Below are 288,358 nucleotides of genomic sequence, written 5' to 3'. Positions count from 1 at the left end.
AGAACACTTATAATGAGTTCCAACACACTCCAGAAAAATGATGGATATCAAATGTTCTAGAGGTGTTTTGTTTTCCCAGTATGCCCCAGCTATTCACTGTCCTCTGCTATGACAGCTCAAATTCTAGAAGGCATCATGTGAATAATTATATCCAGAGCTTGAAAGGGCCTCTGCAGCCCTCTAGTGTAAATTCCTTCTCTGAATCAGCCTTGCTTCTTGAAGCCAGTGTGGAGGGCAGCCTGGACTGGGTGTTGGCTACATGGCTAACTCTGTAGGGAGTGGGCCCAAAGGAATATGAATTAAGGTGTGTATTTCTACTTAATCTACTTTGCAGAAAAGGCAACAATGTTAACCTACTTTTTTTCAACCATTAGATTAGCAAGCTTCTTTAATCACTGAACCCCCCTGCAGTCAGGAGAGCCTAGGTGTGCTGTAATAATAACCAGTCACAAATGTCTAGTAGCTGAACACGGGTTGACAAACTTTTGTGTAAATGGTGACCATGTTAGTCTCTGTGAGTCATCTGTTTTCTGTTGCAACTGCTCAGCTCAGCTCTGTAGCATAAAGGCATCCTTGGATGATCCCTAAATGAATAACTCCAAATGTGTTTATGTGGAAAACAGGTGGTGGACCAGGTTGGGCTGCAGAACATCATCAGCCAACTCTCAGCTTATAATAAGCTTTACTTCTTCTCCACTACACCTCAGGGTCTTAGAAGGTCAGCAGAGATCTCTCTCCATTACAGATGCTTGAAGATCCATTTCAATGGAGTCTCTACACTGATTTCTGCTTCTGAAATTATCACACCTTCAGAGACTCACAAAGCAGTTAAGTGACTCAGTCACTTACTTGCATTCACTTGTCATCAGCCAGTCCCATGGAAACTCTATATTCTCTCTCCTTTGAGGTGGATGTGAGTGTTGTAGAATATTATTTTAAGATGTATTACATTTGTTTATGCTGTGGAACATTTGTTTAATGATGCTATTCTTTTATGTTGCATTTGTTTAACTCTGTGAAGCTGTGTTACTTTGCCTGTCTAAAACACCTGATGGGCCGGGAGGTGGTGGCACACACCTTTAATCCCAGCACTCAGAAGGCAGAGGCAGGCAGATCGCTGTGAGTTCAAGGCCAGCCTGGGCTACAGAGTGAGTTCCAGGAAAGGCACTAAAGCTACACAGAGAACCTCTCTCTTGAAAACAACAATAAAAATAAAAATAAAACATCTGATGGTCTAATAAAGAGCTGAATGGCCAATAGTGAGGCAGGAGAAAGGATAGGTGGGGCTACCAGGCAGAGAGAATAAACAGAAAGAGAAATCTGGGAGGAAAAGAAGAAGCAAGAGAACAAGGACAGGAGGATGCAAAGGGCCAGCCACCCAGCTATGCAATCAGCAATGGAGTATGAAAAAAAAAGATATACAGAAATAGAAAAAGGTAAAAGCCCAGAGGCAAAAGATAGACAGGCTAATTTAGGTTAAGAAAAGCTGGCAAGAAACAAGCCAAGCTAAGGCTGGGCATTTATTTAGGAGCTTTACCCCGCAAAGAGTAAAAGAGTCAAAGAGCAAAAATAGCAAATAACAAATGAGAGGCACTAATACTACAACCACACCATCTACTAATGAGGATGAGGGCAGAGGCATTATCATAGATGGCTGTATTTTAATGTCCATGTATACACAGTAGAGTTGACAAGTGCAGAAAATAAAAGTATAGGATGTCCTATGAAATTCTTATTTCAAAGAAATATCAAATAAGTTTTTAGTGAAGTATTCCCTGATCACTCCTTCTAGCTGGCCTGTATTGCATGTTCTTGGGAGCCTGGACTGTGAGGCAATACCATCTTTCTAAGGATACCAAAACGTGACAGAAGAAAGAGTCCAAACCTACATAGCTGTTTATACCAAGTGCTGGCCTTGTACTCATTCAACATACGCACTGCCTTTGAGACAAATGGTTTCCATTTTACAGGAAGCAGCAACTGAAGGAAGTCAGGTAAATATATTCAGTGCTACATATGCAGCACATGGTCTCCTATGAGTACAATAAAGGACAATGGGATTGGATCAGAATGTTTCTAAGGGCCTCTAGTTATGAGGCTCTTCAGATCAGGGATGCTTTGAAATGAATCATATTAACAAGTGAACATTGCACAACAAGGGATGTGTTTGAGGGGATTATTGCAATTTAATTGTCCCTAGGATCTCACTCTAGACTCCTTCAGCTCCCCAATACTTGAAATAGCCATCAAAATACTTCATCTGAGACACACAGCACACAGTGTAGAAGACAGGTAGGGTTTATTTGAGAAGTACAGCACACCTAAAAGGGGTGGGAGGGGACAGTAGCCAAAGGCGCAGTGTCCTGATCTATATGTATTATTTTTAAAGTCTCTGGTACAGGTAATTGTTCTTGAAAGGTCTTGTTCTGTGCGGTTGACAGGCTTGTTTGTTTTGACTCTTACAGGTGGGAGCAGTGGGCTGTCAGAAAGCATCCTACCATTCAGTAATCCCTAACATAAGTTAGGGCTTCTGAAACCAGGTTGAGATAGCTGATTCAGGATCTTTCAGGCAGTTCATGATGTTAAGCCTCCTCCCAAGCCAAAGTATATGACTTAGGTTCCTCAGTCTTCTGACCAGTAGTTAGTAGTTCAGTTCCTGCTGGCTGCTTTTATGCAATTGGACACAAGTTAGGGTCGTTTGGGAAGAATATATGTCAACTGAGAAAATGAACCCCAACCAGGGCTTGTCTGTGGGACATTTTCTTGATTAATGATTGATATGGGAGGCTCCAGCCCACTGTGATCCTGGGTGCTATAAGAAAGCAGGCTGAGAAAGCCATGAGGAGCAAACTAGTAAGCAGCATTCCTCCATGGCTTCTGCTTCAGTTTCTGCCTTGACTTCCCTGGATGATAAACTACAAGCCATAAGATGAAATAAACCCTTTCCTCACCAGTTTGTTTTTGCTCATGGTATTTTATCATAGCAACAGAAACCCTAATTAAGACAGTGTTCTTGGCTTTATAGGCTATTTACTCTCAATGCCTTCCAAGCCTTCTAATCTCCAACTAGCTGCCTAGCAGCAAGAATGCAGGAAGATGCATCCTTGGGCTGATCAGAGGTTTATATGGTGTACTTTCTGTTGACAGCTTGCTATGAAGGTTCAGACCTCCATATTGTCTCCTTCTTACCTTCACAGGGCTGATGGACCTCTATTCTTGAGATGTTACTTTGTACTGGGTCTGATCTTGGGCTGGCAATACTTAGCATAACTAGCTTTACACCCCAATTGGCTCTGAACCCCAATCCTTAAGCTGGTGAGTTGACTACGACCTTGGAATCTTTTTTTTCCTTCTTCTATCTCTTTGTTCCAAAGGACCAGAGTACTCCTTATATGCCAGTTTGTCACTAAGGGGTTGTGTTGCACTTTGGTCCCCTCCCATGAAAATGCCTTGTCCCTGGTGGTCCATGTTTTCAATCCCTACAGTTAGGTCCCTGATATCACAGCGAGCACCTGCCATGGAAGAGACCCATCCACGACCATTTACATGTGGTAACTTATTTCACACAACCACCCAGATTAGTGCACAAACTTACAAGAAAACTAATTAATCAAGGTCAAAATAGCTACTAACGAGCTGACCCAAACATCAAACCCATGTCCATATGGCCCATTGACTATATTTTTCTTTCCATAGAAAACCAGCCCCTACCAACAGAATCCCACAAAGGCACACCATACTGTGCACTGACTATCTCCATCTGCCTATCACCTGCTTCTGCTCCCTGTGCTATCCTCCACCACCTGTGCAAACAGCCTGCCATAGCCTTTACTCTGACAACTATTTTTTTTTCCTGGATACTCTATTATCAGCGGCCTCCTCTGAACGGTGTTTTCCTTTGCTACCCAAAAGCTGTTCCACTGGCCAGCAAGCGCCAGACATCACCTGGGAGTGTGTAAGAAATGCAGTCTTCTGAGCCTTGCCCTACATCTGTGGAATCAAAATTCGTGTTTTATTAGGATCCCCCAGGTGCTCACACCCTGAAGATGAGAAGGGCTGCTATATTTAGCCAAGCTTCTTTCTCCACTGCCCGCAGCTGTGGGTGGTCCTCTGCCCTCCCTTCCCACTATGCAATACAGTCAGTTTTTCCTTGAGGTCCTGGTACGTCTGGTTGGCCCTCTGCACACAGCAGCAGAGCAGCTCCACCAGAGGGCTAGAAATGTGCCCCATTCCACTCACTCTGGGAAGAGGCAACACATGGCAAGACCTTTAGGAAGGATCTATTCCACAAACTGCAGCTCTACCTCCTTTTCTGGTTTCCTTGAGTGCAAGTTCACTTCTCGAAGGGATTTTCATTTCCTGTCCACTATAAAGAGGTTGGCACGTGGTGTCTTTTATCACACCCTGCTTGCCAGTTGTGGCTCTACCCATTCATCTGCACCCACAGCTGGAGCACCCCAGGCCTTGTCTCCGGGGGTCCAAGCTAGCATGATTATGTCAACTCTGGGAACTTAACCCATCCCCTGGAGCCTCTGTGGTATTGCTGGCCCTGAGTACCTAAATTGGACTCAGTACCCCAAATTCTAGGTGGCTTCTGCTTCCGTCTTCAGCTCTGTCTCATGTCCCCATGTCACAGCTTGCACTCTGACTTAAGGACACAATCCTGGATTTGTCACCAGCAAGTACCCAAGCCTCCTTCTCGAGTCCCACTCTGTCTCTGACAGGAAACTCTTACCACAGTGTGTGAGTCTTGTGGATGCTCCCCTGTCCACCTTGTCCTCCCCTCAAGACAGGTACTGATTTATCTTGCCAGGTGCTTGCCAGAATCTTCCCTGACCTTGGAAACTAGGCACTATTTCCAGTCTCATGCTGAGGGATGCTCCAGGAAAAGTCACTCCGCTGGGGGAAAGAGCCTTTACTAGACATAGCAGGTTCATTTCTTTTAGATGAGCAGAGCAGATTTTGTGTCACTGAGGTTTCCACATGAATTCCTTGCATGCTGCCAGCAGGCCTGCTTGATATTGCTTTCTTTGCAGGGCTGTCTGGGTGCCTCTGGGAAAGGAAGCAGTCTAGGCTTCTAGATAGGGACAGTAGTCCTAGGAAAGAGGTGGTGACAGGAAGGGAGCTTACCCAGCTCCAGAGCATGTTGTCATTTGGTGTTCAAAGAACACCAGCTCTGGTATCTCTGAAATGTAGCCAAAATGTATCAAATAGGAAAAGGAGCAGGCAGGAAGGAAAAAGTCAGACCAAGTCAGATCTAAAGTAAAAGAGCCACCAATCAGTTTCTAAGAAGACACAGTGACAGCAGGTAACATCCAGAGAGCTTCTAGGGGCCCCAGGACTGAGGGCTAGAAGAGGACCTTATGTGGAGCCCATTAGCCTACCACGGGTATGGGGGAAATGAAATGGCCAAACTGGTTCAGACAAAAGCAAGCATGACACAGAATGAAACCGGTTCTGGGGTGCAAAAATCCTGTGTTAACCAAATCACAGCACTGAAAAAAAAATGGATTCATGGCTAAAATGCTTTGGCCTGACCATATCAAGTGGTGGCAAGCATGTGAAGCAGTAAGAACTCTTATAGCTGCTGGCAGAATTTAAAATGGTGTAACTACTTTAGAAAATCTCTACAAGTCGTATTTGGGATAAATTAAAGCATATATTTGTAAGAAGATTTGGACCAAAATGTTGTCATCTTTGAGACAACAAAAAAACTAGAAATGAACCAAGTTTCCATTGTCAGGTAAATGAATAAACAAAATGACATGTTTACACAGCAGAATACTATTGTGGTATAAAGGAATGAGCTGTTAATGTACACACATCATAGGTGATTTTCTAAATTATCATATGAAATAAGACAGTAGAAAAAGAGTAAATGCTGACATTTATTTTAAAAAATAAATTCAAAGAATTCATTTAGATAAAATCTAGAATATGCAAAACTGCTTGTACTAAAATAAAAATAAACAAAAAAAATCAAAACAAAAGCAAAGGTAGTTAATGATTGCTTGAGCAATATGTTAGCCATGGAATTCAAAAGAGAAAAAATGGGAGGGGGGATTACCAGAAATGCTTGTTTAGTTGACCATGGTGACAGAGGGTACACTGTATGAAGATGGAAGATGGTGTTCATGATGCTTCAATTTTAACCCAATAAAGCTGAAGAAAATCAAAACAAAATAAAGAAGAATTCATCATGTAACCCATCACATTCCCTTCCTTCCTTCTGGCAAAACAGAGAAAGGGAGAGGGTGGAGCCCTTGATGGTCTCCATTCAGGAAGGAGACATATAAGTTTTCCCAGCTGAGCTGTGGTAAATATGCAACCCAGGCAAGAAATAAAGTCTTATTGTTTCAAACAGGAGAAACTTGGGTATTATTTACTACCACAGCACAATCCTAACCTAGCTAAGTGGCACAACTCACAAAGTCAGTTTACTGTCCTAAAGTATCATTGAAAAAATTAACAGCCCCAAAGATGGCAAAATATGAAATACTGTAGTGCACAAACTCTGCCCCCATATAATCCATGAGACATAAATCAGACTTCTATATATTCAAGTGAGACAGTAATTGTCACATTTGTTTCAAGACAGAAATTCCTGAAATGATTTATCATGTCAATCAACACATGTAGTTATCCTAAGTAGTAAGACATTAAAAGGAGATGATGGGAATTTTGAATACACTACAACCCATCCCATCTGATGCATGAACACAGAATATATCCTGAAGGAAGAAACAAGAAACATTATGAAGATGGGTATTTGTAGTGAGGAAAATAGCACACACACACACACACACACACACACACACACACACACACACACACACACACCACCCAGAGAAGAAACTGTAGATACATTGACACTCTGAAGATGGCATCATCCATCTTCAATGGCTTGATTAAGGCTTTCTTGTTTCGTAAAGTGAATGTGATAACCACTACACTATGGAAACAAAGTTTGGGCAAGGCTTTCTTGATCACCATGAGTGCTCCTTGGAATGAGACCAGATCCAGAAATTAACATTTTGTAAGAAAGAAGATTAAAGTCTCATGTTAATAAGATGTGCAAATTCCTTACAAGATACTAGGCTAGTGTTCAAAATATGAATTCTTGAGATGGTAAAGTCTTGTTAGATCTTAGTCATTCTGAGGAGGAGTCAAACACCACCATCATCATTAAAGAGACAAGCAAGAAGGAGGTGTAGGTCCAAGCCACGACTTGCCATAGTAAAGTCAAATAACCTGTTATCCCCACACTTTTACTTCCAGATCAATTGAAATAGAGTCACCCAGTTACACAGACAGGACTGAGGGAAACGTGTTTTCATCAAGAAGTGACTGACATATAACCTTCCCTGACCTCACAGTACACTGTGGATTAATTTTTCAGAATGGATTTGTTACCAGACATTTTGTGTATGAAGTATTCATTTATAAACATATTCTAAATTTTATAGTCATTGTTTAATTTTCCTTTATTTTCACAAAATAATGGCCTACAAATAATGAGAACCTCCAGCCTCGTTCTTATCATTTGCCGAGGAAATCCAGTTGAAGCAGCCAGACTTTCTCCACCTTGCCAACACACAGGACCGGGTTACTTTACACCCTGCTTTAGAGTGAACATACATTTAGACAAAAACTTTATACCAAGGTTATGTATGAAGTAGTGGACATGACAGTGAACTCAAGAAAGGATATGGCTGGGATCCCTGCTGTGAATTGGAGAAGGGTATGCTGTCAGGAAGGATGGAAAACTTATGGAGGGACTCCGCAGGAACAAGTAGAGGAAAAGGACAGTGTAATTCATTAAAAAAAACCCCACAAAACAAAGTAGTGTCCACAATGGACATTTGCTGGTGTTCCCAATTCTAAGGTCTAGTCCTATTTTTTATCTAATGGCTCAAGGAGATGAAGTGTCTATAACATCTCTAGTAAGTACTGCAGCAGCACACTTACTAGACCCATCTGAAAAGTGAGTCAACTAAACTCTCTCTAGAACTCAGTAGCTATCAAATGCATGGCATGGGAGATCTAGGTTAGTCTAACAGATACCCCTTCTAATGCCCTTACAAATAGTGTATTTGACCACATGGATAACCCATGGTAAAACTAGAATACTCTTCATAGCTAGGCATGGTGGCACACACCTTTAATCTCAGAACTAGGGAGGCAGAGACAGGCAGAATTCCTTGAGTTCAAAGACAGCCTGGTCTACATAGTGAAACTCTATCTAGATTAAAAAAAAATCATTCCTACCTTCATCTGCTTTCTATAACACTGGAGAAAGTGAGCCCATGTTTCTGTTAATCAGTTTTCTTTGCATAACAAACACTTGAGATAATCACCTTCTGAAGAGAAAGAGTTTAATTGTGTCTTATGTTTCTAGAGTTTCCATCTATGGTTGGTGGGTCCTACTGGCTTTGGGCTGTGGTGAGGCAGCGTGTTACAGTGGAGGAGCACATGATGGAACAAAGCTGCTTTATTCACCAAAGACAGGAAGCGAACTAAAGGGAGAAGAGACTGGCATCCCACAATTCCCTTTCAAGGGCATGCCCCGCCCCCCATGACTTAAATAAAGCCTTCCATTAGTTTTCTTTTAAAAGTTCAACCACATTCCACCAGCATCAAGCTGAAAGCCAAGACTTCAACACACAAGCCTTTAAGGGCTATTCCAGTTTCTCTGTAGCCATGCACCTCATAGCTGATGTGCTGAGAAGGATGCTAAACTGTACCTGTGCTTTTGTGGAAGAGCATGATGATTGAGTAATGATGCCTTCCATGGGAAGGAAGAGGTACATTGCATAATGGCACATTAGCTACTCACACATTATCTCATATTCATTTCCTTATGAAGGACCTGGACTCTGTCCTATTTTAAGATAAATGTCTAATTAAGCTTCGAATTTTCTCTATTTCCAGTCCATACATTTCTTTTGAGACATACATGGGGTATAATTCTTAAATAATAGCTTCAAAAATGTATGCAATTAAAATGTTAAGGTTCTTTTCAAAAATTCCCACAAAAGTAGAAGATGCTACCCTGGAGACATTCAGATAGAAAATTGTTCTTCACCTGGGAGCAGTATTTCTCTCTCTGAAAAGAAGAAAAGAAACAGGAAGAAAGGAAAAATTAACCCAAAACCAATTCCAATTCCATATCTAGGTGTGAAACAGAGTGAGGGAGTAGTTTTATTGACCAGTCAATTTTCATTTTCATGAATCTGTTATAGACACCACAATCACTGAAAATATAATTATGGCAATTATACAATAAACACATAATAGCCAAACGATGTCTGTCCTATAATTAAATTTTGGATGCACATGGCTGAGATCTTGAACAAAGCAAGGCTAAATATAAACAGCTTGATGTGTGGTGGTGGTCAGGGCATGGGTTAATTTCCTCTTCAGTTTGGTTCCCAGTAATGTCATTCATATAACAAATACTTTGTAAAAAGTCATTAAGGTACCTCAGTGACAATTGTAAAACCAATTATAAATTCCTGCATCTCTGAAATGAGACTGAACCAATGGTGCAGAGCCACAATGTGAGGAGCAAAGCCTCTGCAATGATTTTTTTTACATGAATAGAAGGCATCCTTTAAAGGGAAAAGACATTTTTTATCTGAGCATCATTTATCTGTGTTGTACTCGAAGAATATGGCCTCTGAACTAAATATGACTCAAATTGTCTCTGAGATTCATTCCATATGTTCAGTTTGTGGAGTTCTGTTGAAGATGCTGACCCACAGGGCTTATGCTTCATGTCTTGTCACAGTCACTACCCTGGAACAAGCCTTGTCTTTCTTCAGGTCCCTTCTGCATAAACTGCCTAGGTACCTGAAGAAGTCCCATCATTAGTGTAACAGCAAAGTTGAGTCAACCCAGAATTGATCCAACTGGAACCACTGAGCCTCTAGGAAGGATGGTAATTGTTCTTTCTTTGTATGTTGCCATATTCACATGTGAGGTCCAGAACATTGGAAAGTGAGTCAAGAAAGCAGAAAGTCACTGGGTGGTGGTGGCACACGCCTTTAATCCCTGTACTTGGGAGGCAGGGGCAGGTGGATCTCTGTGGGTTCGAGGCCAGCCTGGTCTACAGAGCGAGGTCCAAAGCAACATCGAGAAACCCTGCCTGGAAAAAACCAAAAAAAAAAAAAAAAAAAAAAAAGCAGAAAGTCTGTCCCTGGATTAAGTCAACCTAATAATGATTTATAGTCATGAGATCTTTACTTTTCATGCCAGTCTGAATTCCATCTACTGCTGCATCCTAAGGCTGGACCATATCTAGTATCCCCCTCCTGAGCAGGACACAGGAATCTAGCTGACACTAGAATTGGGGGTGGTATCCTCGCTAGAGTGAGTGATTACTATTTTTATTTTTTTAACTAATTATATTTTCTATTCCACTCAGCCTTTCCTCCTCCAAGATCTAGTGACATCCACTGTAAAGTTTCCTCTACTTCCTGACATTGTTGAGATTCCCTTATTTTACCACTGTATGTGTTCTCCAATGTAGGAAACTCAGCTTTGTTGGCTGCTAGTGGTCTTTGGCTCACATGCATTGGCACTCAAACTGTGTGCTGTCTTTAGTGTTGCTACATGTCATTCATTATCATTTCCACTGAACTAACTTTTCTGTTCACTCTGGCTTCCTTCTCCCATCACCATTTCTTTCCTGTTTCAGGTATACTTTAAATGGTTGCAAATACATGAAACTCCCCTTGCTACACCTTTTCTGTATATTTTTTTCTCTTTCCCTGGGCAAGCTTCAGGGGAAGAAATCAGCGTGCCACTGCATCATACAGTGAACATGAAATTGCATAGCAACAGCTTTTCTTTTCTTTTTCTTTTTTTTTTTTTTTTTGAGACAGGGTTTCTCTGTGTAGCTTTGCGCCTTTCCTGGAACTCGCTTTATAGACCAGGCTGGCCTCAAACTCACAGAGATTCACCTGCCTCTGCAACAGCATTTCTTATACTGGGGTCTCACTTAGGGATTGAGTAGAACTAATTTGAAATTAATAACTTCACTTATTTGATGTCAGTGAAAGAATGCCGGACCAGTAACAGGAAGTTTTGACTTTGTACAAAGAAATAAAAGCATGCATTTAAGTTGATACATTTTTATTAATAAGCTGCCTCATATTAAAAAAAAGTTAGATCAGGCAAGAAGACATGATCACCAGATACTTTCACTTCTTTAAGTTGCTTTTGGTCATAGTATTTGTCACAACAGAAAGAAATTACAACAGGAGTATTTGTTAAGGAAATGGAGGGAGCTTTGCAAAGCAAATTTTTAGAGTATGCTAGATTTTTATTCTGATGCTAGCCTATTTAGAAACAATCATTTGCCAGGAATTTTATGTAAAATTTTAGGTCACTTGGTCCTGGCCAAGTACAAATGTAGGGTATTTTGGGGTTCCTGGTAAAATAAATCTATAATGGATCAACAGCATGGTCAGAGAACAGGGCAGTGGTGGTATATATGCCACATAGCTGCCTTCTGACTCTAGTCTAAGTTATTACAAACTGCAAATACATAGACATGACAAAGCTGAACAGTTAATGAGGAGTTATAACTATGAATCTGAGCCACTTAGCACTCAAATCTAATTTTCGTTACAAATGCACTAACCTCAGTGGAGTTAAAATATTGACCCTGTTCTGATTCACAACTCAAAACTCCCAGGGCTTGGCAACAGCTCTTAGCTCCTGAGAAGCAGCACCAGTGAGGCCTCTCTGGGGAAATAGGCTCCCTGAAGAGGTACAGTCCTGTGACCATTCTCGCTGCTCAGAGGTGGCTAGTAGAAGGCGGCAATCTCTTCCTTCTTTCCCCCTGTCCCTCAGGGAGAATAAGCCACAACCCTGAGATGCAGTGACACGGTTGAGAACTGGGAGACTTTAGCCCACTGGGACACCAAAAGGGAAACCAGGAGTAGGGATCCAGAGAAAAGGGGGACTTTTCAGACTGTGTATGCTCCTCATGCTAACACTCTTACATATACCTTGCCAGGCCCTATCTGCACAACCCAAAGCTCCTGACTTGCAACAGGGCTAGGCATGGGCTGTTTCATACTTGCGGGAGGCCTGGTGCCTGGTTAGTTCTAGAAAGTCTGTGGGTATGTCTGAGCAAACTCCAAAGTGGCTTCTCCAAGGAGCTGTCCAAATCATGTTCTTTCAAATACTTGCTTCTGCTTCCACAGTTCTAGACCCTTCTGTGTACCCTAGAAGTCAGCTCCCTTTTCCTGGCTTCCATGGGCTCTGCCTAATGGACTTCTGATTATAGTGGTCCCGGAGTGAGCCCAGCTTATTCTCAGGGAGAGGAAGTCAGCAGGGAACATTCACCTTATGGTGCATATAAAATGAGTTTCTTGCTGGAAATGCAAATTTTGAAGAATAAAATTCTCACTTCTGAATACATAATAGTCCCTAATTAGCTCACAGGTAATTAGAGAAATTGCTAGAGGCCACCACACTCTTTAAGGCCAGGTACCTAGGATTTCTTTCTCTAGGGAGAAGATATGCAAACAGTTAAAATTCCTTTTCAGCAAAGATTTTATTTTTCCATATATTATCATTGGACCCACTGTGCTTGAATATGGTTACATGCTCCTATTTTCCACCTTTTCTGTAAGTTGGCAGCAAGACCTCAGCTTCATTGTCAGCTCAGGATTGATGGGTGCAGTCTGTCTCTGAGATGTCCAGACAATCTTAGATGGGTGGAGCTGAAATCCGATGTTTTGTCCTCAGAGTCACTGGGCTACTCATTCTTTTTGACTTAGCACCCCCACAGTGTGACTCTCTTGAAACAAAGGAAATCTCCTTAAGAAATGAAACCATGCACCACTATCTCAGCCTGAGCTGCCCATAAAGCTGAGCTGAAATTACAAACCCTGTGTGCTACTACTTTATTGGAGGGTTTAATAGGAATGAACCAAGAAATCATTGGATAAAGTCCTCTAAGCACATACTGAGCAGGCAAGGCTAGAGGCCAGAAGATTATTCAGGTTGTTGTTGCATGAAAGCTGCAAGAATCTGGATTATTACAGTGTTGGTAGGGCTGGAAAGGACAGTGCAAGTCAAGAGCAATTCAGTACACTGAACTGATAGAATTGTAGTTGTCACATTTTTAATTAGGCCATTTGGCTGACCAAGAGCCTTCTGGGGTGTGCCATGGCTTGTAGAATGCATCCTCAAGTTTGCACCTGGACATCGATGGCCCTTCACTTCCAGCTTCCAACTCAAGAGCTGCCCCAGTGTAACTGTATCAAATGCTATTGACTGGAAACAGAAGTCATGAATCCACCAATTTGCATAGCACAGTCACTTACAAATGTTTCCATCTACATTATTTACTTGTTTGGACTCTCTTATTTCTGATGTATTATTTCCCAATGACCATGCAATAATTTAGGCAGGATGGCACTGGGCACTTTTAGGCAGTGTGGACTCCACCATGAGGAAAGAAGATTCAGAAGGACCAGTTGTTTAATTGGCCCTCTGGTCAGACCCTTTCCATGTGCTGCCCCAGTAACTCACAAGCAAATTCTGCCCTACAACTTGGCTGGCCTTTCCTTGCTCTAGGTCCATGCTCAGCTAGCTCAGTTTACAGCTCCAGAATGGGGGGCTGGCCCAGAATCCATCTGATTCTATCTAAACCTCAGATGAACTCATGGTCCAGTCTCATACCCAGACAGCTTTAATCGCAAGAACATTGAAGTCATCACTCTTCCCCTAGAAATTGCTTTCCAGATCTTTGTCCCACATAGATACATCATCGTGAATGGCTCTGTTGGACACTATTAGATATGAAACTTCTGAAAGCTTTTTAATTGGCAAAGATGACTTTACATCTTTCAAAACGCAGATCATTAGAAATGTTCTTGCAAATATTTTGTCTGTAGCTGGGATGTATGTCAGTATCTGGTTGATTAATTTATCATCCACAACCCTATGTTAAATCTAGCTCTTCCAGAAAGCACTCTGAGGCAAAGCTTGCCTTCTGCCCACCACAGACCCACACTTCCCTTCTGTAGGTTGGAGCTGGTTTTAGAAAAAGGCTACTCAAGCAGGGACTGTACTTTTAACCCTCTAAACCTAGATGGAGCCATGTGACAGGTATTAGCCAATGAAGTGTAAATCTTATCCCCCCCAACATGAATAAAATATTGATGTTTTTGTATATGTATTTGTATAGCTGGAATGTTTCTCTCCGGGTCCCACCAAACCCCAGCTGTCCCGCAGCCCACTTATAAAATAATCACTCAGACACTTATATTACTTATAAACTGTATGGCCATGGCGGGCTTCTTGCTATCTGTTCTTATATCTTAAATTAACCCATTTCTAGTAATCTATAAGTTGCCATGTGTCTCGTGGCTTACCAGTATGTTAACATCTGCTTCTCATGGTGGCAGCTTGCAGCGTATCTCAGCCTCAGCCTTCCTCTTCCCAGCATTCTCCTCTCTGTTTGTCCCACCTATACTATACTTCCTGCCTGGCTACTGGCCAATCAGTGCTTTATTTATCAATCAATCATAGCAACACACTTTTACAGCATACAGAACATCCCACAGCATATTTGTGCCTAACTACTCTCTTCTCCCATCAGCTGGCCAGAGTTCAACACTCACAGAGAACCCAGAAAACATTAACATACTGAAGATATAGGACCACTGTAGTAGTTTGAATGAAAATGGCCCTGTAGGCTCATAGGAACTGACACTATTGGGAGGTGTGGCCTTGTTAGAGTAGGTGTGGCATTACTGGAGGAAGTGTGTCACTGGGGGTAGGTATTGAGGTCTCAGAAGCTCAAACCAGGCCTAGTGTGATTCATTCTCTTCCTACTGCCTGCAGATCCAGATGTAGAACTCACAGCCACCTCTCCAGCACCATGTCTACTTGCATGGCATCATGCTTCCCACCATGACTATAATGTATTAAACCTCTGAACTATAAGCCAGCCCCAATCAAATGTTTTCTTTTATAAGAGTTGACATGGTCATGGTGTCTCTTCACAGCATTGAAACCCTAACTAAAACAGCCAGGATTGGACTATGTCTCCACACATGGAGCAAAACTTCTCTGTCTCCTCATAACCTTGTTGGTCATGCCAATACTCACTAACCAAGAATATTTTCAATCAACTCTTTGACAATTAAGAACAACTTTTATAGCCGGGCAGTGGTGGCGCACGCCTTTAATCCCAGCCCTCGGGAGGCAGAGCCAGGCGGATCTCTGTGAGTTTGAGGCCAGCCTGGGCTACCAAGTGAGCTCCAGGAAAGGTGCAAAGCTACGCAGAGAAACCCTGTCTTGAAAAAAACAAAAAAAAAAAAAAGAAAGAAAAAAAAAAGAACAACTTTTATATGTCAAGCCATTACAATCTTGGTTTTTGGTATTGCTGCTTCTGCTATAGCTAACATTAGCATAACTAACATAATCGTCTCTGTTTTGTTTTTGTTTTTGAAGCCTTCTTAGATCTGCTATCCAATTGTACAAGACTCTGTGGCTTCTCTTTCTACACTGTAATAATTTAACAGCTGCTTATTCTTATGCCCATCTTCTAACTTGTAGCCCACTGGGCCAGATACTGGGTGTTTCCTAACTATGTGTCCTAGCTAATAGAACAAAAGAGTTACTTAATCAAATGTTTTCCAATGTATGTTTTCAATAAATATATGCAATTCTGTAATGCTTACCAGTTCACAAGAAGCTTCTTCCTATTTGATTTTAGTCTTACTCACCAATTCAGCACATACTTGTATAAAACTCTGCTGTCCTCTATGTGGGGAGGCTATGGTGATACATTTTTTATTATCCCATTGTTGTCAAAGGAAACTATAAGGATATGGTATTACAGGTACCATGTGTCACATAGGATGATGGATAGTAATGGCAGTCAACTGATTCTCTGTATGATATCTGTGAGCAGGGTGCTCCAGTTAGTATTTTGCCTTCTGATGTACTGTTTTCTGCTCTTACTTCCTTTGAAGAGTATTAATTCACTACATTGAAGATGGAGGAATACATGAGGGATGTTGATTTTTCATCCTCTGATCTGGGTAAATCCCATCCAAAGAAACCTATTTTGCCACAAAGCATATTTATACTATAAAGTTATAGACAGAATCACCATCAGCAGTGAGCTGGTGTCCAGCTCCATGTCTACTGGGTTCAGTGTAGTGCACTGTACCCTGAAATAAGAGATTAACTTCAGTATAGAATGTTGAAATATAATTCTAAATGCTCAAGGTATGCAACCTGACACTAGCCTTACAGATAGAATCACTAGTGAGCTGGTGTCTGGCATGCCTGCTAGGTTCAGTATATATATGATTCCTTCCTGTGGAATCATAGACTGGCTTTCATCTAGAATGTTAAAATGTAATTATAAATGCACAGGGTTTGCAACCTTACACCAGCACCAGTATCTGAATAGCAGGCCTTTGTGGCTGCCCACTCAGTGAACATTCACCTCTGTGTCCTTGCTGAGGAAACCCGATTGTGTCCACTTTCCCCATATAGCCATTGCTTCAGGAATGGGCAGATGTAGGCCACCGAGTCTGCGAGGAACAGTCAACGGGATGAGGTAGTTCTTTCTCAAGTGAATGTAGTGAAATGTGGGGAACCAGCGCACCACACTGAAGGTAAGGCAACATGAAAAGGAGGATAAAACCAAAAACACCCATAGAAAGATAGCAGACTGTTGAAGAACACATTCCAATTCTGTCCTCCCAATGGTCTCATTACACAAGGTAATAAATACTCTGGTCTCTTAAGCCATGGTGAGTTTACTTACATTATTAGGACATTCTAAACATTGATAAGTTACCAGTTGCACTTAGCAACTCAACCTGGAATAAAAGAACAGAAAACTTAATTAAGATTAGTTGAAAAGATATGGGAGATTATTTTTGTTCCAAAACAATAGGACTAGGGATAGCTAATTGCTGGCATTGAATTGTTGTTCAAACACATCAGGGTTAGGGTATAGCTGGTTGGCAAAGCACTTGCATAGCATGTAATACCTGAATCCCCAGCTGAGCGAGTGTGTGCATACACACACACACACACACACACACACACACATACACACACACACCACTAAACATCAAGATCTTTAAAGTTATCTTGGCTTTACCTAACATATGTATGGTGGTTGCTTCACTTCTATTCACAATAGCTGAGCTCCAAGAATGAGGAAGGCCCCATAATAGCAAAATGTCATGGCAGCTATACAGGGAAACACAAACATTCTTAAAAACCAGAGGAGGTTTATGTCTATAGTGATGGACTCAAAGGATACTACAGAATGATGGTGTTTTCATCTGAGTACTGTAACATCCTCAATAAAATCAGAATTTTTTTAGTAAGGAAGAAGAAATAGCTGGTAGGTAGAGAAACAAGTTTCTGATATATTTCATAATGCTTAGAGCTGAAAAACCCCACTAAAATAAGAGCCAATCAAAATTCTTTATTGGAATATTTAGAATACAGTTGCAGTATGAATGCTCTCTGCCACCACAAAAAGTGCAACAAAGGAGAAATTCTGCAGCCAAAGAGGAACATAAGCTGGTGGATCTGGACAGTAAAGGTGAGAGTTCGAGGTTTTCACAGGAAGAGTGTGTTGTGTGGATGGTGCACTGCCACTGACCAGGAGATGTCTAGACACAAACCAGGAGCAAGTACAATGGACCCGAGGGTTGCTGAGATGGCAAGAGGGGGACACCCATCTGTAGGTGGGAGGAGGCAGCAAAAGACAGCTCCAAGAATCCAATTTGAGTGATCAATTGCCTATGCAACAACTTTCCTGGTCTGTTTCTGGATGGAAATTACAACCTGAACATTCATCTTTTCACTCTCTCAATTTTATAGTATCTAGAAGTAGAAAAAAAAATCTGTATCAATGTAATGGAGAGTGTCATAAAGAGCTGGGAATTTTATAAAATTTGCATAGAGTAGAACTGGTTGGGGAAGTCTCTGTCTCCTGCTTGATAGGGTCTTTGAAAGGTCATATGGGAAGCCAGTGGGAAATAGTCCTAGTAGACTACAAAGAACATCTCCCTGGCAATTCTAGGAAGGCAAGTGGGAGGGGAAGTCAGCAAAGCTTGTTACCATGAGTTATGTAGGGACACGTTCCTGTTATTAAGCACTAAGGGTTGGCTATATTTCTCCAGCTTATGTGGAATCAATTGACTGTTCAGAAAAACAGCATTATAGGCCCAGCAGATATCCCTGTCAGCTCTGGGAAGGGGCAGTGTGCAGGTCAATAAGTACCCAACTAACACCGAAAAATAAAATCCCCTGTTTTCCAGGGATCCCCTGTAGCATTACTGACTCTGGTTTCTCATCTTCCTTCGCATCCACTAGCACCCTGAACTCTAACTTGACAAATGCATGTCACCAAGTTATAGCAGAAGGAACTGAAGCAAGGATTGCCCACAGGACCATTACAACGAAAAACCCTTGAAGGTCCTTAGCCATCTGGAGGAGTGAAAGTTCTCAGAACTTAGAATGAGAGGCCTTTATTCTTTCAGGCCAGAGGTTTCAAGTCAGGGGAAGAGGGAATTGCCTCAGCTGACATCTAACAGTGATAGTGCTGGCTAGACATGGAATTAGTTCCCCTACTTAACTCTGATATTATACCATAGGTAAAGAAAAATTATCATTTGGCACACCAGAGTATAATTCACCACAGATCAGCATGTGGATATGGCTCTCCCATTATCCCTTCCAGGTAAACAGACCTGGTTAATGTTGTTTGTCAACTTGACAGGCTCTAGAATCAGCAGATGCAAAACAATGAGCATTCCTGTGAGGAATTACCTTGATTAGGTTAGTCTCAGGCCATGACTGAGAGGAACTTTCTAGATTAGTTTGATATGGGAAGACATACCCTTAATGTAGCATCAGCATTCCTTGTGATGAAGTCTTGGACTATATAAAAATGAAAACACCTTTGAGCACCAACATTCATAGCCCTCTTCTTCCTGACTGTGGACATTATACAACCAGGTGCTGGGTGGTGCTGGTACATACCTTTAATCCCAGAACTCAGGAGAGGCAGAGGCAGGTGGATCTCTGTGAGTTCAAGGCCAGTCTGGTCCTCAGAGCTAGTTCAAGAACATCTAGGTCTATTACACAGAGAAACAAAGGAATACAAAAAGTCTCAAAAAGGAAAACAAAACAAAAAAAAACTAATACAACCATGTATGTTTCTCCTGCCATACCTTCCCTGCAGCCATGGATTTCCTTCCAAAATATAAGCCAGAATAAACCCTTCCTTCCTTAAGGTGTTTTAGTAGCAGCAATGAGGAAAGTAACTAATATACTCCCTTCTAATGAATAAAACAACACAGGGAATGTGATTTTTTTATCCCTCCTTTTCTGATGCCAAAATATGTAATCCACAAATTTAAACAGAAGACACAATGGAAATCTATATGGCCTTCTTCTGCCTAGTAAGAAACCAAACAAGTCCCCAAACATAAAAAGTTTAAGCTAAAAAATGAATAGTTTCAGAAATCAGAGAAATGATGCACACTTACCCCAATATATATGCAAATAGCAATGCTTTATACAGAGATGAATGTCTGGAGTCAGAAAATGCTTCATTTTAATGAAAAAAAAACCCACCTTTATTACCACTTACTATAATATAAGACTACTCATAAACAATGCTAATATAGACAGTGAATTATTTCCCACAACACTGTAGGATAGGTGCTATCAATTTATCTATTTTAAAGATGGTGACACTAACACTGAAAAGTTAAGTAATTAATATGTCCATGTGCTGTGGCATGTTGTTCTGTATGCCATGAATATGTGTTGCTCTGATTGGTGGATAATAAAGTGCTGATTGGCCGGTAGCCAGGCAGGAAGTATAGGCAGGATAAGCAGAAAAAGAGAATTCTGGGAAGAGGAAGGCTGAGTCAGAAGTCACCAGCCAGACACAGAGGAAGCAAGACAACAAGGCAGAACTGAGAAAAGGTACTAAGCCACATGGCTAAACATAAATAAGAATTATGGGTTAATTTAAATGTAAGAGCTAGTCAGTAATAAGCCTGAGCTAATGGCCAAGCAGTTATAATTACTATAAGCTCCTGTGTGTTTACTTGGGGGATGCGAGTGGGAGAGATTTGTCCTGACTCCTGGCCAGCCGGGACACAGGAAAATTTCCAACTATACTCATGGACACAGCTCCCTCACAGAAGCTACAACAAATAGAGCTCTATCAAAAGCTGAACCCAGTATTCAGAAATCACTCCTTAAGAAAAGTGCAACAAAGGCAAAAGAAAATATGAAAGAAGTAAAGGTCATGATTGGAAAGATCAGAGAGATGGTGATGATAGCTTCTTTTCAAGTGTTGAAGCTTTAACTTTTTTGTGGAATTCAACTAGTCTTCATTTTTTTTTGATGGATCATAATGTTTTTGTTATACCCATGTATCCGTTACTTTTCTGTTGCTGTGCTAAAAGACCATGGCCAGGGCAACTTATAAAAGTAAGAGTTTGTTTGGACTTATAGTTTCAGAGAAGAAGAGTTTGTTATAGAAGGGAAGTGTGACAGCAAGCAGCAGGCATGAGCCAGAGCCAGAGCAGGAAACTGAGAGATCACAGCTTTTATCTCTAACAAGAAGGGGAGAGAGAGAGAGAGAGAGAGAGAGAGAGAGAGAGAGAGAGAGAGAGAGAGAGAGAGAGAGAGAGGGAAGGAAGGAAGGAAGGAAGGAAGGAAGGAAGGAAGGAAGGAAGGAAGGAAGGAAGGAAGGAAGGAAGGAAGTGGGGTGAGACTAAATTTTCAAAGCCCACCCCCTAGTGATGTACTTCCTCCAGCAAGGCTGCACCCCCTCCTAACCTATCCAAACAGCACCACCAACTGGGGACCAAGTGTTCAAACATTTGAGCCTAAGTGGGATATTTTTTTTTAATTCAAAACAGCACAAACCAATAAAGGTTTGCCTAAGTAAAAGATTTCCTCCCACACTTTCTTCCAAAAGCTTATTGTTTCAATAAATGTATATAATCTATTTTGATACAGTTTTTATGTATGCTATGTGGTGATGGTCCAAGTTCATCCTTGCCATGTGGATATCCAATTGTTTCAGCAGCACTTTTTTTTTTCAGTAAACCATCCTTTCCATCAAAGAGAACTGCCTATGCATCTTTGTTAAAAAGTAAAGGTTTTTTTGTTTTTGTAGGTGTTACCCACATTTACACATATATACAAGTATCCATATACATTACATGTTAGGATTTGCAGGTGAAAGAGAAGATGAGGTTTCTGTCTTTTGGGCTTGGGTCACCTTGAATAATAGGGGATAAAGAAAGATGGGGGTGGGCAAAAAGACACCTAGGACACAAAAGAAGAAAAGAGATGGGAAGGGGAGGTTCCAAGGGTGGATCAACAGTAGCAGGGGGTATCAGAGATGAGGAGAAAGATGAATCTACTAAAACATGCTTTGTTTGAAGATGCCACAATGATATCAAATATGTGAGTGTTCACTTTAAAAATAAAACAAATAAATATACGTATTGTGTCCTGAGTTTTGTCTAGACTCCTAGTTTTGTCCCAGTAATTCATGCCTCTTGTGATCGCCTGACTGCCTTGATGCCTGTGTCTTTATAGTAAGTTTTAAACCCAGGAGGTGAATGTTCTACAGCTCCATTTTCCTTCACAGTCTGATGATAACTTTATTTTTGTTTTGACTGTGCTAAACATTTTTTGTACATCCAAACCTGTATCAGGATTTGCTCATATATTTTAAAAACAAGAAAAGGCTGCTGTCACATTGATTGCATTGGATCTGGATCTGTACTTCAGTTGAAAGAGAATTGCTGACTTAATAATGCAGACTCTTCCAATCCAATCCACAAACATGAACCATCGCTGTTTTCTTGGATCTTGAATCTCCCTCAGGAACACTTTGTAATTTTTAATGCACAAGATTTGATTTCTTTTTTCATTGTTAAGTTTATTGGAAAATTATACCATCTTTAATTATAAAGCATATGTAATGGATGTCATATAATTATAAATCATATATTTCCAAGTTAGGAGTTTATTTCTAAATGTATTCATTTTGGTGCTATTATACATGAAAATTTCTTCATAATTTTGTTGCATTTGGTATATTTTTTCTTAGCATAAATTCATACTGATCGATTTATAAAGACTTTTTTTATATGGAAGCACAAAAGACCCTGGAATGCCAAATTGTTTGCAGAATGAGCAATGCTGGGGTTATATCAACTAGATTTCAAATTACATTACAAAGCAATGATAAAAAAAAACAGGAATAGAATAGATGAGCAGGAAATAAACCCATACAATTACAGCCACCTAACTTTCAACGAGGTTTCCAAAACATACACTGGAAAAGAGGAAGTCTCATTTCTGCTGTGAAAAAACTCTGAGTTTCCAAATGCAGAAGAATAAAAAGAGATCCACACCCTTGCCCTTCATAAAAATAAGTTCAAGATGAATTAATGGTCTTAATAAAACACTGACACTTTGAGACTGCTAATGGAAATACTTTAAAAACGTAGGCATTGGCAAGAGTTTTCTAAATCATACTCTAATAATACAGGAACTATATCTCAAGAATTAACAGAAAAGAGTACATGAAATTAAGAGGGTCCTGCACAGCACACAAAACAACCATAGAGGTAAAAAGCCAGGCTACAGAATGAAGAAAAGCAAGGCCAGCTACAAGTCAAGTGGACACTAATATCCAAAAGAATTGTAAATGATAAACACCAATAAAATCAACTCATCCAGTGTGCTAAGAGAGAAAGATGAAGAATGAGATCAATATTACCATACAGAACCCAGTGGAAGAGAGAGGGAAAACTCCTCCCATGGAGGCTGTGGTCTATCAGGCAGAACATGTGCAATAGAAACTGCACTACCCAAGTGACCTACAAATTTACTGAGTTCACGAGGAACAGGTGCCATTGAGCCTTGGCCCTCTCCCCAGCTCTGGCCTACTCCACTCACAGAAGTACTTTTTCTCTTAATAAACCATCTGTGTTTCTGTACTGTCCATGTGTCTCTGTCCAATTCCTTGTTCCAGGATACAAGAGAACCTGCAGATCCTATCTAGTCACCGCCTCCCCCCCCCCCCCCCCCGCCCCGGTTCCTGATATCTGCCTATGACACAATCAACAAATGGACCCATTAACTGAACAGACAATTAACAATAAATAAAAATGGCCAAGAACTACTTGAAAAAGTGTTCCACATCCTTAGTCATGGGGGAAATGCAAATGTAAACTGCTTGGCTATTCCATCTCACCCAGTCAGAATGCCTATCATCAAGAAAATAAATTCTGGAGAGGAGGTGAAGAAAGAGGACTCCTTAGTCATGGCTCAGGGGAATGCGAACTTAAGCAGCCACTGTGGAACTCAGTGTGGAAGTTACCAAACTACTAAAAACTCCCATGCAAAACAAGTATGCATACCACTCCTGGAGTATGCATAAGCACATACCTGGAGGACGCGAAGTTAACCTACTGCGGAGATATTCAGTTGTCTATTTACTACTGTACTCTCCACAATAGCCAGGAAGTGGAACCGGCCTAGGTGTTCATCAGCAGATACGTGAGTAGAGCAAATGTGACGCATATACACAATGGAATTTTATACTTCTGCAGGAAAATAAATCGTGGCCTTTATAAGAAAATGGATGGAATTAGAAATCACTATATGATTAAGCAAAATAGGCCAGGCTCCAAAAGTCAAAATAATAATGTTTTCTCTCATATGCACAATTTAGATTTAAAGGCTGGGGACATGAAATTAAAAAAAGGGGGGGATGCATCTTGAGAGGTGAGGAAGAGATCTTAAAGAGGAGAAAATACACGTGACATGAAAAAAGAAAGGGCAGAGGCCAGAGAAATGAACGGACAGTGACAGTTAAAGCGCTTGCTGCTCTTGCAGAGGACTGAATTTAATTCCTGGTACCCACAAGGCTGCTAACGACCACCTGTAACTCCTGTTTTAGGGTGTTTGACTTTCTCTTCAGACATCCAAATGCACTAGGCATGCATGTAGTACACATACATATACTCAGGAAAAACATTACTACACATAAAATAAATATTTTTTAAAAGAAAATAAAGATGGATGAAAAGATGTGAACCAACGGTAGTATTAGAGACAATGGAGGCAGACACTGAGGAAGGGGCAAATTAGAAAGAAGAATAATGACAGATATACATGAAAATTTCACAGTGGGACCCATTATTTTTCATGCTAACTTAAAACTAGTTCTAAAAATTTGTGTTTATTTCATATGTTTGAGTACTTTGCCTGCATTTATGTAAGTACACCACATACATGCCTCACTAAGCAGACAATGCTTAACTCCTTAATAAAGACAATACATGTAATGGGAAATGGACAAGGAGCTAAGGTTTGCTGAAATTCTACCATATGCCAAACACTCTGCAGGAGTTACATTGCATGAATCTCATAAATCCTTTCAGACATGTTATCATTACAGTTTGTTAACTAAGGAAACTCAGACGCAGAGGGTTTAGGCAGTTCACACACAGCACACAAATACCACCTGTTACCTGGGGGTGTTTATAAACATTAATGGGCCAGTGCTCTTAACCCCTAAGCCTTGGAGGCCTGTTCTTTTCTGAGGGGAGGGGAAACACAGGAGTAGATGGGGGGCGCTGAGAGGAGTGGAGGGAGGGGAAACTGTGGTCAGAATGTGTTGTGTGAGAGAAGAAAAACAGAAAAAAGAAGGAAAAAAACAAACATTGATGGGTCTGAGGACTAGAGAAGAATAGTCCCTTAAATCCCATCTATCTTAGTTAATTTTTCTGTTGTTGATAAAATAACCTGATGACAGCACTTAAGGAAGGGAAGGATTTATTCAGGTTCAAGGGTACAATCATGGTGAGGAAGTCAACACAGCCACTGTGCACATTGCCTCTGCACTCAGGGAGAAGAGAGCTATGAATCCTTGTGCTCATATCACTTTATTCTTCAAAAACATTTAACCTGTCTATTAGGGGTTATATATGCCATGGCATGAATGTAAGTGGTCAGAGGACAACTTACAGAAGCCACTTATTTCCTTCCATGCCTTTGTCCACTGAGCCATCTTGCTGGCCTCATTTCTCCATTCTGTAGCGTCTAAGATCTCATTCCAGAGAATGGTGCTACCCACAGTGGGTGGACCTTCCCACCTCAATTAACCTAGTAAAGAAAATTCCACACAGGCACGCCCGGAGGCCCATGTCTCGGACGAGTCTAGCTTTCATCAGGTTGAGACTTGAGATTAACAGCCACACCATATATAAGATTCAGCCCCAGCATCATCTCCTCAATGTTTTTCTCAGATGTTTTACCCATCAGGCATTGTGCATACAATCTACTGTTGTCTTACATTGTTGTCTAATAATGGTTACTATGGACAAATAATTTTTTTCTTTTAGGATCTGGGCACTTTGAGGACACAGATAAACATTGTCTTCTCTACCTTCATTTCTTAGGATCACTCACGAATGATATGAAGCCTCCTAAAACGTATGCTAAATTAACAAATCTTACTCATAGGAATAAAAGACAGGATTTGGTTAGATTGGCTCTACTTATTTCCTGACTGCTATTTCTATCGGCTATATTAAGAGCATGACCTTGAATCTTGTGGCTGAAGCTTCACTTACCAGGTGACCACTTTCCAGATTTCAGTGGTGACACACCAAGATGAACTCCTGAGAGAGCTGGCTTTGCCCAGTCAGCCTTGATGTAACTGATTCTGCAGCAGCTGGTGCTTTGCTTTCCTGCTGTCCTGTTCCCTGGGCTCTGTCTCCAGGATGAAGCATCTCTTGATGTCCTCTCCCTTCACTATGAGAAACATCTGGTGGTGGGTTTATCTTGGTGTTCAAAATTGCCAGCAACATTCAGACTTTAACCATACTTTCTCTCCAGGGATGAGACTGGCAGTTACCACATTCCTTAGAGCAGTGGTTCTCAACCTTCCTAATGCTGTGACCCTTTCACATGGTTCCTCATGTTGTGGTGACCCCAACCATAAAATATTTTTTTTGCTACTTCATAACTGTAATTTTACTTCTGTTATGAATCATAATGTAAATATTTTTTGGAGATAGAGGTTTATTAAAGGGGTCACGGCCCACAGGTTATGAACTTCTGCTTTAAGCCTCATACACCCTATCTCTTAACCTTCAAATATCGTTTCCAAAGTAGACTTCAGTACCATGATTTTTAAAGATAAGGAAACCTAAAGTTAGAGGAAACATGAGATGTAATGGACATGTATACAGATCATCAAACTCTTGCAAACAGACTGCCCAGTCTCACTGGGGACCCTTCCCAGGAGCTGAAGCCAAGCTCTTTCTTTTCAATGCTGACATATTGGGCCATATCATTCTGTTCAGCAGCATGTGCACTGGCATCTGTAGCCTCTACCCAGCAGATGCCCATAGCATCTCCCCATTTTGTGGGCCAAAATTATTTCTAGAAATTACCAGTAAGCCTGGGGACAAAATCATTTCTGGGCTACTTTCCCATTCCAGGTTCAGATCTTACTTGAAAGTTACTGCAATGAATTCTGGTTAGTTTAAGAAGAAATGGGAGGAATGTATCATAACAGTGTTGGAGGATCTATAAATGTCTATAGAGATTCTGTAAAACAAATATTTTGGGGGACAAAAGCCAGGTTGCCTAAGTCACTCCATAGGAAGATATCATTCTATCTTAAAATAAACGTTTAGTTTAACAGATATTGAGTGCCTAGTATGTGCAAAGTAATTGGGATAAATCAGTATCCAAAATATTCATCTCCACAGAGTTCATATTGTTTTGCAAAAGAACATACAACACAGTCTGGAGAGACGGCTCAGCAATTAAGAACACTTGCTGCTTTTGCAAAGGACTTGGGTTGGGTTCTGAGCACCCACACTGGATAACTTACAACCACCTGTAACTCCATTTCCAGGAGATCCAGCACTCTCTTCTGGCTACTGCACATGCAGATTATACTCAGACACATAATATACACACAATAAATAAATAAATAAATAAATAAATAAATAAATAAATAAATAAATAAATAAGTAAATATTTTAAAACTGCAAACATGCATGCAATAAAAAAACAATAATATGTTAAAATACAGCAAATGCAATCTTTTTAAAAAGCAGAGGAAGGCTCATTCTGGAGGGAGAAAATACAACACAAGGCCTGCCTATGGTATATAATGAGAATTTGTCTCAAAAATAATTTAAGGAAAGGTAAAAGGACTTGAGTGATGGGAAAAAGTTCTGTAGGTCTTGTTAAACCTGGCAAAGACATCACTGCCATACAGGTCCTGTACATACACACCTGCTGTCCACTTCAGTCCACTAAGACCACAGCTCCCCAGAGGCAGAGGTCATTGTTACTAGAGGAATGGTTCTCCATGTTGTGCTTCTTTGCATCACCACCTCCAGCTGCCCAGCCTCAGGTAGGAGCAACTACTTCAACAAACCTGGATCTCATGACTGTATCCCAGCTTCCAGGACAGGAGACAGCAAGAGTCAGGATATATTGGCTTTTGTAAGACGAAGTGGGCTCCTTCTTTTCCCATATATGATGCTAGGTGGAAAAGATAAACAATGCCAATTGAAGGAACATAAATTTAGAAACTAGGGTAGCAGGCAGGGCCGATGAAAGGAATGAGTAAAGATAGCAGTGCACATTAGCAGAGGGTTTATGAAATGAAACAGTCATGAAGTATTTCATCTTCAGACCTGCTCATCTGAACCCATTATGTGTCTTCTTGTAAATGACCCTTATAAAAAAGAGAGCCAACAAACTGTAAATAATTTTGTACAAACTATATTTCCACTTCGATGAGCCCATGTTGAAATCTGATGAAGAAAAATCAAGTCATTTAAATTCTGTTTCGGTAACCAATGCTGAGTCTCACATTTACAGTTGTAGGACCAGCCATTAGGGCACAGGAGTCATCATATCAAATGTGCCATCTTTCTCCTGCATTATATTTAACAGTTCTTCTGGATGTTGGTCAGAATACGGGGCCTTGATTCATCCTCTCATTGTGATGATGCAGTTTGGTTATGAAGGTTTTAAAAAATAGGTTCAGCCAGCACAGAAATGAACATGTGTGCTCCTTCCATTTAGTTCATCTACTTAAGCCCCATCTTTCATTTATCATTTACAAGATTTCCATATGGGTTGGTGGAATTACTGCTAATACAGTACAGCTGTCATGGCCAAGTGCTAATGAGATTAGTTCACATATTAACTATTTTAATGCCCCTCTGGTGGAGTCTGTGCACAACTGGCCAGTCTTCTATGGAAATCAAGAAGGAAGGATTTGGAAGTGACCTTACCAGGCACTGAAACTACCTTCACTTTACAGGAGTAAAAAAATGGAAGTCAGAGAAAGCTAAGGGCTTACATAGTGAGTCACTGCCTTCCCTGATCTCTGTCTAGTTCACATGAACAGAAGGAGCCAGAGCCACTCTGTCCCACCGAGATAATGCCAGCTATAGATATAAATCCCACACATCATTCTGAGTTTTCCGTACACATTTAAAAAGTCCAGAAGAAACAGATGGAATAAGCATGTAGAAAAGCTTCCAGCAGCTTATGTCCTGGGCTGGCTTTTTGTTTTCTTGTTTGTTTTGTTTTGTGGAGTAGCTGAATCTCTCTGTGGCTCAGTACTTTAGGTTATAAGTGCAATATACCCAGTGTTATCACAGGACCACCCTTAACCATGGCCTTCCTCAGACCCTACAACACTTAGCCCAGGGAAGGTTTGGTTTGTGGGATACTGGGCCCAGGTTTTCCGAGACTGATACTGATACTGTCAGAAAACATTGGAGAAGAGATTTACTACCACTTTAAGTATATATATTTATATATTTTAAAGTTATATATATATATATATATATATTACTTTAGAGATCAGGAAAACTCTCCCTTACTCCAATATTGTAAGACACTGGCTCATCTATGTTGGTTATCTCAAATTCACTCGAGTGGAAGAAACTACTCAACAAGGACATGTTTTTGCTTCCTGGTCCTCCTGCAGCCCAGGCAGAAGAGGAAAGGTCTCTTGGCTATAGGTTCCCCTAGATGCCTCAAGACAGGCAGTCCTTTGCTGCATATTTTCCCTGGTACCTTGCTTGTTCCACTGTGGTGGCTTTGCCACTTCCTTCTTGGGCACTTGGCCTAGATGGCTGAGTGCTTTGTGTTCTATTTTTCCTGCCTTCAGAAATGACCAGCACCACCCTTTGCACAAGGGTATGAATGAGTATGGAGACCTTCAGCTGGATGGATACTTGAGGGGAATCAATTGCAACTATCCTTGTCACAAGTAATCTTGAATTTAGGATTCTGAGGAAGGAGATATGACTCAGTGGTTAAGAGCACTGGCTGCTCTTCCAGAGGATCTGGGTTTGATTCCCAGCACCCACATGATAGCTTATAATGATCTGTAATTCCAGTACCAGGTAGACCAGATGCCTCTTCTGGCCTCCATGGGTACTAAATGTACATGGTACACAGACATACATATCGGCAAAATACTCACATACATTAAAAATAATGATAAAATTAAATTTTAAAAATAAAAAAAGGTAGGGATCTGGCAGATTCCTGAGGGTAAAGTCAAATATGGACACTTGAAGCTGAAAGTAACATATTTCCCACTACAGCAAGTGCTCAAGTGCATCCAAGTGCTGGGAAGATGGCTCTGCAGCACTGACCAGCTGTTATTCGGCGTCTGAGCACTGTCAGCAATAGCATCACTGAGGATGCTCTGCAAGGACCTGTTAGTCAAAGTAAATAACCAGGTTTTCAATACACTCCACTTAGAGATTAGCAAAGCCCCCTGAGAATAATTAATGGCCAAACTGTCACGTGCGTAACTGCATGTATAGCCTCTCAGATAACCTTGTCAAGCCAAAGAACTTGTCTAAGCAAAGGATCAGTGAATTGCACAGAGTTTTATATTGGTTTTGTTTTTCTTTTTCTCTTTTTTTTTCTTGGTTTTGTTTCTCTATGCAGACTCTCTCTGAAGCCCCCATAGTGGTATTTTTACAGTTGTAGTGCTTTGCTTCAACTAAGGAGAGAAACCTTTCACATTGATCTGAGAAGTTCATATTCTTCCTTTAATACTCCATCTGTCCTATTACAAAATCAATATTTATTAGTACCAGCTGAACACTAACATTTGAACTCTATAAACCCAGATAGGCAAGATTTCTGGTCTTGATCACTCAAAGAATACAACATATAACACACCACACACACACACACACACACACACTCCAAAAGCTAATCATCTTTCTCAACAGCAGCATTATTTATATTTTGGGCTAGATAATTCTTATTCCTAGACTTATGGGATGTTTCTCCAAAACTAAGGCCTTTACCCACTATGTAGCACTACTAGCCCCCCTCCAATGTTGTAGCAAAACCAAAAATAAGTCCAGACATTGCCAAAGATCCTCTATGAGTCATGGGTTCCCTTGGTTGAGCCCCACTGGCTTAGGCAATAAAACTTTGTATGATACCCCTTCTTTTTAAAGAGAATCTTTGCAAATACTTTCCCAGAACACTAAAATGAATGCCCCAACCTGGGTAACAGCTAACAATTTACACAGTTGCCATTACGAAATCACTGAGCTGGTCTCAAAGTGCCTCTGCTTTATTCAATTGTGATTGAACTACTTAGAGAGCAGCCTGGCCCTATGAGGAGGTGCCTAATGGAAAGCCATATGTGAGACAGCTAAAGAGAATCAGTATGTCTTCAAAATAAAGGGCCCTTTTTGTTCTTAAGAGAAGAGGACTAAGATAATTATCAACTTAGGTTAGTCTCCTGGTTGATAGTGATGTAGCTGCATGTCTGAGTCTCAAATCCTTGGGGGTCACTAAAGTAATTCTTCTGAGGTGTTTCCTGGCTGGGAAGCAACAATGGAAAATTTTTGCCCAAAAAGAGAATGGTTATTTTATTTTATGTTCTTGGTGAAAGATGGCTATGGAGTGATGGTACCTTCCTTTAGGGGTGAGGGACACTTGAAGAATTTCTTGCTTTGATTCCACTCTGCTAAAATCTTCACCTGCATACATAATCTCACTGTGAAACAGACTCACTGTGTACCAGTTTGTCTGAGTTCTGTGAGACTGAACATACTCCTTATGCATCAAGTTGAATTAAGTGACCTTACTACACAGATAGACAGGCAAAGGACAATGGGAACCTAGAAGTCATGTGAGGCAGCCCTGCAACCCAGGCCCTGGCTGTCCCAGTCAGCTTTCTTTTATCACATGACACTGCATTCTCAGCAGTTTCTAGTTCCTAGCAGGGAACTATAAGTCAGAGTGGTCAATCAGGTTAATTCCAAGGTTGTTAAAAGTCCTATCCTATGAGGTTACCTCATACTTTGTAATCCATATAAAATAAGCTCCAAATACTTGACCAAAATACCCAAGAGAATGACTTAAGGGAGAAAGGATTTCTTTTGGGTCACAGTTCCCACAGTTCTCCACAGATGGAGCCTTCCATCCAGTTGTTTACTGTCACATGTGCTTGGGAGGAACAGAGGCATGGCAGAGGGAGCATGCACATATGTACATGTGTCACCATAACAAAATATCTTAGTGACTTAATGTATAGGAACAGGGTTTAATTTTGCCCTGAATTTTTGAGGCTTTAGTTCATGATTAAGTGATCTTACCATTTTGGGTAAGTAGTAAAGCACTGTATCATTGTGACACTGGGTAGCAGCACAAAACCAGTCATCTCATTAGCCAGGGTATATAAGTGAAAGAGAAAAGGCTGCAGTACAAACTCCTTTCAGAACTATGTCCCCAGTTGCTAACGGACCTCCTATCAGGCTCCACTTCCTGAGGGTCCACAACTGTGCTGCCATGAGGACCAAGCCTCTAACACAGGGACCTTGTGTAGGGTGACACCTATCCAAGCCAAGCACTAACACTAACTATGGTGTGTGTGTGTGTGTGTGTGTGTGTGTGTGTGTGTGTGTGTGTGTGTGTGTGTGTTGCATGCACATGGATGTGTGGGTGAGTGTACCAATGTGTGTGCATGTGAAGGTCAAAGCAGGATGTCAAGAGTCTCTTTCTATCACTGTTCTCCACTCCTTTACCTTGAGGCAGAGTCTCACTGAATGAGAAGCTTTCAGTTTCAGCTAGGCTAGCTGACTAGTGAGCTCTCAACATCTGCCATCTCCATCCCCCCAGTACTGGAGTTACAGGCACACATAGCCATGCCTAGATTTTTATATGAGTCCTGGAGCATAAAAGTATGAAAGTCATTTGATATCAAAACCTGGAAAACATTTCACGAAAAAAGGGCAAGCATGGAGATCTAAGGCGAGCCAGGGGAGAAACACCTCCGCCTGTTTTGCTACCAGTACCCACTGCCCCCTTCAAGCTGTCCGCCTCAACGGAGTACTCTGTCTTTCAGGATTCTGAATCCATCTGGTTGCCACTGGAACAAGCTGGTCCTGAGAAGCCAAAGTGCTCAGGTTAAAAGATTAGGCCTCTGTCAGTACCCAATCCTGAAACAGCCACTTAGACCAGTTTGAAGACACCATTGCAAATTTACCCCTGCCCTTGACCTTGCCAGTCTCCACAGCAGACAACTGCCTGCTTCCCCTAAGTTTAGCCTGCGTGTGTCCCTATGATGAAAATGGTCTCTCCAGATCAAAAATGCTCTCAGTCACAGTACAAGAACTATATAAACTTAGGTAAACTAGACTTGTTCCTGTTTGTATGGCTGTTTCTGACAGGAAGGATGTTGTGGTGGTTTGAAAGAAAACGGCCCCCAAAGGGAGTGGCATCCTTAGAAGGTGTGGCCTTGTTGGAGGGAGTCACTGTGGAGGCTGGCTTTGAGGTCTCATATATGCTCAAGCCATACGCAGTGAGACAGACCATTTCCTGTTGCCTGAAGATCAAGATGTAAAATTCTCAGCTCCTCCAGCACCATGTCTACCTGTGTTGGAGCCCACCGAGGTTTCCTAGTGGCTTTACCCAGCAGGACTGCATAAAAGGATGATTGGGCCACGGGCCTGGGTACCAGGTGTTTGGAAAGGTCTACACTTGGTTGTATCTAGCAGGGGGAGGTCTTTTTGCCTTCACCCCTTGGCATTGTTATAAAAAGCCCCTTTGAATAAAGTTCTGGGCTGGTGGGTTTTGACCCAGGCCTTCCCAAGGCTATCCTGTGTTTCTGTCTTTCCTCTTGTCATCTAGGTATCTCTATCTAAATATGTCCCATTTCTTCCTGCTCAAGAGTACCGTGGTTGTAAAAGCAGGGGGCTGGTCCCCCAAATACCTATGTTCTGCCATGTCCTTCCATGATGATAATGGACTGAACCTCTGAAAGTGTAAGCCACCCCATTACACATTATTCTTTATAAGAGTTGCCATGGTCATGGTGTCTCTTCACAGCAACAGAAACCCTAGGACAGGAGTCATGGGGATGAAAATGCAAAGATCCTTTACTTTCTACATTTTCTACCTTACTTGGCACATCCAGACCAGTGATAAATCCTGTCTCAAAAAGTGTGGATGATACCTGAATAATGACACCCAAGGTTGACCTCTGGCCTCCAAACAATAGATACACACATGCACATGTGCACCTGCATGTACATGTACAGACAGACAGACAGACACAGACACAGACACAGACACACACGCACACGCACACGCACACACACGCATACACACAAACTCAAAAATAAAAGAGAAGAAAAGATTGAACAGTGCTAAGGCAAGTGAGAACAGAATGGACACCAGGCAACTATGTATTTCATTTGAAAACAAAAAACAACTAGCCACACGCAAAGGAGATCTAAGAAGCGAAGAGGCAAAATGTCACATGGGCTATCCGTTAACACTTGCCCAGAGGGGCACAAAAAACAACATCCAGGTACTTCAGTCAGTGGGCAAGAGTTTTCTACGGAATGCTCAGAGAGGAAGAAGACAAGATGTGCTAAAGGAAAAGGATGATGATTTTTTAATCTTCGGTTGTCTCGTGCAGCTAACAGAAAATAAATACTGTTTTGTTGATGTTCCCCATACCTCTCTGCACCGGCAAAGATAAGTCACAGCTGTTTTGTTGACATTCTGAATTCGTCTAAGTACTGTTTTTTTTTTATTAGTATTGTCATCTATTTTGTAGGTCTGAGATTGTTCTTCTTGAGGGGAAGCTCTATTGTTTTTGCCCATTTTAGATCACATGAATTATTGTTGTGTTTATCTTTTTGTATTGCTAACTGATACATTTTTTGTCTACACTCCTTGTGCATCATGATGGGGTAATAAAAACTGTAATTACAAACATTTTTAACCCACAGCTGAAACTCCAAATTCTTGATCAGTTGACAAGTGATTTCACATTTACAAGTGAAGAGTAACCAGCTATAATCACCACATGGTAAAAGGAAAGACAGAAAGGAAACAACTTTGACCACACAACAAATTTAATTTAATTTAAGAAAACCTGTGAAAGGGAGGTCTCTATATGAGGAAAATAGAGATCTCCCTACTTATAGACTAGGAATAGTTGCAGGGAGAGAGTCGGGGGGAGGGAAGGATAGGAGATGGAGATTAAAATGCCCAAGATTGGCTGTTGCTATGAGTAACCAGAGAGCATTAAATAGTGAGTAAAGAACATAGGAAAATGAATAAACATCTCTCATGGCCAGATATCATGAGGGGTCAGCAAGGTTTTAGGAAAACAAGTTGCTTTAAATCTGGGAGTGCTAATTATTGTGGTTTGGGGAAATGGCCATCAATTAACCAAAATGAAAGAGCTTTATAAATGGCATCACCATGGCTAACACATGAGATTATTAGAATCAAACAATTTGAATGTCTGTATTTGGAAAGCTAACAGACAGTAAGTTCTGACTTTTAAATAAGGACCCTCTATTATATAATTCCTAAATGGGAGTTAGATTTTGCAATTTTCACATTAAAGATCTAATGATGTCACCCCCAATTGTGAACATAAAACAGTGAAATATTAATTTTTGTTCAAATTAACCTCAGGAAAAGCTAGTAAGGAGCTGTACATTCATTTTCCCTTTTCTTCAAATATAGTGTGAACTTGAAATTGTATTCAGTTTGTACCAGCTACCCAAATTTATGGTGCAGTTTCCTGGGTTGTTATCAAATCAACAAGGAAAACAAGCTTTGTTTGCAACTCAGTGACAATTACCTAATTTATTTGAATTAGATTCATAAAACCCAAACTCATTCATTAGAATCTTATTTGTCTGCTTATCAGTTTAAGGAGAAATTGGGCAATTTTTGGTTTGTATATTATCTCTCTCTTAAAGAGACAATATGTTAAAATAGCATATGATAGTACATACTGTGGGATGGAGTGCTATTTTATGGCATGGTTTTGATGTGGATTCTTTTATCTTCATCTGGCTATGTAATTTAAGGAGAAATGGAACATATTTGAATTATACAAATAAACTAATACTCACAGATGTTTAGACAATAAAAAGATTGGCTTCAGCTTGTACATAAAAAGATTATGAACAAAGACTGTATAATAGGTGAGATTTACATTTATAAATTAGACTAGCATCCTTTAACTTCCCTCTTCCAAGCAAAACATGGTAGTGGACCTGTAGTTTGATTAAGTTTAAACATTTACATAGGCCTAAGATGTACCTTAGTGAATTAATTGCCAATGTGTGCAAATGCATTGGGTAGAAAGCCAATCTCCCATCTAGTCTAATAATGAACTAATTTTGCTTGAAATACATTTGTCTTTCCTTACTGATGAAATTGCAGTGGACACTGATGTTATGAGTCATTTAAATGCAGGTTAAACTGTACACTGACTGCATTTGTTTTCCTTAGTAGATCAGATCTACGCTATGTTTTTTCTGCATACAGTAATCACCTGAAATTAGAAACATGCTGCAGACTTCTGTCTCTAGGGGTCACATGTGGTGCGGGAGAGCAAAGGACTAAGAGCAGAAAGAAAGTGAATAGAATAACGTGATGTACATGGCTGGTGCTGGGGAATCTGCTGCTGGAAACTGTGCAAGATCATCACTCAGAGAGAGATGATGGTGTTGGCTTGCTACCAGGTAGAGAGCAGGAGGCCGTGACTCTATCCTCTCTTCTGAGCTATGTCTTGGCTTGCTTTCAGATATGTAGGTCCATTATCAGGTGTGATACCAGCTTACCTTCTGCTTCATGGTCCTCAATGGGCAGAGCAAACTCCTGTCCCAGGAGAGGTTCTCCTCCTTTCCGAGTCAGCTCAATATGCTTTTGGCCTTGGGATTGGTCATCAGAGCTCAAGTCCCAGCTCTTGGACTCTTAATCTCTTTATTGCTGTCCACATATCACCTGCCACCACAACAGAAAAAAAAAAGTCTTCAAAAAGGAATAGAAAGAAGACTTTTTTGAAAATAAGAAGTGATATCTAATTTTAAAAATACACCTGTCATATCAGCTAAAGAGATGTCTAAAGATGACACTGTCACAGAAACAAGGAAGGTCCTTGCCACTAAAGCACGATTCAGAGGAGGAAGGTAATTCCACAGGGATTTTTGTTACATGGTATGTAGGAGGTGCTAAACTAGATAACCTGTGAGGTCCATAATTCTGAAAGCTACTCAGTTTAATTCAATGAAACATAAGTCTGGCCATTTCCAAAATCTTACAGTTTTCAGAATGATGCAGAGTTTTATAAAATGTCTAATTTAATTTTATGAAAACAACCAATGTACATCAAACTCTTACTTGGCTTCCAGGCTGGGTGACCACCTAGACTCTAGTTTTGTCCTAGCCAGAGGCATCAGCACTCCTGTGGATATGAAACTGTACATTGGCTGCCTTAACTAGATGCACAGGGCACTATGGTGCCTCCAAAGCCTGTAGCTAATTGTTCCGATTTTAGCTACAACAAGCATCCCCACTGAGATTGGGGCTAAGGTTACCAAGGCTTCTTAACACCAGCAGTGGGTTGTCACAAATGCTAGGAAAGGGGCAGTTCTAGGCAGCACAACTCTTAGGAGGCCATGAAAGCTGGGCCCCTGCCTCCCCTGGGAATGCAGAAGTCATTAACTTGCCAGGAGTATAACAGGGAAATGGTAACAGAAGAGCTCCACACCCCATAAAAGCCCATTACTGTAGAACACACCTCAGCTTGGGTTGCTTATTCTTTATCCCTGCTGGTGTAGGAAGAGCTGTCTGCACACTGCAGTGTCCCACCACTCTGCTGAGGTCCAGCTCTAGGTTTCATTACTTCACTACTTTGATCTCTGTAATGGGAGGTTTCTCTCCTGTCTGTCATTTCTCAAATAACCACTCAGAGGCTTAATATTACTTATAAATGCCTGGCTGGTATCTCGGGCTAATTAGTAACTACCTCTTACACTTAAATTAACCTATAATTCTTAGCTATGTTTAGTCATCTGGCTTGGTACCTTTTCTCAGTATGAGAGTCTCATCTTGCTTCCTCTGAGTCTGGCTGGTGACTCCTCTGACTCCATTCTTCTCCTTCCCAGCATTCTTAGTTTGTTTGCCCCACCTGTACTTCCTGCCTAGCTCCTGCAGCATTTTATTAACCAATGAGAGTGACAGATCTTTATAGTCCACAAGAGGATGATTCCACAATAGATCTCCATTATTACCCATGGTATCCAGACTACCAAATGCAGGATGCCCAGTCCTTTCTGAGAGGTGTCAGACCTGCTCTTGCCACACCCCCTGGCAGTGCTGGCAGTTCTCTTTTGTTTTAATCTTTCACATCATTCCTTCAACAAATGTTCATTGATACCTACATACCTACATGTTCTGGACACTGATGAAGGCATTACGAATGTGGTATAAAAACAAAAGAGAGGATGTTTCCAATCCTGATGGGTGGTCACTTGTTCACCAAATAACCATTAAATTCCACTTAGGACAACTGATTGTCTGGGATGGGATATGGTACATCTAAGGAGGTCAATAAGAAGGAATTTGACTTAGGCAAGGAGTAAAGAAAGTCAGTCCTGGGGAAGGGCACCTGCAGCGCAGGATGACATCTGAGGGATGAAAGGGCAGGAAACCAATGGTCAGTGTGAGGAAGAGCAATGTGATTTGGGGTTGAGGAAACAGACCTTGAACATATCCATTTTGTGAAATTAAACATAGTGTCTCAAAGAGTGTCTTGGACCTTTTTCCCTAAAGGAAAAGCTGGAGAAAGACAGAGGCAGCAGTGATTTACTAAAGGAATGTTTTCTGGATGTGGGGAAATGGAGGAGCTTAAGTCAGCACATGACCTCCAAGGGAGCAAGCTTCCTGGGGTGAACTCTCGAGTGGGAATTTTAACAGAATTGCTTACTTGAGATAGATACCATTTTCCTTACAAGTTAGACATTGCTAATGAGCCTCTTAAGGAAAATGCAGAACATGTACCCATCAGCTACAGACACCCAGAGCATTTCTCCATAGAGGGTCCAGCTGTGAGCATTAGCAGCCAGAACTGCCAGCACTGGAGTAGGGTTTTCTCAGACCCATGAGGAACCCTGAGCAGGAAACCAAGAGCCTCTGCTGAAAGCCAGTAATTCCAGAATCCTGGGGGAAAGGAAACTTTTCTGGAGCCCGAGTCCTACCTGTTTCCCCATCTTTCCTGACATTCTTTCCTGTAGAATCTTTGAAAGCCTCTGTGGCCTTCTCCTGTTCTGTGGGTTCACTTAGAACAGCCCTGTCTGCCTAGATAAAGGACCTGGAGGGATGGTTATCAGCATCATGGCCAGCCCTCCAATAAGAGTCCTAAAGAGGAACCTAATTCATGGCATACCTGAATGCCATGAGGATTCACCTCTCTGGTCCACAAGGCCGCTGAGACTGAGGGGGCAGAAGAAAGCTGGTCACTTGGATAATAAGTCAGGAGCCACCAAACAGGATAGCCAGGAGTGTCTGGGCTTAAGCAAGACTGGGAAGATAGCTTGGGTCAGTAAACTGCTTACCTTTCAAATGCAAAGAGATGAGTTCCATCCCTAGGACCCACATACAAAAATCTGGGAGCCAGTGAGATGGTGTAATTGTGCTTGTGAACAGGCCTGTTGACCTGAGTTCGATTCTCAGATCCTATAAGATGGTAGGAGAGAATAGACTCCAGAGAGCTGTTCTTTGACCACCACATGAACATTGAGGTACATGTGTGCCTACACACACACACACACACACACACACACACACACACACACACACACACACACACACATCACACTTCCTTAATTCTTTTAAAGAAAGAGAAGTTGGGTCTAATGATGGATACTTGCAATCCCAGTGTTTGGGAGGTAGAGACTCAAGGATCCCTGGGACTTAAAGGCTAGCTCAGCCCACTTTATGAGTTCCTGGCTAGTGAGAGGCCTTGTCTCAGTAAAGTGAAGAGGGTGACAGTGCCTGAGAAATGACACCCAAGGTTTCCCTCTGACCCCCACACATAGACACACATGTGCTTGCACATACAAACATGCACAGATAGCTAAAGTGAAGGGTCAACACAGGAAGAGGATGGCTGGCTGAGGACAAGCAACACAGAGAAGCCTAGACATGTAGCAGCAGATTTTCCCGGGAAGCCACGAAGCTGCCTCATGGTGGCCTATGGCTGTGCTGAGGTTTCTCATCTTCTCTTCCTTAGTATTGTCCACTGAGTTAATGCTTAGATCCTATGTAACAGGTAAACACTAAAAATAGAATGGAGCAGGATTGGAAAGGGTGAAGGGGAAAGGGATGTTCAGATTTTTAGCTTTGAAATTTGTATTCACATAAATATATATGCATATATATGTAACATATGGTACAATAAATATTACTCTTCTGCTCTCATTAATACATGAACTAAAATGCAGAGCTTTAACAACTCAACCCTACTCTAGTTCAGTGTGACTTTCACAAACTAATTTCAGATCCTTACATATTTAGAACAAGACAAATATAACAATCCTTTTTGAGCAACTGTGTTAAGCTCCACATATTTTATTTACATGGTACTAGGTTTTACATATATCATATTTTTAAATCCTTTCCACCATTTCTAGGAAGGTATAACTATTTCCACTCTATGGATTAAAAAAAACAAAACAAAAACTGAATCCCAGCAGTCTCTACTCTGGCACATGGAAGAAACTGAATATTAAACTCAGATCTTTCTTTTGAATACAAAAAGGCAATATTTACAATGAAAATATCAGAGTTTAGGTATGCAGATGGTGTTTGCTTCATCTGAATATGCTCTTTGAAGATTGCAAAAATATTCTTTCTTAGAAATGGCTTGGCAAAGGCTGTGGATGTAGCTTAGTTGGTAGAGTATTTGCCTAGCAAGAAGGAAGCCCCGGATTCCATTCTCAGCACCACATAAACCAGGAATGGTGGTACATGTTCATAATCCCAGCCCTGGACAGGGGGTAGGGATGTAGTGCAGGGGTGGAGCTTCATAAAAATCAAGCACGGGCTTCTGGATATTCTCATTGCAGTCCAGGCTGTATCCACAAACAATGAGCTAATTTCCAGCCATCATTGGTTGGTTGGGCATGAGTGATGGTGAGGGGGTGAGGTGACAGGGAGCACATTTGTCCTGTCAGTTCAGTTGTCTTTATGTGGAGGAACATCCTCTCTTGTCCTGACCACCTGTAGTTCTCAGAAGCATAGTGCTAAGTGAACAAAGTCAGACAAAAGATGCTGTAGAATCCACACCTGTGAAGCTGGCACAGAGTGAAGGAACAGTAGCACTCAAATTAGTGACACTCAGATCACCGGGAGAGGCAGGGACATGAGACTTGGAGGCAGTGACAGGAATGTTCTGTGCTGAGATCATGACAAAGACTATGTACCTATATATCTTTACCAAAGCTCACTGAATATGATTTCATGCATTTTACCATACATGGACTATTTCAAGAATTTTGGGGAAGCCCCTCTTATAGCAATGCATACATAGGCCTTCAAAACAGAGGTGCTAACCTCTTTCTAGTTCCTTAGAGAAGATGCCTCATGTCTCATTTATTTTCTTTCTTTTTGTGATGCTGGGGATTGAACCACAGGTCCATGTATGCAAGGCAAACACTCTATCAGATGAGCTATGTCTCTAGCCCATACCTCATTTCTCTATCAGGTCATTCTGCCTAGCCTATAATACTCCCCTTGACCAAAGTTTGCGTTGACTGTTCTTTCTTGTGACCAAAAGAGATCTGCAATAAAATTGAAAAGGAAATTCTGAAATAAATCTGGTAATCTAAACTACTTAGGAACGTTAACAAAATATGATGTTTTGTTCATGGCTTTCTCTGTTCATATGGCTTTCCTCTTTCTGGAATGCTAATTTCCAGCTTGCTGTCCTTCTATTCCTGCATGAATATTTTGGTGAACTGACTTCCACCAACTTCATCTGAAGACAGAGCTCAATAACCTGTGGCTGTCCCTTAATCAAGATGCTCCTGGCACAGTGGCCTCAGTGGTACTTGTTCTTACAGATCATACACTTGGATGCTCACTCCTCTTAGGTCACTCTCTTATAACAATAAGCCATTCCATGACCGCCTTGCCAGGACTGGAGAATTCTGACAGGTGTGTGTGGTCTCAAAATGGGGGATATAAGAGTCCTGCTGTGGGATGTCTTTCTGTATGCTGTGAATATGTGTTGCTCTGATTGGTTGATAAATAAAGCTGTTTGGCCAATGGTGAGGCAGAATAAGGTGAGGTGGTACATTCAAACTGGAGAAAGAAGAAAAGGAAAGTGGGGTAGACAGTGCGGGCCACTGCCAGGAGAAGCAAGATGTGAAAGTACCAGTAAGCCACAAAGCCACGTAGCAATGCATGAATTAATAGAAATGGGCTGAGTTAAACTGTAAGAGATAGCTAGTGAGAAGCCTGAGCCATTAGACCATACAGTTTGTAATTAAAGTAAGCCTCTGTGTGTTTACTTGAGACAAAGCAGCTGAGCGACGTGGGTGGGAGAGATTCTTCCCAACCTCGGAGCTGGGCAGGACTGTCCTGCTACAGAGTCCAAAGACTCATATAACTCCCTGCATTCCTGAACAGCTTCTTAAAGCCCCTGGGTCTTCAGGTCCATGTGACAGCTCCATGATGTGGAGAGATAAGAGCCTTATCCCTGACCATCAGCCCATAAGGCACATATGAGCACATCAGTGCGTCTGTGCAGCAAGCACCACACAGAGGCTGTTACTGGCCATAACACCATGCTCAGTGGAACATTGCAATTCCATTCTATGCTGGCAGGTGCCATATGAGAACACAGCAGCAAAGCATCTTAGTGTGTGCATCATGACAAATGGAATTAAAGAGGAAAGAACCTATTAATCCTACCATGTCATTTTAAACCTTAAAATGTCTCTCCAAATTCTCCTCACCTTTCCATTTGAGAAACCTGTCATTATCCCAGGATCTCAAGAGCCAATTCTATGGCTGATAAAATGGTCCTTCTTAGCTGACAAGGCCTCATTCTATGCTAGTCCATTGTCTGAACCAGTGTAGGTTCAGGACACCAGACAGATGATCTAAGAAGTCTTCCAGTTTAAAAATACTGGGCAGGACATACCTTCTATACTGTTTGTTTTAAAGCAGGAAACTTAAAGTGCTAATAATAGGTGTATATGTTTCTGCACATGTGGGTCTAAGTGTGTACATACTGGCATTGTTATCTGAGTGTGCATGCACTGGCACACATGGGTCTGACTGTGTAAATAGACATGCATGGGCCTGAGTGTGCATACCTGGGCATGTGTTGTGTGAGTGTGCACACAACAGCATTTGTAGTTCTGTGTGTCTATGGGGCCATGTGCATGACTGATACTCCCTCATCTGGATACTTTGTTCTAAGTGTACAGGAGTTGGTATCTGAGTATGTCCTTCATAGCCTCATTCATAGCTTACCCTTTCTAGAGTCATCTGTTTGATGTGGAGTTTGCCCAGTCCTGTAATGAATAGTACCCTGAGTTGATGACAGACCTCTACTGAATTAGCTGTTGTGCATTAGGTAAATTGCTTTACCTTCTCTTCTTCTTCTGTAAAACAAAGTCAGGTATATTTAATTCACAGGACTCATGGGAGAATTTGATGAGCAAACCTAAACAGAAGCATTTACATAGTAAATAATCTTGAAATGGTACAAACAGTCACATACCACTAAAGAACAAGGAAATGCTCAGCAAAATGTGCCATTGAAGTGGTTTTGTCATTGTGCAAATAGTAAACAGTGTACTTACTCAAGCCTAGATACACCTAGGCTTCCTAGGAGCACAGCATATTGCTTCTAGGGTTATGGCTGAGTAAAACATGAGCTCAAGTCAAGCACAGGAGAAATGATGTAATCAGGAAGCATGGCAAACACAAGTGTATGGACACTGCTTCTGTCATAACCTGGCACACTGGTACCTGGTAAGTTCATTTTAATAAGTAGTGCAAAAGGACAAAAGCATATTATAATAAATATATAAACCAGTAACATTGTCCTGTATTACCCTTCTGGAGTATTAGGTGCTATACATTATCATGCTGCTATACTTTCATGACACCAGTAGCTAGGTAGGTTTGTTATATGAGTATCACCACAGATGGGGAACAGTGAAGCATACTGCTGTGTTACGATGGCTGTTGGGAATCTCCATCTCCCTCATAACCTTACAGGAGCATTGTGTTCATGTGGTCCTCTGATAAGCACATGTCTGCACTATGTAGCAACGGCATGTGACATAGTTTCCAGCCCCCAGTAGTAGTCGCTTGGAGAAGATCAAGATAAAGGGATTTGTGTGTGTGAGAAAGAGAGTGGGCGAAGGAGACAGGGAAGAGAAGCCAGACAGTAAAGGTGCAATATGAAACTGGCTGCTGCTGTATATGAGACAAACTGACCCTCTGCAGGGATCTAGGAAGTGGTAAAAAAAAGGGCATACTCAGAGATGTTTCATCAGGGCCTGTGAGAGACACCAACTCTATCATCTATCAGTGACAGCCGGCTGGGCTATAAGCTTCTCAGCACTTGCAGCCTGTGAAGGACAGAAGGCAGAGCTGTAGGCCTATCTAGGTTTTGACATGTGGTCCACTCCTACTGGACTCAGGGACAGGAAGCCGGCAGCATCTGCTGCAGGAACAGATGGGCAAGACTGCAAAGCTGTGCTTTATAAGCATGGACCTAAATTCAGGCAGGGTGGCCTCAGATTCCAAAACAGGAAGCGTAAAAAGGACAATTTCAGGAAAAAAGTAAGCCCAGATGGAGATCTAAGTCTAGTTGCATCATACCCATAGCTCCTCAATTTACTCACAGAAACTATTCTGTTTGAGAGTTCTACGCAGACCTCCTATTAGATGCTGTGAGTATGGTGGTAAGCTGCCGGAGTGCTGGTGGAGATGCCTACGTGGACCATCATGTGGCTGGAGAAGGAATTATCACTAGTAATCAGAAATACAGCTGAAAGTAAACGAGGAGGATATACTGGGGTAGTCTTCTCTGAACGGCTAGTAAGTGCAGCTCTGAAGGCTGAGTAACAGTGATGAGATGAAGAGCAAATTCTTAGCAGTTGGCTTAATATGTATGTGCCAGAGCATGGAGGCAGGAGAAAGCTTGGTGCTCTCCATGCATAGGTGAATGTGTAGCTAGAGTTTTCCTGCCTTGCCCACAGTCAGGACAAATCTCTGTTACCCGCCAGTCCCACATCTGTTCAGACCCAACCAAGTAAACACAGAGACTTATATTGCTTACAAACTGTATGGCCGTGGCTTCTTGCTAACTGTTCTTATAGCTTAAATTAATCCATTTCTGTAAATCTATACCTTGCCACATGGTTCATGGCTTACCGGCATCTTCACATGATACTTGTCATGGTGGTGGCTGGCAGTGTCTCCTTCTGCCTTCCTGTTCTTACTTTTCTCCTCTCTGTTAGTCCCACCTATACTTCCTGCCTAGCCACTGGCCAATCAGTATTTTATTTATTGACCAATCAGAGTAATTTGACATACAGACCATCCCACAGCATGAATGTGTCTGGAGCCTGGAGAGAGGAAGCACACAGAGACATGAGGCTAGAGAAGGGAGCAATGTGTCAAACCAGGCAGTCGAGATCCCTGAAAAAATTATGTGATATGGTTGGAACTAAGACTCAGCAGAAGATCTGGGCATTTGATGGGTATTCTGAGTCATTTATCCTCGAGTTCAACTTACCTGGCTTCATGCAAATCCAATGCAAACCAAAACTCACTCATACTAGTTTTTTGTTAGAGAATCTTAGCCTCTCCTCCTTCTTACCCCTCCCACCTCTGTATATACATAACTGTGTTGATGTGAATATATACCTAGAGAGACTATGAATATGTCCCCACATCGACATGCATATAAATGACATCAGTTCCCATGCACCAAAGTGCTTGCCTTGTGTGTGTTCTGACTCATGTGAGTCCCCACAGTATCCTCGAGAATACTGCCATCTCTTTCACAGACACAGATCTCATACATTTGAAAAGTTTCCTTGGTGGACTGTGGACTAGACGCTTGCATGAGTTCAGAGTGCTCATTGTTTCTAGAATTCTAAATCATTTGTCAACTCCTGAAGGACAGAGAATTTTACCTTTCCTCAAGGTCACACAGAAGAGATGAGAGCCTATTTATGTCCTGGAAAGATCTTCCAGAAAATTCAATGAAAACTGACTCTGTAATAAAATCAGCCTTCTTCTGCCTTCTGTCTGCCCCAGCATGAAGAAAATGCACAGTTCACTCTGGAAAAATGGAATACTCTGAACAGCTGACATGGTGTGAAATGCCTGTTTCCCAATCCCTCTGCTCTCTAACATAGCAAGTCTGATCTCCAAGGAGGACATCTGTTCCAAATCCACTCCCTCTCCTGATAACTATAAAAATAAAATATGTAACAATTCATTTGCTCATAAAAATAATTGTTTGGGCCTTCCAGCATATTTTTAAAATGTATTTAAGAAGAAATGTTCTACTCACCTTGGCCTTTTCCATTTCTTAAATTATTTCAGCTTTTTGTTCACCATTTGATGGTCAGAACAGATGTGGGAGGTGTGTGTGTGTGTGTGTGTGTGTGTGTGTGTGTGTGTGTGTTGCAAGTAGAAGGGGTGATGCTCTGACCTTCCTTATGTGTGAACCCCAAATAAAACCTTGAAGTTCACCCTGCCCTTTATTCTTCCTCCCTAAGGAGGCTTCTTGGTCACCTGGAAGCAGAGCCTAGTACCTACTGAGCATTGCTAAGTGTCAGGGACAAATGGTGACACTAACTATTCTCTTCCCCCATTATGCCTAAATTGTGCATTCTCTCAGGCCAGAGTAGGAGGAACTTCCCCACCCCAACTCTGTATTTCACATTGGAAATCTGTTCTCACCATATCCCCTGGGTCTCTGTCACTCTCTTAGGCTGGCATTCCTGACACCCTCCCACAGTGGGATGTATTCATTTCCAACCTGGACACTCTTTTCCTCTTCTTCTCCCCGTTCCCTCCTGTTGTTCCCCAGGATACTATGCTCCCATAAACACACACCAGGAAGTGGGAGGCTGGAACTGGGGGTGTCTTTACTAATAGTTAAGTGAGGTCGGCATTTTAGGGGCAAAATCCTTTGTCTTCCTTTGGTTTTTAGTTTGCTGGCAGCTCCTGGCTGGGTCTAAGCTCCCTCCCAGAGACCTTCATAACACAGAGTCCTTAACTTCACACCTGCCAGAGGAGTGACTTGTCCCCACTCTGGCAAATCTCTTATTACATGGAAACTCCAGCAAGGCAGGAACCAAAGCCCCAGAGCTGAGCACCTGGAATGGAACATATCATAACATTTCAGGAAGGAAGATACTAGGAGAGTGATGGTCAAGGGAGAGAGCACGACCAGACACTCATACTGACTCTCTTTCCTCTACCCCTGTCCTCAGTCAGGACACACAAACCCAGCCCAGGAGCTTGGAATCCCATCTGGCTGGGCTGCAATCACTCTGCTGGAGCTCTAAGGTGCACTGGGAGTGTCTGTAGCCACAGACCACGTGTCCAACCTTGCAGCCTCTTCTCCCTGCCCTGTAGGCTGTCTCACCACATTCTGGGCCCACCTGCTTGCACACAGCATGCTGGCTTCCCTCTGGTTAGAGGGGTCCTGGTGAGAGCCAGCATCCCTGGACCAGAATGGAGCCAGCACCCTCTTCTGTGTGGACAGATCCAGGCACAATGTGCTGGGTCACGAGCACTGCCCCAAAGGCTAGATCCTATTAAGGGCTTGAAGGAAAGGAGGAGGCATTGTGTCTCCGTGGAAGGCACAATGGTTGAGCAGGTGGCCCTGGTTAAATCTGCCCTGTACTCAGTATGTTCCCAGAACAACGAGGGACAGCGTCCTATTGACAGTGGAAATTTCCCTGTTAGCAGCTAAGAGAGGCAGGGGCCCTTAGGTTACTATAAGGTAAACCCTAAATTAACTCATGCTCACAAGGTTCTTTCATTCAGTTTTGGTTAAACTATGTTTGGGAAAAAGCTGAACAGGTCCAGGTATATTCCTGTCTTCCATTTTTACAATGCAAACTGAGCACGCCCAGAAGTAAGTAAGTGTTCTTTTTTACCCTTATGACCTTGAGCTAAGCATACCCAGCAATGTATCTGCCATTTTTCCTTCTTGAAATCTACCCTTAAATTGATCATGCTCAATAACATACATTTTAAACTGGAATGCTTAGGAATGTTCCCACCCCCAAACTACTTTGCCATACAAAAATGTACAGGCTCCCTGAATAAACTCCCCCCACCCATTCTTCCTTTATTAGGGGAAAGCATTGCTTTAGAAATAACTAGCATACCCCCTTCTCTTTTGCAGGCCACACACCTTCTCCATTCGTTTATTTTCAGGTGTGCTTAAGGCTCTGCTCTCACCAAGAGATGAACCCACTGTGTCACCTTACATCCAGAAACCGGGATAGAATATAGCAAAGCTAGGTGAGGAGTCTGAGTAAACATCCAAGGCCAGCCTAGCCACAGAAAAATGTCTTATTGTGTGTCCTCGTATAATCTACCAGGGTGGGAACCACAGGTCTAAGTTAGCACAATGGGATACAGGGAACATCACCCGGTAATGTGACATTCAGCAACTCATTTTTATCACAATCTAGAAAGAAAAAGCACTGGAACGGTGGAGAGTTCAGAGGCAACTTTAGCTAGTGCAGGGAAGGAAGATAGCAGGATTTTCCTGGAGAGAAAAACAACAGGCATTTCTGAGGGATGAAGAGGGCACCCACTGGGAGTGAAGGCCTAGGGAGTAGAGGAAACATTCCAGGAGAGCAGGATATATGCAGCAGAGGGCCAGAGTGCAGAGTGCAGAGGTAGAAAGCAGAAGAGAGATGCAGGCTGGAGGGTACTGCTGGGCAGATAGGATGCTGTGAAGAGCATTACAGAGCCACGTTAGCCATATAGAGAGCCAAGCCTTACAGGCAAATGAGCAACAAGAGAGCCATTAGTCCCAAATTCCAAGAGACCCCCTGTTTCCCCCCTGGGAAGCCAGTGTCCTCAGATATACACTAGGATCAGTATTCTCAGAAGGAGGGGGCAGCAAGGAGGAGACACCTCACCCTTTACCCAGCACCTGTCCTCCCTGCTCAGCCAAGGATGGAGCATGATGTCCCAGGCCTATGAATCTCCTAATCAGATGAGCAACAGAGGTGCAGGGTATCCACACTGTGACTTCCTCCTCCCAGCTCCCTGCCCACCTGCAGCTTCCCGGAACAGGAAGTAAAACCCAGCAGTACTGGGGCCTCCTTGCTCTTTTAAACCCCTGCATCTTTTCTCTCTCCTTTATCTATTTTAGAGTATGTAATTAAGAAGCAGGGGGGAAGCCTGGAAACTCCTTGTCTGATCAATAATTCAAAACGCTGGTCTCCTGTGACATTTTTGCCATTATTATTCTTAGGTCAGGCTTTCATGAATTCTCCAGAAAAAGTTCCCTTCTGGGACACCAAGGGAGAATGAATGTAAGTAATCTTTGAATAATTTTGTATTTTTTAATAATCTTTTGTTTTCTTCTTAAAGCACTGAATAAATAAAGGCAAATGTTATAGTCTCATGAGTTGGGGATTTGTAAAGATGGCTATTCAAGACAAGTACAAATTAGAGAAGCAGAAAACATTATGGTTATTTGTTGAGTCAGGCAATACCCATTCAGCTGGATGTGGTAGTGTAGTCCTATTTAGAAAGAGGTGGAAATAGTTCACATGCCATTTAGAAACTCCCAATATGACATTTCAGTTTTATAATGAGCACCACTGGGGTATCCATGGCCTTGAGTTCTCTCTCCCATCTTCCCTCCCACTCACAGCTCCCCCATGCATGTCTGTGTGTGCACTATGCCCTGGCGAGCTTGTTTCATGCCCTTCCCCCTCCTCACCTCACCCTGCCCTATAGGAGGCACTCTAATAGTTTAGCTAATACCAGTGCTTTCATCTCTCAATGTCTTATGGTGAGCGTAGCATCCTGATTTTGTTCAGCATGCATATGTTCCATTAGAAATAGCTCCCTGATTCTGTTTTAGCTAGAGATGTGCAGGTGACCCATCTGGCTGGTCAGATGTGAGCACAGGCTCGACTGCTCTGGATTGTTCTGCGACTTAGGCAATGCCTAACCCAGAACAACTCCACTTTAGAAAGAAGCAACCTTGACCTCAGTTACTCCATCCTGAGTATAAGTGCCCAGAAGAATGACTCTACATACCATGTTTATAGCCACACGATGGTGGTCAACAACCACCATCTGCTAGCACACCCAGAGGTACAAACTGATAAATAATGGAATCCCTCAACTGGAGCTGTAGAAGGAGATCCCCAAGACTATATGTGTCAGACACATAGACAGTGATGGGCTCCTGCCTCTGTCTCCAGGCTCCAGATCAAGTGCAGTTTTCCCTGTCCATGACCTTCAGCCCACTTTGGGACCTGAAATGGCCCATTACCCAGACTTGGATTTGACATCTCTGAGTCTGAACAGCTCTGTGCCTTAGCTTCCCATGGACTCTTTCTGAGCCTGCATCAGCTCTCTGCCTAGACTTCAGGATGGCCTCTAAATACTGCAGACTTTGTAACACTTGCCTAGCCATTCTGTAAGCTGCATATGTGCATACTGTCCTGTAATGTCTTGTGAGGGATGTGAGAGCTAATGCTTGTAACTAAGATTAGAAATTAAAGAATCTGTATGCCTGGTAAGATGACTCAGCAGATAAAGATTGTGAGTTTGATCTCTGGGACTCACCCACCAACTCCTCCAAGTCCTTTGACTTCTACAGGTGTGGCATGGCATACATATACAGAGAGAAAAATAAATGAATAAATAATTTAAATTAAAAAATAATTTGTGTTTGCCAATGGCCAGCTATCAAGAGAAATAAGATTACTTTGTAAATTGCAGCCAACAGAACTGACACAGCTTGTGAATTTATTGGTCATTCAATAAATTCTGACACTGTAGAAAGACACAAATACATCCATCTGTGTTTCTGCCATAGCCCAGTCATGACAGATGCCAAGAGAAAATGATAGAAAAACAAAACTGACTCCACCTGTCCATGTCTGTACCTTCTACCTTTTCCTGCCTAGAATGTGGACTCTGGAGGGAACTAAAGGAAAAGCAAGAGTCTTATAGCCATGCTGATAAATCCCACATGAGAAGAATGGACAAGCAAGGAGTCAGAAGAAACCTGGACTAGTAGCTCCTCTCTTAGCATCTACTCCAACCTGAATAGGCTCTGTGGGACCATGCTACCTGTAAAGGAACTACATTTATGAGGACACTCACAGAATCAACCAAGTCATCCCAATCTGCATGAGCTCCCCCTTTTTTGGATCCAGAGGTTTTTCTGACTTTCTTGCCTGGAAGGAAGATTCAGCCTAGTCTGAGATGGCATGTCACAGTGAGACTGTTCTCCACCTCCTTATAATAGATCTTAAAATATATTAAGAAACAGGTGCTTCTATCGACCCCACCCACATGCATGCTGGAAATGATGAGCTGGGCACCATGTCTAGAAGCTACAATACAGTTTTGAGGAGCACAGTGAAGACCATCTGTTATTGGGAAAGCCCCATAACACACTTGATGGACCCCAGATCCTCAAATCCCTTCAGCCCTACACAATATCTGTGTAATACAGTTACCTGTGCTCATATGACCCCAGATCTCTTCTGGTACAAGAGGCCATTGCATCCTTCTCGCATAGCCTCCTGCCCTACCTGGGTGTCAGCACTACTGTCATCCAGTCTTGTGGACTGGCTCTTCAACTACAAATGCCTACTACATCTCCTCCTGTCCTATCTTTGGTCAACTTCCACAGGCACTGCTGTGCCCTCTCTCAGTTCTTGATGACCTGACACTGTAGAAAGACACAAATACATCCATCTGTGTTTCTGCCATAGCCCAAGTCATGACAGATGTCAAGAGAAAATGATAGAAAAACAAAACTGACTCCTAGCACAGACTGACTACACAGTTATTTTTGTGCTAGTGAATTAAAGAATTTCCCTCCCTTTCTTCAGACTTTAGCCTCTGGTGTCCAACTGTCAGCCCATCACCCCACTTGGAGGTTTCCCTAACAGTCTTCAACTGAACATGCTGAAACTTCAATTTTTATTTCATTAAAACCACAAAGAAGATACCATTTTACACTCATTAAAATGGGTATTAGCAGAAAACAAAACAACAAATGTCAGCAAAAGTGTAAAAGTAAATTAAAACATTGGATCATGTATATTCTTGGTGGAAATTTAAAATGCTGTGGTCATTGTGTGAAATATTATGTTAGTTTCTAAAATAAAAATAAGCAGAATCACCACATGATCCAGAAATTCTACTAAGTATATATCCCAAAGACTGAATGCAGGGACTACATATCTGTGCAGCCATGCTCTGAACAGCATGGCTCATAACAGTCTCATAATTACTATGTGGAAACAGTGCAAGTACATAGCAACAGATGACTAGAAAAGCAAAATATGGCTTATACACACAATGAACTATTATTCATCCTAGCAATGGAAGGAAACCATCTACAGTACTGAGGATGGAAACTACAGTCATGTGCACACTAGCCAAGTATTTTACCCTTGAGGTACACCATAGCCCCCAAAGAAAGGGAATTCTGACATATGCACAACATGGAATAAACTTGAAGACATTGCCCTAAGAGAAATAAAGCAATCATTGAAGGACAGAAACTGGAAGATTCCATGTACACAAAGTACCTAGAGTAGTCAAACTCATAGTCAGAAAGTAAAATGGTAGTGGCAAGTTGTGGGAGGTGGAGAGAATAGAGAGCTAGTGTTAGCCACTGGGAAAAATGCTTCTCTTCCCAGTCACCCCAGGATGTGTGCTCTAGAGCTGTTAGTTCCCAAGTGGAGAATGAGACAGAGGCTGCCTACTCTCCTCTTGCCAAGTGGATGACAAGTGGTGCAGCCTGCTGTACTGGCTAGAATGACTGATCCTGGCTATCAGAGGGGAAAGACTGCCACTGCATAAATGTGTATCTGGAATGCAAGTGATCCACTGGGGTTCATGACTCAGATCCTCTAATTAAAAATGATAGAGACCTGGCTAGATGGTTCAGTGGGCAAAGGTGTTTGCAGCAAACCTGATGATGATCAAACCAAGTTTGATCTCTAGGACCCACATGGGAGGAAGAGAATACTGATTTCTGAAAGCTCTATTCTCACCTCTACACAGGAGCTGGGGTAAGCATGTTCAGGCCTCCAAATACACAAAATAAATGTGTGCAATAATTAAAATTTTAAATACACAAAATTGATGAGAAATTACATTCAATTTATGCAGGACTGTGAATAGCCTAAGATCAGCAAATTATAGCCCACAGTATTTTATTGTGACATTGCAACACCCAATTGAGTAGTTGAGACAGAATCACAAAGTCATATAAACTTTGTTTAACTGTCTAGACCCTTACCAAAAAAGGTTTGGTGACTTCTGGTCTAGACCTACCTACCACTGGGTACTTTCAGAAAGCAAAAGTAATACTGAATAATTGATTGGAACTAGCTATGGTTATATGACCAGTTACATAAAGGAGAGCCATAATACTCAATTTCTTTATTATTTTGATATAAATGTTTATGTAATGGGATTAAAAATGTAGAGTCATTGGTAGAATGTTTGCCTAACATGCACAAAGCCTTGGATTCAGTCCCCAGCAAAGTATAAACTGGCATTGTAGTTTGCCCCTGCAATCCGAGCACTGAGAAGGTGGAGGTCAGAATATCAACTCAAGGTCATCTGGGAAAAATGCTTTTCTGGGAAAAGCATTTGTGTCTGGTTGTACATAGCCCATAAGACAGAGAACTTGAATGGTGTTTTTATGTGATTATGGCTTAAGGCATCACAAGTGGGTGCCAGGTTGACAGAACCTGTCCACAGGGATTTTCTGATGGTAATTTGGTTGAGCTGGACTACATTCCCCAGAATTCCCTGTTCTGTGGATTTCTACTCAGATCCAAGGTCATCATGACAGAGATGAAAGGCAGAATACAAGCACTGGTCATTTTCGCCTGTATTTTGTCACAGATTTGATTCACAGCTAAACCTGAAATGTCTTCTCTTCCCTGAGCCTTGCTTCAGCTTCTCTTACTCCGAGGCTGGATAAGAACAGACAACTCCTGGATGCAGGTCTCTGGCTCCAGCATAACACATGTACTGTCAAGATCACAAGTCCAAGCTATCCTCTGCTCTCCAGCTCAACTTGCAGTCCATCTTACATCCATCTTCCCTTCATAACCACTCTGTCTATGGACTTCATCCTCTAGCATCCAAGAGTCTAAAATTTGTCCAACAGGACCAGGCATAGATGGACGCTATCCCTTTGTGGTTCTGCTTCTCTCTGTGAACTCTGATTTCTATATCAAAGTACACTTGACATGGTGGTCGTTGCAGGATGGACATAAGGAATCTTCCAAGACCTCACACTACAGTGGAAGGAAAGTAGGCTCAAACTGCTGAAATAGAAGGCAAACAAGGATGAAAGGAAGAAAACAAACACTATGCTTGGGGGGAAGGGGAGGAGTCACAACGGCTTTGTGGACAGCCAATATAATCTTGGCTCTACTACTTACCAGGTGTGTGACCTTGGAAATGCCACCAGTGGTATCTTATTTCCTTTCACTTGGCCCGCAAGGTAAACCAAACACAAAATGAAAACCTGACATCTCTCCCTTCATTTTGTGTCTCTCTTATTTTGGCTGAAAGGACAGAGATGTCATTGTCCTTAATCTTTCCTCTTGCGTCACCATCGATTGCTGGCACAGCAAAATCTCACAGGACAGCTCCTTGCCCAGATGAGGGCAATTACCCATGATGGTTGAGGCCATAGGTGGTAATCATCTAAGAACCAGGTGATACCCTCAAGTGATGACAGTGCTGAAGACTTCTTTGGATCTCCTTGCAGAACCAGAACTGAAATAATAACAACCAGATAACCCCTTGACCAAGCCTGGATAATCATGCACACCTCTGTGCCCCCTGCTTCAGTTCTTCCTCTATGAACACCATAGCTGATGTCAGCGCCCCAAAGTTGACTTGGGGTCACTTCTGCTCTTTATTGGTCCTCTTCCCAATGCAGCCACACAGCAAAACTTGACAGATCGCTGAACCTAGCCTGTTGGGGCTGTTGGGACATAGAGTTTTTGCCCTAAACTGTGGTGGTATTGTGTTCCCCAAAATATTGTACACCCTAATAAACTTATCTGGGGTCAGAGACAGAACAGCCACTAGATATAAAGGCTAGAAAATGGTGGCACTCACACCTTTAATCCTAGCACTCCAGAGGTAGAAATCCCTCTGGATCTCTGTGAGTTCAAGGCCACATTGGAAATGGCCAGGCATGGTGACACATGCCTTTAATCCCAGGGACTGGTGGTAGAAAGCAGAAAGGTATATAAGGCATGAGGACCAGAAACTAGAAACATTTGGTTGGTTAAACATTTAGGTTTTGAGCAGCACAGTTCAGCTGAGAGCCATTCAGATATGAGGGCACAGAGGCTTCCAGTCTGAGGAAACAAGATCAGCTGAGAAGTTGGCCAGGTGAGGTTAGCTGTGGCTTGTTCTGGTTCTCTGATCTTCCAGTGTTCACTCCAACACCTGGCTCAGGTTTGATTTTATTAATAAGAACTTTTAAGATTCCTGCTACACTAAAGACTCTGGTAACAATATTAAAGGATGTGATATTTCTATTGGACCTTGCAGGAACACAGATCAGTGTAGCACTTTCTCACCTCACCTGGAAGGAGTTAATGTACTTTGGTAGGATAGAGTTGGAAAAGGTCATTCTGTTAGCTACTGAGCAAGGTTGATACCTTCAGGGGCAGATGTCTGTGTTATTGAACCTTCAAAGTATCCATTTTTTCCTTCCAGCTGGAAACTTATGCTGCCAGCTGAACATGCAAAGGGGCATTTGTGTCCATTGTTCTAATCTTTTACATATGTCCTCCATGGCTTTGAGCTAAGCACATGCAAAAGAAATGTTTACTTTGAAAATTATGACCTTAAACTGAGCATGCTCAGGGATGTACAACTTAACTGAGCAAGCTTAGGAATCAGCCAACACCAATATGAGTATGTATATCTAAACATAAAATCTCCAGGCTTCATTTGTTGTAGTAGGACAAAGCTTGAGAAATGACTACTATATTCTCTCTTTGCTTGCTACAATTAAGAAATCTTCTCTCACCTTTTTTTTTTGACTTTTTATTGATACTTTGTGGATTTCGCATCATGCATCTGGATCCCACTCATCTCCATGTCCTCTCACTTTCATCCTCTGCCCTTGTAACACCCCCCAAAAAAACCCACAAAATTATAAAGTAAAACAAAAGCAACAACAAAAGTGAACAAACAAAAAACAAATGAAAAAAATTGGAAGCTGTAGTGAGTCCCAGTGAATCACACAGTGTACCTTTTAGTCCATACATCTTTACTTGTCAATGTTCATTGCAGTGAGTCATTGGTCTGGTTCAAAGCCTCTGCCTTCTGCTGCCCTCATTGGGACTCCTCTTGGATATCCTATTGTGTTGCTTTGTGTCATGGTGATTCTGTAGCTCTGAATCTGCAGGTCCAGCCCCTTAACACACTTCAGCAGTTCATAGGGCCTGGTGGTAGCTGTGTTGATCATCACCTTTATCATGACCACCCAGGCGAGCTCTCCAGCACTGACCCAGCAAGGAGCGGGGACACTTCTGCTCTCCACCCTCAGGTCCACTTCACCCACACTCACACCCCCAGGGCCAGCTCTTCTGTTCTCATGACTCCAAGGCCGCTCTTGAAGGTGGTGGTGGGGGTCATATTTCCTTTACCCTTGCCATCCCATGGCATAGGAGGGAGGCTGCAGGGGCAGCTCTCCTGCTCTCAATGCCCACAATGCTAGCTCACCTGTTCCTCCACCAACAGCGTCAGCTCTAGTGTGCTGCCCAGGCGAGGTGCCCTGCCTGCTCTCCTGTGTGCTGAGGGGCAGGGCCAGCTCTCCTACTCTTCATGGTCCTGGAGCCAGCTCTCTTACCTGCCTGCTACAGATGCACCTGTGCTCCCGCCAACAGGGTCAGCTCTTTCTTACCCCCTGGACAAGGTGTAGGGCTTGCTCTCCCAAGTGCTACTGGCAGTGGGGGACAGTGCCAATCCTCCCTCTCTCATAAGGGCCAGCTTTCACACCCACCACAGGCAGTGAGGAGTGGGAGGTTGGGAGGTCATCTCCCCCTCTCCCACTCTACCATACAGCAGCTAAAGGGTGGAGCTGTATCTCCCAGGCACATTCGTGGCGCCAGATCACTTGCACCCCCGTCAACGGGGTCAGTTCTACTGTGCTGCCCGGCTAGGTGCAGGGCCCACTCTCCCGAGTGCTGCAGCTGGTGGAGGGCAGGATCAGCTCTCCCATTCTGGTGACCCTGGGACCAGTTTTTCCCACCTTCAGTAGGCAGCAAGGGGTTATCTCTCCCTTGCCCATACCACCTCATGACAGACCTTGGGACTAGCTCTCCCACATCCCTGCCATCAGGGACAGCTCTACTGTGCTGCCCTGGGCAAGTGTTTCAGTTGGTGAGGGGCAGGACCAGCTCTCCAAAGTGCTGCAGGCAGTGAGGGGTGGGCGGGGCCAGCTCTGTGCAGCCCTATTCTCACTGCTTTTAGTGATAACAGGAGCCACAGACATCAACACAGACCACAGACCGCAGCTGTGGCAGGGCCACAGACGCAGACATGGCACCTGGCAGCAGCCCAGGCCCAGATGACACCATGGTCCCTAGTGGCACCACAGGCTACTCAGATCATGGCCCCAGCAGAGCTCAACCCTTGGACATTGACCTGGTCCTAGGTGGCAACGAAGGCTGCTGACATCCACATGGCCCTTGGTTGGCTCAGACATTTCTTCCACCTTTTTATGTCTTGGCAGTATTTATTTCAGATCTTCACTCATCAAGACCTGAACCCACTGCACTGGGTTACAATCCTGCAAATATGCAAAAGCAATTTCATGAAACTGTGGGCTCTTGGCCATTTGCTGTAACAAACCAGCCTGGCGCTTTGGAGCCTTAAGGACGATACAGCTGGTGAAATTATTACGTCCACTTGGGATGTATCATGTTACTTTTTCAAGACTATAATGAAAACATATACAGTGCATTATATCCACAGACCAATTATGCTGGGGTAACAGGGCCATTTTTGCTTTTTGTGCATGATCAATGATAAACCACCCTCTGTTATCTCCTACTGGCTGTTTCCATTGTTCTTTAATGTCCTACTGATCTTTTGGAAATGAAGGAATTTCACATAAAATGAATAGCTTGATGAACTTTAATCTTACCCATAATTGGATAATAAAATTAGTTACATGCAGTAATTAAAAGGGCTGTGATAAAAGAGTCAATCTGCCATTCATTTGCTCTTCCCAAACAGCAGTTCAGCATGGAGGAGACTAGAAATGAAATCATGGCCCTTTAGGACAGAGAAATGGCTCAACCCTGAGAACCCGAGTTCAGATCCTGGGACCCGGGTAGAAGAAGGTGGAAGAAGAACATGTTCAAGATGTCTTCTGATCTGCATTGTGAGTTCTACAAACACACACACACACACACACACACACACACACACACACACACACACAAGAGAGAGAGAGAGAGAGAGAGAGAGAGAGAGAGAGAGAGAGAGAGAGAGAGAGAATAAAATAAATGATTAATTATTTTTAAAACAAACAAACAGGGAAGGAAGGCTGTGTTCTCAGAGGAAAATGTGCTTAAAGAGAAGATAGCCTACATCAGCAAGGGCTACTATCATTTTAGAAGCTTTGGGATAAGGTCTTCCATTTTAAAGAATAGGTTTTGACAAGTCAGTGGACAGGAAGTAAACTGTTTGATTTTAATCTAGTAAGTCTGTTTTTTTCCAGACTGTCTCCAGCCGGCTTATCTAGCACACACTCTCCATTGCTGCCTCTTCTGTATAAATGGAGATTTGCAATTCTTTTTTTTCCTGGAAATTCTGGTGTAGTATTCTGGGATAGGACCAGGAGACCAATATTTGCAAACAAGAGCCGGAGGTGGTTTTTATGATGTGGCAAGGAGTAGATTTTTTTTGTTCAGTTGGTCTCATTTTAGAATCACTTGTGGCAAGATTTAAAAACAATGATCAAGACAGTGATAGACCATCCAGGCCCGCTCTTCTTAGGAAGAGAAAGTGTAAGTCCTGAACAAGGTAATATTTTAGAAGAACTCATTATGTTTGGAAGCATCAGAGAGCTATCAAATGGAATGAACTCTCGAGGCACAGGGATCTCCAAGAGAAAGAACGCACAGAAGTGAATCTAGTGTTAACAAAGCACACACCTCAAAGCTTTGGCTGAATCTGAAGCTAAGCCTCCAGCCGAGAAGCTGTGCCCTTTATCCAAGAGAAGCTAAGAGGAAAAATGAAGTGGAGGCTGGAAGCCAAAAGGCTATGGCATGAGCAGAGTTGTAGCAGTCTCTTTGCCTTTGAGGAGTGAAAGTAGAATTCATGGCTCCCCCAAAAGGAGGGGACCTGGAATGCACACAGGTTTTTAAAAGGAACTCCTGAATCTTAGCAGTGGGACCAACCAGAAACAGATTGGCATGTGGGTTTAAGTCTGCTCAGTCCATGACTGTAATATCCCAATCCACCCATACTCTGATTTCCAAAAGCAAAAGTAGATCTCAGAGGGAGAGCCAATCACCCAGATCCTCAGATTCTCTTCACATCTGCACACACAGGATCTGCTCACCAATAAACAAGTTACAAAAACCATTTAAAGCCGGGCGGTGGTGGCGCACGCCTTTAATCCCAGCACTCGGAAGGCAGAGCCAGGCGGATCTCTGTGAGTTCAAGGCCAGCCTGGGCTACCAAGTGAGCTCCAGGAAAGGCGCAAAGCTACGCAGAGAAACCCTGTCTCGAAAAACCAAAAAAAAAAAAAAAAACATTTAAACAAATTAAAGATAGGAAAGTCCGGAATTCAAGAAGATAAACACAGAAATATTTCCAAAGAGGTGCTGATACTGGACTTTTAACATAGGAACTTCCAAAATAAATGTAATCAGTATGTTCAAGAAAATAAATTTTAGAGAAGAAGCAAATCCAAATGAAAAATCTTATGTGAAGATATAAGAAAGCAGAGAACTAAACAGTTGGAGTTAGTAATAAAGAAGGGATAGCTTGTGAATCCAAAGAGAAGTAACAGAGTATTTGGGCTGAATGAATGGAAAAAACATGCACAGGAAGTACTGGGGGTGAACCAGGGCAACACATGAGACCCAATGGGACACAAAGAAGAAGGCCAACCCACGTGATTGGGCTCCTGCACAGGAAAGGTCATTGGGGAGGTAGTCATTTTTATAGAATGACAGAATTTTCCCAAATTGACAAAGTATGACAAACCGCAGTTTCCAGAAACGTTACAAACCTCAAACAGAATAAATACAAAGAAAATCACCTTTTTTATCCACATATAGTAAAGCTATTCTTAATTTAAAAGAAGCACTCATGAATTTTTACTTTTATTTTATTGTAAAAATTTAAAACCAAAGCTAAAATATACATTCAAATTTTAGTTCATTGATTTATTATTAATTTTATTCCATTACTGATTAGTTGCATACAAATCTCTGAACCTGGGCCTTAGCATGGGCAGCTGGAGTGTGCTTATTAACAACACATTCTGGACCACTGTACTCATCTGTTTTCTGTTACTAACAACAAAATACCCCAGACTTGGCAAATTATAAGAGAGGTTTACTTTGGCCCACAGATCTCATTCAATGTCAAGGGCTACACCTGGCCTTCTTGGCTGGTGGAATCCTACAGTAGCTGAAAGTATCACATAGAAAGGGACATGGGGAACACATACATGTGAAAAGAATGAATGCACATATTTTCTGGTCTTTCTCCCTCTTCTTATGAAGAAGTTACCAATAGCACTCAACCGTAAGTGCTCTATGGCAGGAAGATCACAACTGAGAAAAACCAGGCAGGGAATGGGTTCCCGATGCAGTGTCTCCCAAATAGAAAAGGAGTGACCCCAAGCCCTTCTCCCCATTTTACTGTAGGTGGCCTACAAGATATTCAGCAAAGTGTTGGAAGCCTCAAAGAATGAGAAGTAAATAAAAGAATAGGAACATGATAAATAACAGACCCAATACCCAACAGCTGCCATAGGTAGCTCAAAGTCTACGCTGGGCACTGCCCCTCTGTCCTATATCTATGTTCAGAAGAGCTGAGGTTTAATAACATCCTCTCCCACTTCTGTGGGGGACCCTCATAGAGCTGATACAAGTGTGGCCAGCAAGGACACTTTAGTCAGGACTGTCAAAGGATGGATATCTGGCCAGTACCCATTTATAAACAAAAGACAATGAAAATGTGACTAAGCCCTTTTTTCCAAAAGAGAGAATTATCCTCTTGACAAAAGTCTGAGAAAAACTGTCAAAAAGGATCAACAGTTACCTTTGACTCTCTTTCTAGAATCAGAGGATGCCCTGTGGGAGAGGGACCTTCCCCAGCTTGGGAGCCGGAAGGCTGTTTGGTCTCCTATATTTCTGGATCTGTGAAACAGCAGGTAAGCAGCATTCCTCCATGGCCGCTGCAACAGTTCCGGCCTCCAGGTTCCTGCCTTGAATTCCTGCTCTGACTTTTCTGGATGATGTACTGCAAAGTGTAAGATGACATAAGCCCTTTCCTCCCCAAGCTCATTTTTGTCATGGTGTTCTACCACAGCAACAGAAACCCTAAGAAAAGTCTGCTCTTTGACAAGGTACCTTAACTCCATTATGGTTGTAGCCATGGACTCCAGCTTTCTGGGCACTACTGGAAACATTCCACAGTTCAGTTTCTTAACTCTGAGGATCCTATCAACCTGAGCCTATATCTGCCTTGCAGCTGCCTGGACAGGAACAGGTACATTGGTATCTATCCCTCCCCAAAGCACATTTAATCGGACTGCATACCCCTGCCATAATTGCCTCTCTGACCTAGTGCTAGTTTTATTGTGAGGCTCTTGGCTCACCCTCACTATAGTTACAGGAACTTACAAGCCATGTAAGTAACTGTAGTAGCCCAAGGATTTTCAATAATATAAAGACAGTGAAATGCACCTGGAGCAGTTGTACTTCAAAATCACTAAGCCCCATATCCACTGACTAGTGCTCAAGGTGGAAACAGTTGGTTTCATATCTACAAATCAAGACAAATGAAACAAAAACTCTAAAATACCAAAAGTACCAGTGATTTAGGTGAGCAAAGACTAACAAGAAGGCTTGATTGGTGGGACTTTAAAACGAATGTCTGGTTGTGACTATCCTGGTTGCTTCCATTTCTAGAAGTATACATGACCACCTGATTCTTTGTATTTGGTTCCTGATTTTTTTTTATTTAAAAGTTGTTTTTTTTTTTTTTCCATTTTACATACCAACCCAGTTCCCCCTCCCTCCCCTGCTCCTGCTCACTCCCACCTTCCCCCTACTCCATCTCCCATCCACTCCTCAGAAAGAGTAAGGCCTCCCATAGGGAGTCAACAAAGTCTGGCATATCAAGTTGAGGCAGGACCAAGCCCTTCCCCACTGCATCAAGGCTGAGCAAGGTATCCCTTCATAAGCAATGGGCTCCAGAAAGCCAGTTCATGCACTAGGGATAAATCTGGTCTCACTGCCAGTGGCCCCACAAACTGCCCAAGCCACACAACTGTCACCCACATTCAGAGGGCTTAGTTCAGTCCCCTGCAGGTTTCCCAGTTGTCAGTTCAGAGTCAGTGAGCTCTAAATAGGTTGGGTCAGCTGTCTCTGCGGGTTTTACCATCATGACCTTGATCCCTTGCTCATATGATCCCTCTTCCTTCTCTTCAACTGCACTCCGGGAGCTCCACCCAGTGCTAAGCTGTGGATCTCTACATTGGCTTCCATCAGTTACTGGATGATCCCTGAATTATTAACTTGTCAGCTTTGTTTCTTCTAAGGTTCAGGAGTTCCACTCTAGAGGATACCTCAACAAGGTTTTCAACCACTGCCACTGGAAGCACCTCTTTCTTTAGCTCACTAGACCAAACAACCTGGCTCTTCCACCAAAACTGCTGTATAGGACAGACACTGTGTGCGACACTGTTATGTGACAGACTTTTCCTGGGAACACAACGCACAGCTACTCACCTCTGAAATGGAACCTGTGACAGGCCAAAGTAACAACTGCACTAACACCCAACATGGTTAACCACTGAGGATTGTATTAGGGTTACTGACAGAAGTATGGATGAGGGGTTACTTACAAAGAGCCCAGATAACTCGAAAGCAGCTGCATCAGCCAAAAGTCTACCTCAACATAGGTGACCCCTGAAAACAGCAACCCTGGGGCTTCCCAAAACTGCAAACTCTCCATGAGGCTCTCCATGCAGCTTGCACACAGCTCCACACTCCGAATTGCTACTTGACTGGTCAGAGTCTCTCTTCCCTCAACAACTCTGTACTTCTTTCCATATGGTGGGATAGGGGCCCTCAAGAATCTTCCAAGTTTCTGTTTTAAGGAGCATGTGACCTTTTTTTTTTTTCCTTCTGAAGCCCATGAGCCTCCCCTTCCTCCCTGGAGGGAATATTGCATTTGGAGTAAACATTGCAATTCAGAGGAAAATGCCATATAACAGACACTTGGACTAATTTCATTTGATATAAAACTGGGCCTAAGTCTGTGTAGTTTATACAATTTACTATGAGTCAGCTATTGTATTTTGTGCTTTATCCATTTTCTTTTTCATCCTTTATCACAAATCTATGAAGTAGATATTATGATTATTCCTTATTTTATAGAGGCAAAGAGAAAGTGGTTTATTTATACAGTTATAGAGGTCATAAGTAGCAGACAGCATCTGAAACTGTCCCACTTTAGAATATATACATAGCTTCTAAGTTGTATTGTCCCTAAAACCCATGTCTGACCCCCTCAAAAGTTGTCACCCCATAATCAAACGATGGCTTCTGTAGCATCTATCTGGTAGGTGGTAGGGTGGCCTGCAGAGCAACAGGGCCTGTCACTTTCTGGCTGTGCCACTCTATGCTGTGATTTTACCTAGAATCTTCTGTGGCCATTATTTTATCGATTTGGAAAACAGGGACAATAATGCTCAGTTTCAGATTGGAATGAGATGGCTGCCATGGTGGAATGTTTCAGTCCTACTGGGCTTGGAAAGACCTAGACACTATGGCCACCAGGCCACTGTTTGCCTTGTAGACCCCATAGACAGCTTTTAAGACCCTTTGTGGCTCAGCCTGCAAGGTGACTCTATGCCATTGACTATGGTATGTCCAGTGTTCATTTCCATCAGCATAGACAACCAGCTCATTATTAAAAAGCTCGGCTAGCTTTACTTCTTATATAAGATATCAGGAAGAGCCATACACTTATCTATGGATTTTCAATAAACTAGGAAATCTGGTCATCTCATTCTCTGAAATATTCCTTCTGATGGCTGAGGTTGATGGTAGGATATTTTAAACTTTTCTCTAAGCTTTAGTGATTAATTGGGCAGAAATGCTTTTCTAGGTGACAATAATATAGGCAATATCAATTCTGAGCAAATATGTCAAAAGAAAAATGATATATGAAATCCTACCTTCTCGTTTGTTGCTATTTTTTTTCGGGGGGGGGGGGGGGGAGAGTCCCGAAGCTTACCATCATCTTTGTAGCATCCTCAGGAACTTCTATAACATTTAGGAAACCAATACACCCCAGTAGCCCTTAGCAGAATGCTTCCATTGTCCTGTCTTCTGCTGAATAATATTTGAGGATTTTTACATCATGTGACAAAGAGCCTCCTTTGCAGAAAGGCCTATCCCTCTCAGGTTCAAGGCGAAGGGGACAGCTGAGGAGGGATAGAAGGGAAAGGGAAGAAATACAGATAGAAAAGCAATGTAAGGGAGGTATAAAAAAGAGCAGAAAGTGCCGGGCGGTGGTGGCGCACGCCTTTAATCCCAGCACTCGGGAGGCAGAGGCAGGCGGATCTCTGTGAGTTCGAGGCCAGCCTGGTCTACCAAGTGAGTTCCAGGAAAGGCGCAAAGCTACATAGAGAAACCCTGTCTCGAAAAAAAAAAAAAAAAAAAAAAGAGCAGAAAGAATAGGCAGGATTGTTAAATGACATAAGAAGAGGGGAAAAGGGATGGGAAGTAGATGAACCATATTCAGAGGCTGAAAAGCAAGAAATAAAATCATTTGATAGATGCCTTGAAGGTTTGCAAGACATCAGGAGGAAGTAGTCAAACAGAATCAACTAGTGATCTGAGAACCCATGAATCCACAGCTCCCTAACCAGAAAGAATTAAACCTCAGGGAGAAACCCCTACTGGCCTAAGCCCTGATTGGAAGGAGCTGGTCTCTGAAGACTAAGCTAAAGGAGTCACTGTCACCGGCCCAGGACAGAGTAACATGTTGATCAGGCACAAGCCTGGAATAGGAAGCCATGGCTCTCTCCCAGCCTTCCTGTCTTGGGCTTAATGGCTTTGTCTTCAAGTCTGCCACAGACCCATGAAGCCTTCGTGGACTCAGGTCCCTGAGATAAGTCAAGTCATTAGAACCTAAGATACTTCATGTACAGGTCCAGGACAAGGGCCAGGAGTGCTCACTTTCCCAGCAATCTAAGTGAGAAATAAGGGACAAAAGGAATGAGCACAAAGACTTTGGTTTTAAAATCATATACTTGGTTTTATAACCTGAACTGCCACTGACTTGTAAAAACAGACTCCATCTCAGCTTTTTATAAAATGGGGCAAGCATTACCTCATATGGCTAAAAAATGTGATGAATGAACTCATCAGAGGCATGGAAAGCCAGTCTTACATGGTCATTTCCCTGGCTCTAGGAACATATATGTATAGACTTCAGCAGAGTAACATCTCTGCTCTCTCTCTCCAGCTCAAAGGGTAAGTTTTACAGACTCAGCCTCTTTTTCTTTCCTTCAATCCAACTCCCTGTAGGAAGAGTGTCTTGTACCATATACTGGCATATTCTCTCGATGGGGAAGCCAGCCAGTGTCTGGCCAGTAGTGATCTTTTTGATTTGTTTTTGTTTTTAACATTGTACCTCATGTTTCCCAGTGCTGCTGAACTCCCTAAGTAGCTGAGGATGACATGGAACTCCTGATCCTCCTGCCTCCACCGTCCAAAAGTTTAAATTACAGGTGCCACTATACCTAGCTATATATGGCTGGGTCTGATTCAGGAGACTAGCAGCATGTCAGCTGCCTGTCAATCCTTTATGAACCAAATTGATCCAACCTTTTGCTTCTGATCTCTGTGACTCTCCTGAATGACTCTAAGTTCAGAGGGTAATAATTGGTAGCTCCTATTACATAGGAACAAAACACCCATTTAACCTGTTATGTGCACTTTCTCCTGAGATGGGGCCCTCCACTAAGTCTGGTAGCAGTTCCTCCAGAAGGAACACGTAGCCCCTAAATTAATTAATCTCAAACAGCAAGAATTAGCCTGGGAGCCTTAGTCTCCCTTTTCAGTTATGTACCATTGGGGGAAAATGTCCCTATTTCATTTCCAATTTAACACTCAGGGTCATGACAGCATCCTGATTACTGTCAAAATATCTTCTTAAATGAACCACTGCATCCTCTGCTTACAGCACCTATCCTCACACAGTATATCCAAGTTCTTCCTGTAAGAAAACTTTAGAGACATAAGCCTTCCTCTTATGTGGGGGAGTATATTCTAAGATGCCTGGGGGCTACAAGAAACCACAATAGTACTGAGTCCTATACATATGGTTGGTTTCTCCTCCAAATAGCTATGCATAGCAGGGCTTATTTTATAAATTAGGTATAGTGAGGAGAGAGAGTAAGGTGATTGTTGTGGACTGATGTGGGGCTGGGCTAATGTGTAAGGATAACCTAAAGCAGTGCAATGCAAGTCACAGCTGGTCTGATACTCAATCTGCTCAAGGACGACTTGGCAGGGGATGGATACAGCTCAGGTATGTGGGACAAATGGATCTTTTCCATCTGCAGGGCTCGAACTGGGGTAACAGATTCCATCGCATTACTCAGAACAGCATGTGATGCACATAACTTAAAAGTAATGAAATGCTTGCTTCAGGAATTTCCCGTATATTCAGGCTATTGTTGACCATGTACGGTAGAACTACAATGGGAGTGGGGAGCACTGTCTCTCCTCTTTCCCATCACTCCTCTAGGGCATTCTGTTCACAGAGACTGGTTTCAATACAAGTGGAGATAGCCATGTGCTTCCACCCAGGAAGTCAGAGGTTGGAATATGAAATAACCTGGTAGCACCCAAAAATGTTTTCAAATTTTAGGCCTCCGGGGATGCCTGCTTTTTGTCCTGCCCAGGACTTCTGCTTTGTTCAATTTGGCAAGGTGGACCCCTGTATCCAGAGACTGATGAGAGAGAAATCTTAGGAATAACTCCTGTAGGGAGAGGAGGAAACAGGACTGGGCAGAGAGAGACTTGGAACTGAAGTGCTATTGCATATAGTACAAGGCCCCCAGGCTGTAACTGGGATGTCCTTTACAGAAATTCTTTCTTAAACCCATAGGGCAATACTATTCAGGCCTCAGGAGCAGGGTGCCATCAAGAGGGGCCTGAAACCTTGGGCCAGATGCCTCTCTATCCAACTATTGGGTAGGACCTCAGCTCTGAGTTGTTAGCAGCCAACATCCTGGTCACTGAGGAAACTATAACCCTATCTCGAGGAAGAATTGGGAATCATCTCATACTGGCTAGGGCTCTGTCCAATATTTCTTTTTTCTTATTGAAATTCAGTCCCTGCTTGAAGCACAAAACAAAAGCTGACACATACAGACACAAAGATATGTCAGGCCCTAGGCTCCAATTTACCCCCTGCTCAGGGAGAACATTCCTTCACAACATCTAAATCAAAGTTTATCTTGCTACCTCACGTCACTCTCATCCCCAAACCAGAACAGGAATATGAACCCTTATGACCAGGAACATGTACCTGCTGCTACCCAGTTGGGGCTTCTGCTTGACAGTGACTGTGACTGTTACCTGTCTGTTTACAATAATAAAGGATAGAAAGATGCTAGATGACACTTTCCTTCTTGTAGTCTTCAAAGTGAGAACAACAGAGAACAAATATCCACAGTGTCTAATGTGATGGACATGTTTAGCCTGAATCCTCAGAAAAACAGGCACCCAGGACAAGGAATTGTGCAACTCAGTACGAAGAAACAGCAGTTGGGGACTGGGAAGACGGAAACAATAGAGGAATGTGAATTAACAAGCTTATCACCACCATGGGTACAGGGTTCAATGCCTGGAATTGACGTTAGGTTGAGAGGAGAGCAGATATTATTAGTTGCCTCCTGCCCTACCTTGGTCAAGCACTGCTCCGTGAGGAATTCACACCTTCATACTTTCAAGTCTACACATGGACAAGAGTGATGAAATGGGCTTTTTCAGGGGACTTATTTAAATGTGACATCCCGAGTGCTAGGATTAAAGGCATGCGCCACTACTGCCCGGCTGGAGCTTAACTTTTAAATGTTCTTTTTTAAAGAAAATGGAACTTAAAAAAAATCTGAAAGGTAATAATCAAAGAGGTAGTATCTTGAGACACTATGACCATGACAACTCTTATAAAGGAAAATATTTAATTGGAGCTGGCTTAAAGGTTCAGAGAGTTAGTCCATTATCATCATGGTGGGAAGCATGGGGGCATGATGCTGGAGAGGAACTGAGAGTTCTACATCTGGATCAGCAGTCAGCAGGAAGAGAGTGACACTAGGCCTGGCTTGAATATCTGAAATCTCAAAGCCCAACTCCAGTGACACACCTCCTCCAACAAAGCCACACCTCCTAATAGTGCCACTCCCTATAAGCCTATGGGAGCATTTTCATTCAAACCACCATAGGTAGTTCACCCCAAAATATGTCCCTAGGAAAGAAAAGATGTTCCCAAAGGTTTGAAGAAGAATGGAGTTCTTAGTCGTTCCTTCCAGGAATGAGATTTATCCTTGAAACTGCATGCAAGCTCTGGTCCTCAAACTAGCACTTGGAGAACCAGAGGCATAAGGGAGCAGAGAAAACACCTGGAATCAGTTGCATACCAGCTGAATGCTGTTGCCTGATGGCTTAGATCTCCTTCATCCTACATAGCTCTGTTGTCACAGGCCAGCCCCACCAACAAAAACCTCTGCAGCTGTAAACAACTGGCTTTGATTTTCATGGCTGGCAGGGGAGTTTTTAAGCAGGATCACTCCCTGTCCATCTCTGACATTCATCTAGTTCCACATTAGTTTAACATCTAGAGATCGGATTTGGGATCCTTGTAGAAATGTTTCTCAAACTTTAATTTGTACAAGAATGCCCAAGGGATAGTTGTTAAAAATGATTATTTCCAGTACCTTACCCTACAGATTCAGACTTAATAAGCAGTCTACAGAAAGCCACTTGAAATTGTGTTCTAGAAAACATGTTGCCTGGCAGAACTTTCTACTTCGACGAAATGTCCTATCCCCAGGCTATTCAAGAATGGGCCATAGTCACAGCTATCATGTGGCTAATGGAACCAAGGATGGTGATTCTCAATTAAAGATTTCTTAAATTTAAATTTACTTAAACAGCCACTTGGGATTAGAGCAACCATACTGGTGAGTAAGCCTTAGAATCTCGCTACTCAGGGGCACATCGAACATGCAGCATCATCTGAGATCTTGTGAAAAATGCCGAATTTCAGGTCACACCTTAAGGCAACTAGACCAGCTTTCACATTTTAACCCAATTCTTTTTTTTTTTTTTTTTTTTTTTTTTTTTTTTTTTTTTTTTTTTTTTTGGTTTTTTGAGACAGGGTTTCTCTGCGTAGCTTTGCGCCTTTCCTGGAACTCACTTGGTAGCCCAGGCTGGCCTCGAACTCACAGAGATCCGCCTGCCTCTGCCTCCCGAGTGCTGGGATTAAAGGCGTGCGCCACCACCGCCCGGCCTAACCCAATTCTTATATGAACCAATAAAGTCACTGTCCACTTTCTGAAATATTTTGGTGCCTCTTTGAACAATTCTGTTCTGTTCTATTTGTATCCTACTGTAGAAAAATGAGTTCTTACAGTTCTTACCAAGCATATTAGATGTGAATGTAATTAACATTACTGGTCTGGAGTTGGGGGTGGTAAAATTGCAACTTGGTTGGAAAATGCCCTTTGTGTATGAGAGCCAGGGTTTGGATCTTTACTCTGTAGGCAACATAGAAACAATAAAGGCTGTTAAGCAGGCAGGGAACGTTTTATGGATGTAATGCTTGCAAGCATGGAAGAGAGCCTAGAGGACATGGTCATACTGATAAGTAATCTCCACATTCCACTGGCTCTTACACTACATATATCTACAGGAAATGGGGTTTATCTCATCTTATCCTAGATTTGAAGGATAGCAAATATTTAGGAACTACAGCAGTGCATCTATTCTACACAGTCAGCATCATGGGTATATCAACTCAGATCTTCAGAACAATGCAGTATTCTTTATCTCTAGGCTCAGGGGGAAAGAAACATATCCTTGAGTTGTAATTCTAAAGAAAGCATTTTCCTGTGATCAACCAAGTAGCCATCATTTTACAGTATAGTCCTTGGATTTTCATTCACTATTGCTTTGAAAGTGTGTTTTTTTAAACATATCATGTTAACACTAAAAAGCATATCCCTGACACATAAGCATATTTTTTCCTTTGTATTGGGTAGTCTGTTGTCATGATAAACCAAAATGTTAAAACAGAAAATAGTTGTGACTGGTGGTAGGACAAGGGAGAAGATGTCATGGGGGGAAAGAGGTGGGAAACTTAAAAGAAATTCCAGTTTTCCTTACTCTAGTCCTGAGACTCCTTTGATAGACTTCAGATAGGAAGTCTCAGCCAGCCTGGAAGGGGAAAAACCAGCTCCCACAAAAGGATCTTTTGTTTCCTTGGGGACAGCATTTTTAAAGCACTTTGTCTCTTGAGTAGAAGTCACAGAGATGAATTTGTTTTCCAAAATGTAGACTGACATCAGCCACTCACTCTGCCGTTTTGAAAGTTATGTCTGGTACTATTTAGGGTCTGTGCTTGAAGGATACAGATGTGGGAGGAGCATTTAGCCACTTTCTGTCCATTGAGACATAATAGTTTCTACTCAGATCCCTCAAAACAAGGACTCACCCACCATACCCTGTAGTCTCACTAGACCAACCTTCCCCAAATTGACAAGTGCCTTTAAAAGATTCCTACAAGATAACAGCAGAGCAAAGATAACTCATCAATCACATGGGCACAGATGAGCAACAATTGCTGATGCTTCTGTTTATGGTACAAGCTGTTCACGAGCTTCACAAGGAAAAACCTAATGTTTTGTCACGAAGTCAGCTGAAGAATTTGAAATGATCACAAAGATTTTTGTCCCAAGTGAGGATTCATGACCCTGTGCTTCATGAGGGCCTTCACATCTCACACCCACAGCAACAACTGTAACATCACCATGACTGGCAAAGACGATGAAGGTAAACTCACCTGTTCAGCAGTATATCTCATCCTGAGATGCCAACTTTAAGGGCTCTGAAACAATGCTCACTAAATACAATGGCAAATAATTATCTAAGGCCAGCCTGGTCTATAGAGCGAGATCCAGGAAAGGCGCAAAGCTACAAAGAGAAATCCTATCTCGAAAAACCAAAAAAAAAAAAAAAAAGTTTTCTCACTTAATAAAAAAAGACAAAAGGTAGCATGCTATTTAAAAAGGACAGATTCTTCAGGCCAAAGAAATAGGAGTGAAATAGTGACAAAGCAATGAGAGAAAGAGCCAGCTGCATCCTTTTGTCAGGAAGCATCACAGGATGACACAGAGAAAATACTTTTGACAAGCTGAAGACCTCAATACAAGCATAAACTGCACAGGGTGGGAGGTTGAGTAAAATGACATGCTTCCTCTACCAGTGTGGCTATCAGGAAGATTTTAGAGCTGAGATAGTCTATAAAGTGCCTGCTGCACAGAGGAGCTTTCTTGTAATCCCAGGGCAGGGGAAGTGGAGACAGGCAGAGAGCTGGGGCTTACTGGTTAACCAGCCTTGAGAGCTCCCAGGCAGGGAGAGACCCTGTCTCAATAAAAAAGGTGAATGGTTCCTGAGGAATAACGAACATCTGAAGTTGACCTCTGACCTCCACATACACGTACACACATATGTAAGTGTACCCATATGAACAAAACACACCTACACAAGAGATAAAATATATATTTCTCAAAATACCTACCTTGAAAGTTTCCAGTCCCTGACTGAACAGCTTCTCTGACTGGACTCTTTGACATGGATAATGGCTTCCACATGAAGGACTAACACATAATTTACAGGGGAGAGATGCCCCACACGAGGAGAGCGTCACTGATGTGGTTATAAAATCACAGTTTAAAATAAGTAAAACATTTGCAGCTCTTTGTGATATACTGAGAATTCTCTGACCTTTCTAGACTATAATGGCAACTGGTAAATTTCTACCTAAGTAAATATTTTCAAAATATGAATATGTATAATTAGAATCTTCCAGGTAAATGGCCATGTTCCATCAATAACAGAAATGGGAACTACTTTAAAAAAGGGATTTGTGATTGAGGATGTGGTTCTCGGGCAGAATGTTTACCTAGCATATGTGGCCCTGAGCTTGATCCCTGACAGGTGGAAGGAAAGGAGAGGACAGAAGGGAAGGGAGGAGTGAGGCAAAGAAGTAAGGGAAGGAGAGGGAGGGAAGGAGAGAAGGAAAGAGAGAGGGACAGCAGTTCGATATACTTACTGAAAATGCCTATTTGCCATGACTTTATATTGTGTAACTGAACTGCAAAATCCATGTGATATCCATACCCTTTCATATCTGCACAAGTAAGACAGGAAGCATATCTTTTTAACTTGGTTTAACACCTTTTAAAAATTTCAATGAGCTGTTAACTTACTTATAAACAATATAGACGGGTCACCTTTAATTGCAGCAGGCAAGAACAGGTGGATCTCTGTTAGTTCAATCTCAGCCTAGTCTACATAGTGAGTTCCAGGCCAACTAGGGCTCCACACTGAGACTCTGTCAAAAGAGAAGATGGGTAACATCTTCTGATTTGACAGGAGCCAGAAGCCTAAGCAACCCTTAACACATATGCTGCCATATTTGGGCTTCTCTCCTATTTTCTTTGATCTAGGCCTTGCTTAAGTTTCCATAGCACTAGAACCTCTTCTCAGATACCAGGTGAACGAGCTGCAGTTAAGCAATTAGGCAGTTAGGCAAGAGTAGATAGATAACCTTCAGAACAACATTCCCTGTTGGCCAAACAGCCTATAATTAAGTCCCTTCCTCCTTGCAACCCCCTTTGCCTACCTATATATGCCTTAAAAGAAAAATAAAATTTTGGAGCTTGATCAGACATCCTGTCTTACTCTCATTCTTTGTCTCTTGTCCCTCTCATTCACCGGCCCTCCCTTTAGGTTCCCGTTGAGGACTCCGCTGACCAGGGCACTGATTAATGTAAAAATGGCAGATCTACATAAAGAAATGGACACTGGCTAGTCAGACTTCAGAAAAAAAAACCAAAAAACAAAACAAAAAACAATCAAATAAGTGGCAACTAGAACTAGAAATGTTAGTGCTACTGCACTTCTTTCACCTGACCCTGCTTGTCCCAGAAGGGAACTATAACAACCCTTAAAGCTAATTAATGGGAAATACACTTGTTTGTTTTACATGTGGAATTACGTCTTTGCTGAATATTTGGTAGTGCAGATGAAGAGCATCTTCAATATGTGACAGAGTTGACCAGTATTTTGACTTTATGACTGTCAGTGTTGAGACTTCCATTTCACATAAATACATAGTGCATCATGGTCAAAATGTTTAGGACATTTCAGAAATTGCTGGAGATTCTGTCCTAATCCCAAACCAGAATTCAATTAATCATTTTTTATGAAATTTAAGTCAGCAACTCTCAGCAATTTTTAAAATCAAATATTCAACCTGAAGATATATTCATTTGATGCTTATATGCTGAGAAATTTTGGCAGGAAAATATTAAATGCTTTGTTTTCCATAATTGCTACTATGCTTCTATGAGAGCAGAAATCTTTGTATGTATAGTAATAGTAAAGATATTATAATTCAAAACATACATTGCTCTCCAAGCTGAGGGTTTGCAGACAGTATTCATTAGCACTAACTGGTGTGATGATGCACTGTAAAGTGCACATCGTGTATTGAGAACCAAGGTTGTGATGAAGTCTTGTGACACAACATGGGCCAGCACTGCCACAAAAAGCTTGGATCCAAAACATGCTTGACTTTGAATTAATTTTCAGTACTCACAATTCAAAAAACTTCAACCTTTGTGTGTGTGTGTGTGGTGTGTGTGTGTGTGTGTTTTGGAATCCTTAAACTCAGTTACATAACTCCCATAGTTTAATAAGATTGCTGTGGTACACATCTGTAATCCCAACACTTGGAAGGCAGAGAAAGGAATACTGCAAGATATCTGTGGCCATCAGCTCTATTATGGAAAGTTCCAACCTGGTAGTATGTAGTCTGTCTTACAAATTCAAAACCAGGGAGATGGTTCAGCTTAAGAGCCTTTCCTGTTCTTCCAGAGGATCCAACTTCAATGCTAGCAACTTAAGTCTAGCAACTCACAACCACCTGTAAAGCCAACTCAAGGGGATCTGATGTCCTCTTCTGGGCTCTGTAGGCATGATAAGCGCACGCGCACACACACACACACACACACACACACGCACACACACACACACACACACACACACACACACACACGCGTGCGCGCGCGCACACACACACACACACACACACACGCCAGACCAGACCTCATCAGAGAAGTTGCAGCAGATGATGCTTAATGAAGTAACTCACAATTGGTCCAAGTATAGAGAATGAGTGTCAATGGAGTGCTCAGCCATCTGTTTGTATATCACACCTGCTTCCCAAGGCCCAGGGACCACTGAAGGACAGAAGAAAGAAAGATTTAAGAGCCAGAAGTCAGAGAGGACCAGAGCTAAACAGTATCTTCTGGACAGGACAGGACAGCTGCACTCCTGAACTCATAGCAGTGGTTGACTGCAGAAGATCAAGCCAATCAGCATTCTAGCATGGAGAAGGAAGGGATTCTTGAGCCTCCACCCCTAAATGAGGAGCTATGGACAGTTGATGGCTTCTGGGGGAAAGAGAGTCTGTTTTCTTTTTTGTTTTGTTTTTATTTTTGATATTATAATTTAATTACAAACTTTCCCCTTTCCTCCCTCTAAGCCCTCCAATATAATCCTTTCTGCCTTCCTTCAAATTCTTTTTCATTAATTTGTATTACATACATATATGTATTTGTATGTACCTATATATTCCTAAATATAACATGCTGAGTCTATACAATGTTACTTGGGTGTATGTTTTCAGGGGTGTGGCTTCTGGTAGGTCAATGACAGTACAGTGGATAATCCCACACCTAGGAGTATATGGACAGCACAAATAGGAGTCATAGTTATTTAAAAATGAATGAATATACAAACAAACAAACAAACAAATAAATAAATAAGAGGGCATGAATTTGGGGGTGGGTAGCAAGATGAGGATGGATCAGGGAGTAGTTAGAAAGAGGAGTTGGGCAATTTTGATAAAAATACATTGTATGAAATTCTCCAAAAACTAAGACAACAAAATCTAGACAAAAAAAAAAAAAAAAACCTCTTAGAATAAGATATGTAAGACCTACTCTATGAGTTAGAACCTATACTGTTATTCATTCTCAGGGCCAAGAACATGTGGCTAGATAGACCATAGGCCCTAGACATATCTAGTACTATTATTCCACTAAATGGACATAGTATTAAAATAACTCCAAATGACTTATTGCTATACTCGTAGATCAGTCTACCTATCAGCCCTTACCAGATAGGCAACTTCCTGCAACAGATGGAAACTAGAACATAGACCAACAATTGGTCAGTGTACAAAGAGTAAGAAACTGATTGCTCAGGCTTAAGTGTTATATTTATAACACCCCTTTCCCTAAGGCTCGGGAATCTTCCAGGCAGAGGGGACAGAAAATCGCAGAAACTAGAGGTGGTGAATGACATCAAGAAAACAGTGTTTTCTGGCACAACTGGGAAGTAGCACATGTGAACTCAAAGTGATTGTGACAGCATGCACAAAACTTACACAAGCTCAAGTCAGACAAAGGTGCAGCATGGGGGCAAGGGGGTGATAGCCATTAGGTCTCACTCCTAGCTGAGGAGTGACTATTGACCCTTAATAGGTGCGGAGAGAGAGAGAGTCAGTTTGTTTTTGCTTTTGTTTTTTCCGTAGTGTTACCCTTGGTAGGCAGACCACACTACAGGGAAGTCACACACTTGAAAGTAGCTGAACAATACAACTTGGAATCAATAGGTTTTAAAGGAAAGACAGAGAATGTGAAATTGTGTGGGTAGGGATGTAAGGTGAATCTGAGAAGTATAGGGGAATGAATATCATCAAAATATGCTCATTGTATGAAATTCTCAAAGAATTACTAAAATATGATTTTAAAAAGATATAGTTAAAAATATATTTTAAAACACAATTTTATCATATTACTATCTCCTTTAAAAATATATGGTAAATTTTATACACTCTATTTCAGTATTACCATACCCTTTTGGTATGCATGTTTTATGGTATGTATTTTATTATTTAGAGGAACATTTACTTTTAAGCATAAAAAGAAGCATTTATGTGGGATAGAAGCCCATGGGAATGACAATCACTCTTACAGGGCAGAAGGTCTAAAACCTTCCAGGCATAAGAAAATGACCCAAAAAATATGCAAAGACGGAAATTGCCAACAAGGAAATGGAACACAGACAACGTAACTCACAGATACATACTGGCAAAAGCAGTGCACCTGAATTCCTGGAACACTTGTTCTGAAATAATCCAATCCTATGGCAATGCTGAGTGAGCAGAACTTCAACAATGAATAGTAACCACCATAAAATCCAGCTCATGTGCTACAGAGGCAGGGCAACATTGAATCAAGTTCATTCCCTCATCAGGAATTATTCATCATTTATTTTGTGTTGGGGTCTGTACTAGGTCTTGAAATGATTATGAATTTGTCAGAGGATGTACTTTGAGAACTATAGGCTAGTAGAAGAATTAAACATACACCCATGCAAATAGACTGTGAGCAACTAAATTTCAGACATCTCTACAAGGAACACACATACCCCCTATCCCATATCACCATATCTACACAAATATTTTAATATCTGGGGCCAGGATATATTCAATCAGTCCTTTATATAGGAGGACATTAGGATTAAGTGTGAATTATTCTTAACCATCGGTGGACTAGAACTTCATATTGTTTAGTTTTAGTTCAACTAAGCACAGTTCTATAGTTCTATAATATACATCATACACTTGTTATGGTTGTGGTGTTTTCAACCCTTCAAGATTAAGTGGAGTCTTTGGGGGTGGAGCCTAGCTAGCAGAAGTAGGCCACTGGGAGGAGATCTGTCCCTGGTTCCTCTCTGGCTAAAGGTTTCAGTTAGTATCTGGTTGCTGGTTCTCCTCTACCTAGATTAACCCTTCTCCTGAGACTCTCTTTATTCTTACAGTGTGTACTCATTTCTTTCATATTGCTGTGACAGACATCTGTCAAAAACAAATCAAGATGGGAATGATTTAGTTGGGCTCACAGTTTCAGAGGGTTTTAGTTCGTGAACGCAAGGAAGGCTTGCTAGGGAAGTGTCACTCACAGCAGTGAGGGCTTCATCACAGCAGATTAGGAAGCAGGAAGTCAGAGATGAACCAGGGGCAGATCTACTCCCAATGGCCTACTTCTGCTAGCTAGGATCTACCTCCGAAGGCCCCACTTCCTGCAAAATAGTGCCATCACTGGGGACAACTGTTCAAAACATGAACCTGTGAGGGCATTTCAGATTCAAATCATAACACATGATGCCCTGTACTGTGGTGCTCATCCCTGGGTCATAGATGTCCTAATCACACAGCTAAAGTGTCACCGTACTCTACATCATCAAGTGGTGGGGGGTTCTTCCTTCAAATACATTCAGCAGGAATACTATGGTGCATAGTTGGTCACACAGGAATGGCTGTCATTTTAGGAGTGTGTATTAGTTACTATGCTTGCTATTACCAAAATACTTGGTAAGAAGCAACTAGGGAAGTGTTTGCTTTGACATACATAATCCATCACGGCACCTGGAACATGAGGCACCCACAGTCAGGAAGCAGAGAGCCGTGAACATTAGTGCTTGGCTCCTTTTCTCCTTGTCACTCAATCCAGGATCCTACCCCGTGAGACGGAGTTACCACATTTGGGGTAAGTCTTCACTGTTTAATAAAACTTTGCTGCAAACACCCTCATAAACACACCCAGGAATGTGCTTCCAAAGTAATTCTAAATCCTGACAAGTTGACAGGATTAATCATTACAGGGAGAGATCCTGTGGTTTTTTTTACTTTTCTGAACCTTGGGTGACTCGGCAATTTCTGGCCAGTCATTTCTCTAACTACACCTGGCTCATTTGGTAAAAGAATAACTTAGGGTGAGTTAAGAAAGAAAGATTTCCAGACCTGCTGTAGCTCGGTAATTTTATGATTTAACTATATCACAGTCATGCCAGCTATATCAACATTTACCTTAACCTTGCGGCTGCAGTAACATGGAAGATCAACCAGTATAATCATGTCATCCTAGTTTGTAGGAATTCCATTTCTCTCATTTCTCATTGTATATCCAAAATTGTACAGATTCACTATTAGCCAAATTGGCATTTTTGAAGTATTTCTTTTTTACTTTTGTGCATAAAATATCAAACTATATATTATGTAAACTATATATTATATAAAAAAAGTAGATCTGTGTTTAAATGAAGTAAGTGTACATGCATTTTGTTTATTCTTTAAAAATGTTACCATCAGTTATGTACTGAACACAGGAAGCTCCTTTGAACTTCTAGACTCATGAAGGAAACTGACACAGACACTAACAACTGTTATGTAGGTCAATGTGATAAACGGAGCATTGGCCACAGTCAGGGAAGAAGGGGGGACTTGAACCAGCAGTGGGGGAGCCAAAGAAGACCTCCTGGAAGAACAACACAGGAGCCGAGCCCTAAAGAAGCACAGCAGTTCTCAGGACAAAAGAAGACAACACTGAGCAGACAGGGGAAAACAGGCTTGCACAGGGCAGAGGGCAGGAGCAGCCTGTGATGCTCACAGCATGCACAGAAAGATAATACAGGAAGAGAGGGAAAAGATGATAGAAGAAGGGTAGGGGGCCCCTTACAAGAGCTTTCTTCCACAGTGGAAGGCGACATCTCACTGTTAAAAAGTCTCCAGAATACTCCAATTGGGAGAGTCCACATTAGATTCATGTCTTGTCAGATCACTCCTGAAATAAATTGGAGGCAAAAGAAGCTGAGCATGAAGCTGCCTACTTCAGCTGAGAAATGCTGAGGGTTGAGGAAAATAGCAGCAAGATGAGAGGGAAGAGAGAACAGATGCAGACAGCATCCCAGAGGCAACGCCAGCAGGAGCTGGTGACAGGCTGCGGGTGGGACCCAAGCAAGCAGTCATGTCCAGGAAGACCCCCGAGTGTCTTGTGATAACCAAATCTCCCCTCCCCCCGCAACAAAATTACCTCTCCCTGGCTGTGAGGCCATCTGCCAATGTCCAACCCATGGCAGCTTCCATTTCCAAATGGAACCCATGAATCAACAGAAATGATTCCTAACGTATATCAGATCTTAAAGTCCTAAGGGCCAGAGACCAATCAACTGAATCAAAGTATGTAAAACACAAATGATTCCCATCTATTCACCACATGAAGCTACGAAGTGTCATACATAAAACTTCAAGGTGAGTGAATAAATCCATGATTAGGTGGTATAATATTCTTGGGGAATATTTTATCCATAGCAAGTACTGCCAAACCAATTAATAACAGCTGAGTCTCCATATGCCAGAGCAATCAGGCCTATGACTGGACATTAAGAAATAGAGCCTTCACCCCCAATTTCTATGTTTCTCTAATACTCATAAATATTTAATTTAAACTGCAAGGCAGAAAGGTCAACTTACCATCTTAACACCAGGAAGCTAAGCTGAAAACCATAGAGCTTTTGCTTCCATTTGAATTAATATTCTAGTATTCATTCTTCTATTGATTTGTAAAGATGGTTTTATGGTAGATACTTTATATTTACACTAAAGAAACACAATCCATATTCACTTTAATGTGCCATTTTGACTCATTTCTGACAAGGGGAAATACATATATTTTCCTCACACCGGTACAAAACAATGAGGATGGCTGTCATCATCTGATTTAAGATGCTGGAGAGTCTTCATAAAGGACTTCATCTACCTTCATGTCGTGCTCATCCACTGGGACCTGGGGACAGATCTGCTCTTTGAAAGCCAAAGCCAAGGTGTAGGGCTTCACTTCCTGATGCTGCACACAGCGCTTCAGGTAGGTGTCATAGTAGCCCTTGCCCCGCCCCAGCCGGTTGCCATCTCTGTCAAACCCGAGGCCTGGCAAGAAGATGAGGTCAAGTCCACCTGTGGAAACAGGAATGTATTTGGAGTATCAGTGATTACTGCAAGATCACTTCAGGATAGCCTCTGGGTTTTATTTCTAATAATATCAATGCTTTTTATAATTTTTAAAGAAATATGTGATCGTTGTGAAGTTATGAAAAAATCAAGTTGGACAAAGAAGGAAATAATTATTCAGCTACTTAGTTAGTCCTGTATCCATCCTCCAGCAGTTCTTGGTAGTCTCCTAGCCTCATCCACACCAGCTAGAGGGTTCTCCATGGGCAGAGTCTCACAACTTCCTTTAATTCTAACATGCAGCTGATTCTACATACCTGTCCGGTTTGGAGGCAGTTCCCTGGGATAGTGACAGATGGAGGGGTGTGAGAGGGTAATGGAGGGGTGTGAGAGGGTAAGGGAAAAGCAGAAAAGATGGAGCTGTTTTCCTAGCTATTAAGAGTACCAAGCAGCCCACTCTTCCTCCTCTCCCTCCCATTGACAGGCAAAGGTAGGCTCAGACTTTCAGCTTAGCTGGGGGCCAGCCACTCAGACAGCACTGTTGGTACGGCATACTACGGGCGGAAGGAAGCCAAGGACTCTCCAGCACTGGGTGCTAGAAGTAGTGGTGTTCAGACTGCCAGCTAGACTGGCCCCTGCTTTAAAGCAGCTGCTGATTTCCTGTGAGGTGAACTCTATTTGCTGTTGCTGGCATGTACCTGTCCACCCCACCTGGCAACATCCCACACCAAAGAGCTCAGGTGCAGTCAGATTCAATCCTCTAAGCCTACCTATCTATTTTGCTAAAAAATTGGTGTCACTGACCTTTCCTCTCTGCCCTGTCCCTGTCATTTATCACTATAGAAATGAACAGTATCCTGGACACTTGGATTGAACCCTACTCCCTAGGGTCCTCTTTATGTTTCCAGAGCAACTGACTTAAAGTTCTGTCTTCTAACCCAGCTACACACATACATTCTCTGTGATTTTCACCTTTCCACGATGAGAAAAAGGCATTTTGTAAAGTCCTCAGAGGGGACAAAGAGTCCCTGCCTTCAGGAGATGGCAGTTCAGTTAAAATAAAAACTCAGACCAAGACAACATCTCTATCAATTGTCCCAAACAACAAAGACAAGGGCTCTAGAGACTCCAACAGAAACTAAGTAAATCTAGCTGGGTGAAAAGATCAGGTCATGGGGTATTTTGATTTGACGTGGATTTTTAAGAACATGTCAAGAGTCAGGTTATATCCTAGAAACCGAAAGAAGGGTAGTGGGAGCAGTGTGTTGACAAGGGGCAGGCAACAGTTTTGTTTGCTGGAGAAGGAAGATAGGAGTAAAGAGTAAGAAGAGAGATAGGTGTGCAGTTCTCTCCAGCACTAGTCATAAAAGTACATAATGATAGGACATGGCATGCAGATTTCTCAGAAAATTAAAAGTAGAACTACCATAAAATCTAGCAATCTCACTCCTAGATGTTATCCAAAAGAATTAAAACAAGATCTTAGAGGGTCTTTGCCCTTCCATTTTCATTGTAGAATTTTACAGAACAGCGAAAAGGTAGAGTAGCCTAAATGTCCATCACAGTAACAACTGATCAGAACAAACAAACAAAAATGACGACGACAACAACAACAACAACAACAAAAAGCAAATCCCGTAAAAAAAAAACAATGACATCATGAAATTTGCAGGCAAATGGATAGAACTAGAAATATCATCCTGAGTGAGGTAACCCAGACTCAGAAAGACAAGTATGGTATGTGCTCACTCATAAGTGGATACTAGATGTAAACCCACAGCTCCAAAGAAACTAGGAAACAAGGAGGACCCTAAGAGGGATGCATGGATTACCCTGGGAAGGGGAAGCAGATGAGATCTCCATGAGTAAACTGGGGGCGAGAAGGGCAACAGAGGGGAGGGGATGGGGGATGAGAACATGAGCGAACAGGATGGTTGAGCTAGGGGAGGGACGGAGTGGGAGAGCAATGAAAGAGATATCTTGATAGAGGGAGACATTATAGGGTTAGGGAGAAACCTGGTGCTAGGGAAATTCCCAGGAATCAACAAGGATGACCCCAGCTAAGACTCCAAGCAGTAGTGGAGGAGGTGCCTGAACTGGTTTTCTCCTCTAATCAGATTGTTGAACACCCTAACTGTCATCATAGAGCCTTCATCCAATAACTGATGGAAGCAGATGCAGAGATCCACAGCCAAGCACCAGGCCAAGCTCCAAGAGTCCAGTCGAAGAGAGGGAGGAAGGATTATGTGAGCAAGGCGGGGTTAAGATCATGATGGGGAAACCTATAGAGACAAATGAATCAAGCTTGTGGGAACTCATGAACCCTAGACCGACAGCTGTGGAGCCTGCATGGGACCAGACTAGACCCTCTGCATGTGGGAGGCAGTTGTATAGTTGGGTCTGTTCAAGGGGACCCCTGGCAGTGGAATCAGGATCTATCCCTGGTGCATGAGCTGGCTTTCTAGAGCCCATTCCCTATGGTCAGACACCTTGCTCACCCCTGATGAAGTGAAGAAAGGCTTGGTCCTGCCTCAACTGAATGTATCAGGCTTTGTTTACTCCTATGAGAGGCCTTACTCTTTTGGAGGAGGGGATGGGGATAGGACAGGGGGGAGGGGGGAGGCTGGGGGGTGGAGCAGGTGGAGGGATGAGAGGGGGATCTGTGGTTGGTATGTAAAATGAACTTAAATTTCTTAAATAAAAATTTTAACAACAAAAAACAAACTCCATGGCACATACATGTGGTAATATATTAATCTACCACAAAATAGAAGAAAATTTTATAATAGTGGGCATGGATGAACTGTGAGGATACTACGCTAAATGAAAAAAAAATCACACAAACACATGTACTACCTGATTCCACCTGCAGGCATCTAGAATAGTAAAGCTTTTATAAACAGAAAGCAGAATGCCCTTTGCCAGAGGCCTGAGGAAGATGCTTTTGATAAACCCAGCATTCAACATTTCAGTCATACAAGATGGAAAAGTTCTAGAGGTCTGTGATATGACATTGTGTTTATAGCCAAAACAAATGCACTCTACACCTACAATTTAAGAGGTTACATCTCATGTGGCATACTAGATAACATAATAAAAAGTATAAAAGCAAAGCAACAGAAAAGGAAGGCAACAGAACAGCCAGGAGAACCACCAGTGCCAGCTCCTAAGAGAAGGCAGAGAAAACCACCAGTGCCAGCTCCTAAGAGGAGAAGGCAGAGATAACCATCAGTGCTAGCTGCTAAGAGGAGAAGGCAGAGATAACCACCAGTGCCAGCTCCTAAGGAGAGGAGGCAGAATTCTGGAGCCGCCACATTTATGCTGGTGGAAGAACAGAATGCAGAAAGGAAACAAATAAGGAAAGCCATTCTTTGCCCTCAGGCTAGAGGTAAGCTTGCTGTCATTGCCCTCTTCCTCCCTGCTCCGCCCTGTGCTTGGTCTGCTGCTCTCCCTGGAGTCTACCTCATAGAGCTGAGTGTATATGTCTCAGTGACCCCATTGGGTAGCAAATTTCCTTGAATGCCATAATTTTTTCCAAGTCATGCTGCATGTTTGAATTTTAATAGACTTCTAGAACACAAAGACCCTGAGAGACAAGTACATTATCTTCAGACAGATCAATCCTGGCATAACACCCCTTACATTTATACCTCTAAGGTACATATATTTGGATTAAAAAAGTAATATTATGGGACAAAATGAGTAAGTTTATCTTCAAATGGCTGTTAGTTTGACGTGAACTATAGAGCTGATAAGCAGAAGCGAAAATGGCCTTTGGATTGTTAGGTAACTCAGGGATCTGAAACTTCAGGGTCCTGGCAGTCTACTGGGGATGTTGGCTGTGTGTCCCTGCCCATAGGATTACCCCCACCCAATAACCTTCTACCATTTGTGGACTGTGGCCCCTGGTTCCAGTAGTTACTTAGGAAGTCTTTTCTGGTATGCTCCCACATCTGCTATTTGGTTTTTCTGAATACGTATTACATCCCTTACTTGACTTCATCCATCTGTAGTTGAAGTTCTTCCTGTGCCTTGTTACCATCCTTTCTTCCCTTCTCTCCTCTTTCACACACACACACACACACACACACACACACACACACACACACACACACACACACACCTCTGGGAATCTTCACACATCCATACTTCTGGACGCCTCCTTTCCCTAGTGATGAAATTAGTGGGACAAGAAAAGGGCTCAACAAGCTTTCCATGACACACACACACACACACACACACACACACACACACACACACACACACTAGAGTGTGACCTTAGACACACCCTAACATACCTCAATGTCAAAATTCAGTAGGAAAAAAAGAAAAGCCTTCCTTCACACATATTCTTCCTGAAGCTCTGGCCTGGCCCTGTTTACAATCACCAAAGGCTCATTAACAGAGGACAATGATAAATTAGCACCGATATTAACACAGTGTCAACCGACCACAATCCTGATTTTGTTTAACCTCTTGTGCTCTGGCTTCACAGGCCCTGCTGGAGTAGAATTAATTAACTAGGATAGGCAAAGAGCTCCACTCATCAGGATTGCAACAGGAACTTCTGGGGACCACCAAATCCTTCTGCACAATCACAATTTGTTTATTCTTCTTGGGGGAAGTGTAGTTTCATAGCTTTCTTGCCTTCAAAACTGTAAAGCTTACCTTGGCCCCAGCCTTATGCCCTGTGTTTGTTCACAATCTTTCTTTTTCCCCTTATTTGGTACTGCTCTGAAGGCAGCTGGTAAGGGGCAAGGACCATGCTCCTTCCTACCTGTGGGATCAAGGGCAAGTCACTCTCCAGTCTGTGTTTCAACATTACCACCTGCAAATTTGCTTGGTCACCTGCTGATCACGAACATTAAATTAGATAGCACTTATGAACTCTACGGTTAAGTACCATTTATGATAATCACATTTATTATGAGACTTCTCTTGGGAATTAAGAAATATAGGCACCATTTCGTGAACAGGCTGGCAGAGAAAGGGATGGAGTTCCTGTGGAACGCCCAGTGAAATCAAGCACACCTACTTACTCCAGTCTTCCTTCAGAACTGATTTCTACATTCTTTCTTCCCCAGGGCTCAGCCAAAGAGGGAGCAAGAAACCAGGAGAGTGCAGGTGAAGAACCGGAGTTAGGTTGGTTGATTTTTTTTTTTTTTTCTGTAAAGGGCCAAACAATAAATAATTCAGGCTGTGAGACACTGTGAGCCACAGATCAGTTTTGTACTATGAAAGCAGCCATAGACAATATATACATGGATAAGTGGCTATGCTTATTTACTAGCACAGGTGGGGGGGCAGACTGTGCCCACAGGCTGCAGGTGCTACCATCATGGTATATAGAAAGTTTCCGAAACAAACACAGAAATGGAGTCAAAGATGGAGAGGATAAGAACAGTATCTCTTAGGGGTGGCTGGGAGGCAACCATTGCAGTACAGGACATAGAGGAGATGGGAACAAGCAGAGCTGTGAACTCTTCATCAGCAACAGGAACCCTAGGAAACAGGCTTTCGGAGAAAATGGAAGGGGATTTTGTGCATTCTTCTACTGGCCCTAGTTCTGAGGATTTAGCTCACTCTTGGGAACATCATTTTCAGTAAGACAACAGTAGATGTCTCTGATGACATCCTGAACTCAGACTCCTGGGACAGATGGAACTGGTTCAGCTCCTGGACTGTCTCTGCCCTGATCCTGAGAGTAAGTGGTGGAGCACAAGAGATAGGAACAGCCTGTCTGCTCTAAATCCAACAGGCACAGTTCTTAGTGATCTCCTTCTTCCTTTAGACCACATCTTCCATGTTCTTCAGGAACTTCATGAATGTGACAATGCAGTTGCCCCTCTGCACTAAGGCCAGAGTTCTCATCTTGCTATTCTGAATGTACTATTCCTCCGGCAAGTCCAACTGCTTAACCCACTTCCTAAAAAGCAAGCTTTTTCCCGGGTCTTCCTTGCTCAAAAGCATTTAGCTTGGGGATGTAGCTCAGTTGAGGAATGTTTACCTACTATGCACAGAGCCCTGTTTGATCTTCATACTGCCTGAAAATGGGCATGGTGAACCTTGTGTTATCCCGACTGTAATTCTAGCGGAGGATCAGGAATTCAAAGTTATCCATGGTTACATAGAGTTCAAGGCCATCCTGGGTTACATGAGACCTTGTCTCAAAAACAATTACAAAAAAAAAAAATCCAAAATACATTTAGTAAATCACCTTTAATGATAACATCCAATTGTCCTTTCTTGGCTATGCAAAGCCTCCTCTAGTCTCCTAGTCATCTTTATATCATTTTCCCTGTATATTCCTGTGACACCAGTTACATCAACTGAATCATGTCTCATAACCCCACTTGTGATTTTGTGCCTGGATATCTGTGTTCCATCCCCATGGATACCTCATCTAATATAGCACTGGTCATACAACAAGCCTCAGCTAAGCGTCCATGCAGTTCTTTTGTCCAATCACTATGCTGTAACCTGCTCTTGCCCTGGGGACCAGTAAAGAGTGGAAATTCTTCTTCCTAGGATTCCGTACAGCTCAGCTCTCTCTGAAACAAAAGAAAGAATGAGGGTGAAGGACATAATGAGCAGCCTGTGGCCATATTATATTCTTTTTAGGCTCCTGACCCTATCCAGGCAGTCACTTGCTCAGATCATCACATGAGACACCTGACTCTGAACCACAGTGTAGGGTCAAGAAGAGCAGAGTTCAGGAACCAATATTTGGGAAGTATCCACCAATGCCCAGCACGCTACTGTCCTCTAGGAATAAAAGAGTGAGTAAAAGTGCTGCATCTACAGGCAGGCAGGAGGGGTCAGACTGCTCTTCACTTCATACACAAAAAGCAATTCAGAAAGCTCAAAGGGTTCTTCAGTCATTGAGTTCAAAGAGAAAGCTATCCCAGGAGGGTCAAGATTCAACATCTATACTGTTCCCACTGCCAACAGGTACAAGTGTGGCTGAGCAAAGGGATGGAAGAAAGAAGGCCATAGGTCAACTACTTTAGAGGCCATGGTCAGTACAAAAACATAGCTCTCACCTCAAAGGGAATAAGGGATAAATTATTCTAAAGCCAAATATTAGTGGTCATGGGCCAGGAACATGGATTCAGGTTATTCGAAAAACCAAGCCCCAGAGTGGTAACAGTTTTGTGAAGGTTTTATAGTTACAGAACAAAAGAAAGTCACATCAAGACACTCTTCAAATACATGGTGGGAGCATCAGATAAGGCCAGTGACAGCAAAGCAAGGGAATGGCAGTTATAGGCTTCAGGTGGTATCTGGTGGCATCTTAGCCTTTGGGTTGGTGGGAATTAGTGGTTTGTGAGTACATCACAAAAGGATTTCACCTGGAAACCACAAGGATGTTGGATATAATACAGAGCTATTGGTGGGCTAAAGATAGCCATTATAGCCGGGCGGTGGTGGTGCACGCCTTTAATCCCAGCACTCGGGAGGCAGAGCCAGGGGGATCTCTGTGAGTTCGAGGCCAGCCTGGGCTACCAAGTGAGTTCCAGGAAAGGCGCAAAGCTACACAGAGAAACCCTGTCTTGAAAAAAAAAAAAAAAGAAAAGAAAAGATAGCCATTATAATTGAGTTACAGATCCTCAGCATTCCAACTCTCCACAATCACATGAACTCTAAACAGCTTTGTGGAATTCTTAACACAAGTGAGGCTTTTTTGTGGAGGAAGGACCTCACACCATTTTACTGAGAGATGGACTGTGCAGGCTTCTGTGTCACAGGCTGCCAGGTTGGGATCCCAGCACTGCCGTGTATTTAACTACAAAACAACAATCAAAACAACCTTCGCCTAAAACCTTGAATGAATAAGCATATTATGATGTAAAGCTTCCCTGAACTATTAATATCAAATGTCAACTTAATCAACTACTGCATGCCTACTCCTTAGGTAACATGGCTGACTGTAGAGACTCAGGCATGGCCAACAAACATGTTTCCACAGCACAAGGACCTGAAATCCCCAAACAAAACACAAGGGCCAGTAATTCAGGACAGCTCTTATGACAGACTCAGAAATCAATACTTTGAACTCATCATGGTTGTGTTAAAGTAGACTGATGCACGATGCTTACTCCTCACAGAAAAATAATGCAGAACACACAAGGTAATAAACCAAACCAATTATGTGTTACAATAAGACATAGTCATATTGTATAATAAACTTCTGATTATATGTATAAATGTTTTGAAAAAAAAATTTTTTTCTGGGCCAGCAAGCTGGTTAAAAGTGCTTACCAACAAGTCACATAGCGAAATGAGAGAACTGACTCCCCCTAAATTGTCCTCTGACTCCATAAGACAGACAGACAGACAGACAGACAGACAGACACACACACACACACACACACACACACACACACACACACAAAATGTAATAAAATTTTAAGAAAATAAAAAGAAAAACCTCTAAAATCATAAAGAATTAACCAATTAAATTACCTAATGGAAACAGGTAATTAAAAAATATTTACATCATAAACTCATTTTCACTCTGTCCCAACATGTTTTGGCCACGTGCACCAATGTGCATCAAAATACAGAATCGATATCTATCACCAGAGCACTAGGCCAAGCACCAACTCCCCCCTCCCCCCAGGTAAGTTGTATTCCTGGGTATAACAGGGTACTCTGATGAACAGGCAGTGGTGTACCACAGCATAAGACAGCCTATATGCCTTATTTTCAAACCTAAGGATATTATAAGTGTGAGGCTTGATTCAACCCCATGAACACTATGTGTTTACATGAAAGAAATAGTCACAGACCCAGATTGGAATCCAGAGGACACCCGCTGAGGCTTTCAGGTCTTTTTGTCTCAGAACAAAGAATGAGACCATGGACATATGGATAATGGTAGAAATGGAGGCCACTTCTTAAGAAAGAAAACACTCCCAAGTGTAGCAGGCTAGAGAGCTGGGACAGCTCCCCAGTTCAAAATCCCTGGGCCATTAAAGTCATTACCCTTTATGGGACATTTCCAAAATACTTGCCTTCACCCAATTTTGTACATCTGTCTCTTACATGAAGTCTTGACGAGAAGAATTTCTGTGTTTCTGCCAAATCACTTCTCTCATGTAAACCCTGATCCTCTCTGTGCCCTACCTTCCTCTGCAGTCAAAGGAGACAGGGATTTAGACTCTTCTAGGCAAAGCAGAAACACAGAAGAAACCTAAAGTTCATATGGCACTAACTACTGAGCAGTTCCACACAGCAGAGTCAAACTAAGATGGCCTATAAGACAGTCGCCCTTCTCTCTACAATGTCTGTGCACTCCTGTGAGTCCATCTCAGGAAGGATACACAGAGAAGTGGCTGCCTCTGAGATGAAAAGTTGGAGAACACAAGGAAGATCCTGGATAAAAAGGGACCCTACACTTCCATACTACTCCTTGTGAATTTTTATAATATGACACACAGAACTAGAAATGTAAACTTCTCCTCTTAAATGTCAACCTTCTGTGTGAAGGCAAGAGCCTAGAAGACAGTCTAGCAATCAGTCAAATGTACTGGCTTCCAGATGGATCACTGGGTTTGGGTTTGGATCCCACAACAACTATGGGTAGCTAAGAAACTTCTAAGTAACTGAAGCTCTCCTTAAAACCCAACTTCTTAAGATGGGACTTTATAGAGAGACTAAGTACATAAAGGAAGTATGTCAAAACTCAATAAGGTGTTCAGTAAATGCAGGCTTCTCTTATAGTTACAGATATGAAAATGCCTACTCTGTTGACTCTGAAAGTTTTTTCTTAAAAGAGTTATTTATTTATTTTTTTTAATCAGCCCAAACCCTTTCAAGGGGAAGCCTAACTCTCTACTGCCATCTGCTGTCACACAGAAATGTGCAGGCAGGCACCATTCACAAAAGATGCTACAGCCAGGGGCAGAGCATGAGCCATGCAGGCTCTCAGAAATGGTGGCTTTACACAGATGTGATGGGAAAGCATTCTGGTTATAAACCACCCTTCCTTTGGCAGAGGATCCTCTGCGAAGTGTCTGTTTCTAAAAAAAGCAGGAACAATGACATTAATCCTTGATGCTTTCTTCCAGCTGTACTGTCCACTTCACAGACACATCCTCACATCACCTGCCCACAAACCCCACAAGACACATTATCATCTCCTTTTTTTCAAACGGGAAAATCATGATATCATCTGGCAAAAGTCATATGGCCAGTGATGCTGAGACTCCAGTGCTGGCGAAGATGGGAGCTTCTTGCTGGAGGGTAAAGCCCAGAAAGACTATTCTACTAAATCTACCACGGAAGCAGGCTCAGCCACACTGAATAGAGCCATCTATACTAGTCAGGCTTGGGGTGCAATGTGGACAGATGACACAGAAACTGGGAAAAGGGGAGAAGTTCGACAAAGGGGAAAGTGACAGGGCGGGCAGTGCTTAGGTAGTAACTGCTGGGGACACTGGCCATCCACAGACCGGCGGGAAGTAGGAGTAGGGGGAGGATGCCTCTGGTACCAGCAGCATGGCAGCTAGAAAAGCTGCTGGACAGGAATGTGGGTGCTGCACGGGGTACAGTGTTAACACTCCAGCTCATGCTTCACCATCCTCTGGTCTCTAATATGTCCACTAAGTTGCCCTTTGTGGGTTTCTATCAAGTGGAAAGTGAAAAAGACTGTGAGTGGAAGCTAACCTACAGACTTAAACATGGTTATTATCAGTGGTTACTTCTGGGTATGGAGAGTTGGATAATTTTTAGTTCCTACTTTATGTCTCATCTTTATGATCAAACACTGCTGGATCTGTTTGTTTGCTTTATCTGGACATAAAATGAGTATCCCAGTGCTATAATGGAGTAGAGAATAAAGAAAACTTTGGCCCATAGCCATGGTAACAAAGTAAAAACAAAAATACAATGAAACCTAGGTCTATGTAATGGTAGCAGAGCTATGGACAACCCCCAACAGAAAAAGGTGAAGGATGACCACAGGAGCCTCATCTTGGATTCCAGACATTACTCATTCCCACAAGTCAGCTGTGATGCTACGGTATATAAAAAGAGGAAGATTACCTGAAAGTAGGACTCCATGATACAGCTTTCATGACATCATCATCCATGATGGAGTGGGACTTTGCAGTAATGTAGCTATATGGGGACCACCCACTCTCCTGTAAGCAACCCCTTACCTATGTTCCTATAAACAAGCCTAATAAACAAACTCAATGGTTTACCACATTGGACTAGGGTGGAAACCTCACTTTGGTTGGTGTTAGCGCTACATCTGGGGTAAATAGATGCCTTTTCACATCTTCCCAGGACAAGGCAATGCAAAAACAGAACACAGCTATTTTCTTTTAGTAAGTGTGTGTGTGTGTGTGTGTGTGTGTGTGTGTGTGTGTGTAGGAATATTCTAAAATATTTCTAGTCTTCACCAGGAGACACAATTCAAATCATGTTAACTATTTTCTTAAGCACTTAAAAATTTAATTATATCTCGACCAACACCTTATCTAGAAAATATGCCTCAAATATTAAAATAATGGAACACGTAGCAATTATCTGATAGTATTTTATTAGACATTACGACCGTCACTGCTATCCCTATGAACAGCAATTATAACCATATATGAAAAACACCAAATAAGTTACCAAGAACCAAAGTGAGAAGAGGTGAACCAATTCTGTGTGGGTATGGTGCATGTATGTAGTGTGTACATGTAGGTGTGCACCCACACAGGCACATAGAGGCCAGACGAGGACAGCTAATGTTCTATCACTCTCAACTTTATTCCACTGAGGTAGAGATAAGTACCAGTGATCCTCTGGTCGCCACCTTCCCACAGTACTGGGAGAATAGGCCTGGCTTTTTGCTTGGGTTCTGGGGGTTTAAACTCAGTCCTCATGCTTGCGTGTGCAACGAGCAGTCTTACCCACTGAGCCATCTCCGCACCCCACAATTCATTAACTACATAGGTTTGCAACCCACAGCCTACCAGCCAAATACTGCTATAAAGCTTCACTGGAACACAGCCACACTTTACTTTGCCACTAAAATGGAAGGAAGAGTCAGTCCCTGAAACAGATGCAGTACCAGCCACCAATCCCCAAACATACCTGCTCCTTCACAGGAAAGGTTGCCAGCCTTTGATTTGGGCATCTCCCTTAGGGCTTACAGGCAGAGAAAATCAAACTTCAGTTCATCCTATCTTAGAAGATATGGACTAAAATAAACATTATGGAAGGAGATATTAAATTGTTTTCAATGCAAAAAAATGTACAGAAGCAGTATTATTTAATCAAATAGCATTCTTAAATGTTATTTTGACACTGAGTTTGGGAGATATTCATGGTCAGATGGCCCCAAACAGGATAATTAAAGTGGGAAGAAATGAATAAATGATTTTCCTATGCTTTTTCTCTAACCTGAGTAACCTCTGGTTATGCGATTTTCTTAAAAAAAAAAAGAGAGAGAGAGAGAAGATGATAGAAACTCTTTAAGCTAATGATTCTTAGAACTCTTTTTCTGGGTGACACAATCGAGAAACAAATAAGAGAACCACAGAAAGACAAAATACTTAAAACCCCACTTATGTGTATCTAAAGCAGTCAAGATCACAGAAATGGAAAGAAGAACCAGTTCCTTAAGACTAGGAGGGGGATCATCTGGTGTGAGTGTCATCTTTAAGTGGGCAGTTTCAGGTCCCCAAATGAAATTTTTTTTTGAGACAGGGTTTCTCTGTGGAGTTGTAGTTCCGGCTGTCCTGGAACTCCATCAGAAGACCAAGCTGCCCTCAAACTCACAGAGATCTACCTGCCTCTACCTCCAGAGTACTGGGATTAAAGGTTTGCACCACCATAGCCTGGCAGAGATCTGTTGCACAAGAGCTGAATGAACTTAACACTGCTGAATGGAAGGGCAAAAGTGTGGATTTTATTCTATGTGCTTCCTTACAATAACACACACACACACACACACACACACACACACACACACACACACACACACACACAAATATGACAGGAGAGGTAGCACAAAAGAGAAGAAAAGGGCTAAGATTCTGGATAGGAGAGTGTTTCCCTAGCATGTAGAAGCAACCAGCATCATCAATGAATTAAAATGTGGCTTACTCTCAAAGCAGTGTTTCTCAACCTGTGGGTCAGGACCCTTTGGGGGGACATATGACTCTTTCACAGGAGTCACTTAAGACCATTGGAAACACAAATATTTACAGTATAATTTATAAAAGTAATAAAATTATTTATGAAATAATTTTATGGTTGGGGGTTACCACATGAAAAACTGTATTAAAGGGTTGTAATCATTAAGAAGGTTGAGAACCACTGCTTTAGAGTAATGAAGAGCATCTCTTCCAGGTACAGGATAAGTGTACCTTTCGATTTCTTGCTATCTATCTTACTTTGTACACGATGAGCTCACAAATTCTTTATCCTAGTGAGTTAAAGTTCTGTCAATTTCCTCAGCCTCGAGACTTTAGCAAAATGGAAACTGCTTGCTGGCTTCCATCTCTTGTTTTACTCAAATGTTTAACAGACACTTGAAAGCTCAGCAGGATCTCTGGTTCAGCAAATGTAACTAGACTTACAGTGTATTCCTCCAGCTTGTTCTCATCCTCCACGTATAGGAAGCCTCATAGCTCACCTGATATGATCCTTGTGCACCAGAACAACTTTTACTGCTGCAAAACCTAAGTTAAAGTAAGACAATGCTATGAAATAGTATCACCTAGCTCTCTATAACATCGTTTTCCAGTGAATTGTGGTAATTTTTCTACTCCAGCTAGCCTTGTTATCTGCTTCAATACATCCTTTTCTGGTGGGTAAAAAACTTCATCTTGAAACCCTTAATGCACCCTAAAACCAGTTTGACCAGAAAGGGGAAGCAGAAAAAAAAATTCCCAAAGCTTGACATTCTATCAGAAATTCAATGCAATCAAGTCAATAAATAGCCATCATTAATAACTCAATGAATACAATGTCAGCCACACCCAAAGAACTACAAAGAGCATGGGAAAGGTATATACCAATAAGGACTAACAACTCTCTCAGCTAAAAACAGACCCAAGAAGTTGAGTGTAAGAAAACACCTAAACTGTAATAGGAATAGAGTAATGTAAGTGCCAAGGCAATATACAGAAAGGAGATAATTATATCCCACTGGCAAAGGGGTTAAGTCCAGGAAAATGACATTAAGGAAGTGGGTGCTGGAAAAATAGAACTTCCAGGAATCTGCAAGAGGGTCAGTGATGGCCTGTAATATCAAAATAAGCCAAAGCATAGATTTGGAGAGCTTGGCATGTGTTCAGGGACAGTGATGGTTGCCTCTGGAAAACAAGACAGCAGGTCCATAGCATACACATAGAAAATTGCCACCAGTGCCTAGGAAAGAAACCCACTAAATTCCATCAGGAGAACCAGGGAAGACCTTGGGCAGCTTGACAGGAAAATCAGGGGAACATGAGTGGCCATGGGAGGCCAACTGAATCTCCAAGGAAAATAAACACCACTGTGAGGTGTAGAAGGCCCAGGACCAGTGAGAAGCATCTTTAAGACTACACAGAAACAGACTAAAATCATTCCTAGCATTTAAAATGCTACATTAACATATTCCTACATAAGCAAACCCACTCCTTATGAATATGCAGTATTAAACTGCACAGCATTCCCACATTCCCTGCAGCACTCTGAAGGAAGGCTCTGGAGAAGGTCCTTGCTGGCTACTGGTTTGTAATCAGACCCCAGTAACTTGTATCCCCATGTATCCCACTAGACAACTGACTCTTCTAAAGACCCTCTCAAGAACTTAGAAGCAGAAGCTTAAAGGCGTTCCCCTGAAGGGAACTTGGGTCAACAGGGATACAGTGGTGCTCATCACATAATGAGGGAGAACTTTCTGGAGCCTAGCAATTACATGTCTTACATTCCTTTACATGTTATGAAAAACTGTTGTGTGCTGGTTAAAGATGAGGTGTTTCCTTAAAGTGGATATCATCCTCTCTATGACTTTGTCTAAGTGTTCCCTTATTTGCACTGGTTTGTCTCTAGCCATAACATAGAAGGAAAATAACATGGTTTGTCTCTTATCCCATGCATTTATTTAAAAAGATAATAAATTCTTCCATAGTGTTTTTCAACACAGGTAGAACTAAATGGTTTGTATTATTTTTCTCCAAGGCAATGGATAAGGCTACGGGCAGAGAGGATGTGGGAGTTATTCTACTGGTATTAGAAAAGTACCGACGCTGGTGTCATACGACTCAGATAAAGAACAGAATCGTTTTCAAAGGTCACTTTCACATCCAGTAATTCCATACCCAGCCAGCTGTTTCAGATGGTTCCACCTAATTATACAGTTTAAGAATCTAGCAACTTATTCATCACAACTGAACTGCTGTCTATATACCCAAACAAATGGAACAGCATTTGCCTCTTTTTCCTCCAAAGTGGGGCTTCTATTCTGGATTATACATTTTTGTTTTCCATGATTTTGGCACCTATTTTTAATCAACTTCTGAAGATGGAGAGTCTTAGAAACAAAAACACTTGGCTTGGCTTCACTGTTCACTTTGTGGCTTTGATGAATCATTTCCCACAGAGCCCCATTCCCTTACCAAAGGTAAAAGACTGACTTGGATGGTCTCCAGTTGACTCCGATTTCAATGATTCCGACTACACTGTCAACTGACTAAGGGACAGAGGAATGTGGAGACTGTGGACAAAGGCACTGCTTCAGACTAATACATCTGTGAAACACTGACATCTGGTGGACTTGGAGAAAAATATGCAATTCATCTAAGAAATAGCCTTGGAAACTATAGTTTGCACACCTCATTTTGAAAACAGTTCATCAAGGATACATGATTCTTAGAAAATCAAAGTTTCAATGTTTGTTTTCACCAAACTTGAGAAATAATTTAAGATTATAATAATCTTTAATATTCTTTTAGAAACTCCTGATCCTATTTAAAAAGTCTATGCTGCTATGCTTTTCTATACAACAGAAATCATCACTTTAAAGCATAATAGAGTATCCAGCTGTGATACACGTGTGTAATCACAGCATTGGGGGGGGGGGAGAGGGGAGTGGATAAAGAAAATAATGAGTTCCAGGCACTATCTAGTAAAAAACTAACACACACACACACACACACACACACACACACACACACACACACACACACAAGCACACTTTATCTCCTCTCTTTATATCACTGAAAATACATACTATATCCATTATATGAAAAGGAAAAAATGTACACACAATAGTAACAAGTATAACCTGGCTAAAATACACTTAACAGTACACTAAAGGAAATGTGCAGAAGCAAGGTCAGGAGTACGTGGAGACATGGAGGATACTATGCTAAAAATTCTGTTGACTCTTTGGACTACTTGTGCCTTTATCTTATCAGCCAGTAATTCTGTTCAATGTACCTCAGAAACTACTTCATTTACAAAACAGAAGTTTCTGGCAGGAGAACAAATATACCAAAACATCTTTAGCTACTCTCTAAACTCTTTGAATTGAGCATGAATCTTAAAGGTACTTATTAATAAAATCAAACCTGGAGCCAAGTATTGGGGTGAATGCTGGAAAATCAGAGAAGTAGAATAAGCCACAGCTTCCTCACCTTGCCAGTTCCTCAGCTGATCCTGTTTCCTCAGACTGGAAACCTCTGAGTCCTCATCCAGAATGGGTCTCAGTTGAACTGTAGCTCAAAAGCCTAAAAGCTTAACCTGCCAAATCCAAATGCTTCTAGTTTCTGGTCTTCATGCCTTATATACCTTTCTGCTATCTGCTATCACTCCCTGGGATTAAAGGTTCACTTCTTGGGATTAAAGGCGTGTGTCACCATGCCTGGCTGTTTCCAATGTGGCCTTGAACTCACAAAGATCCAGATGGATTTCTGCCTCTGGAATGCTAGGTTATTCTAGGCGTGCTGCCACTGCCTATCCTTTATGTCTAATATTGTGGCTGTCCTGTTCTCTGACCACAGATAAGTTTATTAGCGTGCACAATATTTTGGGGAAGACAATACCACCACATTGAATACTGAAAATTTAACTTGAAAGATTTATTTTTACAATTTTTAGTTTTGTGTGGGTATGTGCATGTGAGTACAGTTGCCTGTGTAGACAAGAAGAGAGATCTGGACCCTTTGGAGCTGGAGCTGCCTGGTGTGGGCACTAGATACTGAGCTCAGATCTTCTACAAGACATATACCTGCTCTTAACCAGAGCCATCTCTCTAGACTTGAAATAATGTAACTTGAAAAGTCACCAGAATGTTTACACAGCTATCCTAAGACATCAAGGGCAACTCTCCATTGGGACATCCATGCCTACACTTGGGTGTGTGTTGTTTTTTTCCTAAATGAGTCTCTGGTGGTATTGTGTTCCCCAAAATATTGTGCACACTAATAAACTTATCTGGGGTCAGAGACAGAACAGCCACTAGATACAAAGGCTAGAAAATGGTGGCATTCACACCTTTAATCCTAGCATTCCAAAGGCAGAAATCCATCTGTTCAAAGATACAGCCAAGCATGGTGACTCACCCCCTTTAATCCCAGAAAATGAGCCTTTAATCCCAGGGAGTGATGGCAGATAGCAGAAAGGTATATAAAGCGTGAAGACCAGGAACTAGAAGCATTTGGCTGGTTAAGCATTTGGCTGGTTAAGCTTCAGGCTTTTGAGTAGCAGTTTAGCTGAGAGCCATTCGGATATGAGGACTCAGATGCTTCCAGTCTGAGGAAACAAGATCAGCTGAGAAGTTGGCCAGGTGAGGTTAGCTGTGGCTTGTTCTGTCTCTCTGATCTTCCAGGATTCACCCCAATAACTGACTTCACATTTGATTTTATTAATAAGAACTGTTAAGATTCCTGCTACATGAGTCTGTTTGTCTCTGTCTCCCTCTCCTCTTCTCCCTCTCCACCCTACTCTCTCAATATTGTATATTAAATGTATATTAAAAACTTTTCTAATAAACTCCAACTCTGTTACAAACTGTTCATCCTATAAATCATTTCCTTGATGAAGTCAAGAATACTGGCTTCACTGGAGTGGGGATCTCTGAGAAGAAATCCTCAGGCTGAGCCATAGCAAGGCTGTGTCTTCTTGCTCCTGTTGCCGTTTCCAGTTTAGGTGATGTCAATTATAAGCCCAGGAATGAATTTACCTGAATATACAACCATAGAGCTTACTTTGTCCTCTAGACAAAAAACACATATTGTTGTGCAAGTCTACAAAACACGGCTGATAGGAACTGTTATCTACTGACCCAATACCATCCTATAATCTGTATAAAAATAAATAAAGGAAAATTCCTGGATTGCCTTATATTTAGGTTTTGCTATAGATAAAGCCAATGAGATATAAGGATTTCCAGAAAAGCTTCTTGTGGTAGGGACAGGTAACATTCACCCATGCCATTAGCTCCGTTTTCCTTCTTGCTCACTAGAGATGTGATGGCTGGATCCATAGAAGCTATTTCATAAGTAGGAAAGATTTGCCAAGAAAATAGTAGCCCAATCTTTCATCTCCTTAAACTGATAGGCCACTGTCAACAATCATGTGCCATTGAAATTCTATTCTCATTGTATAAAAACAAGTAATAAATAAGCTCTTTCCTTGTTTAAACTGAACTTCACAAGATTTCTGTTTCTTATAATCCAATGCCATTACTAGCCAGACTGCATAATCAAATATATTAACCTAAAAAGAACTTTTTGATAAATTCCAAAAGTTCTGAAGTATTTGTGCCAGTATTCTCTTACTCAAGGGGAATAGATAAGAAAATGGTTAGGACATCTAATAATATTAAATATTGCTTGGGTCAATGAAGCATCTAATTCTATTAAGATAAATCAGATAACAATGAGACCAAAAGCATTTTATATCAAAATATTAAGTATTATTACCTTTGTATTAATATACAGGGAGGAATGAAAATAAATGAGTAAGGAATCGAGAAATATAGGCTAATACCAAGGTAATAACAAGGACAAAAATATTGATTACTTGAATGACTTATAAAAAGAGTAGGTAAGGGATAGATAATAATGAGATAAAGGGAGAAAGCAAGGAGTTGAGGAAAACATAGGGAAGACAGAGATAGTAGGAGAGAGGAACAGGAAAGGAGAGGAAGATCCTTGGGGAGGGGAAGAAGAGCTGTACCCTGCACATCCCTGTCCACATAAGAACTTTTTCCAAGCTCCCTGGCCCTAGCTCTGAATGTCCAAAGCCTGTGTTTCACCCAGCTAATGCCTGACCAGCCCTTTCTTTCTTTCTTTTTTTTTTTTTCTTTTTTTTTTTTTTTGGTTTTTCGAGACAGGGTTTCTCTGTGTAGCTTTGCGCCTTTCCTGGAACTCACTTGGTAGCCCAGGCTGGCCTCGAACTCACAGAGATCCGCCTGGCTCTGCCTCCCGAGTGCTGGGATTAAAGGCGTGCGCCACCACCGCCCGGCTAAGCCTTCTCTTTCTTAACCAGTCATCCTTACCAACACTGACACTGCCCATCCCACCTGTCCACTGGACCCCTGGCTCTCTACATCCGTAACCCCTCAGCATGCTGACCACAGCAAGAAGTGTAGAAAATAAATCTATTGAACAAAGTGTAGATGTTTCAATGTTCTCTAGAGTTAGGCCAGCGGTTCTCAATCTGGGGGTCGAAGGATGCTTTCACAGGGGTCACATATCAGATATCTTGCATATCAGACATTTATAGTATGATTCATAACAGTAGAAAAATATTTATAAAGTAGCAACAAAAATAATTTTATGGTTAGGGGCTACCACCATATGAGAAACTGTATTAAAGGGTTGCAGTGTTAGGAAGGTTGAGAACCACTGAGTTAGGCATCACTAGACTAGTTTACTTGCCTATTACACTATGCTAGGAATAAAACCCAGTTGTGACTCTACCAGAAGAAGAGATCATTCAATAAACACCATATATGGTTAGTACTTCATGACATCAACTAAAATTCTTTTTTTAAAAAAATATCCAGCTGGTAACTCAATTAGAAGAGTGCTTGCCTAGTATGCATGAAGACAAGAATTGAGTTCAAGCCCCAGAATGGCATAAACAAGGAATAGTTGTACACACCTGAAATCAAAGTACTAAGTACTTGCTAGGCAGAAGCAAAGGATCAGAAGTCCATAAGGTCAAGGACATAACAATGGTTAGGATTTGAGCAGGAGCTAGGCAGAGTGGTTCACAGACAGTTTCAGCTCTAGAAGCTGATGTTCAGGGTTTTAAGTATAAGGCCAACCTGGACACTATCTAGTTCAAGACTAGAGTAGGTTATATAGACTCTATTTCCCACTCCCCCAAAAGAAAGATGAAAGACTCCAGCAGTTAGAGAAAGAAGGTGACATTCAGTCGAGGTAAGCAGATGAATGAAAGCAGAGACCTGCTCCCCCAAAAGGGGGAGGGGACTATTAAACACCTCTTTTTTTTCTTCCTTGCCATAGAATCTGGAATTTTTTCTAGGCAATAAAAACAACTTCTACGTGGTACAGTAATGCTATGTGGTTGAGATAAGGTCACATTTGCAGGAACATTTAAAGAACAGCAGCTAGTGAGTAGGCTTCAGTTCTCTGTAGAAAAGAATTCAGTGTCTGTTAAGGTCATCGGGGTGAAGGCAAACTTTCATTTACTGACAAGGTTTACTTAAAATTTCCTTTTACCGTGATATTTCAATTAAAAAAATTTTTTTCTAACTCAATGTCCTAGAAAAATGCTACAATATATTATAACAAATTTTATTAATTGGTTTACTTATAATTCAAACTTCTTTTTAAAAGTCTGGGGCTTCTAGTAATTGAATGTGTACAGAAACTTAAACCTAATAGTAATTTTAATGTCTCAATTACAGGCAATAAGAAAGGAACAGGAAAAGTACTCTAACTGCTTCAGGTTCTACAAAGAGAGAGAATTCTAAGTCACCTGGCTTAGTCCTTTAAAAAAAAATCAAGTGTTCAATAGCACATTCAGTGAATCATTGTGCCTGAATAGACATTCAGCAAGCTAACACACTTGGCAAGGCTTGGCCACAATCCCTAAGGGAAGGATCTTTTAATCTCAATGCACTGAGAGTTAACCAGAAGTAAATTACCACTTGGGAAAATCAGAATGTATTCTACAGTAGCTGCTACAAAAGATAAAATAGAATGTTCTGGAACAGATCCAGGGAAACCTAACATGAGTGCACTTACCATTCAAATTAAAAGCCAAAGCTGGCTTCTCTGTGCTTGGTTGAGTACAAAATGACTACAGAAAGAGATTAACTCATGAGCAGTATGGATTTGGATACATGGGACTCTGTACAAGTTGCTCCTCAGGGAAAACATGTCCCATTGAATGCAATCACCAAAGGTACCTGCCCCATGTACAATGGTTCTAATGAACAGCACCAGGGACAAGGAAAACGCAGGCAGTACAGCAATTTCAATGAATAATATTTTGGAAAAGTAGCTCAAAGGGCACTGAGTGGGGCAGAGGGTAGGTTGGGAATACAGCTCAGTTCATAAAGTGCTTACCTAGTTTGTTTTCCAGCACTGCACAAACTGGGCATGGTGGCAGATGACTTTAGTCCAAGCATCTGGATGGTAGAGGCAGGAGGAGCATAAATTCAAAGCCACCCTCAGCAACATAGTGAGCTCTATACATTCCTGAGCTACCTGAGACCTTACTGCAAAAGGGAGATGCACTAGAATGGAAAACTAGAGAATTGGATGGCCTCCCACTCTCGTTAACTGCCTGTGTGTACTCTAATAAGTCACTCGACCTCTCTAAGCTACCGCTAACTCACTGGAATACAAGGGAGACTAAAGGACAGTAAGAATTTGTTCTGCTTTCTAGAATGCCTAAGTCTGAAGGAAATTTTCTCTATGGTCCAGAGAAGGAAGCCACCCTAACTGCCATCATGACAGATAAATGTACAAAAGCACATATGAAAATGACCACTGTTTGATTTCTTTTTCGCTAAGACAATCTATTTCAAAAGTTTGAATAAAATCAATGAACAACATTTCTGTTGTGTAAAGGAGACATTGTAAGACTCAGTATGTAAGCCCCACCTGCCCAAAGACCAGGTAACTTCCTGGAATGCTGGGAGATGTACAAAGCCCTATGGGAAATACAGTGGCTGAATAGACTTGTCCTTTAAAAAGGCCTTACCACATGTGTCTCACCACCACTCTCTGAGATTCTAGGGAGTGGTCCTGATCTGAGTCCACACTGGTCAGTACTTGAGGAAAGTTTGCTTCCAACTTGGCTCAAAATTGTTGAACTGGTTTTTCTTTTTCGAATCTCAGGATTAAGAAGATGGTTAAAGGTTTGCAAACACACTTCCTGTAAGAGAAGAGCTGCTACAAACCACAACAAACCATGTGTGATCTTTAGTTACGTACTTCTTTGTTCACTAAAAACTACACCCAAACCAAAAGTTCTCCTGAGCAGATGACAGTCATCTGTGCTCAGTGTCCCCAACTTTCCACCAGCTGGCTGAGACTGTGGTACCTGTGACAGTCTGGCCTGGTCCTTGCGCCTAGGGACCACCCCAGGCTTTCAGTTTAACAATTAACACATTTGTTTGGCCTACAAAATAGGAGATATATGCAGGTGTGTTATCTTCATCTGAACTGGGGCCTAGCCACCATCTCAGTGCACCTCTAGGGTATAGAAACAAGCCTGGTGGAGTAGGCCACCTTGACACAAACAAACTGTAACCATCTGGCAGGAGCAAAGATGTTCTCAAGAGAGACAGTTGTGGTCATCCCGGTGGCTACCAGACAACTGAAACACTCACCCCCAAGGACTTTCTCTAGTAATACCACGCTGTAAGGATAGAAAGGCTAAAATCTGGTGCCAGTCGGAGGAGGAAGTCTTTTCTACTTTTCACTATGACTTGTCTCTCTAATGGAGGAATTAGGGACAGGTGGCCAAGCTCGGCATGTTGAGCCTTCTAGAACCCAGGCTTTTGACCGTAAAAACACTCCAGTAACAGTTTCTGTTTCTTACCAACCTTTAATACAACAAATGTGTTGTGTTCAACAAACATTTAACATAACAAATACATAAGGTATCCATGCTAATTCATAGCCTCCACTGCAGGTAAGCCAGTATCAGCAGCCACATTACTGAGTTAGTTATTCAGTTAGTTATGAAGGAGGGCAACACATGCTACAGAACATGTAGGAAGTCAGAAGTCAAGTTGTAGGAGTCAGTTCTCTCCTTCCACATGGGTTCCGGGGTCAAATTCAAGTCCTCAGCTTAGTGACAAGCAACCTTTACCTACTGAGTCATCTCACCAGCCCCAAAGTTTATGTTTGAACAGCTGGCAAGAGTTGTGTATAAAAGAGCAGTTCCACTCAAGGTGGGTCATTGCCCCGTCACTGTTCAAGCTCCAGTCTCTCCTGCAAGGTAGTCTGGAAAGTTGTCAGAACTGTGTGAAATCACTTCCTGGCAGACAAGTTCCTTCTCTGGCTGGCACCAGGCTTCAGCTTTTTGCATCTCTTCTAGGGAAATTCCATTTTCTTGGGGAACCACTGTTTCACTAATCTGATAGCTGGAGGAAAGGGCACCTGCATCTCTCCTTAGACCTGTCTTCATTCCTGCCAGGATAGCTATATACACTACAAACCACATGATAGAGTATCTTAGACCAAGATCTCAGCCCCTAAAGAGACTAAGTCTATTAGCACAAAAAGAAATATACTCCCAAGAGGAATTAATAAAGAATGGGGATTAATAGTAAGTGCCAAGGATTTAAGAATCACAGAAGAAAAAGACTAGGGTGTTGAGAGCAGGCAGGGAAAATACTCAGCACTTGATGATGGCTGCATTTTACTGATTCCTCATGACAACACACTGTGTAGCATATAATTGTATATCATCCTACTTTACCGCATTACAAAACAGCTTTGTTATTCCCAAATCGCAGGTGCTTTCAGATATTAAGTAATTTGCCCAACTGGTAAGGAACTGAACACAGATTGCAACTTGAGAGCTAGTGATCTCAGGCACCGGACAGTAGTGTTCTATCCCGAAGAAACAAATGGCACATTCTAGCCTGGAAAACAGCAAGCCTCACTTTCACAGAGGTCCAAGTGCATGACAACTGAACCCCAGCAAAACAGCAGCCACAGCAGCATGGGCACCTTCACTGAGCACCTACTATGTGATTATTACCTTTCAGACATTCTCTCAATGAAGCTCTGCAACAGCCCGTGGGTGGGCTTCATGAGCTCCGTGTCTGGGTGAGATGTCTGAAACTCAAAGGAGTTCAGGGACTGAAGTCACACAGTTAGAAAGGGGTAAAACTAGAGATCAGTCCTGAATCTCTTACTGTCAACTGTTAGGAAATGCTGTCCTTCAGCAGAGCTCTGGGAGAGAAGGAAAGGAAGCACACTGCTCTGGGGAGGAGCAGACAGCATGGGGAAAGACTAGCTCAAACAGTGGTCTGGACTTTGGAGTTATCCAATGTCCCTGCTTTTGGCCACAACAGATCAGCAGGAAGTACTGCCAGCCAGAGACAGAGATCATTATAGTGTATAGGACAAGACCTAACAGATGGGTGAGCTGTGTAAAAAGGTATCTGAGAGGAATCACTATGATCAGGGAACAAGTTTGGAACTCATTCTAGGGGAATAGATGTAAAGAGTCAAAACCTAGAGACAAAAGATGGCTGGGGTTACAAAGAGGGGCTGGGGAAATGTCTGAGTGGCTAAGAATACTTGCTGCATAAACATGAAGACTTGATTTCAAACACTAGCAGCAATGTTAAAAAGCCTGGTGTGGTTGTATCTGTAACCCAGCAATATGACGTGAAAGAAACAGGATGATTCATTGGGGCTTGCTTGATGCCAGCCTAGCTCCAGGTTCAGTGAGAGGCCCTGGCTCAAAGCAATAAGGGAAGAGTGACAGAGCAGGATGTGCAACACACTCCTTTGGCTTCTACTCCTACACAAGGTACACACACATATACACACACCATACACATGCACTGCACACGAATATATTACAAAGAGAAATCTGGTAATACTCGATAATTGGATGGTAAAAAGGGAGAGACAAGGATAATTTTATGGGCACAAGCTAGCTACAAACAGAAATAGAACAAAGAATAAATTAAGAAAGTGGAATTAAGGAAGGGTGGGACAGCATGATGTTTAACACAAAGCTGAGCAGGACAGCTAAAAGAAGAGGAGCTATGACAAGCAAGCAAAAGCCTGCCTCTGTGAGAACAACAGGCTAGTTAACTCCATTACTGTGAGAACTAGGTCTCCATCATGCTTCTTACAGGCATTCAGTGGTTCTTAGTCTGTGAGTAGCAACCTCTTTTGGGGGTCAAACAATGCTTTCACAGGGCTGGCATATCAGATATTTACATTACAATTCATAAAAGTATCAAAGTTACAGTTATGTGTGGTGATATTTTATTTATGCTGAAATGTGATTTTTATTTGTATGTTAATAAATAAAGTTTGCCTGGAGATCAGAGGTCACAGTGAGCCATAAGACAGAAATCAGGCAGTGGTAATACACTCCCTTAATCCGATTACATGGCAGGCAGAGTCTCTGTGTGGTCAAGGACACAGCCAAGCGTGGTGACACATGAACCTTTAATTCCAGTACCAACCATAGAGACTGGAGCTCTGTATAGACAGGCAGTGACAAGGAAGTGATGTAGCTGGGCTTAGAGCCAATGAGAAGGCAGAACAGGAAGGCAATAAAAGCGCAGGTTAGACAGGAAGAAGCTCTCTCTGGGGAAGCTACTGAGTGGTGGTAAGCTAAGTAATGGCTACTGCGTGGTGGTAAGGCTAGTCATGGCTATTCGCTATTTCTCTGATCTCTTGGGCTATTACCCTGTATTTGGCTCTGTGTTTCTTATTTAATAAGACTATTTAGAAATTTGTCTACAGTTATGAAAGAGCAATGAAAATAATTTTATAGTTGGGGTCACTACAACATGAAGAATTGTATTAAAGGGTCACAGCACTAGGAAGGCTGAGAACCACTGCACTAAATGCTTAATAAATATTTACCAGCCAGATGGCTATGTAGGTCTATAATCCTTAAAGGCTAAGGCAGGTAGATTGTGAATTCAAGACCAGCCTGGGCTACACAGTGAGATAACTTCTGTCTTAGTTAGGGTTTCTATTGTTGTGAAAAGACACCATGACCACAGCATTTGTTATAAAGGAAAAAACGTTTGATTAGGCTTGCTTACATTTTCAGAGGTTCAGTCCATTATCATCATGGCAAGACATGGTAGCATGCAGGCAGACATGGTGCTGGAGAGGTAGCTGAGAGTTCTACATCTCACACAGGCAGGAGAAAATGGTCTGAGTCATGGTTGTGGCTTGAGCTACAGAAGACCTTCAAGCCCGCTTCACAGTGACATAAAGCCCACCTCAAAGTGACACATTTCCTCCAACAAGGCCACACCCATCCCAACAAAGCCACATCTCCTAATAGTGCCACTTCCTTTGAGGGCCATTTTCTTTCAAACCACCACACCACCTCAAAAAAAAAAAAAAAAAAAAAAAAAGTAAGAGAACATTTTCAAATTTTTTGTGACAAAATTCAAATTTTTTAGGCCTATTGTCAAGGTGTTTTTTATTTGCAAGTTCTCTATAATAAAGTTCTCATTAAAAATATACATGTGTGTGTGTGTGTGTGTGTGTGTGTGTGTGTGTGTGTATACTTGGTCAAAGACTTTTATTAAACCCATGCCCAAAGTTTCACTATAATTTTGCGGGTACCACATAGTCCTAGTAAAGAAGAAAATGGGACAACTGAGTATGAATTACTCTCAATGAACTAATCCTAGCCTCCCCCAAAGTACTGACCTGCTCAACCTGGGGGGTATATTCAAAGACCTTGCCCTTGACAGTGCCCCTTTAATTATTGTAAAATGTTACAGTGGAGCACTATAAAATCATTGCAGCTACCTATTTAAATTGTGTCTTAGGTATTCTCACACAGACATGAATTCTTAAGATATCTCAAAGCAAAAAAATCAGACAGAACTCTTATATTTTTGGTTGTGAGCCTAGCCTTTAACGGCTGAGCCACCTGGAAAACAGGACCCCAAGAAAGACATGGGGATCACCCAATGATGGAGAAATGAAGGAGATCTACATGAACAGCCTGGACATTAGTAGGGGTAATGAAGGGCGAGGGTCGAGGGAAGGGGAGCTTAGGGGAGTGGGAGATCCCAGCTGGATTAAGAACAGAGAGGGAGAACAAGGAATAGGAGACCATGGTAAATGAAGACCACATGAGAATAGGAAGAAGCAAAGTGCTAGAGAGGCCCACAGAAATCCACAAAGATAACCCCACAATAGACTGCTGGCAATGGTCGAAAGACAGCCCAAACTGACCTACTCTGGTGATAGGATGGCCAAACACCCTAATTGTCCTGCTAGAAACCGCATCCAATGACTGAGGGATCTGGATGCAAAGATCCACGGCTAGGCCCCGGGTGGAGCTCCGGGAGTCTAATTAGTGAGAAAGAGGAGGGTTTATATGATCGAGAATTGTTGAGATCAAGGTTGGATAAAGCACAGGGACAAATAGCCAAATGAATGGAAACACATGAACTATGAACCAAAGGCTGAGGGGCCCCCAACTGGATCAGGCCCTCTGAATGGTGAGACAGTTGATTAGCTTGATCTGTTTGGGAGGCATCCAGGCAGTAGAACCGGGTCCTGTGCTCATTGCATGAGTTGGCTGTTTGAAACCTGGGACTTATGCAGGGTCGCTTGGCTCGACCTGGGAGGAAGGGACTGGACCTGCCTGGACTGAGTCTACCAGGTTGAAAGGAAAATAATACTCAAAAAAAAAAAATCAGACAGAAAAACCATCACTAAAAGTTATAGGCAAGAGTCTTTTCTATAGGACCTCATAAATTGTTAATAGTATAGGGGAGTTTGACTTCTGACAATGTCATATCCATTCTCTTTGTTCTAGAACACATGTCACTCTCACCTCAGCCCCACAATTCAGCTTAGTAGTTGAGGAGGGCTGGAGAGGTGGCTATAGGTCCTATTCCCTGATCACACACACAAAAAAAGTCAGAAATGGTCAATGACAACCCAGGCCTGAGCCAGCAAACCAATTCCGGGTCTAGTCATAGTGATTAATTTGGAGATGACCACTTGGGGCAATGAGAGTTAGGACCAGGATTTTATTGAAACTGTTAGAAAACCAGAAAAGACATGCTCTTTAGGCTGGGAATTCTAGCTGATAAGATGATGTCCAAGTCCAAGCTGCCATGGGCCACAGTGGATATGAAGCCATCACAGATACAGAGTCACAGCAAAGGCAGATTGACTCCTAAAGACACTAATCCAGAGACATTCAGGGCTGGCTGCTCTGTGTAGTCTTCTGTTTCTGTACCACTATTATCCCACTTACTTAAGCCAAGTTGATTAAGGTTGAATCAGACTATAAATTCTCAGTGGAAGAACCCCCCGGCTGATCGAATTGTCTAGGCAGCTCTCACTTTATATTCAGTAAAGATACAGCCTCTCTATTTCATTTGCCAGCTGGGTTATTATGTTGTAAACCTAAAACAGGAATGCTTTATGTGAAATTTCTGCTTGAGAACTTATCATTGCAACTCAGGGCACACAAGCTTACTCCCTTCTACAACTGAGATAACAGAGACAAACCACAAAGGCTGCAGCAAAGACAATCTGAGCTCCAATCAGCTCGTCTCAAACACTGCGAAGCTGGATTTATGCTCCAGCACTGAACTTGCCATAGTCTAAACTGCTGATGCAAGTAAAACTGCACACTGAGAATATGATGTTGGGAGGTAACAAACAGCAGGCCTGCCTGCTCAGACATTTCTACAAACAACAGCAGGGATCTCTGCCTCAGACCACAACTGAGAGACTCCAAAGTTTCATCTCCATGCCACTGCAACTTGGGTTGCAAGTGTCCTGGGAGCAAAAGCCACTGATGCCATAAACACAGCATGGATAAAGAGCAGAGGATGAAAATGAATAAGCCAGTGGTGGGAATGCACATTTTCAAGACCAAACCCTGAGCTTCAATGATTTCAATATTCAGTATCTTTTGATTGATACTTATATTTGATGCATAGTACAAGTTGGGATACTTTATTAGTATAAAATTTCTGTCTCCCCAGGTACAATGTGAGTCCTTTCAGGTACAGGGTCTTATCTTCCTATACATACAACAGATCTGACATAAAATAGATGAAAATATCTGGTAGAAGCCAGAGAGGAAATGTATGTGCCCATGAGCTCAGCACTGAAGAGGCAGGAGTTGAGAGTTTGAAGCCAGACCCTGTCTTACACACACACACACACACACACACACACACACACACACACACAAACACACACACACACACACACACACACACACACACAAACACACACACACACACACACACACACACACACACACACACACACACACACACAGGGGGGAGATTTTTAGAAGAAGAAAAATTCTGATGACATTACATCCAAGATCAGATGATATAGGATGCATCTAGGTAAGTGTTTTGATGTGAGAAATGATGCCTTACCCGTGGATAAGGCCTCCTCCCGAACGTCTCCCTCACCAGGCTGATGAATATTCCAGGATGTTTTGGGAAGTGAAGAGATCTCTTCAGGTGATGCTAATTTCACCATGTCCATGTGATTGCTCTGGAATCGGTACCGAGGGATGAAGCAGATTTTGCCTTGTTTGAAAATGTCCTTGATGATCTCTTCCGTGTCAATTTCATCTTGCATGCTCAAAAAGATGGAAATTCTTTTGGAATTTTGATACTGACTGTGGGCAATCACCTAAGTAGGAAATGATGGCAATTATAATTTTTAAGATTATATTTTTCATAAACTAGTAACTCCTCCTACCAATTTCCCCCTTTTGTCATAGCCTCTTCCAAGTAAAGTGATACAGTGAGTGAATGCTATGTCCTGATACCTGGCTTTTATTTCCATACTCAAGATTTGCATATTTGATGATCCCTTTTCCTCTCTGGTAGGCCTGTTGTCTGTATGGAAACTCACTGAGAAGACATGAAGTGGAAAAGCTGTCTATCTTTAGAATTCCAGATGTGATCCCAGTTTCCAGTACATGTCAGAGACTTAATAGAGGATTTTTGATTTATTTTCTCTTTGAGATTTGGATCTCACCAATTTTCCAGTCCTTGGACTGTTTGGCATTTCTCCCACCAATTTTTACCCCTTTAAGCCCAGCCAAGATCTAACCTTCCTGACCTCTGCAGAAGCTTTACTACATTTAGAGTGGTACACAACTCAGCACTTCAGTCTGTAGGAGGTTAAGTCGTGAGTCAATCACTGCTTATGTGTCCTAAATGAAGGATTCGGAACCAGTCCACAAGCTCCCACAGAGAACATGCCCTATAAGTCTCTACCAATGCTATTCCGTTCAAGTGGGTGTTCCGAAAGTTCATTAAAATGAGGCTAAGGGGCTCCTGGTGTAAGAATCCTTATTTAGTAGAATCACTCATCAGGCAAAGGGAGCTAAGTTTTGCTCAAAACCCTAGGAACTTACCCAGACTCAGAAGTTGGCCCTTAACTCCCTTTTTAAACTCCATTCCTTTTCTGTTCTCCCCTGTCCTCCAAGCTAAGAAGAGAAGGATAATACAAACACAGCTTACAAATATGACTGGCAGAAAGACACAGTAAAGAAAGCCAAATTACATGTAATACAAAGGGAAGAGAGAAGTGCAGCAAAGCACACCGAACCAGGGCTGAGGAAAAGAGTCAACCCCTGGTTTCTGAAAAGCTGTAAAGCTGTTAGAAGGTTTGGCATAAGTGCAGCAAATGGAAAGGGGAAACCCAGATTTGGAGGAGGCCCAAGGCTTTGACACCACTTACTATATGAGAAAGCATTTCTCTTAATCTCTTTAAAGCAGAGGATAGAAACCCAAGAGCTGAATAAGCAGTAAGGCACACAGCTACAATTCGGTGTGAGACTATGCATACGCATTTGCCTTCCTGCCTCAAGCCCACTTACATGCTACTTGTTAAGAAGAGAGGAAAAAATGAAACCTGTCATAACAATGAAGACAATAAAGCAGAAATTTGACTAATTCCTGGAAGACAGGGGGAGGACGAGACAGCATTTACAGACAACGCAGCACTAAAACATGGACACAGGAGGCAGGCAGAATCCATCCTTCCCTGACAATTCCCACCAGTGTCTACAAAAACAGGAGGCATCTTGTAGCTAACACACTTTCATTCCTAAGTATGTATAGACAAGAAGGGCCAGGAGTTTCATTCAGTGGTAGGAGGCTTCACTACCATGTACAAGGTTCTCAGTTGATGCCCAGTACCCCCAAAGGACATAAATATACATAGCCAATAAATGATTTTCAACCATTTTGAAAAGCCAAAATACAAATACAAAATAGAAAGATTTTTAAAATGAAAAGAAAATATGATTCAGTGCTAAACAGATAATTCAAAGAATGGAGATTATTTTTTAATTCTAATTAGTTTTCTTAGACAAGCTGAAAACAATAACTGAATCTATAAAACATCAATAGGCTGCTATAGAAAGGAATCAGTAAGAAATGATTATGGGAAATTAAAACCATGATTAGGCCGGACGGTGGTGGCACACGTCTTTAATCCCAGCACTCGGGAGGCAGAGCCAGGCGGATCTCTGTGAGTTTGAGGCCAGCCTGGGCTACCAAGTGAGTTCCAGGAAAAGGGGCAAAACTACACAGAGAAACCCTGTCTCAAAAAACAAAAAACAAAACAAAACAAAAAAAAAACACGCCCCCCCCCCCCGAAAAAAAAAAAAAAAAAAAAAAACATGGTTAACAAAATGAAAACAATCTAGGAGGAAATCCTGCATGGGGAGACAAATTAGCGAAGAAAGAAAAAAAAAATGTTAAGAGACACAGAAGATCATTCTAGACTTTTTACTATCTAATTAACAAGAATTCCTGAAAGATCCAGAGGAAAACTAGTAATCAAGACGTAATGGTTTGAATGAGAATGGATACCATAGGCTCATCCATTTGAATGTGTTGTTTTCAGTTGATGAACTATTTAGAAGGGCTAGGAGATGTGTACCTTCTTGTAGAAGGTGTGACATTCTAGGTGGGCTGTAGAGAGCACAAAGTCCTTGTGCTCACAGATAAGCACTGAGAAACCCTGAATGTTGAACACTAAGGCTTGTCTCTTCAAAGGAAGAGATGTATCATTTCTTTTCTGCCCAGAAGGCTGGGAATGGATTTGGTTAATAGCCTGATGACCTCTGAACTATCTCTATGGCCAGACCACACATGGTTCTCCCATATTCTTATGTTTGTCTCAGTCATCCTCCCTAGACGCTTACCTTGAGCATTGTTTCTCAGTCAGTAGAGCCCATCTTTATGGGAGCTGTCACATGTACTTTACAAATGGGAGCAGAAGTGGTTAATAGGGTGGTGACTTTTGCACTATCTGTATGACCAACACCACACCAGACCTTTAACATGTCACATGGAGTCAATCTATACAATCCATCTTAATGGGAGAGGACACATGTACCTTGGAAAGAGTTTCAATGTAACCATGTCTTAAGCTTTGTTGCATAGACAGGATTGAATTAATAAGCACCAAAAAACTTTTTCTCAAAATGTGCTGTGCTTAAGTATGCCTAAAATAAGCTGTCCTTTGTCAGACTCTAAAAGTTTGAACCAACACCCACCACTGAGTTGTGTTGAGGCGGGCTTCTTTCTTGCTTCACACTGATAACACTCTTCTGGCCTCTATGATCACAGAGATCTCCACAGTGGGCTTTGAGGTTTCAAAATCCCACAGTCCATGACAAACCCAGTCAGTCTCTCTCTCTCCCTCTCTCCCTCCCTCCATTTCATGGATAAGATGTAAGCTCTCAGCTACTTCTCCAGCACTATGCCTCCCTGCTTGCCTCCATGCTTCGCACCATGATTACAGTCTAGCCCTCTGAAACTATAAGCAAGCCCCAGATTAAATGCTTCTTTGTATAAGTTGCCTTGGTTATGGTATCTCTTCACAGCAATAGAACTGTAACTAAGCCACAAGATATAATACATAAATAAAAACTCTAGATTGGATGTCATAGATGTTGAACACAATGAGAACAAAATTAAAAATTTGAAATCAATTGAGCAGTCAAATGGGAGTTGTTGGGTCTAGAGAGATGGTTCGGCAGTTTAAGAGCACTTAATGCTCTTGCAGACAACCTGGATTCAAATTATAGCACCTACGCCGGGCAGTGGTGGCACATGTCTTTAATTCCAGCACTCTGGAGGCAGGGGCCAGCGGATCTCTGTGAGTTTGAAGCCAGCTGGGTCTATAACGGGAGTTCAGGACAGCCAGGACTATACAGAGAAACCCTGTCTTGAAAAACCTGAACCAAAAACAAAACAAAACACAAAACAAAACAAAAACCCAAACTAAACAAATTATAGCACCTACATGGGGGCTTACAACCATCCTTAACTATATTTTCAGGGGATCTGGCACCCACTTCTGACCCCCAAAGGCACCAGGCCCATTTGCGCGCGCGCGCGCGCGCGCGCGCGCGCGCGCGCGCGCACACGCACACGCACACACACACACACAAATGCACTTACACACATACAGGCAAAACATTCATACATATGAATTAAAAATAAAGGTTGCCAATCACTTTGTATTTTCTTTAAAAATCGATACATATGAACTAAAAATAAATAAAGGTTGCCAATCACATTGCTATTTTCTTAAAAAAAAAAAAAATTAAGGACATAATCTAAAAAAGTTGAGAAGAAAAAGTAAGAAAAAAGGCAACGAGTTCCAGACACAACCCTAACTCAGAAGCAGAAACCAGACTGTGTGGATGCAGTTAACTCACAACATGAAAATTAATCTACCCACAGATAAATTCAGATTCTAGTAAATAAAGGAAGACGCAATTTAAAACTAGAAAAACAGACCCCATTCAGTGTTCTAAGTATGGGATAAATAAAATGTAGCACATTTTTAAACAACTGTATCACTGAGCCTAATCCCCAGTCCTACAATTTTTCTTTGGACTGCTCCGTCTGCTAGATCTTCTGATCCTTTAAGAGGCAACAATCATCTTTTTCTTCTCTATAACCCAATACACAGCAAAATGGTTTACTACTAGGTGTTAAACACGTGTGAATGAATTAAATGTAAACCGGGAAGTGCGGGCCTGTTTGGACATTCTCTGCATCTACTTAAGCTCACAGCAAGGCCTTTCCTCACTATAACAAAATAACTGCAAACATGCCTGGGTCCAACCTCGCTCAGAGGCTCCCGGGCTCTCCACAGGCTCCGCCCCCTGCCCTACAAAGCCAGCCTGGAGCCACGAGCATGCGCCTAAGAGGGCGCGCGCGCGCGCAAGGGGGAGAGGAGCGCCTGCGCAGACTCGCGAGCCGAGCCCAAGCTGCCAGGCGTTTAACTCCTGCAGCCTTCTCGTACCTTCTGAGTGAGGAGGTGAGACTGGCGCAGCCGTTCCTCCGCGCTTAGGGCCCGCAAACGTTGCTTCAGCTCGGCCCGCAGGCTCCGCTTGGCGGTGCTTACAGCGGCCGCTGCCATCACGAGGCAAGCACCGCCCAGGCCACGCCCACCACCTCCGGCCGCGGGGAAGGGGAGTGAGGGGGCGTGGCCTCTGTAGACAGCGGAGGTGCAACGGCCGCTCAGGCGTCTGAGCCGGACCCCATCTTGTGGCCGCGAAGGGCAGCGTGCTGTGGCGTCCTTGGCCTTTCCTGCAGGAATAGCCGGGGACTGTGCACAAAGGCCCGTGCATTTACCCTTCCTCACAGCCTAAGGAGGTAGCCATGCTTCTGCAGAAGGTCCAGCCACGGCTGTCAGCTATACTTGCGGACTCATTACTCGTCTAAATTACCTTAACGTTGTAGAGTTGCAGGGCTGAAGAGTCATCAGAAGAAGGGCAGAGCGAACCAGATGCGTGAACATCATTGCCGGTGGACACTTGGTTCCCCCGGCCAAAGGACAGAACATCGTGCTTTACCACAAAGTACCTTTTTCAGTCAGTTGGCTCATTACTGATAGACTTTGGGGCCGCTGTTACAACAAATGGCAGACCCTTTCTGGAGATGGATATCCAGTCTCTGGGGAACTCAAGGACTCAGACACCCTCTTCATTATTATAGAAGAGTTTTGCTGCTGTCTTAACCTGCTGTTCAGAGACAGACAATGCCTTTCTCTAGCAGATGTTTGACTCAGTGGGGAGAGGAGATTAAAGTAAGTAGATATGAGGAGCACTGACTTGGATTTATACCACCACCCCATGTTACCATTCAGTAGCTGAGGACTGGTTTTTCAGAGTTAATTTTTCAGAGCTGGGAAGATGAGGAGTCGGGTTCAGATCTCCAGCACCCATGTAAAAAGGTATATAGTTCATTTCTGTAAAATCTAAGCGCACGAAGACAAAGCAAGGCAGAAGAGGGAGAACAAAGATGAATAGAATTCTTACCATGGACTGTAAAACAAGCAGTGAATTCACTTACATCTGTGGTCTCATCTTTACGCTTATAGTCCTAACAATTCAGTTCAGTGTGGCCACGTAATATCCACTTAGCAATACTTGAACATGAGTGTGGTCTATGGATCAGTGTCCCCCAAAGCATGTCAAGTATGGAGAATCCTGAGCCATTCCCAGACCTAGGCAGTCCAAATGGTCCTCAGGTGGTTTCTATCTATATTAATGTTTGAGAATCATTACCATAAATCAATGTATGCAGCAAGTATTAATCTGCAGAAGAAATTTAAAACTTAACGTGCAAGTGGTCCTAGGTTTTATCACCAACACCACACACACAAAAATGGTTACTATTGATAAATTGCTGCTGTTGAATTCTGGAGGCAGGCTTTTTCTGGATATCCCTGGCTATTCTATGTGGCTTCCTATTAGGCACATCCCTTCAGCAATACATAGTCTGTCCGAGGGGTAAAGTGCCTGCTTTGCAGATACAAGGCTTTTGGTTTGATTGCCAGTGCTGCAGAAGTAATGATAGCTTTGTTCAGTTTGGCATGGGAGAAAGCATTTTTACTTAATCCCAGTCTTTGACAAAAATACTTTAGTTCCATATGTACATTTTCATGAAGAATATATATATATATATTCACCTATAAATGCATGCAACCTTAGGTGTAAAGCTTGTTAGGGTTATGAATCTTCAGAGGGTTCTGTATGTCCTCTCACAGGTAAGACTTCATGACAGAATCGGTAATATCTCCATTTCCCCAATGTTTTCAACCATCTGGAGCTATTATTTTCAGCAAAAATAAAAATTATAGGAAGACTCAATAACATAAAGGTGTCAGATACTAAAGAAAGATATTATACTTGAAACTGTAGAGTACCTGAAACAAAAGAATAGATCAAGTGTTGTATAGAAAATAGGTTGTTAAAGGTCTTACAGGCTAATATCTGAACCTTGAAGGTTCTAGGCCATTCTGAGCTACATAGGTACATAGGAAGACTCAAAACAAAACCAAAAAAAAAAAAAAACACCTCACATAGGATAACTTGAATTGGTTTCACACACCTCTAATATCAGTATTCAGAAGACTGAGGCAGGAGGATTTCGGTATCAGCTACACAAGGGAGACTGTGTCTTAAACACGGTTTCATGGTTTGAATATGAAATTCCCCACCCACAGTCTCATGTGTCTGAACACTTAGTCCCCATCTGGTGGCACTGTTTTGGGGTGCTTTGGAACATTTCTAATAAGTAGATCAGTGTGGGCAGCAAAGGTCAAAGGTGGTATCTTGTTCTGATTCACCTCAATAGGATTTTAAGTAACTTCCTACCTCATCTTCTTGCTTATTCCTTTTCCCTTCTCCAGTTTAAAAGTGGTAAAAAATAAAAGTCCATGTTGTTTAGGATGAAGCACCATTGCTAGAGTGCTTGCCTTGCATGCACAGAGCCTGCTGGTGATAATGTAGCTGTAATCCTAGCCCTGAGGATATGGAAACAGAAGGATCAGATGTTAAGGTCCTTATTGACTTGGTCCCATATCTCCATTCTCTCAGGAATCACATCGCAGAGGTAGTGTTGATAACTGAGATCCCTTATAAAGATGTACCTGGCCTTGGAAAAAGGAGTTCTGTCTTTATTGAATCTATTAATGGTCTCAAGGGAAATGTAATGCAAATGATCTAGACCTAAATAGAGGATTTCTATATTGCCATCAAACTTGATCTAAAAATTGGAACATGGTCTAACAAAAGACAGTTTTCTCACACACACAAAAATCAAGTTTACAAATGACTTGATATTCATTCACTTAACTGTTTTTAGTCAAACCATTCCAGTTTCCTGATGTAGGAGCAAAAATAGAAGTGATCCCTTCCTGACAACTAGAAAGGCAGACTGATCATATATATAGTCTGACTATTGATTATGACTTGACTCAGGGAAAGTGAATTCTACTTTTTGTATCTTGTCTTGGAGGAAAATGTGTGTGTGGGGGGGGGTTGGTTGAGAGAAAAGAAGGCAAGAGGTCAGAGAGAAAAATGATTTGAGTCCTTCCTTTTAGGATATCTTTTCTGACCCCAATGCTGCATATCTGACTATCCTATCTATGAAGCCCAAATGAAAGGCCAGGAAAGTTGAGAAGAGAGCATCAACGAGAAACTGTAAGCCGCTAGGGATATAGAAAGTGTGGACTCTGAAAAGAGTTAGGAGGCAGATTTTAGCCCCCATACGGTTTAGCCTGGTGACACAGAATGATGTTGGCTAACAGACACAGCATTATGGGAGAGTCTCTACCTCATGGCAGAGGAAGAAAAGACAGTGCTCTCCAGGTCATAATCAGTCCTTACTTCAGTACCTGTCCCTGTGTGGAGTATCGTTGGAGTTCCAGGCAGACTCGAAAACTTAAAACATGAAACACATCCAGGAACAAATATCAGTAATTTATTCATTAAAGTGGGAACAAAACATCCGCAACTCTGGAAAGTCAAGTCCTGTCATCTGAGTTGTTTGCAAATGGACGTACTAAGTGCTGGTCACCATTGTCACAGGTTCCATTGTCTCTCTGGTCAGTAGTGTTGCTTGAGGAGAAAAAGAGCATTTCCCAGATCTGTCCTGTCATTTCCAGAAAGGTCAGCCAGCCAGATTTAGGTTCAAACTTCTTCATGAAGCCATCTTCCTATGAGAACAAAGTGAAGATTTAAGACTCAGTGAGACAATCTTCTCTATTCTCTCACTATGTGTAGTCATTTCATTCTCAGTATTGTTCTCTACTCCAAAGCTAAATTCCTTTAGAAATACCACCCAATAGAAATACAGTTTGAGCTACATATGTTTTCAAGAGTATTTTTGCAGCCATATTTTAAGAAGTATCTTTGTCAATCTTCTGTTTCTGTGAAGAGACACCATGACCAACGTAGCTCTTAATTTAATTGGGGGCTGGTTTATAGTTTCAGAGGCTTAGTCCATTATCATGACAGGAAGCATGGTGGCATGCAGGCAGGTAAAAACTAAGATGACATGCAGTAGCTGTTAAAGGCTATATCTTGATCTGAGCCATAAGCAGAGAGAGAGACTCTGGGGTTGGCATGGGCTTTTGAAACCCCAAAGCCTACCCTAACTGACATACTTCCTCCAAGGAGGCCATACCTCCTAATCCCTTTAATCCTTTCAGAGAGTGCTGCTCCCTGGTGACTAAGCCTATGGAGCCATTCCTATTCAAACCACCACAAGAAGTAAAAAAGTAAAAATATTTTGAAAATTTATCTAATTCAATGTATATTTAGTATATGAATATTCTTTCAGAGTATAGACAGTATAAAGTCATTATTTAGATGTAGTATTCTGTTTTGCCTACCAGGCATTCGAAATCCAAAGAACAGTACTTTTATCTTAGTTCAAACTAGCCCTGTTTCTGTTGCTCACTGCCTGTAAGCTCCAGGGAAAGGAATTCTCTGGTGTTTTGTTTTATTTTCCTCTCTTTTTCTTTTAGGTGCCTACCACTGAAAATTAAATTTATATTTATATTTATAAAATGTATTATACTGAGAATTATTATTATTTATTTGTTTGTTTTTTGAGACAGGGTTTCTCTGTGTAACAGCAATGGCTGCCCTAGAACTCACTTTGTAGACCAGGCTGGCCTTAAATTCATAGAGATCCACCAGCCTCTGCCTCCCAATTGCTGGGATTAAAGGACTGCTGCCTAGCTGTTCTGAGAATTATAAGGACTCATAGTAAATCCAAATTACAGCAGTGTACTTGAGCCTAAGAAAATGTTGATTATTTCCACTATAATTATTTTTGAGGCTGAAATTTTTTTTTTAATTAAGAACATCTATCCTGGTAGAAATGCCTGTCTAGGATATATGGATTCCTAGATTCAAGCCCCAGAATACACACACACACACACACACACACACACACACACACACACACACACACGCACACACACACACGCACGCACGAATGCGCATGCCCACACACACACACACACAGAGACAGAGAGAGAGAGAGAGAGAGAGAGAGAGAGAGAGAGAGAGAGAGAAAGACAGACAGACAAAAAAACCAATGAACTGTAGCACACCGTAATAATATATTAACAACTTGAAAATCTATAATTATAGTACATCTTTATTGGAAATTACTTCTATCCAAGTGCAAACTCTTATGTTGTCTAATGAGGACATTGAGACCAGGGGGAAAAGGTACCTAAGATAGTACAACTCATGGTGTGTATTGGTATATACCATGTTCTTGATACTTAGAAGATGGAGACAGGGGGATTACTGTAAGCAAGCCTTGACTACACAGCGAGTTCCAAGCCAGCCTGGGCTACACAGCAAGATGTTGTGCCAAAAATAAATAAATAAAAGACAATATAATTCTTTGCCTGGACCTGGATTGGGATGCTAACATTACACTCCTTTTCACTCCATATATTTCAAAACAAGCAAAAAAAAAACAAGACTATAAAATTGTTTAAAACATTTATTTCATTTATTGTTATTTATTTGTTTGTTTATTTATACTCATTTTATTTTCTAGAACTTACCAAGTAGCCAGAGATGCCCTTGGACATTTGAATTTTCTGTCTCTACCTCCTATCCCTGGGATTATAGCCATGCCCCATCATGCCTTCAGGCAGTGCTGGGGATAGACACTAGTATCTTGTGCATTCTAAGCAAGCACCCTACCAACTGAACTATGTCCCCAGACTATGCTTGCATGCTCTCTGTACCATCACCCCTGATATTTTTGATGTTCATCTAGTAAACATTTGCTCTGCATCTTGTAGGTTCCAGGATTACAATGTCTCCAAATGTGTATGCTATAGTGGGACTAATCCAGAAAAGTTGAACCAGGTTTACTTTTTAATTAAGAACATCTATCCTGGTAGAAATGCCTGTCTAGGATATATGTATTCCTAGATTCAAGCCCCAGAATACACACACACACACACACACACACAGAGAGAGAGAGAGAGAGAGAGAGAGAGAGAGAGAGAGAGAGAGAGAGAGAGAGAGAGAGAGAGAGACCAAAAAACCATTGAGAATCTTGAGAATCAGAGGACTCTGGAAATCTCTGCAGATCTTGAAATTAATAGTTGTGTAATTATCAGCAAACCAGGCAGCCACCAGTCAGGGGAAAGTATCTGCATGTGGTGTGCAGAGTCAGCTGTGAGGCACATGATGTCATGTCCCAACAGAAAAAAAGAGATTGCTCATTTCCCTTTTTCCTCTTCTCCTAACTTTACATTCTCAAGTATTTCCCACAGTCTCGGTATTTAGACATTTCTTGTTCCCCTTCCAAAAATAATCATAATCTTATAACAGATAGGTACAGTGATAGCCTCTAAAATGATCCTTTATTAACAGAACAACTCGTTATTTCTGGGCAGTTAACATGTTAACTTGTTACATATTTTCAACTTCTAAGGTAAAGAAAGTAAAAGAAAAAGCTAAATGAAGATATGAAATAGTCATAAATTCATAAGAAACAAAAATTAAAAGAACCACAAACCAGTAAAATATATTTATCAAGAAAGAGTTCATTCAAATGTAAGAGAAAATAATGAGGCTTTAGTAGTTAAAAAGAGGAATTCACTGAGACTAAATCACTAATAATATATAGGAAAACACTTCACATTACCATCAAATAAAGAGCTTTATATTACAATACATAGTTTTTGTACCTATACAAAATGCTTTTTCAAGTAGATTCTTTCAAAACTATTTCCTTTAGTGATGCAATTTGAATCCTAAGATCAATATATAAAAATAAATATACAAATAAGGATTCATTGTCACATCAGTAATGCAGTAATAAATAAGAAATGCTCAGGTCTGATTATTTCTGGGAGTAGTGAAAATTTGCTTAATTGGACTACTCTGATTTTAAGAAAGGCTAAAGAATAAATAATATACCAAGCTGGCATGTTTTGTTTATATCTTCCAAAACTCATGTTGATTCTTAATTGCTATTTTGATAATATTAAGAGTTGGTATCTTTAAGAAATTGTTTGATCATGAGAGCACCCCCTCCATGACTAGATGGAGACAATTATCCAAGGAGTGGATTTGTTATCAAAAGATGTGTTCAGCCCTCTAGTCATTTTTCTTCCCTCCCTCCATCCCTGCCTTTCTACCTCACTTCCTGCAGCAAGAAGGCTATTACTAGATGCATCTCTTCAATACTGGTGCCCTTCAGTGCTGGTGGCCTTGGATGCTGGCATTCTCAGACTCCCTATTCAACTTCCTTTCTATTATTATTGACTGTGTAATATTCCATTATAGCATTACAAAGCAGACTGACAAATACTGTACCAAAAACCCAAAGAAAATTAAAAGCTCTGAAATTTTTTACAGATATAAGTAGATACCACAGTCACTCCTCTAAAGACTATTTGTTCAGTCATTCATTCGAGTGCTGTTTTGGAGGTCTGGGGCAAAAGCTTGATGGTAGAGCGTATGCTTAGCATTTACAGAACTTGGCTATTTATACCTTTGGAAATTCCTTTACTGAGATGAATGGTTACCCAGTCATCTGTACATATCTGTGTATCCACTCTGCCCATTCACTTTGTCACCAAACTAACCGCACCATTAGAGCAAGCAGAAAGAAGATGGGAGGGGAGCAAGGTGAGGAGAAGAGGAGAGGACCTCTTAGCTTAACTCTTACTATTCTGGCTACTTGGAAGGGACCATTTCGGTGCATCCCCACTTAAAGGGATTTTTTTTTTGTATTTAGAGTAGTTTTAAAAACTATATATTTAAATTTCTTGAAATTTCCCTTGTAATCCCCATACTTGTATCATTCTATTTACATACTCACAAAGTACTCTTTTTTTTTTTTTTTTTTTTTTTTTGGTTTTTCGAGACAGGGTTTCTCTGTGTAGCTTTGCGCCTTTCCTGGAGCTCACTTGGTAGCCCAGGCTGGCCTCGAACTCACAGAGATCCGCCTGGCTCTGCCTCCCGAGTGCTGGGATTAAAGGCGTGCGCCACCAACGCCCGGCCACAAAGTACTCTTATGAGAAAGCTTTCTGGTTCCTTGCATATAGGTCTTATTGTCTTCATTTTTATTGTTTATGCAATATTACTATTACATTACATAATATAATTATTATTAAATTATGCTATATTGTGTTGTTATGCATATTACATAGGAAACATGAATCTTGGAGTACTTCCTAGGTAACTTAACCTAAGTCATGCCTCTAATAAGCAGGAAAATTTGGAGTTCCGGCCTCAGATACCAATATCAGTTCCTGAGATCTATAGCTGTGTCAGGTACTTTGTGTGCAATAGCCCTATGCTAAGCATGAAAGGTACAGTGATGTGTATAGTAGATATAGTCCCCCTTTGTGGGACTAATGACCAAGTATTCTTCTTTATTCCAAATCCTGGGCACAGAAAAGTCTTTCATTAAAGAGCATGGAAGTAGGAAAGTCACTTTAATCAAACCAAAGTGTGATTTCCAAGGGGTGAGACAGTGAGTTTCATCTTAAGTACATTTTTTGTTTTTCAGATAGGGTCTTACTAAATTGCCTACACTGGCCTTGAAATTCTCCTGTGCTCAAGCAATGTTCCTCTAGCCTTTGCCTCTGTGTAGCTGAGACTATACACACCAGCTACTAAAATGTACTCTAGTGGCTCTAGGAACTATCTTTTCCTCCCAAATGCTCATGATAGCTGAAAAAAAATCACATTAAATCTTCTACCAGGCATTATGAGTCTAACTCTGCACTTCAGACTGGTAGAGGGAACTGGAGAAAATAATAGTAAATGTAGAAGATGAAGAACAGAGATGACAAGTTGAAACTAAAGAGGATATGGAGGAGAAGGAAAGAATAGAGGAAGGATGAGAGAAAGGAAAGGGAAGGGTGAAAGAATGAAAAGGAGAGGGATGGGGAAGCATTCAAACTGATTTTTTTAAAAGAAGAAGAAATGAGATTATGCATCTCATTATTAATGCTCTGTCTCATGTTTTTCCCTTTATTGCACCTGAGGTCCATGGTGACTGATATCTAACTGAAGTGAGCCACATAACTTTTGAAGTCTAGATTTCCTTGGATTTGCTAAATAGAAGCTATATTAGTATTATTAGTATTAGTATTTATTAGTAATAGCAATCGTCTTGAAATTGTACTAAGTGCTCATTTATAGGAATCACTCTGGATGCTGTTTGTGTAAATAACTCATGTGATCCTTATGCCAGCTCCAGCAGATAAACTGCAGTATGTCCTATTTTTACAGACAAGGAAACAAAGTACAGAGAAGGTTTGTAAGTTATCCCGTTCAAATAGATGGTAAGCACTGAGCCCTGAAATAAAGTCAGCCCTGTTTGAATTGGAATTGGTGCTCCTAATATCTGTGCTGTACTTCTCTATCACATCTTGATTCAAAACTTCCCATAAAATTTCAGGCATATTTCAAGTGTAACAAGACCATAGCTTGCATGTTTATGATCATTTTAGAGGTTTCTCTTTCAGAAAAGTAAAAAGGGAAATATTGTAAAATACCCATTTCCCCTTCCTACTGGATCCCCTGACTACTAGCAAAGACATGAGCATTTTCTACAAAATGAATCATTCAAAGTAAACTCATTCATCAGAGCAGATTTGTCAATGGCATTGTGGAAAAAAAAAGTGTTTGCTATGCCTGTATGTACTGGCTCACTATAGCACTATTTGCCATCAACAGAATAAGTGATTTCTGTTAGCTGGAATACAGTATATAGATTGCTTTACAATGATCTTAAAGAGTGCTTCTAACATGTCTATAGCATAAGCTCCCAGGTGTAAAAGAAAAGATCTGAGAATCCACATAGGAGCTTTATGAAGGGTAAGGGTGTGGGGGGAGGATGTGTGTGTGTGTGTGTGTGTGTGTGTGTGTGTGTGTGTGTGTGTGTGTTTTGCATGAGATGTACTTTTATATCTCTATTAGGATAAGTTTTCCCTATTATATACATGCTAATATATCTATGATTCCCAGGTGAATGCATTTCTAGAAATTCCAAGAGACCATTCCATACCCTTCATTCATTTTTAATTCTAAGAATTCACACAATATATTAACATGTATTTAAGTAACATGTATTCAGTGTCTTCTACATACTGTGCTAGACAATGGCAACATTGAATAAACCTAAAGAGCTTGTAAGACTATTCTCTATAGGCCCACTGGTGGCCTCTGTGCTATAAGACACCTGCCTTCACCTTAGGTGTACATAGTGCAGCAGAGATTTTCCTGAATCCTTCCCACAGCCAACTAGGAGAAACATAACCAAACATCTGACATGTTTCACCTAGACCCAAATTAGAAAGAAGAGCTACAGGTAGTTGAAAGCAATTGAAAAGGAAGACTGCTTTGTATATACAATAGTAACAGTGAACATTGCTTGAGAGAGATAAGAGCAGGGGATGGGAGAGAGAAATGTTTTTCAACTCTGTATTAAGCATATTGAGACATAAAACAAAGCATCTAAATCTAGCTGAGCAAGGCTTCTGGATAACATGAGCTCCAAAAATTATTGGCATAGTCCTGGCTTTTTGAGATACTGATGTTTAAAAAGAAGCAAATTTTAATATTTGAAAATGCTTTAAAAAGGGTTCATTCCAGTGAGGCAGTACATTATTTATTTTTATCATTAAACTTTAATAGCCCATAATTTGTATGTTAGAAAAATGGGAAAAGTCAATGTATAAGTAAGGAATGCACAAAACTGTGCAGCTGACTGTTTCAACACCACAAAGTACAAATGAGAAGATCTAATTCCAGCTCTTTCTGTACTAATTCTCAATTGTCATGAGAATCCTAGCAAAAGGCAGACTTGAGGGTCTGCACTGCTGATTCTGAAGATGTAGTCAAAGGCTGCTGCTTTCAGTCCCAGACCTCATGACTAGTTCCCAAGCTAGAAGAAAAGCTAGACAAATGTTTGCCAACTGTAAAGTTGTAGGATTCATTGGAAATGACCCAGGAGATTTCTGCTTTGTTTACTTTTAATTAAAAGCATCTAAAATAAGATCTACAAACAGAATGAAATCTTTTCATTGGTATTTTCTTGCTTGTTTTAATTAGTAAGGAGACTCTCCATTCCAATTTTGCAGTAGAGAAATGTAAAAAGAATGTCATCACACTTACCCAGCCTCCATTCTGCCGTATCCATTCTCCTGTGTTATTCATTATGAATTCAGCCACAAAACTGGAAACTTGCTTGTAAGCATCTGCATCCATGTCAATCTGCTCTTGTGGGAGTTTTTTGAGGAGAACACCCCCAAAGGCAAATACAGTCACAATCCTTCCCCAGTTAATGATGCCATCTTCAAATTCTTTTTCCATCACTTGATTGAAGATAGTTCTGGCAGCATCAATGGATCCCACATCAAAATAATCCAAGTATAGTTTCAGATTCTTTTCCACTTTTTTTTGAGCTGAGAAAGCAACTCTTTGTAGCACTCTGGATGTTTTGCTTGGAGCCGATTCCAAAGTGGGTACCTGCAAGACATACTGAAGATAGTCCTCAGCCAAAGAGTGGATATACATGAACTCACAGTCAGTCATCTTCCCTGGTGGAGCTGACTGGACAGCTCTGGAGGCCAAAGAGGCAACTAACACAAAGACAGCATCTGGCAGTGGATGGGTAATCATATTTGGAGGCTGCTGGAATTTCTCTTTACGTAGGTCACTGTGTGGGCTATGTGTGAAAGCAAAAGCTCAAACTGTGAAGGAGGAAAATGTTTCAGAGCAACACCACTTCCTCTTACGGTTCAGTTGAAGCATCAAAAATGAGAGGAGGTAGAGAAATCAGATCCCCGTACGTTCCTGGGAACTAGAGGCCTTTCTGAGTCACTCTGGCATATTACCCTTGAGATGTAGATATACTAGGTTGAAAGGAGAAAAAGTTAGCTTCTCATATTTATAATTTCTGATAGGAAACGATATGGCTTTAAGCCCAACTTAGTACATATTCTCGTTTAAGTGTGTATCTATTTTTGCTTTATGCCTGGGCCTGAGTTTATGTATATGCAGCATATGCATGCAGTACCCATGGAAGCCAGAAGAGGGGTTGGACCCCTTAGAACTGGAGTTACTGGCAGCCTGATATGGGTGCTGGGATCTGAACCTGGGATCCCCTGAAATAGCAACAAGTGCTCTTAACTTCTGAGCCACATTTCTAGTCCTTAATACATATTCTTAAATAATATACATTATCTTGTATCTGGGTCAGAAATCATGGGCAAAATTAGAAGGAGCAATGATCTTAGAGTTACAATGCCTGATCTCAGTTGTAGACAAGTCCTTCTTCCTGTTTACTGTGGTTGTGGCCTGAACTTTGTAAAAGGAAGCCATCTAGACTGGCTTTAGAGGACTGAGGTGAAACCAAAGGAGATAACCTAGATAATGCACCTGTCATCATGTTTGGTGAGATTAGGTGCTTTGTGGTGCTGCTCTTCATTCTTTTAAGAATTAGTGATGATTCAGCTTCTCAGTCATCTCCTGACCCAGTGAGTAGAGAACTTCAGAAGTTCACAATTTGAAAGCCTGCATTTTGTTGAGCTTTGGTAGCAATTCTGAGAGAAGCTTAGTGGAGATGGTGAAATCAGTAGCTAAAGCAATGTTGCCAACTTTGGGTTGAAGCTTAAGTCTCCTCATTTAAGTATGTATCAGTGAAAGCAGCTGCTGAATTCATGAAGATGAGGGGCCTTGCTTGTCCGATAGCTTCAAACTGAAGAGCCAGTGGTGGAGAAATAGAGACAATTCCTATCTTTGGAACAGTCAAATGTTTTTTTTTTTTTTACCCTTCTTCTATACATGCCGTGATTTTGATTCTTTGCATCAAATTCTCATGAGCAACTGCAAACATGGAAGACAAAATCATTTACAACTTGTATTTACAATCTGTCACCATAGAGTTGAGGAGGAGAGGAGAGAGATTGCTTAGGGTGCTTGGAAATAGAGATATATGGTAGCCATGGAAATACCTGAGAGTTATTGATTCAAAGCCCCAGCTGATTTGTTTTAAACTTACCACCAACTTTGCACTAGAGACAGCAGGGGAGGACTGTGAAGCCACCCTCCTATACAACTGGTTATGCAACAGGTAGATTATATTAATCTACTTGAGAGGTCTCCAAGCCTGAGCCTACTTTCCATGCTTTTCTTCCTTCCTCACATGGACCAGTCCTGAATTACTCTCTTGCAGCCTGCCAGTTTCTTCTGGCTCCCTCCCCATCTCCTCTAACAGCATTTTCCTCAGCTATCTCCTCACATCTACTTAACATCTATGGCCTTACCAAGCTTTTCTTTGTGCTTATTTTATCCAGAAGATTCTATTGAAGAAGCTTGATAGCCCAGCCAGAACTGAATGAACTACTAGTGACAGCCATGAGAACAAGAAGAATATGTGTCATCTTAATAAGGAATTAAGAACTTCATCCTTTTGTACATTTTTTTTGCTGTCAATGTTTTGGTTATTAATTAGTGTGTACATCCTTGTGTATTTTCATTGAACTTGTAAAAGTACTCCTATGTCTAATTATCTGTGCTTATAATAAGCCACCCTCTCAATACCCAAGGTTTAAAATAGTAATCAGGTAGTTTTCTCTCTCTCTCTCTCTCTCTCTCTCTCTCTCTCTCTCTCTCTCTCTCTCTCTCTCTGTATGTGTGTGTGTGTGTGTGTGTGTATAAGTATGTATGTATGTTTCTCATGACCCTGACATTTGTCAGGACCTAATAGGGCTAACTGGTATTTATTCCTTAATGTCTAGGATTTGGCTGAAATGACTTAAAACAATTGGGACTCTTCTGTTCTGACCAATAGAAGGAATAGTTGTGATAGGAAACAAGAGTACAGAACTCCAAAACTATCCCAGCTAATGAGTATCCAGGATGATGCAAGCTGCAGGACAAGGTAAGTAAGTTTCAAAAGAAACTATTGAGGTCAACTTCTCTTTCCCCAAAGGAGGAACCTGAAAATTTGCTGGGCTTTTTGTTGCTTCCTCGGAAGTGACATGGGGGCGTTCTCACTCTGCTTGGCTCTTTCACTCTTCTGAATTTAGCATAACTACTTCCCTATTCTGAAGCCCTGACCAAGGCAAATTCTCTGTAGAGAAAGATGGTCTTTATGTATACAAAACAAGGAGATGATCTCTCCAAGGTATAATTGAGGAAAAGGTTTTGTTTTTTGTATATATGAGGGAGAGTACGGTCAGAGGTATCTGGAAGAGTCCAGAGCAGGGAGAGAAAGTAGTAGACTAAACATGACCAGTAGACTGAACTGGGCCATGGCAGGAGGGGGAGCAAGAGAGGAAGAGAAGAGAGATCAAAGATAAGAGAGGGCCAAGCGAGAGGACCAAGAACAAAGAGAAGAGAACCAAGACAGGGGCTGGAGAGATGCTCAGTGGTTAAGAGCACTGGCTACCCTTCCAGAAGTCCTGAGTTCAATTCCCAGCAACCACATGGTGACTCACAACCACCTTTAATGAGATCTGGTGCCCTCTTCTGGCCTGCAGGCATATATGCAAGTAGAACACTGTATACATAATAATAAATAAATAAATCTGGCCAGGCAGTGGTGGTGCATGCCTTTAATCCCAGCACTCAGGAGGCAGGGCCAGGTGGATCTCTGTGATTTCAAGGCTAGCCTGGTCTACAGAGCGAAATCCAGAACAGGCACTAAAACTACACAGAGAAGCCCTGTCTCACAAAGAAATCATTCATCCATCAATCAATCAATCTGGAAAAAAAAAAAAAAAGAAAGACAACAAAAAGAGGGCACATGTCCAAAATGGCAAGGTTCTATAGAGATGAGAAGCTGGAGAAAGGGAAGCCCATAGGCTGGAGAAGTTTAGGGTAGGGGTTGGGGTGAGAAGAGCTGAGAGGAGTCGTGGACTATAACAGGTACTTGCAATGCTGAGAGGACCTAGAGACCAGCATGTTCTTTGGTATGTTAATAGGTACCACCATTAGCCATTTTTCCCCAGTTTCTCTTGGACCTGACACACTAATAACACAGTTGAAGCACAAAAGAATGAGAGAAATAAGCATAAGAATTCACCTGTGTGTCTTTCATGACCTCCTTCAGTCCCGTGGGATCAGGCCTTCCTGGTCAGAAAAATCCACTGGAGATAAACCCATCTCCTCAGTTCCCTGGGTTATTTTGTTTGTTTGTTTGGTTGGTTGTTTGGTTAGGTCTTAAAAAAACAAAAACAAACAAAAAAAAAAAACACTAGAGAATCAGAGTGACAAGGTTCCTGGTAGGAGTGCATTTCTCACTATGGAGACTGAGCTCCAGGCTATTCTATGAGCACAAATGGAAGCAGGAGTTCCCGTAATTTTCTTCCTATGTTCTGGAGGAAGGTTCAAAAGGGTTCTGGAGAGACCCAACTAGTTGTGAAATCAGTCAGTGGATTGATACCTGAGAAAGCAGAGAAGCACTGGGCAACCTAGTGTGGAATGTTATCTAAGGATACAGAGGCACAAGGAAATGAAAGGGGAAAGGATGGGGGAAGTGAAGCAAGGAATGGGAAGCCAGGGGAGAGGTTATCTTTACAGATACAGTCAGGAAAACTCTGTTGTTTTACTGTTGGCTTAGCAGCTACATCCAAATCTAGGGCTATTTTAGCTGCTGTCTGCAGCTCTGCAGTCAGTGCTCCTGTAGCTCCTCTACTCAGGCTGTGGATGGTGGGATTTCCCATCCAGCTGACACCAGTTCTGCCACTGCCACCAAATGTAGGTTTTAGCTAAGTCTCTATCATTCTATTTACCAATAAAGACTTGGGAGTCAGATGATGGGGTGAAAACCTGCCAGCTCAGAGAAGCCTAAAAGCAACCAACTGACTGACCTTCCTCTTTGGTTGGATCTCTCCAACTGTCCCAAACCCAAAAGACTGCCAATACTCCAAGTCTTCCTACTACTTCCTGTCTATCTCTCTCTATATCTTCCTGGCTCCTTCATACTCTCTATGTCTAATTCCTGTCAACTAGTTGCTGGCTCTGCCTCCTGACCCAAGGTTGATTTTATTACATAGTCTCGGGTTCACAGTGCAATCAAATATCCTGCAACAAACCTCTTTATGTGTGCTGGAAGTAGGTATGCAGATAGTGAGTGCCATGCTGTGTCTTATGCTGCAGCTACTATATGCTTTAAGCTGAGCTACAGGCTCATAGCTGTCTAGTAGTACTATCTCACCTTTGATTTCTCTGGAAGGCCTGGCTTAGGGACTGGTGCATAGAAAACACATAATAAATGTTCACTGGGTTCAGTAGTATTGTTGAGTATTTCATGTATGTCCTGATATAAACCGAGGTTGATATTGTATCCAAACTATATTAGCTTTTCTGTTAAGTTTTGCCCAGCAAAGCAAAAGGAAAATGTTCTTTTCCTTCAAATATCATCTCAGGGGAAGTACGAGGGGAAGGCCTGTTTAAATAGGACCTTTAAGTCATTGTGGTAGAGGGCCTTGGGATTTTCACTGCCCAGAATGAAATGGCACACATTACCAAAGAAGCAGAAGTACTTGGTGACAGCAAGTGAAACTGGGTCTCTCCAGGGCAATTTTCTACAAGTGTCAAGGTCTACACATTCACTGAGAAACAAAGTACAGAGACTGACAGCTATGCACCAAGCCAGTTGCTCTCTGCTGAGTACAGGCCACATGCCAGGCCCTGAACTGGGCTCCAGGAATCTGAACAGGGAGTCTTGAGTTATTAACACAGTCCTCAGAATGTGAACCAACAACAACAACAAAAATTGAACTGCAGAGTGTCACAGTACAAAATAATACAAAAGACCAAGAGGGAGGAAAAGGGGTCTTTTCTGAGAAGACTGGCATTGAAGTTGGATTTTATAGAGAAACAAGATGTCACCAGTCAGAAACTGCAGCATTGTGAAGTGTATAAGTGTACTTTAATAAGTGTGCTTTATGATGAGCTAAAGTGTGGACTCTAGTGTATGGATGGATGCCTTAAGAGAAGAGAGGGGAATCCAGATCACAGTAGCCTTGAGTACCAGATTATGAGCTTTGAGTACTGGGTTATAAGTTGAAAATAAGAGAGACATTTGAAAGGTCTAAAATAGGACAGGATCATGGTAAAATCTATATTTTAGGACTGCTAGTTGGACTTTATCTCTGGTAAACAGAAGCTTTCCTCTGTCCTGCCCTGTCCCACAGCTGCTTTTAAATAATCACTTAGAGGCTTAATATTAATTACAGAATGTTTGGCCCATAGTTCAGGCCTATTACTAACTAGATCTTACATTTAGATTAACCCATTTCTATTAATCTATGCATTGCCATGTAGCCTGTGACTTACTGGTTCTCTGACATCTTGTTCCTCTGGTGACTGAATCGAGTCTGCTGACTCCTCCTTCCTTCTCCCTGTATCTCCATTTTGCTTTCCCACTCAGCCTTATTCTGCCTGGCTATAGGCCAAATCAGGTTTTATTATCAATCAATGAGAGCAGCACACATTCAGCATACAGAAGGATCCTCCCACAGCAGTTGGGTCCTAGGGAAATTTGTGTCATGAAAAACAAATTTTTGTAAGTCCTGCATATGCAAGAAAGTGTAGTATTAGGCTGAGTTAAACTTATTTCACTTAACAATGATTTCAGTTTTATTTACAGGATCATAAAATTCTACTGTGAATATGTATCATGTTCCCTTTATCCATTTTTTGTTGATGGACATCTAGGCTGGCTCTATTTCAGGCAATTATAAATAGTACAGCAATAAATGTGAATGTGTAGGTAAGGTATTTCTGTCTGTTAACTTGGTATCTTTCAAATATGTACATAAGAGTGACATAGGAGATTGAAATGGTCATTCAATTTTTATTTTTTTGATGTGCCTCCATATTTATTTCCATAGTGGCTGCATAGATTTCGTTTCCTACCAGCAACTAATAAGGGTTCTCCTCCCACATCCTCCTTTCCTGCATTTGATGTCATTTGTTTCCATGATCATGGTCATCTGACTGGGTTGAAATGGAATTTCAAAGTAGTATTGTGTCTCCTTGATGACTTGGAATACTTTTCCAAGTATTTATTGCCCATTTGTATTTCTTCACTTGAGAATAGTCTATTTAGTTCATTAGCCCATTTACTGGTTTAGGTGCTTTGTTTTTTATCTGTTCCATTTTTTGCAGTTTTTTATAAATATGCTAGAAATCAATGACTTGTCTTATGAGTAATAGGCAGATATTTTTTTCCACTCAGTAGGCTGACACTTCATTCTAATGTTGTTTCCTTTGCTGTGCCAAAGATGTTTTCATTTCATGTAATCTCTCATTTGTCAATTCTTAGAACTATTTCTGATATATTAGAGTCCTTTTCAAAAAATGCTTGCCTATGCCTGTATCTTTAGGTGTTTTTCATAGATTTTTTTGTAACAGTTGCAAAGTTTCTTTTATTATTATTATTATTATTAAGAAATTTTCTATTCATTTTACATACCAACATACCAACATCCCCCTCTCCCATTCCCCAACCTCCCCCCACAACCCTCCCCCCATTCGCACTTCCTCCAAGTCAAGGTCTTCCATGGGAAGTCAGCAGAGCTTGGTACATTCAGTTGAGGCAGGTCCATGCCCCTACCCCCTGCACCAAGGCTGCACAAGGTGTCATACATTAGGCAGTGGGCTCTAAAAAGCCCACTTATGCACCAGGGACAGATCCTGATCCCCTTGCCTGGGGACCCCCCAAACAGTTCAAGCTAAACAACTGTCTCACAGATCCAGAGGGCCTAATGCAGTCCCATGGGGGCTCCACAGCTACTGGTCCACGGTTCATGGGTTTCCACTAGTGTGGCTGGTCATCTCTTTATTTTTTCCCATCATGATCTTGATGACTCTTTTTTATAGAACCCTCTCTCTCACTGATTGGATTCCTGGAGCTCAGCCTGGTACCCAGCCATGGAGCTCTGCAACTGCTTTCATCAGTAACTGGATGAAGGCTCTATGATGACATTTGTGGTATTTGCTAATCTGGTTACCAGAGTAGACAGGTTCAGGCACCCTCTTGACTATTGCTAGTAGTCTAGGTGGGGTCATCCTTGTGGATTCCTGGGAACTACCCTAGCACCCTGTTTCTTCCTATTCCCATGATATCTTCATTTATCATGGTATCTCTTTCCTTGGTCACCCACTCTGTCCCTGTTCCAGCTTGAACCTCCCAATTCCTTATGTTCTCATCCCCCATTCTTGGCCGTCCATTACCACCCCCCCACACTCCCAGTTTGCTCACAGAGATCTCATCTATTTCTCTTTCACTGAGCTATCTATGTGTTCCTCTTAGGGTCTTCCTTGTTAGCTAGCTTCTCTGGAGCTGTGGGTTGTAGTCTAGTTTTTTTTTTTTTGTTTGTTTTAGATATACTATCCACTTATGAGTAAGTACATGTCATGTTTGTCCTTCTGAGTTGGGTTACTTCACTCAGGATGATACTTCCTTGTTCCACCCATTTGCCTGCAAATTTCATGATAGCATTGTTTTTTACTGCTGCATAGTACTCCATTGTTTGTATGTGCCACATTTTCTTAACCCATTCTTCAGTTGAGGAGCATTTAGGTTGTTTCCAGATTCTGGCTATTACAAATAATGCTGTTATGAACATAGTTGAGCATGTGTCCTTGTGGTATGATTGAGCATTCCTTGAGTATATGCCTAAGAGTGGTATAGCTGTGTCTTAAGGAGGATTGATTCCCAATTTTCTGAGAAACTGCCATACTGATTTCCAAAGTGGCTGTACAAGTTTGCATCCCCACCAACAGTGGACAAATGTCCCTCTTGCTCCTTATCCTCTCCAAGATAAGCTGTCTTCAATGTTTTTGATATTAGCCCTCTGACAGGTATAAGATGATATCTCAGAGTCATTTTGATTTGCATTTCCCTGATGACTAAGTATGTTGAGCAATTTCTTAAATGTCTTTCATCCATTTGAGAATCATTTGTTGAGAATTCTCTGTTCAGCTCTGTAGCCCATTTTTTAATTAGATTGTTCAATTGCAAAGTTTCACTTTAATATCTTTGATCCATTTTGAATTGATTCTGTGGAGGGTGAACAACAGAGATCTAGTTGTGTTCTTTACATGAAAAATTATTCCCTTAGAACCATTTGTAAAGGAGCCTATTTTGTCTCCAGTTTATATTTTGGACAGCTTATCTAAAACAATATGACTGTGACTAAAAAGCTTTATTACTAGATCATCTATTCTAGCCCATTAATCTGCATATATGGTTTAATGACAGCACTATGCTGTTTTTGTTCCAATAACTATGCAATACAATTTGAGATTGAATATTGTGACATATCCTGTGATATTCTTTCTGCTAAGAATTACATTAGTTATTAGGAGTATTGTGCTTCCATATGAGATTTAAGATTGTCTTTTCTTATTATGTGAAGAATGTCATTGTCATTTTGACAGAAATTGATTTGAATATGTACATTGCTTTGATACACACACACACAAACACAAACACACACACACACACACACACACACACACATATCTATATCATTTTGCCTACCCAAAAGAACAGGAGGTCATTCCTAGTTTTTCCCTCAATTTCTTTCTTTAGTTTCATAAATTTTCATTGTAGGTCTTTTACTTTCATGGTTAGGCCTATTCCCAACTTTTTTTAAAGCTATTATAAATGGGATTTCTCTCTAACTTCATTCCCAATGAGTTTAGTATTGATATATACAAAGGATACTGTTTTTGTGTTTTAATTTTTATATCCTGCCACTCTGCTGAAAGTGTTTATTAGAGCTTATAATTTGCCGGTAGAATCATGAGGATCTATTAAGTATAAGGTTGTGCTGTCTACAAATAGCAGTAAAACATCTTTTTTTTTTTCTGTTTGTATCCTCTTTCTTCAATTCTCTTATCTTAAATGCTCTAGCTAAGACTTTGTATTTTTTTTTTTTTGGTTTTTCGAGACAGGGTTTCTCTGTGTAGCTTTGCGCCTTTCCCGGAACTCACTTGGTAGCCCAGGCTGGCCTCGAACTCACAGAGATCCGCCTGGCTCTGCCTCCCGAGTGCTGGGATTAAAGGCGTGCGCCACCACCGCCCGGCAAGACTTTGTATTTAATAACAATGGAAGGTGTGTGCATCCTGTTTTCATTGTAGATTTCAAAGGAAATGCTCCCAGTTTCCCCCAATTAGTATAACACTAATACTTGTTGTACACTGCCTTTATTATCTTGAGATGGTCTTTTCTTCTGAGTTTCTTTGAGGTTTTATGATGAAGGAATGGTGGACTTTATCCAAGACCTTTTTTTCATTGATTAATATCATAATGTGGTTTCTATCTCTAAGCCTACTTATGTTCTGAATTACACTTACTTATTACAGATGTTGAAACTTCTATACCTCCCTGGTGTGAAACCAACTTGATTATCTTATTATGTTCTTCACTTCAGCTTGTAAGAATTTTATTGAGATTACTTGGTGTAGAGGAAATTCTAAACGGTCTTATTAAATAAGAAACACAGAGCCAAATATAGAGTTAAAAGCCCAAGAGATGCGAGCATTAGCAAAGAGCCAAGACTACCTTATCTTACCACTCGCTGCCATCCTTCCCCTGTGAGAGAGACGGTCTTCCTGTGTGTCTTGAGTTTTATTGCTTTTCTATTCTGCCTTCTCATTGGCTCTAAGCCCAGCCACATGACTTCCTCATCACTGCCTGTCTATACAGACCTCCTGGTCTCTATGGTTGGTACTGGGACTAAAGACTCAAGGGTCACCATGCTTGGCTGTGTCCTTGACCACACAGAGACTCTGCCTGCCATGTGATTGGAATTAAGGGCATAGCCTACCACCACCTGACTTCTTCTCCTGGCTTGCTAATGACCTCTGATCTCCAGGCAAACTTATTATTTTTTTGTTTTTAGTCAATTTACTCATTTATTTATTTATTTATTATTGTTTTATTTTATTTTACAATACTATTCAGTTTTACATAACAGCCACAGATTCCCCTGTTCTCTCCCTTCCTGCCCCCCTCCCCTTCCCCCCAACACATTCCCCATTCCCACCTCCTCCAGATCAAGGTCTCCCTTGAGGACTGAGATCGACCTGATAGACTCAGTCCAGGCAGGTCCAGCTCCCTCCTCCCAGATTGAGCCAAGCGTCCCTGCATAAGTCCCAGGTTTCAAACAGCTAACTCATGCAATGAGCCCAGGACCTGGTACCACTGCCTAGATGCCTCCCAAACAGATCAAGCCAATCAACTGTCTCACCTATTCAGAGGGCCTGATCCAGTTGGGGGCCACTCAGCTTTTGGTTCATAGTTCATGTGTTTCCATTCCTTTGGCCAGCAAACTTATTTATTAACATGTAAATAAAATCACATTTCAGCACAATTAAAATATCACCACAACTTGGATAAATATTCATCAGGGAAATCGATCCACAGTTATTATTATGGTTCTTTTTAAGTTCTTTATAACTTCGTGTTTGGATTTTGGTAGATAATTTGTGTGTAAATTTATCCATTTCTTCTATATTCCTCAGTTCAGGGAAGTATATAAGTTGTCAATGTACCCTTTAATGATTCTTTGTATTTACCTAATTTTTTCTCTAATTTTTCAGTTTGGGTCTTTTCTCTCTTTTTCCAAATAGGGCAGGGATTTGTCAATTTTATTTTTGGTTCTATATAGTATTCTTTTAATCTCTGTTTCCCTATATATTCATTGCCATTTACTGCTTTAGAGTTTGGACTGTTCTTGTTTTCTAGGACCTTGAGGTGCATCCTTAAGTTATTTACTCTAGATTGTTCTGGTTTTTAAAAGTACTCAAAACTATATTTTCTCCTCATAAAACTGCCTTAGTTATATTCCAAAAGTTTTGATATAATGTATTTTCATTTTCATTTTGTTCTAGTTTTTTTTTTAAATTTCTTCAACAGCCCTGCTGGTCATTCAAGAATGTACTGTTCAGTTTCTGTGTATTGGTCATTTTTCTGTAGTTGTCCTTGCTACTTAATTATAGGTTTTTCTTTTTTGCACTGTGGTCTGGTAAGATACAAGATATTATTTTGGTAATTTTATATTTGCCTAGATTGGATTTGTGGTGTGTGTTAGAGAAGGTTGACAGGCCCCTAAGAAAGGTGTTCATACTGTTTCTGTTGGTTGAAATGTTCCGTATACATCTGTTAAGTCCATTTACTTTATAATATAGTCTAACTTTTTTTTTAACTTTTAATTTGGATGACTTCTCTTGAAATGAGAGTGGAGTATTGAAATTACCAAATATTATTATATCAGGATCCTCCTGACTTTTTATGTCCCTTGGACTTTGTTTTGTGAAATTGGGGATACTGATATTTAATGCATTTATTTTTACATTGCCATATTTTCTTAATAATTGTTCCATTTTTTAGTATGATGTAGTTTCCTTTATCCTTTCTATTTTTTATTTGAATCTACTTCATTTGGTAGAATAGTACCTATTTCCATTTATTTGATTGTTTCCCATTATTGGTTATTAGTCTGTGGTTGTCTTTATTAGTAAGATATGCTTCTTAGAGATAACAAAAAGTTGAATCTAATTGTTTTTAACTCAGGTAGCCAGTCTTCTTTTCATTGGTGGATTGAATCCACTTGTATTTAAGGTTATTACTAAGCTATACTCACTGAGTCCAATAATTTTGTTAGATGTTTATTGTTTGATTTTTCTCTCCAATCATTGTATTAGGGGTTTTCTGGTTAATTGTTCTGGACATGATGAACTCTTTCTTAGCTCTTCTTTGTTTAGGCATTTCTCCCATAAAATGTGTTTCCTGTGCTCTTGAATTTGAGGCTATCTTCCTTTCTCTTCCTTTTATAGCATTCCTCTAAGCACCAACTACAGAGATAAGGTTGGTGGTTATGAACTGCCTTGGTGTCGCTTATTTTGAAATCCTTATTTTTTCTGTCTATTTAAAATATGTCTTTGTGATGTAAAACTATTTGTCAGTAATTTACTTTCACGGCTTGAAATAAACACCATTCTACAATTTCCTGGCTTTAAGGGTTGCTGATATTGTTTAAATGTTTCTGCCTTTGTAAATGAATTGGTGTTTTTCTCTTACCACTTTCAATATTATTTTACTCAGTACTTTTGACATATTGACAATACTATGTTGTGGATAAGTATTCTGGTCATATCTATTTGGTATTCTAAATGGCCCTTTGTTTGAATATCTATTTCTTTGTCTAAGATTTAGGAAATTTTCTTCTATCTTAAATAGGTTCTCTGTGCCTTCCTAATGTTTATCTCAGCTCCTTGCATCCTATAGATTGAGAGTTTGGTCCACTTACTGCAGCTCAGAGCTCCTGGACAATGCAGTCATACTCATTCGTTTTCTTTTTCTTCATTAATATTTGATGGTTAGTATTTCACCCACTTTTCTTCTTGATGTTGCTGAGTCTGTATTGGAAAAGTGTCTGATGTTTGCCTGAGCTGCCTTCACAGTGGGAGTTTTCTCTTGTTATCTTGGGGGCCTCAGAAGGCAGCACTTAACTACATTAATGGGTTGCACAGATTTTCTCACCCTTGCACTCCTTAGAGACCCCCAGATTGTACCTCTTGGGATAGTTTTGAGCTGAAAGTTGTCTTCAAGTGCACTGGGAGCATGGAAAGGAACAACAGCAGAGAGAAGACTGATGTTTGTACTTTAGAGCCTCGTGAGCATTAACCTAGTGGAGGATTGACACTATAAGGATTGTGTATACCTCTGCCACATCAGAATTTGCAGGCTCTACACCATGATAGCACGTAACAGCTCCAAAACTTGATCCACTTTCTGATCGAAGGATCAAAGCTACTAAACTCTAGGTTAATTCTCAGTTAAAGATGTTGAAGATGATGACCTGTTCTTAGCCACCAGAGGCAAGTCTGTCTTTCCTTATGCAGTTCCTAGCCTAAGCTAATCTGATGTGGGATGTCTTTCTGTATGCTGTGAATATATGTTGCTTCCTTTGGTTAATAAATAAAGCTGCTTTGGCCTATGGCAAGGCAGAATAGAGCCAGGCAGGAAAACCAAATGGAGATAAAGGAGAAGGACAGAGTTTGGGAGAATTTAGCCAGCCACCCAAGGAGCAAGATGCCAACAGACTGGTAACACCATGGCCACATGGCAATACATAGATTAATAAAAATGTGATATAGAAATATAAGATAAATATTTTACATTGCTATAGATTTTAGTTTATTGACATAAATTTAAAGTTAATTTTGTTATATTGTATGTATATTTCTACTCTTGTTTAAAGTATTTTGTTTGTGCAACTCATTTGAAATTGTAGTGTATAGTTGAGAAATACAAATTAATAATTAGTTTTCTACGATAATCAAACTTATAGTCATATTAGTTAAGTTCTCTAGGTATACATAGATATATTTCAATTAGGTAGGTAATCTTCAAACACTCTCAAAGACCTACAGATTATAGCATTTAAAATGTTTTAAAAACTTAGACTGTCTGAATAGTGAGACACGTCTGCTCCTGGCAGTACCAATTTACTTCAAAGAGGAAGATGGGCATCAAAAACACTCTATATGGAATTTATCTTCTTCTTGGCAAAAATAGCCATTTTGGCAAGAAACTGCTCTTGCCTTTACTGCTGATAATATGTTATATAAACTGGACATGCAGGACCCAGAGGAAGGTAACCACTGAACTTTGCAAGGCAAGATGGTCCTTTAGGTTCCTGCTACGCAGAAGAAACTGCTAGATAGTCTATAGGACACAAGGAAAAATAACTGAAAAATTCTAGGCCCATGGGCTGAAGATGGATCCCCCAACATTGCAGAGGAATGTTGGATGACTGTCCAGGCAGCCAACTGTCTCTGTCATTCTACATTTTTGGAAGTTGCTTACAATGCTCTTCCTGTTTACTTAGGTAATATTATATCCATTTAGGGTCTTTGATGTAGTTGAATTAGATAGTTATAATTATAGTTTTCCTTAGTCATGATAAAAGATAAATAGGTATAAAACTTTAGCCTCACAAATGTAGGATAGATGATAGAATATTTTCTTTAATTTTGACAAATACAAATAGACTAGATATTGTAATTGTAATTCTTGCTTGATAATTGTTGTATTATATGTAATTTTACAATGTTAAAGTTAAAACCTTCCTTTTTGATTAGACAGAAAAGGGGAAGGAAGTGCTGTGGAATGTCATTCTGTATGCTGTGAATGTGTGTTTCTCTGATTGGTTGATAAATAAAATGCTGATTGGCTAGTAGCCAGGCAGGAAGTATAGGTGGGATAAGCAGACAAGGAGAATTCTGAAAAGAGAAAGACAGAGTCAGGAGTCACCAGCCAGACACAGAGAATACAAGATAACAAGGCAGAACTGAAAAAAGGTGCCAAGCCATGTGACTAAACATAAATAAAAATTATGGCTTAATTTAAGTGTAAGAGCTAGTCAGTAATAAGCCTGAGCTAATGGCCAAGCAGTTATAATTAATATAAACCTCTGTGTACTTAATTGGGGGATGCAAGTGGGAGAGATTTGTCCCAACTGCCAGCCAGCCAGGATACAGGAAAACTTTCAGTTACAGAAATGGGTTAATTTAAGTAGTAAGAGCTAGTTAGTAATAAACCTGAGCTGTTCACTCAAGCAGTTTTTAATTAATCAATATTAAGCCTCTGAGTGATTATTTTAGAAGCAGTCACTTGACGGGGTGGGACAGAAAAAAGCCTCCGTTTACACAAACCTCCTACCACCTCTGTCCTGAAAACACCAGCTTTGCCATAACAACCCCACAATTCCCTGTTGTTATTTGACCAGACAGTGTATGTAGGATATGACCCAGTGAGAATCTCCCTTCAAGATTTTTATATGAGTTATTTCTCAGGATTTATGGGCTGAAAACTTCATCTCCAGCATGACACTGTTGAGAGCCTAATAGAAAGTAATTAGTGATGTTTTAATTTAGGTATAGTACATGAGCCCTAATCTACTGCTATTACAGCCAGCAATTGCAACTCTGCAGTTATGGGCCTGCTTCTCCAGCAGTGGCCTCGGTTGCTCAGGCCACAGGCTGGTGAGAATTCTGTTCCTGCAGGCACCAGCTCTGTCACTGTCACTGAATGTAGCTTTAACTAAATCTCTATTGTTCTAATTTATAAATAAGACTTGGAATTCAAAGGTTGTGATAAAAACCTGTGAGCTTAGAGAGGCTGAGTAGCCAGCCCAAAGCTAACCTTCTCTCCTTGTTTCTGCTTGCCAAACCAGAAAAACCTGTGCCACTCCAAATCCATCCCTACTAGTTCCTGTGTCTCTCTATCTCTCCTGGATGCCCTCTGATGCTCTATGATTACTTTCTGTCAACTAATTGCTAACTCAGCCTCCTGACCCAAGGTTAATTTTATTTAATCAACACAATGCAAACTCTGGGGTTCACAGTGTGATTAAATATCCCCAAGCAAATTAGAACATGGCAGACTCCACTCAAGAATGGATTAATACTATATACATAGATTGGGCTGGATCTGTCAGGAGTTAATTCCTGTTGGATCATGTAGTTAGAAATAGACATGCCTGCCCTTAACTCATACACCTTTTGCACATGTCTGTTACCCTTTCTGATTTTCTCTGATTGCAACACAGTCAGAGGACTCTTCCTAGGATATCAGAAAGCACCATACTAATTAGACTTTCTAGCTACTAGTTCTTGGATTCCACTAATGCAGATATAACAGGTGTAGAATGGTGAGGTTGGTCCAAAACGTGCTCAATTCTAGGGCTTCAAATCCTCACTGTTTCTCTAGTATTTCTTTCCCACAGACTCTAGACTCATATATCCAGTTGGCTACCTGGCTTTTCTACTTAAATATATAACAGGCATCTCAGACTTTAAAATCTCCAAATGAAATTTTACTTCCCTCCTGTCTGTTCCCACAGTGTTACTTATCTTATGAAAAGTATCACCCTCCGTTGCATCCAAGATATTTAGAACATTTGCCTTTCTTCCCTGTTAACCACATGCCCAAAGCTTGGCCTTGGAAAAATAGGAGAGAGAAGTATGTCTCACAGGAAAACATTTCCCACAGGCACTAGGGCCTCAGCCATTTCTTCCTGCCATGATACTCCATAGGAAATTCCAATTTATAGGGGACCATTGTTTTGATGTTCTGATAGCCAAAGGGAAGAAAACAAGTTGTTTTATTTAGAATATTTTTATTCTTGCAAGTAGGGTTACCTTTGCTATCTAATACACTTGGGGGACATCTATCTATCTAGTGAAATGTAAGCTCCAAAGGAAACTCCCTTCCTTTGTCATTCTTGACATCTCAGGAACCAACCCTAGTTGCAGATAGCTTTAAGAGCCATATGTCTCCACCATTAGAAAGTCTTGGGGGGGGCTTCCAGAATCTTTTCTTCCCACTTCCTTTTTCTCAAGTCACTCTAGCTCTCATATATTTTTTTAATCATGGAGGTTAGACATAAAGCAGAAGTCCTAAACACTTGGCCAAGCTTCCCACTGAGGGCAAAGTTCTATCCTTAGAGCTCAGTTCCCTTTGTAGATCATAGTTTAGATGCAGAAGAATTAATGATGAGTGATAAATTCTGCCATTTCATCCTGTGTATTCTACTCTGCCATACATGGAAACTATAAAGGAAGAAGGGAGTGTAAGGGCTCAAAGAAGTGTTTCCAAGTCATGAAGCATCTAGTTCTATAACCACCCTGGCAGGCATGAAATAATGTAAAAATATACTTTTGGTATTAGAACACTGATAACCATGGATGCTAGGAATCTCATTCTGGGAGAAGGTACAAGCTAGGACCCATGAGGAAGCCACAAAGACTTATTTTCTGGAAAGAAACTTAAAACATATCACATCACTTTTCAGGAGACTGAAGCTCAGACAATGGTAATGGAGGTCAGGAAGGAGGGAATACCTTGACCAACACTGCTGAGGTATATAGATACCTCTTGACTTTGTTTAAAACTAAATCTCTAGATAGGATCCTGAGGATGGTCTTGATGGAGGAGTCAATAAACCTCTTTGTTTCTCTTCTCAATGAACTACCATAGCCAACATCAACAGGCCTTCTTAGGATGCCATCTTGTGTTGTTCAGTGGGACTACAGCAGAGCAGTCAGAGCAACATTCATAGAAAGTGGTCTGGTGGGGCTGAAGCAAAGAAAAGAGTTAATTTATCAATCTTTCTTTTCTGCTTTTTACTATTAATTGTGTCTTTAATTGCTTAGGGAGTGTCTTAGTTACTTTTATATTTCTGTGATAAAACATCATGGCTAAGGCAACTTATAAAAGAAAATATTTAATTTGGGGCTTAAAGTTTCAGAAGGTTAGAATCCATGACCATCATGGCAAAAAGCATGGCAACAGGCAGGCAAGAATGACACTGCAGCAGTCACTGAGAACTCACATTTTGATCCACAAGTAGGAGGAAAACACACACACACACACACACACACACACACACACACACACACAATGGCAAAAAGTCTTTTGAAACCTCAACATTTGCTCCCAGTAACATCACCTCCTCCAATAAGGCCACACCTCTTAATACTTCCCAAAAAGTTCCAACAATTGTAGGCCAAGTGTTCAAATATATGAGCCTATGGAAGCCATTCTTATTTGAACGACCATAGTGGGATTCAGAGTCATGGCTTGGACCCTAACGTAGGAAACACACATCAAGTATAGGAACTGTACATGGGGAATTGTTTGCAGCTGAAGAAGCCTAAAAAGAACTGCTTTTAACCTATTCTACCCCTCTGTTACAACCTGGGTGGGTTAACAATTCTAAAGAGCTATGCTAATCACCCCAAGCTTATAAAAAGCCTCTTGAGGCAATCCAGGTTTGTTCCCCCAAGAACAAAAGGGCCTGAGCCCCAATAGACACATAGACAGTCTAATCAAGAGGCTAGTCCTTATAACCATATGACCACATTTTTAAATATCTGTACTCTTTCCAGGATGGTTTTACTTAAAACCAGACTCACTACATGGCACATGCAGGCAAACAAACCTGTGGGGTCAGGAAGGAGAAAAAGACCCACAACTGGACAATGTGCAGAGAGAGGAATTTTGGAACACTCAGTCCTAAATGATATGTCTTCATCTAGTCTGCCCCTCATGGCTCAGGGACCTATGCAGAAGAGGAGGTGGAAATGACTCCAGAGGTGATGAATGACTCTAAGGAAACACTGTAACAGGACTGATGCATGTATGAATTCATAGAGCCTGTGGCAGCACACATAGGACCTTCACAGGGACAAGCCAGACAGGTTCAGAAACTCTGAGAGAGGAAAGTGGACAGGGTTCCTACTCCTAATCAAGAAGCTATTTGTAACCAATACCTATGGGCAAAGGCAAAATAAGTTTTTTACAATGTTAAGTAGATGGCATTTGCAGAGTTCTTGGCCTAAGCCCTCATGTTGATTATAGACTTCACTGACCACACTGCTTACTGTTCTGTGCATTAAAATAGCTTCCAAACACAGATTGTTGCTCATTCTGGTATGACCTCTGGGTGTTGCTCAGTGGTCATCACCTAGCAGCAGTGCAGTAAATAAACTAGCTTTCAATTAAATGATGATGAATGAGTACAGCGTATATTGGCACCTTCTCCACACTCTAACATCCAAGGCCTTTGTGAAGTGGTAGAGAAAGCTGAGTTACTCGGGCCTAAGTGTTACATAGCTACTACAATATTAGTAGGCTTGAAGGACATCATAATTAATAATGTTTAAAACCAAGGACTACAACTACAATCAACCAGTGGTCAAGAAGAATGGGACCTAAGTCATATCTTTGACCCTGGAAGATAACATGACATCTTGAACTGCTAAGAAAACCTTTAATTGATAACTGTCAAAACCTGGTTCTGGAGAAACATGGTAACTGCCAATACCTGGTTATGGAGAAAATGACCTTAAATTAAAAAAAAAAAGATATGATCCCCATAGGGAATATTCAAAAGCATGGTCCTGAAATCTCAAACTGCTAACCACAGATTGCTGCAATTTGGCATCACAGAGCTGCAGCCTATTGCCCTGTGACCCATACTTTAACCAGAACCAAACTTTAATCAACCAGGACTGCTCTTATTTGTATGACTCTGACTTGCACAGGACCTAGTCACATGGCCAGGAATGTATAATTGAGGATTGTGTGCACTGCAGTTTATGCTGACCTCCCAGACTAGGTAATCTGAACTGCATTTTTTGCATGTTAGGAAACATGCTAGGAAACCACACACAAGGAAAGTCCCCCTTACTATAAAAGTAGTTTGCTTAAATGAAGACATCCCCCACACTTGCCTCACACCTGCTGCCCTGTCCTCTAGGTGATACTGTAGTTACTTCCCAGCCTGCTTACCTTTTTCAGTCTACTCGATAAACTATTATTCCTGTTCTGGGCTAAAGAGTGAATTTGTTAACTCTACATTCATGCCTTCCCCACTACTGTAGTGGCTGATACAGCCTGCTACAAAAAAAATCTTATAAAATTACTATTTAGCAAGAGGCCTTCTGATAATGAGCAAGGGATACCACATATACATCCTGTAAGAGTCAATCCAAATGTTCTTGTCAATCACCCACAGAGGAAAACACTCCTCAGGGGGCTTTGGAATAAAACCTGCTTAAAACATAAATTGACATAATGGTATCTGTGGTCACTGTTAACTTACCCCTATTGAGAGCACCATACTTTACTCTGTAGTAAGGACTGCCTACCTCCTGTACTATATTCTAAAATGTCTCATCAGAATTTTCTCAACAGAGATAACGAGGACCAGGGAGAAGAGGCAGAGCCAGGGTGAAGTTTTTCATGTATTTTTTTTTCTTAGAACACAAAAGGGGAGAAAAATCCAGTAAAACTTGGACTGATCTTTTTGTAGCAAGGATGTGGGGAAAAGGAGAAAATATTTTCTTTGGTGGTGGGAGGGCAAATTTGTACAGCCACAATGGCAATCAGTTTGATGGTTCCTCAGGAATCTGGGAATAGATCTACCTGAAGATCTAAATATACCACTCTTGGGCATGTACCCAAAGGACTCTATATCCTCTTACAGAGAAACTTTTTCATCCACATTCATTGCTGTTCTAGTCTAGATGTCCATTGACTGATGGAGAGGATATTGAAAATGCAGTATATTTACACAAAGGAATTCTGTGTTTTTTAAAAGCTGAATGAAATTCCATTGTGTAATGTAATTAGACTAGAACATCCTTACCAGCATGAGCTACCATTTGTTCATTTGTTTTATTGATGATCTTGGTTGTTCTGACTGGTATAAAATGTGTGTGTGTGTGTGTGTGTGTGTGTGTGTGTGTGTGTGTGTGTGTGTGTGTGTGTGCCTCTATCTCATTGATTTCAGCCATGAGTTGATTATTTCTCGATGTCTACTCCTTTTGAGTGTTATCTGTTCTTTTCTTCTCTTCTCTTCTCCTCCTCCTCCTCTTCTCCTTCTCCTTCTCCTTCTTCTTCTGTTTGTCTTTTTAATCAGGACTGTCAGCTCCCCAATAATGACAAGGAGACTTATTAATTATGAAAACTCAGCCTGTAGCCCTGTAGCTTAGGCTTGTTTCTAACTAGTTCTTGTAATTTAAATTAACCTATTTCTATTAATCTACATCCTGTCATGTGTCTCATATCTGTTACCTCTCCTCCTGCATGTCTTGCTTGTTCCCTCTCTCTCAGCACCTCTGCCCTTCTTTTTCCCAGTGTCCTCTGTGCTCCCCAAATTCTGCCTAGCTATTGGCCATTTAGCTTTTTATTAAACAATTCACAGTGACATATCTTCACACTGTGTAATCATATATCTTGCAACATTTCCCTCTTTTTGGGAAATAAAAAGGAAATGACTTTTTAACTCTAATATAGTAAAACTATATACAATAAGAACAATTATCAAGTAAGGATTACATTTACAATCTCCAGTCCATTTGTATTTGGCAGATTCAAAGAAAATACTCCATTATTTATCCTATCTTGGTGAGTCCAAAGTTTTGTACCTAACTTTTTTCTTTCATAACTAAGGAAAAGTATAACTATAACTGTCTAGTCTTCAACTTCATCAAAGACCTCAGAAGGATATAATATTACCTGAGTAAACAGGAAGTGCAGTGCAAGCCACTTCCAAACCTGTAGAAATGACAGACATCCGGATGCCTGGACAATCACTCAGCATGCCTCTATATGCCTTTATAACATTGGGTCATCCCCATCTTTAGCCTACAGTCTATCTGTCAGACTTTTCTATGAATTAGGAATTTTTGAAGGACTGTCCTTACACTGTCTTGGCAAAATTCAGTAGTTGCTTTTTTGTATGTCCTGCTTGTCCAGTTTAGACAGTGTACTGACAATGGTACAGGCAAAGGCAGTTTCTTGCCAAAATGGCTAGCTTTTGCCACATAGAAAGCAAACTACATAGGTAGTTTCTTCAATGACTCATCTTCTCTGAAGTAGATTGGTGCTGCCACTAGCAGATGTGTCCCACTGTCATGAAATGCCCTATGTTATTAAAACATTAAAATGCCATATTATGTAGGTCTCGAAAGTGTTGGAAGACCATTTATATATTTAAAATATGTCTCTGATTAACCTTGAAAATATACCTAACTATAAGTTTGATTGTTATAGAAGACTAACTACTAACCTGTATTTCTTTATTATCCTAAATAGTTTTCATGCGCTAGAACTTAAATTACATTTTTAAATGAGGTGCATAGACACAATATCTTAAATAAGAGTATAAACATACCTTCAGTATAACAAAAATAACTTTAAATTTGTATCAATATACCAAAACCCATACCAATGTAAAATATTTGAGGATAAAAGTTGTCTTTTTATCCTATATTCCTATATCCCCACTAAATAATGACAAACATGCATAACACATTAGATTACCATAAACTACCCACTCCACCTCTTGGGAATGTAGGTGTCATGTTCTCTAAACTTCTTCTTGTTGGCTGGGGGCACTGGCATCTTTGGGGACCTTAGGTAAATTAGGACAATAGTCAAGTGCTGGCTAAAATAATCTGCATGGTTGGACCATGTAGCTGGAGTTTTCTCTAGTCCCACCTGGGCCTGCATCCTCTCAGACCCAAATAAACACACAGAGGCTTATATTAATTAAAAGTGTATGGCCTAATGAGTCAGGCTTCTTGCTAGCTAGATCTTACTTCTTAAATTAATCCCTTTCTATAAATCTGTACCTTGTCACGTGGCTCATGGCTTACCAATATCTTTATATCTTGCTTCTCATGGCAGTAGCAGCTGGCAGCATCTCCTGACTCAGCCTTCTTCTTCCCAGAATTCTCCTCTCTACTTGTCCCACCCATACTTCCTGCCTGGCTACTGGCAAATCAGCATTTATTTATCAACCAAATCAGAGCAACACATTCACAGCATACAAAGCAATATCCACAGTAGGACTATCTCAGCCAGCAGCCTTGAAGCTATTCTGGATGCACAACTCTGAAGAAACTGCAACAAAGACACTCTGAGAGGCTGGATCACCTGGACCATCTGTTTTCATTGGTGTCTGGTCCCTTTGCTCTGAAAACACATAAACTTTCAAAGGTAACATATATACCTACATTAACACAAGTTTGGACTGAGTGGTGTGCACAAGTCAGTTAAAGATATCTTTTTGTTTCATGTTGTAGAATATTATTCTAAGATGGTTTGTGCCGTGGGACATTTGTTTAATAATACAGGGATATGTTACATTCTTTTATGTTGCATTTGTTTAGTCCTGTGAAGTTGTGTTGCTTTGCCTATCTAGAGTACCTGATGGTCTGATGAAGAGCTGAGCAGCCAGTAGTGGTGAAAGAGAAAGGAGAGGAAGGGCTGGCAGGCAGAGAGAATAAATATAAGGAGAAATCTGGAAGGAAAAGAAAGAAGGTACCAGAGAAGGATAGGAGGACTTCAGGGGCCAGCCACTCAGCCACACAGCCAGCCATGGAGTAAGAATGAAAGTAAGATATACAAAAGTAAGAGAAAGGTAAAAGGCCAGAGGCAAGAGGTAGACAGGATAATTTAAGTTAAGGAAAGCTGGCTAAAAACAAGCCAAGCTAAGGCCAGGAATTTATAATTTAGACTAGATCTCTGTGTGTATTTATTTGGGAGCTGGGTAGCAGGCCCCCCAAAAGAGCAAAAATAACCAACAACAACAGTATTATGATTGAGCAGATAAAAGATACATCATCTGTCTTGTAGTTTTTATAGGTTTATTTCTTTATGTCTATAGCCAGAATTTTCAAGGGTTTTCCCCAATCAAATCTGATCCTGCTAGGATCTCCCGCTCTCTTTCCCTCGACCCTCGCCCTTCATTGCTCCCACTCATGTCCAGGCTGTTCATGTAGATCTCATCCATTTCTCCGTGTCTTTCTTGGGGTCCTGTTTTCCAGGTAGCCTCACTGGTGATGTGAGTAGCAGTCCAGTCATCCTTGTTCCACATCTAGTATCATCCTATGCGTGAGTACATACCATATTTGTCTTTCTGAGTCTGGGCTACCTTACTCAGGATGATTTTTTCTAGATCCATCCATTTGCCTGCAAACCTCATGATGTCATTGTTTTTCTCTGCTGAGTAGTATTACATTGTGTATATGTGCCACAATTTATTTATCCATTCTTCAGTTGAAGGGCATCTAGGTTGTTTCCAGGTTTTGGCTATTACAAACAATGCTGATATGAACATAGCTGAGCAAGTGCTCTTGTGGCATGATTGAGCATTTCTTGGGTATGCCCAAGAGTGGTATAGCTGGATCTTGGGGGAGATTGATTCCCAATTTTCTAAGAAAGCACCATATTGATTTCCAAAGTGGTTGTACAAGTTTGCATTCCCACCAGCAGTGGAGGAGAGTTCCCCTAGTTCCACATCCTCTCCAGCATAAAGTGTCTTCAGTGTTTTTTATCTTAGCCATTCTGACAGGCATAAGGTGGTATCTCAGAGTTGTTTTGATTTGCATTTCCCTGATGATTAGGGATGTTGAGCAATTCCTTAAATGTCTTTCAGCCATTTGAGTTTCCTCTGTTGAGAATTCTCTGTTTAGTTCTAAAGCCCATTTCTCAATTGGACTGTTGGTCGTTTTGATGTCTAATTTCTTGAGTTCCTTATATATTCTGGATATCAGTCCTCTGTCACATGTGGGGTTGGTGAAGATCTTTTCCCATTCTGTAGGCTCTTGCTTTGCCTTGTTGACCGTATCCTTTGCTCTACAAAAGCTTCTCAGTTTCAAGAGGTCCCATTGATTGATTGTTTCTCTCAGTGTCTGTGCTACTGGTGTTATATTTAGGAAGTGATCTCCTATGCCAATGCGTTCAAGACTATTTCCTACTTTCTCTTCTAGCAGGTTCAGAGTAGCTGGATTTATGTTGAGTTCCTTGATCCACTTGGACTTAAGTTTTGTGCACGGTGACAGATATGGATCTATTGGAATAGGAGACCATGGTAAATGAAGACCACATGAGAAAAGGAAGAAACAAAGAGCTAAAGAGGCCCATAGAAATCCACAAAGATACCCCCACAAGAGACTGCTAGCAATGGTCGAGAGACATCTGGGACTGACCTATTCTGGTCATGGGATGGCCAAGCACCCTAATAGTTGGGCCAGAAACCCCATCCAAGGACTGAGGAATCTGGACGCAGACATCCACGGCTAGGCCCTGGGTGGAGCGCTGGGAGTCTAATTAGTGAGAAAGAGGAGGGTTTATATGAGCGAGAATTGTTGAAACCAAGGTTGGATAAAGCACAGGGACAAATAACCAAACGAATGGAAACACATGAACTATGAACCAAAGGCTGGGGGGCCCCCAACTGGATCAGGCCCTCTGAATAAGTGAGACAGTCGATTGGCTTGATCTTTTTGGGAGGCATCTAGGCAGTGGTACCAGGTCCTGGGCTCGTTGCATGAGTTAGCTGTTTGAAACCTGGGACTTATGCAGGGATGCTTGGCTAAATCTGGGAGGAGGGGACTGGACCTGCCTGGACTGAGTCTATCAGGTCAATCCCAGTCCTCAGGGGAGACCTTGATCTGGAGGAGGTGGGAATGGGGGGTGGGTTGGGGGGAAGGGGAGGGGGGCAGGAAGGGAGAGAAGAAGGGAATCTGTGGCTATTATGTAGAACTGAATAGTATTGTAAAATAAAAAAAAATAAAAATAAAAAAAATCTGATCCCAATTACCTTGAATGAATGCACAGCCTTTTATTTCCTTTGGAAACCAAAGCATGACCTCTTCCCCAAAGTAACATATTCCTTTACTTCCATTTTGAATTTAAGGCATTTTAAAAATATATAAACTGGTTAAATTTAGTAGTTTTTATAATCCAATGTCTCCCAGCAGCTATTCTTTGCTCATCAGCATTAAAAAAAAATTTAAAGTCAATATAGCACCATACAGGATCCAGGTTCCCTGTATATTTTCCATCTCCACATGGCTTATTCTTTTTTTAAATTTTTTAACATTACTTCTCTCTTTAAAGACTTTTTATTACTATTTTTATAACTGTCTATATCATTTTTCTTTTTTTTCTTAAGCCTTTGCATATTGTTAAACACACTGTAACCTGTTTAGAGGTTTCTTGTGTTTGGACCTGGCTTTATTAAGCATCTGCAACATTCTTGGATCACATGACATGCATCTTACCTTAGCACATGGCACTGGCACATGGTTCTAGTGGCTGGTGACTGGCTCTAGCCCACAGGCAGCAACCAGTAGCCATGTCTTTGTTCACTGGCAAGATCCAGCCTGCCTGGGAGACTACAGGACTAGGAAGCTACATCTGGCTCTTTTCCCAGAATTTTTTTTTCCTAAGGCCCTATGTTTAGATATTTATGCCCCTACATTAGATGCCATTTATAGGCAGATTTTTCATTGGGACCATCAGCTTTCCAGTAATGATACAAAGATTTCTTTTTAATTATGAAATCTTGGCCTATAGCTTAGGCTTGTTTCTAACTAGTTTTTATAACTTAAATGAACTTATTTCTATTAATCTATGTCCTGCTATGTGTGTCATGTCTGTTACTTCTCCTTCTGCATGTCTTGCTTATTCTCTATTTCTCAACATCTCTGCCCTTCTTCCTAGAATTCTCTGTGCCCTCAAATTCTTGCCTAGCTATTGGTCATTTAGCTTTTTATTAAACTAATCACAGTGACATATCTTCACACAGTGTAATCTGATATCTCACAGCACTTCTTCTCCTTCTTCTTTAGAGCTTTCAGATTTTACTATTGAGTTGCCAACATGAGATCTCTTTGTTTCTGTTTTGTTTGTTAGATTTATATGCGAGCACTTAGTGTTATGAACTTGTATCTTAGAATGCCTTCTTTGTATCTCATAGCTCTGGGCATGATGTGTTTTCATTTTCATTCAATTTCAAAAAGATTTAATTTCCCTTTTGATTTCTGTCTTGACTCAATTTTCATCAAAAGTTGTTCAGTTTCCATGTCTTTGTTCACTTTCTGTTGTTTCTGTTGTTAATATCTAGGTTTAATGTGTGGTGTTCAGATAAGATACAGAGTTTTATTTCAATTTTCTTATATCCGTTGAGACTTGCTTCATGTAGAGTTATATGATCAATTTTGGATTGATCAAAGTTCCATGAGCTACTGAGAAGAAATTATATTGTTTTGTGTTTGGATAAAATATTACCTAGATATCTGTTAGGTACATGTGATTTATGGCATTATTTAACACCAACATGTCTCTGTTTAGTTTCTATCTAGATGGCTTGTCTATTGAAGAGAGTATAGAAGTCACCTACTATTGCTGTGTGAGGGTCAGTATGTGATTCTAGGTGTAGTACTTTTATGAATGTAGGTGACCTTGGGTTTGATGCCTAAATGTTTAGAATTGCAGTATCCTCTTAGAGGATTTGATGGGTATCTCTATTTTGGTTTCAGATTTTTGTTGTTTTTTTTTTTTTGTGTGTGTGTGTGTATGTGTTTCTTCAAGAGAGAAAGAGAGAGAGAGAAAAAGCATGGACTTCGGTTGGTAGAAAGGTGGGACAGTGTTGACCTTCCCTAGCCATTGAGGCTGTGTAGGCAGAGTTTTCCTTCCCCACTGCCTGCTCCCAAAAAATCAATATGGAAAATTAAGATCACTTATAAGTGCTCAGCCAGTAGCTCAGGCTTATTACTAACTATCTCTTACATTAAATTAACCCATATTCCTTATTTATGCTCTGCCATGTGACAGTACCTTTATTAGCATGGCATGTTCATCTCCTGCTCCCTCTGTGTCTGGCTGGTGACTTCTCTGACTCCATCCTTCCTCTTCCCAGCATTCTCAATTTTGCTTTCCTGCCTAACTTTATCTTGTTCAGCTGTTGGACAGTCATCTACTTTATTAAACCAATCACAGAGACAAATCTTCACAGTGTACAAAAGGATTATTCCACATAATCTTCTTTTTGTCAAATTAAAAAGGAAAGTTTTAACTTTAACACAGTAAGAATATATACAACAAAAAAGATATTGAGAATTATAGTTACAATATGAGTCCATTTTGTATTTGACAAAATGACAGAAAATATTCTATTATTTATCTTACCTTTGTGACTCCAAAGTTTTGTACCTAATATACCTTCTATCATAACTAAGGAAAACTATAACTATCTAGTCTTCAACTACATCAAAGGCCCAAGGAGGATGAAATGTTACCTAATGACAGGGACATCAGGCTGCCTAGACAGTCACCCAGAGTTCCTTTGAAACATTGGGGTACCCAACTCTGGTCTATAGGCCTAGCATATCTGACAGACTTCCCTGTGAAGCAGGGAATTTTGAAGGACTGTCCTATGTAGCTAGAGTTTTCCTGCCTTGCCCACAGTTAGGACAAATCTTTGTCTCCCGCCAGTCCCACAGCCTCTCAGACCCAACCAAGTAAACACAGAGACTTATATTGCTTACAAACTGTATGGCCATGGCAGGTTTCTTGCTGTTTTTATATCTTAAATTAATCAATTTCTATAAATCTATACCTTGCCACGTGGCTCGTGGCTTACCGGCATTTTCACATGCTGCTTGTCCTGGCAGTGGCTGGCAGGCTCCTTCTGCCTTCCTGTTCTTTTATTTCTCCTCTCTGTTAGTCCCACCTATACTTCGTGCCTAGCCATGGCCAATCAGGTTTTATTTATTGACCAATTAGAGCAACTTGACATACAGACCATCCACCAGCACAGCCAAGTGCAGACCATCTCAGACACCTGCACTCAGGCCCGTGGTCCTAATCATCCTCTATGTCCTCTATGCGGACCTGCTGGGTAAAGCCACAAGGAACCCGAGAACAGGCTCCCACAGGACATACAGAACATCCCACAGCAGTTCTACCTTGTCTTGGCAAAGTTCCACAGTCACCTTTCTTGTATCCTGCTGGTCCAGTTTGGACATAACTGTCAACAATTGAGACAAGGTCATTTTCTTTGCCTACATGGCTAGTTTTTGCAATAAATAAAGCAAACTCTATATGGAGTTTCCTTGATGCCCATCATCTCTGAAGTAGACTGGTACTTCCAGGAGCAGATGGGTCTCACTGTCATGAAAAGCTTTAGGTTATTAAACATATTAAATGACATATTCTATAGGTCTTTGATGTGTTTACTATATATCTATCTAAATATATCTGTTTATGACTTGAAAACATATATAATGTGACTATAAGTTTGACTATTGTAGATGACTGTTGATCCATATTTTTTGTTTTGTTTTGTTTTCGAGACAGGGTTTCCCTGTGTTGCTTTGGAGCCTGTCCTGGAACTTGCTTTGTAGACCAGGCTGGCCTTTAACTCACAGAGATCCACCTGACTCTGCCTCCCAAGTGCTGGGATTAAAGGCCTACACCACCATCACCCAGCTTAATCTGTATTTTTAATTATACATTACATTTTTTATTTTATAATTTAATTTAATTTCACATATCAGCCACAGATTCCCCTGTCCTCCCTCCTCCTGCCCTCCCCCCAGCCTACCCCCATTCCCACCTCCTCCAGGGCAAGGACTACACTGGGGATTCAGCTCAGCCTGGTAGATTCAGTCAAGGCAGGTCTGGTCCCCTTGTGGGCAGCAGGTAAGAAGATGCAGAGTTAACAACATAGACTCCAGGAGGTTGTAAGCAAGCTTGTTTATTAAACAAAGGGCTGAGGTATTTATGTGTGGACTGTTTAGTGGGCTTTGCTTCTATGGCTATTGTTGCATTTCTTGATTTGGCCCTGGGTCTTACATCGGCAGTTGTCATCCTGGGTGTCCAGTTTGTCTCCTCTGGGTCAAGGTGCTACTATGCATGTCACAGCTTTTTTTACTTGAGGCTGAGCCCATTCATTTGGTGTGTGGGCCTTATCTGTCTCACCTATGTATACTTTTAAACATGCTGTTACCCATTTAGAAGTCTTTTTAGTCTGGATCTGTCTTTACTGTGTATCTGTAACCTTTTCTTGTCTGCATGCACAAAAGCCTTAAACCCACCATACAGCATGCTGCTGGGAGACATCTTTCTGTACCATGGCCTATATGAGAGACTGTGGGAACCCACCATATGGCTTAGCTCATGATGTGCTTGCAGTTGCCAGGAAATGTGTCTCTGTACTGTAGCAGGTAGAGAGATACACTAGGAAGTCATGTCTGGCTCTGTTTCTGTGCATTTAGGACACTTTTTAAAGTTTTCTCGGGCATTATGTGTAGCAGGTATGAGAGATACAACACTAGGAAGTCATGTCTGGCTCTGTTTCTGTGCATTTAGAACGCTTTATAAAGCTTTCTCAGGCTTTATATGGATGAATATGGCCCTGGAAGCTGGGTGCCATTTGTAGGCAGAGTTTTCCTCTCCTGACCACCTGCTCCTAAATAATCAACATGAAAACTTAAGATTACTTATAAATGCTTGGCCAGTAGCTCAGGCTTAATACTAACTATCTCTTACATTTTAAGTTAACTCATATATTTATGCTCTGCCATATGGTGGTACCTTTATTAGCATGGCACATAAATCCCCTGCTCCGTCTACATCTGGGTGGCAACTCCTCTGACTCTGCCCTTCCTCTTCCCAGCATTCTCAGTTTGGCTCTCCTGACTAATCTTATCCTGTTCAACTATTGGTCAGTCATCTCTATTAAAACAATCACAGTGACAAATCTTAGTAGGATACACAAGGATTACTCCACAGCAGGGCCGTCTCTGCAGATTGAAGGAAATGCCAAATACCTGATGTGTTGTGGAATATTAGCTTGGGATGTGTTACATTTGTTTATGCTGTGGAATATTTATTTAATGATGCAAAGGTGTGTTGCATTCTTTTATGTTGAATTTGTTTAACCCTGTGTAGCTAGCTGTCAGTTTGTGAAGAGGGCATATCCAGGCCTGGTTCGTGGAAGGGAAGTTTGTATTCGTCCCAACCATCATTTAACAATTTTGCTTTGAGTGACTTTAAATCTGAGCATCTCTAGAAAATATGCAAGCCTTGTTCACCTCTCAATGTGGTCCTCTAACCAGAGAACTGCTCACTGAGAGGCACCGGGCAGATTGAAAATATTGGAGGAGGACCACATATTTCTGCTAAACTAGTGCACTCCTATAGCTTCTCATGTAAACAGTGAAGGTAAACAGTGAAAATAAATACATTCTCTACTGTTGGTTACATGAGTAACCAACACAAACCTTATGCTACCTAGATTCACTCATATGTAGCTGATTCTTCTTCCAGTAACAGATACCACAGAGCAATTCTCTAGTATATGTCCATTTCCTTGAGGGCAAGCAGTGTGTGTGTGTGTGTGTGTGTGTGTGTGTGTGTGTGTGTGTAGGAAAAACATTTACTTTGCAGTTGATGATTTTGAGGTAAAGTACACTGGCATTTAAAATAACCCACACTGTAGTATTAGACTAATATGAGTAGACTTGCTTGGATAGCAGCTGTTGGATGTCACAGTATGAATTATGAGCTCACTATGAAAGTTCTATGACACGTTGCTGACATGTCTCATACCTCAGTGCTGAATGCCAGTATACACTGAGACTTTGCTTGGAGTAGACTTTTACAAAAATGCAGAGTGATAATTGTTTTGGAATTAGAGCATAATGGGGAACTGTTGTGGCAACCAAAGTATGACATTACTAGCCATTGAATACTTCTCCTTCAATTAGACTGGTTAATTTTTCTCCAAATATCTGCTTTAAATATTTGTAACTTCTGTATTGTTAGAATTATGTTTTTTATATATTGTATATAGTCTATTCTCTATGAAATATTTTGTAATGCAGTCCATAGGAGGCCAGATCCCCAGAACTGCTCCAGGGTTGTGAATAGAAGACCTCAGACTAGGAAACTCTTTTGTCTGAGGTATTTAGAAATAAGTTTCTATCTGACAGGTAAATAAGGAAGCACACATGCATTTTGATTCTAACTTTCTCTTTTATTTCATCTTTAAAAAAATCTCTTTCTCTGAAAATGTCTGTCTCCACATAGATACATACCACCTTGTTACATTCTTCACACCTTGAAGTTACATTTCACACATATTCTCCACATAACCACATACCTCTTTTGCACAGTTACATCTCTTTTCTATACAGCTTCATTTTCTTTGACATCTCTTTTTTTCCATAGCTCCACTTTTCTATACACATTTTTCTCTCTTCTGCTACATTCCTTCACATATATTACATCATTTATTAATTCTTTATTCACACACACTCAATTTACACTCACAACTCTTTTCACAGCAGCTCTCTCATGCTCACACACACACACACACACTCTCACACCTCCTCTTCTTCTCTCTGGCCGTTACATTTTTAGGATCTGACCCACCCATTCTCATAACACATAAGTCACACAATTTCTCACAGCCTAGTTAGGCCACATTGACCAGCCAGTGAGTAACGCTTGGCCACACATGTAGCTCTAAGTTGGTGAGGGCTCCCAGACAGAAAGTGAACAGTTGACTGAACCTTTAGCATGTAACATAAACGAGGCTGGGACTACATGCAAAATGTCAGTTACTGCAGGGGGTTATGTCTACCAACGTTGCTTCACGCCTGACCTTGAATCAACAATAAACAACACCTGGGAATTCATCCTCCAGCAGCAACCAGTTTGATTTGAATATATTCTGAAATCTAAAATTAGCTGCCCTTGTGACTGAAAATACTACTACTTTTCTGTGTCAGTTATGAAAAATATTCTAGTATTATTTTTATTCATCAGAATTATACAGATTAAATAGAAATCATCTTCCTGACTACCCACAACTATATATGTGTAACCAAAGATGGAATATTTTCTCAAGATAAACACACAAGCAGTGGGGGAAATACCCATAGCTGTTATTAGGAAAGAAATGAAGTGGCATATGAGAGAAATTACAAACAGAAACAACCAGTCATTTACAGTCAGTAACTCCACGGCTTTGCCACGTGGGGATCCCCATCTGATAGGTCGATCTGTTAACACTACTTGTCAACTGCTATATACTCCCACAGCCTCCTGAAATTTTGACTTTAGAATTTAATATGTGTATATATTATACATATATATATAATATAAATTCATATTCCCTCCCTCAAGCTTGTCCATAATAGATACACCTATATATAAATACTACAACACTCTTTCAAAAACATGCTGTGCAATAAGTAAGGTCCTCTGTATTGAAATTATTAATCCCAGAAAATTTGTGTGGCTCCACAGTAGTGGAGATGTTATGATTAATTTCACACTGTAATGTGATTGTTTCGTCCTGAATGAGTGATCACTATTTCAACACATGAAGTAGAAACTCAGATGAATTAGAGAGACTTGTGAACTAACTAGAAAGTTAGTATCCATTCACAGTCATCAGTGAGTATAAGTGTATATATATGGTGAAGAAAAAGAATTGCTTGCAAAAGTAATTGTGTTTTGTGCATGTAGAACCACAACTCTGAAAAGATGTGTTAACTCTTATTGCTGTTTTCATGTGTTTTGTGGTTTACTTATATCCTGACCTCTTTCAGAGCTATAGCTGTCTTCATGAATTATTCAAAACCTAAATGTAGAGATGCTCATATTTGTGAAGAGTTGATAATTAATTAAAATTGTAGGTTTTCAATGATCTTATAATACTAGAAATTTTAATATGTAAGGTTAATCCATCAAGAATTCTGGGATTTGTTTCATTAAACAGGTATACACTGACTATGGTAAAGCAGCTAGAATACTCTGGAGAACAATGCTATTTTTAGGCATGAACATTGATTATATAATTAGGACAACATAGGCATCATTTTAAAATCTATACCTCTTTGTAATAGAGATTGGTAAATTGAAATGTAGGTCTGTAGGACTAGCAGTCATATGTCATTGAAGAACAGTGGCCTGGGAATTTAAAATTAAGGACTTTGGATAGCAAGATATTTTACAATAACTAACCTTCCCGAGTGTTGATACTGCTTGGGTTATATTCATTGAATAGTTCAACAACAGCATAGACACATGCTCTTCTTTACTGACTATGTGAATTCCCAAGGTGGAACAACAGAGAGAGAGAGAGAGAGAGAGAGAGAGAGAGAGAGAGAGAGAGAGAGAGAGAGAGAGAGAGAGAGAGAGAGAATGCTTTTAGGTAGAGGAGCGAAGATGTGAACCCAGACATTGTCCACTATCCTGAGTTTCTAAAATATTACCTTATTCACCAAACATGATGTTCTATAATCTGTGTACATGTCAGGATGTCTGCTTGTTTGTAGAAATCCTAGGCATTATCTACTTTATTACATAGAGTCCATGATCACTTAGTCCAGGACAGGTATTGCTACATCAGTGCCACATTTCATCCTAGTCATTATAAGGAAGCACCAGTGCTTCTCATGTTCACAGATACTTAGGGTTGAGAAACTTGCCTTCATACCTGGCCTAATGACAATTACAAATGGGGATATCTTTGATTGATGTCTAATGGCAATACAGATGTGGCCCTTAGAAGTGCAGAAAACTTGTGAGCTATATACCTTGAAAGAGTGACACACAAGTACCCAGAATATCTACCCAGTTTTTAGAGTGTGCGTCACCCTTGAAGTAACTCTCATGTAGAACTATGTTAAAAGACTTGAATGGTCAAAAGGATCCAGACACTCATTCTTTCCCATCACTGCCTGTTTTAAATTGGATGCCACAAAACACATGAATACAAAAGTTCATAGAATAGTAAAGAAAGACTATAAGGAGAAATAAGACACAATATGCTTATTATTGTTTCCTACTCTTCAATAAATTATTGTTGTATGTCAAAAATGAATGGATCAATACAGTTATACCATATGCTTCATACTAAATTCACTTCCCCAGTAAAATGTATATTATCAAGGCTAAAATTCTATGTTCTTTATGATGAATGCAGAATCAGAATGTATCAATTTATGGAGGTTAAAATATATTTCTGAGATATGCTAATGGGATTGTCAGTTCTTCTGGGCTTCATAATGATCTCAGGAATTGATGGTGATATGTGGTTTAATTGTGAAATTTATTTTAATGGGGAGAATGAGATGGCTCAGTGGGTTGCTTGTCACCAGACCTGATATTCTGATTCTATTCCCAGAATCCACCTAATGGAAGGAGAGAACTGGACACCAAAGGTTGTCCTCTGATGTGCTCCCTCCCGCACTGAATAAATGTATAAAAGTTTTTAAAACATGCATTCAGTAGTTATATATTGAAACATAGACTCTCACATTGCTTTAGATCTCTATTCTCTATAAAGCAGAAAAAAATAACACTTTTTTATTTTTAATCTTTACCTACATTTGTCATCAGGAAAGACAGTCCAGTAGTCACCTAGCTAAGTCTAATCACATGTACTGGCTCCATACATTTTATCCATGTCAAATAAAGATGCTTGGGTGGGTAAATGGTACCATGAGCTGACAGTTATTTTCTGTCCCCCTACATCTACCAGAACATGCAACTGTCACATGTTCTCCAATTGCTTAACAGAACTGCTCAGCGCCCTTGATGAAGGTAAAAAGTTTCTTTTTTGTTGTTGTTGGAGCTGAGGACCAAACCCAGGGCCTTCCACTTGCTTAGAAGAGCTCTACCACTGAGCTAAATCCCCAACCCCGAAGTTTCTTTCTTTTATGAAAGAGAGAAAAGCTGTTTTAATGATGATTCCCTTGTGTTTTAGTGGCTATCACACTTGACAAAGTTGGTTAGGTTATCATGAGTATTAAATAGTATATTTATGAAGAGGGGAAACAGAATTAGACCATATTAGTGATTGGATAGAACATTCACACATGCTTGAGTCAGGGGGGCAGGGTGTCTTTGGGAGAATGGTATTCTGCTTTTGATTAAAGTATGTATATTTCACTCGGGAATTGATAGGCATATCATCCGTGTAGACTTGAATCTTTATGTAAGGGTTCCCTTCTTTTATGGCTTCTAGAGCCTCTGGCTTAGATTGATTTTAATTATGTTCCCCAAGATTTATGTGGTGGAAGCTTCATATGCCCCAGTATAGGATGTCTCAGTGCTGAGAACTCTAAGACATGAGGATGGAGGTACATTATTAGAGTGCTTCATAAAAGGGATTGATATCATAGTAATCTGATATAGAGTTGCTCTGTCATGTTGTGATATACTTAGCTTTATTCCACCGTGAGTGGAGGCTAAACACATAGGGATGCCTGATGTGGCCCCTAGTCAGCAAAAGTGGAAAACAGACTAGTTTTTGTCACAAAGTAGACATCCTGACATATTCTGTCAGTATTACATAACATACTAATCCAGAATCTTCCACACAAGGACTTGGCAATCCTTGGTGTAATAACACCCATCAAAAAGGTGAACCAAAGAGTTGTGCAAACAGAACTCTCCATAATCTGAGCCTCAAAGTGTTTTCTTTCCTGTATATTACAGATGGAGCCTGGAAAACATAGACACAGTATGTATTCGGGAGTCACTGAAGACATGTTTTAGATGTGAATTGTGTGAATACTGGTTGTCTTTTGTCTAGTGCACCACAGTAAGCAAAAACACATTTATCAATTGACAGTTGGAAGTGGACAGTTGGGAGTTTGAGGTTTTTTTTAAAAAAGTGATACCTCAAGTAAGAAATTCTAGTCATGTGTCTACAGTTGCTATGTCCAACTGTGACCTCTTTAGTTTGGGATTTTGTGCACCAGGTTATGTCTAAAATTATTTCATTCAACAGATATCCATGTCACCTAACCCAATGTCCAGGAAAACTATTGTGAAAAAAAAAATAAGGATCCGAGCCCCTGTGTCAGCTGGCCATAAGTCAACCATGGAGGACCTAGCCCAAGTTTCATTCTTGTTCTGGCAGACTTTTTTATTTTCACCTTTTTAAGAAAAAATTTTAACTGGAAATGAGCTTTTTGGGATGAATGTCAACTGGTTTATATTAAAATTATAAATTTCTTAAGAAAAATAGTATTCACAATTTATCTATAACAATGTGTTTAAAATTCACCACGACAATATGTAGTAGGTTGATTTGTGTTTTCCTAAAAAGATGACTAAACCAAGGCTCAGAATAAGTGATAAGGATCTTTACATATGCAGTACAACAACTTCATTTAACACCATCAAGGGTACAATAATCTCCATGGAAGAGTATCTGGATTTCCAACATCTGCCTGAAATAAGTCAATGCTACAGGAATCCCAAACACCACCATGACTACCACAGAGGTCAGAAGGCCTGGGTAGTGCAATTCACCTGCCTGCACATATTAGCAAGTATGAAAGAAAACAGCCCATGTTGTGGTGTAGATTACAGATTGTATGCTAACCACTACATTGAGATAGGATGGATGTGTGTGAACAGGGTGTGTGCTAGATTTGGTTGGCTCCTTCCAGGAAAACTTGTAAAGCTTTACGGTGTTTAGTAATATTAGTATAGACACAAAAAGCAACACAATTTAGGCACAGTATCAATTAAGAATTCCAGTCTCCACCTGGATTTTGATCTGTGATTTTTGACTTTTTGGACAATATAGTGTTTTGTTTCTGTTTTTTGCTATTTTTTTTTTTTTGAGACAGGGTCTCACTGTGTATCCGTGGCTCTCCTGGAACTATCTACATATATACATTTCTGACCTGAAACTCACAGAGTTCCACCTGTCTTTGCCTACAGAGTACTGTTATAAAAGGAGTTCACTACCACACCCAGTGGTACTATACCTTTAAAAATAGGATACACTCTGTGTTCTAGGAGTTTTTTTTTCCCCAGTGGTGATTGGTCCCCATGTTTTCAGTGTGACAATTCATATATATATATATATATATATATATATATATATATGTGTGTGTGTGTGTGTGTGTGTGTGTGTGTGTGTTCACAACAGTGAACCACATATGGCTCAGTAACATTATTTCAAAAGCGTTTTATGCATAGTACAACTATATACTTTCAGGATTTTGTTAAATTGTAGTTTGATTAAGGGAAGCTAGTATGCTAATATGGGCTGGAGTTTCTGAAGGCCCAGTTGCCTCAGTGCATGTTTAGCATGCCTGGGACCAAGAGTTTGATTCCTAGTTCTGCTTAAAATGTACCCAGGATGACTCAATGCTATTAATCCTTGTCCTTGAGAAGGGGAAGGAGGAGAGACACAAGTTCAAGGTCATTCCTTGCTGTAGTGTGAATCTCAGGCTAGAATGCAATACAGATCTTTTCTAGAAAAATGAAAGGCATGAACAGGTCTGGGGCACTGTCACTGCTCCTGTGGTCATTACCCCTGTCTTAGCAAGAATTAATAAAGGCTGTACAGACGGTCAATGAGGACGTCACCTAGAAAGTGATGTGTATAGGCATTGTTTATCATTTTACCAATGCACCTGGCTGCTGTTCTTGTCAGTTCCTGATGAGGACATATCCATGCTTGGCTAGTGAAAGGGAAGTTTCTATTCATCCTGTCATGTGACAACTTGGCTTTGTGTGACTTTGAATCTGAGCATCTCTAGAAAATATGCAAGCCTTGTTCACCTCTCAACGTGGTCCTCTAACCAGAGAACTGCTCACTGAGAGGCACCAGGCAGATTGAAAATATTGGAGGAAGACAGTATATTTCTGCTCAACTAGTGCCCTCCTATAGCTTCTTATGTAAATAGTGAAGGTAAACAGTGAAAATAAATACATTCTCTACTGTTGGTTATATGAGTAACCGACACAAACCTCATGCTACATAGATTCACTCATATGTAGCTGACTCTTCTGCCAGTAACAGATACCACAGAGCAATTCTGAAGTATATGTCCATTTCCTTGAGGGCAAGCTGTGTGTGTGTGTGTGTGTGTGTGTGTGTGTGTGTGTGTGTGTGTGTGTGTGTATGTGTGTATGTGGATGGATATATAGATGGATGGGTATATACTTGTACATCTATATGGTTTGGGCCGAAAGTCTCATAGTGTGTCAGTATATAGCACCCTGGTGAACACTATTCAGAAAGGAGGGAGTTTATAAATGTTACCATATTTATGTGACTCCAAGAGAGGCATTGACCCTGCTCATCAGGTAAAATCCAACTTAACACAGTCATGTTGCTCTTTTAACACTGTTGCACTGACATGAATTTATGACTTGCCTACATCACGAATGCAGTGCATGCTGTACCGTGCAGTAGTGCACTCAGTGACCTTCCTAAAACACCACCAAGGCTATGATGACAGTGCCTGGAGAAGGGTCATGACATGGAATGTACAAACACAGAACCATTTCTGACCTCCTCTGTTTTCCTGGAGTGAAACTGACATAACTGTTTCTGCTGTTAATGCACTCTCAGTGTCCAGTATCTTGGAAAAAACCTTCAGAAGCATGTTCTTGCTCCTGAGGATGCTGAAGGACCTCAAGTCCATGCTGGTACTTCCATAGAAAGATCACAAAGTAAAATGGAAGGGACACTTGAGGTTCAACCATACAATTTAAGAATGAAATTGAAATTCACCTTTTGCAATTGTTGAGTAACAAGAAACAGAGGAAAGGTGAACTCAATCTTGTCTCTGTCATTGTCCCTTTACCTGGTGCAGGCAAGAATAGGTGAACCAACCTCTCTATTACTTTATCCCAGAAACATGTGATGTAGGTGAACTTAATATAAATAATCTCAAGATTGATATGGTGACTGTCAAAATTGTCAAGAATTAGGACAAAATTTGAAACAGATAACAGCAGTTCTGGTCTGACCCAAGGGGAGTAGGTCCCTGGAGTAGTGTGTTACATCCTGTACTTATGAGAAAGAACAGTAGAGACAAGGACATTGCAGGAGGTTTCTGAGCTTTTCCTTTCCAAAGGCATTATGGTAGTCTTGTCTGGTTTAAGTATTCTTGGCTTCTGGCTCTGCCATTTGAAGGCAGTCTTTTAACACTTAATGCTTTTCAGCATTCATCACTATCAAATGTCCAAGCCTGTCATTGTGCTTAGTAGCTTTCCATGGAATGTGTGCATAAGGGACTTTCCCAGTTTGTGTGATGAAATGCTATGACCCAAACATGCCAGAGAAGGAGTGTTTGTTTTGCCATGATGTCATGAGTATGGTGTGCATATTTGTTGAGAAACCATAGACAAAGGAGCCTGAATCAGAGGTGTAGTGCACCAAGAATAGAGAAAAGGGGTGCTTATGCTCAGCTCACCTTCTCCTTCTACAGTCATGGATCTCAGCCCCAGGAACAAGACACTAACAGCTGAACCACTTGCTACCCCAGTTAGCCTTGTCAAGATAATGCCATCCAGACATTATGAGTTGACCTTATCAGTTGAGTACTGATAGTAACTATCACAGTGCTCACAAACTTTTGTGGTCATTTTAGGGTATTGATGTTAGATATTTATACTGTATGAAGATGTGTCACTGTGGTTGGTTTAATAAAGAACTGAATGGCCAATAACTAGATGGGAATAGGTTAGGTGGGACTTCTGGGGACAATGAGGATCCTGGAAAAAAAGAAAAGGTGGAGTCACCTAATAGACACAGAGAGGAAACAGGAGGTGCAAGATAGAAGATAAGTAATGGCATGTGATAGAACATAGATTAATATAAATGGGTTAATTTAAGTTATAAGAGCTAGCTAGGAACAGGCATAAGCTATATGCCAAGCTTTCCTAATTAATAAGAAGTCTCTATTTTGTTAGATGTGAGCTTGCAGCCCAAAGGAAGGAAGGAGGAGAATAATATAGAAAATATTAGGGAGTACATTTCAAGACCCAATATGATCACTCAGATACCACAGCACTAAGAAGGAAAATATATGACTCCAAGATGGACAATGAAATGAAGTCACGGAGGATGAGCTTAGTAAATTCATAATATTTCCCTAGTTAAAAGGGTAGACTAAAAGACATAGGCAAAAATAGGAAGGAAATCATGCCATGAGGATGCTCCTGGCTCTCTTATCAGCCTAGCCTCCCTTGTGGTCTAGTGGTTATGATTAGGTTCACTCAATGTCTCAGCCTGGCTAATTCTGTTGGTGGAGTATGAGACTTGTAATCTCAGGGTAATGGGTTTGTGCACCATGTTGGGTGCCATATGTAGTCAGATTTTTCTTTGGGCTGCTAGCTCACAAATAACAAAATCAAGACTTCCTTTTAATTATGAAAGCTCAGCCTATAGGTTAGGCTTGTGCCTAACTAGTTCTTATAAGTTAAATTAACCCACTTACATTAATCTATGTTCTTGAGTTAGCATTACCTCTATTCTTCTATCTTACACCTCCTGTTCCCAATCCATGTCTTCCTGGTGATTCCTCCTTTTCTTTTTTTTTCAGAGTCTTTTCTGTCCCTGAAAGTCTCACCTAACCTTTTCCTGCCTAGCTATTTCATTAAGCTCTTTATTAAACCAATCACAGTGACACATCTTCATACACTGTACAAATATCGCACAACATTTTAATCTATGGTAGAGCCAGTCTCTCTGGTGTGGAACAACCAACCCTCTTCTGTGCACTCAAATGTACCTATAGATAAAAAAGACCACTTGCGAAGTGGTCTTGGTGATATATAATAAGCAAATCTTGTTCCCATGGTCCCTTGGGACTTTGGTAACAGTGTTCTTCTTGGTTCTTTCTTGACCATTTAGTCGTGCTTTATAGTACATCCACAGGGTAAACTGTTAAGTAGTTAGCAGGCTTCTTCAGTATGGCCTCATTGCAACCTAGCAATATCCTGACAAGTAAAGGCCTAATGTATAGCTTTACCTTTTAGCCATCTATGCTTATAACTTTAACTGGCATGCTGGATGATTTGAGTCAAGGGAGGTTACAGGCTGACATCCATCTTGGATCCTTTGCCTTAATGGATAAAAAAGGGTCTGTATTTTCAATATCCCTTCTTATTACCTCTTGCTCCTTATTATTCTCCAGCCACTTCTCTTTCATAATTGCCATGTTGATTGGGGACTGTAGCTCTGGAAAGCCATAGAAGGCTATGTAGTTCATTCTTCCAGTTACCATATTGGTACTGTGTACTGGAACACATTGTCCCGGCAATGTGGCCTAACTCACAGACAAATGCCCAGTTTCAGTCCTGGGTGTTTTAGGTCTTTAATCCCTAAATGTCTATCTCTCACAAATCTCTTGAGATTGAAAAAAATAAGTATAGAGAACAGAAAAGAACCCTTCTCAGAGAAAGATGCCTGGAAAGGCAGTTGAGTCTCTAGTAAAGTTGAGGACCAGACCTTTACTATATGTACATAGGTAAAAGTCTGCTGGTGGCCAGCTGAGGTTGAAGACAGTAGCAATTACTTTGCACTCAAAATCATCACAGGGACTGATTGTACTCTGTGATTTTTATCATAAGATTTGTTTTATGGGGTCAGTGAGAGCTCAGCAGTCAAGGCACTTTCTTTGAAGATTGAGATCAAGATTTTGAACCTGGAACCTACATGGTTGACTGAGAGAACCAGGTACATAAGATTCACTTCTCCTGGATGCACTGCCAGCTGTTGAGTTCCTAAACAGAATAAGTATAAAAAAAATTTTGGAAGATTTCATCTTTACACCATATAACAGATTTTCTTTACATAGCTTTAGATTCCCATTCCCTACAAAGAAAAAATTCTATTTCTTACTTGTCTCCAGAGCATCTCTCTGCCTTAGTTTGTCTTCCTGGAAGACAGTCAGGCAACAGCCTAACCATATTGTTCATTAGGTTTAGTAAAATGTACCAAGACAGTCCAACAACAGCCCAACCATTTTGTTCATTATGTTTAGCAAAATGTACCAAGTCTGTATGCTCTTATTCACATCAAACAAAGATCTCATGCAAATAATATTCAGTTCTGTGAGCTGAGAATCACTTTCTGTTCTCTTAGTGTCTCCTGAATCTACAGACAACACAACTACAACAGTGTACAAACGAAAGCGTCCAATTAGAATGGTGAAGGTAAGAGGGCTTTTTCTTTCTCTAAGGTAGAAAGGTTGCCTCAGTGGTCCCCTTGTGTTTCAGTGGGTATCATGTTTGAATCATTAAACTGATCTGAGGCATGGATATTAGAGAGTTTATATAAGAAGAGGAGGGAATGGAACTGTACCAACTTGGTCTTGAGTCAAGATAGCATACATCACAATGTGGCCCAACTTTGTATCCTGCTTTATGAGTGATCCCATCAAGGTGGGTGCTTCTTTTGTTCTTTTTTTTTAAGCTTTTAAAAGAAGCATTTATTTTTAGTATGTGCATTACAGGAAACAAAACACAAGAAGCCAAGAACAGCCACCCAGTCACAAGCAGCTCAGCTTGATGTGTCCTTCTAGATGCTGCAAGTGTACATTCATTTAGGGAACTGAGATTATAGAGCATGTACTATGCTTTCCCCCACATTGCGAATATTCACCAACTAAAAACCCCATGCTACATGAGTATTTTGATAACCAAGAATTACCATGCTATCTCAATCTATCAGACAAAACTATAATCCTGTCTTCCTTGGCAACAAAAATTTATAGAAGACAAAAATGGCAGTAGGCCTCTAGATAGAAGTACTGGTGAAGTTACAATTAAAAATCTGCATTCTAGGGCTGGAGAGATGGCTCAGTGGTTAAGAGTACTGTCTGCTCTTCCAGAGGACCTAGGTTCATTTACCAGCACCCACATGACAGCTCACATGTCTGTAACTTCAGTTCCAGGGGATCTGATACCCTCACACAGACATACATGCAGGTAAAACACCAATGCACATAAAAAAATTCTGCATTTCTCAATGCTCAGCTTACAAGAAAACACAAAGTCAAAGACCACTAATCCTCGTGGTTTAAAGATCTTACAAACTGAATGCTGAACATCCAATCTGGACACAATGAGCTTCCAACACATTAAACTTTGGGCCATATACTCAAGATATTTGTATACCATTGTCCCTAGAAACAGAAAACACCTTAGTGAAAAATACAAGTTTTCATAGATGGTATGTGATATAGGTTTTGCAACCCTCTAGAGGCCAGACTGATTTGCCTCATCTGCCTTTGAATCAGAGAAAGTATGAAAGGTAATAGTTGATGTCATAAAGTAGAGAGACCCAGATCTTCTGTGGCATCATCAAATAATATACCCATCAATATAGTATTTTTACTGCTCTTCTCTGTCCTGATTTCAATTATACTGTGTCAGTGGAGAAGCCAAAGCCTTTGCAGACATTATTTAGCATGATTATCGCATTAAATATTTTCTTTCCTATTGATTACAGGGGATGTCTAGAAAACGCAGATATGGTATGTATTTTTTTTTATCACTTTCTAAAACACAGTTTAGATAGGAATTGTGAAAACACTGGTTGTATTTTTTTGTGATGCACCATTATAATCTAAGATACTAACTGGTAATGAGAATTGTGGTTTTAGCAGTGGGGTTTCTTTTTTTAAACAAACAAAAAATTAGAAGAAATAACACACCAAGTAAAAACTCATGGATATTTCTTTGTTTGTTTTGCTCATCAGTGAACTCTTTTTTTAAATCTTGTCTATTGTACTCCAAGTCGTCTCCAAATCTTTTTCCCCAAAAATTAACATGCCATTTTCCCGGCCTAGATTACAGTGACAGATATGTAAATTGAAAATTCAGAATAAAGGTTACCCATTCTTCAGTTGAAGGGCATCAAGGTTGTTTCCAGGTTTTGGTTATTACAAACAAAGCTGATATGAACATAGCTGAGCAATTGCTCTTGTGGTATGATTGAGCATTTCTTCATTATATGCCCAAGAGTGATATAGCTGGATCTTGGGGGAGATTGATTCCCAATTTTCTAAGAAAGTACCATATTGATTTCCAAAGTGGTTGTACAAGTTTGCATTCCCACCAGCAGTGGAGGAGAGTTCCCCTAGTTCCACATCCTCTCCAGCATAAAGTGTCTTCAGTGTTTTTGATCTTAGTCATTCTGACAGGCGTAAGGTGGTATCTCAGAGTTGTTTTGATTTGCATTTCCCTGATGATTAGGGATGTTGAGCAATTCCTTAAATGTCAACTGAAGAATGGATAAATAAATTGTGGCACATATACACAATGGAATACTACTCAGCAGAGAAAAACAATGACATCATGAGGTTTGCAGGCAAATGGATGGATTTAGAAAAAATCATCCTGAGTGAGGTAACCCAGACTCAGAAAGAGAAATATGGCATGTACTCACTCATAGGAGGATACTAGAGGTGGAACAAAGATGACTGGACTGCTACTGACATTACCAGTGAGGCTACCTGGAAAACAGGACCCCAAGAAAGACACAGGGATCGCCCAATGACAGAGAAATGGCTGAGATCTACATGAACAACCTGGACATGAGTGGGCGTAATGAAGGGCGAGGGTCGAGGGAAAGAGAGTCGGTGGGAGCAGGAGATCCCAGCTGGATCAAGAACAGAGAGGGAGAACAAGGAATAGGAGACCATGGTAAATGAAGATCACATGAGAAAAGGAAGAAACAATGTGCTAAAGAGGCCCACAGAAATTCACAAAGATACCCCCACAATAGACTGATGGCAATGGTCGAGAGACAGCCTGAGCTGACCTACTCTGGTGATGGGATGGCCAAGCACCCTAATAGTTGTGCCAGAAACCCCATCCAAGGACTGAGGAATATGGATGCAGACATCCACGGCTAGGCCCCGGGTGAAGCACCGGGAGTCTAATTAGCGAGAAAGAGGAGGGTTTATATGAGCAAGAATTGTTGAAACCAAGGTTGGATAAAGCACAGGGACAAATAGCCAAACAAATGGAAGCACATGAACTATGAACCAAAGGCTGAGGGGCCCCCAACTGGATCATGCCCTCTGAATAGGTGAGAGAGTCGATTGGCTTGATCTATTTGGGAGGCATCTAGGCAGTGGTACCAGGTCCTGTGCTCATTGCATGAGTTGGCTTTTTGAAACCTGGGACTTATGCAGGGACGCTTGGCTCAATCTGGGAGGAGGGGACTGGACCTGCCTGGACTGAGTCTACCAGGTCGATCTCAGTCCTCGGGGGAGGCTTTGCCCTGGAGGAGGTGGGAATGGAGGGGGGTGCTGGGGGGAAGGGGAGGGGGGCAGGAAGAGGGAGAACAAGGGAATCCGTGGCTGATATGTAGAACTGAATGGTATTGTAAAATAAAATAAAAGGAAAAAAAAAGAATACAGGTTACCTACAAAATGTGCTTAAACTTCATCCTAGCCATGCTTTTTCAGGCATATGATTTTGTGCTCATCCACATCTGAATAAAGCATAATTCAGAAGCATTGATAAAGATCTTTTGATGCTCATCTCAAGAGCCACTTTTACCCCACCATGGGCAAAATAATCCCTATGGAAGAGTTCTAGCTTCTAGCATCTGCCTGCAATAAGGCAAATCTACAAGAATCTTTTTTTTTTTTTTGGTTTTTCAAGACAGGGTTTCTCTGTGTAGCTTTTCACCTTTCCTGTGACTCACTTGGTACCCCAGGCTGGCCTTGAACTCACAGAGATCTGCCTGGCTCTGCCTCCTGAGTGCTGGGATTAAAGGCATGCACCACCACCGCCTGGCTACAGGAATCTTAAATGCTATAATGACTGCTGTTGTGGTTAGAAGTCCTAAATAGTCTCATTCAGCAGGCAGAAGATAGTTTGAAAGGTACACATACTTCTTTTCAGATGACAGAGCCTGAAAATGAAACACAATACATGGGAGCCTGGGGTGGATGTGGGACTGGCTTTTGAATAGACATGACTCATTTTAATAGGGTCTGGAGAAAAGCTTAAGTGGGTTCACAATATTAGTATAAACAAAGAGCAACACAATTTACACACAGTGTCAACTAAGAATTCCGGTCACCACCTAGATGTTTATCAGTGCTATCTAATTCTTTAAGGAATTTAGGATTTTGTTTTTGGTTTATTTTTGAGACAGGGTCTCACTATGTATCCATGGCTGTACTAGAACTGAATACACACACACACACACACACACACACACACACACACACACACACACACACACACACAATTTCTGACCTGGATCTCATACAGCTTCACTTTCCTAAGCCTACATGCTGTTTTTAAAGGAGTGAACTATGCCGCTGCTCCCATGGGAATACACCTTTAGAAGTTGGGCACACACTATGCTTCAGGAGTTTTCCCTCTCAGTGGTGGTCAGTCTTCATATTTTGAAGTTCACACACAGTAGATACATATTTTCAGCAGTTAACTATGTGACTCAATATCATTATTTCAAGTGTATCCTGCATAGGGCAACTACACTTTCAGGACTTGTGGAAGCTAGTATGCTAATATGGGCTGGAGCTTATGGCCTAATTGCCTCTGTACGTGCTTAGCATGTCCAGGACCCAGAGTGATTCCTGGTTCTGCTTAAAATGTACCCAGGATGTCTCAATCCTATTAATTTATGTCCTTGAGAAGGAGAAGAAGGAGAGACACAAGTTCAAGGTCATTCCTTGCTGTAGAGTGAATTTCAGACTAGACTGGAATACAGATATTTTCTGGAAAAAAGAAAACATAGCAATATAGAGAAAATAGGACTTTGGTGAGGAAGGCATGAACAGGTATGGGGCATTCTCAGTGCACCTGTGGTCATTATCCCTATCTTAGAATTAATAAAGGCTGTGTAGATGGTCAATGTGGATGTCACCTAGAAAGTGATATGTACAGGCAATGTTTATTATATTACCAATACACCTGGCTGCTGTTCTTGTCAGTTCCTGATGAGGACATATCCATGCTTGGCTTGTGGAAGGGAAGTTTCTATTCATCCCAACCATCATGTGACAAGTTGGCTTTGAGTAACTTTGAATCTCAGCATGTCTAGGAAATATGCAATGTTCACCTCTCAATGTGGTCCTCTAACCAGAGAATTGCTCACTGAGAGGCACCAGGCAGATTGAAAATATTGCAGGAAGACCATAAATTTCTGCTAAGCTAGGACCCTCCTAGCCTTTCATGTAAATAGTGAAGGTAAACAGTGAAAATATATACATCCTCTGCTCTTGGTTACATGAGTAACCAACACAAACCTCATGCTACCTAGATTCACTGATATGTAGCTGACTCTTCTGCCATTTAACAGATACCACAGAGCACATCTGCAGTATATCTGCTTTTCTTTGAGTTTTAATTTATGTAGTTATATATACATAAGTGCATACATACTTGTGTTTTGAACTGAAAAGTCTCATAGGGAGTCAAGTAGATAGCATCTTAGTGAAAACCACACAGAAGTGAGGGAGTTTATAAATTTTACTGTGTTTATCTGACTCTAAGAGAAATTTTGATGCTGCTTATTAGGTACAGCACCAATGTAACACAGTCACATTGCTCTTCTTCTTGCATTGTCACATTGACATGAATTATGACTTCCCTTCAACATCAATGTCATGCATGCTGGAATGTGCAGTGCATGCAGAGAATTTCCTGAAACACCACTCTGACTCTGATGAAAGTGCCTGGAGAGGGGTCATGAGATGAAATGTATAAACAGAACCATTACTGGTTCCCTCTATTTTTATGCCATGAAACTGACATAACTGACTCTGTTGTGAATGAATTCCCAGGGTCAAAGATCTTGGGAAAATTGAATTGGGAGGTCAATGTTGTTCCCAAAGATGCTGAAGGATCTGAAGCCCAAGCTGAAACTTGCAGAAAAACACCACAAAGTGAAATGGAAGGTATTGTTGAAATGCAATAATTTGATTGAATTGTTTCATAATTATAGATCATATTGTGTAGTACATGAACAAACTGAATAAATTATCAGTATTTTCCTATGTAGATACTGTAAATTTGTTGTCTCTGTCACTATCCCATCACCTGGTACAGGCAGGAATAGGTGAACCAACCTCTCTATTATTTTATCCCAGAAACATGTGATGTAGGTGAACTGAGTATAAATAATCTCAAGATCATTTATACTTTACAAGATTACATGGTTACTGTCAAAATTGTCAAGAATTAGGACAAAATTTGAAACAGATAACAGTAGTTCTGGTCTGACCCAAGGGGAGTGGGTCCCTGGAGTAGTGTGTTACATCCTGTGCTTATGAGAAAGAACAGTAGAGACAAGGACATTGCAGGAGGTTTCTGAGCTTTTTCCTTTCCAAAGGCATCATGGTAGTCTTGTCTGGTTTAAGTATTCTTGGCTTCTGGCTCTGCCATTTGAAGGCAGTCTTTTAACACTTAATGCTTTTCAGCATTCATCACTATCAAATGTCCAAGCCTGTCATTGTGCTTAGTAGCTTTCCATGGAATGTGTGCATAAGGGACTTTCCCAGTTTGTGTGATGAAATACTATGACCCAAACATGCCAGAGAAGGAGTGTTTGTTTTGCCATGATGTCATGAGTATGGTGTGCATATTTGTTGAGAAACCATAGACAAAGGAGCCTGAATCAGAGGTGTAGTGCACCAAGAATAGAGAAAAGGGGTGCTTATGCTCAGCTCACCTTCTCCTTCTACAGTCATGGATCTCAGCCTCAGGAACAATGCACTAACAGCTGAACCATTTCCTACCTCAGTTAACCTTGTCAAGATAATGTCATAAAGGTGTGCTCTGGGATCTGGACCTTATGAAGTTGACTACTGATTTTAAAATGACTGGTATGGTCATTTTAGTGTTTTAATATATGGTAGAGCCAGTCTCTCTGATAGGGGGCAACCCTCTCATTTACACTCAAATGTACATATAAATAAAGGCCTTATAAAGTGGTTCTGGTGATGCAGTTCCTGTCCCTGGGTCCCTTGGTACATTTGTAGTAGTGCCTTTTTGGTTCTCTCATTACCATTTTGTCCCTATATAAAGGACATTAACTGGGTAAACTGCTAAATAGCTAGTAGGGTTCTCTAGTCTGGCTTCATTGCAGCACTAGCAATATTCTGACAATTAAGGATATAATGTATGTCTTTAGGTTCTTTTCAATCTATATTCCTTACATTGGCCTGCATGTTAGATGTTTGAGTCAAGAAAGGTTAAAGCCTGATATTTATCTTGGATCCTTGTACTTAATAGATGAGAAAGGGTCTTCACTCTGGCCCATTCTTAGTGCCAAGGCATTCTTGATTCATCTTCCAAGGCAGAGGCTGGGTTTGAGAGTTCTCCTAAAAGACTGCCCAGGTTCCTCAGGATAAAGGACATGGATGCATGGGGATCAGCTCTCCTGGTACCCATCTTGATCATAGGCTATGTCTGTCCTCTGTGCTGTCAGTACTTGGGTCTCTCTCTCACTCTTGGCATGGCGTGACCTGTTTCATCTTTTCTGCAACATGAGATTATAATCTAGGGAATCTTCTTCCTCAAAGCGGCTTCTTTATATAGCTACTTGAGTAGGTTCACAGCCAAGGCTCATCAGAAGCATGTCTGCTTCTCCTGGATTCTCTCACTGTACAAGTGGTCTGGTATCAATCACAGGCTAGGCCTGTAGGTTTGATGCACAGTGTTTATTGATTGTAAAGTCAGGTTCCTGCTTTTGAGCCATGTGTGCTAGAGACACGGGATTCCACTTCTAGCCCTCACCTTTCAATCTCCATTATTACCTCTTGCCCCTATCCTTCTCCAGCCACTTCTCCTCTTTCATACTTGCCATGTTGACCAGGACTATAGGTCTGGCAAGTCATGGAGGCCTATGTGATTGCTTCCACCTGTTAACTTATTACTGATGCTACATACTGGAACACATTGCCCATGCAATGTGGCCTAACTCCCAGGCATGTCCCTCAGCTTCAGCCCTTGGTGTACTGGGCTCTTTTGTATCCACTAATTGTCTCTCCCTCACAAAACTAATGAGACTGACAAGGTCACTGGGAGAGAACTGAACAGAACCCTTCTTGGGGACAATATGCCTAGAAAGGCAGTTGAACCTCAGTAGGTCATCTGGATCTTCACACATGTACTAAGGTGTTGTGTGATATTTTGTTTGTGTTCTGACAAAGCTTGCCTGGAGATCAGAGAAACAGAGCAGCCAGCCACTAGAGACTCTTTACCTCTATGAAATCTCAGATCGAATGGGGGAAATCCTGTCTCTATGTGTCCTCAGACTGAATGGGGCACTGAGATCCTGTCTCCACCCACCTTATATTCCTGTCTCCACCTCTCTAGTGCTGGGATTAAAGTCATGCACCACCACTACCACCTGGCTCTGTTTCTCTTTTAGACTGGTTCAATCTCCTGTAGCCTAGGGTGGCCTTGAACTCCTGATCTTCCTGCTTCCTCCTCCCAAGTGCTGGGATTAAAGGTGTGAGCCACCACTGCATAGTATCTATGGTTAACTCATGGCTAGCTCTGTCCTCTGATCTCCAGGCAAGCTTTATTTGTCAGAACACAAACAAAATATTATACAACACAGAGGTACATCCTCATTTTTCCCCAAGTCTTCCCTCTGCTTTAGTTTGCTTTATGGGAAGACAATCCTGCTGCAGCAGCAGAACCATCTTGTTCATTAGGTTTAGTCACATGTACTAAGTCCATGCACTTTTACCCACATCAAGTAAATTCCAGTGGAAATAGTAAGCAGTCCTCGAGCTGACAGTCACTTTTTGTCCTCCTAGCGTCCCATCAACCATCTGACAGTACAGATTCACCAATGGACCAGCGAAAGCCACCAGTGAGGATGTTGGAGGTAAAAGGGCCTTTTCTTTCTCTGAGATAGAAAGGTTACCTCAGTGGTCCCCTTATGTTTCAGTGGGTATCACATTTTAATCATGAAACTGATCAGGTTTATCATGTGTTGTTGTTGTTTTAAATGTGTATTTTGCCTGAGTATGTATATTTGCACCATGTGTATACTTGGTGCCAAGCAGGGCAGAAACACCATGTGGGTGCTGGAAATCAAATCCCAGTATGAGCATGTATGTCTGTATGAGAGTATCACAAGCCCTGGAACTGGAGTTACATACAGGTGTGAGATGTCACGTGGGTACTGGGAATTGTACCCAGGTCCTCTGGAAGAGCATCCAGTGCTCTTAACATCTAAGTCATCTTCCTAGCCCAGTATTTAAAAATCCTCATGTTGCCGGGCGGTGGTGACACACACCTTTAATCCCAGCACTCATGAGGCAGAGCCAGGCAGATCTCTGTGAGTTCTGGGCCAGCCTGGTCTACAGAAAGAGATCCAGGACAGGCACCAAAACTATACAGAAAAACCCTGTCTTGAAAAAACAAACAAACAAACAAACAGATCTTCATGTTGCTGGACACACTAAGCTTCTGACATGTCAAACTTTGGGTCATATGCTCAAGTTATTTCTACCATAGTCCCTAGAAACAAAAAATATCTTAGTGAAAAATATAAGTTTTCATGAGTTGGCTTTTTAGAGCCCATTCCATGTGGTGGAATGCTTTGCTCAGCCTTGATGTGGGTTGGGGATGGGGGGTTGTTAGTCCTGCCTCAACTGAATGTACCAGGTTTTGTTGACTCCCCATGGGAGGCCTTACCCTTTTGGAAAAATGGATGAGGGGTGGGTCAGAAGGGGGAAAGGGAGAAAGGGGAATGGGAGGAGGGATGGGACAGGGAACTGTGGTTGGTATGTAAAATGAAAAAAATTTAAACAAAAAAGGAACAACTATATTGAAAGATGAAAAAATAAAAAAAATAAAAATACAAGTTTTCATATATGTTAAGTGATATAGGTTAGGTAACCTTCAGTAGAGGCCAGACAAGTTATCCTGATCTGCTCTTAAATCAGAAAAAAATTGTAAAAGGTACTAGTCTTTAACACAAAGTATAGAGTCCCAGATCTTCTGTTACATCATCAAATAAGGGATATAATATAGTCTCCATTTCAACTATGGAAGGATCAAAGATCTTTACAAATACTACTCAACATGATCTAAATGTTAAATATTTTCTTTCATTTCAATTACAGGTGGTATATAATAAACGAAAATGTGGTATGTACTGTAGAATCACCCTCTTAAGACACAATTTAGATGAGAATTGTATAAATACTGGTTGTCTTTTGTGTGATGGACCACTGTGATATAAGCTGCTTACTGATAATGAGAAATATATATATAGTTTTTTAAGGAAATGACATCCCAAGTAACAAATCATGACCAGGTGTCTATGGTTGTCATGTTCAACTGTGATTCCTTTAGTTATTTGAGTGATTTGTTCACCAAGTTGTGTCTAAATTTTTTCCAAAGGAAAATATCCCAACTACCTAACCTAATTTCTAGTGACAAATCAGAATACAGTTTATCTACAAAAATGTGTTCAAACTTGACCACAGCCATGCATGTTTGGGTTACATGATTGTGTTCCTTCATAGATGAATAACCAGAGCATAGAGGTAGTGATGAGGCTCCTTAGCTATGCATCTCAAGAGCCACTTCTTACCACCCCATCAAGGGCATGGTAATTCCTGTAGAAGAGTTCTGCTTTCTTGCATCTCCCTGCAATAAGGCAAATAAATAGGGACCCCAAACACTACAGTGACTGCTGTAGTGGTTAAAAGTTCTATGTAGTGGCATTCAGCATGCAGCAGACAGTCACTGCTTTGAAAAGTAGAGAAGCACACATGCTTATTTTTGGATGACAGAGCCCTCAAATTAAATAATGTACATGAGATAGTAGGATGGATAGTTCCAAAATGGGTTTCTCTTAGATCTGACATATTCCTGTAAGTTCTGGAGAAAAGCATTAACAGATTAGACAACATCAGAATGGGCACAAAGAACCATAGAATTTAAGGACAATGTCCACTAAGACTTCCAGTCATCATTCATTTAATAATCTGTGGTGCATCATTATTCTAGCAATACCTTTAAATTTTTATTTCTTTTAAAATTGTTAATATAATTATTTAATTTTGATGTTTATTCATCCCTCATGATTCTTACTGTTCATAGATCCTTTCTCATTTTACCTTTTCCAAATTTTATCCTTAAAAATAACTTGCTAGTACATTTTGTGTTAAACATATACTCAAACATGTAGGGACATCCACTGACTCTGGGTTGACCTTCCAGGGATAACACCTCTAATTAAACTGTCCTTCCTTCACACAAAAGTCATAAATTACCAATAGCTTCTCAGTTAGGGGTGAGACGGGCTTCTGAACCTCTCTTCCTTGCAAGCCACAGTGTTGACCTCTTTTGATCTTGTATGGGTCCTGTGCAAGCAACCAACAATAAACTATTAAAGGAGAGCTAGACTCTGAGCAACAAGGCTACTGCCTGTCATGGGTAGTTAGACTCCATGTTGCCTATTCCATTTTTGCTCTGGGGCATTCACATAGGAATCAGGAAAGAGTGTCACTGGGCATCATTCTATCCACATTGGTGTTGTCTGCATGCTCAGGCTCTCACCAGTGAGCTGATGTGTTAAGTGGAGCTATTATGGGGACTGGCTTTGTACATGCCTATCATGTCTAAAAACCCGAGTTTCATCCCAAGTACTCCATATAATGTACCCAGGACTGCCCAGTCTGTAATCTTTGATTTAGGTGGTAGATGCAAGAAAGTTATAAGTTCAAGACCAACCTTTTCTAAATAGTGAATTTTAGGCCAGCCTAGGCTAAAGGCCTTTTCACCGATAAAACAAAACAAATAATCAATGAAAAAACAAAAATAAACTGAAATAGAAGAGGCCCCTATGAGATCTGTTGATGGAAGGAGAGTATATAGAAACTGACTTTGCCCATAGCAGGTTGATCAAAGTTCAGAGGGTAGCCACGTGCCCATAAGTATGTTATTAGCATAAACTGAACTTAGTAGGTTATTTAGGGAGAATAAAAAGGACACAGAGCTGGTAAGGAGTGGAGAGATATGAATATAATCAAGAGAGTGAGAGTGATGAGTAGAGATGAATATGATCAAAATACATTTTATGGAATTTTCAAAGAATCAAGTATTTTATTACAATTTTTGGTGAGGAAGCAGTGAGCAGATATGATGCACAGTCATGACTTGTGCAGCCACTTCTCTTATCTATTGGCACCCAGAGGGTAGTTACATCATGAAGCACCAGACCCCCTTTAATGTTAGCTTATGTTCAGGAGTTGTACAGAGTTGGACAATTTAAAGGAACTTGTTTTTTGTCCAACCTTCATGTGACAATTTCATTTAGAACAACTTGGACTCTGAGTCATCACAGAAGACACACAAGCATAAGTCACTTCTCAGTGTGGGTACTTGATGATCAGAATCACTTGCTGAGAGGTCCCTGGCAGGATGAAGATGTTGGAGAAAGGCTGTGTTTACAATTCAGAGACCTTCTACAACTTATTTTGGAGGAAATACATAATTGGAGTCAGGAATCAAAGACAGAGCATCTATCTCTTTGGTTATATCTGTCAGGGAATTTGATCAGAGCATCATGGATATAACTAATATGGTACCCAAGGTTAAAAAGTTAGAGGAATACACAGCTCCTTACCTTCAAAACTCACTTAAAGTGATACTGTATGTCCTGCATGAGCTGTAAAATATCCTGGATAAGCAAAGAATGAAAATTAAACAACTGTTGGTCACTGTCCTGTAGCAAACTAAACACTTGCTCAGGATTCAGTCATGCTTGTCTAATTGAATTGTTTTCACATTTCACAAACATCATAGAATACTTGTACAATCCTTGTGCTTTTCCTTATGATTTAACATATATTTTACACCAATAAGACTCCTGGGGATCCTCATGAAATTTTTAGTTCCCCAGTGCAAAGATGTGATCACAGTGGGATTGCATGGATTTCACTGTGTCCTGATGCTCTAACTGGGATTTGAATGCTTCCTATCAGTCACCACACCAACATAACACAGTCACGTTGCTCTTCTTTCTCTATTGTCACATCTGTGCTAATTTAGACTTTACCTACAACATCATGTGACCATAATAGACTTTATCTACATCATCATGTGATACATAATTAATTGGATGCTGACTTGGTGATCTTCCTGAAGCACCATTCTAATTACAGTGACTTACCTGAAAATAAATAAGGAGATCAAATAAACACTCAACTTTTCTTAGTTTCCTCTGTTTGTCTGCCATGAAGCTAACATAACTCACCTTGTTGTGACTGCATTCCCAGTTTCTGCATTACTTAAGAAAAGGTGTATCAAAACAACTGTGATCCCGCTTGATATGGATGGACCTCAAGTCATCTCCAGTACCTCCAGAGAAACATCACACATTAAAACAGAAGGTACTGAGAGAATTCAGTAATTATGTTCAATTATGTATAGTAGATGCCCTTTATGTTATGTACTATATGTAAATCTATAGAGATATTTTGCTGTAGTTTTGAATGTGTGGATACTGTTAATTTATCTAGCTCATCTGTAGAAATACAACTACAGAATTTAAACAGGATAAATACATTTAAAGGTTAAAGGTAACCTTTGCCTTTCATTAAGTAATCATAGGAAAGCTGAGACTTGCCTTGTATGAGTGAATGTGGCTTCTCCCGGGGTAGGCATGAGTGACTGAGCCACCCTCTCAGTCACTTTGTCCCAGACATGGATGATGCAGATATGGAAAGTCTCAAGAATTATCTGATGAATGTCCAGAATCTCAAGAGTGAGGATGAAATTTGAGTTAGATAAAGGCATTCCTAGTCAGGTCCACTGGGAGAGGACCCTAGGAGTAGTCATCTTAGACTTTGTGCTTGGGAGCCTAAAAGAGTGGGAAAGGTCAGTAAGGACACATAATGGCTAACACTGGCAGGGGTGAGGGTGCTTTGCTTTGCTTCTGGCTCTGTTATTTCGAGACTACATTTCCCAGAATTCATAGACCATTCTTCCCCTGCCAGTCCCAATGCCCAAACGTTTGACTGTTGTTATAGCTCACCTGGAAAGTTTTGTTAGGATTACTTTTCCAGAGGCAGTGAGTAAGGAAATGTTTACTTTGCCATAGAGTTTGAGTTTGGAGTCTATAACTGGGAAGCAGTAGATAGAGACAGAAACTTGAGGGAGACTGACCTTGCAACCAGAGCCCAGAAGCAAAGAAAAATGGATGAATGTACTTTTATTCCTTTTATACTGTCCAGGATCCCATTCAAGGGAATTATTGTACCCACAGGGAACAGGTCTTCCCATCTAACTTAATCTAATCAAGATAAACCCCAAGGGTATACCCAGATAACACAGATCTTATCAGTTTGACAGCTGAGCTTCAGCATCATAGAGCCAATGAAGTGTTGTTTTCACTTTTGAGTATTAACCTGTATTGGAGCCAATTTATCTATGGGGAACAGCTTTCTCTCCTCACCAGAACCTATAGGTAAATGTCTTATAGTGTGATCCCAATGATGCAAGAGAAACAGGTTCTCTCCCTTCTTCTCCCAGGTCTTGTAGCAGCACTTCAAGTTCCTCTCTTCCCTGTGAACCACTGCTTTTCATGGACCCAACAGGGTGGAGTGGCTAAAGAACCAGAATGGCTTTTTGTTCTGTCAAAACCCCAAGGCTGTACTGTCCTGGAGTAAGGGCTCAGTGTATGACTTTAGCTCCTTTGTAGGCAGTGTTCCTCACCTCAGACTGACATACAGGATGGCTCAGACAAGGGAAATTATAGGTCTGACATCCATCTCGGAGCCTCTGACCTATTAGGTGGGGGTGTGATCTGAACTCTAGCGCACACTTGGCCCCATTTCATAAATTCTTGGATCAGCCTTCAAGATTCAGAACATGGGGCAAGACTCTGTATATTAGAAGAAAAACAAACCCACAAAAGGTTGTTCCAAACCTTAGGGATTGTAAGGAAGAAGGTGAAGGAGTGACTGACATGTGGCCATCATATTGGCCCTTATGAAACCCCCAGTGCTATGACACAAATTAGGGCAGTACCTTGTCCCAAACTTGACCCAACACTCCACTCTCTCTCCATTAGTAACTGAGCTGGAGGCAGCCTATCCTGTACAGAATGCCTCTTTTGAATGGGAAGACAGAAAACCCACTGAGAAGTATCTCTGTAGCCTTTCCTAAATGAAGTAAAATGAAGGTGCATGACCTTGACATTGCCCTTGTGAAAAAAGTCTCCACTTCTATGTGTTGTATTAGGAATTTCCTTAAAGACTTGTATCAGCTGTACAAAAATTACATGTATACTACATGGTCTAGAAATATTATGAAGTTAAGATAAAGTATACATGCATAAATTACAGGCCATTATCTATTTTACAGTTTATTTCCATAAAATATGTACAAAGTAAATGATAAAATATTAAACTTGATCATTATTTACACACTTACAGGCCATATATAGTGATTTCCATTTGAGAGATTTGCAAACAAAATCAACACACCATTTCAAATAGCTTTATAAGATGAACTTTGAGGTAATTAATGGCTCAGTGGGAAGAATAGTTACTAGAAAAGCTGGAGACCTGACCTTAAATCTGCTCACACATACAAAAGCTGGACAGAGCTGTTTATATTTGTAATCCTACACTGTTGGGTAAATAGACAGGAGTATTTCTAGTGCTTGCTAGCTGTCATCCTATCTCTAGAGTCTATGAGAGACCCTATCTGAAAGAAAGGAGAAAGTGTGATAGATCATGATATGCTGTACCTTCTTTTAGCTCTCATGTTTTAATCTTCCAAAGGTGCAGATCTTGCCTTTAACGGCCTGATTATTCTTTTGCATGCTGCATTCGCATTCTCAAAGGCCAAAGATTCAATTATTATCTTACTAGCTTCTGAATCCAAGACCATTCTCTTTACTGCTGAAGCCAGCCTTTGTAAGAAATCTGTGAAAGATTCTTTTGGGCCCTGTATAACCTTTGTAAATGACTCAGTTTCCTTTCCTGGTTCCTCAACTCTGTCCCATGTATTCAAGGCTGCCACTCAACATAGAATTAAGGTTTGGATAGCATATAAACATTGTGTTTGTATTGCAGCATATTGGCCTTCTCCAACAAGCTGATTCTGGAAGACTTGTATTCCTTTATCCCTCCATTGTTTTTCTCTGTTTTTAGCCTCCTCTTTGAACCACATTTGCCTCTGGAGCTGTTGTCCAGGTTCCAGAACAGCATGTGGCAGCCCACACCTGTCCTGTGGTACAATCCTATTATAAGTTGACCAGGTGTTTAACATTTGCTTTACATATGGGGAATGCATGCCATAAGATACTATTGCCTCCTTAAACCGTAGTAAATCTAACATTTCAATTGGAGTCCAAATATTTTGTATATTCATTTGATCAGGTAACTGCTGTACAGTTACCAGATAAATTAAGGGTGATTGTGGGAAAACAGGCTTTCTTTCTGTAACCTTATGATCCAATCGTGAAAAAACTTCACTGTTAGTTTCTTCTGTCTGAATTTGAATTTCTCCATAATCCATTTTAACAGGTTTTTCCAAAACTTTTATCCTGGCACTTAAATTGACTATCTTTTTAAATAGTAATATAAGGATAAGAAAAAAGTAATAAAGTGCATAATTCAATCAACACTAATCTTCTCATATAGTTGTTCCATTGTCAGACTGCCTAAAATTTCAAACAAAGCCCAATTTTCTTCCAATGTACACATAAAACCCATTTTTTTTTAGTGTGGAAAAAATTTCTCTTTTAAATAATTTCCTTTAAAATATGATATCTTTTTTTTTATTTTTATTTTTTTTCTACTTAACCTGGATTTTTTTTCTATATTTTATTTTTTTATTTTACAATACTATTCAGTTCTACATAACAGCCACAGATTCCCTTGTTCTCTCCCTTGCTGCCCCCCTCCCCTTCCCCCCAGCCCACCCCCCATTCCCACCTCCTCCAGATCAAGGTCTCCCCAGAGGACTGGGATCGACCTGATAGACTCAGTCCCTAGATGCCTCCCAAATAGATCAAGCCAATCAACTGTCTCACCTATTCAGAAGGCCTGATCCAGTTGGGGGCCCCTCAGCCTTTGGTTCATAGTTCATGTGCTTCCATTCATTTGGTTATTTGTCCCTGTGCTTTATCCAACCTTGGTTTCAACAATTCTCACTCATATAAACCCTCCTCTTTCTCATTAATTAGACTCCCGGTGCTCCATCCGGGGCCTAACCGTGGATGTCTGCATCCAGATTCCTCATTCCATGGATGGGTTTATGGCACAACTATTAGGATGTTTGGCCATCACATCACCAGAGTAGGTCAGTCCCGGCTGTCTCTCACAGAAATCCACCAAGATACCCCCATAAAATATCTGATATCTTAATTGACTTGCCAAGTCTGTGTAGAACAGTAGCATTCTGAGGGAATTTCAAAACAGCTACCTAGTGTCCAAGGTGTAAATCCAAAGGGGGAAGGGGAGAGAGGGGGAGAGGGAGAGGGAGGAGAGGGAGAGGGAGGAGAGGGAGAGGGGGGAGAGGGAGGGGGAGGAAAAGAGGGAGGGATAGGGGTAGGGGGAGGGGGAGAGGGAGAGGAGAGGGAGAGGAGAGAGAGAGGGAGGAGAGGGAGAGGGAGGAGAGGGAGAGGGAGAGGGAGGAGAGGGAGAGGGAGGAGAGGGAGGGAGAGGGAGAGAGCGCAAGAAAGCATAGCCACAAGTTCTAGCTAAAAGCTTAAATCCAGCCACTTGTTCCCACTTGAGCTGAGCCTGTTCTCTGGCTTCCTTAAGCTCTGACCACTGCAATTAGTGGTATTTCTGGCAGGGCAGGCCTGAGTTGTTTGTAGCACAGGCTTTAAGCAAGTAGCTCCAGCTGTGGTAATTAATGGCTTCTAGCTACAATCAGTGGGGCCTGAGACCTAAGCCAAGCTGGGCCCAAGCTAGGGAGCCAGGCCCCAGCTAGGGAGCCAGGCAACCTAGGCAGGAAACTGGACCCACTGCCTAGCCAAGCAGTTTTTAATGAATTCTTGCCCCAACATTCATGGTACAAATTCATGAAAACGCTGCTTGCCTGTGGCCTTGTAGGCCCAGCTCATGCCCGAGCTACACTAAGCCGGTTGTGGTGGTGCATGCCCATAGGATTTACTGAAGAAGGCAGAGGCAGGAGGATCCTGAGTTTGAGGGCGGCCTAGGAGGCTTGCTAAGGAGAAGCTTTGGCCAGGGTCCAGGCACAAATGGTGGCAGCAGGACCATGGAAGCAGTGACTGCTGCTCTGAGTTGCAGGCTGCTTCTCATTGTGTTGGTGACTGCAATGATGCTGCTATGCTACCTGGGACAAAGGGTTTACGGCTGTTTGTCCAGAGAAGAATTGCCAGGACCATCATGTTACAAGAAAGCATCGGCAAAGGTCAGTTTGGAAAAGTTTGGCAAGACAAATGGTGGGGAGAATTTGCTGTGAAGATATTCTCTTCTAGGGAAGAACATTCATGTTTCCAAGAGACAAACATTTATCAGACTGTGATTGCTCCAAACCACAGAGGAGGCAAAAAAAAAAAAAAATCTGCAGGGAACCATGACCACGCCTAACAGCAACTTTGAAATCTTCAAAAAGATGATAGAATTCCACAACGATGATTCCACATGGACTGTGATAAAACCATTAAGCTGATTAATACCAAGGAAAGATCGACTTTGGACTACAAACTGGTCAGGACAATTTTGAGATGACTAGCTGAGATGATCCAGCCTGACAGACTACTTGAACAAGGATTTGTGACAAGCCCTAAAATTTCCTATTATACAGAGACTGGATAAATGATATAGGACTTGACAATTAACCCCAAAATTTTCTTTTCAGGATTCCCTAAAGATGTCTTCACCCCTAGAAAGCAGAAAGTAATTTTAAGAAAATGATGCCCACATTCCCAAGAGGTAGGATGGGAGGTTTTTGGTCATTTGAGTTATGGATATTGTCATTGTTTATGATAGTTGGTTACAAGCTGTTGATTGTTCATGTTCAGGAAAAAAAGCTGAACAAGGAGATTAGATTCAGAGTTTTTGTTTAAAAATAAAGATAAAGAAATAATAGGAAAAATGGATAGATCACTGAATCTACTCTAAAAAGAAAAAGGGGAAGATATAAAAATGACAAAAGGTAGATAGATCACTGAATCTACACTAAAAAGAAAAATACTTTTAAAAAGGAGCTACTTGTTTTAAATAAGATAAATAATGAAAATTTTTTGTCTGAGTTTATCAAATTTTACTTGACTGGACCTTGTTATATATATAATGGAATTTTTTGTCTGAATCTGTCAAATGTTAATGGACTAGACATCGTTAATGTAATCTTGACTGTGTATATTGTATATACTTATTGGATATAATTTTTCTTGTATTAGTTATAATCTTTTTTTAATTTTAGAAAAAAAGGGAAATGTGGTGGTATTGTGTTCCCTGAAATATTGTGCACCCTAATAAACTTATCTGGGGTCAGAGACAGAACAGCTACAATATTAAACATAGAGGATAGGCAGTGGTGGCACATGCCTTTAATCCCAGCACTTGGGAGGCAGAGCTAGGCAGAAATCCATGTATTCAAGGATACAGCCAAGCATAGTGACTCATGCCTTTAATCCCAGGGAGTGATGGTAGAAGGCAGAAAGATATATAAGGCATGAGGACCAGGAACTAGAAGCATTTGGCCTGGTTAAACATTTGGCCTGGTTAAGCATTCAGGCTTTTGAGCAGCAGTTCAGCTGACACCCATTCTGGATGAGGACACAGAGGCTTCCAGGCTGAGGAAACAAGATCAGCTGAGAAGTTGGCCAGGTGAGGTTAGCTGTGGCTTGTTCTGTCTCTCTGATCTTCCAGTATTCACCCCAATACCTGGCTCAAGTTTGATTTTATTAATAAGAACTTTTAAGATTCATACTACAGGTCATGGCTTGCAGAGGTGTGTTATTATGTGTAGTTGTCTCAGTATTTCCTTAGAATTTTTCCCATTCTCCTTAGCACTAATATCTGAAACTAATCAAGCCCTTCTATTACATTGTGTCTTATAGGGCTATAACACATACATGTTCTTCATGCTCCTTAAAACCCAGTAGAATACTGACAATACTCAGCACAGTATAACAAAACATTATATATAATATGCTATACTTAAGGAAATAATGTGTACACAACATAGGCAAGAATTTTCTTAGATATGCTCATCTAGTAAAATTTTCCAAGTAAAATGGATAAATTAGCATGGATCATAATCAATGACAAATTCTTAATTAACATATGAGGATTGGTGGAGGTTGAAATAGACTTGAGACATGTGCCTCAGGAAGTATCAATTGTTCCCTGCTTTAAAACAGGAAGTGACAGTATTTTGTCACTTAATCATAAAGCTTCTTTTAATAGGAAAGATAGGTTGGCATCACACCACAGGCACCAGATTCCAAAAAGCCTGCCTATGTACCAGGGATGAATCCCAAATAATCCAGTGCCTGTGGCGTGATGCCTTGCATAGCCTTGGTGCAGTGGGAAGGGGCTTGGACCTGCGTAGGCTCAGTGTGTCAGGTTATGCTGACTCCCCATGGGTGACCTTGATTTGGGGGATGTGGGGATATAGGTTGGCTTGGGAGGGCGGGCTGGGGAGTGGAAGGAGGGAGGCGGTGGGGTCTGTGGGTGGCATGTAGATTAAGTAGAAAATTTCTTTTTTAATACTTTTATTTTATAATTAACTTAATTTCACATATCAGCCACAGATTCCCCTGTCCTCTCTCCTCCCACTCCCAGCCCTTCCCCCCAATCCACCCCCATTCTCGACTTCTCCAAGGCAAGGTCTCCCCTGGGGACTCAGCCGAGGCAGGTCCAGTCCCCTCCTCTCTATACCAAGGCTGAGCAACTGAAGAATGGATAAATAAAATGTGGTACATATACACAATGGAGTATTACTCAGCAGAGAAAAACAATGACATCATGAGGTTTTCAGACAAATGGATGAACTAGAAAAAAATCATCCTAAGTGAGGTAACCCAGACTCAGAAAGACAAATCTGGTATGTACTCACTCATAAGTGGATACTAGATGTAAAGCAAAGGATAACCAGACTGCAACTCACAACTCCAGGGAAGCTACCTAGTAAACAGGACCCTAAGAAAGATACAGGGATTGCCCAATGACAGAGAAATGGATGAGATCTACATGAGCAAACTGGGGGTGGGGGTGGGGTAATGGAGGGCAAGGGTCTGGGGAATGAGAGCTTAAGGCAGTGGGATGTCCCAGCTGGATCAGGAGCAGAGTGGGAGAACCGAGAGGGAGATAACATGATGAATGAAGACCCCAGGGGAATAAGAAGCAGCAGAGTGCTAGAGAGGTCCCCAGAAATCCACAAAGATACCTCCACTGTAGACTACTGGCAATGGTCCAGAGAGTGCCTGAGCTGACCTGCTCTGATGATCGGATGGCCAAACACCCTAACTGTCATGATAGAACTCTCTCATCCAATGTCTGATAGAAGTGGATGCAGAGATCTATGTCTGAGCGCCAAGTGGAGTTCTGGGATTTCCAATTGGCAAGAGAGAGGAGGGATTGTATGAGCTAGAGATATTGAGACCATGATTGGAAAAAGCACAGGGACAAATAGCCAAACTAGGAAACACATGAACTGTGAACCAATGGCTGAGGAGCCCCAGGCCCTCTGGATAAGTGAGACAGTTGATTAGCTTGAACTCTTTGGGAGGCCTCCAGGCAGTAGAGCCGGGACCTGTCCTTGGTGCATGAGCTGGCTTTTTGGAGCCTCAGGCCTATGCTGAAACACTTTGCTCAGCCTTGGTGTAGAGAAAATTTCTTAATAAAGAAAAATGAAAAAAAAAAAGTAAAAAAAAAAAGGAAAAGAAAAGATAGGTTGGGTCAGTGCATTGTAGTGGGTAGCCATTCCAGCTTGGTTCTGGAAGTTCCAACCCCCATTGAGACTCTGGCAACTGTCACGCCTACGAGGCGGGGCGAGGGGAGGTGCCTGGGGACCCGAGAGCTGGATGGGCCAGCGCTCGCTCTGGGCGCTCTCTCGGTGCCGGAACGCTGACCGGTGCAGATTGACTGTGCAGAGCTCCGGAGAACACCGCTGGACTGCATTACACCTTCCCCAGACCCTGCGACCTACCCATTACTTAATTTGTGAGTTACGTCATTTAATAAATATTCTTTTAACTACGTGGAGTGGCCAAAATAATTTCTCCAATATCTGGCGCTCACGTGGGGCAAACTCCAAAGGCCTGGGCGGCTCCCGCCATCTCCTCCCTAGCTGGCGGGTACCTAAACCCGCCTGCAAAGTTCCATATAACCAGGGAACACCTACACGGTTCCATTCCCGAAAAAGGGAGCAGCTAGTCCGATCTCAATTCCCTAGCTTAGCCCCAGACCAGCAAAAGAGGCAGGAGAGTGCTAGCTCTGATTTCCGCCATCTCTGCCATTTCCATCATCTCCCTCCGACTCCAGCCAAGATCGCCAGCAGGCCCTGTTTCGGAGCTGTACCAACGCCACCTGCTGGCTGAAAAGTGCTACTACACGAAAGGTAAGCATATTGTTTCAAGTAAAGGTACTTGATAATTTTACACCTTAAAATTGACTAACAAATTTTGAGTAATTCGTGTAATATGGCCGACAACATTACCTCACAAGAGTTTAAAAACCTTTTTGCCTGTATGATGAATGACATCTTCCTGGAAATATACGACATTCCTAAGGCATATCTGGGCTATACCATTTTGGCATTCATCATAATAATTCACACAGTGTTCAAACACTGGTTTAAGAACAAAGATGAGTCATTATTGGGACTGATACAGGCTTTCAAAGATAGCAATGAAGGCTTACAGAAAAAGATTCTCTCTCTGGAATCTGCTTTCAAAGAGCAATGAAGGCTTAGAGAAAAAGATTCTCTCTCTGGAATCTGCTTTCAAAGATAGCAATGAAGGCTTAGAGAAAAAGATTCTTTCTCTAGAATCTGCTAATCAGGATTTACAAAACAGGCTTGTACCCAAAATTGATTTTATTGATAATAAATATGAATATTTAATGGATAGAACACTAACTCTCCAGAGTGAAGTTGTGGCTACTCAGACAGTATATAAGGAAGAAAGATTATCATTAATTGATAGGATAAGGTCCATGGAATCATGTGTTTCTGAGGAACATAAAAACTTCTATGATTCCATGAGAAATATGGAGTCCCTTGCAAGAGAGGAGGTTCACTCCCTAGAACAGACCCTAGGTGCTCGTTTGCAAGCCCTAGAAGAAACTCTCAGTAAACATGACAAGGGAACTAATAAGCAGAAGGTCAAGACCATAGAGGTTGTAACATCTCCAAATGGCTCTCATACAATGGCTTATCCTGTTATTGTCCATGAGAAGCCAGCAGATGACACACACCCCGAGCCATATATGACATATACATTACAACCAATTTCAACAAGGGACTTTAAAAATATAAAGGAAGCAGTAGTTACGTATGGGATACAATCCACATATGTAAAACAGATGTTAAATTCGTGGTCTACCTCACAAAGAATCATTCCAGATGACTGGCATCAGTTAATTTCAGCTGTTCTAGAATATAGTCAGCAGTTACAGTGGAAAAGCTGGTTGAGAGAAGAGGCAAAAAATTTAGAACAACAAGGTAAAATCAGAGGTTTTGTGATCTCCCAAGATCAAATACTTGGTGAGGGATGTTTCGCTGACAGGAATGTACAAGCCACTTATGATGAGCATACAATATCCCTATGCCGTACAGCAGCTCTAAATGCTTGGGAAAAAATTCCAGAACCTGGAAAACCAACTGAGGTATACACAAAGATATTTCAGGGACCGCATGAACCCTTCACTGATTTTTTACAAAGACTGAACAGAGCTATAACAAGAGCTGTGTCAGACAAAGAATTAAGAAAAGTATTAACTGAGTCCTTGGCGTTTGACAATGCTAATGCAGAATGCAGAAGAATACTTACACCATTAAAGATCAGATCAGCTCCTTTGGAAGAATGGATTCAATATACTAATGGTGTTCAGTCTCTTAACTACAGTAATGAGGCTTGGATAGGAGAGACAAATCCCAGAGGTGAAAGAAGGCCCCGTGTTACCAAATGTTTTAAGTGTGGTACACCAGGTCATATAAGTAAAAACTGTACATGGGGTACTCCTAGAAGCAATACTCCTTCTAGGAATAGCCTAAACAGGAGACCCCAACCACCTCCTGGATTATGTAGAAGATGTGGCAAAGGCCGACAATGGACCAGTGAGTGAAGATCAAAAATAGATATACAAGGCAACCCTTTACTGGCGGGAAACGCCTCAGGGGGCCTCTTGCAGGCCCCCAAACCAAACGTAGTACGAACATTCCCTGCCACTGTGGAAGAAATTCCTCTCCAGGACAACTGAATAAACCAATGCCTAATGTAAAAATCGATACTGCAATGGATGATAAAACAGCTTTGATAGCTGGATCACAGTTTACAGAGAACACTATAAAACAAATATTTTGGCAGACTTCCATAAATGAACAAAGACCAAAGCTTAGAATTCGAATTAATGGCCTGGTTCTGGAGGGCCTGGTAGACACAGGTGCAGATGTGACTATAATTAAACCAAAATCATGGCATCCGAATTGGCCTCTTCAAGAGGTAGATGTCCAACTGTTAGGGATTGGCACCCTATCTCAGATAAAACAGAGTTCGAGATGGGTTGAATGCATAGGGCCAGAAGGACAGAGAGGAAGGCTGAAGCCTTATGTAGCAAATGTAGCAGTAAATCTTTGGGGCCGAGATCTGTTACAACAGTGGAATACCCAGATTAAAATTCCTACACTTTCAGAAAAGGAATACAGACCAATGCATGTTTCTAGGAATAATATCATAACATGCTATAAAAATCAGTCACCAACCATTCAGGCTGTTCACAAACAGAGCACAACTGTTGTTGAACTCTCAGAAGTACCAACTGCCTTACCTTTAAAATGGCTAACTAATAAACCTGTCTGGGTTGGACAATGGCCTTTGACAAAAGAGAAGCTACAAGCTTTAGAACAGCTGGTTCAAGAGCAGTTAAATGCTCAACACATTGAAGAATCTACCAGTCCTTGGAATTCTCCTGTATTTGTTATTAAAAAAAAAATCTGGTAATTGGAGAATGCTGACAGATCTGAGAGCTATTAATAAAGTAATTCAGCCAATGGGCTCCCTACAGACTGGGATGCCCTTGCCCTCTATGCTACCAAAAGAATGGCCTATAATAGTTAATGACTTAAAAGACTGTTTCTTTACCATACCCTTACAGGAAAATGATAGAGAAAAATTTGCCTTCACAGTACCTAATTATAATAATTCTCAGCCAGTCAAGAGATATCAATGGAAGGTCCTCCCACAGAGAATGTTAAACAGCCCTACTTTGTGTCAATACTTTGTGCAGAAACCATTAGAGATAATTCGTGTAAAGTTTCCACAATCCATAATTTATCACTATATGGATGATATCCTATTAGCTGATCCAAAGTTAGATACATTGGAAAGCATGTTTGAAGAAGTAAAAAAAGTTTTGCCTCGCTGGGGACTGCAAATTGCTCCTAAAAAATACAAAGAGGAGATTCTATTAATTACTTAGGATATAAGATAGAGCTATAAAAAATTAGACCCCAAAAGGTACAACTAAGAAGAGATAGATTGAAGACTCTTAATGATTTTCAAAAGTTATTAGGAAGCATTTCCAACTTACTGGGTATCATGGGAATACCCAAAGATGGACTACAAAATTTGGCTAATACTCTAGAAGGGGACAAAGAATTAAATAGTCCAAGAGAATTATCAGCCGAAGCTGAGAAGGAATTGGCTCTAGTAGAAAAGACAATTCGAGAAGCACATGTGGATCGTGTGGATCCAGAACTTAAATGCATTCTTGTCATATTCCCCTCCAGACATTCCCCAACAGGTATTTTGATGCAGAGGGAAGATATTATATTGGAATGGATATTCCTACCACGTAAACCAAATAAGAAATTAAAGACTTATATAGAAAAGATCTCTGATTTGATTCAAAAGGGTAAATTAAGACTTCGCCAGTTGACAGGAATGGACCCAGCAGAAATTGTAGTACCATTAACTAATGAGGAAATTTCATCAATATGGAAAGATAATGAATACTGGCAGAGAGCCTGCAGTAACTTTTTGGGAGAGATTAACAACCACTATCCCAAAAGCAAGAGAATAGAATTAATAAAGAAGACTGAATGGGTCCTTCCTCACATTGTACGACAAAAGCCAATATCTGGAGTCCTCACATTCTATACTGATGCAAATAAATCAGGGAAAGCAGGATATAAATCAGGAGACTTAAGTAAAGTAGTGCAAAGTCCATATAGCTCTGTACAAAAGGCAGAACTGTATGCCATTCTTATGGTACTGATGGACTTCACAGAACCCCTCAATATAGTCACTGACTCTCAATATGCAGAGAGAGTTGTTTTCCATATTGAAACTGCTGAATTTATTCCTGATAATACAGAATTAACTTCATTATTCATACAATTGCAGGAAATCATCAGAAAAAGGGAACATCCTATATATATAACACATATCAGATCCCATACAGGTCTGCCAGGACCTTTAGCACAAGGTAATGATGAGATTGATCAGTTACTAATAGGTAATGTGCTAGAAGCTTCAGAATATCATAAGAAACACCATATAAATAGCAAAGGTTTGAAGAAGGATTTCTCCATCACTTGGCAACAGGCTAGTGATATTGTGAAAAAATGTCCTACTTGTTCCATCTATAACCAAACTCCATTACCTGCAGGGAGTAATCCAAAAGGTATACAAAGAAATGAAATTTAGCAGATGGATGTGTTTCATTTTGCAGAATTTGGAAGGTTAAAGTATGTACATCATACCATTGACACCTATTCAGGATTTCAATGGGCAACTCCTATGAGTTCTGAAAAGGCTGATTCTGTGATTACACACCTATTAGAAGTTATGGCCATCATGGGAATACCTGTACAAATTAAGACAGACAATGCCCCAGCATATGTCTCCAATAAAATGAGACAGTTCTTTGCTTATTACAATATAAAGCATGTTACAGGTATACCACACAATCCCACAGGCCAAGCAGTCATAGAGAGATCCAATCGAACTTTAAAGTATATGCTAAATAAACAGCAACAGGTAACAATGACTCCTAGAAATAGACTGCATAGTGCTTTATTAACCTTGAATTTTCTCAATGCTAATGAGAAAGGAACAACAGCTGTGGAGAGACATTGGACAACAGACAAAACTCCTGAGCTAAACCAACCAGTTTATTTCAAGAATGTGCTGACCTCAGAATGGAAACCTGGATATGTTCTACGTTGGGGAAGGGGTTTTGCCTTTGTTTCTGCAGGAGAAGAAAAGCTATGGATACCAACAAAATTAATAAAAATTCGATTCGAACAGGAAAAACCCCTTGATGAAGAGAAGTAAAAGATCATCCACCAATGTGACATCTCTACAAGTTGTAAGAAAAATTTAACAATCAAAGGGTGGGGTAGGGTTCTGTTTTTGTCTTTCCAGGATAATGGAAATACCCATCTTCCAAAATTCATAAGGCCTTGGATATCCAGATGTTTACAGCAGAAAGGAAGAATCTATTGGTACCAATCTACACATGGTAAAATCTCACTGTCTAACATCTTTCTATCAATCTAGAAAAGTTGTGGTTCCAATTCAATTATAGCCAAGCTGGCTTTGGAGATGGAATTGGCTCACTCCTTCTCTAAACCCAAGCATATTGCTAAAAGAAAAGTTTAAGAGATTCTTCAGTCCCATATCAGAAGAGCCCTCTGGTGTGAGACAGAAGGAAACCAATAAAAAGGGACCATTGTCTTCTAAATTCTAATTCTCTCCATGCTTACTCTTGATTTCTCAGAATCCTTTCTTACATGCTATGTCCTCTTTAAATCCAAACCTCCCATTTTTGATAACAAATAAGTTTTTCCAATAGCAATCTCAGAAGTCACCAGAAGGAAGATGGGGCCCCAACAACAACAACTCTACCCAATCCAGAATGATGCCATGGTAATCATCATCATACTACACTTCTTGCCAGAATTTCAGACAATCTTACCTATTACTCTAAAACTTGCTGCAGAACCTACAGTTAGTCTAACTGAGATTTAACTATCTGAGCTTTCTCACAGTACCCAACAGAGATAACATCACCCCCTAAACGGCAGGAAGCAATTCTAAGAAAACGATGCCCCTTCTCCCTTAGGTTTCATAATTCTCAGGGTTATAGATGACGGTTATAGGGTTGGGGGTGGAAGAAAATATTAACTCAGGATTGTAAAAAAAAGGGGGGGGGTAGGGGGAGAAGAAGTGGAACAGATAGGTATAAGATATGATGGTAAATCATTGTATATACTAGTAAACAAACTTAGTAAAATAGCAACCTTAGATAATTTGCACTGTAATTTGTACTGTTATAGATTCTTATATGTTGATACAAATGTAAACTATTTTTATACTCCTGTTTAAGATAATTTGTATATTGATACAAATACAGAACTATATTTGTTATAATGTACATATATTTCTACTCTTATTTGAAACATTTTTATATTGATACAAATGTAAATTTATATCTGTCATACTTTATATATGCTCTACTTCTGTTTAGGATATTCAGTATATTGATATATATTTAATATTATTGTCATATTGCATATCGCACTATATATTCCTACCTCTGTTATAAATATCTTATGTATTGTCACAATTTTGAAGTCATCGTTCTTCACCATACATTTGCTTATAGACTGTTTACCTTATTTATGTGAAGCCTTAGTCCTTAGGTTATTTCGATAGATAAGATTTATAGATTTATAGTCACCTATGCCTGTCATCTCTATAGTTACGTTAGTTAGGTTATACAGATTTACAGATACATAGATCAGATGGACAGGTAATCTTCAAACACTTCATAGACCTGGAGAATATGGCATTTAAATAACTTAGAATTCTGTTGACGTGAGACACAATTGCTCCTGGCTGCACCAATTGATCCTGAGAGAATGTTGGGCTTCTAAGACATTTCCATTTGGAAGTTTGTCTTTTGGCACAAAATGGCCTACTGGGCAAATAACTGCCCTTGCCTTGATGGCTGACAGTACAAATGCAATGCTCTCCTTTCTGGACAAGCGGGACACAAGGAAAGCGACCACTGTACTCTGCCAAGACAGGGTAAGATGGTCTTTCAGAAATCCTGCTTCTGAAAATGGTCTGTCAGATACTCTAGGCCTGTAGCCAATTTGAATGCACCAACAATGCTGAGAAACATTAGGTGACTGTCCAGGCTGCCAGCTGTCTTGGTCTACTCTTGCAAGATTCCCGAAAGTTGCTTGCATCCATCTACCATTTCTCAGGGACCATTATGTTCCTTCTCAGGTCTTTGATGGGATTGAAGACTAGCAGTTATAGTTACAACTTAGTATATATAATATCTTAGATAGAACATATTAAGTATTAGGTTCAGGTTCTTTAGGATAGGACACCTTTGAATGATCTTTATAACATGCTGTTTACCTATGCTCTATACTTCTCTGGATTTTAGTATGTGTTTCTTGCTTGATATTGTTTGCATTGGTTGTAGTTCCATCTTATCTAGGTCATTATCTCTCATTATTTCCGGACAATATTTGATAACCATTCCTTTGTATATAGTCTTGTATTAGTTTAGAACCTTCTTATTTAGACAAAAAGGGGGAGATGTAGTGGGTAGCCATTCCAGCTTGGTTCTGGAAGTTCCAACCCCCATTGAGACTCTGGCAACTGTCACGCCTACGAGGCGGGGCGAGGGGAGGCGCTTGGGGACCCGAGAGCTGGATGGGCCAGCGCTCGCTTTGGGCGCTCTCTCGGTGCCGGAACGCTGACCGGTGCAGATTGACTGTGCAGAGCTCCGGAGAACACTGCTGGACTGCATTACACCTTCCCCAGACCCTGCGACCTACCCATTACTTAATTTGTGAGTTACGTCATTTAATAAATATCCTTTTAACTACGTGGAGTGGCCAAAATAATTTCTCCAATAGTGCATAATGACTTTTTCAGCCAAGCCTTCTGACCTAACTGCAGTTGAATCCCAGAACTCACATGGTGAAAGGAGAAAAGCAGACCTCTGAAAAGCCCCTCTAAATTCCACCTACACACAGAGACACATCCATGGTTTCCTCTAACCAGAATAAGTGCAGTGCATATTTGAAAGATTTATTTAGTTTGATGCCATGAAAGATTCTTTCACATTGATTTAGATTTCCATTGTCTAGAAAACCAAAAGCTCTGTTCCTCATTTCTCTTCAGTTCTTCTCTTTGCCATAATTTGTTTGCCAGCAATAGAATCCACAGTTCTGGGAATGAGCAAAAAGCAAACCATGCTTAACACTTTGGCTGGCTCTTAAGATTCCATTCCTCATACTGGATTGCCTTGACCAGCCTTGATACAAGGAGAAGTGCTTAGTCCCGTGGCAATTTGGTGTGCCATGCTTTGTTGATATCCATAGGAGGCCTGTCCATTTCTGAACAGAGACAGACGAGGAGTGGATTGGAAAAAAATTAGGTCAAGTCACATATGCTAGCTACATGGACTTCTATACACATCAAGCAAGGATCCCTGGAATAAATAAAAGCAATATCATATGTTGACAAGTTACTTTCTGTCCTTTTAGTGGTACATAAAAATGCTGACATTGCATCTTCCTCAAGACAACAGAGAGCACCACCAGTGATGATGGTGGAGGTAAGACTTCCTTTCCTTTCTCTAATATAAAAAGTTGCTTTGTCTCCTTACCTTGTGGATATGAAATTTGATTAACAAAAGCTAGGTGCATCGTGGGTTAGCTCAGGGAGAAAAGGAAATGGAATTGTACCAGCTTGCTCCTGATTGAACTAAACAAATGTTTGCAGTGTCATTTATCACAGTTTGTGTGAGAGGATGGTTTCTCCTGAAGAAAAGGTTTCCTCTTTAGATGTGTGTATAGTTTTCACTCAGAAGTTGACAGCAACTTCTGGTTCCTAAAATCTTGATGCAGTTTGATTATGTTCCACGGAAACAATTGTAGAAAAAGTGTCTCATTTTCAGTGTGGGGATGTTGAATGGTAAGACAGCATGAGGATTAGTGTAAATAATTGAGGCCCAGCTGTAGGAGGAATTTTCTCACAGTCAGGTTATAAAGATGTGGTGTGGCTTGGGGAACATTCAGTAGAGACCAAACAAATAGTGTTTCTTAATCTGGCCTTTGAACCAGCAAAAGTGGGAACTGTCACAAACTATAGAGTCCCAGTTCTTTTGTGACATTGTCACATAATACACTAGTACATAGGACTCTTGCTTATTTTGATTGGCATCATACCATGTTGACATGTGTTCCAAAGACCCATGTAAACAGAATTCAGCATGACCTGTGCCTCAAACTGTTTTCTTTCCTTTAAATTTCAGGTGGAGTCTAGAAAACGCAGTATGTATTATGAAATCCCTTTGTTAGGACATATTTTAGAAATATATTATATAATTACTGGATATCCCTATGTCTAATGCACCACTGTGATCTAAGCCACCTATAGGGAAGAGCTTGGATTTTGTTTTTTTTTTTAAAAGTAGTACTCAAAGTTAAAAAAACAAAACAAAACAAAACTGGAATTAGCTACCATCACTGGATTCAGATATCATCTCTTTAGATTGTTTGGGATGTTCTGTACCAGGCTATGTCTAAATCTGTTTTTCCCAAAGATAGATATCCTAATTTCCCAGTCAAATCTCTCGTGACAAACTAATGAATTAACAAATTAGGATACACACTTTACCTACAGTATATGTGTTCAAAGCCCATTACATGTAGTACATTTATTTGTTTGTGTGCTACTCTACTGAAGAATAAACCAGGGCACAGAGGTAAGTGATGAGGCTCTCCATACAAATCAAGGGACAATTTGTAGCCCAAGGACTTGATAATGCCTAAGTTCCAGCTTCCTAGCATTTGCCTTCAGGAGGTCAAAACTGCAGAGATCAAGACCCTGTAGTGTAGTGACTACCACAGAGGGCAAAACCCTGGGGCATTGCTTTTCATCTACCTACAGACATTCACAATCATGAAAGGTTAGAAAGCCCATGTGCTTCTAGTCAGATCAGTGATTCTGAGAATGGGAGACAGACACTGCATGGGGAGATGCGGCAGGCATTTTTCACTTAGGCTATTGTTATATATAGCTCTTTCCATTATTCTCTATTGTTACATTGTCATAAATTTAGACTTTACCTACACAGTCCATGTATTGCTTAATGGATTGTAAACTGTATTCAGTGAACCTCCTGAAGCTCCATTCTCACTCTGATGACTGTACCTGGAAACAAGCAACCAGATCAAATGGACAAACACACAACAGTTGTTAGTTTCCTCTGTTTTTCTGTCATGAGGCTGACTTGACTCCCTGTTATAATGCATTCCCAGTTCCTGCATTCTTAAGGGAAATTTGTCGGAAGCAATCTTTCGCCCCTCGGGATGTGGAAGGACCTCCCGTCCCTGAAGGACCTTCTGCGGAAACAACACCAATGCAAGTAGAAGGTACTGTGGGAATTCCATAATTCTGTCCAATTGTATATACTGGTTGCTAATTATTTTGCTTCATATCTAAGTCTATAGAGAAGCTTAAGACTATTTTTCCTATGTAGGATAATACTAATATATCTAGGTCTTCAATGTAAACACAACTACAGAATTTAAAATACATCTAAGACTCAGTGTGCTGGGCTCTTCTGACTCCCCATGGGAGACCTTGATTTGTGGGATGTGGGCATGTGGGGTGGCTTGGGAGAGAGGGCTAGGGGGGTGGGAGGAGGGAGGAGGGAGGAGGGGGATCTGCGGGTGGTATGTGAAGTAAGTAGAAAATTTCTTAATAAAGAAAAATGAAAAAAAAAAACGAAAAAATACACCTAATGTCAGCTTGGGCTCTCATTCAATAGTATGAACCAGTGGAAAGCTGAGGCTCATCTTGTATTGGGTCAGGGTGGCTTTACCTGGTATAGACAGGAATGGGTGAACCATCCTCTTTAATACTTTCTCTGTGGGTGATGCAGACGGAGTAGAGCTAATGTTCTTCAAAGGGACTTTAGGTCTAATGTTTCATGACTGAGGGTAAAATTCAAATTAGATAAGAATGTTCCTGGATTGATCCAATGAGCAAGTGTCCTAGGAGTAGTCATGTTACACACTGTGCTTGGAGGGTCAGGAAGTGGAAAAGATATCAGTAGGGACAAGGAAAATTGGAGGGGAATGTCCTTTTCCTCTTTCAGTGGAGTGTCTAGGGAAAGTGTGTTTTGCCATTTGGACAGTATTTCCCTGGACATTACTCTTTTTTTCAAGGCTTGCTTTTTAAAATTTAATATGTCTTGGATATTTTCCTTTTTTTCTTGAAAACTTACACAATATATTCTGATCTTGGTTTCCTCTTCTCATCTCTTCCCAGATTCTCCCCACCTCACAACCCATTCAATGTCTTTATCTCTCACTTTAGAAAAGAAACAAGTTAAAAATAGAAAACCAACATATAATCAGTGAAAAAGCACAACAAACAAACACACACACACACACATACACACACTCAAAAAGCAACATAAAACACAAAATCAGAAACCATAATATATTTGCAAAAGACAAGTAAGATTTTAAAAATGTCCAAACAAAGCAATATGAGACCCAAAATGTCTACAAAAACACCATCGCATTTGTTTGGTGTTGGCTTGCATTGGACCTACCTTTAAGTGTGGTTAATATACCTAATGTGACTCTATTGGAGAAAACTGATTTTTCCCTTGCAAGAGTTTGCAAATGAAGATAGCTTCTTGGTTAGGAATGGGAGCTCCTGTTCACTTTGTCCTCTCAACACTGGGGCCCTGTCTGGCTAGAACATGTGCGTGCTGCCACAGTCTTTGTGAGTTCATATGTCCATCAGTCCTGTTGTGTCTGGAAGACAGTATCTCCTTGATGTCATCCAACACTGGCTCCTTTCTACCTCCTCTTCCACATACCTCCCTAAAACCTGGGGTGAGGGGGTGTTAATGAAGACATTTAGAAATGAGTATCAGAATATCTTTTCAGCCTGTGACACTACCAGATTCCTAAGCTTTTGCTTGTGGTTACTAGCTCTTCATTTTAATTGTGTCTGTCTGAATTTTTTCTCAGGTGTGAGTAAAACAAACTAAAGAATAATTAGTTTCTTTAGTCCATGGAGTCTAAGGTTACAGCCGATAATTGCAGGGCAGCCACATACAGAGGCAGGAGCTTATGGTAAAGAAACAACACTTGTTGAAAACCTAGATGAATGAATGCTTGGGCTCAGCTCACTTCCTTCTTTTTTTGTAGAACTTTCTGGATTAGTCAAGGTTCTCTAAGTAGCATAATGAATAGATGAATCTCTATATATAGAGAGGTACAATCTAGCAGCATATGTCCTGTCCTTCTGGTTCTTATAGTCTTTCCACTCCTCTACCAAAATGTTCCTTAAGTCTTAGGTGAAGGGGTATCTTATGCATCTACAATTTGGGATCCCACAATATGTCTTCTGACCTCCACATGCAAACTGAGCCATACCAGTGGTCCCTCCAAAGAGAATACATGTGAAGATACGTATTTAATCTTCAATCAGATAGATTTTTTTTTATGTTGCTTTAGGCTTCCACTGTCTGGAAATACAACAATTCTGTTACTCATATATCTCCAGGTCTCTCTCTGTTTTAATTTTCCTTCAAGGGAAGACAGTTCAGCAGCTACCCAACCATCCTGTTCGTTAGGTCTACTTGTACTGAGTCCGTGCACTTTTAGCCACATCAAGTAAGAATGCTGCCTAAGTAGTAAGCAGTACCATGAGCTAACAGTTACTTTCTGTCTCCTTAGCATTACCTGAAAAGACACCAGTGAAGGTAGAGAAGGTAAGGGAGCCTTTCTTTTCTCTAAGATAGAAAGGTTACTTTAGTGATCTTATGTTTGAGTGGATATCCCATTGAACAACAAAACTAAGTAGGGCATCATGGGTATAAGAGAGTTAGTTTAGGAAGAGGACAAAGGAATTGTACCATCCTGATCCAGACTGAATCAAATATTCCAGCATCAAGTATCACAGTCTGTGTGAGGGGGCCTTTTCTTCTGGAGAAAAAGGGCTCCCCTTTAGAAAAATGAGTGTAATATTGATTTAGAAGTTAATAGGCATGCCATCTATTAAGATGTGTATTTTTCCTTAAGACTCCTCTCCCATTTGTTTCTCCAACCTGTCATCTAGATGGAGTTTGGGTTGTTCCCCAAAAATCTATATGGTGGGAAGCTTCATGCAGGGTATGATACATTTAAAACATGTGCACTCAGGCAAATAATTGGAGGACCCCCCCAATAGAAGAAAATAATCTCCCAAAGCAGGTAGTTAAGTTGGTCTGCCATGTTGTGATGTAGCATAGGGAGCCCTCAGTGAAGGCCACACAGAAGAGGTGCTCGGCCCTCACTTTGAATCAGCATAGATGTGTGATGTATTAGTTTTTGTCACAAATATGTAGCCCTGGTTTTCTGTGACATCATCATATAATGTATCAATACAGTCTTTTTTATGTCTTTTTTCTATCCTACTTTACACTACGCTGTGTCATAGTGTGAACTAAAGAGCTATGCAAATAGACTCTATATGACCTGAACCTCAAAGTGTTTTTTTTTCCTTTCAATTACAGGTGAAGAATAGAAAATTCAATTGCAGTATGTATTATGGCATCACTCAAGACACATTTTAGAATTATTTAAATGCTGGCTGTCTTTTCTCTGGTACACCAATGTGATATGAGACTCCAACTGGGAGTGTAAGGGGGCAGGAAAAGGCAATGCCCTGAGTAACCAGCCCTACCCATGTGTCTACAGTCAATGCATTCAGTTATTTTGGAATTTTGTGGACCAGGCAGGGTCTAAATAGATTTTTTCCCAATACAGTTATCCCTATGACACTGTCCACTTTCCAGTGACAAAATTGTCAATTCAAATAGCAAGATACACATTTTACCTACAAAAAGTTCAAACCTTGCCATACAGATGTGTGGTAGACTTGTTTCTTTGTGCAGCTCTCTGGAAAATCATAGCCCAAGGTGAGGAGATAGGTCATTCGTCTTTTCAGTGATAGAACTCAGGAAGCACTTTTTACTTGTCAAGGGCTCAGGAATCCCTATGTAATAGGTTCAGCTTCTCAGCATCTGTCTGTAATAACCCAGCCCTAGGGAGATTCCAGACAATTATGAGCAGCACAGTGGGCAGAAGGCCAGGGCAGTGCTCTTTACCTGCCTGCAGACACTCATAAGTATGATAGATGGAAAGTCCATATGTTTGGTCAGATCAGAGAGTGTGACTGTAGGAGACACTACACTTAAAAATAGGTTGGATGTGTGTGATAACTGGATTTATAGTAGAGATGACTCATTCCAGTAAGAACTGGTGCAAATGCTTAACAGATTAGACATTAACAACATTAACATGAGCCTAAAGAGTCACACAATTTATGGGCAATGTCCACTAAGACCTCCAGTCATCATTCTTGAGCTGCACTGGATCCTTCTTTTGGCTATATATACATCTTTAAAGGTGAGCTTGAGTTGTGTTCCAATATTACTTCTATCACTGGTGGTCATTCTCCATGCTGCCTGCTATGTCTGAGCACTCAGTGGAATGATATAAGCAGCAATGAGTTACACAGGCAGAGTATGGCTGGGTATCATCATGTTGAAGATGCTGGCTGTGTAACCTCACAGTCAGTACAGTAACCTCACAGTCAGGATTTGACAGAGAGGGTCAATGGGAAAGAATGTAAAGACCAGTTGGTTTAGTGTGTTCCTAGCGTTTGCAAAGCCCTGGATTTGATCCCAATGACTGTATAATATGTGCCCATGGTGGAACACATCTGTAAACCCAATTCTTTGGAGCTGGAGTGAGAAGAATCATAAATTCAAACTTATTCTTTTATACATAGGGATTTTCAGTCTAATCTTCCATTATAGGTATTTCTGGTAGTTTAAAAATGTTTAGGGAGTCAGTGTGACTCAATTGTCCCTATAGAGCCTGTGAATGGAAGAGTATGTAGAAACTGGACTTTGATGAGTCAGAGTAGAGCAGTTATGGTGCACATCTGGTGCTAATATAGATTCTACCCTTCTAGCTACACTTTATCTGGGTTATCCATATAGTGACTGAAGATATTTGTCATCTAGAAAGCCATGTGGATACATATTACCCAAATGCCAGACTGCTTTTCTTGCTTGGTCATGTTGAAGATGTCAAGATTGGGCCAATTGAAGGGAAGTTTCATTTTTGTCAAACTGCCATGCAATAACATGGTTTAGAATGAACTGGACTCCGAGTCTAAGGTATATACTTGAATCTATAATCTCTCAGTGTGGTTCCCTGGGAATCAAAATTAGTCACTGAGAGGGACATGACAGGTTGAAAATGCAGAAGGGTCACATATTTGTACTAAGCCAGTGCCCTGTACTCTAATTTTGAGTCAAAGATTAGAAGGTAAAGGGTATCTCTCTTAGGCTGCTTGTGTCAGGTGTTTAGTCACAGTGACAGGAATATAACTACTGTGGTACCTAAAGGTGAAAAGTAGGGAATGCACACAGTTCTTTACTTCTCAACTCATCTAAGGCAATAGCATATGTTCTCTGTGAGCTATAAGTACCTTGTGTAAATAAAGAATGAACAACAACAGCCACGCTCCCTATGCTTGACCAATGGATCACTCTGAATTCAGTCACTAGCATCTAGCTGAATTCCTCTGGTATTTAACAAACATCATTGTAGTATTTCTTCTGTGCCTTTCCTTATGATTTACCATTTGTAGTTCTCTTTTAGACTAGAAAGTATCATGAGAAATCCTTCTGAAACTTCTAGTGTTTGGAGAAAAGCATGAAAGAAAGAGGAATTGTGTGAACAACAGTAGTATTCATGTGATTCTCAGAAGGAAGGGCTCCCATCTGACATCAAACCCATATAACACATTCAGTCTTGCTGCTTTTTATGTATTGCACCAGCCATGTAAATGCAGACATTATCTATTGTGTCTGTATTGCTTAATAACAAAATGTGGTGATCTTCCTAAAGCAACACTCTGACTCTGATGACTACCTGGAGACAGGGAATTAGATCAAATTTACAAACACAGCCATGATTAGTTTTCTGTTTTTCTGCCATAAACTAATATAACTCTCCCTGTTGTGATTACATTCCCAGTCTTTTCAATATTTAGAAGATTTTATAAGAAGAAAACTGTCACCTCTCAAGATGTAGATGAACCTCCAGCTGCTCCAGCTGCTTCAGCTGCTTCAGCTGTCACTAGTACTTCTAAAGAAATGCCACAAACACAAATGGAAGGTAGTGTACATATTGATATATTGAGGCTTTGTTTCTGTTCTATGTATTAGTCAATTATCCTTTGTACTATCTGTAAAACTGAAAAGACTTATCAGAACTTTTAATATGTGAAAAATGTTAATGTATATATCTCATCAGTAGAAATACAACCATAGTGGTTTTTTTTTTTTGGTTTTTGTTTTTGTTTTTTGGTTTTTTGAGACAGGGTTTCTCTGTAGCTTTGTGCGTTTCCTGGAACCCACTCGGTAGCCCAGGTTGGGCTTGAACTCACAGAGATCTGCCTGGTTCTGCCTCCTGAGTGCTGGGATTAAAGGCCTGGGCCACCACCACCAGGACAACTATAGAAATTAAAGGTATATTTAAAAGTCACTTTGGCTCTTGCTGAATAACATTAACTAGAGGAAAGCTGGGGCACATGTGTAAGTTGATGTTGTTTCACCTGATGTGGGCAGGAACGGGTGAGCCTCCCTATCTGCTACTTATTCCCACATGTGGGTAACAGAAATGGATTCGATTTGAAGGGTCCAAAAATACAGGTGAAATATGATTTATATAGCAGCCTTCTTGATCAGGTTCAATGGGGAAGGATCCCAGCAGTGGCAGTGTCACATCCTGTGCTTGGGAATGCGAGAGAGCAGGAAAGAGATCTGTAAGTACAAGAAAAATGGAAGGTTCCTTTGCTTTTCCTCTTTCAGAAGCATAAGGATACACATCAGCTCTCCATGGAAATGCTGCCTAAATTAATTTTTCTATTCTCTTTAACAAAATACTTTGAGAAAAATAAACTAGAGCTGAAAGGTTTATTTTGCAATTAGCTTGAGAATTCATTTCATGATTGCAGAACATCTATATAGAGAGAAGCCTGAAGTAACCAGAACCAGAAAGCAGTGAGAAATCAATGGTATTACACAACTCACTTTCTTCTATTTTTACTGTCTAAGATCCCAGTCAAGGAAATAATGTCTCCCCACAGTTGGTGAATCATCCCACCTCTGCTTTCCCAGTTACTATAATGTTCCACAGGTGTGCTCTGAGGTTCTGGATCTCATCAAATTGATAATTGAGATGAATCATCACAGTAGCCATGAAGTACTTTGTTAATGGTTGTGTGTTAACCTATGGTAGAGCCCATCTCTCTGCTTAGGACAATTCTCTCATGTGTGCTCATACATATGAACTTGGATATGAAAGTCTCATAGTGTTGGCTCAATGCTGCAGGAGAACCAGATTTTCTTCCTCTAGTCCCTTAGAGCTTGAATTACCATCTTCATGGTCTGCTCTTTAATGTTTAGACCTGTTTTAAAGGACATCCAGAGAATGGCATGGCTAAACTGACAGAAAGGCTTTTTAGTCTGGCTTCCATCCTTGGAAGTAAGTGTCAAACATATGAGTTTCGCTCACTTGAATTCTCTTCTCCCCCTGGACTGTTTGATGTGCAAGATGACTGAGGTAATGGAGATCTGAGAGATGGCATCTGTCCTGCAACAACTGACTTAGTGGATGAGGAAGAAGCTTGACTTTGGCCTAGCTTTGACGCCTTTTAATGCATTCTGGGTTCAATCTACAAGGTCAGAGGGCTTGGGAGTTCCCATAAACTTCTACCTGTATACTAGGGCTTAGAAATAGGATCTCAGCCCTTCTGTGACCTATCTGGACCTTGTCTGTATCTGTCCTATGTGCTTTAGTATACTTGTATATTTTATCGTGGGGTTAGAAGTCCATTTCCTCCAAGTGTCTTCAGTAGGTGCAAGGCCTTAGCTCATCACAAGAATGTCTGCCCCTGCATTCTCACTGTCCTGCTAGCTTTGGACCACTTTTTACAGGCCATGTATTATAAGTTGAATGTACTTACTGTACCAAAAAATGTAGGAAGTGTGTAAATAATCTCCACGATACTCATTTTATTGTGATTTCATTTTCTGGAATGTTTGCCCCAGAATATGCTTATCACCACAGGAAACCAGCAGAAAAACATGGTCGGCCAATGCTTTTAGCAGATGACTTAGAAAAGGGCTTTTCTACTCCAAAGATAAAAATTACATAGCTCTATTAGTCCACTTTAAAAATCATATCTACTCCAGAGAAAAGTTGTGCTGCTCCAACACAATAGCATTAAAGGTTTTCCTTTCCCCAGTATGTGACTGTCCCTTTGTAGTTCATGTACTGAACTAGGGAATGGAGCATGGTGCCACTAGAAGTTAAAATGTTGCATGATTCATTGAATTACCTCCTAGATTTCTATGAGCTGTGCTTCATTTCTGGCATTCTGAGGTGCCCAGATGTGCTGCTGAGGTCTTTATCATGGTCTTTATTTTCTCATGTTCACTGATGTCACTCCATAAACCATATTCTTTTGGGTATCCTGGAGAGTGTGTACTAGATGGCATTTAGCATAAATTAAAACTCACATTATTTCTTGATTTATTAGACTGTCGGGTTTTCAAGTGATTGATAGGAGAAATGGGAAGCTTGTACCATTGGAAAACTATCTTATTGTCTTCTGTTGCCGTCAGCACACTGCAAGTGTTCCATTTATTCCCTGCTTCTCATTGACTGGGTGCTTTCAATGAGGATGCTCTAGCAGCCATTTGGTCTAGCCTTCAGAGCATAGCCATACATATAATTCTGTTGTGTAAGCTAAGCTGTGTTCTCTCAGGAAGACATGGGCCACAGCACCAGTGATTAACAGTCACTCTGTCTTCCTAGGTTCTACAAATGTCCCTGATATTAAACAGATTTTTTGTCGAGAGGAAGAGTTCGACCATCATGATGAGGTAAAGTGACCTTTCTGTGATTAACATAGAAATGTTGCTGTCTGAATTTCCTGTTTCATTGAGTTTTGCTATTAAAATATGATCGTGTGATTTATATATACTGGGCTGTGTTTTCTTTAGTAGTAGAACTGTCCCTTGCCAATGGACATCTTAAGAGAAAGAGCATTTGTGAATGGCACAGACAAGGTACACAACAGATGCCCTACCTGTTCCTCTGGAAAAAATTCTTCTTCCTTGGATTAATTATTTTGTGATTGGGAACTGAAGGAGGGTTAGAGATACATCATTCAAGAAAAAAAATTATAGGTTTGTCACAGATATATCTTATCTTTGTTTTACCAGCTATTAATGTTGGCAGTGACTGCCATGCATTTTCAATACTGACAAAGAAAAATAAAGGCATGTGCCTACATGTCTCATGATGCCACCCTCAAAATGTCTTTGTTTCTGTAATTTCAGGGAGCCTGGGAAGAATACCAAAGTTGTAAGTATTGTTTAACTCCTTGATGAGGAAAAATGTAAATGCTAAGATAGGTAGGGTGTCCCTTACTGTATTCTCTTTGAAAGGCCACCCAACTTGCTCTTTCTGGAAGGAGCAAAACAGTCAACATGATTTTTTAAAGATGTTCTAGATACCCTTTTACAGTCAAGTTTCTGCATAGATTTTCATGAGGCTGCGTGCACAAAGAGTGTTAGGGTTTCATGTGCTTCAATGTCTTGTGATTCTGAGTGTATGTGATTGTGCACAGGGTGATGGTTTATAGAGGACATAGTTCACACTCCCACACACACTTTGAATGAACTTTATACTTTATTAGCTTTGCTGGTTTCATGACATTTGTACCTGGGAATTGTTATAACCCCTGCTTCAGAACAAAAATGAAGATTCCCTGACTCAAAGTCAAAAGCAGAAAGTTAAAACATAAATCTATCTAGGTAATCCATTGCTCTTGCTTCTTCCATGGTTGAGCCTTAAATTCATTTAAGAAAATTTGAGAGCATTGTCAGCAGGGATGGGAGTTTACCATGTGGTCCAGAGATGCTGCCCTTTCATGGCAAACTGCCTCCATGTCCTGTTAACTGCACATTAAACTAGGCCACATCCACAGATGCTTGAAGTCACTCGTGAAAGTCCAAACACTCCCTGCTGTATCTGGTCATTTCCCAGAGTCCTTTAGAGTTAAAAACAGTCATGAAGGACAAGGTGCCTTACTTCTGTAGATTCTGGACTCATATCTTAGAAGCTGACCCAAAACATAAAAAAATGATGAAAATATTATAGTACACTTTCTAATAGCACTGTGAGCAATAAGATTTTCCAACCTAGTTTGTCAGTAACCATAGAAAGATTCAGTTGAGCAGTCTGTGCAGTGCTGTGGGATGGTCTGTATGTCAAATTGCTCTGTTTGGTCAATAAATAAAACACTGATTGGCCAGTGGCCAGGCAGGAAGTAGGTGGGACAAGGAGAGAGGAGAATTCTGGGAAGCAGAAGGCTGAGGAGAGAGACACTGCCAGCTGCCGCCATGACCAGCAGCATGTGAAGATGCCGGTAAGCCACCAGCCACATGGCAAGGTATAGATTTATGGAAATGGATTAATTTAAGCTATAAGAACAGTTAGCAAGGAGCCTGCCACGGCCATACAGTTTGTAAGCAATATAAGTCTCTATGTTTACTTGGTTGGGTCTGAGCGGCTGTGGGACTGGCGGGTGATAGTGATTTGTCCTGACTGTGGGCAAAGCAGGAAAACTCTAGCTATAGTGCAGTTCTGAGAAACATCTGTTGGTGACACATAACAAGTGTTAACAATTACACATATTGTGCTTTGAAACTTTTTTATTTTTTGAAATTATGTCATTTTCCCCTTTTCTCCCTCTAACCATCCCCATGCCCGGTCCCCTTTCTTCCTCAAATTCACGCCCTCTCGCCTCCTTTCCTCCAACTGTAGAATTTAGTTGTGTGTGTATGTGTGTGTGTGTGTGTGTGTGTGTGTGTGTGTGTGTGTGTATGTGTGTGCATGTATGTATTCATAAATATATATCTATATATCTATACCTATAGATATAGATATACAATCTGCTCTTTACATATAATTTTTTTTTCATTTTTTTTTTCGAGACAGGGTTTCTCTGTATAGCTTTGGCACCTTTCCTGGAACCCAGTCTGTAGCCCAGGCTGGCCTTGAACTCACAGAGATCTGCCCACCTCTGCCTCCCGAGTGCTGGGATTAAAGGCATGCTCCACCATTGACCAGCTTCTTTGCATATAATGTTATCTGTACTATGAGATTTCAGAGCTGACCATCTCTTCTTGAAAATCCAATTGGGCTGTTCCCTGGGGAAGAGGATTTTCTCCCACTCTCCACAGTTTTTGGTTGCAGGAATAGTGTTCTAGATGGATGGTTCAGGCAGGGCACCCCACAGTTACTTGTTCTCTGCATTTTTATTGGTTGTGGTTTTCTGTTATGATCTCATTCTCTTACAAAGAGAAATTGTTTTGTTGGATGGTAAAAGCAACACTGACCTGTGAGTGTTAGGATAAATATTTAGAAAACAGTTAGGAATTATGCTGCTTTAATATATATATATATATATATATATATATATATATATATATATATATATATGTATATATATATATATATAATTATATATAATTATTTTGAGACAGAGAAACATTTATCCCAGGCTAGCCTCTATCTCACTATAAAGTTGAAGCTGACCTTGAACCCTGATCCCCCTTCCCCTGCCACTTGAATGCTGTGATTACAAGTTTATACCACAAAGTGTGAATCAGCTGGATTTATTTTATATTGTTTAAAGTGGCTTTAATTGAGGAACCAGGATCCTAGGTCTTATTTTGTTCTGCTTTTTTTTTCTTTTCTGGAACATCCTTCTACACTTGAGGATGGCCCAACATCAGCCCAATCTATCTCTATGCACATGTGTGCACATTGAGAATATTTCCTGAGTGTTTTATAATCATTAGTTGCCAACATCCTCACAGTTACTCTGTTTTCTCCTAGATTTCCCAGGTGGTATACATGTTCCAGAATCCAAGCATACAGTAAGAGCACCTTTGTGTGTCTACTACAAAAATATTTGGGTTCCTTGTGTGTTACTCTTTGAAAGACAGTTTCCTTTGTGGAGTTCAGGTGGTTTTCCTGCCACTGGGTCTCCAGCTCTCTGGTGTCATTGACATCACCACATCTATTAAAATTGAATCATAGAAGCAGTTCCCTCAGAAATTACTTTCCCTGTTCTATTAAAGATTTTCTTGCAGTGTTAATGGACTTGGGAAGTACAGTGCAGGAAAGGCTCTTTCCGTCTCTACTGGTGTCATATGCACCAGTAGAGCTATATTCCCATTTTCCCTAAGTCATGAAGAGAAAACCAGACCATTGTGAAATATATAGTATAGCCCAGTCTTAACAATGCTTTCTGTTTTATAAATGTAGGTGGCTTCCAACATGCTAGGAAGTTGTAAGTATCTGAAATCCCTCTCTTGTTCAGAAAATCTCTTAGTGTTTCCTTCCTAAGAAGCCTGAATCAGGATTCTTGTAGGGAAGGAAGGTTGAAAGTAAAATAAGAGGAAATGATTCTGCCGTAGACGCTCCATGGAAAATTTCAAGAAGAATTGGGGTTAATTTTGTGAGCGCTCTTGTGGATTCACCTGGTACACTTTGTCCTGATGTTCTTGTAGATGTAGCCCAGGTGGGAGACACAGATGTTGAAGAACAGCAGAACATCGATAGTAAAGAGAGCTTTCCTGGTAAGTAACAGCCTGCCCTACTGGAATCAATAGGAGAGGATCCAGGAAACAGTCAGGTTGTACCTTCTGGTTGGCAGGCTTAAGCAGTGGGGAATGTATCAGTGAGGTGCAGATTTGCATGGAGATTTGCATACTACTTCTTCCAGGCATAATTGTAAAGAGGGATGGAAACAATGACACCAAACCCCACAGTCAGTTAAAGATGATTTGGGGGAGTTGGAGAGATGACTCTTTGATTAAGAGCACTGGATGCTCTACCAAAGGACCGGATTTGAGTCCGAGCACCCATATAGCTACTTACAACTATCTGTATCTCAGTTCCAGGGTGTCTGATGCCCTCTTCTGGTCTTGGCTGGCCTGCATGCAAGTGATATACAGGCATTCAAATGAAGGCAATACAGATGAAATAAACTTAAAAATAAAAATACTATCTTTATCAGAACATCCATCCTTCCTGCCTCTGTTACTTCCAAAGCTCCTAGCCTTCGGTTGTAATTAATAGCTTTCCTTGGAAATTGTGTGTATTCTGATGCCGTCTGGGGAAAAAGTGTACACCATGTGGTGCTCACCTTTGATTGGTGAGTTGTGACAGGAGGAACTGTCAATGGATCACAACTCTCTATAGTCAATGACATGAACCTGAGTACAAAGGTTTTGTAGTGTGGGCCCAATAATGCAGAAGAAGCTAAACCTCTTTTGGTTGGTCCTGCAGGACTTGTAACAGTACCTCAATGTTTCTGTTCAGTTTTTTCTAAAATCTTGAATACCAGCTTCTATTCATTTTTTTTTGTTTGTTTATTTATTATGTATACAGTGTTCTACCTGCATGTGCACCTGTGTGCCAGAAGAGTCCTCCAGATCTCATCATAGATGGTTGTGAGCCACCATGTGGTTGCTGGGAATTGAACTCAGAATCTCTGGAAGCCAGTGCTCTTGACCTCTGAGCTATCGCTCCAGCCCCCATTCAGTCTTTATATGAAGGGCACTCTATGGGTGGGTGGCAGAGTGAGTTGTCTGGCCTCATTGAAGCACCTTTCATAATCTAAGATGTCAAGGAACCAGTGGAAAGCTGAGGCTGATCTGGTGTGAACTGATATGGTTGTATCTTCTGTAGGCAGAATGAGCCACTCTGTTTGCTTTCTTCCAGATGCTTTTGAAGTACAGCTCTGGGAGTTGAGAAAGGTATCAAGTACTGTAGCTCCAGGTAGGTAACAACATTGCATTCTGTGTCTACTCTGTCATGTGGACAAGGTCTCTGTGGGGACAGGGAAAAAAGGAAGGCTGTATATGAGCTCATTTCCACCTCTGCTCCTCACACTAGACTGACATTTAGGGTGAATGAGTCAAAGAACACATTGACACCTATCTTGGAGCTTCTGACCTAGTACTTGAGCATGGATCTGGGACTCTCTGGTCAAGATAAGGCCTCATTTTCAGATATTCCTAGTTCATAATTGGTGCACAAGATCCCAGGATTTAAAGTGTATGGCCACTTGTATTTTATCTTTTGAGTCCTCTCTGGCTTATCCTCTTTATGTCTGAATGTCAATTTCCTGCCCTGTCTCATCAGATCACCTTGCCATGTCTGCATGTGTATTCTGTCCTCTGAGCTGTCTGGAACTTTTATGTGCTTCATACTTAGTATAGTTCTCACCTATCTTCACTGGTCTAGAGTTTGAATCAAAGGAGAGTATATTCCCCGAATGTCTTTTATGAACCCCCTGCAATAGGGTGAGGGTTTCTCTTCACTGCAAAGTATGCCTGCCTTCTCTGTATTTTACTTCTGATGCATTGATTCTGCCTTGTGTAAACTCAGGGACTCCTCTTTCTAATCAATATGTCCACATCCTTGAAGGAGCCTGTAGATGTAACCAACCGTCTTATTAAATAAGAAACACAGAACCAATGCAAAGAAGAAAGCCAAGAAGTCAGAGCTAAGAGCTAAAACCTTATCCTTCCTCCTGTGGTGGTCCTACCTCTCCGAACCAGAACCACTTCCTGTGTGTCTGTCTTTTTATAGTGTTTCTGTTCTGCCTTCTCATTAATTGTAAACCCAACCACATGACCACCTCATCATGGCTTGTCTGTATAGACCTCCAGGTTTTCTATGATTGGTATTGAGATTAAAGGCATGTGTATCCAATACTGGCTATATCCCTGAACACACAGAGACTTACCTAGCTCTGCCTACCAAGTGCTGGGATTACAAATGTACACCACCACTGCCCTGCTTTTCTATGACTTGCTAATAGCTCTGATCCCCAGGCAACTTTATTTATTAACATACAAATAACATTTGACTATAAATAAAATATCACTTCACTGCCCACAGTATTTGACCACTCTTCTGTCCCTTACCCAGAGCCTTCTCCACCCTCTTCCCTATTTCCTGAGTGGAATGGGAACTCTGCACTTTGTTCCTAGTTATCCATGAAAGTGTGTCCCTGCTGCCTTGTTCTTGATTGTGCATACTGGGTTGCATTGCCCATCTGATGGGACCTAACCATCCAACATGGGTCCCAGGATTCATTCCTGTTTTGTGCCTAAGTGTACCCAGTTTTCTTCCCCTTCCCTTGAAATGTGGCCTCACCTGAGTCCTTTATAAAGTTTATGGGACAGCCAAAAATCCCAATGGGAAGTGTATACAATGGGACATTTCTTAGGGACATGCCCAGCGAGACACAATTGGGTCTTAACAGGTTATCTAGTCACACCTCTCCTTATGGAAAAGAGGTGAAGGGTTGTTCTTGCCTAGCTGAGGAAAGCAGGGAGCTGAAGAGAATGGGAACAGGGATGCTAAGCACAACACAGTTAGCAAGCAAAGCTTTGTTTCTGATGTGAAAGGAGACCCAAGGGGAACATCCAAAAATTACAAACAACAAAACAACAGCCAATAGAAAATTCTCCCAAACAATGTTGATAGCATGGAAGGTGGCATGTGTGGGAGCAGTCACTCATCCAGGATGGTCAACTTGGTCCCTGCAAGAAATACCCAACAATGTCCCAGAGCTTTGTGCTATGACTCCTTCTCTGTTTTGAACCTATTCCTACTTTATTCCTAGTGCTGAATGTGCTGTATCTAGCCCCAACTAAATCTTCAGATGAAGATATTCTACCCATAAAGAAGAAGAAGAAAAGGAGGAAGCGCTACTACTGATAAAAAGTCTCCAATATTGCCCAGTAAGTACTGCATACCCAGAGGTGTCATGCAGTTAAAATCACTGGGGGCAGGAGAAACAGAGAAATGGATATACAGACAGACAGTTGAGCCTCCAGTTCACTTGGTAGCAGAGCTTCACTAAGATGAAAAATTGCTATATCAAAGCTTTGTATAGTTGTCAGGGGATGTTGGGTGTAGGGAGCTTGCTATAGGAGAGCCCATGTCAGGCTACTCCATTTCCTTCATGAGTCCAGAATCTTTGTGGATGCTGGACTCCTACCCTCCACTTAGTCTGTCTGTGACCTTCAGTGCAGGAATCTGGGGGCAGCACTGATGCAGAGGGCATGGAGGAGTTCTGCTTACTGCCTTGCTTCTCATGGCTTGTGCAGCTTAAGTTCCTAAAGAACACAGGATCACCAGCCTAGGGATGGCACCACCCACAATGGGCTAGGCTCTCTTCCATCAATCACAACTATGAGCTGGCTGTTTGGAACCTGGGGCTTATTCAGGGACACTTAGCTCAGCCTGGGAGGAGGGGACTGGACCTGCCTGAACTGAATCTACCAGGTTGAACTCAATCCCCAGGGGAGTCTTTGCTCTGGAGGAGATAGGAATGGGGGGTGGGCTAGGGGAAAGGCAGTGGTGGGGTGGGATGTGGGAGGGGGAGGACAAGGGAATCTATGGCTGATATGTAAAATTAAGTTAAATTATAAAATAAAATTAAAAAAAAGAAAAAGAAAATGTCCTACAAGCTTGCCAACAGCCTGTAGCCTTGTGTAGGCAAATTCTCAACTGAGACTCACTCCTTCCAGATGACTTTAGCTTGGGTCAGCTTGACATCAAACTAGGTAGGACTAGGGGAGTGAGGATGGAAGGTAAGTGCACAGGTCAGGTCATGCAGTACACTAAGAACCACATGTTGGGGTATGAGGTTACTTGTGTCAAAGAATATATGAATAGCATCAAGAGGAAATGGTGGAGAGTGGGGCTGAGAGATGAGAGTGGAGAAACCTGACCAAGCCTGAATCAGTAACACTTTTTACAGAGTTGAGGAAACTTGATGAAGAGAGAAAAGTAATTTTCCAAGGGCTCTTTCCACTTTGAGATAGCAAGGTCCCAAAGGTTTGTGGTACCATCAAGGTCAGAAACCACAACTCTGCCTTGACAGAGACTTCTTCAGGTATAAGTTACTGGAAGCATTGAGAGTGGAACTGAGATACACAGAAAATGAGGCCACAATTTGGAAAAGTGCATCCCAGGCCAAGGGACCTTGCACATAGCACAGTCCCTGGGAAGGAGATGTTCTCGGACTATGATAGGTTGGCAGCCTAGGAAGGGCTGTTCAGACACTTCAGAGTCTCATCTCTATTGAAATAACCCTTTATTTGTCCTCTGTTTATATGTGGTAATATATAGTGTACCCCAATAAAGCTTACCTGGGGGTCAGAGGACAGAGCCAGCCACTAAATTAGACAGTGTTCAGGCAGTGGTGGCACACACCTTTAATCCTATCACTCGGGAAGCAGGGATCTGTCTTGATCTCTATGAATTCAAGGCCACACTGGGCTGCATGAGAGAAACAGAACCAGGCAATGGTGATACATGCCTTTAATCCGAGAAAGTAATATGGCAGGACACAGAAAGGTATATAAGGCTTGAGGAAACATAAACTCGCTCTCTCGAGGCTGAGGACTTTATAGAGGTAAGCTAGTGGCTGGCTGTTCTGCTTCTTTGATCTTTCAACTTTTACCCCAATATCTGGGTCTGTTTTTTTTAAATTATAAAACCTTTTAAGGTTTGTGTTACATTTATAGGCCCAAGGTACTTGGTATGAATGCTGGCTTTCAGTAGCTGGAGGCAGATAAGTGTTAGCCAATGGCCAGAATGTCCCCCACCCCCAGAACCTAGTTGGAGAGCTTCTTCCAGGACATGGATCTAAGGACAGTGACTTTGTCACCTGTTAAGACCTGGTAAGATCCAGGTCTCTGTTTAATTCCTGAATCTCTTTTACAATCCTAGTCCCACCAAGGCAGTGCTTGCCAGGGCATTCTCTCTGTCATCTCAAACTTACTGGCAGAAAAGTCTATATGCTAGAGCTATGTGAGAGATAGAAACCTCAATTGAGAGAATGCTTCCATAAGGTCAAGCTCTAGGGCATTTTCTTAATTAGTGGTTGGTTGAGGAGAGCCCAGCCCATTGTGGGTGGTGCCATCCCTTGGCAGTTGGTCCTGGGTTCTGTAAGAAAGAAGGATGAGCAAGCCATGAGAAGCAGGCCAATAAGAAGCACCCCTCCATGGCCTCTGCATTAACTCCTGGCTCCAGGTTCCTGTCCTGTGTGAGTTCCTGCCCTCACTGCTTTTGATGATGAACTGTAGGAACTGGTGCAAAATAAACCCTTTCCTCTCCAAGTTGTTTTTGGTCATGTTGCTTCATTACTGCAATGGAAACCCTAACTATAAGACTAGTAATTTGCTTATAGCAACATGTACACAACTAAAAAGGCTTTATGTGTTCCCTCTTCCAAAATATTTGTGTTTTAACTAGAGAATATCACATCAGAGAAATACCTTACAAATAGTATTTGTTTTGTTTTGGTGTGTGTGTGTGTGTGTGTGTGTGTGTGTGTGTGTGTATGTATGTATGTGTGTATTGGGTTGTTTTTGTTGTTCGTTTTATATATGATCTCACTATGTAGCTCAGGCTTACCTGCAACTCAGCATAAGCTGGCCAAAAACTCTCAATCCTTCTAAGTCAGCTTCTCCAGTGTGGAGATTACAAGCATGTCCTTCCTGAGTTTAGGCTCCCAAAGCTAAGAATTCCAGCTTTGGAGAATGGTCACAACCCTTAAGATCAAACCAGGTTGAATGTAATTTAAACTCTGTCACAGTTGTGGGTTCCAATAAGCAGATTTAAGCTATGTGGTCTAGACCAACATGGACTACCTTTTATTTGCTTACTTGTCATTTGGCCTGCTGTTTCCTTCTAGTAATGCCTCTTGCTGGTTTATGTCCTTTCCTCATCAATACTCTTCCTGTAGGCAGGCTAGACTGGACACAGCAAAGTATAAAAAGTTGATAAAATATAATTTCCTCATAGGCATGTGGCCCATGCCTATAATCCCTGCAATCTGGGGGGTGAGGCAGAAGAAGTTCAAGGCCAATTTAGACTACTTGACAAATTCTTCCTCAATAAGCTTACAAAAAAGTGTGCAACTTTCAAAATATCCAAGAGAGCTTTTGTGTATATATAAAATTAATACATCGAAGATCTTGTCTGATGTATTTTTTTTACTCTTGACAACTTAACCAGTGATATTCCATGGACACACTGAATAACACCAGTGCTGGGATAGTCATAAACAATTTGACAGTTAAATATTAGGACAAGTTTTCTAAATTGAAAATGGCAAATACCCAACAAGATGTAAATTGTTGATGTTATGTGTTCTATGAGATATAAATTAGTTTAGGCATTCCTGGACAAAACTCTGATGGCTAAAGATTAATTCAGTGAGTCTGGGACTGTTAATTCAAACTAATCACTCTGGTTTGGACTATGATTATAAAACAGAAAGGCTGTGCCTTCTAGTTTTTGGCCACATTCCCATTTCAGGTGAGTTTTCTGTGATTGTGAATCATTACCGAAGGGCATGTCTTGGTGTAAGAAAGAGTTCAGTGGGTTGGGCCTGGTTATTTCCATAGGTTCAGCAAGGATGTCAATTAAACATACTTGCCTCCTTGAGTTTGATCTGCAAAATGAAAACTTAGCCAATAGTTCCCATCTTGTTTTCACAAGCAATTGTAAGCCACCTCAGGAGAGCAACTGACAAGAAATTTAAAACTACAACTGACTGTATTAGTAACTTTTCTTCTTGTTCCAACAAAAGCAACTAAGGTGGCTTTTTTCTCAGGTTCAGAGGACATATAATCAATCCATCATGGTCATGGGAGGATGCATCATCAGGTTATATTGCATGTGTAATTGGGAAGCACTGACTGATGAATACTTGTGCTCATTTGATTTCAGTTTTACCCCTTTTTGCTCAGTCTTCTACACCAGCCCATGGCATGGTGCTGCCTTCACTGACAGAAGGTCTTCAGTTCAATTGCACAGACATATCTCATAGTATGTCTCCTCATAGATTCTAAAACTCTCAACTAGAGAAGGAATGTTACTCATCTCACCAGCACTCACAGTTTTCCTTGTTTTGAAAGGGGTACATGGAATGAGGGAATGGACATGGAAATTTCCAATATCGAAACTGGGGAAGAACTTTAACTGTGAAATTATGTCACAGTACTTCCATCCTGAGACTACACAATGAATACCAAATACTTTCTCCCGTACATATGACCTGTAGATATGAATGGGTTTTTCTCTTCCTTGAGTTCTCAAATTTCATTCCAAGATGTTAACACCTTTGTTCATATGGATTAAAGCCAGACTGTATATCCTTGGATTCAAGGTTGTCTCCAAAAGCTTGTCACAGTCAATTAAATGAGAATCATTATCTAAGATTTTCTAATAGGTACTAAATCAGTTGTATCCAGATAAAATAGGAAGATAGACTCTCATGAATGTAAACCTGGTGGGAGTGATCATTTCAACATTTTTAGCTTTTTCATTAGGGAGGTGTCCTAACATTTTTTTAAATAAAAATTTAAGGTATAATTTGGATGGTAAGTAGAGGAAGTGATTGTGGTGAGGCTGAATCCTTCTTCTTACCTAGGCAGTTAACACGGAGTAGTTACTTCCTCTAAGTCCTAGATATGGACCTACTAATGTGTGCTTTTAATATTAATTAAGACAAGTTTTAGTTCTGCATGTGTAGAGATAGTGGAGTCCACAATGCCATTTGGAAGGCATTTTCTAGCCTTGCTCATGGCAATTACACAAACCAGAAAGCAGAAGACATTGTTATTTAAGGAGAAGAGGTATATTTCAGGTTATTTCCAGTATCTGCTCTTCAGGAGGTGTCCCCAGCAGGAAGTGTGTCTCTTTGTGCTGAACCTTCTCTCAGTTGAATGAATGAAGAGGGACTTCTGTCAAGGAGGTGGATTATATGGCTAAGAACTCAACAGTACAGTCCACCTTCTTGATTCTCAAAGAACACTGCCAATCTGGAGCTCTGACATCCACATGTCAGTTGAGGAAACTGAGTTATGGAAAATGAAATGCCTTATGCCCAAGTTCAAAGGCTGGTGATGAAGACACATGACTATAATAATCACAAGTGCACAAGCACACAGACACACAGAAACACATGGTGTGAGAAAATAAGCATTGGGGTCCACATGACAGATAAAAACGATGACCCATTACACTTTCTTGTGGGGAGATCTGCTGTACAGTTGGAAAATGGATAACATCTGCTTTCCCTACCCTGATCTTTACTTCCTCTCTTCCTTCCTAGGGTTGCCAGAATCAAGGAGAAGGAACAAGACCTCCAGGCTCTGTCACACCCCAGGACACATCCTGCTACCTGGCTGTTTATGGACACCAGTCAGTGGGACCAGCCTCTGAGCAGCTTCAGAAGCTGCCTGTATAGATCAATACAGCTCTCCTTAATCAGTCTCAGGTTCCTAAATGCCTTGCCTGTTGGAGCAGAATGCCAACTCCTTTTTTTTAACTAAGAAAAATTTTCCATTCATTTTATACACCAATCAAAGATCCACCTCTCCCCTCCTTCTTCCCCCCCAGCCTTCCCCTCATAACCAACCCCCTATTTCTCTCCACAAGAAGGCAAGGCCTCCCATGAGGAAACATCCAGTAGAAGCAAGTCCAAGCCCCTCCCCCCTGCCTAAGTCTGCTAGAGGTGTCCCATAGTAGGTAGTGAGCTCCCAAAAGCATGCTCATGTACCAGGGATGGATTCTGATCTTCCTGACAGGGGGCCCCCCAAACAGATCAGGCTGCATAACTGTCTTGCCATGAAGAGGACCTAGCCCAGTTCCATGCAGGCTCCACAGACATTGATCAAACTTTCATGAGTTCCCACTAGTTTGGTTTGGTCATCTCTGCAGGTTCCCCCATCATGATCTTGACACACTTGCTCATAAAATCCTTCTTCTCTCTCTTTGACTGGACTCCTGGAGCTCTGCCTGGTGTTTGGCTGTGCATTTCTGCAGCTGCTTCCATCAGTCACTGGAGAAAAGCTCTGTGGTGACAGTTGGGGTATTCACCGATCTGGTCACTGGGGTAAGCCAGTTCAGTTCAGGCACCCTCTCCACTATTTCTAATAGTCCAAGCTGGGGTCACACTTGGGGATTCCTGGGAACTTCCCTAGCACCCGATTTCTCTCTATCCCCATGATGTCTCCCTCTATCATGGTTTCTCTTTCATTGCTTTCCCATTCCATCCCTGTTCCAGCTCAACCATCCCATTTTCTTATGTTCTCATCCCCTATCCCCTACCCTCCATTGCCCATCCCTCATCCCCATTTTACTCATGGAGTTCTCATCTATTTCCTTTTCCTAGGGCAATCCATGTGTCCCTCTATGGTCTTTCTTGTTAGCTAGCTTCTCTGGAGTTGTGGGTTAGAGTGTGGTTATCCTTTGTTTTACATCTAGAATCCACTTATGAGTGAGTATATACTATGTTTGTCCTTCTGAGTCTAGGTTACCTCACTCAGGATGATATTTTCTAGTTCCATCCATTTGCCTGCAAATTTCATGATGTCATAGTTTTTCTCTGCTGAGTAGTACTCCATTGTGTATATGTACCACTTTTTCTTAATCCATTTTTCAGTTCAGGGGTATCTAGGCCGTTTCCTTGTTCTGGCTATTACAAATAATGCTGCTATAAACACAGTTGAGCACAGGTCCTTGTGGTATGATTGAGTATTCCTTGAGTATATGCCAAAGAGTAGTGTAGCTGGGTTTTGATGAAGATTGATTCCCAAATTTCGGAGAAACCGCCATACTGATTTCCAGAGTGGCTGTATAAATTTGCGCTCCCACCAACAGTAGAGGAGTGTTCCCGTTGCTCCGAATCCTCTCCAACATAAGCTGTCTTTAGTGTTTTTGTTTGTTTGTTTTATAGAAGGAAGAGTTTATTTTGACTTGTAGTTCCAGAGGGTTAGGGGCCCATCTTGGCATGGAGGCATGACAGCAAGAACAAGAAGCTGAGAGCTCACAGCCTCAACTGAAAACATGAATCAAAGAGAGTTAACTGGAAGTGTTGAGCTTTTAATCTCTAATCGCTTCCCTAATGACATACTTCTGCCAACAAGGCCCACCATCTAAGCCTCCCACAACAGCACCATCAACTGGGTGCCAAGTGTTCAAATATCTGAGCATATAGGGGACATTGTTAACTCCATCCAGGCACCTCTAAAGTAAAAGCTAAGGAGCAATTTGTCTCCTGATAGCTTATTTAGTATTATACTTGTAATGTTGTCTTGGGAACTCACATCTCTCTGGTTAATTCACCTGTATTCACACCTGTTCCAAACTTCTCCAAACTTATCTCCTCACATCTCGAAGGAAGAGGAAGTCATCTTTGATTTTTCAGAGAATAAAAAGAGTTCTGTCTTCATTGTTTTTGATCATAGCCATTCTGACAGGTGTAAGATGGTATCTCAGAGTTGTTTTTATTTGCATTTCCCTGATGTCTAAGGATATTTAGCAATTTCTTAAATGTTTTTCAGCCATTTGAGATTCTTCCTTTGAGAATTCTCTGTTTAGCTCTGTAGCCCATTTTTTTTTTAAAGATTGTCCATTATTTTGATGTCTAGTTTCTTGAGCTCTTTATATATTTTGGAGATTAGTCCTCTGTCACATGTAGGGTTGGTGAAGATCTTTTCCCATTTTGTAAGCTGTCATTTTTTTCTTATTTCCTATGTCCTTTGCCTTACAGAAGTTTCTCAGTTTCAGGATGTCCCATTTATTAGTTGTTGCTCTCCATGTCTGTGCTACTGGTGTTATGTTTAAGAAGTGGTCTCCTTGTGCCAATGCATTCAAGGCTACTTCCTACTTTCTCTTCTATCAGGTTTAGTGTAACTGGATCTATGTTGATGTTTTTGATCCATTTGGACTTGAGTTTTGTGCATGGGGATAGATATTGATCTATTTACATTCTTTTACATGTCCACATCCAGGTTTGCCAGCACCATTTGTTGAAGATGCTTTCTTTTTTCCATTGTACAGTTTTGGCTTCTTTGTCAAAAATCAGGTGTTCATAGGTGTTTGGACTAATGTCAGGGTCTTCAGTTAGATTCCATTTTTCCACATATCAGTTTTTATGGCAATACCAAACTGTTTTAATTACTATAGCTCTATAGTAGAGCTTTAGGTCAGGGATCGTGATGGCTTCAAAGGTGGCTTTATTGTACAGGATTATTTTAGCCATCCTGGGTTTTCTGTTTTTCCAAATGAACTTGAGTATTGTTCTTCCCAGGTCTGTGAAGAATTGTGTTGGGATTTTGATGAGGATTTCACTGAATCTGTAGATTGCTTTTGGTAAGATTGCCATTTTTACTATGTTGATCCTACCTATCCACGAGCATGGGAGATCTTTCCATTTTCTGATACACTCTTCAATTTCTTTCTTCAGAGACTTAAAGTTTTTGTCATACAGTTTTTCCACTTGCTTAGAGTTAGCCCAAGGTATTTGTGGCTATTGTAAAGGATGATGTTTCTGTGATTTCTTTCTCAGTCTATTTGTCATTTGTATATAGGAGGGATACTGATTTTTTGTGTTAATCTTATATCCTGCCATATTACAGAAGTTTATTATCTGTAGGAGTACCCTGGTAGAATTTTGGGGGTCACTTATATATACTATCATATCATCTGCAAATAGTGAAAGTTTGACTTCTTCCTTTCCAATTTGTATCTCCTTTATCTCAACTTGTTGTCTTTTTGCTCTAGCTAGAACTTCAAGTACTATATTGAATAAATATGGGGAGAATGGAGAGTCTTGTCTTGTTCCTGAATTTAGTGGAATCGCTTTGAGTTCCTCTCCATTTAATTTGATGTTGGCTGTTGGCTTGCTGTAAATTGTCTTTATTATGTTTAGGTATGTTCCTTATATTACTGATCTCTCCAAGGCCTTTATCATGAAGGGGTATTGGATCTTGTCAAAGGCCTTTTCAGCATCTAATGAAATGATCATGTGGGTTTTTTTCTTTCAGTTTGTTTATATGGTGTATTACATTGACAGATTTTCATATGTTAAAACATCCTTGCATCTCTGGGATGAAGCCTACTTGATCATGGATAATTTTTGATGTGTTTGTAGATCCAGTTTGCCAATATTTTATTTAATATTTTTTGCATCAATGTTCATGAGAGAGACTGGTCTGTAATTCTCTTTCTTTGTTGCATCTTTGTGTGGTTAGGGAATCAGAGTAAATCATAAAAGGAGGTTGGTAATGTTCCTTCTGTTTCTATTGTGTGGAACAATTTGAAGAGTATTGGTATTAGCTCTTCTGTGGATAGCTGGTAGAATTCTGCTTTGAAGCCATCTGGTCCTGGGCTTTTTTTTGGTTGGGAGACTTTTAATGACTGTTTCTATTTCCTTAGGTATTATTGGTCTATTTAAATTGTTTATCTGGTCTTGATTCAACTTTGGTATGTGGTACCAGAAAATTATCCATTTCTTTTAGATTTTCTAATTTTGTGAAGTCAGGCTTTTGAAGTATGACCTGATGATTCTCAGAATTTCCTCATTGTCTGTTGTTATGTCTCCCTTTTCATTTCTGATTTTGTTTATTTGGACATTTTCTCTGTACCTTTTGGTTAGTTTGGATAAGGGATTGTCTATCTTGTTGATTTTCTCAAAGAACCAACTCTGTTTCATTGATTCTTTGTATTATTCTCTTTGTTTCTATTTTTGTGGATTTCAACCCTCAAATGTCTATTCCTCCTGAATGAGTTTACTTCTTCTTGTTCTAGAGCTTTCAGGTGTGCTGTGATGTCACTAGTGTAATATTTCTCCAACTTTTTTGTGGGCATTTACTGCTATGAATTTTTCTCTTAGCACTGCTTTCATAGTATCCCATAAATTTGGGTATGTTGTACATTCATATTCATTGAATTCTAGGAAGTCTTTACTTTCTTATTTCTTCCTTGACCAATTGGTGATTCAGTTGGCATTATTCAGTTTCCATGAGATTGTAGCCTTTCTGTAATTTTTGTTGTTAAAATCTAGTCTTAAACCATGGTGGTCCCATAGAATATAGGAAGTTATTCCAATTTTTTTGTATCTGTTGAGATTTGCTTTGTTTCAGAGTATGTGGTTGATATTAGAGATGGTTTTTTGGGGTGCTGAGAAGAAGCTATATTCTTTTGTATTAGGGTGGAATGTTCTCTAGATGTCAATTAAGTCTATTTGAGTCATTGTATCTATTAGTTCCCTTATTTCTCTGTTAAATTTCTGTCTGGCAGATCTGTCCAGTGGTGAAAGTGGGGTGTTGAAATCTGCAACTATTAATGTGTGGGTTTTGATGTGTGATTTAAGCTTTAGTGTTGTTTCTTTTACAAATGTGGGTGCCCTTGTATTTGGGGCATAAATGTTCAGAATTGAAACTTCATGTTGGTGGATCTTTCCTGTGATGAGTATGTAATGTTTTTCCTGACCTCTTTGGATTGATTTTAGTTTGAAGTGTATTTTGTTAGATATTAGGATAGCTACACCAGCTTGCTTCTTAAATCCATTTGATTGGAAAGTCTTTTACCAGACTTTTACTCTAAGGTAGTGTCTGTCTTTGAAGATGAAATATGTTACTTGTATTCAGCAGAAAGATGGATACTGATCTGGTATCCATTCTGGCCTGTGTCTTTTTATAAGTAAATTGAATCCATTGATATTAAGGGATATTAATGACCAGTGATTGTTAATTTCTGTTATCTTTTGGTAGTGATGTGTGTGTTCTTCCCTTCTTTGGGATTTACTGCTGTGGGGTTATCTATTGTCTGTGTTTTCATTGGTGTATCTGACTTCCTTAAGTTGGAATTTTCCTTCTAGTGCTTTCTTTAGGGCTGGATTTGTGAATAGGTATTGTTTAAATTAGTTTTGTCTTGGAATGTCACGTTCACTCTGTCTATGGTGATTGAAATTTTTGCTGGTTATATTAGTATAGGCTGGCATCCATGGTCTCTTAGTGTCTGCATTACATCTGTCCAGGTCCTTCTGGCTTTCAAAGTCTACCATTGAGAAGTCAAGTGTTATACTTATGGATCTGCCTTTATAAGCCATTTGGCCTTTTTCTTTTGGTGCTTTTAATAGTCTTTCTTTATTCTGTATGTTTAGTGGCTTAATATGTGGTGAGAGGACTTTTTGGGGGGTCTAGTATATTTGGTGTTCTATAAGCTTCTTGTATCTTCATAAGTATTTCCTTCTTTAAGTCGGGAAAAGTTTTCTTCCATGATTTTGTTAGATATATCTTCTGTGCCTTTGAGTTGGTATTCTTCTCCTTCTTCTATCCCTATTTTTCTTAGCTTTGGCCTTTTCATGGTGTCCCAGATTTCCTGGACATTTTGTGTTAAGACGTTTTTTGATTTAGTGTTTTCTTTGACTGAAAATCTATTTCCTCTATTGCATCCTCTACACCAGAGATTCTGTCCTCCATCTCTTGTATTCTGTTGGTTATGCTTGTATTGGTAGTTCCTGTTTGTTTATTCAGATTTTTTTATTTTCAGCATTCTCTCTGTTTGTGTCTTCTTATTGTTTCTATTTCCCTTTTCGGGTCTTGAACTGTTGCTTTCTCATGTTTAATTGCTTTTTAATGGTTTTCTAGGCTTTCTTTAAGGGATTTATTGATTTCTTCCATTTTTTTTTGTTTTTCTTGTCCTTAATTTTTTAAAAGAATTTTTCATTTCCTCTTTAAAGACCCCTAGCATATTCATGATGTTATTTTTAAGGTTGCTTTCTTCTGCTTCTACATTGTGATGTTCAGGTCCTGCTGTTATAAAAGGCCTGGTTCTGGTGATGCCATATTGCTCTTTATGTTGTGGTATGTGTTTTTGCACTGGCATCTACCCATCTCTTCCTCCAGTAAGTGCAAGAGATGCCTGTTTCTGAGCAAGCTGTTATTAGTCCAATCTGTGCTTGCTGTGTCTTATGTCTCACAGGGCCCCTCTGGGTCCAATCTTAGCTCTTGGTCTAATTGGAGCTGGCAGATTCTGTATCTCAGGGAGCTGCTCTTGGTCGAATCCAAGCTAGCTGATTGTGTGGCTCAGAATCAAGGAGCCACTTTTAGTCTTATCACGGCTCTTTGTCCAATGAGAGCTGGTAGATTCTGTGCCTCAGGAAGGCACTAGTGTTGCAGGAGTATGGGTATTGGGGTAGGGTGTGGGTCATGTAAATTGCTGGGTCCAATGGGGGGTTGGTAGGGAAGCCTGCCTACAGGAGTCTTCCCTGCTGGCCAACAACTGGGGCAGAGATGGGTGGGGGTTCCTGGAGACTGGTTGTGTCCCAAGGCCTAGGTCCTCAAAGCAGGACTCTCTGGGTTAGAGAGGAATCACTCACCTCTTTGTCCAATGACAGCTGGCATATTCTATGTCTCAGAAAGACACTGGTGTCACAGGGGGAGGGGTATTGAGTTAGAGCATGGGTCTTGTAGATTGCTGGGTCTGATAGGGGTTCTGGTGGGGGAGCCTGCCCAGAGGAATTTTCCCTGCTGGCCAGCAACTGGGACAGAGATGGATGGGGGTTTCCAGGGACTGATTGTATCCCAAGGCCTGGGTCCTAGAGGCAGGACTCTGATTGCCAATTTTTTTAAGACAGCTTTTTGCTTTTTGTTGTTTTGTTTTTTTAGTTTTAAGTGCTTTTAATAGCTTTCAACTTTTAATTATCTTCATGTATGTTTTAACATCATAATAATATAATGCCAATAATCCTGTATAAATGTCTTTTTTGTTATCATTTCTATATCCATGAGTATGCTCACAGAGTACAAAATAGCGTGTCAAATTCCCTGAAGCTATTGTGATAGACAATTGTTACCATTCCCATGGAGCTATTTTGAACTGAGATCCAGTTCTCTGAAAGAACAGCAAGCACACCTAGCTACTGAGCCATCTTTCTAGTACCCAGATCTCCATCTTGAAGGTACATTTGATATTTTGATAGTATCCAGCCACAGATACAGATAGGCTTAAAAATACTCCCCCAGAATATCTCCAGCACCTAGGACAGGAGGTGTGGAAGTCTCTAAGAGGAGTATATCATCCCTGAACAACCCCTTGTAGTATGCCAGAGTCCTGGAGACCAATATTAGGTAATGTTCCTCTGGAGACACCTTAGAACCTCACTGGGTAGCTGGGGAGCCTAAGATAGCCAATTTCAGTGGTGCTCCTTCAGAGGCTGGGCTTGGTCCCTGGGGTGTCCTCCAGATCTCCAGTCCTTAGATAAAAGTGACAGAGGCCCTCACCCTGCTACAGTACTGAAGGGACCTGCCACAGTGTCTTTATTCCACACAGGCTTTTAATCATGTCCACCAGAGCAAAGTCATTCCTGGAAGGGTTCTATGTATCCCTAACATGTCCTAGACACTGTGGGATTGGTTACCCACTGAAAGGTCTTTCTCACTGGGTGAGCAAAACAAGTGTCTTGAGAGAGCCAATTTTAGATGCCTTTGATATAGATGGGCTATCTATATAATGCCTCTGAAACCTGGGGGAGTAGCCCAGAGCTTAGCAAGGAAACCCAGTGTTGTAGTACAAATCTAAATGGTCTGGATAATAAAAACCCAGAGTCAGATATCGAAAAGAAAGCTGAAAGATAAGAAAGCAGAGCAACCAGCCACTAGACTTCCTACATCTTCAAAATCCTCAGCCTGAAAGGAGACTGGGTTACTATCTCATCCTGCCTTATAGTCCTCTTTCCACCCAGCCATATCAGTTCCTATCTCCATCTCCCTAGTGCTGGAATTAAAGGCCTGAGATCCCAAGGGCTGGGATCAAAGATGTATACCACCATTGCCTGTCCTCTATGACTAACTAGTGGCTGGCTTTGCCCTCTGATCTTGAGGCAAACATTATTTGTTAGAGCATACACAAAATATCACCACACAGTGTGCTAAAGGAAGAAGATTCTGGTTACACAGCTGGCTGCTTAGGTTCATGGCCTGGAACCTGGACATCCAGAATCACCCAGAAAGAGGTTTCCCCATGTTTTACAGTACCTGATAAATTACAGGTTCCAGCATAGTCAGATGCTGCTGTTAGGGCATGTTGATCTCTTCACAGAAGTCTTTTTTGTTTTATAGAAGCTCATCTTAAGATTGCAGCCTGGCCCCAAGAGGTCACAATAACCCTCAACACACTTATTGATCTAGAAGCTCACACCTGATTCACAGGTAAGAAGGTGAATCAGAATGTAATCTGTCCACCAAGCCAGAAGAAAGGGGCATGCCCAAAACCCCATGAATAGACTTTAAGGAGGCTTGGATGATCTCTGCAGAGATCTCATGACTGGCAAGGCTCAGAATGACTTTGAATTCAATGTCTATGTCGCTGAGTGAGAGACTGAGACACAGGCAAGACTTTCCTCATGTACCTTCTGCACCATGGTTCCTTTACCACTGATCATCCACCTTTGGGTAGTCAGCCTTGGAGTTAAAGCTTCTTACCAGGTCAGCAACCTGGATTTCACAGAAGAGAGCCAAGAGTGTTTGGCATGAGCAGAGCCTGAAAAAGAGCAGATTCAATCCCGATTCCTCTATCCATTGTCTAAAAGATCTGTGGATGGGAGCATATTGATCAGGTGATTTTGAAAAATAAGAATGGGCAGCTATTCACCTCTTCTGCTCCACCAGATTCAGTCTACCCAGTCTCATCCCCAGCTCTGTTGCAGAACACCTGCTGCAGTTTCCCTTTCTTCTCTGACCCCATCCCCAGTGGAACACAAAGATCTTCTCCTACAACCTTCCTTTCCCCAACTCATCCCATTATTTCAAGCTCCAATGTCAGCAGGCATTCATCTGGAAAACACCAGGTGAACAGTCTAGGGAAACAAAGCCCTGAAACCAAACCACTGTAGGCAGACTTTACTTTCCTGCCCACAAGGAAAGTTACCAAAAAACTGACACATAGAATTAATACAAATTATACATGCTTGGTCAATAGCTCATTCTTATTACTAACCAATTCTTACAACTTAAATTAACCCATTTCTGTTAATACATAGGTATTGCCACGTGGCTCATGGATTTACCTGTTCTCCAGTAAGTCTTGTTTCCTCTGAATGTCCTGGAGACCTGTTAGACTCTGCCCTCATTTCCAGCATTCTCTCTGCCCTGAAAATCCTGCCTCACTATCTATCAATGAGCTTTATATTAACAATGAGAGCAACAGATATTTACAAAGATTGTTCCACAGCATACCAAAGCAGACCCTGAATATTTCAATTTAGCTGAAAGCACTAGAAAAAGACCTTAAAACAGTCAGTATGAAGATGATAGAGGTCCTTAACTAGGAAATTAATAAGTCTCTTAAAGAAATTGATGAAAATACAAACAAACAGTAGAAGGAAATGAATAAGCTTCTTAAATAAATACAGTAAAACACAAAGAAACAGAGGAAGGAAATGAATAAAGCAGTTCAAGACCTGAAAATGGAAATAGAATCAACAACAACAACAAAAACCCAGCTGAGGGCATTCTGTAAATGAAAAACTTAGAAATTTAACAGGAACCACAGAGGCAGGCTTCACCAACAGAATACAAGGGATAGATGAAAGAATATCAGGTGTTGATGATATGATATAAGAAACTGATACATTAGTAAAGAAAATGTTAACTCTAAAAAACTTCTGGCACAAAATATCCAGGAAATATGGGACACTATGAAAAGACTAAATCTAAGAATAATAGGAATAAAGGAAAGAGAAGAAACATAGCTCAAATGCCCAGAAAATATTTTCAATAAGACTATAGAATAAAATTTTCTTAACCTAAAAAAGGAGGTGTGAATAAAAGTACAAGAAGCATACAAAGCTCTAAATAGGTGGGACCAGAAAAGAAAGTTCCCCTCAGCACATAATCAGAATACTAAATATATAGAACAAAGAAAAATATTAAAAGTTACAAGGGAAAAAGACCAAGTGACATATAAAGGCAGACCAATTAGAATTACATCTGACTTATCCATGGACACTCTAAAAGCCAGAGTAGCCTGGACAGATATTCTATAGACTCTAAGATACCACAGCACAGATGCCAGCCCAGAGTACTATACCCACCAAAACTTTCAATCACCATAAATAAAGCTGTGGTGGTTTGAAAGAGAATGGTCCCAAAGGGAGTGGCACTATAAGGAGATGTGGTCTTGGTGGAATAGGTGTGGTCTTGTTGGAGGAAGTATATCATGTGGAGAGAGTGGAGGTTTCATATATGCTCAAGATATTGTCCAGTGTTTCAGATCACTTTCTGTTGCTTGCTTCAAGATGTAGATTCTCAGCCACTTTTCCAGCAATATGTCTGCCTGCATTCTGGCATGTCACACTGTGATGATAATGGACTAAACCTCTGAAAATGTAAGCAAGCCATCCCAATTAAATGTTTTCTTTTATAAGAGTTGCCAGGTTATGATGTCTTTTCACAGCAATAGAAACCCTAACTAAGATAAAAGCCAAATTTAATCAGTATTTATCTACAAATTTAGTCTTACAGAAGGTGCTAGAAGGAAAATTGCAACCTAAGGAGGCTAACTACACCCATGAAAACACAGGGAATAATCTTACACCAGCAAGATTAAAAGAAGGTAAAATACACACACACACACACACACACACACACACACACACACACACACACACACCATCATCATCACCACCACCACCAACAACAACAACAGCAACAACACAACAGAAATCAACAATCATTGATCATTGATATCTCAATAGCTATGATCTCAATTGCCCAACAGAAAGATATAGACATAGACAGAATGGATATGAAAACAGGATCTATCCTCTTGCATCCAAGAAGCATGCCTCAAAATCAAGGAGAGGCATTACCTCAGGGTAAAGGTTTGAAAAAAGATATTCCAAGCAAATGAACCTAAGAAGCAAGGTGGTGTAGCCATTTTAATATCTAACAAAACAGACTTCAAAACAAAACTAATCAAAAGAGATGAGAAAGGACACTACATATTCATCAAAGAAAAAAATCCACCAAGATAACATTTCAGTTCTTAACAACTATGCCCCAAACACAGAGGCACCAAAGTTTGTAAAAAGCAACACCACTACAGCTTATACCATACATTACCCCTCACACAGTGACAGTGGGTAACTTCAATACCCGACTCTTACCAATATGCAGGTATCCAGATAAAAGCTAAACAGGGAAATACTTGAGCTAACAAATGTTATAAACTAAATAGGCCAAAAATGTTTATAGAACATTTTACTCAAACTAAAAAGAATATACCTTCTATGCACCTCATTGAGCTTTCTCCAAAACTGACCACATACTTGGACACAAAGCAAGTCTCACCAGATACAAGAAAATTGAAATAGCTCACTGCATCCTATTAAGCCAGCACAGAATAGAGGTTGATATCAACAGAAAGCTTACAAACTCATGGAAACTGAAGAACTCTCTACCAAATGAAAAAATGGGTTGAGACAGAAATAAAGAAATTAAAGACTATATTAGAGTTTCTATTGCTGTAAAGAGACACCATGACCATGGCAACTCTTGTTAAATAAAAACATTTAATTGGGGCTGGCTTACAGTTCAGAGGTTTAGTTAATTATCATCATGGCAATAAGCATGGCAGCACACAGGCAGACAAGGTATTGGAGAGGTAGCTGAGAATTCTACATGTGGTTTGGCAGGCAGCAGGAAGAAAGAGATAGACACTGGGCTTGGCTTGCACTTCTGAAACCTCAAAGCCCATTGACATGCTTCTTCCAAAAGGGCCATTCCTACTCATACCAGGCCAGATCAATTTATAGTGTAACTCATTATGAGGCTATGTGGGGCATTTTCATTAAAACAACCACAAAAATTTTTCAGAATTAAATAAAAATAAATACACAACATGCCCAAAATTATGGGATACAATGAAAGAGTTTTTTTTCTTTTTAGTTTATTCTCTCATACAATAGATCCTGTCTTCATGTTCTACTCCATCCCCTCCTCATAACCCGCTCATCTCTTTCCCCCAGATACACTACTCCTCTGTTTCCCTTCAGAAAAGAGCAAACCTAGAGATTTTAAGAGGCAAATCCATAGCACCAAGTACCTACGTAAAAAAAATTAATTAAAAAAACCTGAAGTGATCTTATGATAGCAATATAACAGAACAACTGAAATGCTAGAACAAAAAGGAGAAATTACACACAAAGGACTGAATGGCAAGAAATAATCAAACCCAAGGCTGAAATCAAAGTAGAAACAAAAAGAATAATTGATTCTTTGAGAAAATAAATATGATAGATAAACCCCCATCCAAATTAAAAGTCAGAGAGAAAATGTCCAAAGCAATAAAATCAGAAATGAAAAGGAAGGCATAACAACAGACACAGAGGAAATCCATAGAATCATGAGGACATAGTTTAAAAACCTGTACTCCACTAAATTGGAAAAATCTAAAAGAAATGGATACTTTTCTGAATAGGTACCACTTACAAAAGTAAAATGAAGATCAGGCAAGCAATTTAAATGACCTATAACACCTAGTGAATTAGAAACAGTCATTAAAAGTAAAAATAGCCTAGGACCAGATGTTTTCAGTGCAGAATTCACCAGACATTCAAAAAGTTAATGCCAATACTCTGCAAATTATTCCACAAAATAGATACAAAAGGAACATTGCCTATTAGTAAACTGCAAAAACTCTGGGTTTGATGTCCTGGTTTCAGCACCAAATGTTAGTAAACTACAAAAGCTCTGGGTTTGGTGTCCTGGGTTTCCGCACCAAATGTTAGTAAATTGATGGCTGAAACTGCGAGGAGCAGTTCCGCCCTAGAGGGCGAGATATCCTGGACACCTAAGAGCTACTATAGATAAGAGCTCTGCCCTGAAGGTGTCCGGGAAATCTGAAGCAGTTTAGCACAGCAGTAATGGCAGAACTGGAGACAGTTCTGCCCTAGAGGGTAAGGTATCCCGGGCACCTCAGAGCTGCTTAGGACAAGAGCTCTGCCCTGAAGGTGTCACAGACAGGATATACCTGGTATGATGGTATGATGGGGGATGGTTTCTCCGCAGGACACAGCAATCTTGCTTCTCTCCTGGAGAGCCACAATCTTTGGCTCAGTGTTACCAGCTCTTTCTCGCTCAGTGCACTATGGGACATCCCAGCAAGGTTCTTCTGTTCAGCTGTCAATGAAGTTCTTCACCCAATACTCTTTTGAGAAAGAGGTTTATTTGGGAACGAGGAGTCCAGGAGAGTAGCTGCCTCTACCAGGGTGAAGAGAACAGCTCACAACTGACTGGGCAGGGAAGTTTTAATAAGATGTCTAGGGGGCAGAGTCAACTGTAATTGGTTAGTTTATTTTCTGTCCAGGGATTGGCCAGTTTTATGAGCAAGGGGCAGAGATGGCCCTGATTTCAGGGCCAAACTGCATTTCTTTCACTGGCCTTTCTTGGCTTTTTGACACTACCTCTAAGGCCAGGGCACATTTCTTTCACTGACTGATTCTAGGGGCCAAGAGTGATATTTTGGTACTAGTCTCAGAGTCAGGGCATATTTCCTGGGTTCTGGGTTTGGGAATAAAGTGTTCACTTCTCTTGCTCAGGTCCCAAACACCTCTTCATGATTAAAGTCCTGGAGAGTTTAGGGACACAGGGGACACACTCAACATAATAAAGGCATTTTACAGCAAGCCTGTAGCCAACATCATCGTAAATGGAGAGAAACTCAAAACAATTCTACTAAAATCACAAGGCAAGGTTGTCCATTCTCTCCAGACCTATTCAATATTCTACTTGAACTCTTAACTAGAGCAATAAGACAACTAAAGAAAACCAAAGGGATGCAAACTGAAAAGGGAGAAGTCAAAGAATCTTTATTTGCAGATTGTATGATAGTATACATAAGTGAACCTAAAAATTCCACCAGGGAACTCATACACCTGATAAACGTTTCAGCAAAGTAACTGGATACAAAAGTAAACTCACAAAAATTAGTAGCCCTCCCATATACAAATGACAAACAGACTGAGAAAAAATTCAAAGAAACACACCTATTTCAATAGCCACTAATAATATAAAATATCTTGGAGTAACTCTACTCAAGAAAGTAAAAGATTTATATGATGGAAACTTCAAGTTTTTTTTTTTAAAAAGAAATTGAAGAATATATTAGTAGATGCAAAGATCTCCCATGCTCATGGATCAGTAGGAGTAACATAGTAAAAATGACCATCTGACCAAAAGCAATACAGATTCAATGTAACCCCCATCAAAATTTCAACACAATTCTTCACAGAACTTGAAAGAACAATTTTTAGCTTCATATCAAAAAAACAAAAAATCTAGAATAGATAAAACAATCCTGAACAATAAAAGAGCTGCTGGAGATCTCACTATTACTGATTTCAAGTTGTACTGGAAAGCTATATTAACAAAAAAACATATAGTATTAGCATAAAAAAGACACATTGATGCATGGAATAGGATTGAAGAACCAGGCATAAATCCACATTATTTTAGCACCTGTTTTTATAAAGAAGCAAGAAATACACTTTGGAAACAAACAAAAAAAAAGCATCTTCGACAAATGGTTCTGGTAAAATAGGATGTCTGCATGGGGAAGAATGAAAAATAGATTCATACCTACAACCCTTCACAAAACAACTCCAAATAGATGAAAGACCTCAACATAAGGACAGATACACTGAACCTTATAGAAGAGAAAGTAGGGAATAGTCTTGACTCATAGACACAGGAGATGACTTCTTGAACAGAACACTGTTAGCATGGACACAAAATTCGACTCATAGACACAGGAGATGACTTCTTGAACAGAACACTGTTAGCATGGACACAAAATTCGACAATTGATAAATGGAAACTCATGAAACTGAAAAGTTTCTGTAAGACAAAGGACACCATCATTCCTACAAAGTAACAGCCTACAGAATGGAAAAAGGTTATACCAACTCCACATCTAGTAGAAGATTAATATCCAATGTAGCATAAATCTTAAAGAGTCTTATTAATAAAAAAAAAAAAACTTGGGAGCCAGATTTTGGGATGAACGCTGAAAGATCAGAGAAGCAGAACAAGCTACAGCTAACTTCACCTTGCCAACTTCTCAGCCCATCCTGTTTCCTCAAACTGGAAGCCTCTGAGTCCTCACCCAAATGGATCTCAGCTGAACTGCTGCTGAAAGCCTAAAAGCTGAAAGGGTTATAGTCACTTGTTTTCACACCCTATATACATTTATGCTTCCTGCCATCACTTCCTAGGATTAAAGGCGTGTGTCACCATGCCTGGCTGTTTCCAGTGTGGTTTTGAAATCACAGAGATCTGGATGGATGCCTCCAGAATGCTAGGATTAAAGGTGTGTATGCCACCATTGTAGATGTAACCAACTGTCTTATTAAATAAGAAACACAGAACCAATGTAAAAAAGAAAGCCAAGAGATCAGAGCTCAGAGCTAAAATCTCACCCTTCCTCCTGTGGTGGTCCTAGCTTCCCGAAAGGGAGCTATTTCCTCTATTTCCTGTCTGTCCGTCTTTTCATAATCTTTTGTTCTGCCTTCTCATTGGTTGTAAACACAAACACATGACTGCCTCATCACTGTCTGTATGTACAGGCCCCCAGGTCTTAAAGGCATATGTCTCCAATGCTGGCTGTATCCCTGAACACACAGAGATCTATGGGATTAAAGGCGTGCGCCACCACTGCCACACTCTGTCTATGGCTCTAATAGCTCTGACGCCCAGGCACATTTATTTATTAACATACAATCAAAATCACATTTCAATACAATTAGAATACCACCACACACCATCTTCTGGTCTCTATGTCTATCTAGTGCCTGTTCTGTTCTCTGACTCTAGATAAGTTTATTACGGTACACAATATATTGGGGGACACAATATCACCACAATCCAAAATATGGAAAAAACTCAAGACTAGATATCAAGTAACCAAATAACCCGATTAAAAATGGGGAACAAATCTAAACAGAATTTTTAATAGAGAATTACTGCTCTTGGGCAAATATTCAAATGACACTTCATCCTACCACAAGGAAACATGTTTAACCATATTCACTGCTGCTCTTCATGACCGTCAGAAATTGGAAACAACCTAGATGCTCCTCAACAGAAGAATAGATAAAGTAAATGTGCTACAAAATGGACTATTACTCAGCTGTTTAAAAAAATAACATCTTGAAAACAACATCAGCTGGATAGCCCTGCTTCCTAGGCCCTAGCCTCCAGGGGTACATCTCATGCCTCTCCCCCACCCACTGACACCTACACCCCAGAGACACTGTAACACCCTCCCTCCACCCCCAGAAATTTCCCTCTCAACAGGTGGACCAGGACCACCTGCTCCTGGAGGAGAAGCTACCACAGGAACCACCTGCACCTAGAGGAGGATGTGAGTGTGTGGACTTTCAGCTGGACAGCCCTGCTCTCTAGTCCTTAGCACCCAGGGGTACATCTCATGTCCCCCCCCAGACATCAAAGCCCCAGAGACCCAGCAGCACCCTCCCCAGACCCTCAAACATCCCCTGAGGCATCACTGACCACCAGAGCCACAAGCCCTGCCTGCACCAAGTGGAGGAAGAGATGGTAGACTACAGTGTAAGAATACATTCAACAACATAAAGAACAATATGGCACCACCAGAAACTAGTAGTTCTATGACTACAAGATATGAACACCCCAATGAAGAAGCAGAAGAACACAACCTAAAAAATACCTTTATAAAGATGATAGAGGCCCTTAAAAAGGAAATGAAAAACTCCCTTAAAGAAATGGAAGAAAAGATAAATAAAAAAAATGGAAGAGATCAATAAATTCCTTAAAGAGAGCCAAGAAACTGGAGAGGGAAAATCGGAGTAAATCATAAGGTACTACAGATGCAGGCATAACAAACAGAATACAAGAGATGGAAGAGGGAATTTCAAGTGTTGAAGATATGATCACAGGAATAGATTTATTAGTCAAAGAAAATACTGAACCCAACAAATTCTTAACACAAAACATCTTGGAAATCTGAGAAACCATGAAAAGACCAAACCTAAGAATAATAGGGAAAGAAGAAAGAGAAGAATTTAAGCTTAAAGCAATAGAAAATACATTTAACAAAATCATAAAAGAAAATTTTCTCAACCTAAAGAAGGACATGCATAGGAAATTACAAGAAGCTTACAGAACACCAAATAGACTGGACCAAAAAAAGTCCCCTTGCCATATAATCATCAAACCACTAAACATACAGTATAAAGAAAGAATATTAAGAGTTACAAAGAAAAAAGTCAAGTGATATATAAAGGCAGACCCATCAGAATTTACACTCACCTTCTCAGTGGAGACTCTGAAAGCCAGAAGGCCCTAGACAGCAGGCCAGACTACTATACCAACAAAGCTTTCAATCATCATAGAAGGAGAAAACAAGATATTCCATGACAAAGCCAGATTTAAACAATACCTATCCACAAAACCAGCCCAACAGAAAATACTAGAAGGAAAACTCCAACCCAAGGAAGTTAACTGTACTCACAAAAACACAGGCAATACATAACCTCACACCAACAAACCCCAAAGAAGGGAAACACACAAGCACTACCGCTACCACCCCCCAAACCGAAAATAGCACGAATTAACAACTACTGGTCATGAATATCCCTTAACATCAATGAACTCAATTCACCTATAAAAAACACTCAGGCTAACAGAATGAATATAAAAACAGGTCCCATTTTTCTGCTGCATACCAGAAAGACACCTCAACCTCAAAGACAGGCATCACCTCAGAGTAAAGGGTCGGGAAAAGATTTTCCAATCAAATGGACCTAAGAAATAAGCTGGTATAGCTATCCAAATATCTAACAAAATAGACTTCAAACAAAAATCAATCAAAAGAGATGAAGGACATTTCATATTCATCAGAGGAAAAACCCATCAAGATGAAGTCTCAATTCTAAAGAATGAAAATAGATTCATATCTATCCCCATGCATAAAACTCAAGCCCAAATGAATCAAAATCCTCAACATATCCAGTTACACTGATCCTGATAAAAGAAAGTAGGAAGTAGCATCAAATGCATTGGTACAGGAAACTACTTCTTAAATATAACACCTGTAGCACAGATACAGAGAGCAACAATTATTAAATAAAACCTGCTAAAACTGGGAAGCTTCTTTAAGGCAAAGGACACAGTAAATGAGACAAAATGGCAGCCTACTGAATGGGAAAGATCTTCACCAACCCCACATCTGACAGTAGGCTGATCTCCAAAATACATAAAGAACTCAAGAAACTAGACATCAAAATACCCAATAATCCAATTAAAAATGGGGTACAGAGCTAAACAGAAGTCTCAACAGAACAATATCAAATGGCTGAAATACCTTTAAAGCATTGCTAAGCATCCTTAGCCATCAGGGAAATGCAAATCAAAATGACATTGAGATATCCTCTTATACCTGTCAGAATGACTAAAATTAAAATCATTGATGACAACCTACAGAATGGGAAAAGATTTTTACACACACAATAGATGGATAATATTTAAAATACATAAAGAACTCAAAAAACTGAACATCAGGAAAACAATTAACTCAGCTAAAAATGGAGTATAGATCTAAACAGAGAATTCTCAAATGTTAAAATACAACCTTCACTTCAGGATGCCTTTATCTTGTACCCACCCTTCCTAATCTTCAGTCCCCCAAAGAGCAGGATCAGGGAGCTCTGCACAAAACTTAGTTCACACCACAAAAGTTTGTTTAATGAACCAAATCATCTGCCTTTTTGGCTCTTGTATTCTCAAAGACATATGCAAAATGGCTTCTGTGATCTACTCAAATAGGGTTCAGACTTTCCAGGATCTGACTATGACTTCAGAGTCAAAGAAAATTGCCTAAGAGAATGTGAGAGTCTCCATCTTCTGGTGTCCCATCAGGTAACCCTTGTTACTATAGTGATTTAAAGTCAAACACCAGGAAGATGCTTCATAAAAGCCACAACGTGAATGATAGCACAGGTGGTGGCCTCATCCATGGGATTCCTGCTAACTCAGTTAGTAATAATCCTTATCTGAACTATATTTCTAGACACAAGACTCAAATAAACTTTACATATGGGAAATCTTCATAAGTCTGATGACTCCAATTCCCTAATCATGATTTAGTAAGTTACCTATAATTTTTATGTCTTTCTACACATTATTTTACATACTCCTTAAAATCCATCGTAACATACCCCTTATGTTCTTTGTGCTCTCTAAATACTAAACACATGTCAATGTTGACAACTGGCTTGCCACATAAATAATATGAAACACACTTTAACCTGTCAGTCCTCTCAATAATTATACCTAGCCTTCTCTTGATCTCATAATCTGTGAAACATTAATTTTTCATTGATTTGGCTTACTATAAAATTAAGCAAAACATTAGATTTTTAGATCAAGTAAGAAAAGCCTACTAATGCTTGTTTAGAAGAACATATGAAAGAAGCAATGGGCCATATAGGCAGATATGCATAGAATACCACAATGGAAAGTGAAAAAAGGCAAGAGATGATGAGGATCCAAACTCCAACAGATACCTTTAGAGAGTATATAAGGACAGTCTAGGGGCCAGCCAGGTTCATTCTTCTCTAGACCAGACAGAGTGTGTTTCTGTAACTTCTGGCTCCTAGAGTACTAGATCTGTCACCACCATACATTGAGTATCATACCCCAGAACTGAGCTAATATTGTGTCTCCACTAAAAAGTGCTGAGGCCACAGATAATTCCTTGGGTGAGTGCACAATTTATAGGTAAAATGTCATTGATATTTCCTATTGTTAATTTATTACCAAGCTAAGGTTTCTGCTTAAAAATGATTAATATTTTGCTATTTATGAAAAGAGATTCTACTCCCATTTGGTCATCTTTCTTCATAAATATATATTTAGAGTGTTTCTGATGTACTTCATACATGCAACATGGACATCTCTAAATTATTGTACACACATAATGTCTAAAAATAAATACTCTGAATGGGTTGAAAATTACTAGTGTTTAGAGATTTGTTATATAAATACTATGTATAAAAGTGAAAACTCATGATTTATCAAAGGAAAATATTTTAGTATTTTTCTGTTGTAAACTTTAGGAAGATATTATTACAGTGTGAAGTAATATGTAGTCATAGTTTACCATGTTGGTTATTCCTGCTATTGACTGATTTACTAGGTTAGAAGTATACATGTGGCTTGGACACAAAACAAATCTCAACAGATACAAAAAAATTGGAATAACCTCCTGTATCTTATCAGACCACCATGCCTTCAAGTTAGACCTCAACAACAACAAAAATTATAGAAAACCCACAAACTCATGGAAACTGAATAATGCCCACCTGAAACATCAATGGGTCAAGGAAGAAATAAAGAAAGAAATTAAAGATTTCCTAGAATTCATTGAAAATGAAAGTACAACATACCCAAACTTATGGGACACTATGAAAGCAGTGCTAAGAGGAAAATTCATAGCTCTAAATGCACACATAAAGAAGAGAGAGCAATCCCATACCAATGAATTAACAGCACAACTGAAAGCTCTAGAACAAAAAGAAACAAACTCACCCAGGAGAAATAGACGCCAGGAAATAATCAAATTGAGGGCTGAAATCAATGAAATAGAAAACAAGAGAACAATACAAGAAATCAATGAAACAAAGAGTTGGTTCTTTGAAAAAATCAACAAGATATACAAACCCCTAGCCAAATTAACCAAAAGGCAAAGAGAGAGCACCCAAATTCACAATATCAGAAATGAAAAGGGAGACATAACAACAGACAATGAGGAAATCCAGAGAATCATCAGATCATACTTCGAAAATCTGTACTCCACAAAAATGGAAAACCAGGAAGAAATGGACAATTTTCTGGATAAATACCACATACCAAAATTAAATCAAGACCAGATAAACCATTTAAATAGACCAATAACCCCTAAAGAAATAGAAACAGTCATCAAAAGTCTCCCAACCAAAAAAAGCCCAGGACCAGATGGTTTCAGTGCAGAATTCTACCAGACTTTCAAAGAAGAACTAATACCAATACTCTTCAAAGTGTTCCACACAATAAAAACAGAAGGAACACTACCAAACTCTTTTTATGAGGCTACACTTACCCTGATACCCAAACCACACAAAGATGCAACAAAGAAAGAGAACTACAGACCAATCTCCCTCATGAACATTGATGCAAAAATACTCAACAAAATATTGGCAAACTGAATCCAAGAATACATCAAAATAATCATCCATCACGACCAAGTAGGATTCATCCCAGGGATGCAAGGATGGTTCAACATACAAAAATCAGTCAATGTAATACACCATATAAACAAACTGAAAGAAAAAAACCACATGATCATCTCCTTAGATGCTGAAAAAGCCTTTGACAAAATCCAACACCCCTTCATGATAAAGGTCTAAGAAAGATCAGGAATACAAGGAACATTTATAAACATAATAAAAGCAATTTATAGCAAGCCAACAGCAAATACCAAATTAAATGGAGAGAAACTCAAAGCGATACCACTAAATTCAGGAACAAGACAAGGCTGTCCACTCTCCCCATATTTATTCAATATAGTACTAGAAGTTCTAGCTAGAGCAATAAGACAACAAAAGGAGATCAAAGGGGTACAAATTGGCAAGGAAGAAGTCAAACTTTCACTATTTGCAGATGATATGATAGTATACATAAGTGACCCCAAAATCTCTACCAGGGAACTCCTACAGCTGATAAACTCCTTCAGTAAAGTGGCAGGATACAAGATCAACTCAAAAAAATCAGTAGCCCTCCTATACACAAATGATAAAAGGGCTGAGAAAGAAGTCAGAGAAACATCACCCTTTACAATAGCCACAAATAATATAAAATACCTTGGGATAACACTAACTAAACAAGTGAAGGACCTTTTTGATAAGAACTTTAAATCTCTAAAGAAAGAAATTAAAGAAGATATCAGAAAATGGAAGGATCTCCCATGCTCATGGATAGGTAGGATTAACATAGTAAAAATGGCAATCTTACCAAAAGCAATCTACAGATTCAATGCAATCCCCATCAAAATCCCAACACAATTCTTCACAGACTTGGAAAGAAAAATACCCAACTTTATATGGGAAAACAAAAGACCCAGGATAGCTAAAAGAATCCTATATGATAAAGCAACCCTTGGAGGCATCACCATCCCGGACCTCAAACTCTACTATAGAGCTATAGTAATAAAAACAGCTTGGTACTGGTATAAAAACTGACATACAGACCAATGGAATTGAATTGAAGACCCTGACATTAATCCATGCACATATGAACACCTGGTTTTCGACAAAGGAGCCAAAACTATATAATGGAACAAAGAAAGTATCTTCAACAAATGGTACTGCCATAACTGGATGTCAATATGTAAAAGATTACAAATAGATCCATATCTGTCACCATGCACAAAACTCAAGTCCAAGTGGATCAAAGACCTAAACATAAATCCAGTTACACTAAACTTAATAGAAAAGAAAATAGGAAGCACTCTTGAACGCATTGGCACCGGAGACCATTTCCTAAATAAAACACCAACAGCACAGACCCTGAGCACAACAATTAATAAATGGGACCTTGCAAAATTGAGAAGCTTTTGCAGGGCAAAAGACACAGTCAATAAAACAAAAAGACAGCCAACAGAATGGGAAAAGATCTTCACCAACCCCACATCTGACAGAGGATTGATCTCCACAATATATAAAGAACTCAAGAAACTAGACATCAAAGTACTGAATTAAAAATGGGCTAAAGAGCTAAACAGAGAATTCACAAAACAAGAACTACAAATGGCTGAAAGACATTTAAAATAATGCTCAACATCCTTAATCATCAAAGAAATGCAAATCAAAACGACTCTGAGATACCACCTTACACCCGTTAGAATGGCTACGATCAAAAACACCAATGACAACCAATGTTGGAGAGGATGTGGAGCAAAGGGAACACTCCTCCACTGTTGGTGGGAATGTAAACTTGTACAACCACTGTGGAGATCAGTATGGTGGTTTCTCAGAAAATTAGGAGAGCGAACTACCTCAAGACCCAGCCATCCTACTCTTGGGCATATACCCAAGGAACGCTGATTCATACCATAAAGATACATGCTCAGCTATGTTCATAGCAGCACTATTTGTAATAGCCACAACCTGGAAACAACCTAGATGCCCATCAATGGAAGAATGGATGAAAAAAATGTGGTACATATACACAATTGAGTACTACTCAGCAGAGAAAAACAATGAAAGCATGAAATTTGCAGGCAAATGGATGGAACTAGAAAAAATCATCCTGAGTGAGGTAACCCAAACCCAGAAAGACAGTCATGGTATGTACTCACTCATAGGTAGATTCTAGATATAAAATAAAGAACAATCAGACCACAACCCATAGAACCATAGAGGCTATAAATTATATATATATATATATCATGGAGGTCCCTAGGATGACTGTGGCTTATAATAAATTTCAGTTTTACTCAATTATTGAAAAAAATAGCCAAATGAATGGAAACACATGAACTATGAACCAAAGGTTGAGGGGCCCCCAGCTGGATCAGGCCCTCTGAATAGGTGAGACAGTTGATTGGCTTGATCAGTTTGGGAGGCAACTAGGCAGTGGGACCAAGTCCTGTGCTCATTGCATGAGTTGGCTGTTTGAAACATGGAGCTTATGCAGGTACACTTGGCTCAGTCTGGGAGGAAGGGACTGGACCTGCCTGGACTGAGTCTACCAGGTTGATCACAGTCCTCGGGGAAGACTTGTCCTGGAGGAGGTGGGAATGGGGAGTAGGCTGGTGGTAAGGGGAGGGGGTGGGAGTGGGAAGAATAGGGGAACCCATGGCTGATATGTAGAACTGAATGCTATTGTAAAATAAAATATAAAAAAAAGAACTATACATGTGTTTAAATTAGAGAAAACTAGTTGCAATATTCTACTCATGAATGTAGATTCTAGTTAAAATCAGGTGAAATTTTTCAGTTCTGTCTTCACTTTTCATTATCTCCGTGTATGTATTTATTACGTTGGAATTACGTATATAATGTACAGAAAAAATAGGGAAGGAGGGCCATCAGGTAAGTTAAAGAAGACAGCATTGGATTCTCCATCTTTTTTCTAAACTAATCTTCACAATGAGTATTAGTACTGTATTTGAAGTATACAAGACCACCAGCTAAAGCCATTGATTCCATTTGCTTCAGACACCAGAAGCTGAAGTTACTTGGAGGATATTTACCTCAATCAAACCAAGATTCTTCATTTGAGTTATGGTTGAAAGAGAAGGGCAATGGGCACCTGTTGATTAGATAGCCAAATCTCCAGTAGTCATGAGAGCCTCGTTTATGCCTCAAGGATTCATCCCTTAAACTCAACCCAGGAATTATTATCTTTAGTAAACAAGTTTCCCCAGAGAGTACCCTAGTATTCAACTCTATGGGATTTAAGAAACACAAGGAAACCTCTGAAGATGTCTGTGAAGGATTATTAGAGGTAGATTTACTATACTTGGAAAGAACCACATTAAATGCTAATTATATCACTTGATCATTCCAAGGTTTGAGGTCATAAAACTGAAGGAAAAAAGGGAACAGGAGCTGAGCAGCAAGTATTTCTTGTTTTCTGCTTCCTGATTTTGGATGCCTTGAGACCACCTACCTCAAGCTCCTACCACCATTTCTACCCCACAATGATGGACAATATTCTTGAATTATGAGCCAACATAATTGTTATTCTTGTTAGATATTTTACCTGAAAGAAGATGAGTAACTAATATTGCCTTCAAGTGTCAAAGAGTCAGACAGTAGTATGTGAACCACTAAGACACTAAGATCAGAAATCAAGCAAAGCATTTACTTGGGACCAAGTGAAGCAGGGAGTGTTTTCTTGGAAAGGAAACAAAGAATCAGGTTTAACCTACCTATGTCAGTAGCGAAAGGCCAACATGTGGACTTGAAGGAGTTTGATCTCTTCATAGTGTATAATTTTTTTATACTCACTGAGAGATCATGTCTCAGATCATGAACTAAGGCACTAATTTGGATGGAGCCTCCAGAAAAGATGCAGGTGGTAGGGCACAGAAGGTCATTAGATCAATCTATACTTCTGTCAAGAAGAGTGAAACAGGAAAGTTTAGCATCTACAATTCTATACTAATCCTGACTTTTGGTCACCAAAAAAATGAAGCTTGTTTTGCCATACACAGGATTAAATCACAACTTGAAGGCAATTTTTGGCAGTCTCTTGCTTTTCTGGGGTCCAATAATAGCAATTATGTTTTCTTCCTTTAGAAAAATGGAGTCAGACATCTCACAAGCCTTCCAGAAAGAACTCACCTGCTTCATCTGCCTGAGCTGCCTGACAGACCCAGTCACCATAAGCTGTGACCACAGCTTCTGTCAAACCTGCCTCCACTCTTCCTGGGAAGACACCCAACTTCCTGTCCAATGCCCTATGTGCAGGGAACCATCCCAGAAGAAGGGCTGCAGAACCAACATTGTTCTGAAGAAGCTTCTGTTCCTTACCAGACAAGCCAGCCTATTGAAGGACCTGAGCTCTGAGGAGCATAAGTGTGTGACCCACGAGGATCCTAAGAGGATCTTCTGTGCTGAGAACAGGATCCTCCTCTGTCAACTCTGCTCTAATGCCCATGAGCACAGAGGACACAGACACTGTCCCATTGAAGCAGCTGCTGAGGATCAAATGGTAAGTGATGCTTCTGAGAGAACTTGCAAGCTGGAGAGAGGTAGGCTTAGCAAACCACAGGAAGATGCTGGTCCTCATTATTACAAAGCCACTGTTTTCAGAATGGTGGAACTTTAATAACAGCTAATAAAGAAAAGGTGACTAGAAATGTAAACATCCCTTGGACGACCCATGAGTATAAAGATCATTTGTATTTTATGATACATTATGCCCAGGTAACTGGAAAGTGCAAAACTGAATTCATATCTTTTTTTTTTTTTTTAAGACAGGGTTTCTCTGCGTAGCTTTGTGCCTTTCCTGGAGCTCACTTGGTAGCCCAGGCTGGCCTCAAACTCATAAAGATCCGCCTGGGTGGTGGTGGCACATGCCAGTAGGATTTGCTGAAGGAGGCAGAGGCAGGAGGATCATGAATTCATATCTTTTAAAAGTGTCTATGACTGGACATACAGGCCCGGCAGCGGCCTGCAGAGGTAGACAAGCCCGGTGGCAGCAGCAACAAACAGTGGCAGGTAGGCCCACAGAGACATACAGGCCCAACAGCAGCCCACAGAGGTAGATGAGCCAGGAAGCAGCCACAAGCAGAGCCAGGTAGGCCCGTGGCGGCAGCCGGCAGAGACATACAGGCCCAGTGGTGGCCCACAGAGGTAGACAGGCCCAGCAGCAGCAAGAAGCAGAGGCAGGTAGGCCCACAGCAGCAGCTGGCAGAAACATACAGGCCCGGCGGCGGCCCACAGAGGTAGACAGGCCCTGTAGCTACAGCCGACAGGGCCATACAGGCCTGGTGGCAGCCGGGAGAGACATACAGGCCCGGCGGCTGCCCGAAGAGGTAGACAGGCAGGCAGCTGTGGCCAACAGGGACATACAGGGCCAGCAGTGGCCTGCAGAGGTAGACAAGCCCAGCAGCAGTGACAAGCAGAGGTAGGGACGCCTCTAACCCCAAAACCCAGGAAATTTGGGACACCATGAAACAGAACGAATCTGAACACTCCATCTGAGGACAACCCAGGGCCCAGCTGCTGATCCTGCAAAACCCAACAACTTGGAGGTTTTGGTGAGACTACCCCTCTCAGCTGAAATCCACCCGGGAGAGGATTCAGATGCCTATAGTTTGAAGTCTGAAGAAACAAGATCAGCTGAGGAGTTGACGAATGAACAAAATGTGACCTGGGAACACAGAAGAAGGCGCTGCCCATCCACCAAACCAGATCACCAGAATCATAAGTATATACTTCACCAACTGAGATCAGCTGCTCCTAAAGAAAGAGCCCAATAGCACCAATTTAACCAAGAACTCCTACTGAACCAAGACTAAAAATTAGAACAAGGGAGGCACTCTCAGACACAGACACCACCTGCACCGAGCAGAGGAAGGGATGAGTAGACGCCAGTGCAAAAATACAGGCAACAACATAAAGACCTATATGGCAACATCAGAACCTAGTGATTCTACACCTGTAAGACCAAAACATACCAAGACAGAAGAAACAGAAGAAATCAACCCTAAAAAACGACTTTAAGAAGAGAAGATAGAGGCCCTTAAAGAAGAAATAAAACATTCCCTTTAAGAAGAAATAAAAAATTCCCTTAAAGAGGTAATGAAAAACTCCATTAAAGAGGAAATAAAAAAAACTCCCCTAAAGAAATAGAAGAAAAAACTAACAAAAAGAAAGCCAAGAAAAAGCAATTAAACAGATGAAAGAAATATTCCAAGATCTGAAAAATGAATTTGAGACAATAAAGAAAACACATGCTGAGGGAATGCTGGAAATAGAAATCCTGACTAAACGAACAGGAACTACAGAAACAAGCATAACCAACCGATTGCAAGAGATGGAACAGAGAATCTCTGACACTGAAGACACAAAAGAGAAAATAGATTCCTCAGTCAAAGAAAACACTAAAGACAAAAAAGTCGTAACACAAAATGTCCAGGAAATTTGGGACACCATGAAAAGACCAAACCCAAGAATAATAGGGATAGAAGAAGGAGAAGAATACCAACTCAAAGGCACAGAAAATATATTCAACAAAATCATAGAAGAAAACTTTCCTAACCTAAAGAAAGAAGTACCTATGAAGATACAAGAAGCTTACAGAACACCGAATAGGCTGGATCCAAAAAAAAAAAAAATCCCCTCACCACATAAATAATCAAAACACTAAACACACAGAACAAAGAAAAAATATTAAGAGCCACAAAGGAAAAAGACCAAGTAACATATAAAGGCAAACCTATCAGAATAACACCAGACTTCTCAATAGAGACTATGAAAGCTAGAAGATCATGGAGAAATCTTATTCAGACACTAAGAGACCATACATGCCAACCCAGTCTATTATACCCAGCAAAACTCTCAATCACCATAGGTAAAGTAAACAAAATATTCCAGGATAAAACCAGATTTAATCAATACCTGTCCACAAACCCAGCCCTACAGAAAGCACCAGAAGGGAAAATCCAACCCAAAGAAGCTAAACACATCAATAAAAAATCAATAGATAATGCCAAAGAAGGACAACACAACACAACCACAAAAAATAACAGGAATTAACAATCACTGGTCATTAATATCCATCAATATCAATGGTCTCAACTCACCTATAAAAAAACACAGGCTAACAGAATGGATAAGAAAACAGGACCCATCCATCTGCTGCATACCGGAAACACACCTTAACTTCAAAGACAGACAGTACCTCTGAGTAGAGGGCTGGGAAAAGGCTTTCTAAGCAAATGGACCTAAGAAACAAGCTGGGGTAGCTATCCTAAAATCTAATAAAATAGACTTCAAACTAAAATCAATCAAAAGAGATCAGGATGACCACTCCTGAACCAGTAATTCTAAACAAACTAAGATAGAAATTCATAGCCATAAGGGAAGCTTCAGGTTAGGATGCTGTCCATTGGACTTCTCTCATATTCTAGAAAGAAGATGTTCTAGAAATTATTGCCAATTTTAGACCAGAATAAATAGAATGCCAGAAAGAAAAGTTCACAATTGTCATATATCAAAGTAAATATGAGAATAGAGCAGTGTAAAAAAATGTAACCATTATCTGAGTGGAAAAGTATGCCTAGCAATTAATGGATATTTTATTTATTTATTTGTTTGTTTGCTTGCTTGTTTTTCAAGACAGGGTTTCTCTTTGTAGCTTTGTAGCCTGTCCCGAAACTGGCTTTTTAGACCAGGCTTGCCTCAAACTCACAGAGATCCTCCTGCCTCTACCTTTCAAGTGCTGGGATTAAAGGTGTGCACCACCACCACCCAGCTTGATATTTTAACAAAATATTTCTTCACAAAAACAAAATAAAGTGAGAAAAATATGTTAACCTGTTAGTGTGTTTCAGTATATAAATTAATATACACTGTTTATATATTTATACTTCATGTAATCTTAAAACACTATTCTAGTAAGATTGGAAAAATTCCTTCACATGAACATGAGAAGTCCATTAGAAAACCTAAAGTGTAATTCACAGAAATGATTTTTTTTTTGGTCCTTTTAGGCTTCTACAATGTGGATAGCATCCTCAGTGAACACCAAGAAACATACTCAGGGAGCAAATCTTATAAATGCATTGAAAGTAAAAAAACAAAAAACAAAAAACAAAAACCCTTTACTAGCCAATAAGATCTTACAGTTTATCTGGGGACACATAACCAGAGAAAAGCCCATGTATGCATCCAGTGTGAGAAACTCTTTAGCACTAAATCTTCCCTTACTAGTCATCAGAGAATTCACAAAGGAGAAAAGCCCTATGGATGTAGTAAATGTGATAAAACCTTCAGGCAAAAGTCAGCCCTCATTTTACATGAGAGAACTCATACTGGCAAGAAACCCTTTGAATGTTATGAGTGTGGTAAAGCCTTCCAACATAACTGGTATCTCAAAATACATTAGAGAATTCACACAGGTGAGAAACCATATGAATGTAAACATTCATATGTTTACATTCATATGTGAAAGAGCATTTCTAAAGTAGTCATACCTCAAAATGTATCAGGGAACTCAAAAGAGGGACAAACCATATGAATGTGAAGAATGTGGAAAAACCTTCCATAACAAGTCTTACTTCAACATGCACCATAGAACTCACACTGGTGAGAAACCCTATGCATGCAATGAGTGTGGGAAAGCCTTTAACCAAAAGTCAGACCTCAGGAGGCATCAGAGAATTCACAACAGTGAGAAATTACATGAATGTGAGGAATGTGGAAAAGCCTTTCAAAATAAGTCATACCTCAAAACTCATCAGAAAGTTCACACAGGTGAGAAACCCTATGAATGTGATAAGTGTGGGAAAACATTTCAGTTGAAGTTAGTCCTTAGTAAGCATATAGAATTCACACAGGTGAAAAGCTCTATGAATGCATTCAGTGTGGGAAAATGTTTGGCTACAAATCATCTCTCATATTACATGAGTTGATGCATTATGGGGAGAAATCCTATGAATGCAATATATGTAGAAAAACATTTTCACAGAAATCAAACCTAAGTAGGCATCAGAGAACTCACTGACATGGGGAATTATGATGAGGATGGGTATAGAACGACATTTATTTAAGCCTCAGAATGCTTCAAATTCTCCAACCAAGCATTCCCTTGAGTGTGTGTAGTATAGGTGTTCTTTCTGTAAAACAACTCTCAGTTAACATGGAGAACCCTCACAGGTTTGAGAAACATTAGGGACGTATTGAATGTGAAGGAAAGTTTCACCAGAACTTGCCCATAAAATGTAATGAGAAAACTCACACAAGAGGAAATTTTTATAAATGTAATACATATGGGAAAAGGTCCCAAACTACAGGTCTAAACTTGGAATGCATCTAAGTATTTACATAGGAGGAAACATGAATATAAAAAATATAGAAGTTTTAAACATGTTTTAAATATATCTAACTCATATTGGAGAAAAACTCAACGAAAGTCATGAACGTGGAAAATACTTTTTATATCTGAGAGAAATCTATGAATATAATGAAAGTTGAAAATCATTTTGGCATCATTCATGCTTTAATATGCACGAGAAAGTCTGCACTGGCAAAAGACTCTTCTAGGAATGTAATCATTAGAAAACTGTCTAAAAGTCACTCCTTGTTAAATATGAAATAATCCTGTGAGGAAAATCTCTGTGAATGGAATAATCATGGAATCTGTCCAGTAGAAATTTCCCCACAGCATGCATCAGAGAATTCACTTGAGAAAGGAATGCCTATAATGTTGAAAGCCCATTCATTAACCATACATCACACCTAAGCAAGTATCAGACAGCACAATCTAAGAAAAGTCTTATAGTATTGAAGAACATCAAGAACATTTAGAAATTAAGAATTGGCATACATCACAGACTGTACAATGGAATAATACTGGGTGGCAGAGTGGCTACTTGCCCTCAGAGACCTTTTTCTTATATCTCTGGACCTAGCCTGCAATTCTAAGCCTCACTATGGTCATTACAAGTTAAGTGAGCTTTGCGGGAAGACTATGAACTCAGCAGATATGCAATATTTCTAGACTTGGCACCCCAAAGAACAACAGGCATTTTTTCCAGTTTATGTCAAAGTGAAGTTAAGGTGACCTTCCCCCCCTTTTTGAGACAGGCATTCTCTGTGTAGCTTTGGCACCTTTCCTGGAACTCAATCTGTAGCCCAGGCTGGCCTCAAACTCACAGAGATCCGCCTGCTTCTGCCTCCCGGTTCATGGGACTAAAGGCTTGCACCAACACCGCCTGGCCCAAAAGACATTCTAGCAAACATTGAGGAAAATTCATTAGGATTGAGGAATTCGTTGAAAAAAAAAAAACCAGAGATCTTTCAACTTTGTCTTTGTGCTCTGTGCCAGGCACATTTGTGTGAAATAAATGTTTGTAATATTTAGTCTTCCCAAGTGTGATCTGTTCTCATTGTATTATGAACAGGTCACTCTTGATAATTCATTTTATGAATACAGGGAGTCTTTCTGAGAGATGTGAGTAGCCTTTTATCAGCATATTCGTACAGAAAAGAATCCTGCTTAATCATTTGTCATTTCCAGCTTAATTCTAGAAGAATCAATTGTGGAAAGTTCACAGTGAACCATTTTTGAGAAATTGTTTAATCATTCAGGGGTATCTCAATAATGAAAATATAGATCACTGTCAAATACTTTTATAGTATTTTCATTTTTCTTCTTTTTCTTTTTTTGTTTTTTTTTTTTTGAGACAGGGTTTCTCTGTGTAGTTTTGGCGCCTGTCCTGGCACTTTGTAGACCAGGCTGGCCTCGAACTCATAGAGATTTGCCTGGCTCTGACTCCCCCCTCCAATTCTGGGATTACTGTGTGTACCACCACCACCTGACTTTTTTTTTTTTTATAAAAAAATGTAATGAAGAGAGACTTACCAACATATGTATTACACATATGAACACAAGTAATGTTAAACATATTTACTTTAACAACAAATATTTGAGTATTGACCAGGCATAAAACATGAGTGGTGATATAGTCTGTAAAGGTACATTTGACTAAGTCTGGAGACATTCTTGTTTATTTAACTGGATGTTGGGAGCTGCTGATCATCAGCTCCTGGGTAGAGGCCAGGGATCTGATACATTGCTTAAGAAACACTGAAGAGCCTCCTCAGGTTAGAAATTTGTGTCAGAAATTTCTCTTAATGACACCTTAACTCTGACATGATAATACATACAGCTAATATAATAAATATTGTGACAAATAGTGTGCTCTGTCATTTTCTGTTGCTGTAACAAAACACTTAATGGTTAGAACTTTACCAGGAGATTAAATTTATTTTGATGATAATTTCTTTTTTAGGTTGAAAATCCAAGATCAGGTAGTTTCATCATTTTAGCTTCTACCGTGGGCCTGTTTAGCTGTTTTACAACATGCTGAAGAGTTGTAAAGGGAACAAGCTCTGTGTAGAGAGATAGCAAATGTGCTTTGACCCTGCATTAAAAGTAACACAAAATTATGGGAATAAGCCCAAGATTAGCACTAATCTCTTTTGTGGCATTTTCCCTCGATCCAGTTCCTCTTCCCTCCTTTCCTTGCCATCTGGCAGAGGTTCACTCACCTTTCAACACTACCACACAGTGGGCCAAGTTTTACCTAGCACATACAATTTTGAAAGGCTTTTTACACTAACTGCTACTGCAAGATCATGTTGTTTTAAGTATGACACATAGAAGAATTATACTATACATTTTCTACTAATGAATGTAAAATTTTAATTTATTTAAAAATTTTGGTTGTGGCTTTGAGACAAGGTCTCCTTATTATATAGCTTTTGCTGTCCTAGACTTGCTATGTAGACCCATCTGACCTTGAAATTTGCTATGTCAACTAGGCTGACCTGCAACTCACATATCTACTTGTCTCTGCCCCCCAAGTCTGGGATTAAAGGTGTGTGCCAACATTGCCAGCCAGTTTCTATTTTTATTACCTAAATCATAAGTAAAACACACCTGCCCAATGACTTCACTGTGCATAGTTGCACCCTGTAATAAAAAAAAGCATTTTTGTAGATATATACAACCCTTGCACATTACTTTGAACAGATTAACTGTTAATTACCTCAGATAGCTGTGAACAATGGTAATATTTTATTCCATCCAGTTAAATGCAATCTCTGGAAGATGAATTTCTAATGTTGAAATTGGTACCTGCACAGGTGTAGGTATGTATGCCAAAGGATGTGTGATGAGTTACTCTGTATAATTGAATCTCCAGTTATGGAATGCTAGGTACATGCCCACTAATAGCTATTTAATTGGTAAGCTTTGATTCCACTACACTTTAAAGAAAAACAGGGACATATTTACTTGACTTTATGTGTAAGTATTTTGCCTGAATAAATGTATGTATGTTATGTATATCTATCACATGCATATCTGGGGCCTGAGGAAGTCAGAAGAGGTCCTAGATGAAAAGACATATTCATTTTTATCCCATCTCTCTTGCATCTTGAAAGATCATAGAGAGAGAATGTGGGATGGCCATGTAAAAACTTTAGCTACAATTTCTCAAAGACAAGCATTACCTGGGGTAAGCCTTTGCCTCTTCCCCTACTTTTGTTAGGATGACTGTACAATGGAGTAAAATGCAGCCTGTTTTAAAATCTGCCCACAAAGATACATTTTACAAAACATTATTGTGTTACAGCAATATATACCACAGGGATTTTAATGGGAAACAAAATAAAGTTCAGAGACTCTAGCCAGGGAAACAGGCTAACTATGGATCATCACTTCTCCCTCCTCTCTTCCAAATCCAATCCCCTAGTCTTAGCTCAGGCATTGTAGCAGACCAACTGCTGTGACCTTCCCTTCCTCTCTGGCCCCACCTCTAGGGCATTACACAGATCTTCCCCTCCAACCTTCTTTCCTGCTTCTAATCACATTATTCCAGCCTCCAAACACCAGCATGCATTCCCTAGGAACCCTTCAGTGAAGCCTGCCAGAGAAGCAAGTAGGCTAGGGAAGCAGGCAGGCTTACTGAAGATCTTCACTCTTCTCTCCAAATCCAATGCCCTAGTCTCAGCCCAGCTCTGTAGCAGACTACCTGCTGTGGCCTCCCTTCACTCTCTGCCCCATCTCTCAGGGGACAAATTAGATCCTGGTGGAACACCTGCTTTTCCCCATCCTAAGAACTCCCTTAACTCTCCTACACCAGCACACCCATCACTACTTGTCAGCTCCCAGTACTTAAAAACACATTTTGCCCAGAATATTTGCTCAAATCACAGATTGATATCATTAAGTTTGAAATTACAAATGGAAAAGCAAGAATATAAGCACACCACAAATTATTTAGAAACAGTGAAATATTGTAGCAAAAACTCCTATTTATTTATTTATTTATTTATTTATTGTTAGAAATGTTCTCACTGTATATCCTAGGCAGAACTTAAACTAAAACTCCTCCTGCTTTAGCAGGTCATCCTCTGGGACTCTATGGATTAAAGGTGTGAGCTACCACAGCCAGCTAAGCATGACCTCAGGAAACCCTGTTGTGGACATTTGTTTGTGGATACTGGCCATAGAGTAAAGTCAATCTTCCATCCATTTAGAATACTGCTACTTACAGGAGCTCAACTACAGCAAGCATCAGTAAAAGGAACATGGGAGGAAGTGGGCGTGGTCTTTTTTTTTTTTTTTTTTTTTTGGTTTTTTGAGTTGGGTTTCTCTGTGTAGCTTTGCACCTTTCCCGGAACTCAACTCACTTGGTAGCCCAGGCTGGCCTCAAACTCACAGAGATCCGGCTGGTTCTGCCTCCCGAGTGCTGGGATTAAAGGCATGCATCACCACAGCCCGGCGGGTGTGGTCTTTAGAGAGTATATAAGGGCACTCCAGGGGCCAGCCAGGTTCATTCTTTTCTAGACCAGACAGAGTCTGTCTCCAAATCTTCTGACTCCTAGACTGCTAGATCTATCTCCTCCACACATTGAGGATCATACCCCAGAGCTGAGCTAATATTGCTGTGTCTCCTCAAAACACTGCTGAGACTGGATACTATTTCTTGGGTGAGTGCACAATTTAAGATTGAAAGTCGTTGGTGTTTTCTATTTTAATTTATTACAAAACTGAGGTTTCTCCTTAAAAATGCTTGAAATTTGTCTATTTATCAAAGGAGATTCTGTTCCCATTTGGTCATCTTGCTTTGTAAAAATACTGTGAGTTACAGCTATAGATGATTGTAGTTTATCCATTCACAGTGTTTCTTTGCTCTGATGTTCCACCTTTCAATTTTGATCTTTCTCTAAATATTAAGAATATTTGGCCGGGCGGTGGTGGCGCACGCCTTTAATCCCAGCACTCGGGAGGCAGAGCCAGGCGGATCTCTGAGTTCGAGGCCAGCCTGGGCTACCAAGTGAGCTCCAGGAAAGGCGCAAAGCTACACAGAGAAACCCTGTCTCGAAAAACCAAAAAAAAAAAAAAAAAAAAAAAAAAAGAATATTTGTAGATTATTTCTGTATGTAGTTCATAGATGTGAGATTAACACCTCTAAATCAATTTTACATGTGTAATATATAAAATAATTGCTCTGAAGTGATTGATGATTACTAGCATTTAGAGATATATTCAATGAGTATGATGCATTAAAGTGAAAACTCATTATTTAGCAAAGGAAAATATTTTTGTATTTTCTGTTGTAAACTATAGGAAAACATCACAGTGTGAAATAATGCTTGATAATAGTTTATCATCTTTTAAACCATCTTTCCTGCTATTAGTTGATTTGCAAGGTTGGAAGTATACATGTGATGAATTTAGAGAAAACTAAACACAATATTCTATTCAGGAAAGTACATCCTGGTTATAATCTGGTGCAAATTTTAAATTCTGCATTCAGTTTTCATTATTTCTGTGAATTCCTAAATTATTTTGGAATGAAGTATCAGAAGCTCATTTTTTAGTAAAAATGGCTCCAATTTTGGTTAACTGTTGCCTAGCTTGCTGACCTTGACCTTGATAACCTCCCTATGCTAATTCCCTGCCCAGATCCACCCTCCCGAATGGTTAAGGGAAGTTCCTTGTGTGTGTATCCTGTATATAGGGCATTAACAGCTTACCTGCAAGATTGTAAAACATCAGTAGCACCTTCTGCCCTCCGGGGTTCCTCCATTGTGCTGTAAGCCTGTATTTAAGATCTCTTCCCTCCTTCAATAAACAGCATTAGTTATTTAAAAAAATGAAGTATCTAATATACAGAAAAAATACCAAATGGGGTGGGGATTAGGTAAGTTAAGGAAGGGAGCATTGGAGTCTCCATCTCTTTTCTAAAATAATCTTGACAATGAGTATTAGTATTATTTTCAAGGTAAATAGGACCACCAGCTAAAGCCATGGACTCAATTTGCTTCAGACCTCAGAAGCTGAATGTATTTGGGGAATATTTATCTCAGTCAATCCAAGATTCTTTATTTGTGTAGATGTTCAAAGAGAAGGAACAATGGGCACCTGTTGTTTAAATAGGAAATTCTGCTATAGTCATGAGAGGCTCATTTATGCCTCAAGGTTCATCCCATAAACTGAAGCCAGGAACTGTATATTTGATAAACAAACAAGTTTCCACACAGAGTACCCTAGAGTTCAACTTGATGGGATTTAGGATTGATATGGTAACCTATGGGGATGTCTGTGAAGGATTATTGGGGGTAGATTCACTACATTTGGTAAGATCCACACTAAATGCTCATGAGATCACTTGACCATTCCATGGTTTGAGGTCTCAAACTAAGGAAAAGGGAACAGGAGCTGAACAGCAAGAGTTCCTTGTTTTCTTCTTGCTGATTTTGGATGCAATGCGACCAGCTCCCTGAAGCTGCTGCCACCATTTCTTCCTCACAATGATGGACATAACCTTGAATTATGAGCCTCCCTAATTCTTATTCTTGTTAACTATTTGCATCAGAAAGAAGTCAAGTAACTAATGTTGCCTTCAAGTGTCAAGGGGTGGGACAGGAGGTTATGAAGGACTAAGATGCTAAAATCAGAAATGAAGCAAAGCATTTTCTAGGGACCATGTGAAATAGGGAGTGTTTCTTGGGTAGCCAACAAGGAAGGGTGTGTTTAACCTACCTATGTCTGTAGTGAAAGGCAAACATGTGGACTTGAAGGAGTTTGATCACTCTAGAATATATTCATTTATAAACCCTTGGAAAGCATGTCTCAGACCAGCAACAAAGAAACTAATTTGAATGGAGTCTCCAAAAGAGATGCAGGTGGAATGGCTCAGAAGGACATCAGATTAATCTATATTTCTGTCAAGAAGAGTGAAACAGGAAAGATCAGCAACTGCAATCCTATAATTATCTTGATTTTTGTTCCTGAAAAATGAAGCCTGCTTTGCCATACACAGAATTAAATCACAACTTGCATCAGTTTTTTGTGCTGTTTCTGGCATCTCTAGGGTCAAGTAATAGCAATTCGGTTTTTCTTCCTTCAGAAAAATGGAGTCAGACATCTCACAAGCCTTCCAGAAAGAACTCACCTGCTTCATCTGCTTGAGCTGCCTGACAGATCCAGTCACCATAAGCTGTGGTCACAGCTTCTGTCGAGCCTGCCTCCAACTTTCCTGGGAAGACTTCCAACCTCCTGTCCAATGCCCTATGTGTAGGGAACAATATTGGAAGGAATTGAGAACCAACATTGTTCTGAAGAAGCTGGTGACCATTGTCAGACAAGCCAGCCTCATGAAGGACCTGAGCTCTGAGGCGCATAAGTGTGTGACCCACAAGGATACTAAGAGGATCTTCTGTGCTGACAATAGGCTCTTCCTCTGTCAACTCTGCTCTAACTCCCATGATCACAGAGGACACAGACACTGTCCCATTGAAGCAGCTGCTGAGGATCAAATGGTAAGTGATGCTTCTGAGAGAACTTGCAAGCTGGAGAGAGGTAGGCTTAGCAAACCACAGGATAATGCTGGTCCTCATTAGTAACAAGCCACTGTTTTCAGAATGGTGTAACTTTAATAACAGCTAATGAAGAAAGGGTGATTAGGACTGTAAACATCCTTTGGGAGACTCAGGAGTGTAAAGATCATTTATATTTTATGATACACTATGCCCAGGTCACTGAAAGTGCAATACTAACTTCCTATCTTTAAAAGTGTCTATGGCTGGAGACTAAATTAGGAAAAGTACATTGGAGTCAGGTACAGCCAAGCATGTAATCAAAATTATTCATCAATATACCTGAGCAAAAGGGGAAGCTGCATTTTCTAATTCTGTGTTCTAATCTAAAATTCATAGTTATGAAAAGAAAAAATGGAGGATAATTTTGATTCTGGTACTTTCACTACAATAATTGTATTAATTGCCCAAGAGTCTGTCAATCAGTTATATTTTTCAAAATTGATATACATTGCTTTTTTACAGAATAGACTTTTTTTTTTTTTTTTTTTTTTTTTTTTTGGTTTTTCGAGACAGGGTTTCTCTGTGTAGCTTTGCGCCTTTCCTGGAACTCACTTGGTAGCCCAGGCTGGCCTCGAACTCACAGAGATCCACCTGGCTCTGCCTCCCGAGTGCTGGGATTAAAGGCGTGCGCCACCACCGCCCGGCCAGAATAGACTTTTGAAGCAAATGGCATCTTTATGGGAGATGGTCCAAGAAAATCAGGAGAATTTAGAGGCAGAGAACAGAATGAAAATTCTTTGGATGGTGAGTATGAGAACCATGCTTAAAATCTGCTTGATGCAGATATTTTCAAAATTCACCATTCAAGATTTGAATATAAGGCCTAGGATAGGATACTTGGAATATGTGTCCTGCTCACCTGTAATTTTGAGTGTTTAATATGTCCCTGTTCTTAGAAAGAATGGTCTGTCTCTGGCAGAAGAGTCTGGGACGAATGATTGAATTGCTGATGGTTCCGCACACTGCGTTAGACTTTATTAATACACCATTAATTCTAATTACTACATGCAGAGTTTCATAACTTTGTGAACATATGAATGATCAATCTTTTTTTCAGGCACCTCTGCACCTGTCATATAGGTGTAAATGCATCTTAGAGTTGGATTGCCTATGTAATTAATAAGGAAGAAATAAATGGAACGAAGGCATTTACATTTTCTGAGGTGTGAAGACAGTCATTCAGATTATATGCATCAGAGTTATACAAGTCATTTGTGGAATTTAAGCATAGGAGGATGGAATGAGGGAGGACAAAATACTTTGCAAATATGATTGGGAATGTCTTTTTTTCTTCAGGACTACTTGACTTTTCGGGAAGAAATGATCAGGACAGAGTATAGAAAGCTACATCCACTCCTCTGTGAAGAGGAAGAGAAACACATTGAGTCTATGAGAAATGAAGGCCAATGTATTTTAGAGAAACTCAGGACACGTGAAGCCATGATGGTCCAAAAGAGAAAAGAACTAAGAGAAATGTATCAGGAGCTGATGGCAATGTCCCAGGAGCCATATTTGGTCCTGCTGCAGGTAAGCATGGAGGAGTGCAGGAAGAGGCATTATTGACTTAGGCTCACAGTGGTGATTGTTATACTAAGATAGCTTTCAATATATCCTGCATTCTTAAAGGGAGTTTCCTTATCAGAAATTTTCTGAAGTAACGAAATTCTGTAATAGTCTTGAAAGAAGAAGCTTTTTGAAACTATGTTCATAGATTCTCCAGGGATTATGTCCTAACTTTTGGCTTTTGTGCCTTGCTTTTCTGATAACTGAAATTCAGTGATTTCTGTTTCCAAAATAATATATATATATATATATATATATATATATATATATATATATATTGCACAATATTAAAGTAACCTATGGCTTAATATCTTCTGTTTGAGTGCTGTGTTTTTGAGAGTCCTTGAGGAGGTTGGCATTTTGAGAAAGGATCCTATTTGGTAGTACATGGTACCTTGCTTCTCAGAATAATGCTCAGGCCTCTAACCCTGCAATTCTGAAATACACATGTGAAGTACCATGCAGGGGTGAGGCCACCCTTTTGGAGTACCCATAGCTAAAGTATCCCTATGGCTTGTAGACAAGCTCAGGGAAAGTTACCTTTACAGACAGGTAGGGGTTCAAAAGCAATGTACAGTCGATACCCATGTTTTTCTCAAATTTGACTCTCCAGTCTGATTTCATCAAGAATTTGAGTTCTGCTACTCTAGTGTTTGTCATTATCTTAAGACATGAATATAATTTACCAGGATAGATTGGTGTGGTAGTGATTGACATTTATATGAACTTTCGATACAAACACTGTATTTCATTTCTTCAGATGTTTAAGTTTTTCTTGTTTTCTTTGCAGGGTTTGGATGACATTTTCAGAAGGTGAGTTTAGCCATCAGTGCAAGTAAGGACACCCTGAAATATGCTATAAAATTGTCCAAGTTGCCTTAATAAAGTGCAGATGTCTTTTATATAGAAAATACTCACATGCTTTAATGTGATGTTTTGGGGATTCTTTTAGATGTTATGTTATTTTTACGTGTGTGTGTGAATGTGTGTGCATGTACATGCACTTGTGTGCAGGTCAGAGGATAACTTTCAGGGGACAACTTCTCTTTTCCATCAAGGGTTCCCAGGATTGAACTCAAGTTGTCAGGCTTGTGTAACCTGAGGTGTTTGGCTGAACTTGGAATGAAGCTTTTCCTAATCACTGTGTGTGATATCTGTAGCCCCACAGAGGTCAATATTTTTTTTCCTTGCAGGAGTGAGTCAATGCAGCTGAGCATGCCGCAGCCTATTAAGACAGAACTGAATGCCCTACCCATCACTGGACTGACTGAAAGTTCCAAGCAGTTCCAAGGTGAGTGTCTCCACTGATGAAATGACCAGAGGTACCCTTCAATAATGAGAAAACCTTTGCAAACACCCAGAAATATGTATAGGTAAGTCACTTTGTATTGTTATTGAATCACATGGTCATCTGACAAACAAACCAATAAATGGAATGCATACTAATATCATGTGGTATGTAATAGTGGCTGAAAAGAGAGTATCAGTTATTTAACTCTGGACAGTATAATTCAAAGGAAGTGCAGCCAGTGATGGAGATATTTGATATTTTCCTTTCAATGTGTTAAAATTTAATTTCTTACATTGCATTTTACTCCATAGATTAAAAAATACACAAGATAAAGAGGTGCACACTAGTAATCCCAACATCAAAAACCTAGTGTATTGAGGACTGCCAATGAGATTAAGGATTGTCTGGTGAACATATTGAGTTCTATGCCAGTCTAGAACAAATACAAATACCTTATCATCAAAGGAACCAAAAAAAATCATAAAATAACTTAACAGACAAAGCCATGTATCATGAGCAATGAAAATGAAACATATTGATAGGACATGAGGCAGTGTCTAAATCCCGCTGGTAGAACTAAAAGTCAGTTGTAACCTCACAGAGAAAGAGTATCAGAGGAACCAGAGGTTAAAGGAGGACAGATACATTCAGGAATCCACTTCTAGAGCATATTTATATTCTCCTTGAGTATAAATATGCTCAGTTAGATGCAAATGAAAACACCAATATCAAAGTTATCACTACTTGTAGATTTAACCAACCGTCTTATTAAATAAGAAACACAGAAACAATGTAAAAGAGAGAGAGCCGAGAAGTCAGAGCTCAGAGCTAAAATCTCACCCTTCCTTCTGCTGTCCCAGCTTCGTGAAAAGAGACCTACTTCCTGTCGGTTCGTATTTTTAAAGTATGTTGTTCTGCCTTCTCATTGGTTGTAAATCCAAACACATGACTGCCTCGTCACTGTCTGAATGTACAGCCCCCTAGGTCTTAAAGGCATATGTCTCCAATGCTGGCTGTATCCCTGAACACAGAGATCTTATGGGATTAAAGGCGTGTGCCGCCACCGCCACACTCTTGCTATGGCTCTAATAGCTCTGACCCTGAACACACAGATATCTATGGGATTAAAGGCGTGTGCCACCACCGCCACACTCTTGCTATGGCTCTAATAGCTCTGACTCCCAGACAACTTTATTTATTAACATACAATCAAAATAATAATTCAGTACAATTAGATTATCACCACATTTCCCCTTTTCTATTTTAATAAAAAGAAAAAGAAAGCAAAAGGTTATAACTAACAAAAGAAAAACTATATACAAAAGTACAATAACTATATACAATATATACAAGTAATAAATACCTAAACAGGTATTTGACAAATCAGAGAAAATAATTCCATTATCTATCCTATTTTGGTAAATCCAAGATGTATCTAATGCACTTTCTATCCTAATTAATTTTCAACTATAACTAACTAATCTTCAACCATAACTAACTAATCTTCAACTCCCTCAGAGACCCAAGAAGGGAATAATAGTAGCTAACAAAAATAAAAACAGGAAGTGCATGCAAGCAACTTCCAAAAAATTTTGTGAGTTGACAGAAACAGCCAGCTGCCTGGGCAGTCACCTGAGGTTTCTCCGCAGTGTTGGGGCATCATCTTCAGCCTATAGGCTTAGTGTATCTGACAGACTCATTTGTGAAGTAGGATGTACACAAGGTCAACAGTTCAACCTCACATTGGGTGAGAGCAGTCCACGTACCAGAAACACCTGAATTCCACTAGTGTCCTGTCATGATTCAGGATTTTAAATTCTGGAAATTGTTGACAGTTTTTTAATTCAGCTGTCCATTCTTCTTGGCTGTGTATATATGGCTTCATCTCAGCATCCCCTTCTTCTCCACATCCCTCTATTAAATGCCAGTCTACTTTTGAGAGGCATGAGCTTTCAGCTGCTGTTCCATTGTACAACAGAATCCATCGGCCCTCTGCCTGTTAAGCTGCCTTCGAAGAAAAGGGCACCGTACCTTTTCCGGATGCGAAGGCCACTTCAGGGATGGGGCCATATTGTCCTGGCCTCAGAAGATGCCTTTTGATAAAGCCATAACCACACTTGTTTTGGCAAGAATCAGTAGTCCCTTGTTTCGTGATCTGTCTGTCCATTTTGTCCTGTTGATTCGAGGATACTTTGTTGTCCAGTGGCTAACTTTTGCCAGAATGAAAGTTGACTCCATATGCAGTTTCTTCAATGCCCATATTTTCTCTAAAGTAGATTGGTACTGCCAGGAGCTGACATGTCTCAAAAAAGAAAAATTTTCTAAGTTATTAAAACATTTTAAATGCCATATTCTGTAGATCTCTGAAGGGTTTGAAGATGACCTGTCTAAAACATCTCTGCTCAATTTTTAAAACATATCTAATATGACTACAAGTTCTATGATAATGTCTAACTACTAGCTTTCATTTCTTTATATCCTAATAGTTGATAATAATAACATTCAAGGATCAGAAATTTGCATTACATTGTTAAATGGATGGAATAAATACAATTAGAAATATACATATAGCATTTTCTAACAATATCAGTTTCAAATTTGTATACAATATAAAACAATTCAATGCAATGTAAAGTATTTAAAACTAGTAATTGTCTTTTTCTTTTCTTTCTCTTTTTTTTTTAAACAAGAACCTTAAATCTAATCTCCTTTGCTTAGCCTTTTTCCTAACCCTTGACAATAACTTGTAACCAACCCCCCTAAATACTGAAAATTATCCCAGACCCAAAACCCATTAAAAAGACCAAAAAACCACCCGCCCCACACCACCTCTTTGGGAATGTGGGCGTCGTATTCTTAAAATTGCTTCCTGCTGGGTATGGGCGAAGTTTTCTTTATCCTGAAAGAAAAATTTTAGGTTAATTGTCAAATTCTAGGAGAGGTAACTATATCCTTCATTATCCAGTCTGTGTATAATGCCAAAGTTTAGGGTTTATCTCAAGTCCTTATTCAAGTAATCTTTGAGACTGGATCATCTCAGCTAGTCATCTCAAATTTGCTCTGAGCATCTTATAGTTCAAAGCTAATCTATGGATGATGTTTGTCAGCTTAATGATATTATTGTCCACGTGGAATTGTTGTTGTTGTGGGGCCCCATCTTCTTTCTGGAGACTTCAGTTGATGTTAGGCCTGGCCATGATTTCCTGCAGAAAACTGATAAGAGACTCGAACACAAAAACATATATATGCAGCTAGCCTTTTTCTAGAATTAGTTAGTACTCTATGTGACCATTCATATCTTAACAAAGTTTAAAATGTATATATATATATATATATATATATATATATATATATATATATATTAATCTTGTAAATTTTGATATAAAATTTATACTTTGAGAAAAGTTTAAAGAATCAGAATAGAATCAAAGAGTTGAGATTAGTAATAGAATAGTCCCTTAATTAATTTTGCTTTTGTCCTGTACCATAGCAGAAGATGGCTCTTATTCTGGCATGATACAGGGAGTTTGCATTTTCCTTTTAACAACATGCTTGATTTTAAAGAAGGAGAGAGCCATTCTCCAACTCCAAAGTCAGCTTTAAATTTTAATTGAACTGGGACTATTAGAAAACCAAGAGTGTTAAATCTTTAGAGAAAAGCAGAAACAAACATTTAGGAAGACATAAAATTTTTTTAGATAATATATACCCATACACCGTTTCACTCTGTTTCTTGGGATAGATGATTTGTCCCTTTTCTTCAGTTGTCTCATTTGTCCAGTGTTCTTCAGATTCCTTAACCTTCATTCTCCTAAAAGACAAAAACAAAAACCTTTCCCCAAGTCTAATTTTGGGGATGTTCCTTTTTGGCAAGTTATTATCTGATGAAATGAAAAGGCATGTTTTATTGATACAAGTTAGTTTAAATTGGATGTTCATGCTGGTTGATGAACTATCACCTCCTCTAATTAAGAGGTCTCCCTTGTTCAAATCGAACCTTTATCAATTTTGATGGTACCCACAGCTTATCTTCTCCTGTAGAAACAAAAGCAAAACCACGTCCCCAATGTAATACATACCCTGGTTTCCATTCTGAGGTCAGCACATCCTTAAAGTATATAGGCTGATTTAATTCTGTAGTTTTTTCTATTATCCAATGTCTCTCTGCAGCTGTTGTTCCTTTCTCATTGGCATTCAGAAAATTCAAAGTTAGAAGAGCATTATGCAGTCTATTTCTGGGGGTTTTTGTTACCCATTTCTGTTTATTTAGCACATCCTTTAGAGTTCTGTTTGATCTTTCTACAACTGCTTGGCCTGTAGGATTATGTGGTATACCTGTAATATGCTTTATATTGTAATGAGCAAAAAACTGTTTCATTTTAACAGAGACATATGCTAGAGCATTGTCAGTTTTAATTTGTGCAGGTATACCCATGATGGACAGAACTTCTAGCAAAAGGATGATTACAGAATCAGCTTTTTCAGAACTCAAAGCAGTTACCCATTGAAATCCTGAATAAGTTTCAATGGTATGGTGTACATATTTCAGTTTTCTAAATTCTGCAAAATGAAACATGTCCATCTGTCAGATTTCATTCCTCTGAGTACCCTTTGGGTTACATCCTGCAGGTAATGGTGTCTGATTATAAAAAGGACAAGTAGGACATTTCCTTACAATTTCCTTGGCTTGTTGCCAGGTTATAAAAAAATCCTTTTTTAAACCTTTACTATTGACATGATGTTTTTTATGAAATTCTGAGGCCTCCAGCACATTTGCTATCAATAATTTATCAATCTCATCATTACCTTGTGCTAGAGGGCCTGGCAGACCTGTATGGGATTGGATGTGAGTTATATATAAAGGATGACTCCTTTTCCTGATTGTATGTTATAACTGGATAAATAGTGAAGTTAATTTTGAAGCATCAGGGATAAATTCTGCAGTCTGAGTCTGAATATGTAATCCCACTCTTTCAGCATACTGAGAGTCAGTAACTATGTTGAGAGGTTCTGAAAAATCCACTAATACCAACAGAATAGCATACAATTCCAATTTTTGAACTGAATTATAAGGACTTTAAACCACTTTACTTAAATTTTCTGATTTGTAACCTGCCTTTCCTTGTTTGTTGGCATCTGTATAAAATGTACAAACTCCAGATATGGGTTTTTCCCATACAATTTGAGGCAAAATCCAATCAGCTCTCTTTATAAGATCAATTCTATTGCTTTTGGGATATTTGCTGTTAATTTCTCATAAAAAATTACTGCAAGCTCTTTGCCAAGGTTCACTTTCTGTTCATAATTTTTCAATGTCCTCCTTAGTTAAAGGTGTGACAATTTCTGCTGGGTCTCTTTCTACTAACTGATGAAGTCTCAATTTTCCTTTCAATATTAAGTCAGAGATTTTTTCCACATAAGTTTTTAACTTTTTATAGGGTTTATTTGGTAAAAATATCCATTCCAATATAATATCCTCCCTTTGCATTAATATTCCTGTTGGAGAATGCCTAGAGCGTAAAATAACCAAAATGCAATCTAGCTTTAGATCGATAAGATCCATGTGTCCTTCATGTAATTTCTTTTCATCCAAGGCCAATTCTCAGCTTCAGGTGATAATTCTCTTGGACTATTTAAGTCCTTGTCACCTTCTAAGGTTCTGAACAAATTATTCTGTTCATCATTTTTTTACCCCAACAGTAGTTCGTAGATGAGAAATGTCTCCAAATAATCTTTGAAAGTCATTAAGAGTCTGTAATCAATCTCTCCTAATTTGCACCTTTTGGGGTCTATTTTTGTAGCTCTATTTTAGATCCTAAATAATTAATAGAATCTCCTCTTTGTATTTTTTCAGGAGTAATTTGCAGTCCCCAGCAAGGCAAAATTTTCTTTACTTCTTCAAACATTCTTTCTAAAGTATCTGCATTTGAGTCAGCTAGTAAGATATCATCCATATAATGATAAATTACAGATTTAAGAAACTTTTTACTTATCAATTCCAATGGCTGTTGCAGAAAATATTGGCAAAGGGTTGGGCTATTCCTCATTCGCTGTGGGAGGACCCTCCATTGATATCTTTTAACCAGTTGAGAATTATTGTAAGTAGGCACTGTGAAAGCAAATCTTTCTCTGTCTTTTTCTTGTAAGGGTATTGAAAAGAAACAGTCTTTTAAATCAATAACTATGAGAGGCCGTCCTTTTGGTAATAGAGTAGGCAAAGGCATCCCAGATTGTAGAGAGCCCATTGGCTGAATTACTTGGTTAATTGCTCTAAGGTCTGTTACCATTCTCCATTTACCAGATTTCTTTTTAATAACAAATACAGGAGAATTCCAAGGGCTGGTTGATTCTTCAATATGCTGAGCATTTAACTGTTCTTCTACCAGCTCTTCTAAAGCCTGGAGTTTCTCTGTTGTTAAAGGCCATTGCTGGACCCATACAGGCTTGTCTGTTAACCATTTTAAAGATAGAGCTGTTGGTGACTTTGGAAGATCATCAGTTGTTGGAACTGGGGAACTGGGCTCACCAAGGCCTCTAAGCCCAGCCAAGCCAAAACAAACTGAGCGGTTTTTAATGAATCCTTGCCACATGGGTGCCAAATGTAGATGTAACAGTCTTTTATTAAATAAGAAACATAGAGCCAAATGCAGAGTTAAAAGCCCAAGAGGTCAGAGCAGCAGCCAAGAGCTAAGAACAAGACCATTTTCTTACTCCTCACTGTCACTGTCGTCCTTCCCCTCAGAAAGAGACCTACTTCCTGTGTATCTATCTTTTTATTGACTTTCTGTTCTGCCTTCCCATTGGTGGTAAGCCCAACCACATGACCTTCTCATCATTGCCTGTCTATACAGACCTCCAGGTCTTCTATGGTTGTTATTGAGATTAAAGGTGTGTGTCTCCATGCTGGCTGTATCCTTGAACACACAGAGATCTGCCTGTCATGTGATCGGGATTAAGGGTGTGTGCTACCACTGTGAGACTTCTGCTATGGCTTGCTATTAGCTCTGAACCCCACCCAGGCAACTTTATTTATTAACATACAAATAAAATCACATTTCAGTACAAATAAAATATCACTATAGATATTCAGCATTATATCACGGTTATTAACATTAATGGGGTACTGATTTTCTTCAGAGTGCTGATCATATCATCCAGTGTCATGTGGTAAGCACTGATCACCACTGTTGGGTTAATCTGCTGCTCTAGAAAGTGCTCAGCCACAGACAGCATTTCTCCTGCAAGAATAATTACTGATGTGGTTCCATCTCCAACCTTTTTATCCTGGGTCCTGCTAATTTCAATCATGGAATTGGCTTCTGGATGCTGGACTTAAATCTCTCAAATAAGGGCATTGCCATCATTGGTCATCACCATGCCTCCAATTGGGTTCAAAAGCATCTTCATCATAGATTTAGGTCCCAAACATGCCCGGATGATGTCTGCAATTTTCTTAGTAGCATTGATATTTCCAGATTGAACTTTTCTTCTAGACTCATACTTTGTATTTTGACTGAGCACAAGCAAAGGACTTTGGTCCATCATGTTTGCATGATGCAGAGCCTAGTACCCAGAGCTGGGGGAGCAGGAAGAACCTTCTGGAGAGAAAGAACCTTGAAGAAAACCTCATTATTTGTTTGTTTGTTTTTTCATACTCACTAGAAGTACTAATTTAGAGTATAAAAAAGACAAGTCTTAGGAACTAAGGTTCTAGGTTAGAGTTAGAAAGCTCTTTTAAGTATGCTAAGGACCCTCAGTTGGATCTAGCATCATAAATATATGATCTAGCTACGGGACTCTTTTAATGCTGTCAAGCAGGAGCACAGATATGTATTGTGCTGGCTAATTTAATGTAAGCTTGACATAGGCTAATTTTTATTTTTTGAGACACCATTTCTCTGTGTAGCCTTGGCTATCTTCTACACATCCCAAGTACTGGGATTAAAGTTGTATACCACTAACACTTGAAAAAAACTCTTTCTCTTTCTCTTTTTTTCTTTCTTGTTTTTCTTTCTTTCTTTCTTTCTTTCTTTCTTTCTTTCTTTCTTTCTTTCTTCCTTGCTTGCTTGCTTTCTTTTATTTGTTATTTGAGACAAGGTATTTTTGTGTAGCCTTGTAAGTTCTAGATCATGCTATAGACTAGGGTGTCCTTGAATTCACAGATATCTCCCTGTCTCTGCTTTCCAAGTGCTGGGATTAAAGGCTTATGTCACCACCACAAGAAAGATCCCCCTCTCTTTATTTGGGTTGGTTTAAGAACAGGTTTCTCTCTGTAGCCTTCTCTGTTACAGAACTTCAACTGTAGACTAGGGTGGCCTCAGACTCAAAGAGATCTGTCCACTCTGCCTCCCTGGGGTTAAGATTAAATGAGTGAAAATCCACTGCTAGCCCACAATGCATTTTTTTATTAAGAAAATTTTTCATTCATTTTACACACCAAAGATCCCACTCTTCCCTCCTCCCACACCCCAGCCTCCCCATCCCAACCCACCTGCCAGTCTCTCCCACAAGAATGCAAGGCCTCCCATGAGGAGTCACATCCAGTAGAGTCTAATCCAATCCCTTGCCTCTGTCTCAAGATTGCCAAAGGTGTTGCATTGTAGGTAGTGGGCTCCAAAAAGCCTGCTCATGCACCAGAAATGGATTCTGATCCTACTATCAGGGGTCACCCCCAAACAGAAGAAGCTTCATAACTGTCTAGCCATGCAGAGGGACTAGTCTAGTCCCACGCAGGCTCCACGGTAATTGATGCAACTTTCATGAGTTCCCACTAGTTTGGTTTAGTCATTTCTAAAGGTTTCCCCATGATGATTCTGATGCACTTGCTCATAGAATCTCACATATCTCTCTTTGACTGGACTCCTAAAGCTCAGCCTGGTGTCTGTCTGTGGATCTCTGCATCTGCTTCTATCAGTCATTGGGGAGAAGCTCTGTGATGATGTTAGGGTATTCACTGGTCTGATCACTGGGGTAAGCTAGTTCTGTTCAGGCAACATTTCCACTATTTCTAGCATTCCAAGCTGAGGTCATCACTGGGGATTCCTGGCAACTTCCCAAGGACCAGGTTTCTCACTATCCCCATGATATCTCTCTCTATTGTGGTATCTCTTCCATGGCTTTTCCCATCCATCCCTGTTCTAGCTCAATGATCCCATTCCCTTATGTTCTCATTCCCTATCCCCTACTCTCCATTGCCCACCCCTCATACCCAGTTTACTCAAGGGCATCTGATCTATTTCCCCTTCCCAGGTTGATCCATGCATCTCTCTTTGGGTTTTCCTTACTAGCTAGCTTCTCTGGAGTTCTGGGTTGTTGTCTGATTACCCTTTGATTTACACCTAGAATCCACTTATGTGTGCGTACATAACATGTTTGTCTTTCTGAGTCTGGGTTACCTCACTCAGGATGATATTTTCTATTTCCATCCACTTGCCTGCAAATTTCATGATGTCATTGTTTTTCTCTGCTGAGTAGTACTCCATTGTGTATGTGTACCACAGTTTCTTAATCCATTCTTTGGTTGAGGGGCATCTAGGTTGTTGCCAGGCCCACAATTCTTTAGAGATCTTGAAAGGAAAATCATCAGATTCATATGGAAATAAAAAACAAACAAAAACAAATATAAGAACCAAAAAAAAAGGACAAAAAAACTCAGGAAAACCAAAACAATCATGAACAATAAAAGAACTGTTGGATATATCACTCTCATTGTTTGCAAACTGTATTACAGAGCTATAGTAATAAAAATTATTTGCTGTTGGCGTAAAAATAGACACATTGGTCAATGGAAACAAATTGAAGATCTTCACATAAATTCATAAACTCATGGAAAAATGGAAACCTAATTTTTCATTCTTAAAAATGTCAAAAATGCATATTAAAATGAAGACAACATCTTTAACAGATGTACCTGGTCAACCTGGATGACCTCATGTAGAAGATTCCAAATACATCAATATTTATCACACTATATAGAACTCAACTCTAAATAGATAAAAAAGACCTCAGCCAGATACATTGAATATGATAGAAGAGAAAGTGGAAAACAGCCTTGACCTCACTGGAACAGGAAAAGCCTTTCTGAACAGAACAACAATAGCACAAGCACTAAGAATAACAATTAATAAATTGGACTTCATGGAACTGAAAAGATTCTGTTTGGCATAACACACTATCATTGGGACAAATGGAAGCCTACAGAATAAGAAAAGAAGTTGAACTACTACAAAACCAATAAAGGGCTAATATCTTAAACACATAAAGAACTTAAAAAATTGGATATCAAGAAAACAATTAATCTAGTTAAAAATGGAGTATAGATCTAAACAGAGAATTCCCAAAGGAGGAAACACAACAAACTCCACTTCAGGATGTCTTCTTCCTGTAGCCTCCATTCCTAATACTGAGCCCACCCTAGAGAAGGATCAGGGAGCTCCTCATAAAGCTTCATTTGCACCCCAAATTTTCCTTAGAGGAAACAAATCATCCAACTTCTTTTGCCCTAGTATTCCCAATGGCAGATTCTAAATGGCTTCAACTAGGGTTAAGGCTGTCAAGAGTCTGGTGATGACTTTAGAGGCAAAGAAAATTGCCTCAGAGGAACCAAGAAGCTCCTTCTCCTGGTCTCCAATCAGGTAACACATGTTACTATAGTGATTTTAATTCAAACACCAGGGAGATGCTACATAGAAGCCACAGCATGAATGATAGCACAGGTCATGACTCCATCAATAAGATTCCTGCTAACTCCAGACAGAAATAATTTTTATCTGAGCCATATTTATATTAGAAGACTCAAATAAACTTTACATACAGGAAATCATCACCAGTCTGACAACTCCAGTTCCCTCACCCAGTATTTAAAGGGTAAGTTATACGTAATATTAAAGTCTTTCTCATCATCTTTTTACACACTCCTTGGAAGCTGTGTTAAGATACCCATTATGGTTCCTTATGCTCTCTAAACACTAAACACATCTCAGTGTTTACAACTTGCATGACAAGAAATACTAAGCACATTTTTCCTGCCTGTTTTCTTAGTAGTTATTCCTATCATTACTTGAACTGACAATCCCTGAAACAATTTATCCTTGATTTGGTTTACCTTTTTTTTTTGTTTTTTTGAGACAGGGTTTCTCTGTGTGGCTTTGGAGCCTGTCCTAGAACTCACTCTGTAGACCAGGCTGGCCTTGAAATAACAGAGATCCGCCTGCCTCTGCCTCCTGAATGCTGGGATTAAAGGCGTGCTCCACCACCACCACCAACACCACCAACACCACCACCACCACCACCTGTCTTGGTTTACTATTAAACTGAACAATACATTAGATTTCAAAGTAATAGAAGACTAGTCATGTTCAATTACAAGAACATAGAAAAAAATCAATTGGCCATACAGGCAGACACTCACAGGATACCACAACTGAACAAAATATAAAGATCAAGAGATCATGGGGATCTGAACACTAACAGATACATCTATTTACTTCATAAATTGCTCCAGAAATATTGTGGAATAAGGGTCAGAAAGACAGTGAGAGCCAGAATACCAGGAAGTGTGCTGTGAAGCAGTCTCTCCTAGAAATGGCTGCATAAGCAAGACCAGAACAATAAATATGTTGATATGAATGTGGGTAATTTTGAGAGTCCAACCCCTAGACAAAGAATTAGGCTCTATTAGGGATGAGCTCCCTACTGATCATCCATACACAAAGTGGTAAGCCCTGCTGATGGCTATTCCTTGTTGTCAATTTGATTACTTGTGGAGTTAACTAAAACCCAAGAGATAAGTGGAGCAACTACCCTGAATTTGGAGAAACAAAACTAAATGAATATGGGCACACATGCAGAGAGAGACAGAGAGACAGACAGAGACAGAGACAGAGACAGAGACAGAGAGAGCAGTGGTTCAGTCTACAAGGATGGATGTATGAGCTGGTCTTCAGTAAACTTTGGAATTCCCCACCCCGCCCCCCAAAATAGGCTCTTATACCAGTGAAAGGATGAACTTGGCAGTGAGATTGAGAGCAAGAAGACAAAGAGCAAAGATGAGAGAGTTTTCTTCCATGTCCTTTATATAGGCTGCCACCAGCTAAGATTTAAGGTGGATTCTCACACTTCAAAACATCTGAGTTTAGATGGGGCATCCCACTTCAAATGATTCAATCAAGAAAATTCCCTCACAAGAAAAATCTAAGACTCTTGGGTTTTAGTTAATCAAATATTTTTTTTTCAAAACCTGGTTTCTTTGTGTATCTTTAGAGCGCATCTTTGAAAACATTTTGTAGACCAGGATAGCCTCTAACTCACAGAGATCTGCCTGCCTGTGGCTCCAGAATGCTAGGATTGAAGGTATGTACAACCACTGCCTGGCTTCACAATGTATTTATTTAAAAAGAAAAAAGAAAAGAACAAACAGTTGAGTGGGTAGAGAGTGGGGTGAATCTCAAAGAAATCACAGTTGAGGTGAATATGATGAAAATGATTTGAACAAAATTCTAAAGAATTTTTTTTTTTTTTTGGTTTTTCGAGACAGGGTTTCTCTGTGTAGCTTTGCGCCTTTCCTGGAGCTCACTTGGTAGCCCAGGCTGGCCTCGAACTCACAGAGATCCGCCTGGCTCTGCCTCCCGAGTGCTGGGATTAAAGGCATGCGCCACCAACATCCGGGTTTTTTTTTTTTTAAGATTTTATTTATTAGGCCGGGCGGTGGTGGCGCATGCCTTTAATCCCAGCACTCGGGAGGCAGAGCCAGGCGGATCTCTGTGAGTTCGAGGCCAGCCTGGGCTTCCAAGTGAGCTCCAGGAAAGGCGCAAAGCTACACAGAGAAACCCTGTCTCGAAAAAAAAAAAAAAAAAAAAAAAAAGAAAGAAAGATTTTATTTATTTATCATGTATACAATGAGTGTTCAGCCTGCCTGCCAGAAGAGGGCACCATATCTAATTGTAGATGGTTGTGAGCCACCATGTGGTTGCTGGGAATTGAACTTAGGACCTCTGGAAGAGCAGCCAGTGCTCTTAACCTCTGAGCCATCTCTCCAGCCCCAAAGGTTTTTTTTTTTTTTTTTTTTTTTTTTTTTTTTTTTTTTTTTGGTTTTTCGAGACAGGGTTTCTCTTGTGTAGCCTTGCGCCTTTCCTGGAACTCACTTGGTTAGCCCAGGCTGGCCTCGAACTCATAGAGATCCGCCTGGCTCTGCCTCCCGAGTGCTGGGATTAAAGGCGTGCGCCACCACCGCCCGGCCAAAATTCTAAAGAATTTTAAAGAAATGTTTAATATTGATATTTGCTAAAATCACAGATTGATATCATTAGCTGTGAAATTACAAAAGGAAAATCAAAAATATGAGCACACCATGAAATATTTAGAAACAGTGAAATATTGTAGGAATTTTTTTAGACAAGTTCTCATTGTATATCCTAAGAAGGCATTGAACCTAAACTCCCTCTGCTTCAGCAGCCCATTCCCTAGGACTCTAGGATTAAAGGTGTGAGCTACCACACCCAGTTAAGGAGGAACTCAGGAAACCTTGTTGTGCAGATTTAATTATGGATACTGGTCATAGATTTAATTCAATCTTCCATCTATTTAGAATACTGCTATTTACAGGAGTTCACCTACAACAAGCATTAGTAAACACAACATGGGAGGAAGAGGGCGTGGTCCTTAGAGAGTATATAAGGACAGTCCAGGGGCCAGACAGCTTCATTCTTCTCTAGACCAGACAGAGTGTGTTTCCATAGCTTCTGGCTCTCAGACTGTTAGATATATCTCCTCCACACATTGAAGATCATACCCCAGAGCTGAGCTAATATTGTTGTGTTTCCAATAAACACTGCTGAGGCCAGAATCTATTTGTGGGTAAGTGGACAATTTACAGTTGGAAAGTCATTGATATTTCTTATTTTTAATTTATTATCAAACTAAGGTTTCTGCTTAAAATTGCTTAAAATTTGGCTGTTTATCAAAAGAGATTCTGCTCCTGTTTGGTCATCTTTCCTCATAAATATACTGTGAATTACAGCTGTAGGCAAATTTTAGTATATATATATATATATATATATATATATATATATATATATATAGTCTTTCTTTGATGTTCTACTTTTCAACTTTGATCTTTCTCTAAATTTTAAAAATATTTTAGAGCAGTTTTGTATGTACTTCATATATGCAAGATCAACACCTCTAAATTAATTTTATATGGATAATATATAAAAATAATTGCTCAGATTAAATTGATAATTACTAGTATTTAGAGATACATTCTATAAATATTGTGTATAAAAGTGAAAACTCATGATTTACCAAAGGAAAACATTTTAGTATTTTTCTGTTGTAAACTATAGGAAAACATCACAGTGTGAAATAATGCTTGATAATAGTTTACATCTTGGAAGAACTGGCTATTCCTGCTATAGACAGATTTATTTGGTTGGAAGTATATGTGTGATTAAATTAGAGAAAACTAAACACAATATTGTATTTAAAAAAGTAGATTCTCATTATAATCTGGTGCAATTTTTCAATTCTATGTTCAGTTTTCATTATTTCTGTGAACTCATGAATTATTTTGGAATGAAGTATCCAATGTACAGAAAAAAATACCAAATGGAAGTGATTAGGTAGGTTAAAGAAGGCAGAACTAGAGTCTCCATCTCTTTTCTAAACTAATCTTCACAATGAGTATCAGTATTATTATTGATTTAAATACTAAAATCATTGACTCCATTTGCTACAGACCCCAGAAGCTTAAGTCATTTGAGGGATGTTTATCTTGGTCAAACCAAAATTCTTTATTTGTGTAGATGTTTAAAGAGAAGGACAATGGACACCTGTTGATTAGATGGCCAATTCTGAACAGTCATGAGAACCTAATTTATGCCTCATGTTCATCCTATAAACTCAAGCCAGGAACTGTATCTTTAGTAAACAAATAAGTTTCCCCAGAGAGTACCTTAGTATTGGACTCAATAGGATTTAGGAAAGACATGGAAACGTCTAGGGATGTCTAAAGGATTATTTGGTGTAGATTCACTACACTTGGAAAAATCCACACTAAATGCTCATACATCACTTGACCATTCCATGGTTTGAAGTCTTAATCTGGAAAAAAAATGGAACAGTAGCTGAGCAGCAAGTGGTGTTCCTTGGTTTCTGCTTCCTGATTTTGGATGCCATGAGACCAGCTACCTCAAGCTCCTGACATCATTTCATCCCCACAATGATGAATAATATTCTTCAATTATGAACCAACATAATTCTTATTCTCATTACATATTTTCAACAAAAAGAAGATAAGTAACTAATATTGCCTTCAAGTGTCAAGGGGTGGGACAGTGTCATGTAAAATAGTAGGACAATCACATCAGAAATCAAACAAATCATTTATAATGGACCATGTGAAATAGGAAGTGCATTCTTGAATTGACAACAAAGAAGCGTGTGTTTAACCTACCTATGTCTGTAGTGAAAGGCCAACATGTGGACGTGAAGGATTTAGATCACTCCACAGTGTATAATTTTTTCATAAGAACTGAGAGATCATGTCTCAGACCATGAACCAAGGTACTAATTTGGATGGAATCTCCAAAAATGATGCAGGTGGTGGGACACAGAAGGTCATTAGATGAATCCATGCTTCTGTCAGGAAGAGTGAAACAGGAAAGATCAGCAACTGCAATCCTATACTAATGTTGATTTTTGGTCACCCAAAAATAAAACCTGTTTTGACAAACATAGAATTGAATCACAACTTGAAGGAAATTTTGTGTAGTCTCTTCTTTGTCCGAGATCCAATAATAGCAATACTGCTTTTCCTTCTTCAGAAAAATGGAGTCAGACATCTCACAAGCCTTCCAGAAAGAACTCACCTGCTGCATCTGCCTGAGCTGCCTGACAGACCCAGTCACCATAAGCTGTGGTCACAGCTTCTGTCAAGCCTGCCTCCACCTTTACTGGGAAGACATCGAATGTCCTGTCCAATGTCCTATTTGCAGGGAACCAGCCCAGAAGAAGGGCTTGAGAACTAACATTGTTCTGAAGGAGCTGGTGTTCATTGCCAGAAAAGCCAGCCTCATGAAAGACCTGAGCTCTGAGGAGCATAAGTGTGTGACTCACATGGAAACAAAGAGGATCTTCTGTGCTGAGAACAGGATCTTCCTCTGTCAACTCTGCTCTAACACTCATGAGCACAGAGGACACAGACACTGTCCCACTGAAGCAGCTGCTGAGGATCAAATGGTAAGTGATGCTTCTGAGAGAACTTGCAAGCTGGAGAGAGGTAGGCTTAGGAAACCACAGGAAGATGCTGGTCCTCATTATGACAAAGCCACTGTTTTCAGAATGGTGTAACTTTAATAACAGCTAATAAAGAAAGGGTGACTAGAAATGTAAATATGTCTTGACCCATTAGTGAAAAGATCATTTGTATTTTATGATGCATTATACCTAGGTCACTGGAAACAGCAATATTGAGTTCATATATTTTAAAATTGTCTATGACTGGAGACTAAATTAATAAAATACATTGGAGTCAGGTACAGCCAAGAATCTGGGAATCCCAATCTTATTCAAATTACCCTATTGGTGAAATTATTAAGGCCACTCCACTTAGTTAAAAGGAGATTTATTTAATGGCGTAACTTAAAAAATGAAGGAATACATAGGTTGAGGGTTTTGGGAAAGACACAGCAGTAGTCTGGCGATGTTCTCTGGAGAACTCTCCTCCATCCACCTCTAGCATCTAGGCTCCCAGCAGCAAGAGAGCAGTCATGTCTGATCTCAATCTGGGGTCTTCAGTCCCTCCCTTGGCCCTGCCTTGTGGGCGTGATAGTTAGCAAAACCTCAATGGGGGTTGGAACTTCCAGACCAAAACTGGAATGGCTACCCACTATAGTACCCAGACATTAATCAAAATTACTAAGCAGTATACTTGAGAGAAAGGGTATGCTATACTTTCTATTTCTACGTTCTGAAATCTAACATTCATAGTGAAAAAAGAAAAAAATTAATATTGTGATTCTTCTACTCCCACTAAAGTAATTGTATCAAATGCCCAAGAGTATGTCTATCAGTATTATTTATCAAAAGTTGATATTTATTGTTTTTTTACAGCAAAGACTTCTAGAGCAAATGACATGTTTATGGGAGAAGATTCAAGAAAATCAAGAGAATATAAAGGCAGAGAACAGAATGATAACTCTGTGGATGGTGAGTATGAGATTCAAGCTTAAAATCTGGTTGAAGCAGATATTTTTCAAAATTCATCAATTAAGATTTGAGTATAAGGCATTGGATATGATATTAGGAGTACATGTAATGCTAGCCTCTAATTCCCAGTGTTAGTATAACTATATGTAGAATGAATTGTCTGGCTGTGGCAGAAGAGTCTGGGAATAATGAGTGAATTGCTGACAGTTCAGCACACTGCATTAAACTCTATGACGACACCATGAATTCTAATTACTACATGCAGAGTTTCATATCTTTGTGAACATACAAATTATCAATCAATACCTTTTCTTCAGGCACCTCTGCATCTCTAATATAGGTGAAAATGCTTAGTGTCTGTTTGCCTGTGTAATTAATAAGGAAGAAATAAATGAAACCAAGGGCATTTACATTTTCTGAAAAGTGGGGACCGTCAATCACAGTCTATGTACAAAGTTATAGAAGTCATTTGTGAAATGTAAGCATGGGAGGATGCAATAGAGGAGGATAAATTGTTTGCAAATATTATTGGAATGTCCCTTTTTGTTCAGGACTACTTGACTCTTCGGGAAGAAATGATCAGGACAGAGTATAGGAAACTGCATCCACTCCTCTGTGAAGAGGAAGAGAAACACATCGAGTCTATGAAAAATGAAGGCCAATGTGTTTTAGAGAAACTCAGGGCAAGTGAAGCCATGATGGTCCAAAAGAACAAAGAACTAAGAGATATGTATCAGGAGCTGATGGCAATGTCCCAGGAGCCATATGTGGTCCTGCTGCAGGTGAGCATGGAGGAGGGTAGGAAGAGGCTTTATTGTCTTAGGCCCACACTAGTGATTGATATACTAAGATAGCTTTCAATGTCCCCTGTATTTATGTTAGGGGATTTCCTTTTCAGGGACAATCTTGAAAGAACAAGCTTTTTGAAATTATGTCAGTAGATTTCCTAAAGAATATGTGGTAACTGTTGGCTTTTGTACCTTGCTTCTCTGAGAACCCAAATTCAGTGGTTGCTCTTTCCAAGACTCTTTTCCCCTCTACTTCAATATTGTGCACAATTTTAAAGTGACCTATGTCTTATTATCTTATGTTTGAAAGCTTTGTTTTTGAGAGTTCTTTGGGAGGTTGGGATTTTCGAGGTTTACATAATGTCCTTTTCTGGTGGATGGTGGCCTGCAACTCACAGTAATGCTCAGGCCTCTAACCCTGTAATTCATGAATTATAGGTGTGAAGCACCATGCAGAGGTGAACTTATTCATTTAAAGTACTCTTACTTAAAGTATCCCTGTGCTTTGTAGCAAAGCTCAGAGAAAGTTACCTTTTGAGACAGGTGGGGGTTCAAATGCAATGTTTGTTCACTACCCTTGTCCTCAAATTTTACTCTTGCAGTCTAATTTCAACAAAAATTCAAATTCCGCTAAACTTCTTCATTGGCATTATCTTGAGACATAAATATAAGTTTTAACAGTAGATAGATGTGATGGTGACTAAAATTACATGAATTTTGAAAACAAACGTATGCCATTTCTTAAGATATCTAATTTTTTCTTGTTTTGTTTGCAGGGTTTGGACGACATGTTCAGAAGGTGAGTTTAGATATCAGTGCAACCCAGGATACCCTGAAATATGCTATAAAATTGATGAACCTCCCTTAGCAAAGTACAGATATGCTTTATATAGAAAATGCTCAATTGTTGGTGTTTAATATGTTTGGGATTCTTCTATTTGATTTGTTATACTTATGTGTGTGAATGTTTGTGGATGTACATGCACATGTGCCATTGCACATGTGTGTAGGTCAGAGGATATCTTTCAGGAGACAGTCCTTTCCTTCTACCATGGGATTGAACTCAAGTTGTTAAATTTGTGTAACAAGGGACTTATCCCCTGAGCCATTTGGCTGGACTTGGAGTGAGGTTTTTCCTAATCACTGTGATAATATCTTTAGGGCCAGCCAGATCAATATTTTCTTTTCCTTGCAGGAGTGAGTCAATGCAGCTAAGCATGCCTCAGACTACGAACCCAGAACTCAATGCCCTACCCATCACTGGACTGACTGAAAGTTACAAACAGTTCCAGGGTAAGTGTCTCCACTGATAACATGACCAAAGGTACCCTTCAATAATGAGATAACCTTTGCAAACACAAATATTTTACTCCCCAGTAATATGTCTAGGTAAGTTACATTGTAATCTTATTTAATGAGGTGGTCATCTTACAAACAACAACAAAAAACCAAACATAAATGAATATCAAAATCATGGTGTATGTGATACTGGCTAAAAAGAGTATCATTTGTTCACTGAGACATAAGGAATTATAAATTAATTCAGAACGGTTTAATTCAAATTAATGTAGCCAGTGATGGATATATTTGAATATTTTACTTTAAACATTTTAGCAATTAATTTGTTACATTACAGTTAACTCCATAGTTAAAAATACACAGAATATAGTGGTGCACACTCAGAATCCCAACATCAAAAAGCTAGAGAAAGGAGGACTGCCAATGATTTTGAGTACAGTCTGGTCAACATAGTGAGTTCCATGCAGGTCAAGGATAAATAGCAAGACCCTATCACAAAAGGAACCAGAAAAGAAAAATCATAAAATAACTAAACAGACAAAGCCATGTATCATGAGCAATGAAAATAAAACAAATTGAAAAGATATGAGGCAGTGTCTAAATCCCCCTTGTAGATCTAAAAGTCAATTGTAACCTTACAGGCAAAGAAATCAGAAGAACCAAAGGTTAAATGAGGACCAATACATTCAGGGATCCACTTCTAGAGTATATTTAGATTCTCCTTGAGTATAAATATGCTCAGTTAGATGCAAATAAAAACACTAATATGAAAGTTATCACTGCTTGTACCTTGGTAATAACTTTTGATGTAGACACACGAGCACAGCCTTTGCTCTGGCCCTCGCTACAATACACACATCATCTTTTGCCCAGTGTAATAAAAGTCACCTGATAGAATTTGGCTGAGGCAAGCTCCTCTACAGCACTTAAAAAGTTTCATAAAAAAAATGCTGCTATTCTGTTTCTTGTGAATATCCATCACCTTGTATATGACTCCAAGTCTTAGCCTTCACTCTTTAATATCAAGAAGACTCTATGGACCTCTCTCACCTGAGAAATGTAAATGGTCATTTTAACTAAAATGTTGATTCTTCCAACAGTTCACATTTTCTTTGAAAATACAATCGTATTCCATCACAAAATGAACATATTTAATGCCATGAGAAGATTTATCTTTCGACCTCACCATAAAGATACACATGCAGATTCTGCTGGATGCTATTTTGCTTCCTGGAGATCAAAGAACTCCTTCACTTCTGGGAGATATTACTGGGAACTGGATTTGAAGGACACTTGGGAGTGGGCTGTGGGGTTCTGTAAGGATTCCTGGTTAAGGAACAGAAACCAACTGACTGACTATGAAGGTGCATTTCTTCTTGTGTGTGTGAAGGAGGGTAGTCATTATAGTCTCCTCACCACGTGCCCAGTATTACAGCACTATATAAAGAAGCCAATAGGTCGAGTTGGGGTGCTCCTTGATTGTGTGGATGGAAGTTTAAGTTTCCTGAATGTTGCTCGGAATTCTCTCATATACAGGTACCCCCCTGGTACCTTTAATTATCAGGTCAAGCCTTTCTTCCTCACTGGCTACACTTGGTCATAGGAAGATGTAATCTAGTACTTTGGTATTTTTAAAGTATTTGCTCTGTTACCTCATTTATTGCTATTAAATATTAAAATACTATTACATGAAAAAGATGGTTGACTATGTTTCCTTTTCATCTGTGGTCCACATGTTATATCAAGATAACATCCTTTCAAAGTGGTTTTGTCTTGTTTGTTTTTGCAAATTTGTCAGAATTACTAATTAGGACTAAAGCTTTAGTTTGGTCCTAGAGCCCTTTTTAAGTATGCTCAGGACCTTCAGTTGGATTCTAGCACCACAAAAAATTCATGTAGCTGTTTATATATGTCTGTTATATATACATATCTATGCATATAATATTTTACTATCTTATTGGTGCCATGCAGGAGCACAGATATGTATCATACTTATTAATTTTAAGTCAGCTTGAAACAGGCTACAGTCATCTGAGAGAAAGGAACTCGAGTTGTGAAAATGCATCCACGACCATGGACTCTGTGCAAGCCTGTAGAGCATTTTCTTACTTAGTTGTTGATGATGGAGCACGGCAGATTACTGTTGGCAGGATTTTCCAGGGCTGCTGGTGGTGGGTTCAATGAGAAAGTAGTATTAGCAAGCCACAGGGTGTAATTGAGTAAGTAGTATTCCTCCAAGGCTCCTGCTTCAAGGTTCCTGCCCTGTAAGAGTTCCTGTCCTAGCTTCCTTTAATGATGAACAATGAATGATATGGAAGTATAAGCCAAATAAACACTTGTAGATGAACAGTCTTTTTAAATAAGAAACACAAAGCAAAATGCTTAGTTAAAAGCCCAAGATGTCAGAGTAATAGCTAAGAGCTAAAAACCCTCTCTTACCCTTCACTGTTGCCACTGTCCTTACACTCAGCAAGAGATACTTCTTGTATATCTGTCTTTTTATAGACTTTCTGTTCTGCCTTCTCATTGGTTGTAAACCCAACCACATGACCTCCTTGTCACTGCCCATCTATGCAGATGTCTAGGTCTTCTATGTTTGGTATTAAGATTAAAGGTGTGTGTCTCCATGTTGATTGTATCCTTGAACAAACAGAGTTCTGCCCGTCATGTGATCAAAATTAAGGGCATGTGCTACCACTGCCAGACTTCTACCATGGCTTGCTATTAGCTCTGACCCCCAGGCAACATTATTTATTAACATGCAATGAAATCACATTTCAGTACAAATAAAATATCACCATAAATACTTTTCTCCCCAGATTGCTTTTGTCAAGGTATTTCATCACAGCAATAGTACTATTAATAGAACAATTTAGTACCAGGATTGTGGGGTTGAGCTCTAACAGACCAGACCATGTTGTCTTGGAGAGAATGGTGGAAGAATTTGGTACCTTTGCACTAGAAAAGTCATTGAGTGTTGAGTGCCCAATGTGCTGTTCTATAGGACTTTGGAAGGTAAAAATGTTGAGATGATGGAGACCTGTGTTGTGAAGTTTCAGAGGGAAGGAAAGAGTCTATGAGGCCTTTTGTGTAAAGAACCTGTGATGTCTTGTCAGCTGGAGCTGGAATCACCTGTGATTCACCACAGACCAGAACCACTAAAGTAAAATCCTTGCTTTGCTGGGTAAATGGATGCTGGTCATCTTGGCTGAAGAAATCAGATATGATTAAGAAAGAGACCAGCATCATCTAGGTGATGTCTTCTGATAAGTGTTTCCTCAGGGTCAGCCCACAAAAGCTGTGTTTCAGAAGACCTGAGCTTGTACTCTTGCTGTTAGCCAAACTTGGTAGTGTAAGGGGTACTGGTTGTGAAGGCATGAAGAGGTCATGGAGAACAGCTTAGGCTTGGGAGCATGAGAGGCCAGGAGAAGCCTTTGAAGAAGGATCTACTACAGAGACACTTGTTAAAACATGTTCATTGCTGCTTTATTCATACTAGCCAGAAATTGGAACAAGTTAGATGTCAATCAACACATGAATGGATTAAAAAGTATGGCACACTCACACAATGAAATATTACTCCTCCATTAAATAGATGCAATCATGAGATTTCCAGGTAGATGGATGGAACTAGAAAAATACCATACTGAGTGAGGTAATCTAGACCAATTACGAACTCATAAAAGTTTTCAAAAATTGCTGGGTTATGGCCCTCAATCATTAAAAATTCAAGAACTAAGTAATTTATTTCAAACTTTACAAGGTGACAAAGACTTAAATAGTCCAAAAACTTATCAGCTGAAGCTGAAAGAGAATTGGCTTATAAAAGAAACTACAGGATGCACATGTGGATTGCTTGGATGCAGAATTTGGTTGTATTCTGGTCATAATACCTTCCACAATTTCTTCAACAGGAATCCCTTTGCAGAGAGATGATAATATTTTAGAATGGATATTTTTTGCAACAGAAACAGAGTTAAAAGAATTAAATACCTATGTAGGAAAGGTTTCTAAATTGATTCTATTTTTTAAATTTTTATTTTATTTTACAATACAATTCAGTTCTACATATCAGCCATGGATTCCCTTGTTCTACCCCCTCCTGTCCCCCTCCCCTTCCCCCAGTCCACCCCCAATTCCCACCTCCTCCAGGGCAAAGCCTCCCCCGAGGACTGAGATCAACCTGGTAGACGCAGTCCAGGCAGGTCCAGTCTCCTCCTCCAAGGCTGAGCCTAGCGACCCTGCATAAGCCCCAGGTTTCAAACAGCTAACTCATGTAATGAGCACAGGACCCGGTCCCATTGCCTGGTTGCCTCCCAAACAGATCAAGCCAATCAACTGTCTTACCCATTCAGAGGGCCTGATCCAGTTGGGGGCCCCTCAGCCATTGGTTCATAGTTCATGTGTTTCCATTTGTTTGGCTCTTTGTTCCTGTGCTTTATCCAACCTTGGTCTCACCAATTCTCGCTCATATAAACCCTCCTCTTTCTTGCTAATTGTACTCTGGGAGCTCCACCTGGGACCTAGCTGTGGATCTCTGCATCCAGATCCCTCAGTCATTGGATGGGGTTTCTAGCACGACAATTAGGGTGTTTGGCCAATCCATCACCAGAGTTCAGGCTGTCTCTCAACAATTGCCAGCAGTCTATTGTGGGGGTATCTTTGTGGATTTCTGTGGGCCCCTCTAGCACTTTGCTTCTTCCTATTCTCATGTGGTCTTCATTTAGCATGGCCTCTTATTCCTTGTTCTCCCTCTCTGTTCTTGATGCAGCTGGGATCTCACGCTCCCATAGGCTCTCTTTCCCTCGGCCCTCACCCTTTATTGCCCCCACTCATGTCCAGGCTGTTCATGCAGATCTCATCCATTTCTCCATCACTGGGCAATGCCTGTGTCTTTCTTGGGGTCCTGTTTTCCAGGTAGCCTCCCTGGT

At 40.4% G+C, this 288,358-nt stretch overlaps 4 protein-coding genes and 1 pseudogene across 13 annotated transcripts; 3 read left to right on the top strand and 2 right to left on the bottom strand.

Annotated features, from left to right (window-relative positions):
• Nucleotides 1–79,809: 79,809 nt before the first annotated feature.
• On the bottom strand, nt 79,810–114,960 carry Mthfs (methenyltetrahydrofolate synthetase). 4 transcript variants are annotated; one of them, XM_042281409.2, is made up of 4 exons: nt 114,633–114,765; nt 109,721–109,982; nt 84,817–84,925; nt 79,810–80,154 (listed from the first exon to the last, which is right to left on the bottom strand). In XM_042281409.2, exons 1-4 carry the CDS (start codon nt 114,747–114,749, stop codon nt 80,145–80,147), a joined length of 498 nt encoding a protein of 165 aa, XP_042137343.2. In that variant the 5' UTR covers nt 114,750–114,765; the 3' UTR covers nt 79,810–80,144. The 4 variants fall into 4 exon arrangements, with proteins under 4 accessions (XP_042137343.2, XP_042137345.1, XP_006991554.2 ...); XM_042281411.2 differs by lacking the exon at nt 84,817–84,925 and adding an exon at nt 110,716–110,787 and having other exon boundaries at nt 114,633–114,762; XM_006991492.4 differs by lacking the exon at nt 84,817–84,925.
• Nucleotides 114,637–222,552, top strand: LOC102911135 (uncharacterized). Of its 7 annotated transcripts, none has more exons than XM_076576809.1 (23): nt 115,279–115,418; nt 128,424–128,566; nt 150,058–150,124; nt 168,945–169,015; nt 170,313–170,337; nt 174,634–174,747; nt 177,619–177,689; nt 178,936–178,960; nt 182,101–182,214; nt 199,556–199,626; nt 200,326–200,344; nt 201,335–201,448; nt 203,777–203,811; nt 204,595–204,619; nt 207,134–207,274; nt 209,981–210,048; nt 210,508–210,532; nt 213,074–213,114; nt 213,506–213,530; nt 213,751–213,819; nt 214,967–215,023; nt 216,882–216,999; nt 222,393–222,552. In XM_076576809.1, exons 3-22 carry the CDS (start codon nt 150,121–150,123, stop codon nt 216,974–216,976), a joined length of 1,209 nt encoding a protein of 402 aa, XP_076432924.1. In that variant the 5' UTR covers nt 115,279–115,418; nt 128,424–128,566; nt 150,058–150,120; the 3' UTR covers nt 216,977–216,999; nt 222,393–222,552. The 7 variants fall into 7 exon arrangements, 6 of the variants coding, with proteins under 6 accessions (XP_042137339.1, XP_006991563.2, XP_042137341.1 ...); XM_076576810.1 differs by having other exon boundaries at nt 115,413–115,565; XM_042281405.2 differs by lacking the exon at nt 150,058–150,124 and having other exon boundaries at nt 114,637–115,565.
• On the bottom strand, nt 118,080–126,392 carry Bcl2a1 (BCL2 related protein A1). Its single transcript, XM_006991491.4, has 2 exons — nt 125,797–126,392; nt 118,080–118,334 (listed from the first exon to the last, which is right to left on the bottom strand). Exons 1-2 carry the CDS (start codon nt 126,301–126,303, stop codon nt 118,143–118,145), a joined length of 699 nt encoding a protein of 232 aa, XP_006991553.4. The 5' UTR covers nt 126,304–126,392; the 3' UTR covers nt 118,080–118,142.
• A 7,263-nt stretch (nt 222,553–229,815) lies between the features above and the next one.
• LOC143274301 (tripartite motif-containing protein 43-like) lies at nt 229,816–264,247 on the top strand. Its single transcript, XM_076576812.1, has 7 exons — nt 229,816–231,279; nt 248,451–248,865; nt 260,810–261,221; nt 261,930–262,025; nt 262,578–262,808; nt 263,635–263,657; nt 264,038–264,247. The coding sequence occupies exons 3-7, from the start codon at nt 260,814–260,816 to the stop codon at nt 264,150–264,152; spliced, it is 873 nt and encodes a 290-aa protein (XP_076432927.1). The 5' UTR covers nt 229,816–231,279; nt 248,451–248,865; nt 260,810–260,813; the 3' UTR covers nt 264,153–264,247.
• Nucleotides 248,455–253,401, top strand: LOC143274407 (uncharacterized; annotated as a pseudogene).
• Nucleotides 264,248–288,358: the final 24,111 nt, after the last annotated feature.

This window comes from Peromyscus maniculatus, chromosome 7 (genome assembly GCF_049852395.1).
Source record: "Peromyscus maniculatus bairdii isolate BWxNUB_F1_BW_parent chromosome 7, HU_Pman_BW_mat_3.1, whole genome shotgun sequence".
Lineage (NCBI taxonomy): Eukaryota > Metazoa > Chordata > Mammalia > Rodentia > Cricetidae > Peromyscus > Peromyscus maniculatus.
This window is presented reverse-complemented; position numbering and strand designations above follow the sequence as displayed.

What these genes read in the sequence shown, in the direction of transcription:
- LOC143274301 (XM_076576812.1), top strand. Translation starts at nt 260,814, where the DNA reads ATGGAGTCAGACATCTCACAAGCCTTCCAGAAAGAACTCACCTGCTTC. An exon ending in CAGCTGCTGAGGATCAAATG is followed by an intron (nt 261,222 to 261,929) that starts GTAAGTGATGCT and finishes CCGCCCGGCCAG; the next exon opens with AATAGACTTTTGAAGCAAAT. An exon ending in GAATGAAAATTCTTTGGATG is followed by an intron (nt 262,026 to 262,577) that starts GTGAGTATGAGA and finishes TTTTTTCTTCAG; the next exon opens with GACTACTTGACTTTTCGGGA.
- LOC102911135 (XM_042281405.2), top strand. Translation starts at nt 128,545, where the DNA reads ATGATGCAAGCTGCAGGACAAG. An exon ending in CACCAGTGAAGGTAGAGAAG is followed by an intron (nt 203,812 to 204,594) that starts GTAAGGGAGCCT and finishes TTTCAATTACAG; the next exon opens with GTGAAGAATAGAAAATTCAA. An exon ending in GCCACAAACACAAATGGAAG is followed by an intron (nt 207,275 to 209,980) that starts GTAGTGTACATA and finishes CTGTCTTCCTAG; the next exon opens with GTTCTACAAATGTCCCTGAT.
- Bcl2a1 (XM_006991491.4), bottom strand. Translation starts at nt 126,303, where the DNA reads ATGATTACCCATCCACTGCCAGATGCTGTCTTTGTGTTAGTTGCCTCT. An exon ending in TACGGCAGAATGGAGGCTGG is followed by an intron (nt 118,335 to 125,796) that starts GTAAGTGTGATG and finishes TTGTTCTCATAG; the next exon opens with GAAGATGGCTTCATGAAGAA.
- Mthfs (XM_006991492.4), bottom strand. Translation starts at nt 114,749, where the DNA reads ATGGCAGCGGCCGCTGTAAGCACCGCCAAGCGGAGCCTGCGGGCCGAG. An exon ending in CTCACCTCCTCACTCAGAAG is followed by an intron (nt 109,983 to 114,632) that starts GTACGAGAAGGC and finishes TTTCCTACTTAG; the next exon opens with GTGATTGCCCACAGTCAGTA. An exon ending in GGAGGAGGCCTTATCCACGG is followed by an intron (nt 80,155 to 109,720) that starts GTAAGGCATCAT and finishes CTGTTTCCACAG; the next exon opens with GTGGACTTGACCTCATCTTC.